Here is a 288,358-nt window from a genome sequence, read left to right on the forward strand (position 1 = left end):
TGACTTTCCGTTAGCTGGTGGTATAACAAACCAGCCAAAATCTCAATGGCTTAAATCCACAACTAATTATTATTGATCATATTTCTAGAGTGTGGCTGAGCTTTGGCTGATTAAATGTAGGCACCACTCCCTGGGTCTCTCATCCTCCTGAGACCAGCAGGTTAACCCAAGAGTGTTCTTTTCATAGGGATGGCAAAATCTCAAGAAAGTGACTGGAAATATGCAAGACCTCTTGAGGTCTATGGTTGAAACTAGCATGCCATCACTTCCATCTCATTCTATTGGCCAAAGCAAGTCACATGATCAACTGCAAAGTCAGAGTAGGGAAATATATTCCACCCATTTTGCATCTGATGTCAGTTCTTTCCAAGATGATCTATAGATTTAATATAGTTCCAATCATAATCCCAGATGGCTTTCTTATAGAAATTGACAAACTGACTCTTAAATTCATAAAAAATGTAAAAAAAATTGGAATAGATAAAACAATTTTGAAAAAGAACAAAGTTGGAGGAGTTATACTTCTCGATTTTAAGACTCACTTAAAAATACAATAATCAAGACACTATGGCATTGGTGTAAAGAACAGACATCTTGATTAATAGAACAGAATGGAGTCCAAAACTGACCCACAATCAATTGACTTTTGACAATAACATCACTGTAATTAAGTAGACAACGGATGGTCCTTTTAAAAAATGGTCCTGAAACAAAGGAAATCTATATGGGAAAAAAAAAAAAATAAACTTCATACCACACAAAATTAATTTGAAATGGATCACATGAAAGTTAAAACTATAAAACTTCTAGAAGAAAATATAGGAAACAATCTTTGCCACTTTGAGGTAGGCAAAGACCTATAGAGCATATAAAGTACTAATCATTTAAAAAATGGAAATTTACATCATTAAAATTAAAACCTTTCACTCTTCAAAAGACACCATCAAGAAAACGAAAAGATGGGTCTCAGACTGGGAGTAAATGCTCACAAGACATACGTCTAACAATACAAACAAACCATACAATGCAGTAATGATGAGGAAAAGAATTCCATTAAAAAATGGGCAAAAGATTTGAACAGATACTTCACAAAAGAACAGTCAATAAATACTTGAAAAAATGTTCAATATCATTAAACATCAGGAAAATAGAAATTAAGTTCACAATGTAATACCATTTCACACCCATCAGAATGGTTAAAATTTTTAAAGTTTGGCAACATCAAATGCAGGCAAGGATGTGGATCTCCTGGAACTCTTAAACATTGTTGGTGGGAGGTTGAAGAGTTGAAACAACTTTGGATAACAAGTTGGCAGTTTCTCATAGACATTAAACATTTCTCATTAAACCATTAAACCATTTCTGATCATTTCTCATGACCAGAATTTCCACTCCTAGGTATTTACCCAAGAGAAAAGGAAACATACATGAGCCAACAAGAGAGTTTTACATGACAGGAGCCATTTGAAAGAATTGCCAGTGGCCAAAGCTGGAACAACTGAGCGACAAAATGCATGCAGTAGTACTGGATTAAAACCCAAAGTATAAATTAAATATCTAGGAGTCCATACTGATAAATGAGTCCATTTATGAGTCCATAAATAAATGAGGGAAAATAGGCGAATCTCCCATTCAGAAGAATTTCAAATAATTTATGTACATACTCAGCCTTCAAGGAGGTGAAGCATAACTCCCACTCATTAAGTGTGGGTTTTGCATAGTGATTTCCTTCCAAAGAGTACAGGACAGGAAGTGGGGGGGAGAAAGAGTAACTTTGCAGTGGAGAAACATGACTAACACTACCTCAGCCAGGCAATCAAGGTTAACATCAAAAGTGGCAAGCCAGGTTTCTAGTATGAACTTTTGATATGATGTGATGAGAAAGGCAGTTTATTTCTGTGGTTCTCCTCCCCAGAATTGATAACCCTAGTCTAATCAATAGAACACAACAGACAAATACCAACTGAGCTACCTTCTACAAAATATCTGACCAGTACTCCTCAAAACTTTGAAGTCATCAAAAACAAGGTAAGTCTGAGACACTGCCATGGCCAAAAGAAGACTAAAGAGGCATGATGATGAAATGCGAATGTGGATGGGATGCTGAAACAGGAAAAGGATGTGAGGTAAAAATCAAGGAAATCTCAATAAAGTATTGACTTTTGTTAATAATTTATCAATATTGATTCATTAATTGTAACAAACATACCATCCTAATATAAGTTATTAATAAAGGGGAAAGTGGGTTCAGGGTATATGGGAACTCTGTATTATCTTCACAATTTTTCTGTAAATCTAAAACATTTCTAAAATAAAAATTGCATTTAAAAAAAGAGCTGTACATAAATATTCATGTCAGCTTTATTCATAACAGTAAAATCTGGGAACAATCCAAATGTCCATCAACAAGTGGATATATAAATTACGCCATATTCATTCTATAGTATATTATTCCACAATAAAAAAGGAACAAACTACTGATACAGCATGGAGAATAGAAAGCGATATTTGAAAAAAATATATAAGTTCACAGCACCTTTTCATGGGAGAGGGCACACTGCATGCCAAGCAGGAACAGTGTCCCAGTTTCTATTGCTCCCCACCACCCCACCCCCCATCCTAGGGTGCCAACCCCCGGAGGAGGATACTGTACAATGTCCCTTCTCAGAAACCCCGCCAATGATTGATTTTGTTTCCTTCCAGAATAACTTCCTCAATGCTCCAACCCAGTGACTTTTAGCTCTCTTGTGTAAAGGGGAAGCAATTTTACTCCACAAGAAATTTTCCGAACTTATTTGTGATGGTTGGGTTCATGTGTCAACTTGGTCAGGTGATGGTGCCCAGGGTCTGGTCAAGCAAGCACTGGCCTGGCCATTACTGCAAGGACATTTGTGGCTGGTTAATAAACCAGAAGGCTGGTTTATTAAATCATCAGTTAATTGACTGCATCTGTGGCTGATTAGATCAATGAAGGGAGTGTCTTCTGCAATTAGATGATTCAATCAGCTGGATTTAACCCAATCAGTTGAAGACTTTTAAAGGAGAAGAGAGAGAACTTTCACCAGCCTCTCCTGGGGATTTAATCAAGGACCTACATGGGAGTTGCCAGCTCGCTGCCTGCCCCCTGGAATTTGGACTTATGCATCCCCACAGTTGCACGAGACACTTTTAAAATATCTCATATTTATAGATATCTCCTGTTGGTTCTGTTTCCCTAGAGAACCCTAACTAATACACTTATTGTTGAAGCCCAGATTCAGCTTTAAAGCTCCAAAGCCAAAGTCTACTTATTTCAATGCTCTTTGCATTTCTAGTGAAAGAACCCAACCAGGAGGACTGGGAATGCTGAGGTCTAGTTTCAAATTGGTTAGGAAAAAATGGCGGGGGGATGGAGGAGGAAGAAGTGGATTGTAGGAGAGAAACATCTCAGTTGTTATTTTAAGGTATTAAACTATCTCATTTACTTCTTGGAATAACATGTTTCTTTTAACCAGAAGTTACTGAAAAAAAAAAACAAAAAAAAACAACTGCTCTACATTATTACAAAGTGAAAAACGAATCTTCCTTAAGACTTTCCATTTTATGGGCATACAATATCAGTGGGAGTTCCCTAGTTAGTTCTCTTTGGGTCCTTTTAAGAAGCATTTTTTTTATAAGCTACATTTGCCTCTCTTTCCCCAAAGAAATGCTTTGGCTCTGAAAACATTCTTAATGAGCAGCTTCATGGTAATGGAAAGAGTTGACGTGATGTTAATCACGTCCTGTAAACATCCCACCATCGCCCAAGATGTAAGGCTTCTTAACTACCCTCAACGGTAAGTCCCTGTTGGAGGGAAGGGTAATGATATTTCAAATATTCCCCATAAAAAATATAGAAATTATTCTAGAACCCAAACAATCCAACACTTGAAACTAATTTTCTCAATACATTCATGGGATTTAATGACAGCTTCATTAATTGAATGTAGTCACATGGGGGCACAAATCACGTTTTCCTTAATGACCTGCCAGATGATGGATTTGTTTGGTTACTTACTTTGCTCCTGAAAATTTTCAAAGGGAGGAAAGAGAAAGAAAGACAAGCCCTGCTGTCATATCATAAATGAGCTTGATCAAGAGACCCCCTGGGTCTCAGTGGTGAGTCAATATGAAAACATGAGGAAGGCTTTGCAGGATGGGGAAGCCATATGATGTTCTCAGGAGCCTCAATACTCAAAGTGAGGTCATGGACCGGTTGTATCAGCATCACCAGGAAGTTTATTAGTAGTGCAGCATCTCAGGTCTCATCCCAGACCTACTCATTAGGAGTCTACACTTAACAAGATCTCCAGGTGATTCTCAGGCACATTAAAATTTAAGAAGCACTGGTTGGAAGCCCAAGATCAGGAGTCCAATGAACTGAAGTGAAATTCCAACTCCATTTAGTACTAGCTAAGAATGGAGCAAATGATTTAGCTTGTATCAGGTTCAATTTTTCATCTGTAAAATAGGGGTAATGGCACCACCCTCATGGAATTGTGAGGATTAAACAAAATAAGCATTTAGTATAATTCCAAGTATGTAATAAATGTTAAATAAATATTAGGTAATATTTCTGTCATGGTGTTCTAGTTTGCTAACGCCGCCAGAATGCAAAACACCAGAGACAGATTGGCTTTTATAAAAGGGGGTTTATTTGGTTACACAGTTACAGTCTTAAGTCCATGAAGTGTCCAAGGTAACACATCAGTAATCGGGTACCTTCACTGGAGGATGGCCAATGGCATCCGGAAAGCTTCTGTTAGCTGGGAAGGCATGTGGCTGGCATCTGCTCCAAAGTTCTGGTTTCAAAATGGCTTTCTCCCAGGACGTTCCTCTCTAGCAAGCTTGCTCCTCTTCAAGACATCACTCACAGCTGCACTGAGTTCCTTCTCTTTGAGTCAGGTCATTTGTATGGCTCCACTGATCAAGGCCCACCCTGAATAGGTGGGGCCATGTCTCCATGGGAACATCCCATCAGAGTCATCACCCACAGCTGGGTGGGGCACATTCCAAGCAAATCTAATCAGCACCAAAATTAATCTGCCCCACAAGACTACATCAAAGATAATGGTGTTTGGGGGACACAATACATTCAAACTGGCACACATGGCTTCTCTTGTGTGCTCCATTTTGGAGAGACAGTAACTTTTGAATCAGACCAACCTGAGTCCAAATCCAAGTTTTACAACTTAATAGCTGTGTGATCTTAGTCATATCACCTAACCTTTCCAAGCCTCAATTTCTCCAGCTAGAAAATGTGTGTAACTTTAATGTCAGGGCCTCCCAAGCCTTAAGATCAAGAACAAATTCCATAGCCTAGGGAAATCATAAAACTTCCCAAGAGTTCTGCTACCACAGAGCTTGCCCTCTCTCATTCCCATGCTGTATCTACAGAGGCTATCCCTGTTCCTCTCCATATCTTTCTAGATGCAAAGTTCAAGCCCTTTAACAGGTTCCACAAGAAAGCCACTTGCACAAAATATTTTGTGAGTTGGGTAGAATTTTCTAAAGATTTGGGGAATGGGTCCCAAGAAGGGATCATACTGCATCTGGTATACCCTTATGCCATCTCCCTGGCTCTTCCTTCTCCTCCCTCTTATCTTCCCTCATTACAGACACCTTCAGGAATGAGAAAAATTCTCCCCCCATCATCCAGAGAAAGCTTAGCTTCAGCAGATGTAGCAGAACAAGCACTGAACGTGAAGTGAGAAGAAGTGTGTTTTTGTTCTAGAGCCACGACTACTGTTTATACTCTCTGGTCCTCCATTTTCTCATCCATAAAATGGGGCAAGGATGCCTCAGTCACAGGGATGGCATGAGAACTAAAGGAGATCTTATTTCTTATTTCTGAGAAGAAGGGGAAATTGGCTCCAATTTCCCCTTCTTCTAAGTTCTGCTTTCTGATGCTAGGACAGGGACTCTGCAAACTACATTTCTCCTTTGCCAGCTGGCTCTTTGTTGGGTTCTGCCTATAAGGGAGGCTAGAGGGAGCTTGAAGGTTGCAGCAGGGAACAGGGACTTTGTCCTTTCTGTTTACTTCCTGTTCCTATCAGTGTTGCCCAGCAACATTTCTCTGCTCTGGCAGCAGTAATTGGTTCCCATAGCAGTTGGTTCTAGTGTGCAGTTGTCCCACACTCTTGGAACCAGCTTCATTGTGCTCTCTCTGGAATATAGCACCAGCTATTGGCACCTCCTCCTCAGAGGTTTGAATCCCAGTTCCACAGACCTCTTCTCCAAGCTCCAAGCTCCAAGGCACCACTTAATTTGAGCAGCACCCTCTCCTCAGAGAGCTAAATCCCTTGCAGACTCCTTCCCCAAACTTCTAAGTTTTAGTAATCCCTTTGTCCTCCCAGCCCTAGGGAAGGCAGCCACTTCCTGCAGCTACTACCTTTGCAATACCTCAGCACCTCCCTTTTTGCGTGCTCTGTTCTCCTCTCCCTGGTAAATAATTCTTAATATAAAATTCTCTCTGCTGAAATAATGGTGTGGTTTCTGGCTTCTGACACAACCCTGTCTGATACAGAAACTATATAAAATATACTAGTTTCCTTCCAAAAAATAAAACCTACCTCCTAAATACCAAGTTTTGCCACCAATAAGAATATTCAAAAGAACATGCCAAAGGCTTGGAAAGCAATTTCCAAAGACAAAACTTTCCAAGCTATTTTGGGCTCTGACAGCATTGTTGGAATAGAACAGTAGGCCTGAGCATTCGGAACAAAGAGTCAAAACATGTTTCTAGGGAAAGAAATGCAGAGTTAGACATAACTCACATGGCAGAGCTGATGCACTATCTAAAGAAATACCACCTGTAGGGACACCAGTGTAGGCAAGGACAGGAGTGAGGGCAGACAAGGGCTGGGCACACTGTTTCCAGAGATCAAAGATATCTCGGACCAAAGTCAAAATGAATATGATTTTTTTTTAAATCTGGAAATCATATAGTAGTTTGACAGACTGCTAAGACAAATAAATACCACAAAATGGATTGGCTGAACAACAAGAATTTATTGGCTCACAGTTTGGAAGGCTAGAAGTCCAAACTCAAGGCATCAGCAACGCCTTTCTTTCTCCCCAAAGTTTGTAGCATTCTGGTGGTGGCTCACCACAACCCTTGGGGTTCCTTGGCTTACAGCTCTGCCTCCCATCCCATGGTGATTGCGCTCTCCTTGTGTCTGGTCTTCTGGTTTCTGCTGACTTCCTTCTGGCTTCTTCCTGTGTGGCCTTCTGTGGCCTTCTGCCTTCTTCTTTTTAAAAGGCCTCCAGTAATACTGAATTCAGTTAGGCCTGAATCACTTTGGCCAGACCTCAATAAGGTCTTAAAAGACCCTATTCACAAATGAGTCCACAGCCTGGCTCACCTTAACATATACAAAGATATCATTGCAAATGGTTTCACACCCAAAATGTGGATTAAGATTAAGAACATGTACCTGCGGGGTAAATAATTCAAACTACCACAAGCAGTTTAGTTAGTGATGTTTAAAAATCTGAGTTGACCATAACTTAATAAGCAATTAAACTTTAAGGGTCCAGCCATGACTTAAATAGAAATTGAAGTGGAACTGAAACTATTTTATATTTATTAAATTAGTGAAAATAAATTTAAAGTCATAGCCCTCGATGGTGATCTTGCTCTAAAATAGGCACCTGTGCATGGAGTTGGTGACAGTGTATAAATTGCAAGATGGTAATAGCTAGAAAGAGTCATTGTGATATTTATCACATTTGATCCAGTTATTTGATTACTGAAAATTAATCCTAAGGAGGTCGAAAGAATTTTTTTAAAACCCATATTCATTGAAGTGTTATATACAAGAGTGAAAAGTAGCAAATCATATAATTACTAAATAAAAAGAAATAATTTAAAATGTAGTTACATCTGCTTGATGAATTGTTAAATTATGACAATTGTGAAGATCGTGTAAAATCATGAAGGTTGTGACGTGATATCAAGCAGAATAAAATCAGGATATAAAATGAAGAAGAAACAAGAGAAAAGGGCAGAAAAAAGAAGGTTCAGTCATGTTCCTCTCTTCCACAAGGATGAGCAAATGGCATGTTCTGAGAGTCTTATACCAAGGTACCATCCAACAAAAGATAGGGAAGCCACTCAGGAATCTTCACCACCCTGTGGATTCTCTACAGGGTGGAATTGGATTCTCTACAGGGTGGAATAAATCTCTTGATCCCAAAATGAAGAGCCATACATATGGCTTGTGCATATGTGTGTGTGTGTGTGTGTGTGGGTGTGTGTGTGTGTGTGTGTGTTTGATTAAGGTAACATAATTTTATTACAGACTGCTATCCCTCCCTTCCATAAGAAGAAGTGGAGTTCTAAGGTTACACTAGGAATTCTTTTTCCCCTTGGATCAGCACGGAAGGTGGCCTTGTGCCAGGAGAAGAAAGTAATAGAAAGAAAATCAAGGAAAAATATGTGTCAGACGGAGCAGACATCTCTGGAAGAGTCAGCACATCTCAAGTAGGGAAGAGAATGAGACCGTGGAGTTAAACAGCTGGTCAGCGAAGAAAAGCCCTAATAGTTGGCCAACTAATGAGTTCAAGGGACACTTGGCTAGAGGAGGTAGGTTGAGAGCCAAGTCTGGCCTCTACCCAAAATGGATTTTACTGGTTCTTGGTGTTTTACCACCTGGACCTTCCAGAGAGCTTGGAGGATGGATCCCCAGAGTTCTAAAAGCCATATGGAGTTGGGCTGTAAAATAAGGCATAGAAGTTTCTTCAAATAGAAGAAGGGATAAATTTGTGTTATAGAGTAGAATAGAGAGAAATCCAGAATTCCTAGTGATATTTGCTATTGCTGCAGAAAATCTATGAGGGTCAATTTATTGAGATTATCCACCAGCCTTTGGAGAGAGAATAACAAGGGTTGGCGGCTTCTATAGGAAACGCCTGGTTTTCTTGGTTGCTGAGGAAATTGCCTATCAGAGAAAGAAGGGACCCACCTGAGTGAGGGACCTGCCTCCAAAAACACTATGCTCAGCAAACGTTTCTGAGCCTCTTTTCTGCCTGGGGCCCACATTCCATTAGGGGAGACAAAAACTGAGACAATTCCAATAGAGGGCAACTGCTCTTTAAAATCGAATACCATGGCTGCTGAGAGACAAGAATTACTAATTTTTTCAAGGGGGCTATCTGGAAGGCTTCCTGTAAGAGGTGCCATCTGAGCTGAATTTTGAGTTAAGGAATCAGACTTCACCCAAATGGCAGGAAAACACCGAATGGCTTTAAGCATAGTAAAGAGGTGATTAGACTGGCATTACTTTTCTCCAGAAGGGAGCTGGTGCTCTATATACGGAGGACCATCTGTGCAGGAGATTGAGATTTGGGCATTCTCAGTGTAGAGACAGGGCCAGAGGATGAGAGGGTGCCATGATCCAAGAGTAATGGCTACTTAGGATGAACCCACTTGAAACAGGGGCCAAAATATCATTTATATTGTAAAAATGAAATAAGTAAATAAAGTGTAAGAAATAGCAACTAGGAAATGAAGGAAGAAAAGAAGGGAAGGAAGAAAAGAAGGGAGGGAGGAAGGGAGGAAGGAAGGGAGGGAAGGAAGAAAGGATTGGAAAATTATCTAAAAATAAAACAAAATTATGAAAATAAATTTCTTTTATGTTCTTCAAAATTTAGATGAAGATTGCACTGTTGCATTAATTCTTAGAACTAAAAATGAATCCTGTGAATTTTCCAAGGTATTGTTTTTCTGATTAATTGAACAAAATGCAATTTAATATTGTAGCAGAAACTGTCATCAAAAGCCTTTCTTAAATGGGGACAAAAAAGTAAATGAACAATAGGAGGGGATGGCGAGGGATGGGATGTTTTGGGTGGTCTTTTTTACTTTTATTTTTATTTTTATTCTTATTTTTATTTTTATTTTTATTTTTTGGAGTAATGCATGTGTTCAAGGGCTAATTATGATGATGAATACACAACTCTATGATGATACTGTGAACAATTGCTTGTACACTGTGGATGATTGTATGCTATGTGAATATATCTCAATAAAATTGCAGGGGAAAAAAGTGGGAAAAGTCAGTTACCTGTGTTTGTATAGATCTACTTCTGGATGTTTTGTTCTGTTCCACTGATCTATGTATCTACCTCTGACAAGACTACACTGCCTTGGTTAACCTACCTCTATTCTAAGTCTTAAAATTGGGTACAGTGTAATACTAGTAATCAATAACAGGGAGGGGTAAGGGGTATGGGATATTTGGGGTCTTCTTTTTTCTTTTTATTTCTTTTTCTGGAGTAATGCAACTGTTCTAAAAATGATCATGGTGATGAACACACAAATATGTGGTAATACTGTGAACCATTGACTGTTTACTTTGGATGGTGTATGGTATATGAATACATCTCAGTAAAATTCTATTTTAAAAAGTGCCATTCTTCTTTCCTTGATCACAATGCTACATCACATTTCCATGTGACTAGTTGGAATTCCACTCCATTGGAATAGGTATGGTCATGTGACCAAGTTCCCACAAAAATTTCCCTCTAATGTGTGCCACATCCAGGCCACGATTTTTAAAAAACTGCTCCACAAATCTTTTTCTCTTCCTATTGGCTGGAAATGACTAGCATGCTCTCAGAAGCCACATGTTGAAGATGGCAGAACTTAGGTCCCGAATGGCTGCCTAGAGCAGAGTTCTCACCCAACTACATACCTGGAGTGTTACATGTGAGAGGTATACACTTCTATTGCATTTGAACCCATTCATTTTTGGACTATTTATTTCAGCAATTTAGCTTACCCTAATGAATACAAGTATTTTTACATCTGCCTTTCACAGCACTATCCTAAGGAAAAAAAGTGTTTACGATTTCTTTAGTTTCTCCAAGGAACTCTCAATTAATTGATATTCAAATAATTCTCTTTTGTCTGCTTCCAAATCATTCTCTTTTGGAGCATCCATGGCAGCACTGTTCCGTAGAACTTTCTATGATGATGGAAATAGTTTCTCTCTGTGCTGTCACTAGCCACGTGTGGCTACTGAATACTTGAAATGTGGCTAGTGAGACTCAGGAACTGAATCTTAATTCTATTTAATTTTAATTAATTTTAAATTTGAATTTAAACAGCCACATGTGGCTGATGGTTACTATATTGGACAGCACAGATAGTGTCATCAAACCTGCTTTTCTTTTCTGCAATTAATTGGTCTAACTGGGCCAGGGCTTCATTTGTTAATGGCTTGCATGTGATTTGAGCAGTTCTCCAATATCATTTTCATGGACTTCTTGAAATCCTGCATCTTCTGCAAGGTTTGAAAATTCACTTAAATTTTTGCTCTGTGTTAGCATTATAACTTGTAACAATCAATGAAAGGCTGGCCTCAAATAATTTGATGCAAGTGGGTGGGGACAGATGTCAATGTTCAGAGGGCAGGGTTTTCTGAGAGAAGTCAGTACATAGTGGTCTATTTATTTGTGACTATTTCGTATTATGATAAATATGCCTTCCTTCCTTCTTTCATTTCTAGGGGCACTTGAATAATGAGGACTTAGATAAAGTGACCTGGGAGAGGTAGGGGAAAATGGAAGCGGGGTGGGGTGGGAGGTGAGAGATCAAAGTGCTTTTTCCACTTCCGTCTCCTTCCTTCCCCTGACGCTGATGATGCATACTTTGCCTCCAAACTCTAGCAGTGATCAGCCCAGGATCAGTAGCCTAGCCCTGGCTCAGGGCACAGATGCCAACACGGGGAGGAGTCATCTTTGAGAGACCGTGTGATAGGACAAAAAGAGACAGACTTGGGAGTCAGAGGACAGGAATTCGAATCCCAGTGCCACCATTTGCCAGCTAGGTCATGTTGAACAAATCATTTAGGTGAAGTTTAGCTAACTGAGCCTCAGTATCCTTACCTCTAAAATGAAAGTGCTAACATAATAATAATCCCTACTTCACAAGGTTCTTGTGAGGGTCAAATGAGCTATACAATTAGCAAATGAAGCTTCTAGGAAAGCTCTTTGTAAACTGTGCATATAAAATAATGTAATAAATATTCCATCCAATGAGTACCCAGGATTGATGAAAGATTAACATATTTTCAAAATATTAGTTTAATTATTATACTTAACTGTAATATTTGTCCCTTGGATATATTTTACATGTAAATTACTAGCCAGTAATCAAAATCTAATTGATCACAGATGTCTAAAGGGCTTTCAGTTCAAATTCAATGAAGGTAACCAGTGCCAATAATACCATTTGGGGAATTTCTATGTTTTCATAAAAAAGCACACGGAGTTCCAAATATAGGAAGTATCCCCAAACATAGCACAGATGTGAGGAGTCCTTGAAATGTTTAACATCTGTAGACATTCTGAAACAGCAGTGTCAACATTTGTTTTGTTTTGCTAATATTTCTGTTACATGGAAATTGTTGATAAGCATGGACAGAAAGATAATCACATAGAAAGTATATTTGTAATTGCTATAAATATTCCTCTTATCTTAGGGCCTTCCTTAAGCCAGTGTTTTGCAATGTGTTTTTTTTTTTCTCATTATCATACCCCTAAGGAGCCTTTTTAGACATTTTTCCTAATTGACACCCATGAAATTTTAACAGCACAGATACACTGTTTATTTACAGTTTGTATATCTGTGCTTTATACACAAAGCACATAACCAAGAACCAATTTTCATAAAATAAAGGGTCTAATTGGTCTTCACAATGTATCTGATGGCAAACGCATTTGATGTGTACACCCGTTTCTCGGCAGACATACCTGGACATAAGAAAAACATGGCAGTGGTCCCAGCTTGAAGCCAAGCCGTCATTACCCTCTAAGTTAGATATAAGTAGGCTTGTCTTGATGACTAGAGAGGCCCTTCTATTGAGAACTTATCTTCATGAGGGGCCGGGGAGTCTCCTGGGAAGAAATTCACCCTAAAGGAAACAGCACAAGTTTGTTCAGAGACAGGGGGCCAGTTTGGGAGATGAGCAGCAGGTCTGAGTACCACAGGGAGTCTATTCCATGTATTTTCCCTCATTCCAATGGACTCATGCTGACCTGTATAAGAGAAATAAAGGCTGATACATTCTGCACTCTCCCTGTCATTCTTTTCCACATATTACTGAGAAACAAGGGAACAGTGGCGGCAGTACAAGGGGCAGTGTAAGCACGCTGGTGGAACAGCTCTCGTGGGTCCTCCAGGTGGAGCAGGGTGTGGTTGTGACAATTAACCTGGTGCTAATCTCCAGCTCCCCTCAGCTGTCACCTGGAGCCACGGGTCACACCCATATTACAATGCATGTTGAAATGCCTGCCCAATAGCATCCAAACATCTTAGCACATCATTCAAGGCTCTTCACTGCAGAGCCAAGCGCATCTATTGAGCTCCAGCTTTGGAGTCAGTTAGACCAAGGCTTGACTCCTAGTTCTTCCATCACCTGGCTGTGTGATCACAGGCACATTACTTAACCTCTCTAAGCTTCAGATTCCTCCTTTGTGAAATGGGGATAATAACAGTAATGAGAGGACTAAATTAGACAATGCAAGTCAAGTCCTTTGCCCGATGCCCAAAACAAGGTAAGTGCTCAATTAATGTTAGCTATTTTCAGCCCCTATGATTATTCTACTCAATATTCCAGCCCCATGAAACTGAGAACAATTCCTCTGTGCATTTGTACATTCTTCCTCTGCCTGGAATGTTTTTTAAGGACCTTATCTGTCTGGAGAATTCCTAACCCCTCTTTAAGCCCCAACTCTAATGTCACCTGTTCTGAGAAGCAGATTCCAGAAAACTCATTGAAGCTCCCATTACAGCCCTAATCACAATGTAGGTTAATTCTCTTTACCCCACCCCACCCCCACCCCCTGCCCCTCACACCACTGGACCATGAGCCCCTTGAGGAGAGAGCTTGCCTCATTCACTTCCATATCCCCAGAATATAATACAGTCTGGACCAAGAAATATTTGATGCATGACCTAATGAATGTATTTCTAGGGCAATACCTGACTCCAGGTGTCCCCATCTTGCAAAGCTCACTTTGGGGCTCTCTCTATAGCCTCATAAAGCCAAAGTCACTGGGTTTTCTATAGCTGAATGTCCTCCAGCCCAACCATGATATGGCGATGAATGCTCCATAGATATTCCTGTGAATGTCAGAGAGTCCCTTATGATAAAAGGTGGTAAATAGTGTGTTTAATTTTTTAAACATTTATTATCTACTATATTCCAGATACTATGCTCTTTCAGAGTCCAGTTCAGAGCCATTGAGGCTCAGAGAGATTAAGTAACTTCTCCAAAGTCATTCAGCAGCAAACAGAGCTGAGATTCAAATCCAAATCTTTTGATCCCTAGTTCCATGTTCTTTGTATTACATCAAAGATGTCTGTCTCTGAAGCAGACTTGGTAGTTGAGGGATGGTTGAGTTTACCAGTTTTAGGAAGGCCTCTGAGGGGAGGATGGAAATGTTTCCTGCTCATAGACTTGGGGCTTAGGGAATGAGGAGGTGGTAGTGGGGAATTCCCTTCTGTCCATCTGGAGGGCTGCCAGCCTTTCCATAGCTGAGGGGCCTGGCACCTCCTCCTACCTCCATTCACCTGTATTCTCATCCTTCCCAATTTCAGCTCTACGTGTGCGTGCACGCTCACACATACACACACACACACACACACACACACACACACACATGATATTCAGGTAAAATAAAAGAAAGAATATACTTTTGAGCAAACACCAATGGTCCAGAATAAAGCTGAACTCAATTCCTAGCAAAGGCCTTAAGGGACCTGCTTCAGTGATCCTGAGATGAACAAGGAAGGCATGGAAAGCAGGAGGTATCCTGAGAGTGAGGCAAGCTGCTTGGAAACAGCTAGCCTTCTAACATAGATCAAAGGTCTCCCCACTTATCTCTCTTAGTGTATTGAATTATCCCATTAATATCCTTATATAGAAAAAAATGCCCAGGGGAAATCTGGCCCAGCCCTTGGGCAGATGGATTGTCCCTATTTTCCTGGCATTGAAGCCCACTTATGGAGATTTCAGGACAAGGTGCAAAGGCACATCTTTCAGTGATTCTGAAAGCACCACTGCACTTGTGAAATATAGAGCAGAATGGTTCTGAGGGTTTCTCACGGGGCAGGCCCTAGTCCAGTGGCAGAGCAAATCCAGCCGTCCCTACCCCAGGGTCCTCTCCTAGTTCAGCCATATGCCTCTAAGAACATCAACCTCCTCTATGAGCTTCAGGTGGGTAGCTGAGAAGACACAGTATGGAAGGGAACAGGCAAACCTGGGACCGAATCCTGATTTCCACTTATAGCTGTGTGACCTTGGGCAAGTTACTTCACCTCTCTGATGAATCAGTTTTCTCATCTCTAAAATGGGGCTATTAATAACATCAACTTTTGTAGTAATTATGAGGTTTGCATGAAATTCTATATGTTAAATTGCACCACACCAAGCATGGTTCATGACAGGTGCAATTAGTTAACATTTAAAGCAAGCACACAGATACTCTGCCTTCTCTGATTCAGCCACTCACCTCTGTGCACCATGCTGAAGAAGGCCTCAATCTCTGTGACCCTTTGTGAACTTATCCAGATGAATAGTGGATATCACTGCTTCACAGTTTCTGGAAAGTTTACACCAGCAACTGATTTCTCCTGTGCTGCTGTTCAGGAAGACTTGGCTCTCCCAGAGTCTTCCACTCCCACCCTGAGGAGTCAGCAAAAGGCTCCATCAAGGCAGAGAGAGCAGAAATGGAGCACGGCCAGCTGAAGGCACCACCACCACCAGCAGCAGGGGCAACAGCAGCCCCACTACAGCACACGAGTTGCAGCTATGGAGCAACACGAGCTCCATTTGTGGGCTTGGCCCCATGCTCTGCCCCACCATTTTCCAAGAAGATGCTGACTTTTGGAACTACCTTGTTTGTAGAAAACTAGTGAGGTGTTTCTTGACAGGCTTCAATGTTACCTTTACGCTTTCTAATTTGTACACTGGACCCTTTTGTGGGGCTGTTCTCTATCCCTCCTCCTACCCTGACTGGGTTCTTAGTCAAAACTTGTCCATATGGGCAGGCTGCTTGCTGCTTTCATTCCATCCCCTTCCATTTCAAGGGCCCCGGTCTCTAAGCCTCTATTTCTTTCCTGCTCTTGGAGCACACCACCTACCTCATACAGGTGAACCCAGAACCCTAACAAATGTTCTGCAGAAGCTCTCACACCAACACCTTCAGCTTGCTGAGCAGACAGACTGGGGAAGGCATCGCTTAAATGCACTGCACAAAGTAAGAGCTCAACTAGTGTAGCTCCAAAACAGCAGCCATCCTGTTTTTCTCACCTTGGGAATGATGGACTTCCCAAAGAATGAGAAAAGCTGAATTTAAAGTAATCTTAATCTGCATTTTTTGGTAATATAACTAAGTTCATTTTATATTTGTTTCTTTATTATGATGGTTCTTTAACTCATCCTAGATTTGAAAACTCCTTACACTTTTACTTTAGTAACCCACAGAACCAGAATCTACCTCTACCCGAGAACAGCAATTAATTAAAAATTGACATGAGCTCAACCTCCAGTGAACTCATCCTCAATCCCATCAAAACAGACTGAGGCAAGCAAAGGAGAAAAACACATTTGGGGGAAGAAGCTTCTGACTGCAAAAGAAAAGCATATTTCTTAACAAACGTCACAAAACAATGACCTGAGGCATGGAGCACTTGTGTGAAGCGTGTGTCTGGGGACTTTGAAACAAATGCTGACACCGCTTTAATGCCAGCTGTAGGAGTTGAAGCCCAGCAGTATTTCCTCTTGGAACAATTATTTCTTCTATTTTCTTTGGATTTTTTTAGGAGACAATTAAGGAAGAGCAGCAGTAGATGCTGTCTCTAGGACCCTCAGGGTGTAAGTGATACAAACAGAACTTCTAAGACAGGAAAAAATCTGGGGTCGAGGAAAGTCCCCTTGAGTTCATGTCAAAGGGCTTGCAACCCCAGTAGGAAAAGAGAGTTTAGATGCCCTCTCTAGGGGAGCAGGTGTTGCTCTCTGCCCCTTCTGGGGAACCAGGATTATGACTCTAGATTAGGGATTGGGTGCTCTCCTTAATAATGCTCTAACAGTCATGGATTCACAAACACTTATTGAAAGTCTACTCTGTGCCAGGTACTGAGGTAATAATGGCATAGCTGTTTGCGAAGTGCAAGGCCTTACCCTTTTTCCCATGTTACAGATGAAATCACTGCAGCTTGGGGAGTCTAAGTCATTTGCTCACAGTCTCAGTGACAGTGGCAGAGTCAGGATTCCAACCCCGGCACCCGAGTGGAGAGTCCTGGTTCTTAACCACTTCACTAGAATGCAGACAACCACTAGGCACTATTAAGGAAACACACTGAATGTGCACAATCATCCCCTCCTAAGGAGTTCAGAGTCCCATCCTGTCTGGTAAGGAACATAGTAGTATATTGTTCAAGATCCACTAATGACACTGAAAGCACAAGCAACAACAACAAAAAATAAATACATAAATTGGACTTCACCAAAATTAAAAACTCTTGTGCTTCAAAGGGCACCACGATCAAGAAAGTAAGGAAAAAACCCACAGAATGGGAGAAAAACATTTGCAAATCATATATTTGGGACTTTTATCTAGACTATACAAATAATACTTAGAACTCATAAAGACAAACAACCCAATTTAAAAATGGGATGTCTTGAATAGACGTTTCTTCAAGAAGATATACAAACATTCCAATACGCACATGAAAAGAGTTTCAACATGATTAGTCATTAGGGAACTGCAAATCAAAACCACAAGATACCACTTCATATCTACCAGGATGGCTATAAACAAAAAGACAAATAATAACGAGTGTTGACAAGGATGTGGAGAAATTGGAATTCTCATATATTGCTGGTCGGATCATAAAATGGTAAAATGGTATAGTTGCCTTGGAAAACACTTTGGCAAGTCAACAAAAGGTTGAAATAGAGTTACCATATGACCCGGTTTTTGTATACAAAAACTTGTGCACCTTTTAGCACAATAGCTAAAAGGTGGAAACAACCCAAATGTCCATCAACTGATGAACTGATCAACAAAATGTGGTAGAGTCATACAATGGAACATTATTTAGCAATAAAAAGAAATGAAGTGCGTGCTACAACATGGATGAATCTTGAAAACATTACACTAAGTGAAAGAAGCCAGTCACTAAAGCATGCATATTGTATGATTCCATTTATATGAAATGTCCAGAATAAGCAAATCCATAGAGACAGAAAGTAGAGTAGTGGTTGCTTAGTACTGGGGTGGGGGGAGGAGGATTGAGGAGAGAATGGGAAGTGACAGCTAGGGGGTTTCTTTTGAGGATGGTGAAAATGTTCTAAATTTGACTGTGGTAACAGTTGCACAGGTGAATATACTAAAACCTACTAAATTGTACACTTTAAATGGGTTAGTTTTACTACATGAATTATATCTTAATCTGCTATTTTTTTTTATTACCCTGGTGACAAATAGAAGGAAGGTGGGCAGATGTTTCAGTAGAACCTTCACTTCCGACAGCCCAGATCTTTTTTTTTTTAAATATAAACATTTTAATGAAATCAGTCATTTTACAAAATTACAAAAAAAGTTATGAAGTGAGGCATCATTATAAATTACAGCAAATCTCTTTAATCTCTGTTTTAGTAAAGGCAGTTGGAATCTCAGATCTAATTCTGCATTCAATCTGTTGCAATATATTGTTTGATTGAAGTTTATGAAGAAAATACAGCTTCATGCAGATGAGTTAGTAGAGATCTGGTTACCAAAATAGACAAAGATAATGCAGGCGTCCTATGAAAGAAGTGAAATAGAGTACAGGATTTGATTCGAGACAGTAGTCAAAGAACTTACAGGCAGGCTAGTTTTGGAAAGAATGGCGGTCAGTCATATTAATACTCCCCCACACGAGACAATGAACTAAGATATGGAGAAGGACACTGAAAGAATAAGACCAAGTCTCCAATTTCTTACTTTCCTTCCACAAAATTTGTACAGCTTTAAAACAAGAGGCTGAAAAACGGATCTGGTTACAAAAAAACTTTTGTGTTTATGGGCTGTTGAGGTCATACACTAAGGTAACCCCTAACAGTCACACTTGTGCACAATCTCTTCCCCCCAAATATGGGAGAAAACTTTGGCTCCTAACAAATAATTTGGTAAAGGTAACAGGATGTCACTCGCATGTATACATTATCTTATACAAGATGCTGTCTAAGCAAACGGGAGAGAGATTCTCCCTCTCAGTCCTAAAGAAGGTAAAACCCTACTGCGACCAGACAGTGAAGGGGCTCACCTGGCAGGAGGCAAAAAGCCCAGGCCCCAGTGATAAAGCAGCTAGGAAATGAATTCTTTCAGGGAACTTGGGAGCAGATTCTGTCCCAATTGCCTCCCCCGATGAGAATGTAGCTGGCCTTAGAGTCAACTTGGGCTTAGCCGGTCCTGTGCTCAAAGTCTTCCCAGGTTTTTGAGCATAGGACCAGCTGAGCTGGGCCCAGACTCCCAACCCAGAGAAACCAGGAGTAGCCGATGGCTGTTCTTGGAAGCTGCTAGATTTGTGGTAATTTGTTATGCAGCCAGAGAAAAGTAACATACGGACCATCTGAGTCACCTGTTCAAATCCAGAGGGAGATGAGGTGAGGAAGATGGAAGGAGACCTGGGTCACTGAGTCTCTAGGATCTGAACCCCTACTGAGGTGCAGAGAAGAGAACTTCAGGGAAGGTGTCTTCTGAGCCATCTCAGGTGCAGTAAGAAACCACTGGCCTGTCCCCGCTTTTGCCACTGGAGTGTGAGAACAAGCCTGCTGCCTCGGGCCATGGCAGAACAAGGAGGGAGCTTATATTTTAATTTGTACAGCCCAGATCTTTAGGAATGAAGAAGAGGAAGCAAAAAGGGCAAAATTTCTGAGAGCTTCAGCACATTTGGACAAAGGGTCAACACTCTGAAACAGCACAAATAATGAAAAGTTAGAAAGATCTTAACATACACTAGTGAATGGATTAGTCACAGTTCACTAAGTAGTTATATTTAAAGAAGCAAAAAAAAAATATTCCATAGGTACAACTGACGTATAACTAAAGCACAGGACTTGATCACCAACCTCTCTGTCATCACTACAGTGTTAACAATGTTGCCACGGTGCATGACCACATTCTGTGGCATCTGCTACCTTCCCCATCAGCCCACATCAGGACAGCACCTGCCTTCAGAGTAGATCATGCAAATTGCAGATAGTTCTGTTATTGTCTCTCTTTTAAGCATAGATGCTTTCTGCCTCAATTACTCTTCAAAAATTTTTCATATCTTGCTCTGGTTATTTCAAAGTAACATGGTCCCTGTTGCAACCACACAAATGCATTCTAATACAGAGTTTAGCCCAGGTCTGGCGCACATCAGTCTTGAATAAATGTGAGCATACTCTGAAGACATCCATGTCTCACTTAAATGTAACCAGTCAGCCTCCTCCTGCTTAGGGAGAGTAGCTCATCCATGTTCAGACTCTAAAGGGCCTCAACCAATCCTTTCTTCTGCTTTGGACCAGCATGATTCTTGATCCCTCCTAGAACTATGTAGGACCAGGGACTAGGTTGAGCTGATTTGCCCATATTATTCATTCCTTTCCCTTAGAAAGAAATCAATCAAATCAATCAGCTACTCAACAAACCTGCTGCATGGCTCAGGTTTTGTGTCCAGTCCTCTGAGGGTACAGGAGAAGAATCCAATTGTTAGAGAAGACTCTGTACTCTCTGAAAAGCATGAAGTAATAGAAGTCAAAAATTTTTATTTAAAAATGAATTCTGCATTACATTATGGCAAGAAAATCAGGTTCTCCTTTATCAACAGAGCTGTGTGTCACCTATTTTAAAAGTTTAAAATCTTATCTGTAAGGAGATTCTTAATTTTTTATTCTCCTGGACAAAGCTGTGATTCCTTTATAGATTGTAAATGTGTTACTGGAAAAATTCTGTGACTTCTTTCAAATCTGTGCTACTACTTAACCCTTTCAAACAGCAATTTTGAAATATTTATAAAAATAATAGCCACATGCTCACTTTCCCCTTCCCTTTTGAGTGCCGTGATGATTCAGTTTCATTCCCTGAGTAGCACAAGGGCCCCCCTACCCTGCTGACAGGTCTTGGAAGGTAAGCCATATTTCAAACACAATGACTCATTTCCCCTAGTGTCCTCATCAAAGTAAAATATGCCTGCTAGTCAGGGCTTCTGGTCAACCTGAAACAACCAGCGTTCACTCACTAAATGGTGGTGATTCCAGCCAATGGCGAAAACCTTGCTATATCCTTTAATCTGCTTGGCCTTATGGAGACTAGTTGCTCACTTTTTATGTAAAAGTCACTCTGCGTATGGCTCCCTAAGGAAGAGAATGTCTTTTTCTAGTCTGGGAAAATAGAAGAACTAGGCCACTCTGAAAGAAATGGAGAATGAGGAGAAAGGTTGGGGAAGGGGAAGAAGAGGCTGATACCCACTGGAACGTATTTGATGCAGAAAGCAGCAGGCCCCTGATTGGAGATGTACAAACTACATGTCCTACCATTCCTATCATTCAGCAAAACATACAGGAGCTTGCCAAGCACTGTGCCAGGCCCAGCAGTGATAGAAGTTAATGAGACACCATTTCTGCCTTCAAGTTGGCCACAGCCTAGCTGAAGTGCAAAGTGAGTTCAGGGAACCGTGAGAAGATCAATATTTGGAGAATGCAAGTGTGCACGCAGCCTTCAGAGCTCCTGTGAGGGGCAAGCCCCGAGAGTATGGAGCCAGAGATGCCTTCTGGGAGTGAAACTGTGAAATCGACACACTGTGTAGGGGAACAGAGAGATGCAAAGTCTCCGGGAACAGAATGGTTCCCTGACCCCTAGGCTCAGCTGGAGCTTATTACATTTTTAATTGTCACAGCTACCTGTTGGTCAGTAGGGGAGTGTGTCATCTATCACAGAGGCAACTCCAGCAGTGACCATCCAAGAGCTATTTATGGGAGAAGGCATCTTGGGCAATGGACTTTCACTATCCTGGACCCTCTGGCAGCATTCAGTCCCTCCATTTCCCTTAATTCTGATTCCAGGCTTACCACATTATAGATGATTATGATACTCACCCCATCCCCAGCCTAGAGAAAAGATGTGCTGATTGTTTAGCACAAGTGCTCCAGTCCCAGGGCTTCTTCAGGACTAAGCACTCCCAAATGCTTATCAGACAGAATCCCCATCCTTAGAGCAGAGAGCCAGATCCAGCTGGCCTTACCTTAAGCCCATGATTTCCAAAATGTATGTGCACAGGGAGTGCAAAGCAAAGGGTGTGCACAGCAAGGGGTGCCCAAGACCTTTCATTGGCATGCAGGAAGGAAATACGAGACATTATTTAGAATTTCTTTAAAATTAGAAATAAATTTGGGTTTAATCATATTTAATGTATGAATTGATGATAGAACCTATAAATAATTTATGAATAAATATATATTGTAGATGCAGGCTCCAAAACAATTTCAATGATAGGAGTCTGTGGTCACTCCCTTAGACATGATTTAGATAATATCACTGCCATTTTTCTAATCTGCTCTTGCTTGAAATGATTTGTAAAAGACTTTGAGTGCCAGGCTTGGGGATTTGACCTTTTTGCTATGGGCTCTGAAAGCCCTCAGAGGAGTTTAAGAAGAAAAGAGACAGGAGCAATTCTGGGAGGAGATTGGTTCCAAAACCTCCTCCTCTATACTCGGTCCTGGACCCAGTGGCTTTGAGGCCTCTGATCACATGCTAAGGCATGTCTAGAAGGTGTAAGCCAGTATATGGGGCATCTGTCTACAAGATTCAATGCCAGATCTACCACACTCGAGTGTACCAAGCTCTTTCTTCTAATATGGTAAACTGTGAAACTAGTTCCTCATCAAATGGCTTTACTTTATTTTAACTCAAAAAATTACTTCCTAGTTTAACTTCACAGCATTGGGGCTGCACCTGCCCCATCACTAATCAGCATTAATTAGATTTTTAAATCCAAATGAAAAAAATGACAGATGGTATCGTTATGTTCTTAGTGACTCGGCTTCTAACTGGTTTTAAAATTGCATTCCTCTCCCCATCAGAAAATCGAAGTCATTTTATCACTTTAAGAAGGAAGTATTTGCAGCTGCTGAATTTGTTCTTGTAAAGCAAAATGAGGAGGGATCCTCCACCAAGTTACATTCAAGCGCGCCATCTCCTGGCCAAAGTTTAAAATAAAAACAAAATGAAGGAACAAGCAGGTGCCTAAATGGTCTTGTGCTTTTAATCAGCCACTTAACTACTTAACCATGAAAGTAAGCTTCCCAGGGGTAATGAGAGTTGCTTAATTTGCAGAGACCGGGTGTTTATTTTTGTAGCACAATTTTCCAGCTGCCTGCATCCTGCGTCCTTTACAGTGCGTAACATCTGCTTATGCTGCACTGTTGGTATATGTATATGGTTTTTGCTTAAAGGCTTAAAGCCTCCCGGCTGCTGAGGGACAGAGCACGAACTAGATCTCCCAGGTTTGAAAATCTGATTCAGGCATCCACACAGGCTTCCAGGCCTGGCCTGTTAAGACTCAGGATCCAGGTACAAGTCTCTATATTTCCATACTAAACAAGAAAATGATAAGACAGGTTGAACTTTGATGACACTGGATAAAAGCAAAGAAATAAACTAAAAGTGAAACAACGTAGCCGGCGTATCTATGGCTACTATCATTCTGCTCTTTTAAAAATGCATTTGTTTCTGCAAAATGAGATATGTATTCCTGGAAAAATGCTTTTTCTGCAAAATTGCACACTAAAAATAATATGACTTATGGGAAAAATAGGATTGAAGTAGACAACTCAAAACATATGCGACTTTGCCACCAGAGCAAATAACAAACAGGCAATAACAATCTCAATAAAAAATACCAGCACAGTTAAAAAGGAACGTCCCATTCTTAATAAAGACATTCTATAGCAAATAAAGGACTTTGCCTTTAAAAACATGATAAAGGTAATTTGATGGAAGACAATGAAAGAGAAGCTGGAGTCTTCTGAGTCAGGAGATGAAGAAAAATGCACAAGATCAGGGAGAACTGAGCAAATAAGCACTCCTAAGACAGAGATGATAGCCAAACGAAGTCTGAAGGGAGACATGGGGTGAGTGAGCATGATTTAAAGCATTGCATCCCTCTGTGGCTTGCTGTGTTCTGTTGGGTTCATGCACTTTGCCTTCATCTTCTGCCACTTGCTGGTGCAAAATCTTGATGGGATGGGAGCATCACATAGGAACCATTGCAAACTTCACATTTTCGACACCATTCCACCATTTATCAATCACCTGTGAGCTAATTTATGTTAAAATCATACATAGACACACAAGTGTTATAGCAAAACAGAATGAATGTGGGATGATCCCCTCGTACACATCTTGACACTAATCCCTGCTGGAAGGATGGATTCTACCAGCCCAGCTCCTTCCTCTGATCTGCCTCCTTGGAGCCTCAATGTTGGATTCACAGATGTTCCCACTTCCCAGCCAAGAGGATCCAATCATGGCGCTCGGCTCCAAGGCTTCTATTTTGTCTGAGGTGCTGCAGTAAGGGAGACAGTATATATTTGCAGGCTTATTTTGGCTTCAAGTGAGAGAATCTCAATCAAAACTGTCTTAAGAAAAGAAGAACACTTTTGCTAATCTAAATAAGAAGCCCAGGTATGGACGTGGCTTCATGATCAACTGAATTCAGGGTCTCAAATTTGGTCCCTATGTCTAGGTCTCTTTCCCACCATCACCCTTTCCCATTCTCTACCTTCCTTGGTGTTAGCATTATTCTTTTCCAGGCTCTGTCCTGATGATGGCGCCTGGACCCTTCCAGGTTCCTAATCCTAGTAGCTAGCAATCCTAGAGCAAAGGCAGCCTCTCTTTCCGGACAACTTTTACAAAACAAGGATAAAATTCCAGGAATTGTCTTACAGGAGTGGCTTGATGCAGGTGCTCCCCAACCTGCAACCAGCCCACTGTGGTTTGGAGATGAAGGCTCTGATTGGCCAGGTCAGGGTAATGGGCTGACCCAAACCACATGCACAAAGATGGGGAGAAGTACCCCAAGGAAAAACAGGTGCAGTACCCGGAAAGGAAGGACAGATCAACGCAAGCACCCATCACCCATGGGGGTTCAAGACAGGTATCAGTCCAGTAGCTTGTGAGATTTGAGGAATCCAGTTTGTAAGGACACAATATCCAATAGGGATTATTTATTTTGAACTTAACGGAATGGAAAAAGATGACTCAAAATAATATCATCACACTATTCTTAAATTTATAAGCAGACCTACTATGGAGGTAAATTACAGGCATACTTCACTTTATTGTCCTTCTCAGATACTGCATTTTTTTACAAATTGAAGGTTTGTGGCAACCCTGCATCTATCAGTACCACTTTTCCAACAACATGTGCTCACTTCCTGCCTCTATGTCAAATTTTAATTAAGGTATATACATTGTATTTTTTAGACGTAATGCTATTGCACATTTAATAGATTACAGTATGGTGTAAACATAGCTTTTATATGCACTGGGAAACCAAAAACTTCATGTGACTCACTTTATTGCCATATTCACTTTGTTGTGGTAGTCTGAAACTGAACCTGCAATATCTCTGAGGTATGACTGTATAAATAATTACAGGCTATACGGCACAGGTTTAAAAACTCTGGGCAGATGTGACCTGTAGGTGTATTTTGTTTGACTTGACAGTGTTGTTTTGTTTGTTTGTTTGTTTGTTTTTAATTTGTTGCCAACATTTAGAAACTTGCAGAAGTTGGGGATTCCCTCAAAATAATAAACTGGAGCCACACTGGGCCCATTTTCCTTCTTGGTGACAGTAGGCTGAGCTGAGTAACTGCTATCCCTTTATTGAAACATCCTCCCCGGCTCACAGTAAGGCCCACCACTGCCTTATTCATTCATTTTGTTACCTGTCTGGCCCTGTAGGCATTTGAGTTTGCACTGCTAATCAGCCTTGGGAGTTGAGATCTGGCCACTCACCTCTCCAGTGACCAGTTTGCAAGAGATCTCTAGTCAGAGAAGGCCAGGTCAAGTGCCTTCTGTCTTGCTCTGCTGACTTATATTACTTCAAACATGCCTGACAGTGAGCCAGTGGTCACATACTATGCCAGTTTGAATGTATTATGTCCCCAAAATGCCATTATCTTTGATGTTATCATGTGTGGGAAGACGTATTAGTGTTGATTCGATTGTAATTCTTTGAGAGTTTCCATGGAGATGCAACCCACCCAACTGTGGGTGATGACTCTGATTGGATAATTCCATGGAGGTGTGGCCCCGCCCATGCAGCATGGGCCTTGATTAGTTCACTAGAGCACTATATAAGCTCAGACAGAAGGAGAGAGCTTGCTACAGCCAAGAGGGACACTTTGAAAAATGCATAGGAGTTGAGAGTGGAGCCGCAGAGACATTTTGAAAACAGCTGTTGAAAGCAGACTTTTGCTCCAGAGAAGCTACGAGAGGAAAAACACCCCAAGAGTAACTAAGAGTGACATTTTTGAGGAACCGTAGCCTAGAGAGGAACGTCCTGGGAGAAAGCCATTTTGAAACCAGAACTCTGGAGCAGATGCCAGGCACGTGCCTTCCCAGCTAACAGAGGTTTTCTGGACACCATTGGCCATCCTCTAGTGAAGGTACCCGATTGTTGATGACTTACCTTGAACACTTTATGGCCTTAAGACTGTAACTTTGTAACCAAATAAACCCCCTTTTATAAAAGCCAATCCATTTCTGGTGTTTTGCAAAAAGGCAGCATTAACAAACTAGAACACATACTCTATTACTAGAACTTTGCTGCCTTGGCTTTAAATCTTTAAAGTTGATTAGGTAATTTACCGAGATATTTATTCTAGCTTATTCTTCCAGATGTAGGCGAATGAAAAAGTTATTTTTCCCTCCCCCAGTCCTGGAAGAACAGCTAAGCATTTGTGTCCTGGAGATCTAAGTGAACTTTGCCTTATGGAAGAATTAACAGACCTTTGTTTTCAGAGGCCTAGTTACACAGAACCTAGGAGCTGGATTGTTCCAGAGCAGAAAGTATGCCAAGGCTTGAAAAAAATGGAAAATACCCAATTCAGAAAGTGATTACATTCTTTGCTATTTGGAGGATAAAAGAGAGATGCTGGTTGATAAATGACCATGAAATTTGCCTCAATCAAGTCCCCCAGGAAGGGCAGTATTCAGTATCTGTTAGGATTCTTTCTAACACAAATGACAGAAAACACAGAGAGCAGGCATAAATGGGGCTAGGGCAGGGAGGCGGGCCGAGGGAGACAAAGAGAGTCAGGTAATTTATTGGTTTATGTTACTGAAAAGTACAAGGGTATGGCTTCAGGTATGGCTTGATCCAAGTATCCAAAAGCTATCGCAAGACTATTTCTATCCATCCTCCAACATAGCCTTCCCCTCAGTTGGCTTCCTTGTCAGGATCCATGGTATGGCTCCCAGCAAGAATTATGTCATACCACTCTCAGTTTTTATGGGTTTTATCACCTTTTTAAGTCCTTTCAGTTCTCAGAAACCACCCCCCCCCAAAAAAAAAGAAAAAATCTCAATGGCTTCTGAGTAGAATCTATGTCAATTCTGGAGCCAATTACTTCAGCCATGAAATACAACAGTCTAATTGGCCAGTCATATATTCCTTCCCTGAAAGTTGGGGAATTGGGATACTATAACAGGAAGAAGGAGGGAATAGGTGCAGGGCAGCAAAATCTACAAATGATTACTGGAGACACCAAACCGGGATGGCTAAGGATACAGCACCAAGTACCAGTGTTAGAAACAAGCATTTTACCTTAAAAATGCTCACCCGGTTGTGGAAGGGAAAAGAATTTATTCACAGTCTTGCAAGAATGAATGCACAGCCAGAAACATGGCAGGCACATCAAAAAAAAAAAAAAAAAAAAAACACAAAAAAACATGGCAATAGTTATATCCTACTCCTAATATGCATGTCCCTCCTGTTTCCCATTGGCTGGATACTCCAGAGGTTACAGTCTATCTGAGAGAGCTAACTAGCCCAGCTTTGGGATTTTGAATTGTACAGCCTATCACAGAGAGCTCATCCAGTTTAAATTTCCCATGGAGAGTTCCCGCCTTTGACTATACCCCCACATTCTTTTACATTCTAGTAACCCTGGTTATCTTTCCCACATAAGGAACTAGTGCTGATTCTAGACTTACATCACGGCACTCTCTCTCTTTTTCCTTCCCCTCACTACAGGGCTAATTTAAGCCAGCTCTTCTACCCAATCTCCATTTTCTCTATTCCATGTGGTCTTTATGTGAAAGCTAAACTTAACCCTTTCTTACACCAGGGCGTAGGAATCTTAGCAAAGTTCTCTATGTCTGAACTTGTTATTTAAAAGGGGGTCTGCTAGTTCTGAATGGCTCAAGCAGGACATGGGTAGACCAGCCAAGGGCTGTACCCACCTGCAAGGGGCCTTCTTTGGGGGAGACCCATCCACCCCAGGACTCTTGCAGAATCACTAGGCAGGAAAGGAGTGCATGCACACACTCACAGGCACACACAATGATAGATTTTGCTTTCCTCACTGATCCTGGCAGAGAAGAGACTAAGCCAAATCTGTTGTGTTTGGGAATGTGATGTTTCTAACACCCAGATAGCCATAGTAGATTTGTTTTCATCTTATAAATTTCTGTTTCCAACCACTGTCTCTTTCCTGTGGTCTCTGTGTCCCAAGCCACCACCCTCTTACTTCTTTCATCTACTCTAAGTCAACTTTCCCCAAGGTCCTTGATCATGGGGTTGCCTGGGGTGTGAGAGGGACAGACAGACACCTCACTGACCATACCTGCCTTGTTCTGCTGGCACTAAAGTTGTGTACTCTGTGCAGTCCTGGCTGCCACTATCTAATCCTAATCTATGCCAAGCAAGAAGATGGTTACATTCTTTCAAAAAACTTCCCTTATATTAGAAGGAATTGGCCCCCTGACCAACACTATCTATCTCCAACCAGAGATTTTTTAAATGATCATAAAAAAAATGTGGTACTTTCTGGTTTCCTCACTTTAGAATAGTACTTTTCAACCATTTTAACTTTTGTACTCTTGTGCTAGACATAAAAGTCCCATACCTTCTTCTTCTAAGGTAATTTGAAATTTTAAACTAAGTATTTTGACTAAAAAAATTATATTGAGATTAAAAAAGCACACACAGGAGCCTGGGAAAGATGGTGGCATAGAGAGGAGTGGAAGCTAAGTAGTCCCCCTGGAACAACTAAAAAAAAACCAGAAATAACTAGTAAATAATCCAGAATAACTGCGGGGGGGGGGGGGCGGCAAACAAGACTGTCCACTCATCATACACCAACCTGAATTGGGAGGAATGCCCAAGATCACAGCATAAAATCTGTAAGTAAAACCTGCGGATCCAAGTCATGAGACCCCCTCCCCCATAGCCCGAGCTGCAAAGCCTCGTGGTGCAAGAGAGAAGCTCTCTCCCAGCAAGTGAATATAGCTCAGCTGAGCTCCAACTGGGGTTTTAAGTAGCGAGTGTGAACTGCTCACTACAGGTACAAATCCCCAAAAAACAGACAGAGGCTTTGGGTGAAGACTGACCTTGGAGAGCCGGAGGGTCGCCTTGGACTGGGTCTGAAGGGGACTATCTGTTTCTTTTTTGGCTCAGTGGAAAAAGCCCCAGTCATTTTCAGTTTCCAGGGCTGTGACTCAGAGAAGGGTGGAGACAAAACAAGCAGAGAGAGAGACCATTGAAATGCTAAAGACCTCCCCCTAGGGGGTCTATCTTCTCTAAGAGGAAAGGGGTGGGGCCCTTTCCATTCAGAACCAGACCCCAGAGCCTGGGGGAACACGGCCATACCTCCTCACATGAATCAAGAATTATAGGCTAACAGGCATCACGTGCTGGGCAGAAAAGCACAGTGACCTGAGGCATCACAAGGTGGAGCAATTTTCTAAGACACACCCTCAGGGAAACCAGATACTGAATATTTCTTCCCTCTGGGACCTGAGCCTGTTCTCGTCTGGGAAAACCTGATTTGGATAACCAAGGAAACCATGCCTAGACAACAGAAAATTACAACCTACACTAAGAAAAACAAAGTTATGGCCCAGTCAAAGGAACAAACGTACACTTCAACTGAGATACAGGAATTTAAACAACTAATACTAAATCAATTCAAAAAGTTTAGAGAAGATATTGCAAAAGAGATAGAGGCTGTAAAGAAAACACTGGGCATACATAAGGCAGAAATCGAAAGTTCAAAAAAACAACTAGTAGAATCTATGGAAATGAAAGGCACAACACAAGAGACGAAAGACACAATGGAAACATACAACAGCAGATCTCAAGAGGCAGAAGAAAACACTCAGGAACTGGGGAACAAAACACCTGAAAGCCTACATGCAAAGGAGCAGATGGAGAAAAGAATGAAAAAATATGAGCAACATCTCTGGGAACTTAAGGATGGAACAAAGTACAATAATGTACATATCATTGGTGTCCCAGAAGGAGAAGAGAAGGGAAAAGGGGCAGAAGCGATAACAGAGGAAATAATTAATGAAAATTTCCCATCTCTTAGGAAAGACATAAAATTACAGATCCAAGAAGCGCAGCGTACTCCAAACAGAATAGATCTGAATAGGCCTATGCCAAGACACTTAATAATCAGATTATCAAATGTCAAAGACAAAGAGAGAATCCTGAAAGCTGCAAGAGAAAAGCGATCCATTACATACAAAGGAAGCTTCATAAAACTATGTGTGGATCTCTCAGCAGAAACCATGGAGGCAAGAAGGAAGTGGTGTGATATATTTAAGGTACTGAAAGAGAAAAACAGCCAACCAAAAATCCTATATCTAGCAAAGCCGTCCTTCAAATATGAGGGAGAGTTCAAAATATTTTCTGACAAATAGACAATGAGAGACTTTGTGAACAAGATGTCTGCCCTACAGGAAATACTAAAGGGAGCACTACAGAGTGATAGAAGACAGGAGTGTGTGGTTTGGAACACAATTTTGGGAGATGGTAGCACAACAATGTAAGTACACTGAACAAAGATAACTATGAATAAGGTTGAGAGAGGAAGGTTGGGAGCATGTGAGACACCACAAGAAAGGAGGAAAGATAAAGACTGGGTCTGTGTAACTTGGTGAAATCTAGAGTGTTCAACAATTGTGATAAAATGTACAAATATGTTCTTTTATGAGGGAGAACAAGCAAATGTCAACTTGCAAGGTGTTAAAAATGGGGAGGCACTGGGGGAGGGATGCAATCAGCATAAACTAGAGACTGTAACTAACAGAATCATTGTATTATGCTTCCTTTAATGTAACAAAGGTGATATACCAAGGTAAATGCAGATGGGGGGGGATAGGGGAGGCATGTTAGACACTTGACATTGGTGGTATTGTCTGATTCTTTACTCTACTTTGATTTAAGGTTATTTTTCCTTTTGCTGCTTCCTAGCTGTCATTTTTTTTCCTCTTTCTCTTGCCTCTCTACCTTCTTTGACTCTCCCTCCTGCCTTGTGGAAGAAATGTAGATGTCCTTATATAGATAGTGGTGAAGGTGGTGAACACATAAATATATGACTATACAGAGAACCATCGATTATTTACTTAGGATGGAATGTATGGTGAGTGAACAAAACCATATAAAAAAAAAAAATGGGTTGATGACAAAACCTCGAGAGCAATATACTGAGTGAAATGAGCCAAACACATAAGGACAATTATTGCAGGTCTCACTGATAGGAACTAATTATAATATGTAAACTCATAGACATGAAATATAAGGTACCAAGATATAGGACGAGGCTTAAGAATGGGGAGTGGTTGCTTAGTATGAGCAGAGTGTTCAACTAGGATGAACTTAAATGTTTGGAAATGAACAGACATGTTGGTAGCAAGATGTGAAAATAACTAACAGTGCCGAATGGTGTGTGCATGAGGTGGGAAGGGGAAGCTCAGAGTCATATATGTCACCAGAAGGAAAGTTGGAGGTCAAAAGATGGAAATGTATAAAACTGAATCCTGTGGTGGGCAATGTCCATGATCAACTGTACAAATACTAGAAATCGCTTCCATGAACCAGAACAAATGTATGACGCTACAACTAGAAGTTAATAATAGAGGGGCATATAGGGAAGAAATATATACCTATTGCAAACTATATACTACAGTTAGTAGTATTTCAACATTTTTTCATAAACAGTAACAAATGTACTATACCAACACTACAAGTCAACAATTGAGGGAGATTGGTTAGGGATGGGGAGGATTCGAGTTTCCTTTTCTTTTTTCCTTTTTTCATCTTTCACTTTATTTCTTGTCTGGAGTAATGAAAAGTTTCTAAAAATTGAACAAAAATTAAGTGTGGTGATGGATGCACAGCTGTATGAATGTACCCAGGGGCAAGTGATTGTACACTTTGGATCTTTGGATAATTGTATGGTATCTCAACAATCCCAATAAAAATTAAAAAGGAAAAAAAATGCATTAACTTGAACTGCAACCCAGTACCCTTTATTCTTAAAGATGACCGTATAACTATATAGCGTACACTGTGTGACTGTGGGATTGTGAAAATCTTGTGGCTTCCGCTCCCTTTATCCAGTGTACGAGGACAAAAAGCAAATGAATAATAGGGAGGGGTGGGGGTATGGGATGTTTTGGGTGTTCTTTTTTACTTTAATTTTCATTCTTATTCTTTTTTGTGTGTGGTAATGAAAATGTTCAAAAATTGATTGTGGTGATGAATGCAAAACTATGTGATGATGATACTGTGAACAACTGATTATACACTGCGCATGATTGTATGGTTTGTGAATATATCTCAATAAAATTGAATTTAAAAGGTAAAAAAAAAAAAAAGGACACACATATTTATAGCAAGTTTTAGTTATAGTGACTAGAAACTAGAAGAAACCAAGATGTCCTCCAATAGGTGAATTGATGACCAAACTGTGGTAAAACCATGCCCTGTTACTCTAGTCATGAATAAAAACAAAAGCACTATCCTGCCACATGAACTCATGGATGCATATTAAATTCACAAGGGAAAGAAGCCAGCTGGAAAGCCTACATGCTACATGATAAGGGAACATCTAAAAAAAAAAATTATATTGAGACAATGATATTTTTAGTCACACACAGTCCCCAAAAAGATTCTGATAAAACCCTGTGGGAGGGGACATGTGTCCATCCCTATAGAAAATCACTCCTTTGAAGCATCTCCTAGCTGTGAAAAATGAAGCAAGAATTACGTCATACCACTCTCAGTTTTTATGGGTTTTATCACCTTTTTAAGTCCTTTCTGTTCTTCAACAAAGTTTGACTTGACTAATGTTAAATTTGAAAAACAAGGGGGGACATTAACCGAACTGAAGGCTCTGCCTTATGCATATAGATATATACCTGCATACATATACATATATACATGTACACATATATGTTACATACATGTCTGTAAATATGATCACTTATGTATATATAATTTGTTCATTCCTTCAACAGGCACGTGTTGAACACCTCTCATGGGAGTGATGCTGTGCTGAGTCACACAAACAGCAAAATCCCACACAGTGCTGTCCTCACAGAGTTTACAGTCTAGCTGGGGAGACAGATATTAACGAATTAATCTCACAAATGTGAGAGCAGAGCTGCCCCAGCTTGTCGGCAATTGCAAACTGGTTTCATCCAACCCTCCCTGGGTCAGGGCAAGGGCTCCCCTTCTGGCCCCCTGCACCCCTCAGGGCACCCACCCCACCTTACATGCTGGGGGATTCCTGAGTGTGTCCTGGGCCCTGGAAAAGAGGGCATGTCCCAGGGGATGGCGGGTTTCTCAGTCCATCCCTGTCCCTCATCTTCTCCCAGCCAAGGACTTGACCTCCTTTTAACTAATCTCTTGGAAAGAAACAAAAAGAAAACTCACTCTGCAAGTCTGTACTGGAATATTTCAGTCTTGTGCTTAGACCAGCAACATTTTCTTCTTTGCTTACAGTCGAATATCTGCAAGCTTTTGTTTCTGGTTCAACAGTGGGGGACTTGTAACTAGCTGTTCAGACAGGCGGGGAAGAGGCCCACGGGGCCCAACAAAGGAAGTCAGGGGGCACCGGGCGGGGTGGGAGAAACATGCTGGAGAATACATTGAAATCCGACCACCCGGCCACACAAACAGATGTGTGGCAAGGGCCCCCAAGGAGGCCGGGGGATGCTAGGAGAGTCAGTAATGGGGAGTCATGGTAGTGTGGAGAATTAAATTGTAGGGGCAAGTGTGGAATCAGGGAGACCAAGGAGGAGGTCATTAACCACAGCCCAGGAGAGAGAACACTCCGGTGGTCAGTGGAGTGGGTGGATTTGGGCTACCTTTTTAAAGTAGCACTGATAGGACTTGCTGAAAGATTGGCTGTCCAGGAGAGGCAAAGGGTGATTCCCAGATTTCCAGCTTGAGCAAGCTGAGGGATGGTGGCTCCAGTTACTGGAACAAGGAATGCACAGGGAGGAACAACTTCTATTTGCTGGAGTTGATAATCCTAAGGAGATGTGAGAATATGGGTGAGGTATAGGGGCCCCAAATGGGGCAAAGGGAAAGAGGAAAGCAAAGTTGGGGAGAAGAATATGCAGACAGATCCCTGGCCCAGCTTGAGGTATCTGTTAGAGCCACCCCCAGAAGGAGGGAAGGAATAGGATCAGATGCTGAAGACACTCTGTTTGCGAAGGCCTGTGTGTTGCTTCAGAAGCCAGGAGCCTTCACACCACCGAGGGCTCAGGTGAACACCGACAGAGGACAACTCTGTTGGCGGGGAAGTTTTGTGATAAACCAAGGGCACCGTTAGCTGGGACAGGATGGTTTGCTGGCACCAACCTCGGTCTTTAAATGGACTCGAGCCTGAGCCCAGGTAAGCAGAAATACTGGAGGTGACTGGGAGCACTTGGAACTCCTTTGTGAGCGTTGGGAACTCACAGCTCTCGAGTTGTGAGAGTAAAGGTTAATTTAATCACATTTACCTGTCAAGCAGTGAAGCCAGGAAGATTTGGGGTTGCACAGGTGAGATCAACAATGGCCAGAAAGTAGTAGGCATAGCCTATGTGGCCCCCACTCATCTCTTTGTTCCTTCTACAATACAAGCTCTTTTGGCCCAGATTCTACTGTTGCGGCCCTTGGGTAAGAACCCTTAGTAGTTAATTGTATGGGCATTATCTTGCATGTAGCTCAGTTCCTCCTTATTCTACTATGCATAAAGCAAGCATGTGTTCTCTGTCACTTGGCAACAAAAGAAAGAACTGATATATGAGGTTAAGGGAATAAGTGGAGATGGTACTTATTCAACAGCTATTTAACGAGTGCCTAATATGTAGCAGGCATTGTGTTGATTCCAAAACGAATTGTATTTTTATTTCAAAATAAACCTAATAGAAGACTGGCATTTTAGAAGATGTACTTTCCCTTCGGTGTTATAATTTTTGCCATTTGTATGAGATTGTACTATCAGGAGAACTATTATTTAGCATTCACATTTTTAAAACACAACAACTTAGCCACTGCTTGCTAAACATCATAACAGCCAGCACTCTTTCTTGCTTTCATATTCCATTCACCTTTATAAGCGTGGTTAGAATATCTGCCCCTCAAGTGGGTAATTACTGAGAGTGATCTGGGTCCAGGCATAGGCAAGGCATTATGGGAAGCACAAAGAAGCACTGCAAACAGATCCTGTCCCAGGAGAGCTTATAACCTAGTTGGAAAGACAAAAGTGACACAGGTAAAATAACTGCATTTCCCCCAAGAGGGACAGGAGGTTTGCCTGGGACAATAAACTTCAGGCAGATATTTGCTGCTCTCTCCCTCCCAGGATGACCTTCCTCACTCCCCTGTGGGTGGATGGGGCCATGGGACAAGTTTGGTGTCACTTGGTGTCACCAAGCAATTAATTGCCCATACAAAAGCCTCCAGAGCTATCCTTTCCCTCTGGAACAGGGTCTGGCACATTTTGGGTCCCCAAGTGTTCACCATGAGCATAGCCCCCTGCCAACCCATGATGGATGCATAGCAGGAATGAGAAATAAGCCTGTTTTTGTTTTAAGCCATTGAGTTCTGGAGGCTGCTCATTATATACCAGAACCTAGGCTATTCTGACTGAAACACTAAAAGGATGAACTGGCCAAACCTCTAGTGCACTTTAGAGAATAGCAGATCTTAAAGAACTGAAACTAGCAAAAACAGTGATGTTTTTAAAAAGGATATTCCAAAAAACCACAGGCTGCCAAGTTTGATGTTTACTCACTGCAAGGGTCCAGAAGGGACAGGTAAAAAGAATGGTTTGTAAGCACTTAGAATAGAAAGCTGAGATCACAGGGAGTCAATGTGGTTTACCAATGACAATCACAGCCAACTAAGACTTTTTTGCTTTGCAGATGTTTTTTTTGTATCAGTCAGGGTCTTGGCAGATATCAGATGATGTAATCAAACTAGGATGAATTTACAATTAAGTTTTATCAAAATGCTAAATGCAAAAGATGTAAGCAGGAAGTAGGAAAACCTCAAGTAATAGCACAGCACCCTGGCTAGTAAAACTGGAGATGTTACCACTCCTTTGCCTGAAGGGGTGAGAGGTAAGAGTACAAACCTGGAGACAAATGGACTGTGTGAAAGAGCCACCCCACTTTTGGTGGAGGCACCTGGCCAGCCTGAAGTGATTCAGCAGTAAGGGAGCTGGGGGAATAAATAGCCCAATTCACCCTTCTCATTCCCTCCAATCTATTGTCATTTCTCCTCATTGGCCAAACCCAACTGGAAACCCAACTGGAGGGCAAAGGAGCCATTGACGTGATCCCTACAGGTCAACTTCCTGGGGCACAAAGAGAAGTTGAGAAGTAGGAGAGCAGATCTAGAAGGACAAATAGAAAATATCCAGCTAAGGTTTACGAGGAAAACAAAATACATAGAATGTATCTGGACTTGAGCAAGGTATTTGACAAGTGCCATTAGGAATTCTTTGAGGAAAAGATGGAAATACAGACTGAATAGATTCATATTTGGTTGAACAAAGTACATGTCATTGACATGATATGAGACAGCAACTTATAGACACTAAAGCAATAACTGAGAGAAAGCAGAGATAAAATTTATTACCATTATTTTTATTATTGTACCACCACTGAAAGTCACTAAATCAGGAAGCCATCTTGGACACACCCTCTATTGTGCTCCCATAGCACATTCCCTGGAGTGGATGATAGTAACTACAGTTTACCTTCTCAGCATGCCCTTCCATATCACTTCCGCCAATAGCACCCTCCAAGGAACTTACCCACAATCCATGTGTTTTGGATGTGGTCAATTGCCATACTTTGTCTTTCCCTAATCCCTAACTCCAAAGGATGTGTTGGGGATTGAATTGTGTCCACCATAGAGACATGCTCAAGTGTTAATCCACATTCCTTTGGGTCCCATTTGTAAACAGGACCTTTGAAGATATTATTAGTCAAGGTGCGGACTCTTCTCTTTGAAGATCCTATTTGGATGAGGCCAAATCAAATCAGAGTAGGTGTTAATCCATGTCATTGGAATTTTTATAAGGCAGAAGAGGCCAAAAGTCAGTTAGAAGAAGCCAGAAGAAGGTGAAGCCAGAGCAATTATATCATGTCAGAGGATTGCCATGACCAGAACACTACAGAATTTGGAGAAAGGAAGGCCTTGCCAACACCTTGATTTTGGGCTTCCAGCCTCCAAAACTTTGAGTTAATAAATTCTTATTTTTTAAGCTATATAGTGCCTGATATTTGTCATAGCAGCCCTAGAAATTAAGACAGGTGGGCACCCGAATCAGCCAGACCAATCAGAGTTCTTCTGGGAACATTTCTGCTGAAACTAGTGAGAAAGGTGGTATCTCGCCTTTGGGTTACAATGCTGGAAAGATGCAAGTTTGGAAGAGTGGCTAGTTATTTTCCCTAGTTCAGTAGAAGAAGCCACTTACAGTAAGAGAGTTTGTGGTCCTCATACAAAAAGAAGAAGAAAGATGAAAAAAGACAATTCTTCAATTATCTGAGTTTCTGGATTAAATTGTTTTGAAATCAATTATCTGTGAATTTCTTCTTAAATGAGCCAGCTAGCTTGAGTTAGGTATCTGTTGCTTGCAACAGAAATCTCTGATTATTCTACCTGGATTATAAAGCTTCCAACATTAATCTCATGGTGTTGTCAACATTTATTTATTATAACAAAGTTTAATCCAAATAATAAAGGTTAGTAGAGTGATAATACAACTACTACTGTCAAGTGTTCAGTAAATGTTCACAGGATAAATGACTGCCACCAAGATAAAAGCCTCATCGAAAGGCAGTGTAGGGCCCCGCTGAGGCTACATAGTACTTTGCTCTTCTCTGGGAATTTCCATTCCTGCCTGCCCCAGCCACCCATGTAATATCTGCCACTACTGGAGAAGCCACAGAGGAAGAGGAAGGTCACAGTGGGTTTCTTCCTTCTTCCTTTCTCCACTGACTTCACCTCACTTAAACTGCCATCCTGGGCCTTCTCCTGAGTTACATGGAGAGAGGAGCAGGAAAAGGGCAAGGCCTTCTGTTCTGGTTTGCTAATGCTGCCATTATGCAAAATACCAGAAAGGGATTGACTTTTATAAGGGGGGTTTATCTGGTTACAAATTTACCATCCAAAGACCATGAAATTGTCCAAATTAAAGCATCAACACAAGTATACCTTCACTGAAGAATGGCCAATAGCGTCTGGAAAAGCTCTGCTAGCTGGGAAGGCCCATGGTTGGCGTCTGCTGATTCTTTACTCCGGGGTTCTGGTTTCAGAATGGCTTTCTCCAAGATGTCTCTGGATTTCTCTTAGCTTAGCACCTCCAAACATTCTTCTGTCTGCATCTCCAAGAATCTAAGCATCAGCAAGCACCTCTTGGTACATTTTTTCCTCTCTTATCTTCTCTGGAGCAAACTCTGGGCTAGCATCTCAAAGTCTCAGCAAGCAACTCTGTTGGATTCCAAGCGTCTAACATCTGTGTGTCCTGCTTTAGCATATCTGGGGCATTTTCCTCCCTTTGGTCTCTGTGAGAGCTCCCTTTAAAGGACTCCAGCAAACCAATCAAGACCTATTCTGAATGGATGGGGTCATATCTCCATGGAAAAAGTCACTTAAGAGGTTACATCCTAATCAAAAAGATTAATCAATCTGCCCCCCCAAGACTGCATTAAAGAATATGGCTTTTTTCTGGGGGACACAATGTATACAAACCAGCACTCCTTCCATAGACAGTGTTGTAATCTGGCTTCAGGCCCTTCCTGGTGGCCTTTTCTCTCATGGAGTTCTTTTGTGGATCTCTCAGAAACCCCCCTCACAGAGGCCCTCTCACTGCACCATCCTCTGCTATGGATGATGCAAACTCTGGCTGACACTCACAACTCCCCCCTCAGCCCCTACTCTTGGAGTATATTCCACACGGCTTCTCTGAACTGAGAGGAGGTCCTCTGGGTTGGATCCTTCAAGATGACAAGTGTCCCATACAGAACATGCCCTGGGCCCTGCCATCAGCACAATCCACTCCACTCACTTTGCAGCCCTTCCCTTGCCTGACCTCAGGGTCAACTCCAGCCAGGCTCATCCCTCAGCTTCTCCAAGCATCAGGCTCTGTGTTGTACAACTCTTGAAGCCCTCCTAACTTGGCTTAAATTGCAGGAAGGGAACTACCCTCCTCTCTTCCATGGGTTGGGGGAAAAAATCACACAGAACTCCAACAGCTCTTTTCAAAGAAATTTCCTCTCCCCAACCCTCTTCCTCCAGTCCCCTACCTCCTCTTACTAATGGTCTGGACTTGGATGGTGGGCTGAGGGTCCCAACTAGTTGGGAACTTCTAGTAGCAAGGCCTACCTAGATGGTCAATCTTCTCTTCAGAACTTCACTGTCCAATGTGGTAGCCACTAGCCACTTGTGGCTATTGAGCATCTGAAATATGGCTGGTCAAAATTGAGAGATGCTGTAAGTGTAACACACACAGTGGCTTTTGAAGACCTAGAACGAGGGGGGAATAAAGTAAAATATCTCAATATTTTGTATATTGGTTACGTGTTGAAATAATATTTTTGATATATTGGGTTAATAAAATATCTCACTGAAGTTAATTTCACCTCTTTATCCTTTTTTAAAAATGCATCTACTAGAAAATTTTGAATTACCTATGTGGCTCACATTATATTTTTATTGGACAGCACTGCGTTACAATGTGTGACCCACAGCCTGGATCAAAAGTCAAGGCAGGAAAAGTTCCATTCAACATGCCATTAATAGTGTTTACAAATCCCTTGGCCGCTGCCTGGCACATATTAACCACTCAATAATTAGGATAAGGGAGAGGCCGGAGGTGGAAGAAGAGGAGGAGGTGTTATTTTTGTAATAGTAGATGATGATGTCGTTACTGTTATTCATCTCCGGTCTGTAAAATAAGAATAATAATCGCTGCTCTGCTGACTTCACAAGGCTGCAATGCGGTTTGAGTGAAATAATGTGTGTGAAATAAAAACTCTTTTAAACTGTAAAGAGTTGCATAAACAGCTGTTGTCATGGTAATAATAATCATGATGGCCGCGGTGAGATGCTGGCTCACACCCGGAGAGAGGCGGTAAGCGGGCCTCGGGAGGCCGGCTGCTCCGGCTGGCGCCCTGGGGCCCCGCAGATCTTTCCACTGCCTCAAAACCCGAGCTCTGACTCTGCCACCAGGTGGCGACGAAAGCCAAGCTGCCGTCCGCGCCGGGTGCCCTGGAGCACAGCCCCACCCAGACCAGGAAGACGTGTGGGTTCTCTGAGGACACCTGGGTTAAGCACCTCTTGCATTTTAAACTTAATGCTAGGTAAGTGAGGAGCTCAAAGAAGCTTCTAAGACATGGGCCGGCGCTTCATAGACTGCAGTGTAACCAAGTAAAATGGACCCCAAAGCGGCTGGTCCAACAGAGGTGATCCCTGCTTGGTGAGCGGGAGGGGCAGCCCCCTGTGGAACCGTGGCCTGCGGGAATCGGGAGCTTCCAGGGACGGTGACATTTGAGCCGGGTTTTCAGGAATGAGGGCTTCACTTGGTGAAGAAGGGGGCAGGGAACAGCAAGTGGAAAGTCTCCCAGTGTGAGAATGCCTGGAGCATTTTTTTTTTTTTTTTTTTTTAATGGTGAGGGCATTTGGAAATGAATGGGGAGGGTCTGCATGCTGCAGGGATTTAGTGAGTGGAGACCAGTGAAGTTAAATGACCAGAACTGTGCAGGACAGTTCTGCGTGATGAAGAAATGCCCTGCCTGAAATGGCAGTAGCAGCCCCACTGAGAAACTGATAGTCCAAATGGGGAAGGGGAAGCTGTGGTATGAGAGGCAAGTGGAACGATAAAGTAGCGCCAGGCCTGAAGGGCCTCACCACCAGGGTGTGGATCTCGGGCCATCCTCCAGGCAACACAGAGCCACTGAATTCCTTCCCATCTGCAGGGAACTGGCTCCTGCTTCAAAAACCCAGCACGCCTTCCTGCAGGACTCTGGTGGGGAGGAGACTCCTGGGGTGGATGCTCTGCCCCCTGAGGCTCACCCCCTCCTCTGGGGCTCTGGCTTGGATTCCCAGTCACTCTGCTCCTAGCCCCAGAATGATGCCATTCTCCCTTTGAAACTCCAGACTAAGTGTGGACACAAACAAGCACTTAGAAAACATTTGTCAAATTGAATTCAAGTCAAAGGCTGTGAAAGCAAACCCTCACTCCATGTAGCTCATGCGTGTTTAGCTTGAGGAAAGTTGGCACCATTGTGGCTGTAAGAGGATCTTCATCCCAGGAGGTGTCAAAGAACTTGCTCTGTCTGCCAGGCTTGCCTGTTAATAGTTAAAGAACTAGTACATATTAAGCTGCTACTTTCAGTCAGGGATTCTCCTGGGTACTTTATATACTTGATTACATTTCATCTCACAACAGCTTGTTTTATGGATGTGTAAACTGAAGCTCAAGGAGGTTGAGTTGCCTAAGGTGCCCAAGCATCCAAGTCCAAAGACCTTTACTCAGATCTGTCCAAGTCTAAAGGCCTTTGTTCTTTCCCCTACATTGGCCTGGTGTTCTCAGTCAAGGAGAAACGATGATTTTCTGAAGGGGAGGGAAGGCACCAAGACCTGGCAATGAAGACAGGCATCTTCCTTTGGCTCCCTTGGCAGGATGTGGCCTGCAGAGGGCTGCAGCAGGTTCACTGAAATGGTGCCAAGGGCTCCAAGCCCACAACTTTTCTGTTGGTCACTCATTTCAGAAATGGAAGCAGGAAGGAGAATCGAACTCAGGCAGGGTGTTGTCTTCCAAGTCAGCGCAAAAGCTACATCTCCCAATCCCTCACCTTGGGCTGGGGCCTTGACTACACAGGCATGGATTGATTCAGGGGCCTTATTGTGGGGGAAGATTAGCCCCTGCCTCTGGAGGATGCACCTGTTAGCTCTCTCCTCAGGGCACTCCTCTCTCCTCAGGGCACTTTAAAGGCCTATGGCTCACAGGCACCAGAGCCATTGCATAAGCCAGATCTACCAGTGGTTGTTTTTCTTTGCATCTTCCTGGGTGAGGGCCAAGTCTTTCAGTCTCTCACTGTTAGAGGGCTATTATCCTGCATGACAAAACAAGAGAGACTAATTGTTGCTGGGATTGGCCTGTGCAGGGCTGCTGTGGCTTCCTCAAATCCCTTGGACTCAGAGTAAAAAATCAACAGAATAGTCATTTTTCATGCATTCATCCATCCATCCATCCATTTATCATCTGCTATTTCCAGACACTGTGCTTAGCCCTGAGGAGCAAAAAAAATGAAGAACAGTATCTCTTCTCAGAGCTAAGTGTTCAATTGTGGGGAGACTGGTGAAAATATAAACTCAATGTCCCCAATCCTCACCAGCCTATGAGGGCCCACTAATTCAAATAACTCACTCAGAGTCATTACTTCCCTGCAAAGTGTCCCTCAAATAATTTTTGAAATCCCCAAGGAGTGTCTGACATATAATCATGAACCAACCCATCAGCTTTAACCAAAACTTGACCCCGACAATCCATCTTGCCCTCATTCTCCCTTGTCAATGCCCTCTGCTCCCCCAGCTGCATAAGGGAGCCTCTGCACCCCGAGAAATGACACTGTCCTTTCTGAGAGAGCCATGTCTGTACCAGTGCAGTTGCCACCAGACCAGAATGCCAACCGTACAACATAGAATCCTTCCTTCAAGTAGACTAGAGTCCCACTCCCACCCTTTTGTCCAGGTGTCTCTGTGTAGGTCACCACCTGTGCAGCCTTACATGGTGGGACTGGGTGCCAGATGGTCCCCAAACCTCTAGCCCTCAGGGTTCCAGAGTGACACTGAATTCTATGCAAAGGAGGAGAGAATGGCCTCTCCTCAGATTTGGGTTCTCCTATCACCTGGGGACCTCAAAGCAGTGCTGCTTGAATGCAGAGTCCCACAAGTTCTGTAATTCATCTTTCCACCAGGACTCAAAAACTCATCAAGGGGTTTGGCAGAGAGTAAATATGCCCTCTTAACGGTATCAGTGTCCTCCTGTTTCCAGTCTTTCTCTCTATCTATGTTCTAATCCCACATTTAATGCTTTCCCTGCAATATGCCCTCATGCATATCAGCTCATGCAAATAGCCTCCAAGAGGGGACCCAGTCCACCAGTCCTGACTCCCAGTCTGGGCTCATCTAGAACACTCTTTTGAATAAGCAGTTTGACTAGAGCTATCATAGTTGCAAGCACAGAGAAGGAGCATGTAAATCAGACAAGTGTGTATTGGAGGAGCATCTAAATTGAGCCTTTCTATTGGAGGGAAAGTAGAGGGATGACATTCCAGACAGAAGAAACAGCATGAGCAAAGTAGCAGGCGAATTTGCTTGGTGTTGGTGGAGTACAAAATGCAAGGCAGGGAAGGTGAGGGGAGAGGGAAGCCAGGGGTTGTCAACAGGAGTCTGATCAAGGTTGGTTTTATAGGCTGCACTGAGATCATACTGTATTTTAAGGCAATAGGGAGCCACCAGAGGTGTCTAGTAGAGGCACGAGATGACCAGCTTGTCTGCTTTAGAAAGATTGTTCTGTTCCTGTAAAATTAATTCCTCCAGAAAAAAGAAAGTGGAGTTACTGGGGAGGCTGTTGGAGTGATTGGATGAGACGTGATGAGGATTAAGACAAGTTCATAAGTAAAGGGGCAAGAACCACTCCCAGGTTTCTGGCTTGAGCAACCACACATATAGAGACCACTGACCGAGACAGATAACAAAAAAGAAGGAAGAATTGGAAGATGGGGAAGATGACCAGTTCTTTTTTAGAGGTTGTTTCAGTTTCCTAATTGCTAAAACAAATGCTATACAATGGGTTGGCTTAAATGGAATTTATCAGCTCACGATTTCAGAGGCTAGAAGGCTTGCTTCCTCCCAGGTTCAGTATCTTCTGGCTGGCCAACAATCTTTGGGTTTCCTGGCTTTTCTGTCACATGGCAATGCACATGGCAATGTCTTCTTTCTCATCCAGGTTTCATTGACTTCCAGTTTCTGGTTGCTCCCTTGTAGCTTCTCTTCCATGTCCAATTTCCTTTCCTTATAAGGACTTCAGCCACACTGAATTAAGGCCCACCATCATTCAATACGAACACCTGAACTAACAACATCTTCAACAGTCCTATTTACAAATGGGTTCACACCCACAGGACCAGGGATTGGGACCTGAACATGCCTTTCATGGGGAGCATGATCCAATCCCCAACAGAGGTGCTTGTCAAGTATATATATATACTTGACAGGTAAAAGGAAGACTTCTGGAAATAAGGCTCTGAAGGATAGGAGAGGTGTCTGAGCTGAGGATATACAGTAGATTTGGGATCTTCAGAGAGGAAGCCATGCTTGTGGATGGATCACAGCCAGAAAGCATCTAAAAGAGAGAAGAATGCCAAGAACAGAGATTTGCAGGACATTGGCATTTAAAGAGCAGGCAAAAAAGTGATGTCAGTTAAGGGGATTGGGGAAATCCGGATATGATGGTGTTAGGGAAAGCAAAGGAGAATGGAATTGTCAACAGTGCCAAACAGTGCAGAGAAGTCAAAAGTATCCATTGATGTGACTAGCAATGTGACTTGCAATGTGTTGAAATGTGGGTGAAAAGGGAGAAAGTTGAGATAGGAAAGGTAGATTACCCTTTCAAGATGGGAGGTGAACAGGGAGAAGAAAAAGAAGGCATTAGACCCTGTCTTGGGATGAGGTCCCTTTGAGCAGGTTGCCAGGCTAGAGGAAAGGAAGCAGTGGAGGGTACGGAGTTTGAATGAATACTTGACAGAGAGAAGTCCTGGAAGAGTCAAGAAGGGAAAGGTCCCTGAGCACAGGTGGGAGGCCTGGCCTTGAACATGGAAAGTGATGCAGCGTCTGATACCCAGGGAAGGGTGGCCACACTTAGAGATGAGACTGTAAGTGAAGGGGGAGTCCATGCCTACAGCTCTCTCTTTTGGGAAGGGAATCTGGATTGATGTAGGAACTTGTGGGGAGTGAACAAGATACAAAACGACCACCAAGGGGAGTGGGCAAAGCAGCCCACAGAGGCTGCTCAGAAGAGTTATGTTTTGTTTTTGTTTTTGTTTTTTCCCCACAGTCTAGATGAAGAGAATTTGCCCCAACAGAAAAAAAGACAGCCTTAGAGTTCATGCTCATCCTTTTTCCTTACCCTTTTGTCAAAAGGGCAAGTGCATTGTGAAACCTTAACCTACCTTTTTCATATCATATATTCAGCAAGTGACAAGGCTTTGATGGAAGTCCTACAGTTTTCCAGAAATAATATTCCCACTGCAGTTTCCAAAAGGCCTGCTCAGACCTCCTCCAGGTCCATCTCCTTAGGCAAATGTCAGGCAAGGACCAGCCTATTGGAATATTAGCTGCATGGATGCCAGATCTTCCTAAGGCCTTCTTTCCTGGCAGCCTGACTAGTAAGCAGATATTCTCCAGATAAGGGAGCTGTCTCTTTGGAGCAGTTTGGAGGCAGGGAATACATTTCCAAGTTGATGAGTACTATGGAAGTTTTGGGACTTGTCTTAAGCTCTCCAAACAGCAGAGGTCTGGGAAACAATGGCTGCAACTCAGAGGCAGAGCCAAGGCATCTCCCTTCTTTTGGGTGCCACTGTCACTGTTCAGCCAGCCACCCTTCAATTGGTCTGGATCCCTCCACTGAGTCACAGCCCACCAAGTAAAGGATTCCAAGACAGGTGCCCATTTCAGGACTGACCTTCCACTTTCTCATTCATTGTGACTTTCTCTGCTTGAATATACTGGTGGACAAGACCCCTACCAACTCCTAAATCCAGCCTCCTCCTGGAACTGCCCTTTGGGGATGGGAGGTGTATCGGAAGCACAAGGGAAACAGTAAGGAGCCACCAAGTAAGCCTCTTGGAGGAACCACACAGAAACAGTGCCCTCCCTTTCCAGGAGGAAGTTGACATTCTTTCTACTATCTGAATCTGTGCCCCCTCCCACCTGTCACAGACACTATTGGGGCCCCTCACCCCACTCTACTCCTACATCTGCTTCACCCCTTATTTCTGGTTTCACTGAACCCTCCCCAGCCCCTCAAAGCTTGGCTACATCTTGTCCCCAGACACTGCAGGACTTTGGACCAATAAGACTCCCATAGGTCCCAAGGCATAGCTCTCCTGTGTCCACCCTGTGCGTGTGGACCCAGGCCTGGACTCTTCCTTTGGCAGATGTTGCCTACCCAGCCCGGCCCTTGGCCTCATAGTTGGTACTTTCCCCGACCAGGCTGACCTCTCAATGCCCCCTATCTGCTTGACACTGGCTTCAGGCCCAGACAGCAGTAGGAATGACTGACGTTCTGAGGCCCTCTTGCTCTGGGTCCAGTCATTTCCATAAGTCACACTGAGGGCTGTGTGCTCCCTTGTGTCACCCCATTGATTATGAGTTCTTTGAGGACAGAGATGGCACTGGAGTCACAGTTCTCTCCTCAGCACTGAACAAAGGCCTGTCATGGGAAATATTTATGGTTGAACACATAAATGGACAGTTGGATGGATATATGGGTAGATGCCCTTCTGCCTGCTTGGAGTCTCTGGGAGGTGACCCCTGCTCCAACTTCACCCCAGTGAGGCTCCATAATATTTGAGTCATCACTGCGTCCCAATTATTTCAAAAAATGAGTCCAGTTGGCTCCATATTTCAGGATATGAAGGGCTTAGTAGTGGCAATCAGGTTGGAAAAGTCAGTAAAGGAATTTGTTGCTAAAGTTGCATTTGCTGTTGCTATATTAGGTTACTTTCTTGGCGTAGAGTAGGAACATGTTGGAAGTAAAGTAGTTAGGTTAGTTGTCTTTTTCTTACTCCCTTGTTATGGTCTCTTTGAAATGTTCTTTTATTGTATGTTTAAAAAAAATTTTTTTTTAATACAGTTGATTTAAAAAAAAAGTATTAAAAAAAGAAAAAACAAGGAAAAAATATGCAGAGCCCCCTTGAGGAGCTGGTGGAGAATGCAGGGGTATTGGCCTGCCCCACCTTGATGGTTGCTAATGCGCTCACAGACATAGGGGACTGGTGGTTTGATGGGCTGAGTGCGCTACCACAGGACTTGCCCTTGGGAAGACTGTTGCTGCAAAAGAGAGGCTAGGCCTCCCTATAATTGTGCCTAAGAGCCTCCTCCCAAATGACTCTTTGTTGCTCAGATGTGGCCCTCTCTCTCTACCTAAGCCAACTTGAAAGGTGAAATCAATGCCCTTCTCCCTATGTGGGATCAGACACCCAGGGGAGTGAATCTCCCTGGCAACGTGGAATATGACTCCCGGGGAGGAATGTAGACCTGGCATCGTGGGACGGAGAACATCTTCTTGACCAAAAGGGGGATGTGAAAGGAAATGAAATAAGCTTCAGTGGCAGAGAGATTCCAAAAGGAGCCAAGAGGTCACTCTGTTGGGCACTCTTAGGCACAATATAGACAACCCTTTTTAGGTTCTAATGAATTGGGGTGGCTGGTGGTAGATACCCGAAACTATCAAACTACAACCCAGAACCCATGAATCTTGAAGACAACTGTATAAAAATTAGCTTATGAAGGGTGACAATGGGATTGGGAAAGCCATAAGGACCACACTCCCCTTTGTCTAGTTTATGGATGGATGAGTAGAAAAATAGGGGAAGGAAGCAAACAAACAAACAGACAAAGGCACCCAGTGTTTTTTACTTTAATTGCTCTTTTTCACTTTAATTATTATTCTTGTTATTTTTGTGTGTGTGGTAATGAAGGTGTCAGGGATTGATTTTGGTGATGAATGTACAACTATGTAATTGTACTGTGAACAATCGAATGTACGATTTGTTTTGTATGACTGCGTGGTATGTGAATATATCTTAATAAAATGAATATTAAAAAAAAGAGTTGCATTTGCATAAAAAGTGCCTAGAGATGTAGTATCCACAGTATCCTTTCAGGAAGGACTTGCTGTTCATCTGCAGAGTGTAGACACATACAGCCTTCCATGTCTGCTCCTTCAGGGTCTGCCTCAGCTGCCATATGTAGTTGCCATGCCCAAAGTCATGCCCTTACCAGGGCACTCCACATCCACTCTCTGAGTGAGGTAAGGTATCAAGGACTGGCTATTGCAGCTAGATGCAAGGCAGTCTGACGGGCAATACTGATTCTTGCACTCCCTGCTGGTGGACTGAGGCTTTATCAGGCCTGCAAGACAGTTTGTTTCATCCTCTGCCCAATCCAGCCTCCTTTACCTTTTCTCAGGTGTTGATCCCTAATAAATATCTTGACTCCTATACTCCAACAGTCTAAAAACCCAACCTGCCACATTATTTGTTTAATTTACAGAGCAATATAAATATTAATATTTTCTAAAATGCTTGTAGTCAAGCTTTTCAGGTTTGAGAAAAAATATCCCTATCACAGAATACCAAAGAGTGGATGGGGGTGTTCGTGGAGATTATGGAAGGGCTGTAATCCCCTCCAGTCATCCCTTTTCACTGATGCTTGGCCTTTGATGGGGCTCTGGTTTGGAAGGCCTCAGATAGAGGCAAACTTAGCAGGGGGTAGGTCAAGGGCAAGGAGTTGGTTGGCCCAGCTGGATCTAGGTGGACAACAGGAGCTGCAGGTTTCTTCCTGGATATCAGAAATTAGTACGAAGATCGCCTGGGGTCTTAAAGATGGGGCTTCCAGATCCTTGGGGGAACCTAGAACCTAGGATTGGGGGCAAAAGGCTGAGAAATGAAGAATGTTTCCTCCCTAGTGGCATCACTGCCTGGAAGCTCTAGGGAAAGGGTGAATCAGACAAGCCAGGAAGGATGTTGGGAGGGGACAAACAGGGAAACTGAGCTTCACAGGGCAGGATGGTTTACCAGTTCCTTTTGATCAGACATGTGAGGACATATGAAGATATTGTCCCATATCCAGGAACAATAGCAATGACAACAAAACAGTCCAAAGACTCAGAGGATACAGATGTTGGAAACAGCAGTCAAGGACTTTAAAACTGCTAATATAAACATATTCAATGATTTAAAGGCAAAGATAGATGACTTCCTACATCTATCTTGGAAACTATAAAAAAAGAACTAAATAAAATTTAGAACTAAAAAAAAATAGTATTTGAAATGAAAATTTAATGAACTGGGCTTAACCGCAAATTGAACATTGTAAAAAAAAAGTCAGTAAACTTGAAGGCAGGTCAATAGAAACTATCTAAACTGAAGAACAGAGAGATAAAGGACTGAAAAAAATAAACACAGCCTCAGTGACCAATGAGAAAATATTAAAACAGTTTAATATATGTGTATGTGGAATCCCAGAGAGGAGAGCAAGATCGGCACAGAAAAAAATTTTAAGAAATAATGGTCACATTTAGAAAAATTTGATAAAAAATATAAACCCACAGATCCCAGAAGGTCCATAAAACCCAAGCAATATAAACATTTTTTAAAAATCCTAAGCATATCCATTTTAGTAAAATTGCTGAAAACAAAATAAAGCAGGCAAAGAAAAAGAGTAACATTACATAGCGGGGAACAACCCTAAGAATGATCACTGACTTCTCATGAGAAGCAGTGGAGATGAGAAGACAATAAAACAGTATTTTTAAAGTCCTAAAGAAAAAACCTGTCAATGTAGAGATTTTTATCCAGGGAAAAAATCCTTTAAGATGAAAATGAAATAAAGACATTTTCAGAAAAATAAAAGCTGACAGAATTCCTCACCAGCAAACCTACACTACCAGAAATGTTTCAGGTTGAAGGGAAACAATACGAGTTGGAAACCAGGATCTACATGAAAAAATGAAGAATTCCAGAATGTTAAGCATAAAAGACTTTTTCTTTCTTATCTCTTAGTCCATTAAAAGTTTAGAGATCAAATCTGTATTAGGAATACTTTCAGCTGCAAACCAAAACGTAGGTTGCAGTTAATTTTTCTTATGTAAGAAGTCTGGAGATAGACAGTTGCTAGCATTGACTGATTATTATTGTTGTCATTAGCATTAGTATTACTATTACTATCTGTAAAAGTAAGTTTAGACTTCTAACCTATTGCTCTGAAGTGCTTTCTGGGGGCTGAATGATCAAATTGTGATTTAGAAAGATCAATCTGGCTGGTGAAAAGGCACGTTGGAGACATGGAAACCAGATAGAAAGATGTTGTCATAACCCAGGTATGAGAAGTGTTGGGTCTTCCTGACAAGAGTAGAGGCAGTGAAGTTGACATATCCCCCAAATGTTAAGGGAACAGAATGGAAAAGTTGCGGTGACTGATGTGATATTTCGTATAAGGTGAGGGAGGTGTAAAGACTGATTCCCAAGTTTCTAGCTTACCTGGGTGGATGATGAGATCTTTACTGATGGGAGTCAGAAAGAGAACTTCTGGGGAGAGGAAGAGAGATGCAGGTATAAAAGATAATTTCCATTTCAGACACCCTTAAGCAATCTCTTCCAGAGCTGAGTCTACCTTAGGAAATAAATGAAGGCCAATATATGGAAATGCTTTGACTCTACTGCCTGATATATAATAGAAGCCTCTGTGTGAGTATGTGTGTGTGTGGGGGGGGGGGGTGAGGAGGGGTATATGGATAGAGGAAGACATGGGGTAGAAAGAGTGGGAAGTTTTTGCAGGCAAAGAATTTGCCTTCTGGATGCTGGTGGGCTGACCAAATCTGTGGACTTAGCAACCTGCTGTATAGTGATATGTGAAAGAGCAGAAATGATTCCCATGTAATGATAGTGTCCCCACATCACGTACTGATAAGGGAAGTAGTAGCCAACTTGAAAACGGAAAAAAAGGTCACTGAAAACTTTTTCAGGACCAGGAGGCTTTATTCCACCTCATTTGGGGTCCTCAACCCTACCAGTGGAAGGTACTGGCACTGCTAAGATGTAGGTGAAGAGACGTATCCATCCAGACAGGAAACACTTATTTGCTGGCACACTCTCAGAAAATAAGTTTCAGGAATGGACTATCTGTAACAGTGTGAGCAGGGTGAAGGCATTCAACAAGGGTTGGTGACGCACAGGAAAGAACAGTAGGAAGAGGTGCAGGGCAAGAGGAGGAGGCAGTTATTGGAACTGAGAAATGTGTAGCTGTAAGAGAGGGACCATCCCACAGAAACAGTGGCATCTGGTAGAGGAACACAACCACTGCCAAACCAGAACCCAGATGTGACTGAGGGAATAGTCACATCCTTTCTCCTACTGTCCTCTACTTCTGCTAGTGCCTCCTTTGGCTGAACAGAACTAGAAGCCAGAGGGCAAGGAACAAGTATGCCATCCACAAAGATCAACCTGCTATGGCAAAGGGCACTATGAAGAAGAGAGGAGAGTGGGTTTGCAGGGGCAAGTAAAGAACATTCACCACAGGAACCTTCCTCTTAAAGGGGGAATCAGGTGAGGAGGGAGTAGAAATCACTGCCTTCCAAGTGGGTCTATGAATCGGAATTAGAACCTCAACTCAACTGAAATAGCTGGAAAGTTCTAGCCAAGGAAAAATGGTAAAAGGTAAACAGATTTGTTTTTTTAATGTACTTGGTTAAACTGCAACTTAAAAAAAAAAATTCAAGCCTAGAAAAAACCTGGCAAGTGAATGTGGAAACACTACTTTCTCCTTTGAAAATGAGGAAAGGTTGAGAAAACTATGAAATGCCTGGAGGCAGCAAAGACCCAAATCCAGAGCAAGCACCTGTGATTTGACAATTTCTAAACACGCGTAACTCTGCAGTTTCCAGTTGTCTAAGTGAAACTCTTCTGGTGAAAAATTTTGATTTGAGAAAGAAACCTGGTTCAAATTGAAAGATTTTAAGTGCATATGGGCATGGATAGAATGATTTCCCTTCTGTTTTAGTTAACCAGGAGTTAATTTGTATCTGGACAATTTAAAGCTTTTTCTTTTTAAATTACTGGATACTGATCGTTCTGTGTCTTTCGAGGTGGTTAATTTCTTAGTATTGAGGGCTACAGGACTAATGGAATGTGAAATGCTCTTAGCAGCAAAGTTATATAACAGGAAAAACTGTCAGTTTTGCATTTCAGGTCTGTATTATCTAAGTACTCAAAAGTAAGAAGAGGGAAACTCCAAAAATGTTCTTGGAACAAAACTGGGGCCTGGGAGGTCACATGCTATCGATCTCTCAATCTCAGAAGGAAGAGCAGACAAACTATTGTTCGCTTACAACCGGCTGACTAGATAATTGCAGTAGGGAAAGAAGGGTGAGTGGTCTCAGAGAGTAGCTAACAAAAAACTCCATGGAGATGGATGGTTTGGGAACGGGCCATCTTCAAAGAATTTTTCTGCCCTAAGGTAAAGTGAATAAATGAGAATTTTGTCCTTGGGTGGGGAGGTTTTGAAAGATTCTTTTATGCTATCCCAGTGGGCAAGCAGCTGTTAGTTGCAGAAAAACTACAGTGGGAGGAGTGCTCAGGTAAAGTGATATTAACATTGCAAGAGGAACAAATGATTTTTTTATAAGTTCATTCAAAATGTTGAGAATTTGTTTCTTAATGATAAACAAAATGAAGTGTGATAAAAACAAAATATTAGAAGTGGGAAAATCATAGTGCAAAATTAGAGAACATTAGTTGGATTGCATTATTATAATTTTAACATAATTCATTCCAGACTTTTGTTTAGTGATTTTGAGGGAATAGTTACTAAACACTCACTATGTACCACAACACACTTTATATTATATTCATTATATCATTTAATCCTTATAACCATTCTGCCAGGTAGGTAATTTTACAGATGTGGAAACTGAGACTGAAAGGCTAGATGACTTGCTCATAGTCACACAGCTAGTTAACTGCAGTCAATTCATACCTAATCTCAAAGCAAAATGAATGCTCTTTCTTCTACACAATTCTGCTTCTCTGTCCTTATAGAAGTCTGGTTATTATAGAATTTTTTTTTTTTTTTAATTTTAGAAGCGACCAGGGACTTATGCTCTGTGGTTGTCACATAATAGTATTTTAGAGATGCAGATATGGAATTTACAAAAACAATGAGAATGTTTGTACTGAAATGGCAGTGGAATTTGCTTAAAAAAATGCTGAAGTACTGCAATTTTGCACATTTCTGTCATCTGCTTTTGCCGTATTTGGAGAAAGTTCTGGAATTTTTTTTTTTTTTTAAGAGTGCCAAGCAATTTCTTGAAAAGGTTTGGGCAGTTCTTGAACTGCCCCGAGTATATCAAATCACTCACAAGGCTTGTCAGAAATAGATTCCTGGCCACCATCCCAGATCTCTATGATTAAAAGGCTCCTGGGCAGGGCCAGACATATCTATGGCCACGGAATTCCTCAGATGGCTCTGCTTCAAACACTGACTTAGGGGAGAGAAACTCAAACCTGAGTCATCATCAGAATCTCTTGGAGAGAATTTTTTAAATTCTGATCCATTAGCTTCTCCCTACACTTAATAAAATACTCCAGGGTTGGGTACTGAGAACCTCTGTGTTTAAACTTACCCTAGTAATTCTGATCACTGGCCAGGTATGGGAGCCCCTGGTTTGCGGATTACCTGTAATGAACTCTGGGTGCGTGGTAGTTGGTAAGTTGCAAAGGTATCTGCCTCCTCCAGGGAGATGGAATTTTCAGTTTGGGCTTTGTTAACTTATCATCTGACTCTGAGAATCCTAGCAACAGCTCAAAGAATGTGAGCTCCAAGATATTATCCAAATTAAATAAGAAATAAGCATACAATGCTTCAAAAATTCTTCCTACTTTTTTTTTTTTATTACTTATTTATTCATATTTCAGGGGAAGCTTTTCCTCTACCCCCAATATTCTTTTTCTGGGAATGACTTATTATGCTCTAGCAAATACACAAGGGTCAGTGATAAAATTGGGGCTGCTTAGCAAGTTAGCAATGGATATTCACCACTCTGGAAGAATCCCTTTACACCATAATCTTTACCTGCTTAGTTATTTCCCAAAGCAGCAAACTCTTCATGTGTTATGTGCTTTGGATGTGGACCTTACAGGAATCCAGTCTCTTAGAAGCAGCCTTCCTCTGGAAGTAGAATGTCAGATGATCCAGAAGGCCCAATGCAGCTGGAAAAAGAGCTTTCAAATAGGAGATGGGGAAGGAAACAGCAGATAGAAAGTCAACCAAAGAACTATATGACAAAAAGCAGAGCAGCAAAGAGACAAGATGGGCAAACAAGCAGCAGTTGCTCTCAAACAGATGATGCTATGTTTATTGGTGAGTAAACAATTTTAACCTCCTTTTGGCAAAGTCTTCTTGACTGCAAAAGCTGGTATCTATAGCAGGAAGGTGTTAACAATCCTGTGACTGATTAAAGGAAAAACTTCATCCTATCAGTTAAGTTAAAACATTTATTGAGTAACATCTATATGTCAGGAATATTAAGAAATAGGCCCTGCTCTTTAGAAGAGCTCACAATCTAATGGAGAAGACAAAGTAAAGAGGTAATTTCACTCTAATGGGGTAGGTCCTGTTTTTATAGTGGTTAAGGCAAAAGAACCCTGAACATTTCAGATTTCCTCAAAACAGACATTATAAAAATAGCAATATTTCCAACTGCCTGCACAGTGTTATGGTAGTTATAAGAAGTACAAGGAGAAGGAGGTTGACCGGCTACTTCTTGGGGGTAGTGGTAGAGAGGTCCCTATGGCATGGGCTCTAGAACTCAGCTTTCCAGGGCCAGAAATACCTTCTCAGTTTTGGTCTACCAAAAGCTGAGCAGTCTCTGGGGGAGGCAATTCTTAATAAACTCATAATTGATTGATTTATAAATGAGAATGCCCACATATTACAACAGGGAACAAAGTTAGCTGGAGGGCTGGGCAAACAAGCAGCAGTACTTGACTGTCCAGACAGCACATACACTCTAGGTTAACAAGGCCACCAGAGAAAGAACAAATCAGAAACTGGTAAACACAGAAATACACTATCTACCAAGTACACCAAAAACATCACAAAAAGAACTGGACACTTTGAAAGGCTATGGCAGCCTAGTAAGTTGTTGTTCCCTATTCACGAGACAAAAATCCCAGCTTAGTATCTGGAGCTAAAAATCCGGAACAGACCCTGTTGGAGAAGACACATTTTTAGGCTAGTGTTATTTTTCTAGATGCTATGCACCCTAATTTTAAGTTATTTTAAAACAAAAACTTTGTTTTGGTTTAAAAAAAACTGAGGCTCATTGAAGAAAACTTAGAAACTGTGATAGAATAAGGGGCAACAAGCTAGGTTCAACCATAACTCCACCATTAATGCTAACTTCTTTAACATTTTCTTGTTATTCTCGCCAGGGTAGACCTTTTTTTATGTATGCATGTATGTTTTGTACCAAGTTTCAGATATTCTTAGTTTCAAGTAGTACTTTCCTGACCTTGTCCCAAATCCTAAGAATGCACTCTATTTGGACACTGTTGGTATTTGACTTGACTATATAGACTGGTGGTTTTTAAACTTTAGTGTAAAATAGAAGCACCTGGAGGAACTGTTCAAACATTGCTGGGCTTTACCCCCAGAGTTTCTGTTTTGGTAGGTATGGAATGGGGCCTGAAGATTTGTATTCTAGTAAGTTCCCAGGTGATACTGCTGCTGCTGGTCAGGGGGGATTGTATTTTGAGAACTATAAAAGAACTGAAAAAAAAAAAAAAACAAAAAACCAGACCCACTGTTCAAACGCTGGTGTGGTTTTTGCTCTCGAAAAGGCTCAGTGACACTTTATCAATAGACTTTTCTCTTAATTTCATTTAGAAAAGATAGGTATTCAGACAATTCTTTTGAAGTCCAAACTATTCATACTTAGTAGGAATTGAATGAACTTTGGCGAGGAAAAACCTTCTGTGCTTTTGCTGACAGCCATACCATAGCCTACAGGCTTTTGCCCTTTCTAAGGTGGCCCCCAACTACCTCCCAAGCCTTATTTCTCCTTAGTCATCTCATCCTTTAGCATCAAAAAGTTTCCCTGCGCTCCCCACATTTCCTAGCCTTTGCTCTTTCCTCTGCCTATAATGCTTCCTTATCCCAGTATTTCTTCCAGTTAGACTTAAAATCACATCTCAAATGCCATATGCTTCTATGAGTTCTTTCCTGAAACAATAAACAGCAAGTCACTCCTCTTTGCTTTTGAAATTTTGTTCTTATCTGTCATTACATTATATTAAAATTATCTGTTTACTTATCTATATCAAATCATGAGATCTTAAAGTGTAGGCAGTGTGTCAAACTCAGGTCCAGGCCACTGAGAAATTTAGTTTAGTGACACATTCAGACAGGTAAGCAGATAACTCCAATATAAAACACAGTCTAGTACATAATAGGTACTCAATATTTGTTGAATGGATGAATGCTGGGTTTTAAAAATGAAAAAGTTAATAAAGACATTTTAGTACAACAGCATTTCAAGGGACTTCTCTGAATAGTCAAGAAATACTTGTGATCCTATAGTGAAAGTTGGTTAAGATCCTATAGTGAAAGATGGTTAAGCCAGACAAGAGTGTGGGCTTTGGAGACAGACTACCCAAGCTCAATCTTGGGTCTGCCACTAGCAGGATAACATGGGATATACTTATTAACTTATTAGTGTTATGTGCCTTAGTTACCATACCTATAACATATGAGTAATAAGTGCCCTCCTCCTTGAAGGGTTGTTGTAAGGAATGAATGGGTTAATCCATGTAAAATGCTTAGAGTTGTGCCTGGCACATAGTGCTCAACAAATGTTAGCTGGTATTACTTCTACAATGTCAAAGGTGCAAAACTGCTCTTTCCCTCAAGACACTAGCAACCAAGTTGGGAGAAATAACAGGAACCTGTAAAAGATGTAACATATAGCAGGAAATTATGTATTAAATGTCAAACAATTAAGTACTGATAAAATAAACAAACATACAGTCTCCTCAGATAACTATTTTGAAGAAAACTACAATCATCTTATGATTAGGTTCAGGTGTGTTTAAAAAAAAAGGCAGTTATAATATTAGGTTGAGTCATATGAAGTTGTTTTATAGGTCAAAGACTATTTATTAGTATTTTTATATGGTTCAACCTCATACTGTCCAGTCACACCTTGCTCACAACAACTGAAGAGAAGCTCTCTACAGATTCATGCGAGAGAGAGAGAGAGAGAGAGAATTAGATTTCCTGTACAACAGCAGAAAATGAAGGAATTCTTTTGGAGGACACCTAGTTCAACTTCATGGAACTGTAACAGGAAAACTAAGTTAAATGTCTAGAAGAAAATCTTAGGATAAATACTTTCAAGAGAACAGCTAGGAATATCTGTATATTTTAATGAATTCAGGAAAATCTTGATTGCCTCTCTTCTCCTTATATAACATGATAGGTATTGTATTACCTGTGACCACCTCAACCACCCTCCAAAAAAACAACCGTTTAGCCTTATTCAGAGTTGAGGCCCATACTAAAGATAATTAACTCATAGTTATCATTTTGAGTTTCCCTAAGTGTATTTTAGAGTCATCAACTTGCAAAGGAGCACATCAAACAATGTTATTCAAACTTTTTAAATAAAAATATCAAAGGAATTATTTAACAATTTCACACAGCTACATTTATCTGATAATGATGATTTGATTAGGAATCTAAGATGGTTTATGAGTACCTGAGATGTGTACTAAGAGGGTACCCACCATAAAAAAAGACGAATGCATTGTATCACTGGAAATGTTTCAGGATGAAAATATTAATTCAGAAGGAAAATATTTAATATTCTTTTTATCTACTATGATTTAAAGAATTCATTTCTATGTCAAATTAGGTCATGTACACAGCCATTCCTTTTTTTAGTTTCTCAGCAAGGGTTAGAGTTTTCTCAAAACAGCAAGATCAGCTGTAAAAATATATGAAGTTCTGATACATGATTCTACATGGATGAACCCTGAAGATATCATGTTAAGTAAGTCCCACACAAAAGGACAGCTATTGTGTGATTCCATTTATATGAAATAACTAGAAATATGTTAATTCATAGAGACAGAAAGTAGGCTAACAGTCGACTACTAGGCTACCAGGTGCATGGGGGAGGGGAAACGGAGTTAATGCATGATCACAGAGCTTCTGTTTGGGATGATGGAAAAATTTTGGTAATGGTTGGTGGTGAGAGTAGCATAATATTGTGAATATGATTAATCCTAACCAACTGTATGCTCAGGAGTGGTTAAGATGCAAAATTTTATGTTGTATATGTTTCCACAATTAAAGAAAAAAGACGAAAAAGACTGACAATTAAGTGCAATGCACAATCCTGGACTGGATCTAAAAAAGGAAGAGGAAATGCACAAAGACATTATTGGGACCTATGAAAAAAAATGGAACACAGACTGTATGCTTTATAGAAATGTTAAATTTCTTGAGCTTGATAGCTGCACTTAAGGTAGTTACATAAGTGAATATCTTTGTTTTTAGTAAATACACATAGAAATATTAAGGGTTAATGGGAACATGGTGTACGCACCCTACTCTCAAATGTTTAGAAGACAGATAAAACAGAATGATATAACTAAAGTGGCAAAATGTTAAAAGTTGGTATGTTTGGGCATCTGGATTGGGGGTATATTGGAGTTCTCTGAATTGGTTTTGTATTCTTTTTGCAACTATCCTGTGAGTTTGAAATTATTTTCAAAAAAAAAAAAAAAAAAAAGAGCAAGAACATTTAGTACTGTCCAAGTCAGTGCTACTGATTTTAAGTCAGGGCTTAGCGTCAGCCTGGATGAGCATACTCACAGGCCATTTACACACACCCGCACTCCAGCCTGATGCTCTCTCCATTTCCCCCGCCCTCCCAAAGATTCATTTAATCTCTATTATAAATGAATGATCCCTTATACTTACCAATAGACATATAAATTACTGCAATAGCTTTCAATGTAAAGGAGAGCAGCTGGAGACACCCTGGAGCTCATCCTCTACCATTTTTAAAAAACAGAAAACCACCCCATTTTAGCTAATACATAAAAATAATACTTCAACAAAATGTATTTATCCTGCCTATATGCTTCTTCTGAAATGCTGTTTAAGAGACTTGAAATTAAATAAAATTAGGATACAAGAATTAATAAGTATACTTTAAAACGACAAGAAGTGTTAGTGAGGACTTCATTTAATCCTAAACACATTATCTCACGGATAATTTTCAGAATGCAAGAATACAATAAAAACTATAGTGGAAATATAGGGATTCATTTATTACTTTTTGGTTTACAAACAAAGGCACCCAATAATGCTTCTATGTAATTCTTATAAGAGATTATCAATTTACATTTAAAACAAACAAAAAACAAAACAAAAAATCCTGAACCAGTTCCTGCAAACACAAAAAAGTGAGAGAGAGATTTTTTCTGCCCTTTCCACAATTTACTACCCATATTCAAAGAATGTTTGTTTTTTACTATATTGAAGTCAAGAATGTATTGCTGCACTTTTCTGTGTTGAGTTTAGGACATATTAATGTAGCACAATGACCTCACAATTGACAAACGCATATGCCAGAATTATAAGGGTAAAGAATGAACAGGGCAAAAAGTCCCAAATGTTTTAGATTATAGCTTTATAAAATGAGTTAAAGGAAATATTAAGTTTATTTAATAGGCTATTCTGTTAAATAATGAAAGTTTGTGTAGAATATATATATAATCAAACATAGAACTAAAAACCACATCTGGCAAATGCCACACAGAAATTATTTCTAAAAGCTTTAAGCTTTTATTTTAAGCTTAAAGCCTAGTTAGTGAGGATTAACAATCTACAGACTCTTTATACTAGTTTTAGAACCTTAAATTCCAGAATACTACCTATTTATTTAATTTATTCATTAACTTTTGACAACAGAATTCTAAACAAACATACAAAATTAATGCAGTGGCCTCAGCACACTCCCAGTTGGCATTTCTTTAAAAGTGAGATTATAAGAGCAATGTAACAGTTCAGAAGACATACACTCACTATGCACTTCACAAGCCTGTTGAAGTTGTACCCGATTCTTTTGCAAGACACAAAGACGATTCATCTGATTCTAAGTATACTTAGCAGAAGTATAAAAAAAAACCATAGAAATGTTAGCATATTTTCAACACATTATGGAAATATATTTGGAGAGATGGAGTAATCAATGTATTCCACATCTATAGCTAATTACATGGGACACTTTAAATCAAAGCTATCATCATTTATTCCATTTTTAGACATTGTCATAGTCTCTCATACCTTATATAAGGTATGGTCCTAGACCAGAGACTTTAGTATCATTCCAAAGAATACATATATATATATATATATATATATATATATATATATATATATATATATATATATATTTACTTATTTATTTATATACATATTTCCTTTAAAATAATGCTTAAAAGTTTTACTACAGAAAATCTGGCTTCAACATGGAAGCGTTTTTCCTTTTAAGATTACACACCTGCATGGAAGAAGGTGATTTTCTTTACATTTAGTTTTTTCACAACAATAACAAAATAAACTTCTTTAATATGGCATTTAAATTGATAAAGAATTAACTTTTTGTATTGTGAAATGACTTCTTCAAATATATTCAAGACACACTGCTAATGATTTATATAGAGGACAACTTGATCAGCTTAATTAGAACAGTATTATGCTGAACAATCTGTTAAACCAAATGTATGTTAAAACAGTAAACAGAATTAACTATTAAGATTTAAAGGGAATTATAATGTATCATTAAAATATACATCAATTTTCTTGCTATTACTTCTATCCATAATGCATTTCTTTCTAAAGATAAAACTACATGCAGAAAAAAATAGATGGTATCTTTAGAAATTCAACAGTTGCTACTTTATGTGGTATGTAAATAAAGTCCTTTATTTAATTTCATACACATTGTTTTATGAATTTTTATTTTTCTTGAAGGAATTCAGCTTTCAAGATGAAAAATTAGCATGTGTTCATACACATGTGAGAACATTCTCTTAACGTTATTACTACCTGCAAATACATTCTTCCCTAATAATGCACTTTCAGTTTTCGCTGAAAAGACAGTCAAGCCTTTTTAAAGTTCTATGAATAAAATTTATAAGGAAGGAGGGCAAAGGTATGGTGAATCCCTCCTCACCTTCCCAACCAAAGTCTCAAGAAATTCTCCTGCTTGAAAACATAAACAAAACCTCACAGGATTGATCTTTATTTGACCATAATATGGACAAGAAAAATTTCTTTCTACTCTTTTTAATACTAACCATTTTTTTCAATTTGTTTTCACTTTCCTTCAAAAAAACACATAGCATATGTTTTTGTGGATTCTCAAACCCATTTAGATCCAGTAGAGTCATTAGAATAATATAACCTAATTGTGAAAGCAATTGACTGCTTATAGAAAAATGACCTGTATCATAACTTTAATCAGAAAAAGAAAAACAAGAACAAGTCTTAATGTTTGAGACCACTGAACAACTTACAAGATGATGTGAAAACCATTTGGCTGTAAGTAAAACCTACTTCAACTGTTAGAAAAAATCAAACACTGAAGAATCAATTATCTACCAACTGAGCTAGTATTCCTATCCAAATAAATGCTTTCCATTGCACTGAATATTAGAGTTAGAAGTCCAATATATGTGTTAAGGCATATTTTAATTAATATGTTCCAGAATTGCACAGTTATACTGGTCAATGTTCCTATTTACCCACTTGTACCTCCACCCCACCCCTTTCCCCAGGGATCAAAATGGTAATTCATGGTTTTGGTGGCTATTACAGATTTGAGCTGGCATACCACAGTGTGTTTGCTAGGTTTTTCTGAGCGTAAACATTAAAATATTACATAAAATGTACCATAATTTACTCCACAGTTGGATCTAAGATGGTTTAATATCTTGACAAAAAGTGAGATGACTTAAGTACATTTTACATTTTGTGCATTTAGACCACCATATGCATAGATGTTCTAATGCTAAATTCTTGTCTTCAGTATCTCATTGTGCTGGATGCTCGGAAGTATGACAGAAATTTGTAACACAGACTAACCACAAAGTACCAAATATTTCTCGCCATTTGTGATCTTGCAATAAAAATGCGCCAGATCAGGATCACAAGGATAGTATTAAAACCATAACGTATGTTCCTCAACCTGGAAAGCAAACCAAGAGTTATGTCAGACAATTTTTCTAGGAAAAAATATTGTTGGATGGCAGCTATTTAATGCTCAGTTTTTAATCGAATCATAGTTCAAATCCCTATTAATTTGAAACATTTAAAAACTATACGAGAAGTCCCTGAGTTAGAAAGTTAGCAGAATCAAATAAACCTGTCTGTGTAAACTCTGGACGGTAGTTTATCAAACAACATATAACCAATATTAACAATGAATTTCACAAAATCTTTCATCACAATATGTTTGGTAAGCAAATTTATTTATATATTACTAAGCATTCTCTGTGTGCCCAGTACTCTGTTAGGCACTGAGTAAATTGTAGGTAAAACAAATAATTTGTTTATTCTATATATCACAGCACAGACAAAATACAATAAACATATTTGACACCATTAGCTGCTTACAAGATGTCAGACAAATGAACTACTTCTCCAGTTATAGCTGAAATGATCAAAGGCGCCTTGGACAAGTCCTCATTCAAGAATGAAACATGGCACTGGAACTATAAAAGAGGACCTTCCTATTCTCAGAGTAACATGCATGTTCCCTTACTTATGTTTCAAAACACTTTTGATGGTGTTTGAAAGAAAAACAAACCTTCAAGATATACAATGTTATATAAATTCCATTAACTTCAATAATATATAAACGATAGATACAGAGAAAAAGAGCACTGAATCAGGCAGGAGCCAAAGACCAATATTCTAGTTTGCTTTCCTACTTAATACAATATGACCTAGGCAAACAAAACTTCCCTGAACCCCAGTTTCCTCATTTATTAATAAAAACAGTAGCCCCTGCAAAGCCTCAGAGAAATATAATGTGAAAGTCTTCAAAACTGTAGTAAAAACTGGATTTAAAAAAAAAAAAAACTACTAAGCAAGTAAGATTATTACTAAAATTATCTCCATCTCTGAATGATGAATTATCAGTGATTTTTTCCATTCTGTTTGCTGGCCTTTTTTTTTTTTTTTAAACAATCAGCATGTATTACTTTTATAAAGAGATTACTTTGGTAGTCTGAATTATGTACCCTGGGAAAAAAACATGTTCTTAATCCATTCCTGTGGGTGTGAACCCACTGTAAAAAAGGACCCTTAGAAGGCATAATAGTATTACAGGAGTCTCTAAGAAGGGAGAGCCATGTGGAGAATTAGAAGCTGGAAATCAACAAAAGACAGAAGAGAAAAGAGAAGACATCATCCTGTGATGGAAAAGCCAAGGAATCCCAAGGACTGCCAGAGAGCCTGAATGATACCAATCCCAGGAGGAAGCAAGCCTTCCAGCCTCTGACCATGAGACAATAAAATTCCTGTTGTTAAGCCAACCCACTAAATGGTATGTATCTTAGCGGCTGGGAAACTAAGATACTAATGAAAGGACTGTAGCTATTTTATAAGCAAAGAATGATGTATTCTTGTATTTCCTCCTGTTCCAAAGATGTAGCTGAGTACTTAATATCACATCCAATTTAAAATACATTTTTTTCCTCTTAATATCTTTAATTCTTCAGTAGTAATATAAGGGAGTATAATAGTGATTCTAAAACTCAATTCCAACTGAAATTCATGTTAAGGAATAACATAAGTTGATGAAGAAAGTAACTTTCAACAATTTTGAGCTAAATTACTACTACTAGTTCAAGTCCAAAGGCAAACTCGTTTCCTAAATACAACAGATAAGCAATAACCTTCCTTCAATAAACTCTTATTTAAAAAAACTTGTGAAATATTTCATAAGCAAGACAAGAATTCAAACCCATGTAAAACTTACTTGTTCAAATGTTTTCTAGCTGCAGGGAGGCCAGACATTTCTTCATTCAATACATATTTCTTAGTTCCCATACAGTAGTTCTCTATATATTCTGCCCAATGTAACTGCCGTACATCGATATTGAATGTCTACATTAACAAAAAATATAAATACTGGTAACTTTCCTGAGCAATTTTTAGTACAAATATAAAAATATTCTTTTAAAAATATTCTTTTTCCCCCAAATGTCAATTCCAAAAGATACAATTACAAAATGCTTAAATATTATTTTAAATATTATTTTAACTTTTAAAATCTTAATGTTAGTCCCCAAAAAAGTTCTTATTCCTATTTCACACTTTCCATTAAACAGAAACATTTGAGAAGATAATCTGAAAATCCACATCAGCATTTTTAGAGTAGTTAAATGTAAGGGGATGTCTAAATACCCAGTTCTACATATTCCTCACCACTTTATACAAGTATTAACACATTTATTTCCAGTTTCTTTCTATCTGCAGTCTCTCCTTTCCTCAGTACATCCTGCATAACACACAGATTAATGTTTCCTAAAGAGTATTTTTGACATCAAGAGAAAGGTTGTGTTATGACAGCCATCTGAGGAGTTTACATAAATGACTAGGCCATTTGATGAAAAGTAAAGATAAATCCAGAAAAGAAAGCCTTACAGAAATGCTACTTCATGGAAAATAAGAGGGCTATGCATGACTCAGTGATCATCAGCACACAAATTTATTTGTATTGGGAGTGACAGATTATTTACTAAAAGCCATCACTTATCAGAAAACAAGTTCTAGACTAAAAAAAAATTAATAAAAGCTACTATAAGTAAATCATTAAAATGCAAAAACACAGTAATACCACATTAAACTGGAATACCACATTAAACTGGAGGCCCGAGTTAACATAAGAGACATTATGAGATGATCATACATATGTGTAATGGGAGTTCCAGAGGAAGTGTGAAAGAGAACTATACAGAACCAATGTAGGAGAATATAATACCTGGAAATTTTCCAAAAATGGTGAGCTGTCAAGTCACAGACTAAAAACACATGCACACAGACATACATAGGCATATGAGAGCAAAACAGTAAAAAGCCAAACAGAAAAAATTTTAAGTCAGAAAAAAGGCCAAATAAATTACCTCCAAAGGAACAACTATAAGATTGATAGCTGACTTTCAACAGAAGCAAGGGAAGTCAAAAGACAATGAATAGATGCCTTCCAAGTGCTTAAACAATATAACTAAGCTAGAATTTTACACAAATTAAATATCTTTGGAAAATAAAGGTGAAATAAAGATAACTACTGAAGAATAAGAACTGAGACAATTTGATACCAGCAGAAGATCCACCCAAAATGATATCTGCTAAAGAGCATTGTTCAGGCATAAAGAAAACGATCCCAGATGGAAAAATGGAGATGGAAGGAGAAATAAAGGATAAAAGGGCAAATACACTGGAAAATATAAGTGAGTACCCCTAAATAGACTGGAAAAAGAACAATAGCTTGTGAATGTTTAATATGTATAGAATTAAATTCTTTGAAAACTGTAGTAGCTAAATGTTAGTCCTTGTTCTTGCACTATTTGAAAAAAGATAGAAAGGACGCTGTACTCTCTATAATCTACTAAAACAACCCCAAAATATATATTTCTCTGAAACTAATATAGACAGGTAAATATGGAATTATTAAAAAACAAAACTAAACTAAAAGAACAGAAAAAAAGAAAAGAGAACTTAAAACATGTGGAACAAATAGAAAACACTAAGTTAGATATGAATCTAAAATTATCAAGAAATTACATTTTAGATTAAATCCTCCAATTAAGGGTTAAAAATTTTCAGACTGAATTAAATAGAAAACCCAGTACTGCTTACAAGAGACATATCTGAAATATAAGGATAGAGTGAGATCACCAAAATGGCAGTGTAAGATACTCCAGGAGTGCCATTCCCCCATATAAGCTTTGAACAACTAGCAAACCTGGCAGAGCCATCTTCCTCCAAACTCTGGAAAAAGTTAAATTGCTACAGTAACTGAACAAGTGCTGAGTCAAGACAACACAGTTTTTAAAATGGTAGAAGCAGCTCAAGACATCCTTGCTGGCCCCTCTCCACCCATTCCTCAGTGTTGTGTGAAGTCAGCCTATTGTGGATCCCTGTCCCTGTTCTGGGGGAGGCAGATAACCATTACACATAGTGGTGTGTTTGTATGTCCCTGCCAGTCTAATGGGTGGCAGCCTGAAAGACTGAACCAGGAAACTCGTTTCAGGCTCATTCTCCCTGAACTTGTCCTACAGGCAAAAGCTTGTAGACAGCTAAAACAAACAAAAAAGCCAAAGCAGCTTGGGGCAAAGGATTACCTGCTTTATCATACAATGGGACACCCTGGAGGGGGAGAAAATCTATATCATAGAAAGTAAAGGGGGTGTTCAAATTCCTGTAAGGGAAATTATTCCTAAAGCCAGCAGCAAGCACAAGTCCAGAACAAATGCAGGTTTAGAAAAGACAGAGAGGGCCCTGCACTCTGCATTCACCTGAGGCTGATAGTCTCAATACAAAGGCTAAGCTCTGAAGAAAGCACAAGGCAATGCAAAGCCAATTTGTAAAGACTATGAAGGGTATCTTTTCTGCTTAGATTTGTTTGTTTTTGTTTCCTCCTGGCACTCAAGGAAATCGCTGTGGTATCACTAGCTCTATATAAACTTAAGGAACATACAGCTCAGGGACCAAATCCCACAGTTAACACTTTAAAATATTAAAAGTATAGTGTAAAACAAATGATTTCAAGACAAAGTAAAAGAATATGTATCACAAAGCAATAAGATAAAAATTTAGAAGCCATCAACAAAGAAAATCAGACTTGGGATATACTGGATACAAAGACTCAAGGAAATAAAGGAAACACAAAGGAACACAAAGGAAAACCAGTAAATGAACAGTTTGAGAAGCTCAAACTGGATACAAACTGGATACAAGCTCAAACCGGATACAAACTGGATACAAAGACTCAAGGAAATAAAGGAAACACAAAGGAACACAAAGGAAAACCAGTAAATGAACAGTTTGAGAAGCTCAATAAAAAGACAAATTTTAAAAAGGAACTAAACAGAAATTACTAGGGTTGAAGACCACAATAACTAAAAAGAGGGTTTCAACAGCAGAGGGTTTCGTGTAGAAGGAATCAGGGAACCTTAAGACAAGTCAACTGAATGGAGTCAGGCTGTGGAGCAGAAAGAAAAAAGAATGAAAAAAGGTGAACAGAGCCTATGAGACCTGAGGGACACCATCAAGTGTACCAAATATGCATTATATAGGAGTCACAGAGAAGAAAAGAGAAAGGGGCAAAAAGAATATTCAAAGAAATAATGGCAGAAAACAACCCAAATTTGAAGAAAGACATGAATATGTACATTCAAGAAGCCCAAGGAAATCCAAACAGGATAAACTCAAAGAGAACCACACCCAGACACATAGTAGTAACAGTGTCAGAAGCCAAGGCCAAGGAGAGTTCTGAAAGTGGCAAGAGAAAAGCAATATATTATGTCAAGGGAGTCTCAAAAACATTAAGCACCAATTTATCATCAGAAACCATAGAGACAAGAAGGCAGTGAGACAATATTTAAAGTGCTGAAAACCAACCAAAAATTTTATATCCCAGGAGACTGTGTTTCAAAAATGGTGGGGGGGGGGGAATTAAGACATTCCCAGATAAACAAAAGCTAAGACAGTTTGCCAACACTAGACTTGCCCTTAAAGCAATGCTAAAGGGAGTCATTCACATTGAAAGTAAAGGAGATTAGACAGTGGAATGAAGTGGCAGAAAGAAACAAAGGCCTACAATAAAAGTAACTATATGGGTAATTATAAATGCCAGTACTGTTGCAGTTTTTTAGTATGTAACTCCACTTTTTACTTCTTACAGTTTCTAAAAGGCAAATGCATGAAAAGCAATGACAAATCTATGGTTTGGACACACAATATATAAAGCTAAAATAAACCAAAAGGTAGAGGGACAAAATGATACAGGAACAGCATATATGTATACAGCTGAAGTTGGTATCAAATCACATATGCTTGTTATATATTTAATATGTTAAAATAAGCCCCATGTAACCACAAATATACGGAAAATATTCAGAGAAAAAAATACAAAGGGACTCAAAATGTACAATACAAAAAAAGTCAAGTAAATGTGAAAGCAGGCATTAATGGAATAATTGAGGAACAAAAAAGGTATAAGACTTACAAAGATCACATGGGAAAATGTCAGAAGAAAATCCTGCAGGATCAGTAGTTACTTTAATGTAAACGGATTTAAATGAAAACGGATTACACCCTCCAGTCAAAAGGGACAGATTGGCAGAATGGATAAAAAAGCATGACTCAACTATATGCCACTTACAAACGACTCACCTTTTGTAAATCACAAGTAAAATGAAAGTGGAAGGATGGAGAAAAAAAAAAAATACCATGAGAATAGTAACCAAAAAAGAGCTGGGTTAGCTATACTAAAAACAGATAGAACAGACTTTAAGTCAAAATTTGTTATGAGGGCAAAGGTTACTATATACTGATAAGGGTTCAATTCAACAAGATGACAGGACAATTGTACAGATGCACCTACTGGCACAGGACCAAATTATATGAAGTAAATATTGACAAATTGGGAGAAATAGGGAGCTCTACATTTATAGTAGAAGACTTCAATGCACCACTTTCACCAATGGATAAAGACTTGAACGATACTATAAGCTAACTAGACCTAAGAGACATATACAGAACACTTCACACAAAAGCTGGAGAATACATTTTTCTCTAGTGCACATGGATCATTCTCCAAGACAGACCATATGTTACGTCACAAACAAGTCTCAATAAATTCAAAAATATTGAATCATCCAGTGTATCTTCTCTGACTACAATGCAATAAAGCCAGAAATCAGTAACAGAGAAGGAACTGGAAAATTCACAAATATGTGGAAATTAAACAATTCACTCTTAAAACAACCAGTGGGTCAAAGAAGAAATAACAAAGAAAATTAGGACATATCTTGAGACAAATGAAAATAAACACACAACATACAAAACATATGGGATGTAGCAAAAGCAGTGTTGACAGGGAAATTTATGGACTGAACTGCTTACATTAAAAAAAAAAAAAAGAGAAAAAAGGCCCTGACAAAGAAGGCAAAATGAGATGCTTCAGGGTTCTATTCTCTCATGGAAACTTTGAACTACCAGCAAGAACTGGCAGATACATCTTTTCTAACAGCTCCAGAAACAAAGGACTGCAGTAACAGGGTGAACACTGAATCAATAAAACAGCCACTTAAAGCAGAAGAACTTTGTGACATATTGGTTGATCCTCCCCCCATCTGTCATCGGCTTGGCATGGAGATGTCCCACATAGCAAGTGCATGTCCCTGGTCCTGGTTCCAGAAGGAGCAGAGTAAACCTCATGCAAATACTGGGAGCATGCATCTCTGGCCCCATTTGTCTGATGGTGGCCTGAAGGACGTGCTGTCCCAGAACTAGCCCTGCATATAGAAGGCAGCTCACTGAGCTCTCCTATAGAATGTTGGGGTAGAGCAGTCAAGTTGTGCTGCCTGGGGAAAGGGATTGCTGGCTATAGGAGGTTCAGTGCAGCGCCCAGGACAGTGAGGAAACCATTTCCCTGGGAAGAGGGGATATCGTATACAGGTAAAAGAGGTAATCTTCAGGTCACATGCCCAAGACGAGACATGCACAGAAAAGATCAGGGAGGCTCCTACACTATGGCCTGGATCTATTCTCCAAAGTGACTGTATGGATAGGTCCTGAAGGAGAGCATTCACACAAGTCAAAATTCAAAGAAAGGAAAAGGTGCTTTCTTTTTTCTTTTTTTTTTTTTGTTACCTCCTGACCGTCAAGTAAAGCTCTGTCAGAATGCTAACTGGATACAGTCTTAAGTCTAAATGCTAGCAATAACACATTAAAATATCAAAATGTACAGGTTTCAATAAAAGATTACAAAACATACAAGAAAAAAGAAGGGATGACTCAGGAAACATTAAGATGAAAGCATTAGAAACCATCAATCAGGGGGATCAGACCTGGGAGATTCAGACAAAGACTTCTAAAAATAATTCTAAATATGCTCAAAGAGCTAAAGGAAAACTTGCACAAAAAAAAACTAAAGGAAATCAGGAAAATGATAAACATATGTAGAATATCAATACAGAAATGGAAATTATGAAAAGGAACCAGAGCTGAAGCAATAGTAACAGAAATTACTAATTCCCTAGAGGAGTTAAACAGTAGACTGGACTGGTAGAAGAAAGAATCAGTGACCTTGAAGAGAAGACAATTCAAATTATCCTTGAAGAGAAGACAATTCAAATTATCCAGAAAGAAGAAAGAATGAAGAAAAGCAAGCAGAGTTTGAGGAACCTGTGGGACACGATCGAGCATACAAATATGCTCATTGTGGGAGTCCCAGAAGGAGAAAAAATAGAGAAAAGGTGCAGAAAGAACACTGTTCAAAGAAAAAATTGCTGAAAACTTCTCAGTGACTTTACATACCCAAGATGCTCAATGAACTCCAAACTGGATAAACTTCCCAAATAGAACAACACTGAGCCATGTTATAATCAAATGGTTGAAAACAAAAGATAAAGAGAGAATTCTGAAAGCCACAAGAGAGAAAATAATGTGTTCCATACAAGGAAGCTTCAGTAAGTTAAATTCCTATTTCTCACTGAAAGCCACGGAAGCAAGAAGTGCGTGGGAAGACACATTTAAATTGCTGAAAGCAAAATATTGGCAGCAAAGAATTCTTTTAAAACATATTTGTTACAGAAGTTGTAGGTTTACAGAAATATGCAATAAAATACAGAGTTCCCATATATCACATTATTAATACCTTGCATTAGGGTAGTATATGTTATAATTCATGAAGGAACATTTTTATAGTTGTACTATTAAATATAATCCATCATTTACTGTGTTTTATAGTCCTTTTTCAAAACATTTTTATTCTAACAACACATATACAACCTAAAATTTCCCCTTTTAACCACATTCACGTATATAATTTGGTGCTGTTATTTATATTCACAGATACCAACACCACCATCCATTACCAAAACTACAATCAAACCAAAACAGAAACTTGGTACAATTTAAGCATTAACTCCCCATTCCCTACACTAACCCAGTCCCTGGTAACTATATTCTACATTCTGACACTATGAGTTGGCTTATTGTAATAATTTCTTATCAGTGAGATCATATACAAATTTGTCCTTTTGTGTCCAGCTTATTTAATTCAACATGATGTCTTCAAGGTTAATCCATGTTGTCGCATGTATCAGAATTTCATTCCTTTTAAATGCTGAATAATATTCCATTGTAGTATAATAGCACATTTTGTTTCTACGTTCATTGGTTGATGGATACTTGGGTTGCTTCCATCTTTTAGCAATTGTGAATAATGGTGTTATGAACATCAATGTAAAAATATCTGTATGAGTCCCAGCTTTCAATTTTTTGGGGTATATACCTAGTAGTGAGACTCAGATCATACGGCAATTCTATGCTTAGCTTTCTGAGGAACTGCCAAACTGTCTTCCACAATGGCTGCACCATTTTACATTCCCACCAACAATGAACGAATATTCCTATTTCTCTACATCCTCTCCAATGCTTGTTAATTTTGTTTTCTAACAGTAGCCATACTAGTGAATGTGAAATGGTATCACATTGTGTTTCTAATTTGCATTTCCCTAATAGCTAATGATATTGAGCATCTTCTCATGTGCTTTTTAGGCATTTGTATATCTTCTTTGGAGAAATGTCTACTCAAGTCTTTTGCCCATTATTTAATTAGGTTTGTTTTACTATTGTTGAAGAGTTCTTTATATATTCTGGATATTAAACCATGATCAGATATGCGGTTTCAAAATATTTTCTCCCATTGAATAGGCTGTTTTTTCATTTTCATGATAGAGTTCTTTGAGGTACAAAATTTTAATTTTGATGTGGTCCCATTTATCTATTTTTTCTTTTGTTGCTTGTGCTTTGGGTATATACTCCAAGAAACCATCCAAAAAAGAACTCTTCATCCAGCAAAACTGTCTTTCAAAAATGAGGGAGGAATTAAGACACTCTCAAATAAACAAAAGTTAAGGGACTCTGATACCACCAGACCACCAAGCCCTACAAGAAAAGGTAAAAGGAGTTCTGCAGGTTGAAGGGAAAGGTCACTGCATAATTGGCAAAAGTCACATGAAAAATAAAGATCTCTCGTAAAGACACTGACTTGGACTTGGGGTAAATATAGATACCAATAATATTGTATTTTTAATTTATGTAATGATAAATCAATGTTTTGGGGCTGATAAAGTATAACTACATAATTCTTAATAAGAAATACACAAATGGGGTTGGGGGATAGACAGATATAAGAACATAGTTTGTGTATTGCTGTTAAGGTTGCTAACTTGGCATCAAAGCAAACGACACAGTTATAGATTTAAGATGTTAAATTTAAGCCTCATGGTAACCACAAAGAAAATATCAGAGATTATGAAAACTCATAAATACAGAAAGTAGACCACAGGTTGTGCTATGGGTAGGAGGCAGAAGAAATGGGGAATTAATGTAAAATGAGTGTAGGGTTTCTGTTTGGGGAAAAGGGAAAGTTAATAGTAATGGAGGTTGGTGAGAGTACTCCGACATTGTGAATGGGATTAATTCCACTGAAGGGTATGCTTGGGAGGGGTTGGGATGGGAAGATTTATGTTGTACACGTTTCTACAATTAAGCAAAAAAAGAAGAAGAAACTAAAGAGATAATGAAAATTACATGCAATATATGATACTGGATGGAATCTAAGAATATAGGAGAAACAGTTCAAAAGGATATTATTGGGCCATAAGAAAAAAGTGGAATATAGAATGTAAGCTTTATAACAATGTTAAATTTTTTAATGTCATTACTGTACTTGAGGTGATTACATAAATGAATATCCTTGTTCATAGGAAATATATATGGAAATATTTTGTGTTCAAGGAGTATGATGTATACAGCCTGCTCTCAAATGTTCAGAAAATAGATACATAGATGGATAGACCGACAGATGATTAAAAGAATGATACATCAAAAGAAGCAAAATATTAAAATTGGTGGATCTGGGGAGTAGGGGTATGTTGTAATTCTCTGTATGGGGTTTGTATGATTTTTGCAACTCTCCTATAATTTTGAAATTACTTCAAAATAAAAAATGTAAAAAAAAAGACTTAAAATCAGAGATCTAACTTCACAACAGGAGGATCTAGAAAAAGAAGAGCAAACTGAAACAAAAGTGAGCAGAAGGAAGGAAGTAACAAAGATTAGAGCAGTGGTCAATGAAATGGAGAATAAAAACAGTAGAGACAATCAATAAAACCAAAAGTTAGTTATTGGAAGACATGAATAAAATTGGAAGTGAAAGGAGGAACATCACCACTGAACTCAGAGAAATAAAATGGATTATAACAGGATACTATGGACAACTACAAGTCAGAATACCTAGATGAAATGGACAAATACCTAAAAACACACAACCTACCTACATTAAGAAGAAACAGAAGATCTCAACAGACAAATAACAAGTAGACAGATTCAGTGATTAAAAACCTCCCAACAAAGAAAAGCCCAGGACCAGAAGTCTTCACCAAATATTCCAGAAGAATTAACAACAATACTGCTAAAAAATTAAAGAAAAAGGAAAACATGTCATAACTCATTTTAAGAAGCTAATATCACCATAACACCAAAGCCAAATAAAGATATCAAAAGAGAGAAAATTACAGTTCCAAAATGCAAAAATCTTCACGAAAATACTAGGAAACCAAATACAAGAGCACATTCAAGGAATTATATACCATGATCTAGTGGGATTAATCCCAGGTTGGAAAGGGTGGTTCAGCTTAAAAAAAGTCAATCAATGTAAAAACACCAGATTAAACAAAGGAAAAAAACTCATATGACCATCTTAATCAATGAAGGAAAGGCAAAATTCAGCACCCCTTCTTGATCAACCCACTTAGAAAACTAGGAATAGAAGGAACTTCCTCAACATGAATAAGGGCATATACGAAAAATCCACAGCTAACATCATAATCAGTGGTGAAAGACTGATGAAAGCTTTCCCTCTAAGATCAGAAACAAGATAAGCATGCCCACTGTTAGTTACCACTATTAGTCAACATTGTACCATAAGTTGCAGCTACAGCAATTAGGCAAGAAAAAGAAACAAAAAGCACCCAAATTGGGAAGAAAAAAGTAAAACTATCCCTATTTGCAGATGACATGATCCTATATACACAAAATCCAAAAAAAAAAAAAAAAAAAACAAACCAACAAAGCTACTAGAGCTAATAAATGAATTCAGCAAAGTAGCAGAGTATAAGATTAACATGCAAAAGCAGTTTTTCTGTACACTAGTAATGAACAATTTGAAAAAGAAATCAAGAAACAGTTCCATTTACAACAGCAATCAAAGAACCAAATATCTAGGAATAAATTTAACCAAGGTTTTATACACAGACAACTACAAAACATTGCTGAAAGAAATAAAAGAAGACCTAAATAAATGAAAGGACATTTCATGTTCACAAGTTGGAAGATTAAATATTGCTAAGATGTCTAATTCTACTAAAGCAATTTACAGATTCAACACGGTCCCAATCAAAATTCCAACAGCCTTCTTTGCAGAAATGGAAAAGCCAATCATCAGATTTATATGGAAGGATAAGGGAATGAAATAGCCAAAGCCATCTTGAAAAGGCTGAATGTAGTCGGTGGACTCACACTTCCCAATTTTAAAACTTATTACAAAGCTACAGTAATCAAAACAGCATGGTACTGGCGTAACAAACCAATGGAATCAAGCTGAGAGTTCAGAAATAAACACTCACATCTATGGCGAACTGATTTTTGACAAGGGTGCCAGATCCACTGAATGGTGTAAAAATAGTTTCTTTAACAAATAGTACTGGGAAAACTGGATAGCCATATGCAAAAGATGAAGGTGGACTCTTACCTCATACCATATACAAAAATTAACTTAAAGTGGATAAAATACCTAAATAAAAGAATCAAAACTATAAAACTACTAGAAGAAAACAGAGGAAAGCATCTTTGGGCATGAAGAATGTTCACAGGAGAATTATTCCTAATAGTCAAAAACTGGAAATAATTCAAATATCTATCAACAGTAGAACTGTCAAACTGTATCTTCATATAAAGGACTATATTAACAAATGAAAGTCAATGATTCAGCTATTCATAGCATGGATAATACAATGAACATAATATTAAATGGAAGAAATCAGACAAAAATGTTGTACGATGCCATTTGTATAAATGCAAAAAATGTGTAAAAACCAATTTACTGTTAGAATTAAAGACAGCTATTACCTTTGGGGAGGAGAGAAGAGGGAGTGATTAAGAGTTGGCATGAGGGGGTACTTCTGGGGTAATGTTCTATTTCTTCACCTGGGTGCTCACTTTCTAATAATTCATTAAACAGTGTGCTGTTCATTGTGAGGGGGAAAAAAAAGGAAGGAAGGAATCAGCAGAAGAAGCCACAAATCTTTTAACCTGAGAGTATCGGCATGACCCTGGTGACCTAAACTTCTGCTTAGAAGGCTGAAGGCAATGAGCAAGACTCACCTAGGGCCCCAGAAGTTAAAAATTCTTAAATAATACTCCTGCAAAATCAAAAGACACCAAAAGGCTATACCTATCAAAGCAAGGGTGAAAAATAAGCAAACCCACCCAATGGAAGTGGGCAAAGAAACAGCCCCATCAGATGATTTGTTCATGGAGAATCAATAGAATGGACTATATCTGTGTTGTCCAATTTAGTAGCCACTTATTCCTCTTGAAATGTGGCTACTCCAAATTGAGATGTGTTATCTAGTATAAAATGCACACCGGATTTCTAAGACTCAGTATGAAATAGAATGTAAAATTTCCTCTAAAAAATTTCTAAAATTTTTATTTCATGCTTTAAAAACGATAATATTCTGGACATATTGGGTTAAATGAAACATTAAAATTTTAAAAAAAGAGAAGTGGGAAGAGGAAGAAAGCTAGGACTAGGAGCATGGGAAAAATCTTTTTTAAAAACTATAATTATGACCCAGCCCTAGTCTATTAATTAAGGTTTGCATTCATCTGACTTATGCTCAAAACCTAATCAGATATATTAAAGTGGTCCTGGCTTTTAATACCACTAGACTATTGGCAGAAGCAAAGGCAAATCCTAATTGGTAAATACAATTTCAATCTAGGCCTCAAAAAAATCCTCAAGAAATTTCAAGGAACATGAACTCATAGTAAAACAAACAAACAAAAACACAAAAAACAAGGTGCCATGAATACCTAACATAACACACAGCAGAATCAAATGCTGCAAAGTCTTTAGAAACTTGAATTATCAGAAACAAATTTAAAATACTGTCAAATGTTCCAAAAAATAAAATTCTAGAGAAGGTTTTCAAAAAACTTGATGACTGATGAAAATTAAATAGAATTTCTAAAACTGAAAAGATATCTGAAACCCTAAATTCAATTCAGTGGTTTATTCAAAGCTGTTAGACTAGCCCATAGAACTTGAAGGCAAACCCAAGCAGGATAAATTACACCCAGACACATTCATAGTGAATTACAAAACACCAATCATAAGAGATAAACTGAAAAGGAGCCAGGAATAATAGATCACCTAAAACAGCAAATTAGACTGACTTTTCAATAGCAACAATGTAAGACAGAATACAAAAAGCAAGTTATTTTTAATGCACTGAAGTCACATTACAAAAACAAGGGTGGAATAAAGACGACATACCAGATCATCAAAAGTTGAGAGTTCATTACTAATAGACCTTCTACTAAACCATAGTAAATATTTCAGGCAGAAAGAAAGTGATCCTAAAGAGAAGATCTGAGATGCAAGAAGGAATGGTGAACAAATACACTGGTAAATATGTAGGTAAATATAAATAAAAACTGAACAAACAAAATAATAACTTTTAATTATAGGGTTTAAATAAAAACTAAAGTAATGGACAACCATATAAGCTAGTAGGGGTAGTAACTCATAGACAAAACACTTTAACATCCTAAATATCTTTAAGAAAGAGGCAATGGAATTTGCTTAACTTTAGACTTTGCTTGGTATGCATGTTAAAATATCTAAGGTAATCTCAAAAAGAACACAAAGTTTAAGTTCCAAACTGGCAAAGGGATAAATATGGAATTACAGAAAGTAAAACATATGAAAATTTTTAGAGGTTTTTCTTAAAAATCAGAAAAAAAACCAAAATATTTGGGGGCAAATGCATAAAGAAATCAAAGTTCTCTTTGAACCCAATATTACAAGGAAAAAGAGAATCAACATTTCAGTCAAACCTGAAAATACTCTTGCCACTCTCAAATACTTGTACTGCAAATCCTAAGATAAAGCAATTTTAAATAACCAATATTTATGATTGAAGCTTTAATGAACAGACTATATAGATTATTGATTTTCTTGTTGCATAACAGTTACGGAAAACATTCAATTATTTCTCAGGTTGATAATGGTTCTCTAATTAGTATGCCATTTATTTTATAATATAAAACAGAAAATACTTGCCTTTTTATCTTCAGGGTTTAATTGATTCATTAACATATTGACATTATCAGTATTCCAAACCCAAGAATTACTTGTGAAATATTCAAGGAACACCATAGCTTTGTGAAGACGAGTTATTGTCTTCATCATCCTGTATTATAAGAAGAATTGACAGATTCTTATTTTGCATAGATTAGAAAAATTCCTACCACCACCCGTGGTACCAGTTTTCCCCAACATAGACATTAACATTAAAATTATAATGCATAATTCAGTAAGTGTACCAAAACAGCAAAGAATAAGAATATTTCTGTATCTTGGAATAATCTTTTATAAATCCAAAGGGAAATTTAAAAATAGTGAAGCAGCAGCTAATGAATTTAAAACTGACTCAATAGAATTCTGCTGATATATAAAATTAATTCTCAAAGGAAATTCAATACTTTAGGGTCAAATTTCCTACAGAGACTACTACTAGGCAAATAAATTCAATTACTATTCCTATTTTGTTGTTGCTGTTCCTTAACATTTTAGATTAGCTGCATTTACTAAACTATTCTGTGAATTCCTAACATATTGTGTTATATTATAATCTCAACTCTTTAGCATCACTGAAACAAAGTATACAGAAATATTCATTTGCCATTTAGTCAACTCTAAAAACAACAATTTTCTCTTTAACACTGATTGGCGCCACTCTTGATCATATGGATGTGCTGTGAAATCAATGACTCATGCTGAAAACTTTCTGAAAGAGATATTCAAATATTCATTACCCCATACCTGCCAATATCTATCCTTATAGAAATAAGGGAATTTGAAACTTTCCTGTTTCTTTTTAAAGGACGGGGGCCTTAATCTTTAAATTTGTCATTTTATTTATCACAGCTCATTGAACGTCATTGATATCATAACACTAACCCAAGTGATAACATCTATACAATGTAATAATTACCTATTTTAAGTAGGGAAAGGGTAGAACTTTTTGAAACAAAATATACACCAAAAAAAACCCAAATTCTGATAAACAAAAAAGTAATTTGTACAGAAATGATTAAAAAGAATTCATTATTCCCACAACAAGGATTGGCATTACATTTAATTTAGCAACTCCCCAAATTAGGTAGGAACATTAGAAATGGAAGGAAAAATCATAATAATGGGAACACCAGCAAAGCAATTCCAGTGACACATTCAACACATTTAGGAAAGAAACCCTGCACCCAGATACAGAGAAAAATGAGGCAATGCGGACTATGTAAAGAAAAACAGTAGTTCATGCAATAAAGGAATTCTAAAATAAAACCCCCATTAAAAATAAAAAGAATTATTGAGCTTCAAAAGATGTATTTGGACAGGCCTTTATTATGAACTGTAATCATTCATATAGAAAGTACTTGGGAAAATAAGACATGCCACTTTTGGAAAGGGAGAAATCAGAATAATTTTCTTCTAAAAATAAAAAGATATAACAGATTTGTAACTAAATCCATATATTCTACCACAGACAGTATAGTATAGTATACATCAATCATACACACACACATACGGTCAATGTGCTTTTACAACATATATTTTATTTTAAAAAGCTTCCCTTCCTAACTCCTTTTTGACTGACAGGTCTCATCTAGTCTTATCTTCAGATTCATTCAAGTGACAGAATTATCCTAAAATCAATCACTGATTCAGTTACTCAAAAATAATTACAATAAAAAATTGAGTGTGGGGGAGACTTAAAAGCTAAATATATGTGTAAAATTTATAAAAATATTTATCAGGGAACAAAAGTACTGCACTGAATACTATGAGGGATAAGAAGAAACTTCAAATTTTGTGCCATACTCTATGATCAAGCACGCCGTAAGAGCAGACACTTGGGACTACAGTACCATGCATGTTCTGAGTATTTAATTATTCTTTATTATGGCGATCTTCAAAATAGATTCAATCACAATCCTCTACAGTGGGGCAAGATCTGAATGATTTTCTAGTCCACGGTTTCTCAATTTTGGAATACAGACATTTTGGGCCAGATAATTCTTTGTTGTGGGGGCTGTCCTACACAGGTAAGATGCTTGGAACCCTCCCTAGTTGTGATAACCAACATATGTCTCCAAATATTGTCAAATGTCCCCTGGGGAGCAAAATCATCCACAGTGGAGAACCACACAGATGAAAAATATCTAAATCAAAGAAGTTAAGCTAGAGAGAGTTAAACTAAATAGTCAAAAAACAGGACAGTGGAGCCATTTTTTTTTTAAAGATGTTGTTTTAAACAGAGAGGAAATGTCTACAATATTTCAAGTGCTAGAGTGAATAATTTATACTGCTTCTACATGTAATATCATGCATCCTAGTCCCCAATGACCATTAATCAGGAATCCATATTATGTTTTTCTGAGTTGTACTTTTTATAAATATATTAAGAAATACAGTGAGTTTTTATATTAAGGCCCCTGATATATGGTATAAATGCCCAGTGCCTGGCTCAGTAAAGAGCTAAACAAATTAAATAAGTTAAGTTTTAAAACTCTGTACCTATCATTTATAAGATTGTCTAAATAAAAAACCTTATGTCTCCTCTTGCTTTTACACTGTAAGTGCCCAGAGGTCAAGGATCATTCCTGTTTGATACTTAGAAAACCCCAGGTAGGACAAACCTGAGGTAAGGAGATTCCTTACTTGATGTTTCTATTTGTAACAGATTTTAATTTTCAAAGATGGCTACAATATCTTCCATCCTACATGCTCATCTACAATGTCTTCCCATAAAGAGGTGAAAGCTATCTAAAACCAACAAAAGAAGGTGGAAGTGACTACTTGATTTCTGAGCCTAGGTCAGAAAAGATGATGGAACTTTCTGTCTTGCTCACTGGAATACTCACCCTTGAAGCCTTCAGTCACCATGCATGCTGTCCAACTCCCTGAGGCTGGCATGCTTTGACAAAGCCCAAATTACTCCATGCGGAGCAATTACATGGAGAGTGTCTGTGACTACCTGGAGAAAGACACCCAGCCACCCCAGTTTCTCTGTATCCTTCCTTCACTTTAACCCTCCCTCCATGGTGTTCCTGCTCTAGTCCCCGTCTATCTCCAACCACCTGAAAGACCTCAAGCCAGAAGCACCCAGCCAAGCCTTTCTAGAATTTCTGACCACAGAAACTGTGAGACATAAATAAAACAACTGTCCCTTTAAGCAACTAAATTTGAGGTGATTTATTATGCAACACAGATTACAATAACTGATCTTAATACTGGGGGAGGGGGAATATCACTATAATAAAAACCGAAAACATGTACTGACCTCAGGATCAGGTGGTAGAATCTAGAAGGGCCTTGAGAATGTTAGAGAAACCAAAAGAACCACAAAAAGAATGTTCATGGAAGCCTAAAGGGCTTTGAGAATGTTCTTGAGGAAGGCTTAAAGGAAAGCAAGGAAAATACTGTTGGAAGCTGAAAAATCTTTCTTTTGACTGAAAATTTACTAAAACTGTCACCTGTGGTAATATGGAAGTTAAAAAACTGTGCCTAATAAACTTGATGATCTAGCCAATAACATTTCCAGGCAGTGACGAAGATGCTGCCTGGCTTCACTTAGCAAAATGAGAGAGTAGTAAGACAATCTTAAAAACTGAACTATTTAGTTTGAGTGGAATTTGGAGGAAATGTAAAATGCCAGCCAAGAATGCTTTAATTAAGAAATGATTTGTAAGCATATATCCAAATCCAGGGAGGGCTGTAAGATCCTTTGTTAAGACTTCAGAAAGATCTAAGGTAATGCCTCATAGAACCTTTTAGACAGACAAAAGGCTCTTTTCCGATCTTAAGCACATGTTTCATAGAAACCCTATTGTTTATGACACAGAATCTGAATCCTAAGTGTTGTCTCTCAGTAACCTCATAGGAGACTCAAGATAAGAGAAGGGAATGCATCAGAGAGATCTGTGGGTATGTCTTTGATCTAATGGAGAATTGTTTTAAAATGGATAGATAGGAAACCCATACAATTTTTAAAGGAATGTCAGTTTGCATTTAAAGAAACAGAGACGGTATGAAATGAAAAGAGGCCTCTGGACCAGGGCCTGTGGGCTAAATCCATCCCACCACCTATTTTCAAAAGATAAATTTTATTGGATCATAGTCATGCCCATTTATTTACTTACTGTCTATAGTTGCTTTCACACCATGACAGCTGAGTAGTTGTAACAGAAACCATAAGGCCAACAAAGCCTAAAATATTTTTTGTGGCCCTTTATTGAAATAGCTTGCCAACCTCTGCTCTGGACTCAAACTTTTTTGGGCAGGAAGCAAGCTAAGAAAGCTACTCACTTGCAAATATAGGCAATTTCTTATGGAAAAGGAAGGATGACTCAGAGGGTAGAGCCAAAGACCCCAAAAGGCAGAGCCAAGAGCTCAGAAAACAGAACCAAGAGCTTTGGAGAACTTCCAGAGAGTAAACTGAGCTGTAAATCAAGGAACCATCAATGTGTACCTGGCTGGATTTCAGAATTGTTACAGACTAGTGACTAGTTTATCTTCCTTTTTTTTTTTTTTTTTTTTTGAACAAGATTGTCTAAAGTCATTATCCTACACTTACCTCACCACTGATTGTATGTTGGGTATATAGACAACAGATTACTTGTCTCTAAAATTCACAGGTTTTCAGATTAATACTCAAAGAACTATACTTCTAAAGAGCCTCATCTACAGCTGGACCAGACTTAGATGACAAAATCCTATACCTTAAGCTGATGCCACAGAAGTCTTGGAAAAAAGAAGTGAGTTTATTTTCCATGTGAAAGGAATTGTTGTGGCCAGAGGGCTGAGTATAGCAGTCTGCACTTTCCAAAAATGGCTGCAACAATATCTTCTATCTCACTTGCTCATTTATGACAGGACGTCAACCATTCTCTAGAGAGAGCAGGGTCTACATTCCCTTTCCTTGAATCTGGGCAGGCTTGTGACTAAAAGATGAAGTAGAAGTGATGCTATATGACTTCCATAACTAGGCAAAAAAGGCAATATAGCTTCTGCCTTGCTTGCTGAAATAATTCCCCGTGATGCCTTCAGCCACTATGAAAACAGTCCATTCCCTTAAAGCTGCCACACTACATGCAAACAAACTATATGGAGAGATCTTTAGATTACATGAAGAGACGGTGATACCAGGTCAGGTGTCCACCACCACTCCCCTATCCTTTTAGCTCCAGATCCCATCTGATCACAACTACATAAAAGACACCAAGCTAGAACTTCCCAGCCAAGCCCTTCCTGAATTCCTGACCTGGACAGAAATAATAAATTGAAAGAAATAATAAAATAACTGTTGCTATTTTAAGCCACTAAGCTTGAGATGATTTGTTATGCAGCAACATCTACTCTGAAACATTTGTGAACTTTGGCTATTCACTCATTTTTTAAGTTTATTAAACGTCCTTTCTCTGTGTAAGACACTGTGATTTATTTAACCTGTTTTACTTTCTTGACCCAGTTTTTTACTTTTCTGCCCTAAAATGTAACAACCTTATTAATATCAAGAAAACATGCACTGTCATCATTTATAAATTTAAGTCTGCTTTCTAGCCAGGAAAAAATGCCATGAATGACAAATACTACATTTTGCAGATCAGTCCAGAAAACCTTTAAAATAATTTTGATATATTTTGTATCTTTTTCTCCATTAAATATTTCTTTACCAATTCTAAAGCTGTTCAAATCAACAATATCACATATTTCAATATTTAACACATAGGGTTAGGGGCATCATGTACAACCAAATCCACAAAAATCCCTACAAGTAACTCAGATCCTGATACACTATAACTGGCAGATACCTCACTTTTATTTTTGAGCAGTTGATGGAAGTACTGGGATCAGCATCTTCTTTATACATAAATACTCAAATCCTGAACTCTCCAATCAAAGGCTCCACTGTAATGCCAATGTAGTTAAACAAAATAAATATTTTCATAGTACATTTCACTGTAATTATGTGGTAAAGACAGAAGGGGGGCTTTAAATTTGTGGGACACCAATAAAAAATGAAGAAAGGCTAAAACAACTATAAGAAAACAGAATGTTTTCCATTTGTTATTAATTTTTTTTAACTATATCATTCCCAACTTGAAAAATTAGTCATTAACTGTAATTACCATATTATAAGCTGAATGGGCTGCTGAGATATTTCAAGGAATTAGTTGTCTAGAAGCATCCAATATTTTCATATAAAACTGCACCATCCACTTAAAGGAAAACCTTTTACCCTTAATCCCCTATACAAACTCACCCTTAGGTTTTTAAAGGGGAAGAGGAGAAGGGCTCTATTTCAGCTTATAATAACAATGACAACCTTGATGTTGGACATTTCCTATATTATGGGATTCTGGAGGAACAATGGCCCAATAAAATGAGATCTAGTTGCCTCCCCAAATATCCCCAATTCCTAAGAAATGTCCTGGCATCCTGATTGTGATTGTGATTAATTAGGTTAGTAATTCTAAAGGTAAAGCTCATGCTAGCGACTTTTTGTCTCTCCAGCAAGCTTCCACCACCTTACCAACACATAGTGTATTTACTGCTATTCTTCTTACCACGGTTTCTGACCTGTCAACCTGAGTGCCAGATCGAGCAATAATGCAGGTACTGTATGTCTGACACCCTTCCAATAATGAAGCAATAGGTTGTTGGAATACAACTTAATATTGGGGCGCCTGAATACTTGGTTTAAAGGATTCATCTTGAAGAAATGATTTAGATAATATCCTGCAGGAAAAATAAGCGTCAAAGCATTTTGAATATTATTTGTTATTCAGAAAAATATCCTAAGTTAGACCTAGAATTCAAGACATGACAATAATTTATCATCCAAACTTTAGAACAAATTAGTGACTTACAAGACTACCTTTTCTTTTCTGACAAAGTCTTAAATTCAAAGTCTTCTCGTTCACAAAAGGCCATTAAGCCTTATAAGCATAAACAAATACAAAGTTAATTAATATGCATTTTAGTTGTAAGCATGGATTGTTCAACAGTCAGAGGAACAGATAAGACAGAGCTAGTCACCATTACCTTGGGCTTCTTCCAGTCATCCTGAGGTAGATATCATACAGGAATGCTGGGGCCTTATGGCTTACAGCAATCCAGTAATGATATAAAAGGTGATTGGAGGTTAGATTTACATTGGGCCGTCTGAAGGCCTGTTCGAGAGGATTCCTCTTGAAAGTGGAAATTACATGGTATTCTGAAGAAGAAAAGTTGTGTAACAGCTTTGATAATAACCATGTAATCAAGTTTTGAAAAAAAAAATCATGTTTTTACAATGCAGAATATTTTACCAAAGATGTCAGAGTTCACTCATTGAAAAAACAAACTTTTCTACTCTCTATAGTAGCTAAGAGGATATGGGTATTAAACTGCTGAACTCAAGTGGTTTTAGAACTACCACTATTTATGAATTTTAATTAGGTGAATGAATTTTTGCTAAAATTGACTCTTAAAATCCTTTTAATGTTTTACCTATGTCAGTTTACAATGTCACTTTCTATATTTCACCTCTCACGATAGCTTCTTTCTTTCTGTTCCTCTTTCCAGACTCTTATTACTGTACTTACTTTAAAAAAGAAAAGGTAAATCATCATCCTTTGCTTATGAATGATTAAGTTGCTCAAATTAACATATATCAACAAGCTTAAAACAACCCAAAATTAACTTCAGCCATAATTTATTTAGGTTATGTCATGTCAACACTTAATCAAACTTAATATCATCCATGTTAATACTTTAACGGAAATGTATCTTTAGATACTCTCTAAAAAATAATGCTCATTTTGATTTTTACTAAATTTTACAGGGCAATGAAAGATTAACAACATACCAAAAACCTATCTTAAAGTGTTTCAAATATTCTTAAAAGAATACTACTTTAAATAATCATAAAATTAGAATCACTCTAGATCTTAGCTCTTTCTTATACGCTCTAAAGGTCAATTTTTAAATTGAAATTAAAATCCCATAGAGAAACCCTAGGACAGAATGACATATAAATCAAAACTGTTCTCCAGGATAACAAACAATGTTTTAAGAGATAAAATAAGATCTATTACCGAATCAATATCATATTTTACTTTAAATTTCAAATGATCAAGCAAAAGCAACAACTTAAAAATGATTTAATTTCAATAGGCTTTAAAGTTATACTATTCCTATTTTAGAACTAGTAACATATCATACACACTACTCACTGTGAATATGTGAATTTAAATAGATTAGTAAAGACAAAATATTCTTGCAAAATGTATCCCACTTCCTAACTCCTTCACTTATTACCACCCTTGGGACTACTTGCTATCTCCTGTGATATACCAACTTTGGTAGTTAGAAGTGATATTGCCTTTGGATAAGCAATATCAGGACTGTGAGTGCCCATGAGGGAGGGGAAAAAAGAATAGTTTTCATGCCACAGGTCTCTATGAAGGTTGCTGCAGATGGCAGCAAGAAAAAGTAAGGGTCAGAAAAGGATGGGGTGGGGTGGGAATATACAGCAGCATATTTTTTAATTTGTGAAACATTATTAAGGATCACAAGGCAATATTGGTAGATATTACTTCCAAGATGACAAAGTAAGAACAAATCGAGTGGTCTTAATGCTTCATGGATTATTCTAACATACAAATTCAGTAAACATTTTATGTTAAGATTTATTCTAATATTCAAAAACGTAGGTAAAATCATACCAACTTCACCCCAATGGAAAGGATTAGTGCTGCCTGTTGTGCAATTATACACCATGATGTTCCTTGGTCTGCAAAGACAAAGATGAAAGCAATGAAACATAAAGTGAGGCCAAACCTATCCAATCTAAATCATATATAATATTCAAGTAGGAAGAAAAGAGGATGATGGATATCTTTTCTATACTAATTATTTTAAAATGTATCCTTAAAGGATTAATTTTTATGTTTGAATGGCTATTTATAACTATTCTTTCTCTCCCCTACCAAAAATAGTATTCACTAAAAATACAGACTATTTTTTTCCATATTTTTCTTCCTTGCATTAGAAGAACTGCCTGTTTTTAAATGTAAGAAAAGCAACAACAAATGATCTTAGCTCTTCCTATCTCCCTCCCATTTTCAGAAGCTCTTATTGAAAGAAAATTACAGACTGAATTCCTGTTTGCCAAAAACAATATACTCATATAATCATATCCCTCCTTCTTTAGGACATAAAATACTGACTTTAAAATAAGGGCAGTTTATTAGTTAGAAAAAAGAAAAGTTATTGGGAAATTTATAGTTTACATTTAATCTGCAAATGCTACTATTCCCTTTTAAAAGGACATTCATGGATTGATTAAAGCTGTTCTATTGTGCTATGTTTGATATATATAAACATTCTCTTCAAATTTCAGCTGTTTATATTAAGCTGTAGTTCAGATAAAAAAAAAAAAAATCCTTGGGATGAAGAATTTTTTTTTCCTTTTTAATCCCTAACAAACTTGTCCATCTTGCAGGCAGTACATGAGAATTAATGTTAATTCTTAATTACACTGATGGGACCACTTCTATTGCCTGTGATATGCCAACTCTTACAGCTGGAAGTGAAATTGCCTATATATATATTGGTATGGCAATATGAGGACTGGAGGATTCATTAATATTAGTATCTCTGTTTTCCCTTCTCAGTTACTATATATTTTTAAAAGCGACATTGTCACCTCATATACCTATTAACTCCGGAATACCAGGCTGCCGCAAGACTCATGTTGACAACTACATCTACAGGAACAAGATCTGCAAGGGCATTGTTGGAGGCACGCATTGTTCGAAGAATTCCTTTCCCTGCCTTTGTTAAAATTAAAAACAACACCTTAAGATATAAAAGCCAAAATATGTGTACATAAATATATATATAAATATATACAGAAAACAGAAAAATATATATAACATTTAATAAATTAAAAGGCTTACTTACCGCAATAAAGAGACCACTTGGTCCATTAAAGTTATCAATCCATCCCTAATACCAAAAATTAAAAAAAAAAAAAAAAAAAAAAGAGGGGGCACTTAGAAATATTATGAAACTATAGACACATTATTTGAAATCTACAACCTCAAAAATATATTTACTAGTTTTTTTTCTAAAAACCAAAAAATAGACTAGACTCAGGCCAGACTACTTCTCCCAGTACCATATTTGGAATCACAAAAATCTAAAAACATTTTCAAAGGATTACCTACTCTTCTATTAGGTCTCTGAAAAGAGAATTTAAATAAAAGGAATTATACCTGTCAAATACTTTTGCTAAATTAAGGTGGTTCAAGTTTTATTTTGTGCTATTTACTGATGCAACATCCTGAGATTGGGGGAAAATGGTATATCATCCTCAAAATTACTGAATAAGAGGAAAATAGAATAATTGTCAATGAGAGGCCATCAGTTACTACCATTAGTATTCTACTAAATCAATTTACCTATTGGTTTATATCTATTTTTTCTCTTATTCCAGGGATTCACAAATTCCATTACACTTTGTTTTTTTTTTCAAACAAGTTATCATAGTGATCCCTTTTATCTTCCTTAGCTTGTGATCTATAAAGGGAGAGTCTAACTCTTGTAAGGCCTGCCTCTTTTGGAGCTAAAAAGCAAATGAAATAAAACAAGACTCTCAATATTCTCATCTCTATTTCCTTCACCTTTGTAAAGGAAACTAATCAGCAAGTAACCTTAAAGGTTAACAAAGAGTCCAATCTCTTGTCAATCACAAACAAAATTCATAAGGCATGATCTCCTTTGACTCGAGACAGTTTCATGGCCTTTGATTTAATTTTCAGTTAGGAGTTTTAAAATGTTGATCTAAATTTCTATACAACCAGCATTATGTTAGAAACAAAAGTACCAGTATCTCTTTCTATGAACAGAAAACAGCTTTGCCATAGTGAGACATGTTCAGTAAATAATACTTATTCTTAAACAAATGCCAAGTCTTTGACATAGAATTATGACTTAAAATTCCCAAATTCAATTACTCACAAAGATTTTCAAACAACTTACTGGAAAAGGTTCTTTCCAACTGGCACCAACAATTGATGGCCTTACAATCGCCACATTCAGCTTTGCTCCTTCTTGTTGTACAACATATTCTGCCAATGCTTTCGTGTATATGTATGTATTAGGTCTGTCTCCTATCAATTTTGGAGTGATATCATTTACCAGACCATCATCCATCCACCTGGTAAACAAAGAAATTGCACACAAAAATATTTCCAAATGTTTTACTAAAAAATAAAAAAAACATTTAACTGTACTTTGCACATTCAAACATATCTGTTGCTTTGAACCAAATGATTTCATGACAACTTTTACTTAAAAAAAAAAAAGTCTCATTTTCATTAAACATCAAATACAGGTTGGCAATCCCTTATCCACAATTTCTATATCCAAAAAAGCTCTGAAAACTGAGTCCTTTCATATGGTAGATAACAAAACTTGACCTTGAACTGATACATGATCTTTTATTTTAATACCACTTAGTGTTACTTCTCAAACATTTCATATGTATTTGATAGGGTATGACACCCCATATCTAGTTGTAGTTAGTTCATACAACACAATACACAAATGTCCTTCCTAAAGTCCAAATAAATTCCAAAATACATCTGGCCCCAAAGGTTTCAGATTAGGAATTATAGACCTGTATATAAAACCAAAGAGAGTAACATGTAAATTATATACACTTGCAATTAACACTGAAAATTGCATGCTCTCACTAATGAAACTGAAAATTACTAAACAATAAATTGACCCAAACTATAAAAATTCAATTAGTGACCTACTATGAAGTCAAAACGAATTCCTCTGATTCTCAGTGCCTCTGAAGAAAAGATCTACTCTACTCATATGTAAAAGGAGGGTGATATACTAAGTGATACCTATGGTCTTTCCTAGTCTAAATTTCTGATTCCAATGTTATGTACTTGCTTTCAGATACCTTTCCTTACTGTCTACAATACTATACATACAAGTAGACTCAAAATACTATCACACACTTATACATACACTAACTGATGAGGAAATATAGTGGAGATTATCAAGATAAATTTTCACTCTCCAACATGTAAATGGAAGCATTTCTTGCATGTGGAAGGAAAAAAACACTAAATTTAAGGGAAGGTGCTACCCAACTTGGGAAAAATTCCACAGTAGACCTGGGTTTTGGACAAAAAAGAGGGAAAGGATAATTGATGGACATCAGAATGCTCCTATAATTGTAGTCTATTAAAAGAAAAAAGGTTTCCATTTATTTATTTATTTTTTATCTGACCCTTTTTATTTGTTTTTGTTTGTTTTGTTTGTTTCACTTGGTAAAAACACAGGTAAATGAGAACTGAACCATGGTATAAGCATCCTTCACTTATTCCCAACTATCAAATACATTTCACATATGTAATTATATTTTAACGTAATAACAACTGACAGTTTCTTAGCCCTTAGAAAGATGATAAGCAACAATACTAGGAAGAACTATCAATTCAAGGACCATCACTTTTCTGATTCCATTGTAATTAAAAGCCCCTCTATAGATATACTCCATTGGGCAATAAATAAACAAGCACAATCCTATAATAAATTAGAACCTTAATATTAAACAGGCAGTCATTGGTCCACATGAGTATCAGGAACTTCTGGATCAGCAAGATTGATTCCCTAGAATATAGAGCCCCTAATATCACAGATGAATTGTTCAGAGGCCTTCCTCCAGGTTTCCAACCATCACACCTGGTCAAAAGTGAAAGCCCCATACTCGTTTCATCAACAGCCATTTAGTACCAATCTATACAATAAAAAGAACATAGTAGATACTCAATATTATTTGTTGAGTAAAGAAAGAGACAAATGTATGCACATGTGTGTATGTATGTGTGTGTAGAGGGAGACAGAGAGAGAGAAACTGGGAGAAACCAAGAGGTACATATAAATAAACCTGGATCCAAAATTTGGGGATCAAAGCAAATGTATCTAATTTTCAAATGAACATACTCCAGAGAATCAATCAGCTTCTTGGGATCCACAGGGGGTGGGTAGACTACTTCATCAATTTGCTTTCGATTGCAGTATGCATATGCTGTTGATACATGCATGAACACTTCCAGATTCCTCATTTGTTGTGCAAGGAGAATAAGCTGTCGTGTAGCAATCACATTTAACTGAACAGCATCTCTGTAAAGAAAACATGACAAGGAAAAGTTGGAAGGCTATGTCACTTATTTAACCTGCTAAATAATCTTATTTCCATTAGCGAGGTAGAAACAGAGAAATTTTTTCTTTACAGCTGACCTTTAGCTCTGGTTTTGTGTATTTTCTTTCAATATGAAGTATACTCACTCCACCAGCTAGGTTTAAAAAGAAATTTTCTGATGTAGGATTTTTAAAATAAAAGTACAAATTTAAAAATTAATATTATCCAAAGATAAACACAAGTAATTACAGTCTTTCATATTTATGCATATATTTTGAAGCCATTCTAGTTTTGTTTGGTTCTTGATTTTTAAAAATATAACCTATCATGATGATATGGATGTGCCACAAGGAGAAGAAATTAGAATGGTTAAGTAATTCTAAAATGTTAAGGCAGAATAAGGGTGAAACAGTCAAAGAAAATTCAGAAGCATTAAATTATATTAACATACAATCAAGTAAGAATATGTTTATTTTACTTTTTCTAGCAAATTAATCCATCAAACACCTCTACAAGACTACCTCACAAAATTCAAAGTGATATTATAATAAAACTCGTACATGTTTCAGGAAGCATATGCAAAATGCCAAACTGATCTATTTATTTCCTTCCTGGAATTTATTCAAAGTAAACAATCCCACAAAATCAAAAATATATTTGCAAAAAGATAATCAATGAAAAGCATCATCTAATAATAGCAAAAGCCTAGAGAACCCAATATTCACTACGAATAGAAAGTTTAATAAAGTGGGTATTTTATTGCAATGAAAGAATACACTATTAAAATAAGACAACAAAAACAAGGAAAATCTATATGAATAATACAAAACAATACATAATTATGATATGATGCAGGATTAAGAACAAGGTTCTAGAGTCAGACCTGGGTTCAAATCCTGACTTGGTCTATCTATTAACTATGATTAGGTCACTTTGATAATGTTACTTAAGCACTCAGGCCTGTTTATTCACCTATAAATGGTGAAAATAATGGACTCTACCTCGATTTTGTATAAAAGTAAATGAAATAAATAACTTGCAAGCACTTAGCATTATTCCTGACTGTACTGAAACAGGTAGTCAATAAATATCAGTTACGGTAGTAAGATGGTAGAGGCTTCTGTTTTCTTTTTTTCATAGTTTATTTTTTTAAAAAAGAGAGACTGAAATACTCAAGACCAATTACTGTGATAAAACCAGTAAAGTAATATGCAGATGGTGGCACAACTGATCTGAAAGACATCAGGAGAGAGTACTAGGAATTAGAGAAATTATGCAGTTATTAATCTAGTTAAACTACTGAATTAATAGAGAAAACCTGTTCCAACCTCAATTTTTCAAAGTGAAGGAAACTAAAATTTCGTAAGTTTGCTAAGCTAAGTGAATATAACAAATTACAATATGTCAACGTGATGGAATATAATGAAATCACTAAAGTTATAACCATGAAAAACATTAGAAATATGGAATTGGTTCTATATTAGGTTAAAAAAGTAAATTAGAAATTCTATGTTCACAATTAAAAACATATGCTCAAAAATGGACCAAAAATATTTTTAAACTGTACTTTTATTAAATAACTGTACTTTTCAAAATTTATATATTTTCAGTATTTAAAAAGAAAAAAATCCAACTCTTCTTTTAAAAGGCCAGGATATTACAAAGACAGAATTCTGTCCACTTGACTCTAAAGCAGTGTTTTGATATCTTTCACACTTTCAAAACAATGGGGATGGGGAGGGTACTGTTTTGAGAGAGGTATACCATGACGATTCTATTACAGGTTCCTGAGGACAGAACATCCAGTTCTGGGTCACCAGAAGCAAGGAATCACTCAGAGAAAAAAACTCCTGTGTCTTATTTTCCTTTCAATTTAATAGTATCCGAGAACCTACAAAAACATACTAGAAGGAAATTTTTTCCAAGAAATAATTGGGTAAGGGTATTACAACTATAGATTTATCTTATTTTTTTTCTTCCTTGTTTTCACTCAGGGGGGAAAAATGATCTGTTCAAATGGAAATACAGCAAGACATTTCACAGAGAGGATACTGTCCACTACACTGTCAGGGAATGTGCTATTTTCTTCTGTGTTTGTAAAACAATGGGGATAGGGAGGATAATGTTTTGGAAGAAGTACACAAAGGATATTCTGTTACAGGTTCCTGAGAATGGTGACGGAGTTTTTGGGTCACGGTAAATAAGGAATAACTTGAGAGGGAGTTATTACTCCTGTGCCTTGCCCCCCATCCCCATTTGCACCTGAGAGCCCAAACCTGAAGTTATTTTGTGCCCAAATAAGTAACTTAGTATCTCTATTAGGCTAGTTAGCCTCACTCTGTTTTACTTCAATCCAATTTCTACTCCACTGAACTTCAGTCTGAAACCCTGACATGCTAGGTCAGAAATCATTTGGTACTAAACAAAAATAAGGCTCTCATTATGTGTTGGTTATATGAAGCCATAGATGCATCTTAAATAAGACTGCTTGGGGTGGGGATACAAAATGAGCAAAGCTTTGTATAATTATCTTTAACGTGGACATAGAAACCATTTCAAAAGAAAAGAGAACAACTTAAATTGCCAATAAATTTTCTCTTTCTCCTGTCTTCTATGGACATCTTGAGTTCTTAAAATCTATGTTAATAACACTTCTAAGACCTCAAACCAAAGCTTTCAAGTTGGCACCTGGGAGCTTGTTTAAAATGCAGGTTCCTGTAGCTCATCTGCAGATAACTTTTTAATATGTCTGAGTTGAGGCCTGGTAAACTACATTTTAAATACGTTCCCCAGGTGATTCTCATACAAATAGTTCTCCTTCCCTCCTTCCTCCACCTCTAAGAAAATAGTGCCTAAATGAGATTTCATAACTATTGCTGCTGCTTTTTAGTATCTTCCCCTTTAATGAAGACATAAATACAGATATCCAGGGACAAATGAATCAATCTTAGGGTAGGGGACACAGGCATGTGTAACTTTAAAAAATCTCTCCAAAGTTGATTCTGAGAGCAGTGATTCTATAAGGTCCAATAAACTAAATCACACAATGGCTCTTATCGAAAAAGAATTCCTAAATATTATCCCAGAACTAGAGGGAAGGATTAGGCAAGTGCATCCCATTAGTATGCATTTTTAATACATTTTCCAATAATTCTTAAGATTTGTAAAACATTCTAAAATTTGAGAATCAATGCCCTTAAACAGTTTCTTGATCTTTTCTAATCATCAGTCTTTACTTTTACTACCACTCCTTTCTGAAAGCATACTTATATCACACCCTGAGTCTTATTACCAAGATGGAACAGAGATGAAACTGCTCCATCTCTGAAATCCAATACTATGAATTTCCTTCAGACTACACCATCTATCCTTCCATCTTTAATTCTTTACTCTCAATTCTATTGGCCCTATTCTATCTTTACTTCCATTACTGCTTAAGACAGACCTGATCTTATGATCAATGATTTAGGTAATACCCTTTATCCCTCAATATCATTTCTCCCTCTCATCTTCCGTCAGTATTTTCTTTTCTTTCCTTTTTTTTTTTTTTTTTTTTTTTTTGAAAGCTGGGGTTTCTGGACAAATATACAGTTCAATGCGACTGGTTCCACTTCAGGACAATGCAACCAGAAGAGAGAATGAAAAATGGGGTTCCCTTCACATACTCTTTTTTTTAACAAATATTTTGTTTATTTTAGTGAAGCTGGTACAGACAATGCCCATTTAAAACCCATATCCCAGGCCAAAAAGTACAAATAAAATTAAAAAGAGCAGTGTTCTGTCACAAACACTTCTGCATGAATAACTTTATTAACTGTTAATGAAAATTAGTACTTTTTGGGGATCTTCTGACAAGATTGTTTTTATGCTTAAAATGTTTTGTCTCTTCAGTGAAGCCATCTTTGGAGTTAGTTATTATTCACACCATATCTGTCATCTCGATTTCACCTGGATATTCCTCTTCTTTTAGTCCAGACCCTCAGATTTTAAAAGGAGCTTCAAGTTAAGGAAAGGTCATTTTCCACAGTTCAGTTCTCTGAAAAACTCCCATCTCCCACTGAAAGTTACAATCCAGGAGTCTTCACACATTCTTTTGACCACTAGTTCACTTTTCCAGGTTTTCTCAGAGTTCTAGTTACCTGTGACATCACTGCTGCCATCAGTACTATCATTATGCAGCTCTGCAAGTCAGTATGTCTTTATAATTCTTATTCTTGATATCCATTATTTTCCTACCTCAAGATTTAAGAATCCCTGTATCTGAACACAGATGAGCTCTCCCTCCTCTCAACTCTCATAGTACTCAATGTATGCCCTTTAATAATTCCTCATTTTCTATCCTCTATTATAGTTATTTAAGCATATCTTATCTCGTCTTTTAGACTACATGGACTTTGAGAACAGGACCTGTGTGCAATTTACCTGGGTTTCTCCCCAAAATATTGGGCACAGTGTTGGACTAAAATTCAGATTTTTTTCCCCTGGCAGTAAAGGCTTTATACCATTTTGTATGTGTGGGTTAACTTTTAAAATGGTTATAAAGAATAGCTGTTTTATAAGTGGTTATTATAAGCTGACCCACCGAATTTTAGAATGTCTGGCCGAAATCTAATGTTGTCCTCTCACCACTTAGAAGTCAAAGTACATTAACACAACTTCACAAAAAAACAATAATTTCAAGTATGACTAAGGCTAGGTCAGTGAACATAGAAAGAAGAGAAGAACAACACAGTAGCTACCCCTTCAGCAACTGTATCACTAGTAAAAGAAAAAAATAATGAAAAGATTTCCCTTTCATTAATGGTAGCCTTGCTTACCCAAAGAGGAACAGAAACAGGGAAAAGATTCCCTGAAAGTACTTTGGTCCTCCTCATGAAGATTGCTTTGATGAGTTTTGTACTGATTAACATTGCCTATCATAAAACCAAAGCATTTAATTTCCCCTTTAAGACAATGAGGGCTGTAACAAAATTAGCCAGCATCTACATTTTTTTTTTTTTTGAAACCATGCTTTTTCATAAGGCTGTGTGGACTCTTTTTGTTATAAGAAAAAATGGGGGGCAAGATGGCAGAGTGGTGAGGTGTACATTTTAGTTACTCTTCCAGGGCAGTAGGAAGAAAGCCAGGAACTGCGTGCACCGGACACTGCAGAGCAATCTGACTTTGGGCATACTTCATACAACACTCATGAATGTGTGGAACAGCTTAGATCAGCGAAATCTGTAAGTTCTCGCAGTCAGGAGATCCATGCCCCTCCCTGCCAGGCTCAGTCCCGTGGGAAAAGGGACCGTCAGTGCTGGAAACCAGGAGGGAGAACTACAGTCGCAGCTCTGATTGAAAACTCAGACTGCTGATCAAAAACTACAAACATAGATAGACTGAGACCAGACACCAGAGAATCTGGGAGCAGTCAGCCCGGCGGAGAGGAAACAGGGCCAGCAAAAAAAAAACCCAAAAATAAAAACAGACTTTTTGAAGTTCCAGTGAACGTAAAACAGAGAAGGGCAGGGCTGAAACAGAATCAGGCACATACGCAAATCCAGAGGGCAAGGACCCCTGTCTGAAGAGCTGGTTTCTCTGCTTTCTTGATTGTTCCTTAAGGCCCTAATCTCCTTATCTTAGCATTTCAATAGCCCATTAGATCTGCAAGGAGGGCCCTTCTTTTTCTTTCTCTCTCTTTCCTTTAAATCTTTTTCTCTTTTTCTAAAACAATTACTCTAAGAAGCCCATTACAGAAAGCCTTAAATACTTGCAATTTGGGCCCAGACAAGAGTGGAGCTAAGAGAGTTTGTTCTAGTTTGCTAATGCTGCCAGAATGCAAAACACCAGAAATGGATTGGCTTTTATAAAAGGGGGTTTATTTGGTTACACGGTTACAGTCTTAAGGCCATAAAGTGTCCAAGGTAATGCATCAATAATCGAGTACCTTCACTGGAGGATAGCCAGTGGTGTCTGGAAAACTCTGTTAGCTGGGAAGGCACTCAGCTGGCATCTGCTCCAGAGCTCTGGTTTCAAAATGGCTTTCTCCCAGGTCATTCCTCTCTAGGCTTCAGCTTCTCTCCAACATGTCTCTCTCAGTTGCTCTTGGGTCGTTTGTCCTCTCTTAGCTTCTCTGGAGCAAAAGTCTGCTTTCAAAAAGGCTGTCTCCAAAATGTCTCTGTAAGCTGAAGCTCCTCTCTCAGTTCTAGTGTGTTCTTCAAAGTGTCTCTCTTGGCTGTAGCTCCTCTTCAAAAGTTCGCTCTTAGCTGCACTGAGTTCCTTCTGTTATGTCAGCTCATTTATATGGCTCCAGTGATCAACTTAGACCCACCCTGAATGGGCGGAGCAACACCTCCATGGCAATTATCCAATCAAAGTCATCATCCACAGCTGGGTGGGGTGCATTCCAAAGAAACACTCAAAGAATTACAATCTAATCAACACTGATAGGTCCATCCACACAAGATTACATCAAAGATAATGGCACTTGGGGGACATAATACATTCAAACCGGCACAGAGCTCTAAGAAACAAAGCAATTAAGTCTAGTGGCTGAAAAAATTCGCTGAACACCATAACTTCCCAAGAAAAGGGGGGCATCCCCCTACAGCCATCTTCCTGGCGGGCTGGGAACGCTTATGCCTGGTGCCAGCACCACAGCCCAGAGCTGCCCCAAACAACCCAGTGTGACGGGAACTGTTTCCAGCAACACGCACACATGCCACAATATCTGGCGTGGACAATAGCCTTTCACACCCGCAGGTAATTGTCCCGGAGCTGGCCCCATTCAGCCATCCTTTTAGCAGGCTGGAAACACCCCTAAACAGCCCTGCGGCCCAGAACATCCATTGGGGGATGGCACTCACCTGTGACGTAGCACAGTCCTCCCTGAGCAGAGGCCCTAGGAGGGCAAGGCTTGGAAGAGGGACCCACTCACAAGTCCCAGGGACGATACGCCAATACCAAGGACTTGTGGGTAAGCAGCAGAGACAAACTGTGGCAAAACTGAACTGAAAGATTAAACTATTGCAACAGCTTTAAAACTCCAGGAACACCTAGGAGATTTGATTATTAAAGCCACCCTCCCTCCCTAACCGCTCAGACACATGCTCCACATTCAGGGTGGGCAGCGCCAACTACACATGCAAACTTGGTGCACCAATTGGACCCCCATAAGACTCAGACCCCCATTCATCACAAAGACAAACTTGGGGAGAACTGGTTTGAGGGGAACAGGTGGCTCGCATATGCCACCTGCTGGTTAGAGAAAGTGTATTCCACCAAGCTGTAGATCTGACAAATTAGAGATAAGTGAATCAGCCTACATATCCTAAAAGCACCCTATCAAGTTAATAAAATGCCAAGAGGCAAAAAAATCAAAGGCATCCAAATTGGAAAGGAAAAAGAAGAACTGTCATTATTTGCAAATGATATGATTTTATATCTGGAAAACCCTGAGAAATCGATGATACAGCTACTAGAGCTAATAAACAAATTTAGAAAAGTAGCGGGATACAAGATTAAGGCACATAAGTCAGTAATGTTTCTATATGCTAGAAATGAACAAAGTGAAGAGACACTCAAGAAAAAGATACCATTTTCAATAGCAACTAAAAAAATCAAGTACCTAAGAATAAACTTAACCAAAGATATAAAAGACCTATACAAAGAAAACTAAATAACTTTAGTAAAAGAAATAGAAAGGGACCTTAAAAGATGGAAAAATGTTCCATGTTCATGGATAGGAAGGCTAAATGACATTAAAATGTCAATTCTACCCAAACTCATCCACAGATTCAATGCAATCCAAATCAAAATTCCAACAACCTACTTTGCAGACTTGGAAAAGCTAGTTATCAAATTTACTTAGAAAGGGAAGATGCCTCGAATTGCTAAAAACATTCTAAAACAGAGAAACGAAGTGGGAGGACTTACACTCCTTGACTTTGAAGCATATTATGAAGCCACAGTAGTCAAAACAGCATGGTACTGGCACAAAGATAGACATATTGATCAATGGAATCAAATGGAGAATTTGGAGACAGAACCCCAGATCTACAGCCAACTTATCTTTGATAAGGCCCCCAAAGCCACTGAACTGGGATATAACAGTCTTTTCAACAAATGGGGCTGGGAGAGTTGGATATCCATATCCAAAAGAATGAAAGAGGACCCCTACCTCACACCCTACACAAAAATTAACTCAAAGTGGATCAAAGACCTCAATATAAAAGGCAGTACCATAAAACTCCTAGAAGATAATGTAGGGAAACATCTTCAAGACCTTGTGGCCACTTCCTAGACTTTATAACCAAAGCACAAGCAACAAAACAAAATACAGATAAATGGGAACTCCTCAAGCTTAGAAGTTTCTGTACCTCAAATGAATTTGTCAAAAAGGTGAAAAGGCAGTCAACCCAATGGGAAAAAACTTTTGGAAACCATGTATCTGACAAAAGACTGATATCTTGCATATATAAAGAAATCCTACAACTCAATGACAGTAGTACAGACAGTCCAATTATAAAATGGGCAAAGGAAATGAAAAGACAGTTCTCTGAAGAGGAAATACAAATGGCCAAGAAACACATGAAAAAATGTTCAGCTTCACTAGCTACTAGAGAGATGCAGATTAAGACCACAATGACATACCATCTCACACCAATTAGAATGGCTGCCATTAAACAAAGAGGAAACTACAAATGCTGGAGAGGTTGTAGAGAAATTGGAACTCTTATTCATTGCTGGTGGGACTGTATAATGGTTCAGCCACTCTGGAAGTCAGTCTGGTAGTTCCTTAGAAAACTAGATATAGAGCTACCCTTTGATCCAGCGATTGCACTTCTCGGTATATACCTGGAAGATCTGAAAGCAGTGACACAAACAGATACCTGCACGCCAATGTTCACAGCAGCATTATTCACAATTGCCAAGAGATGGAAACAACCCAAATGTCCTTCAACAGATGAGTGGATAAATAAAATGTGGTATATACACACGATGGAATATTATGTGGCAGTAAGAAGGAATGATGTCGTGAAACATATGACAACATGGATGAACCTTGAAGACATAATGCTGAGCAAAATAAACCAGGCACGAAAAGAGAAATATAATATGCTACCACTAATGTGAACATTGAAAAACGTAAAATAAATGGTTTATAATGTAGGGGATAGAGAGCAATTAATAAAGGGGGAACGATAACCCAATAAGAACAGATAAGCTATCGTGGGTAAATTTAACGTTCTGGGAAGGCCCAGGAATGACTATGGTTTGTTAATTTCTGGTGGGTATGGTAGGAACAAGTTCACAGAAATGTTGCTATATTAGGTTATTTTCTTGGGGTAGAGTAGGAACATGTTGGAAGTAAAGTAGTTATTTTAGGTTAGTTGTCCTTTTCCTACTCCCTTCTTATGGTTTGTTTGAATTTTTTTTTTTTAATTTTTTTATATGGTTAGTATTTTTTTTTTAAAGAGTTAATGTTTTTTTTAAAAAAAGAAAACAATGAAAAAAATACACCGAACCCCCCTGAGGAGCTGGTGGAGAATGCAGGGGTGTTGGGCTTCCCCACCTTGATGGTTGCTGACCTGCTCACAGACATAGGGGACTGGTGGTTTGATGGGCTGAGCCCTCTACCATGGGACTTGCCCTTGGGAAGACTGATGCTGCAAAGGATAGGCTAGGACTGCCTATAATTGTGCCTAAGAGTCTCCTCCTGAATGCCTGTGTTGCTCAGATGTGGCCCTCTCTCTCTAGCTAAGCCAACTTGAAAGGTGAAATCACTGCCCTCCCCTCTACATGGGATCTGATACCCAGGGGATTGAATCTCCCTGGTAACGTGGAGTATGACTCCTGGGGAAGAATCTAGACCCAGTATTATGGGATGAAGAACATCTTCTTGACCAATAGGGAGATGTGAAAGGAAATGAAATAAGCTTCAGTGGCTGAGAGATTCCAAAAGGAGCCTAGAGGTCACTCGGGTGAGCACTCTTACGCACAATATAGACAACCCTTTTTAGGTTCTAATGAATTGGAACAGCTAGCAGTAAATACCTGAAACTATCAAACTACAACCTAGAACCCTTGAATCTTGAAGACGATTGTACAGAGATGTAGCTTATGAGGGATGACAATGTGATTGGGAAAGCCATATGGACCACACTCCCCTTTGTCCAGTGTACAGACAGATGAGTAGAAAAATGAGGGCAAAACAAAAAAAAGGGGGGGCACCCAGTGTTCTCTTTTAATTGTTCTTTTTCACTTTAATTTTTATTATTATTTTTGTGTGTGTGGTAATGAAAATGTTCAAAAATTAATTTTGGTGATGAATGCACAACCACATAATGGTACTGTGAACAACTGAATGTACGCTTTGTATGACTGCATGGTATGTGAATATATCTCAATAAAATTGAATTTAAAAAAAATTAAAGAAAAAAAAAGAAAAAATGAAAGCCAGAATTAGCAGGGAAAATATCCATTAGATTGACTATTTCAAACTAATGAATTTCAAAAGCACTAAGTAAAAATTAGGGACCATTCATAATCTTAAAAATATCACTTAAAATGAATTGTTAGAACTATATGAAAAAATATGTACACACAAAGTAAAAATTTAACAAAAAACAAAGGAGTTTCATTAGTTGGTAAGGATATCAGTTCCTTTAAGAATGCTTCAACTGCTGCTTTTAAAAATAACTGTGAAAAGATATTTTTTAATCTTTGTTTGAAGATTAATACATGTTCACCGTGTGAAACTAAAAGCCCACCTATAATCACAGCATCCAAAAACAAATGGCACATAAACATGTCCAGTATATAAATACATAAAAATGTACATACATATTTTAGGAAAATAAGATTATACTATAGTTCTATTAATTCTTTTTTCACTTTTGAATCATGAACACAAAACGACTGTACAGTATTTCACTATTTCACCTGTTGGCTGCCCAGAAAGAACCAAAAAATAAAGCAACTGCTACATATTCAGAAATTCTCTGGTGGTTAGGCAAACTTGGGAAGTCATTGAAACTTTTTAAATGACTTTGAGAAATGTTATCTCAATTTTATAAAGAAGGAAATTGAGGCTCAAAGAGGTTAATAACTTGCTCAAATTCACCAGCTAATAAACGATGAAGTCAAGATTACAACTAAGAAGTATGGAATTCCAAAGTTCATGCCCTTTACATTTACATTGTTGCCTCAGGCTCCTCATGTGTAAACTGTATATGCCTAGAATATTACAGTGTGTAAGGTTAACATTAAATAAAATAATGAATGAAAAAATACCTTGACATCTATAAAGCACTATTGCAGAAATATAAGGGACTATTACAGTGCTCTCACTTAAAATATAGTAAAAAAAACACTATAATACTTTGGTGCTGAACCCTCACCTTATATAACGTTGACTAACGTTCATACCTCTACATGAGATATAGCCAATAGATAATCTCAAAACCACTCGTAATAAGAACTTATATTAAGAACATTTTCAGAAGGCTTTCAAAGTAGTTTTGAAACTTTAAAAAATAAAAAAAGATTGCACCATTTTAATTGGCTTAAGACCATATAATTAGATTAACATTATACAAACTGTATTTTGGAGAATATCATCAAAAAGAATACTCCAACTTAAGCATCAATATTGAAAATGCATATTCATTAGGTTCTTTAAAATAGTAAACACTTAACATGTTGTTTTTTCTTGAAGTAAGTCCAAATTAAACAATGTATGACTTAAATTTACAGACTGTTTTATATATTCTGCAAAATCTGAGCTTAATTTTGTTTAATTTTCAGACAGAAATTATATGGAGTAGAAAAGTAAAGCTGTTGGGATATATGCTTCTGAAAGAATGGAAGGCAGAGGAAACATGCACTGTTGGCTGACTAAGAAACTTCTCTTTCTCTTAAATTCATGGCAACTTCTTCTAATAAATGTATACTAGTTATCAAATATTTTTAAACTGATAAGACGGAAATTCTTTTAACACCTGTAGGACACTAAAAGTCACACTTAACACATGGTAAGCAGTTTCAAATCACTTTCAAAACAACTTGACAAAAAGGAAAATTAAAATCAGATCTTTTAAAGTTCACATATAATATAAATATCTGTACTTACCTTAAATTTTCATTAAACCTTACTGTAGCTGCACAGTGGAATATAATATTGGTAGAATCTACGATGACCTCTTTATCTTCTTCACTAAGAGCCAGTTTAGGTTGGGTGAGTTCACTGTTGACTGCTATAATTTTCTCTCTAAAATCTGGATTTTCATCTCTCAATCTGTCAAAGAGCTATCAAAGGGGGAAAAGATTTATTTATTTTATGACAGTATTTTTCAACTTTCTAAAACTCATTATGCTCTCTTTTGCCACCAAGGATTGCTATTTCAAAAGTTTAGCTATGCAATTCCTAAATGTGCTATTCTTAATTGCTGTTATTCTGTAAAGAATACACCCTGTCAGTCCACACTAATATACCATTTTACAAATGAGGAATCTGAGACACAGAGAGGTTAATTAATTTGCCAAGAACACAGAGTTGGTTATTTGTGAATTTGAATTGAAAGAGTCCATGTATTTGTTGACTAAGATTATATTAACTCCCAGAAGAGACTTAAGCAAAACAGACATCAGGACAATATTTAAAATGATCATTCGGATTTTAAAAATCCAGACTTTAATTTATCACTTCATTTTTATTTTATTCCCTTTCAGCAGATTAAAGTAAAACACCGTGATAAATAACCTACCTAAAATCTTACAACAAATTAAAAAACAAAAACAAAAACAAAATGCTAAAGAAAATAAAAAGTAGGTAAGCACACATGCAGGTTAGAAACTGGACAAACTTGAAAGTGCTGTATATATGGGATAATCTGAAAATTCAACATTCCTTAAATATACCCAAAGGAACAAAATTTAGCTGGAAAATCAGTTGGATTATAAGATTATTATAGTGTAAAGGCACATTCAATTGTGAGCCAACTTCAATTTTTTATCTTACATTTTATAGAGGAAAATTGACACTACTTCCAGATCACTGTTATATCACACTTTGTTTCAAGTCCATACTTGCAGTTTAACCAGGATTGTTAACATAGGGGGAAAAATCTATAAAGCATATATGTGCTCACTTTTCACCATCTTAGATGAATTTAATATATTAAGTCTTCCCTACCACCACTGCCAAGTAGTGAATTCATTATTAATGTGTTCTCATATCAATCAAAAATTATTTACAAAGCATTTCATATGGGCCAGTGACCTTCTAGGCACCGAGAAAAAAAGGAAATAGTCTTTGCCCTGAAGTTCTTGACAGTCTAATAATAAAAACTAGACAAGCAAAAGGACAATCAAAATACAACGTTATACTGCTGATATTTAATTACTTCCTGGAAATGGGACTGGAGTGTTGGGCAGGGTATTGACTTCTTAACAGACTTCAAAATAAATCTGTGGGGTTGTGAAAAAAAATACAATGTTACAAGTAATAAAATAGGGGTAAGATGGTATTATAGGACTGCATAGGAGAAACAATAATGGAGGGGGATGAGACAGCTTCTCAGAGGAAATGACATTTATGTAAGACCTCAAGAATAAATAGAACCTGTGTGTGTGTGTGTCTGTGTGTGCGTGTGCATGCACAGGAGTGCATAGGAGAAACAATTATGGAGCGGGACGAGACAGCTTCTCAGAGGAAATGACATTTATGTAAGACCTCAAGAATAAATAGAACCTGTGTGTGTGTGTGTGTGTGTGCGCGCGTGCGTGCGTGTGCACACATGAATGCATGTGTTTGTGTTGAGGGTTAGAAGGAGGGGGAAAAGATCTGAGAGAATAAAGAAGAATAGTGCTCCAGACAAATGTAGGAACACGTATAATGACCAAGAAGTGACAGGGCATAGTATGTTTGGAAATTTAAAAAATAGTTCAGTAAGCTTGGAACACAGAATATGAGGAGAAAAGTGGCTAAAGTTCTACAAAGGTAGGCAAGACCAGGTAACTGTCTTTTTTTTTTTTAAATGTAAACACATACACAACATAAATTTTCACATTTTAACAACTTCTAAATATATCAGTCAGTGGTATTAATTACATTTACAATGTTATGCTGTCATCACAACCATCTATTACCTAAGTTTTTCCTCAACCCAAACATTAACTCCCTATTCACCACCCAACCTCCCCTGGTAAACTGGAATGTACTTTCTATCTCTATGACTATGCATACTCAAATTATTTCACATAAGTGAAATCATACACTATTGGTCCTTTTGTGCTGGCTTATGCCACTCAACATGATGTCTTCAAGGTTCATTCATATTGCAGCATGTATAAGAACTACATTCCTTTTTACAGTCGAATAATATTCCACTGTATGGACATACCACATTTTGTTTACCCATTCATCTATTGATGGACATTGGGGTTGTTTCCACTTTGTGGCTATTGTGAACAATTCCACTATGAACACTGGTGTACAAATATCCATCTGAGTCCCTGCTCTCAATTCTTTGGGGTAGGTACCTAAAGTGGAATTGTTGGGTCATATAGTAATTCCATACATAACTTTCTGAGGAACTGCCAAACTGTTTTCCACAGCAACTACACCATTTTACATCCAATCAACAATGTTCAAGGATTCCTCTTTCTTTGCATCCTCACCAACACTTGTTATTTTCCATTTTTTAAAAATATGAATGGTTCTAATGAATATGAAGTGGTATCTTGTAGTTTTGATTTGTATCTTCCTTATGGCTAATGATGTTGAAAATCTTTTCATGTGTTTATCCATTTGTATAACTTCTTTGGACAAATGTCTACTCAAGTCCTTTGCCCATTTTTAACTGGATTGTTTTAGTTATAGCGGTTCTTTATGTATTCTGAACATAAACCCTTATCAATTATATGATTTACAAATATTACCTCCCTTTTTTCATGAATTCCAATTAAGCTGGTGCTTTTAGTATAAATCTAAGAATCCATTACCAAATACAAGTTCCTGAAGATATTCACTTATATTTTTTTCTAAGAATTTAAAGGTTTCAGTTCTTATATGTATGTGTTGATCCATTTTGCATTAATTTTTGATATGGTGTCAGGCAGAAGTCCCCTTTCATTCTTCTGGACGTGGATATCCACTTTTCAAAGCAGCATTTGTTAAAAAGACTCCTCTCCCCACTAAGTGTACTTGGCAATTCTGTCAAAAATCAATGGCCACAGAAGATCAAAGATGCACGATTAGGGATAGGCTGGGTTCACATGTCTCCCAGAAAAAAGAGGGGTCAGGCAGAAACTGTCTGCAACAATGGATCTGGGGCTCTGTAGATTAGGATGAGTGCTCTGCAACACCCAGGAAAGAGAGAAGGAAACACAGAGAAGCTGTGGTGAGAGATCATGAGTAACCCTCTCAGTCCCAGCTCCTGGTGCTCATCACCCACTCTCAGGGCAGAAAGCATCTGATTCTCCTGTCTCTGGCAGATGGGCAACTACAGACTGACAGGGCAGTCGAAGTCCACTCTCCCAAGAACAGGCAGAACATGATCTAGCACTGTGCCAGCTTTTGGCTGGCAAATTTGGACTGCTGAGACCACTGGCAGTTTCAACCCCTCCCATCCAGCCTGGCTTTGCCATTGTCTGGTGCCAGGATCTAAAAATAGCCTGCCTAATTAGAGCTAAGGGGAACAGATTCTTGAAGAAAGCCAAATGCTGGCAGGTGAAGAAAACACACCTCCAGAAAGACATCTAAAAGGCTTTTGGGCAAAGATGGCCATATGCTGGGCAGGTCAGAAAAGTGTACCTTTGGGGAGCAGAATTATAGGCTTTCAGGCATCTTTACTTGACCTTCTCCATGGGGCCCTTTGAAACTGGTATGTACCCCCTTTGTGGCCCAAAGCAGAGCCCTGGTTGGGTAATACTGACAAACCAAGTGTCAAAGAAGAACATTAGCACACACCCAATCAACAACAAAAGCTTTGAAAAGAGCAAGAATCCAACCTTCAGAGTAAAATCACCAAGATAATCCAATGCCCAGACATCAGCAAACAATAATAAGCCATATTTAAAAAAGGAAGATATGACCCAGTCAAAGGAGCAAATCAAAAAGTTGGAGGAGATATGGAATCTGGAACAACTAATCAAAGATGTTCAAATAAATCTCCTAAACAAATTCAGCGTGATGGGTAAAGAGTTAAAGGTTATTAAGATGACACTGGGTAAGCATGAAAGAAAAATAACACATCTTATGGGAATGAAAGGCACAACAGCTGAAATTTAAAATATACAAGATGCACACAACAGCAGATTTGAACAAGCGGAAGAAAGGATCAGTGATCTAGAAAGCAGAACATCTGAATTTAAACAGACAGAGAAAGAATGGGAAAAATTGAGCAGAGTCTCTGGAAACGGACTGACAACATGAAGCACATGAACATTCACATCATGGGTGTCACAGAAAGAGAAGAGGAAAGGGGCAGACGGAATATTTAAGGAAATAATAGCCAAGACCTGCCCAACTCTTATGAAAGGTACTGATATCCAGATCCAAGAAGTGCAACATACTCCAAAACGAATAAATTCAAATAGACCTACTCCAAGACACATACTAATCAGAATGTCAAATGCCAAAGACAAAGAGAGAATTCTGAAAGCAACAAGAGGAAAACAATTCATTACAAACAAGGGATGTCCAATTAGACTATACAGTGATTTCTCATCAGAAACGAGGGAGACAAAAAGGCAGTGGTATGATATATTCAAGATACTGAAAGAGAAAAAGTTGCCAGCTGTGGTAGTTTGGAGGTTGTATGTACCCCAGAAAGGATCATGTTCTTTTGATCCATTCCCATAGGTGTAGACCTACTGTAGGAAGGACCTTTGAATTAGGTTATTTCAATTGAGATGTGACCCATCTCATTTAACGTTGGTCTTCATCCTTACTGGAGTCCTTTATAAGAGGATAAAGGACACACAGAAAACAGAGAGAAACACCCAGAGAAGTTTAGGGAAAATGTCACAGATGGAGAAGCCAGAAGCTGAAGCAATGATACCCAGGAGAGAAGGACTAGCAGACTGCCATGTGCCTTGCTATCTGACAGAGGAGCACAAGCTCTCCTGTAACCAGTCTTCAGAGAAGGTATCATCCTGTTGATGCCTTAATTGGGACACTTTCATAGCCTCAGAACTGTAATTTGTAAGCCAATGAATCCCCATTGTTAAAAGCAAGTCCATTTCTAGTATATTACATTTCATCAGCTTTACCAAACCAAAACACCAGCCAAGAATTCTCTACCTGGCAAAACCGTCCTTCAAAAATGAGGGAAGGTTTAAGACATTCACAGATAAGCAGAAGCTGAGAGGATGTGTTAACAAGAGACCTACCCTACAAGAAATACTAAAGGAAGTCCTATAGGCTGAAAGGATGGGAGAGAGAGGCTTGGAGAGTATAGAAATGAAGAGTATCGGTAAAGTTAACTTAAAGGGTATAGAGACAAAAATAAGATATGACATATAAAAGGTCAAGGGATAAAACGCTTGAAGAAAGTATTGCTATTACATTAATAACATTGAATGCTAATGGATTAAACTCCACTCAAAAGACACAAGCTGACAGAATGGATGAAAAAAAGTAAATGAGCTATCCATATGCTGTCTACAAGAGACTCACCTTAGACTCAACAATACAAACAGGTAGAAAGTGAAAGGCTAGTAAAAGATATTCCATGAAAACAGTGGCCAAAAAAAAAAAAAAAAAGTGAGATTAGCTATACTCATATCAGATAAAATAGACTTTAAAAGCAAAGCCGTTATAAGAGACAAAGAAGGACACTATATATTAATAAAAGGGAATATCCACCAAGATGAAATAATCATAAATATGTATACACCTAACCAAATACTTGAGGCAAACATTAGCAAAACTGAAGGGAGAAAGAGGTGTATCTACAACAACAGTTGGAGACTTCAATACATCACTCACATCAATAGACAGAACATCTAAATAGAGGATCAATAAGGAAATTGAGAACTTCAATAATCTGATAAATGAACTAGGCCTAACAGGATATATACAGAACAAGGCACCCCAAGACAACAGCATACACATTATTCTCAAATTCTTATAGATAGCTCTCCAGGACATACCACATGGTGGGTCACATAACAGGTTTTAATAAATTAACAAAGATTGAAATTATACAAAGAACTTTCTCTGATCATAATGAAAAGAACCTGGAATTCAACAACAGGTGGAAGACTGGAAAAGTCACAAATTTATGGAGGTTGAAACAGTCAAACAATCAGTGGGTCAAAGAAGAAATTGCAAGAGAAATGATTAAACATCTCAAGACAAATCAAAACAAGAACACAACATTTTATCAAAACTTATGGATGCAGTGAAGGCAGTGTTGAGAGGGAAATTTATAGCCCTAGATGCCTACATTAAAAAGGAAGAAAGAGCTCAACTCAAAGACCTAACTATACACCTGAAGGAACTAGAAAAAGAACAGCAAATCAATCCCAAAGCAAGCAGAAAGAAATAAAGATTAGAGCAGAAATAAATGAAATAGAGAAAAAAACTAGAGAGAATCAATAAAACAAAAAGTTGGTTCTTTGAGAAGATCAACACTATGAACACCTGTATACCAACAAACTGAACAACTTTTTAGAAACACACCAACAACCCACGCTGATTCCAGAAGACAAAGAAGATCTCAACACACCAATCACCAGTAAAGACATTGAAATAGTCATCAAAAACCCCACAACAGGGAAAACCCCAGGACCAGATGGCTTCACAGATGCCTTCTACCAATCATTCCAAGAAGAATTAATACTAATCTTGTTCAAACTCTTCCAGAATATTGAAAAGGAGGGAACACTACCAGACTCATTCTATGAAGCCAACAGCACCCTAATATCAAAACCAGATAAAGATACAAGAAAGGAAAATTACAGACCAACCTCTCTAAGGTATATAGATGCAAAAATCCTCAATAAAACACTTGCAATCGAATCCAACTGCACATTAAGAGGATTATTTATCATGATGAAGAGGGTTTTATCTCAGGTTTTATTTCACTACAAGGGTGGTTCGACACAAGAAAATCAATCAATGTAATACACCACATAACAAACTGAAGGAGAAGAACCACATGATCATCTTGATTGATGCAGGAAAGGCACTGGACAAAATCCAGCATCCCTTCTTGATAAAAACACTTTGAAAGATAGGAAGAGAATGAAACTTTCTCAACATGATAAAGGGTATATATGAAAAACCCACAGCTAACATCTTACTCAATGGTGAAAAACTGAAAGCTTTTCCCTTGAGATTGGGAACAAGACAAGGATGCCCACTGCCACTACTGTTATTCAACATTTTACTATAAGTCCTAGCTAGAGGAATTAGGCAAGAAAAAGAAATAAAAGGCATCCAAATCAGAAAGGAAGGAGAAAATCTTTCATTATTCACAGCTGATATGATCCTATACCTAGAAAGTCCTGAAAAACCTACAACAAAGCTACTGGACCCAACAAATGAGTTCAGTGAAGTGGTGGGATACAAGATTAACATGCAAAAATAAGTAGTGTTTCTATACACTAGTAATGAGCAACTTGAGGAGGAAGTCTGGGGAAAAATTCCATAATCGATGGCAACTAAAAGAATCAAATACCTAGGAAAAAGCTCAAACAAGGATGTAAAGGACCTGTATTTAGAAAGTACAAAGCATTGCTAAAAGAAATCAAAGAAGACAAATAAACAGAAAGACATACTGTGTTCATAGTTTGGAAGACTAAATACTATTAAGATATCACTTCTACCCAAATTGATTTACAGATTGAACACAGTCCCAATCAAAATTCCAAGAGCCTACTTTGCAGAATTGGAAAAGCCGATTACCAAATTTACTTGGAAGGATAAGGGGCCCTGCATAGCCAAAAACATCTCAAAAAAGAAAAATTAAGTTGGAGGACTTTCATTTCTTGACTTTAAAGCATATTACAAAGCCACAGTAATAAAAACAGCACAGTACTGGCATAAAGTTAGAACTACAGACCAACCTACTGATCAGTGGAATTGAATTGAGAGTTCAGAAATAGACCCTCACATCCATGGTCAATTGATTGTTGAAAAAGCTGCCAAGGCCACCCAACAGGGACAAGCAATCTCTTCAACAAATGGTGGAGGGAGAACTGGATATCCATATCCAAAAGAATGATCGAGAACCCCATCTTACACCTTATAACAAAAATTAACACAAAATGGATCAAAGACCTAAAAAAAAAGCCAGAACCATAAAACTCCTAGAAGAAAAGAACTCCTAGAAGAAGCATCTTCAAGATCTGTGGTAGGAGGTGGTTTCTTACACCTTTTACTCAAAGCTTAAGCAATGAAAGAAAAAAACAGATAAACGGGGCCTCATCAAAATGGAATACTTTTGTGCTTCAAAAGACTTTGTCTAGAGGGGGAAAGGTAGCTGACTCAATGTAAAAAGATATTTGCAAACCACATATCTGACAAGGTTTGATATCCAGAATATATAAAGAGATGCTACAACTCAATGATAAAAAGACAAATGACCCAATTAAAAAATGGACAAAAGATTTGAACAGACATTTTTCCAAAGAAGATATACAAATGGCTAAAAAGCAAATGAAAACATGTTCAACATCTCACCATCTATTAGGGAAATGCAAATCAAAACTACAATGAGGTATCATTTCACACCTACTAGAATCAACCACTATCATAAAAACAGAAAACTACAAGTGCTGGAAAGGATGTGTAGGAAAACTTAATCACTGTTGGTGAGAATGTAAAATGGACTACTTCCATGTAGTCACTATGGAAGACAGTTTGGCGGTTCCTCAGGAAGCTAAATACAGAACTGCTGTATAATCTGGCAATCTGCTACAAGATATACATTCAGAAGAACTGAAAACAGGGATGCAAAGAGACATTTACACACCAATGTTCATTGTGGCATTATTCACAATTGGCAAAAGATGGGAACAACCCAGGTGTCCATGAACAGAAGAATGGATAAACAAAATGTGGATATACACATATGATGGAATATTATTCAGCTATGAAGAAATAAAATCCTGATGCATGCAACAACATGGATGAAATTTTGAGGACATGATGCTGAATGAAATAAGCCAGACACAAAAGAACAAATATTGTATGATCTCACTACTATGAATGAAGTAAAATGAACAAACTCATGGAGACAATCTCTAGAATATAGGTTACCAGGAGATGGAATGACAGTAGAGAATGGGTAACTGATGCTTAATTTGTGCAGATTTTTTAATAAGGTTGATTGTACATGTTTAAAAATGGACAGAGGTGATGGTAGCATGTTATTGTGAGTGTAATTAACAATGCTGAATTGTGTGTGTGATTGTGGCTGAAAGGGTAAATTTGGTTGTATATGTCACTAGAAGGAAACAGGACTGTATAACACAGTGAACCCTGTTATGGACAATGAATGTGGTTAATAGTCTTACATGACCTAGAACAAATGTACATCACTATTACAAGGTGTTAATAATAGGGTGGCATATGGGAAACAATACACCTAATGCAAACTATGGTCTACAGTTACAGTCTTGCATCAACTGGATCAAAGGTACCAAACCACTGCTAAGTGCCAACAACAGGGGAGTATTTTGGAATATCCTATTCTTGACTTTTAGAAAAATGTCACAGAAACAACCAAATTTAGTCATCAGTTACACTGTTTTACTCTGATGCTTCTCTAGAAGTGCATGTGGTCAGCTGCAAGTCAAAGCTTCATCTTCAGCAAAAAAAAAAAAGAAAAGAGAAAAAAAAAAAAAACTTTACACAGGAAGCAAGGCAAGCATAATATAAATTATGTTCTACCTGTCAATTAACATAACCCTGATAAGAATGCAAAGGTGGGACACGGTCAGGTTTCTTGACTGGCAGGGCCCTTTAGGACATCTTGAACTTTATTTAACTACATACCTCTATGGGATATTAATGTGTCCTTGTCGTAAGTCCATTTTTTTGATAGATACAGGCTTTTCCATGTCACAAGGCTACTGCCCTCACAGTAGCTAAAAAAACTACTAAACTTTCCCACCTGGGGAACGCCTGCTACTTTCTCAAATAATATGGCCAAAAACCCTGGAATATATAAGCCTTCCATAATAAGAGAAAATATGCTAATAAGCCAAGCTCTCAATCTTAGAGATGCACCTATGAAACCTTATTTCTATAATAACAAAACTAAGACTAATTATAATGAATGCCTAAGTGTCACTCCCTGAAAAACTCCTTGTTGCTCAAATGCCCTCCCTCCCCCCTCCCCTCCCCCCCACCTCTCTATCAGCCAAACTCTGCAAATAAACTTACTCCCTTCCCCTCTATGTGGGACAAGACTCCCAGGGATGAGCCTCCCTATTACTACCAAGCATCAATCAGCGAAGCATTTGGAGAAAGATCTGAATCAAAAGGGGGAAAAATTAAACAAAACAGAGTTTCTATGGCTAAGAGTTTTCAAACAGAACCAGGAGGTCATTCTGGGGGTTACTCTTGTGCAAGTCTCAGTCTGATTTCACAAACTGCTACAGGATGCAAAGCCTCAAACAAAAATGCTCCTGAGGTCATCTGGACAACATAAGCAAGCTGCATGGCTACATGAAATCAACACCGCCTTGGTGGGCCTCTATCTGGGAATCTATGAAAAGCTGTTTCTCCAATATAACATAGTTGTATTCACTTATAAATCCCATAATCATGATTCTTCTACTTCTTTTACTTGAACTTATAATTTTCAATTTACTTGTTAAGTTTCTTTCTCAAAGACTTTAAGCCTCCAAATTGTGCCTATGCCAGCTGAACCAGAAACCAGCAGGTGGGCAGTCAACCCCCACTCTCCAGTCCTTCTGGCCCACCTTGGACAGCTAACAAAAAGATAAGGATGGATCAGCCCCATCCTGAAGCAAGAAACATCTTCAACAGCAAGCAAAAGAATTCCATTCCTGTGCCCAAAAATATATACATCCCTCCTCAACTTGAAGCAGCCAGAGTGGTCATCGTCCCAAATTCCTTAAGAATGAGGAATAAACGAAAATGAGGGAGAATTATAACCACTGACTACAGTGGATTTATTGTTACTGTAGTTATTATCTTGTGTTAACTGAATAATTTGTAACACTGTTACAAAAAAAAAAAATGTAGTATCATCAATTGCAATAAATGTTCCACACTACTGCAAGTTGTAGTTGGTGGGCGGTGTACGGAAATCCTGTATTTCATGCATGATTCTTCTGTAAACCCACTTCTCTAATAAAGAAAAATAATAATAAAGTGAAAAAACTATTATTAAAAGCTGAAGGAAAAAAATGGTCTATCAAATCCATGTGCATTTGAGAAGAAATAACTTAGTCTTATAAGCCATATTAACAAAACAAAGTCTGCCTGGGAGCAATTGTGAACTACTGATGGATTTTAATCAAGGAAGTAACATAAGTATGTTTATAATTATAAAGAACCCTTTAGCTGCAATGAGTTTTAGGATGCTCTTGCAGTTATGAAGAAAGATTGGGATCTGAAACAAGATTATGGCAATAAGGGTGATAAGAGATACTTAGGAGGTAACATCAACAGGACTTGGCAAGTGACTAGATCTATAAGATAATGTAAACTTCATGAGAGCAGGAGGGACCATAACTATTTTTTTTCAGTACACAGACCACAGCTAGCAAAATGTCTGGAAAGATATCGGCATGGCAAACATTATGTGAATAAACTCATTAGACAGAAAACACTGGAAGAGAAAGAAGGAAATATGGAGATATGAGTTCAGTTTTGTGACTGCTGGGTATAAAATGCCTAGGTAACACTCGAGAAGACAGGTCTAATAGAGATGTGAAAGAGCAAGCCAGACTACTGATACAGATTATACTAATCACACATGGGTAGTAATTGAAACCCTGGGAGTATAAGAGATCACCTAGTTAGCAGAGTGATAACTGCCAAAGGTCCAGACTATATGAAATGTTTTTCCCAAATCTAATTTAAGGTACAACCATTCACTTCTTACTAAGTCCATTTAAACTGGACCTAGTGACACGAGATCAAGACCTGGGACAGAAAACTGAAGAATATCAATATTTAAGGGACAAGCACAGAAGAAAAATAACCTAAGGAATGATCAGAAAGTGATCAGAAAAGTACTTATAACACCTGAATTCACACTTCTTCATTCTCCCAGATTGCTCACTTTTAATTTCCCTTCAAATCAGACACTTCCACCACCACGACATAATCATGATGTTTCACAAGCTAGGTATCAAACTTGATACTCTCTTTCTCTAGCCACAACCTCTTTAACCCACCAGTATCCCAACCATTCAACCCATCCTACTTCACTAAGTTCATTAGCACCCTCTTTAATATACTTTATTCCCTTTCCAGACCTTACTTCATCACCAAGTATTTTAATTCAATCCTTACCATCCAATAAGGTTACTCTTTCCAGAGACAGTCCCATTGAGTCCCAGTGGTTCTCAATCAGGGATGATTTTGTTCTCCACAGAACATGGGGCAATATCTGGAGGTATTTTTTGTTGTTAAACTGGGAGGGGGAAAGGGAGGGTGTTACTGGCATCTAGTGGGTAAAGGCCAGGAATGCTGCTAAACACCTCATAACGCAGAGACAGACCCCCACAACAAAGAATTACCTGGCCCAAAAGGTCAACAGTGCTGAAGTTGAGAAATACTGCTGTAAACCTATGTTCCACTATGGTATATCCCCTTTGCCTATGATCTTTATTTGTTTCAAAATCAAAGTAGGCTTTACCTGTAAGTTCCTTACTAACTTTAAGTGTTTGCTGACTGCTACTTGACATAAAAAGGATTCGTTTTTATTGATTCACTAGCAATGCTATCCATAATGGGGAATAAGTGGTCCTAGGATTACTGATGGGATGTACTAGGAGGAACTGAAGCCACAAGATAAAATGGTATAACTTTATGGAGTATCAATTTTAGCCAAATATTTGGGGACAAAGCATTTTTACATTAAAAATAGAAGCCATATATTTGGACTAAAACATGAAATTTCAGGCTTAGGTAGAAAATATTCATTTTCTTTACAAATTAGTCCTGGTGTACAGGAAAAGTTTTAGAAGTAGTGCCCAAGTGTAGAGAGGCATATTCCAGAGGCCACATGATGTGCAATCATTTCATTGCTCTGATCACTAATGAAAACGTGTGCCTGTATATTCTTGTGCTTTAAAAATTTGTTTTAATTTCTAATATGATAAACATCAATAAGATATAACCCACAAAAGCAAAACCTCTTTAAAGACCTCAATATTTCTGAAGAGTGTAAAGGGTTCCAGAAACCCAAATGTTGAGAATTATTGCCTTCAACAAACAGAATCTTTCAACTATTTTGAAGATATGAAAAAGTACAGCCCTAAAGTAATGACATTGCTCTGCCAATACACTGCCATCAATCTGCCATTTCAAATATGTTCAACAGTTACAGTGAAAAGTCACCTGGAAAAAGAGCTAAATTATATTATGTTCCGTAAAAATGTACTGTTACTAGCCTACCAAGTAGTTTTCAGTTTAAAAAGATATGATAATGGTCTTTTCGATGGGGCTGGGAGAGTTGGATATCCATATCCAAACAAATGAAACAGGACCCCTATACCTCACACTCTACACAAAAATTAACTCAAAATGGATGAAAGATCTCAATATAAAAGAAAGTACCATAAAACTCCTAGAAGATAATGTAGGAAAACATCTTCAAGACCTTGTATTAGGCGGCCACTTCCTAGACTTTACACCCAAAGCACAAGCAACAAAAGAGAAAACAGATAAATGGGAACTCCTCAAGCTTAGAAGTTTCTGCACCTCAAAGGAATTTCTCAGAAAGGTAAAGAGGCAGCCAACTCAATGGGAAAAAAATTTTGGAAACCATGTATCTGACAAAAGACTGATATCTTGCATATATAAACAAATCCTACAACTCAATGACAATAGTACAGACAGCCCAATTATAAAATGGGCAAAAGATATGAAAAGACAGTTCTCTGAAGAGGAAATACAAATGGCCAAGAAACACATGAAAAAATGTTCAGCTTCACTAGCTACTAGAGAGATGCAAATTAAGACCACAATGAGATACCATCTCACACCGATTAGAATGGCTGCCACTAAACAAACAGGAAACTACAAATGCTGGAGGGGATGTGGAGAAATTAGAACTCTTATTCATTGTTGGTGGGACTGTATAATGGTTCAGCCACTCTGGAAGTCAGTCTGGCAGTTCCTTAGAAAACTAGATATAGAGTTACCGTTCGATCCAGAGATTGCACTTCTCGGTATATACCCGGAAGATTGGAAAGCAGTGACACAAACAGATATCTGCACACCAATGTTCACAGCAGCATTATTCACAATTGCCAAGAGATGGAAACAACCCAAATGTCCTTCAACAGATGAGTGGATTAAAAAAATGTGGTATATACACATGATGGAATACTACACGGCAGTAAGAAGGAACGATCTCGTGAAACATATGACAACATGGATGAACCTTGAAGACATAATGCTGAGCAAAATAAGCCAGGCACAAAAAGAGAAATATTATATGCTATCACTAATGTGAACTTTGAAAAATGTAAAACAAATGGTTTATAATGTAGAATGTAGGGGAACTAGCAATAGAGAGCAATTAAGGAAGGGGGAACAATAATCCAAGAAGAACAGATAAGCTATCATGGGTAAATTTAACATTCTGGGAATGCCCAGGAATGACTATGGTCTGTTAATTTCTGATGGGTATAGTAGGAACAAGTTCACAGAAATGTTGCTATATGAGGTAAGTTTCTTGGGGCAGAGTACGAACATGTTGGAAGTAAAGTAGTTATCTTAGGTTAATTGTCTTTTTCTTACTCCCTTGTTACGGTCTCTTTGAAATGTTCTTTTATTGTATGTTTGTTAATTTTTTTTTTAATTTTTTATTTTTCATACAGTTGATTTAAAAAAAAAAAAAGTTAAAAAAAACAGGGAAAAAAATATGTAGAGCCCCCTTGAGGAGCCTGTGGAGAATGCAGAGGTATTGGCCTACCCCACTTCAATGGTTGCTAACATGACCACAGACATAGGGGACTGGTGGTTTGATGGGTTGAGCCCTCTACCACAGGATTTACCCTTAGGAAGACTCTTGCTGCAAAGGAGAGGCTAGGCCTCCCTATAATTGTGCCTAAGAGCCTCCTCCCGAATGCCTCTTTGTTGCTCAGATGTGGCCCTCTCTCTCTACCTAAGCCAACTTGAAAGGTGAAATCACTGCCCTCCCCCCTACGTGGGATCAGACACCCAAGGGAGTAAATCTCCCTGGCAAGATGGAATATGACTCCCAGGGAGGAACGCAGACCCGGCATCGTGGGATGGAGAACATCTTCTTGACCAAAAGGGGGATGTGAAAGGAAATGAAATAAGCTTCAGTGGCAGAGAGATTCCAAAAGGAGCCAAGAGGTCACTCTGGTGGGCACTCTTACGCACGCTTTAGACAACCCTTTTTAGGTTCTAAAGAATTGGGGTAGCTGGTGGTAGATACCTGAAACTATCAAACTACAACCCAGAACCCATGAATCTCGAAGACAATTGTATAAAAATGTAGCTTATGAGGGGTGACAATGGGATTGGGAAAGCCATAAGGACCACACTCCCCTTTGTCTAGTTTATGGATTGATGAGTAGAAAAATAGGGGAAGGAAACAAACAAACAAACAGACAGACAAAGGTATCCAGTGTTCTTTTTTACTTTAATTGCTCTTTTTCACTTTGATTATTATTCTTGTTATTTTTGTGTGTGTGCTAATGAAGGTGTCAGGGATTGATTTAGGTGATGAATGTACAACTATGTAATGGTACTGTGAACAATCAAATGTATGATTTGTTTTGTATGACTGCATAGTATGTGAATATATCTCAATAAAATGAAGATTTAAAAAAAATAAAAAAATAAAAAGATATGATATGCAGCTTAGTCAACAATCTCAGTACCAGGGAAAAACATGAAAATGAACTTTATACCCACCACCTTTTAAGATGGCAAATTCTTCAAGGGCAGTTATAATGCAGCTATCTTTTATGGTGGTAAATATTCAAGTATTAATGATCTTGATTTAAAAAATAAGTAGCTAGAAAGTTCACGTGACAAATCGTTAATCTAAGAGTTATAGCTAAAACTGCCTCCACTTTTTTCATTTATGAATATTTATCTGTCTGAATCCCTCTTCCTGAAATCAGGCAAGTATTAATTTTTAAAAATAATAAACTAACACTTTCCATTGTATTTTAGGAGATAGAAACTTCACTCAGGGATAGGGGTGGGGAATAATAGAGAATACTCTTATATCTAATATTTACGTACTTTCCACAGCTCCTAATAAAACAAAAACCACAGCTTCTCCTAATGCTCTTTCAATATACTAAGCAGTTCCCAACTCAGAGCCTTTCTCTTTGTTGTTCCTTCCACCTTGAGATCTTCCTCCACATACCCACAGAGATTCTTTCTCACTTCAGGTCTCTGTCCAAGGGTCACCTAAGAGAGAACTCTTCTGCCTACCCTATCCAAAACAGCACCTCCCTCACTTTCAACTCTTTCACCTGCTTTATTTTTCTTCACAGGATGCATCACTATTCAACATATTATTTAACTGTTAATTTGTCTTCTTAAATAGAAAGTAAAGTCCCTGAATGCTAGGACTTTCTTCATTACTCTATTTCCAGTAACCTGAGCAGTTCCCTGGTATATAGCAAGCACTCAACATATCTTTGGGAATGAGAGTTGGGAGGTACACAAGTGGAAAAGAGTTTGGGTCAATGTGAATAACATTACTAATGTATAATTAGCCACGTGAGGAATACTCTCACTGAGTAGAATCTCAAAGGATAGCGGTTCTAACTCTGTATAAAAGTTTCTCTTAGTTTATTTTTCAGAAACCTAAGGCCTCCAGATTGATCCTATGCCAGATAAGCCCCAAAACCTAGAGACACCAGTCTCTCCAAGAACATCAACCAGTTTCAGGCCTCTACTCCATAAGGTCAACACCCCTTTCCAGCATGAAGAAGTTAAAATGGTCATTGCCCAGAGATCCCTGAAGATTGAGAGAAAGATCAAATGAGAGGGAGAAGGTAAAACTGAGACATTAGGATTTAACAAATGACTGTGACCACTGACTCATTATACAGGTATTTCTTTTTAGTGTCAGTATTTTAGAAAAGACAGAATACCTTAAGTTGTTGAACTGTAATCCAGTAGCCCTGATCTTTGATGACTGTATAACCATATAGCAAAAAAAAAAAAAAAAAAAAAAAAAAAATTTGGTTGCCTGTGTTTGTATGGATCTATTTCTGGATGTGTTGTTCTGTTCCACTGATTCATATATCTATCTCTGACAATACTACACTGTCTTCATTAACCTACCTCTATTCTAAGTCTTAAAATCGGGTAGAGTGCAATACTAGTGGTCAATAAGGGGGGGCAGGGGGAAGGGATATGAAATGTGTGAGGTTTACTTGTTTCTTTTTATTTCTTTTTCTGGAATAATGCAAATGTTCTAAAAATGATCATGGTGATGAGTGCACAACTATGTGATAATACCGTAAATCACTGAGTGTATACTTTGGATGGACTGTATGGTGTGTGAATATATCTTAATAAAATTACATTTTTTTAAAAAAGTTATATTAAAACACTCCCACTGTGCTCAACAGGCCTTATTGAATAATCTTGTCTTTTCTTTCATAATTGTTCTGTTGTCACACTTCATCACTACTAGGAGATGTGCTTCCCATTATCTGTCCTAACCTATGACTTGACTTCTTCCTGCTGCTTGTTACCTCTGTTATGTTCTTCTGCCTTTCATTCTCTTCCTTTTTGCTCTTTGTCATCTTCTCTTTTAACGGTGCCCCTGATGTTTTCTCCTGATGTGCCAACTTGGGCACCAATTGCCATCAGTTTTGGAAATGCTACTTTTCACTCAAGGTATCCCAGTTCAAATTCTTACAACTAGTAAATCATCCAACTCTAAAGACTGCTTTTCCACAAAGCCTTACATGTTTTCCTTACTTTCTTATCTACTGGGGAAGTAATATAACATGTGGAAAGAGCATAGGAATTTGTTATTAAGTCATCTATGTTATCTCCAACATCTATCAGCTAGATAACCTCAGACAAAATTATATTAACTTATGAAACTCTTTGTTCACATCTGTAAAATGAGATATATCAACACCTTCCCTTAACACAGCATGAGCTAATAATTGCAAACATTGGCTCTAAAACTCACTAACTACATGACGTTGTAAAATGGGAATGATACCATTACTTCCCTTAACAGATTGTTGTGATGATTAATAACATACAGAGTGCTTTGCACAATGCCTGGCACAATAAATGTTAGTCACTATTTACTACTTTACGAATTTCTATTGAAGAGCAAAACTAGAACACAAATATGTATTTACTGTTCATTTCTAATCAATTATTCACTTATTAACTCTAGATAGTTGTTATTAATCACATCTTTTGATGCTTTTCAGCAATTCTTTGACTTCTCAGAGTGATTCAGATTTCTGGTTTTATTTTTTGAACATAGATTACACTTGCTCTAGAAGGTTAAAAGGCACCAGATACCAAATAACTGATAAACTAAGTAGCAACTACAGTAAACTTACTATCAATGAATGTCAGATACATTCATTCAAATTGAGAGAATTCACAAGCTTATATTTGTGCAGTAATTTTACTCAAGCTCATTTCCATTTCTTCTTGGCAATATTTTTCTAAAGGTTCAAAGTGTATGATGTATTCTACATGTCCTCTCTGTTGTGTTCCTATCTGTGAAATAAGAATATACGACATATCTACCTCCTAAATCTATTAGAAGTGAAGAGCAACTGATGCTTACAAATTTTAATGTTACCAAAGCACGTTTCAAGGATAACAGTTTGTTAGAAATTACCTCTTTGATTATTATCATTATTAGGAAGACTATATAAAATACATAGTAAATACAAATAATCTGTCTCAAATGTTCCATAAACATACTTTAAATACCTACCATACAGTTAATTTAGAACTTGTTATACAATCTTGCCCAATATAGAGGGAAGCTTTTTTCTCCTACAGATCACAATTCATATCCAGTCATCCTATAGGAACTCCAGTTTACCATTATTTTTTCAGGATACTGAAGAAAATGTAACAATCTGTTGATGATCATAATTACATACATAAACACATTTTTTTCTTTCCTTCAAATGATTATTTTCCATACTTACCTTGCCACTAATAACTTCTTCCACTCGCTCTTGTGGGGTTTGTCCAGCTTTCTGCCTCACCAAAACATACACTGAATTCACCTTAGGACAAGACCTCAGCAACTTTTCCAGAAGCACCTTCCCTAGGAAGCCCGTAGCTCCAGTGAGGAGGACATTCTTGCCTTCATAGTATTCTGGGATTGAAACCATTCTGACCTTAAGAAAAACATGGCAAATAAGCATTAGTGCAAAGATTTACGTTTATTCTTTAGCAACAAAAATCTCTTGATATTCAAAAAAGTATTTTAAAGGATAGACAAAATCAAAGTGCAACGGTTAACCAGAGAGAGCTCTAACCTCTAGATCATTGTAGTAAGGTGGAAAGAACAATGAATTGCAACAATGACTTCTAATCCCTGAGTTTCCCCAGGATCACCTCAGAAAAGGCACTCATTTTCTCTCAGACTGAATTTCTTTAGTACAGTTTGTACTAAATGATCTCAAAAAAAACCCTTCCAGCAATCAAATCCAAATCTTCATTTAAACTTGGTTAAACTCTAAAGAGAATTAAAAGATGTTTCCCCTCTCCAAAGGTATTTATAACACTGAATAGAGGTCAGCAGCAAGAATAAGACTCAATTGTCTAGCTTGTATAACAAAGCTAGGTGTCAGATTTGCCGATCATCACCAGGTGAAACAAGAGGTAACAACTAGTCCTTTTCCAACATGTTTCATATTAAAGGCAGTATATCCAAATGGTGCTTAAATCTCCCTTTTAAAAAAGTCCTAGTAAGAAATACATGGGTTGACTTAACCTACTTACCCAAATTCCACTGAAACAGCAGAAAGGATAGATTAAGAGAATGAATGTACAAAAGAACAATGATAAATGAAAAAAACAAAAGAACAAAATACAGGAGTCCCACAGTATGTCACTACACAGAGCTCACATTCAAAACAACACTCTGTTGTTCAGAAACATACATATAAACATAATAAAATATTAATAGATGCATGAGAGGGAGTACAATACAATCAGAGAAATGAATTTAAAAAGAATAAATTCATAGACCAGGGAAACAAGAAATAATGCCATTAACAAGCCAAAAGAAAAAGAAAAAGAAGAATTTCTAGACGATATACATGAGGATGAATTGTTAAAGAAACCATGGCAGAAGAAACATCAACCCAAACATAGGAAAGGACAATAAGGAGGCAAGAGATGTCCTTACCAATCCCTTAAACAGACCCTGGAAGAAAACACCAAGTTCAGAATCAAGAAGCTGGACTAAAGCATAGGGAAATCAAGATAATGAAGAATCGCTCACAGAAAAGGAAAGCCATTCATAACAGTCTTACTTCCTAGATAAAATTTGTCTCCCAAGCCTAGTATCCACATCTGCTTGGGAAGAGTATCCAGCATGGGTGCTAGGAACAAAAGAAACCAGGGCTGAGCCCAAGGTTACTCCAAACATTCCCACAAATGAAGATGTGGGAGTCAAAGGATAGGGAGAAAGGACACAGAAACACCTCCCTTCCCCCAAAAAATAATTATAGAATTTGGCCCCAAGAATAAATAAAAACCTGACATTTATACATCCTTAGCCTGTTCTGCTGCTGGCTCTTAAAATCAAACTTACACAGAATTCTCAATTAGAAACGCCACTGAGGGAAAAGCTCTTGGGAAGACAGACCTCAAATTGCTGAGAGGAAACCACTATCAGCTCCACAACCAACCATATTAGTCTTTTGTAACTATGAACAGATAACCAAAGATCATCAAATATATAAGAAATATCACCAAAATTAAGGAGAAGGACCAAAATGAAAAACAACAGAACCAACAACAAAGGAAATTAAGAAAATAAAAAATTTAAGGAGAGCTTAAATTCTGATAAATATCCTCCAAGCCATTCATAAGAATTTTACTGCCACAAAATAATTGCTACGAAAAAAAAAGCAAAGAATAAGTAAAGAATAAGCAAAGAATGGAGAGTAGACATTCAGGCATGCATAGAAATCCATTTAAAAAAATAAACTGTTAGAATAACTAAATGAATTTAACAAGGACACTGTTGTATATAATGTTTACATGGAAAAAATCAAATGTATTTCTTGATACCAGTAACTAACAGAAAGTGAATGAAGGAAAAAATATATATACCACTTACAATACCATCAAACACCAAAAACTAGAAGTAAATCTAAAAGGCAAATAAGACCTCTATTCTGAAAACTATAAAACATGGAGAGAAATTAAACAATACCTAAGCAAATGGAGGGATATACTGTATTCCTGAATTAAATACCTGATATTATTTACAAAGATTCAATACAATCCTAATCAAAACTCAAGTTATTTGTGTGTGTGTTTATGGACACTGACAGATTCTAAAGTGTTCATGGAAATGCAAAGAGCCAAGAAGAGCCAAGAAAAACTTAAAAAACAAAGCTAGAGAAATTACATTACCATGTTTATAATAAAGCTCCAGGAATGTGGTATTGGGACAAAAGAGATAATGGTGCACAGTCAACTGGATAACCATACAGAAAAAAAAAATGAATCTTGACCTCTACCTCACACCATACACAAAAATGAATTCCAGGTAGACTGTAGCTCTAAATATGAAAGGTGAAACAATGAAGTTTCTAGAAGATAACAGAGGAGAATAGCTCCATGACTGGAGTAGATAAACATTTCTTAAATAGGATGCAAAAAGTGCTAACCAAAAATGAATATACTGATAAATTGGACCACAGTAAAACAGAACTTCTGTTCATCCCAAGACACTATTAATAAGGAGAAAGAGAAAACCAGAGTAAAAGATATTTGTAATATGTATGATGACAGATTATTATCCAGAATATGTAAAGAAGTACAAAATGAGAGGACTGAAGTCATCAACTTGGCTATGTAAGATATCCCCTGGAAAAGTCTCCCCTCAGAATCAACTAATAAATGGACAAATCCCACTTGCTTGAATCTCTGGAGTATGGTAAGAGACTAAACAAGGATTCCACAAACACTGAATCAAAGAAAAAGAAAAACAAACACCAAAATCACATAGGAAATATATGTCCCAGGCCTGCCAACTGGGACCCCTCACCCTCACTCAGTCCCGCACAGCTTCAGAGTCACACAGAGGTCACACAGCCTGGGTCCTTGTGGCCCCAGATGTAGACCATCAAGCTACACACAGCAGCAAAGGTGCAACCCCACACATATCCAGGCACAGGGACCCAAGTCTGCAGAGACTCAGAGTGGAACACTAGTAGCTGAAGAGTGTCACAAACAAAAGGGAACCCAGGGAAATAAGAGACTGTGGCGAACTGTCAGCAATAATGCACATGCTCAATTCTCTCTCTATTTGCTGGACAACTTAACCGCAAAATGGACCTTTCTGGATTGACTCGACCTGGCTCCGCAGTGGTGGGATAACCTAACAGGGAAGAAAACAGAGGCAGTAAACCCTTACAGGAAAAAAAAAAAGGTGGGGGAGGGGGTGCTGAACTGGAAGACAGGATGAGACCCAGAACTGAAAAGAGTAATGAAAAGGGGATGCTGAGTAAGGGAGAGAATTTAAACAATTCATAGGAGCGAGGGAGAAAATTCTGCACAAAAACAAACAGAAGACATCAAGATTTCCAAAGAAGGAACAAAGGAAAGGAAGCTTTCTCCTGGAACTGAAACAACTGCACACAAAAAAAGCAATCTTAAAAACTGGATCACATATCCAGGGAGAGAATAACGTGCAGAAGAGCTGAGAAAATCTGAATGGTTAAACACAGGTTACTTTAAAGGTCCAGAATAAGTTGCACCAAGCATCAAAGAAGAACCTTAACACAAAGCCAATCAACAATAAAACCCAAGGCAAGAGAGAGAAACTGACACTTAGAGTGAACATACCAAAATAATCAGATGCCCAGACAGCAACAAAAAATTACAAGCCATAGGAACAAACAGGAAGATACGGCTCAGTCAAAGGATCAAATTAAAACTTCAGAGGAGCTACAGTATTTGGAATAACTACTTAAACAAGTTCAAACAAATCTCTGAATTCATTTCAAGGAAATGACGGAAAATATGGATAGAAATAAACTGACGGTGGACACAAGCCTAAAAGATATCAAGAAGACAATATGTGAGCATAAAGAATTTGAAAGCTTAAAAAGAAGCATAACAGAAATTATGGGGACAAAAGGAACAACAATAGAGATTAAAAATACACTAGAGAGATGGAAGAAGATGGCAGCATAGGCGTGGAAGCCAGTCAGTCCCCCTGGAACAACTAATAAACAACCAGGAACAAATAGTAAATAATCTGGAATAACTGTGGAGGGACAAACGTGACTGTCCACTCATCATACACCAACCTGAATTGGGAGGAATGCCTGAGATAGCAGCATAACATCTGAAGGCTGTAGGTAAAAACTGTGGACCTGAGCCAAGAGCCCCCTCTCCCATGGCAAACTACAAAGCCTTGCTGTACTAGAGAGCAGTACTCTCTGAGCAAGAGAATACAGCTCAGCTGAGCTCCAAATGGAGTTTTAATTAGCAAACATGGACTGCTAAATACAAGCTATGAATTCCCAAGCAGACAGAGGCTTTTGGTGATGACTGGCCTTGAAGAGCTGGAGGACCTCTCTGGGAGGGAAGGGGAGCCCAGAGGACCGGGTGCTGTCTCTGGCTGACAGGTGAAACTGAAGGGGGCCACAGACTGACCCTGAAGGGGGTCTGTATGTTCCTTTTTTGGATCAGTGGAGAAAGCTTCAGCCATTTTCAATTCCCAAGACTCAGACCCAGACAAGGGTGGAGACAGCAGAGTTCAAATGCAAATGACCTCTCCCCAGGGGGTACATCCTCCCTAAGAGGAAAGATGTGGTGCCAAGCTCTACTACCCGCCTTCCATTCAGAACCAGACCCCAGAGCCCAGAGCCTGGGGGAAAACAGCCACAGGCCACACCTCCTTACACCAGTCAGGAGTGACAGGCTGACAGGCGTCAACTGCTGGGCAGAAAAGCACAGTGACTTGAGGCCTCACAGGGTGTACCAATCTTCCAAGACACACCCTCAGGGAGACCTGACACTATTTTCTCTTTCCAAGACCTGAGCCCGTTCTGGTCTAGGAAAACCTGATCAGGGTAACCAAGGAGGCCAGATGCCTAGACAACAGAAGACTACAACCTACACTAGGAGGGGCGAAGTTATGGCCCAAAGGAACAAACTCACACTTCAACTGAGATACAGGAATTTAAACAACTAGTGCTGGATCAATTCAGAAACTTTAGGGAAGATATGGCAAAAGAGATGAAGCGTATGATGAAAACACTGGGTGTACATAAGGTAGAAATCGGAAGTTTGAAAAACAACAGAATCTATGGAAATGAAAGGCACAACACACAAGATGAAGGACACAATGGAGACATACAACAGGAGATCTCAAGAGGCAGAGGGAAACACTCAGGAACTGGAGAACAAGGCACCTGAAAGCCTACACACAAAAGAACAGATAGAGAAAAGAATGGAAAAATTTGAGCAATGTCTCCAGGAACTTAAGGACAAAATGAAATGCAGGAATGTACATGCCATGGGTGTCCCAGAAGGAGAAGAGAAGGCAGAAGCAATAACAGAGGAAATAATCAATGAAAATTTCCCATCTCTTATGAAAGACATAAAATTATGGATCCAAGAAGCACAGCACACCCCGAACAGAATAGATCCAAATAGGCCTACGCCAAGACACTTAATAATCAGATTATCAAACATCAAAGATAAAAAGAGAATCCTGAAAGCAGCAAGAGAAAAGCAATCCATCACATACAAAAGAAGCTTGATAAGACTATGTGCAGATTTCTCAATAGAAACCACGGAGGCAAGAAGGAAGTGGGGTGGAATATTTAAGATACTTAAAGAGAAAAACTACCAACCAAGAATCCTATATCTGGCAAAACTGTCCTTCAAATATGAGGGAGAGCTTAAAATATTCTCTGACAAACAGACAATGACAGAGTTTGTGAACAAGATACCTGCTCTACAGGAAATACTAAAGGGAGCACTGCAGACAGAAAGGAAAAGACAGGAATGAGAGGTTTGGAAAACAATTTGGGAAGATAGCAGCACAGCAATGTAAGTACACTGAACAAAGATGACTGTGAGTATGGTTGAAAGAGGAAGGTTAGAAGTATGTGGGACACCAAAAGAAAAGAGGAAAGAAAAAGACTGGGGCTGCATAATTCAGTGAAACCTAGGGTGCTCAACGATTGTAATACAAGGTACAAATATGTTTTTATTTATATGAGGTAGAACAAATGAATGTCAACACTGCAAGGTGTTAAAAATAGGGTGGTATTGGGGGAAAAATACAACCAATGCAAACTAGAGACTATAGTTAACAGAAATATTGTATTATGCTTCCTTTAATATAGGCAATATACCAAACCTAAATGCACATGGCGGGGGGCATAGGGGAAGGGTATGGGACTCTTGGCATTGGTGATGTTGTCTGACTCATTATTCTACTTTAGTTTAATGCTGTCTTTCCTTTTGTTGCTTCCTAGCTGTCATGTTTTGTTTTGGTTTTTTTTTCTCTCTGTCTTTTTTCCTTTTTCTCTTGTCTCTCTACCTTCTCTGACTCTTCCTCCTCCTTTGTGGAAGAAATGGAGATGTCCTTATACAGATAGTGGTGATGGTGGTGAATACTTAAATACGTGATTATACAGGGAACCAATGATTGTTTACTTAAGACAGAATGTATGCCGTGTGAACAAAACCATCTTCAAAAAAATGGGTTGAAGAAGAAGCCTTGAGGGCACTATATTGAGTGAAATAAGACAGATACATAAGGACAAATATTGCAGGGTCTCACTGACATGAACTAACTATAATATGTAAACTCATAGACATGAAATATAAGTTATCAGGATATAGAACGAGGCTGAAGAATGGGGAGCAGTTGCTTATTGTAAGCAGAATGTTCAACTAGGGTGAACTTAAATGTTTGGAAATGGACAGAGATGATCGTAGCACATTGTGAGAATAACTACCAGTGCTGAATGGTGTGTGAAGGTGGTGGAAAGTGGAAGTTCAGGGTCCTGTACGTCACCAGAAGGAAAGTTGGAGGTTAAAATCTGGGAATGTATCAAACGGTGAATCTTGTGGTGGACAACATCTATGATTAAAACTATACGACTATTAGAAATCTCTCTCATGAACTAGAACAAATGTATGACACTACAACTAGAAGTTAATAATAGAGGGGCATATAGGAAAAATATATTTACCTCTTGCAAACTATATTCTACAGTTAGTAGTATTTTAACATTCTTTCATCAATAGTAAGTACTCTACCAATACTATGAATCAGTAATGGGGGGGTAGCAGTATGGGAGGATTTGAGTTTCCTTTTTTTGTGTGCCTTTATTTCTTTTCTGGAATAATGGAAATTAATTGTGGTGATGGATGCACAGCTGTATGATGGTACTATGGGCAAATGATTGTGCACTTTGGATCTTTGGATAATTGTACGGTATGTGAACAACTTCAATAAAATTAAATTAATAAAAACAAAAAAACAAACCAAAAAAAAACCCACAATGTAGTTTTGATAATAGATGGTTTGATAGTGTAGCACAAGCATTGTGAATTTACCACCAATGAACTGTGTACTTTAAATGGGAAATGTTATGTTATATGTGTGTATCACCACAATAAAAATTAAAAATTAAAAACACAATGTGATTCCACTATATCCACCTCACTACCACCCCACTACCACCACTACCACCACAAATAGCTAAAATGAAAAATACAAATAATACATAGTACTGTTAAGGATGCAGAGAAACTGGAACTCTCATATACTGCTAGAGGAAGTACAGATTGGCACAACACTTAAGAAAGTGGTATTACCACTAAAGCTGAACATTTGTATTTCATATAACCTAGCAATTCCACCCCTAATTATGTACCTGACACAAATGAGTACACATATTCACCAAAAGACTGTTCAAAGAAATACTATTCCTACTGGCCCAAAATTAAAACAACCGAAGTATTCATCAACAGTATAATGTAGAATCGTATTATATTCTACAATGTAATACTATACAACAATGAAAATGAAGAAACTATTGCTACACACAGCATGAATAGATCTCACAAAGGGAACACTGAGCCAAAGAAACCAGGTACAGAGAGGATATACTATATATCATGCCATTTATATAAATTTCAAAAGCAAAGCCAAACTCACAGATGGTTAAAAGGACAATGATTAGTTATCTTGGGGGAAGGAGGAGGCACTGACTAGGAGGAGGAAGGCTTCTGGGATACTAGTAATATTTTATTTGTTGATCTAGGTGGTTCATTTTTTAAAAATTCATCAAGGTGTGCTCTTAGGATTTATGGATTTGAATGTAAGTGGAACTGAATTTATGTACTTCAATAAAAAGTTTTCTTTAAAAAATACAAAGAAACCCAGGGTAATCATATGTCCTGGTTTGCCTAGAACATGCCTGGCTTAAGCCTGCTCTCCCAGTTTAATTTTGAAGAGAGCCCCTTTTCATTCTCAAAGTGTCCCAGTTTGGACAATAAATTATATGGTCACCTTAGTTATAACCTGCTCCAAGATTTCACTGACTGAAAGTCTAATTAAGACTAAGGAGCTAAGTTAAAATATTAATAACCTCACATGGGAGGCAGGAAGAATAATTCTGCATCAATATACCTAACAAATTTGGTAGGTATTAACAGCAATTATTATAAATTTACTATGTTAAACACATAGCATTCTGAGACCATGACCTAGAACCAGTTGTCTAGTTGTCTGAGCTTCAATTTCTTCATATGTAAAAAAATCACTCAACAAATATTTATTAAGCACCTGTTAGATACCAGGCACCAGAAAGTATTCCACAGGTGTACAGACAAAGATAATAAAACAGTTTGCCCATTAATAATTGAGAATGTATAGCCTATGTGACTAGCTCAATCCTAAATAAAGGAAAACACAATTAATTACTCTCCTCCCTCATTTACCAAGATATCATCCCTAAGAATGCCTGAACAGCAAATCTGGTAACACCAAATAGAAAATTTTACCAAACTCAGTCCTCTCTCCTCAAGGTTAATAGTGTAAAGATTGTTTGCTAAGACAGTTGTAGAATGAAACTGCTTCTTAGCATTCAGGCACCTAGGTCAAAGCTAGGATGGTTATAAATTTACATGTGATTTGATACTATTATAATGTCTTAGATGGTTCACACTTTTTAATCCATTCTGCCAATCTGTATCTTTTAATTGGGGAATTTAATCCATTCACATTCAATGTCATTACTGTGGAGGTAGTTCTTGAATCAACCATCTTATCCTTTGATTTTTATTTGTCGAGATCAGTTTTCTCCCCTCTTTATTGTCTTTCTTTCCCCCCCCCCGCCCCCCCTTTAAGTTACCCTAGCTAATTCTGTGCCCTTCTCCAGACCTCTCTCTCCTTTCTTTTCTTCTCAGCCGGTAGAACTCCCTTTAATATTTCTTGCAGGGCAGGTCTCTTGTTAACAAATTCTCTCAGCATTTGCTTGTCCGTGAAAACTTAAACTCTCCCTCAATTTTGAAGGAGAGCTTTGCTGGATAAAGAATTCTTGGCTGGCAATTTTCCTCTTTCAGAATCTTAACTATGTCATACCACTGCCTTCTAGCCGCCATGGTGCCTGCTGAGTAGTCAGTTCTTAAGTCTATTTGGTTTCCCTTGTATGAGTGAATCGCTTCTCTCTTACTGCTTTCAGGAGTTTATCCTTCTCTTCAGCATTTGACAATCATTATTATGTGTCTCAGAGTGGGTTTATTTGGATTTATTCTATTTGGAGTTCATTGGGCATCTTTTATTTGCATATTTATGTCATTTAGAAGGGTTGGGAAGTTTTCCCCAACTATGTCTTCAAATACTCTTCCTAGCCATTTACTGTTCTCTTCACTGCTGATACACCAATGATTTTTATATTTGTGTACTTCATGTTGTCTATCATGAAGCCATTTTCAATTCCTGGCACTGAGGGATTAAACATGCCTTCTTGGCCAAAAGGGGGAAAAGAAAGGTACAAAATAAGGTTACAATGGCTAAGAGATTTCAAATAGAGTTGACAGGCTATCCTGGAAGTTACTTTTATGCAAACTCCAGCTAGATATCCCAAATGGCCACAGTATGCCAAGCCCTAACCAACAGTAGTCCCAAAATACGTAGGTCCCTATCTGAGACTGTATAAAAGTTTCACTCACTAATTTTATTTTTCAGAAACTTAAATCCACCACAGTGTTCTTATGCCAGACAAGTCCTAAAACCCAGGGGCAATAGCCTCTTTAAGAACATCAACAAGATGCAGGCCCCTTCCCCATAATGTTGACACCCCATTTTAATATGAACAAGTTACGGTAGTCACCGCCTAGACACCCTTGAAGATCGAAAAAGTGATTAAACGAGAGGAAGGGATAGGAACAGACAAGATAGGGTTTAATAAAGGATCATGTGAGTAGAAAAATGGGGACAAAAGCTAAATGACAAATAGTGTGGGATTGGGGGGGATGGTTTGAGTGTTCTTTTTTTACTTTCTTTTTTTATTCTTATTGTGATTCTTTCTGATGTAAGGAAAGTGTTCAGAAATAGATTGTGGTGATGAATGCATAACTATATGATTGTACTGTGAACAGTTGATTGTATACCATGGATGACTGTATGGTATGTGAATATATTTCAGTAAAACTGAATTAAAAAAAAAAAAAAGGATCACAAACACTGAATCTTTATATAAATATATTTATTTAGATGCTAGGGTACTATGGTAGCTAGAAGGAAATAACTGAAATGGGTGGAACTGTAACCCGTTACATTCTTTGAAATTTGCTCTATAGCCACTTGTTAAATTTTATTTTGAAAGTTATCACCTTCCTGTAAAAAAAGAATAAATAAATAAAAATAAAAAAATAATGTCTTAGAGGGTTTTCTTCATGAAGGGAAAAAACAGAAAACCTACAACCCTCCAATCTTATCACATTACTATGAAAAACTTTGCAAGCAGAGTATTTTAAAACTCTATCTCTAGGTATTCATGGCTTTTCCATTGAATCAAATCCACTTCCCACTACTAACTTGTAGATAAAGATGTGGAACAATTGGAGCTCTCATAACACTACCAGTAGAGTGCAAATGTGTACAATCACTTCAGAAAACTGTTTGGAAATATTTACAAAAGAAAATATGCATACTCTATGGCCTTGTGATTTATTTTCAGGAATATACCCAACCAAAAGATAATGAACAAGAAGGTTCATAGAAGTATTATTTTGAACAGCCTAAAGGTGAAAAGAACACAAATATCCATCAACAATAAAACGGATAACAGTATATTCTAACTGCAAAGGTCTACAAAGCAATGAAATGGAAAGAACTCTCAAATATTAACCAAAGAACTCAAATGCAAAAAGAATACATCCTGTGTGATTGCATTTACATAAAGTTGAAATATAAGCAAAACTAAGCTAGGCATTAGAAGTCAAGAGAGTGGTTATCTCTGATTTGAATATATTTATATGAGTGAGTTCACTTTATGATTATTCTTTAAGCTGGACTTGTGAAGTTCTCTGCTTTACATTTCAAAAGCTTTTTTTTTTTTTTTAAGATGCTGTTTCCTATATCATTAAAAGTTGTTTTTTAATGCCTTTTCTTGGGCTCCAACAGCAGTCTTAAATAATAGTTCTACAGGAAGCCTCCCAAATTTAAGAAACCCAGTTGATTCTATGGCAGCCTGCCTGAAGACGACCCTTTGAGAAACAATGTCTACCCCATTTTCAAAGTCAAATGGAGGAAATAATAAAACCGGATTTAAAACAGTCTTTGTTAGCCCAAAACCTGTCTAGCTCAGGTACTAAAGAATTTCAGCGTGACAGCAAAACCCCATACAGAAAACGGTTGATTTCACCAGCAATGTGGGACCTATAATAGTCTGCTGCCTTAAATCTGAACTCTGTTATGCTCTAAATCTGAGGCATCTATGTGTTCAAAGAGCTATAGCTTATTCCCTCTTTTCATAGCATGAGCCTAAAGCAGGCAGCAAAAACCATTTCCCAAGGGCCAAATCCTGCCTACCCACATTTTTGTAAATAAAGTTTCATTAGGAGTCACTAGACAGCCTTGCAAATTGCTTATAGCTGCTTTTGTACTACGAGGACAAGGCTGACCAGTCACAACAAGGACTGTATGGTTCACAAAACCTAAAAATATTTACTATATGGTACTTTACAGAAAAAAGTTTTGTGGACACCTATGACCTATACAAAGACCCTGAGTTTCTGTTCTAGTCCCTAGATTGCATCCTGGTTCCCTATCGAGACTTAAATTCTGATTTGAACCTTATTTCTCTTGGCTGAACTCCTCAATCTGCCTAGCTACCACCAGTTCCCTCTCCCCAGATAGATATCTATCCCTAAGACTATAGCTTCTAATGGGAAATTCTATTTCAATCCAAACAAATTTCCCTTTGGAAATGAAACATTCCATATCCAGAGACTCCCCCTGCTCCAGTTCGTCCACACACAAAATCCCACTCCTCAGATACTTTCACCAATCCAGTTTAGAACCAAGTTCATGACACCTCCCCCTTAGAAATAGTGATCTGTATACAGCCTTTTAGATCAGGTGAGTCCCTCTACTAGTAATTCCAAAACTTTAATATTAATACAAATGACATGAAGACCTTGTTAACATGCTTAATTCTGATTTAATAGGTCTGGTATGGGCCTGAGATTCTTCATTTCTAAAAGTTCATAACTGATTCTAGGAACCACATTTTGAGTAGCAAAACTCTACTAGACCCGCTCCCACTGCTAGCTCACCACTGAGGGCCAGCATTCCTGAGCTCCAAGACTATATAATAATCTGTACCAATCTGTTTTACTTAACAAGACAAATGAAAAGGAACAAATACCACATCAAGAATAATTTCCCTCTCCCTCTCTCTTACACACACATACACAAACAATACCTTTGCATGGTTTCTTACATAAAATGCAATGTTTCAAAATGCCACAATTAGCCATTTTGGGAGTATTTCATATCAAAAACAAAGGGCCAATTTTGTAACAGAAAGAGCATCTGTAATCTAATAAGAAAAAGACCAACAATTAGATGGAAAATGGTATAAGTAGAAAGTAAACAGAAAGAAATGGCTCAAACATCTGTAAAGATGCTCAACCTTACTCATCCAGAAAAAAATGTAAATTAAAGCTACAAGATCCATCTTTTTTAAGACTTCCAAGACAAAAAAATTTGATAATCAATGTGTATTTGGGGAACAGGGACTCTTCTATTGCCCGTAGGGCTATAATTAGTACAACTTCTACGGGAAGAGCAAATCTATCAAATTTAAAATGACCATTACCTTAGGCATGCTATTGAATTTCTAAAAATTTACCTTAGAACTATTCTTGTACATGTGTGAAATGATGTAGTCATTGCAGCATTGACAGCAAAAGGCTGAAAATGATCTAAATGTCCAGCAATATAGGATCAGACAAATAAACTAGTAAATTCATATAAAGAAGGCCGTATAGTTCAACATACATTGAGATGACATAGAATTCATGATAAATTTTTTAAAACAAAGATGCAATATGCAATGCACTGTATGATATACCACTTTTTAAGAAAAGGGAAGAAAAAATAAATCCATATACTTATAAATACATAGATTTTTTTTTTTTTCTGGCAGAATACTCAAGAAATTGTTAATACAGCTGCCTGAGTGAAAGAGAATTAGAGAGCTTAGGAATAGGGATGAGGCGCACTTGCTTTTGCTTTTCACTATATACCTTTTGTATCTTTTAAATTATAACCTATGTATGTTATCTATTTTTAAAACCAAGAGTTAAAAAATCACAAATCAGAAGGTGCCAAAAAAAAAAAACTATTAGAAAGCACAAATTTTTCCCTCAATTTCCCAGTCTCCACTACCTTTTGTCTTCTAACAATTACATGCTCATTTTCATCTGTATTTAGAAAAAAAATTTGATAAACCTTTTTTAAGTGAAAATAAAAGACCAGCAGTATGTTGAGAAAAAAGAGGGTATTACCTTTCTTCTGCTAATCATTATTACTTAAATTTCCATTCTATTTCTTTGCTAGATGTTAAACCTCTTAGAGTATAAACCAGATGATTACTTATGTATATTGAAAGTGTTGATGAACAGGAATCTAACAGGCTGGATTTCCTAAATGGAATGTGAAAAATTCTCTCCCACCTCAGAATAAATGTTGATCTTGGGATCAGATACTCCTCTCTTCTGAGAGATTCACCACGTTCACAAAGCACAATGTAAACTCCAGTACTGTACAGTACTGCAATCAAATCTAGACTGGTTCTATTTGTATGTATCTTTCTACACAAGTAATTATTGAATTCACCCAATAACTGATGAAGGTGATTCCATGTTTTAGCTACTACAAATTCATTTAGGGAAACTAAACACTGAATCTCAAAGTCTCAATTGGATGTCTAACTATTCAATCTAGCTTCCTATAAATTTCCACCACCTACAGCTGTACCTTAAAGTGGGGTCCACTTACTCAAGTTTCTATTAAAATCTGGCTCTCCCATGCCTTCAACAAACACCACCAAAATCAAAACCCACCAATGCTGGAGATAATGGAAAGAGCAAATGGACAAAGAATAAAATATTCCATCTATCTTCTCATTCTTCACTCCCAGTCAGGTGTAATTCTTAACACAGCCACATCCAACACTGTTTTGTTATTGGTTCTTGAATACTCCTTAGCTCACTCTCCTACACAGCTGAAGTCTCAGATGGATGATCACTTGGCAGGTGTGAATTCAAGCAGCAGACAGAAAGTTAAGTTATATGATCTTTTTAAGATCCCTTAGATTCCATGACTGAAAAAAAATAAGAAAAATAGAACTTCAAATATCCTTAGGAGGGCATTAATTTCAAAATATTCTAAAACCAGGAGTTAGCATACATTTCTGTAAAGAGCCAGATAGTATTTTCAGCTTTGAGGGTATACCATCTCAATCACAACTACTCAACTCTGCCATTGTAACACAAAAGCAGCCATGAACAATAAATAAATGAATGAGTATGACTCTTTTCCAATAAAACTTTATTCACAAAAACAGGAAGCTAGCTGATGGGCCATAATTTGTCAACCCCTGTTCTAAACACTGATTTCCAATGTCCCAAAGAGATTCAGAAAAATGAAACATAAATGAGAAAGGCATCAATGGGAAACCAGTTCAATCTAAAATTCCATTGCCTATGATTTCATACTACATAGTACATAACACTGTAAAATGGACAGTAAAAAACCTATTTGATATTTCCAAAAACAAGGCAAATGATGAATGCCAGGTTTCAGAAATATAGATACATCAGAGGCTAAATGCAAAAGGAAGACATGATCAATAGCCTTTTTCAAGGTGTGTCCAAAAATCTGTATTTCTGTGTGGCAAAATACTAAAAGCTGGTAAATCCAGGTGTCTGAAAAGGGGTATACTGGAATTTTCTGCATTTTTTGTATTATGCTTGCAACTTTCATGTAAATTTGAAATTATTTCAAAATAAAAATTTTCTTAAAATACATACATCTATATTTCTAAAAGGAAAGCACACTAAAATGTTCAGGCTGAAGCTTGGGCACTTTTACTTAGAAAAAAAGCCTAAAAAGTGAGAAGAGTAAGAAACCGAATCCTGTAACAAGCTCAGAAATCCTTGTCAACTACCTTATCCAAAAAAATCTTGGTAAAATAATCAAAAAAATAACCCAAAACTTGAAGAGGTCTGTGGAGACATATAAAGGTCTGTTATATGATGCCTTAAATTACAGTCTAAAATAACCCAGGTTATTATTCTCAGCAGAAAAATATATTATTATTTATACTCTTATTTAACCAAAAGTTATATGTGGGGAATAGGGATAAGAAGAGATTCAGCACATGGTAAATACCACAGAAGTATGAAAATTCCCCATAAACTGCACTGAGCTACAATGATTTGCGGAGGATCCTTATATACATACTTCTGCTTCTTCCTTTTTTTTTTTCCTTTCCCTTTTTCCCCCACTGAAAAAGAAACAGGGAGTAGGTATCTCTGACCAATAGGATTAATAACTCTCTAATTCAGACTTCATCAACAGGCTTCAGGGGGTTCTAGAATATATTAAGGATATATGCAAAATTCTGTTGGGAGGGAGTTTGTGTGTATGTGTGTGTGTGTACGCAAGTGTGTACGAATGCATACATCTGTATATTTTTCTTAGGGAAGAATCCACTGCTTTTTTCAGATTATCAATGAACTTAAACTGTTGAAAACTAATTCCCAACTATTTGTGTTATTTATGCATGTGTATGTTGGGGCTGGAAATGCAGAGAAAAGGGCTTAATGGGCACCAATTAAAATCTCCCTAAAAACATCTAATCTGGAATTAAAATGTGTAAATGATTAAAACATAATTATACCAGTCTGCCTTGAGGCCAAATATCATAGTAACTAAAATAAAGGTACAGAGCTAAAGGCTTTGTGAAGATGATGCTACTCGTATGCCATAATATATTATGGACCCTTTCCAACACACATGAGACAATTGAGACAATTACCAAAATACACTCTATTGAACACTTGGGATGAACTGCTTTTCCAAATGGGTGGGGGAAAGAATAGTAGAAAAAGTTTTATATAAATACCAAGGGTGAAAGATGAAAATAAGGCAAATATTCAGATCCCAGAACAAATCCTCAGGATGTATTCCTGACCATACATCTATACATTGTCAAAATTCAGTCTATAAGAATAGCTTTAGGAAAAGTAGTGTTCTGGTTGCTATGTAACAAAATCACTCTAAAATTTAGTGTCTTAAAACAATACTCATCATTTTATTATCTTTCACAATTCCTGCGAGTTAGGAATTTGGAAAGGCCTCCAAGCAGTTCTAGCTCCAGGTCTTAGAGCATCTTCACATGGTCTCTACACAAGGTAGTTGAGGCTTCCTTACGTCACAGCAGCCTCAGGCCAGTTAGACTGCTTACAAGGTTGCTGAAGGCTTCAAGACCAATATTTTATAGTGAGCTAGGTAGAAACTCTCTCACCTTTTCTTACCTAGCCTTGGAAGTCACACAGCATAAGTCTGCCACATTCTACTGTTTATAAGTGATTCACGTAGCTAAGACTATGAAAAAGCCTTACCTTATAGCTAAGTATACACTTTCTTTTAAGATTTTCTAATAGACTCCCATCTGGAAGTATACTGGACCCACTGGTCTAGTGTCTTTTCTGTATGTTGGTAATTCTGGTATCTTCACTTATTAAGTCTTTCAAGACTCAACATAAAAAGAAAATAAGTTCTGAAAATAAGCTATAAACTAGATATTTAAGCAACAAATCAAGGGCCAAAAACTCAAGTGTATGAACTATTTACTGCAGTCAAGCTGATAAGAAAGTGGGTTTCTTTTTTACTTTTTCAGAAATTAAGCCTTATAAAGCATTTTTCCACAAACAACAAAATAGCTCTAACATCTTAGTTAACATTTCTTCTTTCAATAAAAGATGCTAGTGTGCAACACTCTTGTAAGCACCCATTGATGTACACATAATAGCCACTCTGTTTGCCCACACAGGCACTGATATACCAATATTTAACTCTCTGTGGCCTGTTTTCCCCAATGTCCAAGGTACTTCTTGAAGTAAGGAATCTGAATAAGTTGATTAGTTCTGATACCACTACACAACTATTTTGTATACTTCTGTTACTCTATGAGCATGGCATTTTGGCAAAAATTAAAATGGATCTAAGATCTTATGCTCAGGAAAATGTTAAACATTGGGTAAAATCAGATTCAGAATTCCTTTGACTGAGGTAAAAAAATCAAATACAAAGACACCTTAAAAAGTCAAGTTCTACTCTACTAGAAAGGGAGAAAATTTGAGTTCTACAGCATTAACATTTTCTATTAAGAAAATTTACATTTTTCAGTAATATCCATTTTCCTTTGTTTTTGTTTCTGTCTTCAAAGCCTTTACCACCAGCAGGATAACTTGTCTACTGTAAAGCCTACAGAAGAAGAGCTGTCTCCCCATCTTTGCCCTTGTTTACATATAGCTTGAAATAATAAAATAACAGGGGGAGGTATCCAAAATAACAAAAAAGTAAACATTTTCAGTAATTAGGTTACTGAAATTGGGTGGGTGGGGGTGAGTGTGGGAAGGACAACATATGAAAACATATTCAACTCAGAAAACAATTTTAAGAAGTAATTTCCATAAATTACTTTTTAAATACTATTGTGCTCGTCTCTCCTCCCTTTAATAAAAATGTTTTCATACTAAGACATGAAATTTTTATCCTAATACTTTCAGACACAGAAAAGTGAAACACAGTGCTCCAATGTAAAAAAAGCATACTAGGGAGGCGGGGCAAGATGGCGGACTGGTGAGCTGTATGTTCTAGTTACTCCTCCAGGAAAGTAGGTAGAAAGCCAGGAACTGCGTGGACTGGACACCACAGAGCAATCTGACTTTGGGCATACTTCATACAACACTCATGAAAACGTGGAACTGCTGAGATCAGCGAAATCTGTTAAGTTTTTGTGGCCAGGGGACCCGCACCCCTCCCTGCCAGGCTCAGTCCCGAGGAAGAGGGGCTGTCAGCTCCGGGGAGGAGAAGGGAGAACTGCAGTGGCAGCCCTTATCGGAATCTCATTCTACTGATCCAAACTCCAGCCATAGATAGACTGAGACCAGACACCAGAGAATCTGAGAGCAGCCAGCCCAGCAGAGAGGAGACAGGCATAGAAAAAAAAAAAACAACACGAAAAACTCCAAAATAAAACCTGAGGATTTTTGGAGTTCTGGTGAACATAGAAAAGGGAAGGGCAGAGCTCAGGCCCTGAAGCGCATATGCAAATCCCAAAGAAAAGCTGATCTCTCTGCCCTGTGGACCTTTCCTTAATGGCCCTGGTGGCTTTGTCTCTTAGCATTTCAATAACCCATTAGATCTCTGAGGAGGGCCCGTTTTTTTTAATCCTTTTTTCTTTTTCTAAAACAATTACTCTAAGAAGCCCAATACAGAAAGCTTCAAAGACTTGCAATTTGGGCAGGTCAAGTCAAGAGCAGAACTAAGAGAGCTCTGAGACAAAAGGCAATAATCCAGTGGCTGAGAAAATTCACTAAACACCACAACTTCCCAAGAAAAGGGGGGTGTCCGCTCACAGCCATCATCCTGGTGGACAGGAAACACTCCTGCCCATCGCCAGCCCCATAGCCCAGAGCTGCCACAGACAACCCAGTGTGATGGAAGTGCTTCAAATAACAGGCACACACCACAAAACTGGGCGTGGACATTAGCCTTCCCTGCAACCTCAGCTGATTGTCCCAGAGTTGGGAAGGTGGAGAAGTGAGAATTAACAAAGCTTCATTCAGCCATCATTTCAGCAGACTGGGAGCCTCCCTACACAGCCCAGCAGCCCAGAACTGCCCTGGCGGGACGGCACTCACCTGTGACATAGCACAGTTACCCCTCAACAGAGGACCCGGGGTGCACGGCCTGGAAGAGGGGCCCACTTGCAAGTCTCAGGAGCCATACGCCAATACCAAGGACTTGTGGGTCAGTGGCAGAGACAAACTGTGGCAGGACTAAACTGAAGGATTAGACTATTGCAGCACCTTTAAAACTCTAGGATCACCAGGGAGATTTGATTGTTACGGCCACCCCCACTCCCTGACTGCCCAGAAACACACCCCATATACAGGGCAGGCAACACCAACTACACACGCAAGCTTGGTAAACCAATTGGACCCCACAAGACTCACTCCCCCACTCACTAAAAAGGCTAAGCAGGGGAGAACTGGCTTGTGGAGAACAGGTGGCTCGTGGATGCCACCTGCTGGTTAGTTATACAAAGTGTACTCCACGAAGCTGTAGATCTGATAAATTAGAGATAAGGACTTCAATTGGTCTACAAATCCTAAAAGAACCCTATCAAGTTCAGCAAATGCCAAGAGGCCAAGAACAACAGAAAATTATAAAGCATATGACAAAACCAGACAATATGGATAACCCAAGCCCAAGCACCCAAATCAAAAGGTCAGAAGACACACAGCACCTAGAGCAGCTACTCAAAGAACTAAAGATGAACAATGAGACCATAGTACGGGAGACAAAGGAAATCAAGAAGACCCTAGAAGAGCATAAAGAAGACATTGCAAGACTAAATAAAAAAATGGATGATCTTATGGAAATTAAAGAAACTGTTGACCAAATTAAAAAGATTCTGGACACTCATAGTACAAGACTAGAGGAAGTTGAACAACGAATCAGTGACCTGGAAGATGACAGAATGGAAAATGAAAGCATAAAAGAAAGAATGGGGAAAAAAACTGAAAAAATCGAAATACACCTCAGGGATATGATAGATAAGATGAAACGTCCGAACATAAGACTCATTGGTGTCCCAGAAGGGGAAGAAAAGGGTAAAGGTCTAGGAAGAGTATTCAAAGAAATTGTTGGGGAAAACTTCCCAAATCTTCTAAACAACATAAATACACAAATCATAAATGCTCAGTGAACTCCAAATAGAATAAATCCAAATAAACCCACTCCGAGACATATACTGATCACACTGTCAAACACAGAAGAGAAGGAGCAAGTTCTGAAAGCAGCAAGAGAAAAGCAATTCACCACATACAAAGGAAACAGCATAAGACTAAGTATGACTATTCAGCAGCCACCATGGAGGCAACAAGGCAGTGGCACGATATATTTAAAATTCTGAGTGAGAAAAATTTCCAACCAAGAATACTTTATCCAGCAAAGCTCTCCTTCAAATTTGAGGGAGAGCTTAAATTTTTCACAGACAAACAAATGCTGAGAGAATTTGCTAACAAGAGACCTGCCCTACTGGAGATACTCAAGGGAGCCCTACAGACAGAGAAACAAAGAAAGGACAGAGAGACTTGGAGAAAGGTTCAGTACTAAAGAGATTCGGTATGGGTACAATAAAGGATATTAATAGACAGAGGGGAAAAATATGACAAACATAAACCAAAGGATAAGATGGCTGATTCAAGAAATGCCTTCACGGTTATAACGTTGAATGTAAATGGATTAAACTCCCCAATTAAAAGATATAGATTCGCAGAATGGATCAAAAAAAATGAACCATCAATATGTTGCATACAAGAGACTCATCTTAGACACAGGGACACAAAGAAACTGAAAGTGAAAGGATGGAAAAAAATATTTCATGCAAGCTACAGCCAAAAGAAAGCAGGTGTAGCAATATTAATCTCAGATGAAATAGACTTCAAATGCAGGGATGTTTTGAGAGACAAAGAAGGCCACTACGTACTAATAAAAGGGGCAATTCAGCAAGAAGAAATAACAATCGTAAATGTCTATGCACCCAACCAAGGTGCCACAAAATACATGAGAGAAACACTGGCAAAACTAAAGGAAGCAATTGATGTTTCCACAATAATTGTGGGAGACTTCAACACATCACTCTCTCCTATAGACAGATCAACCAGACAGAAGACCAATAAGGAAATTGAAAACCTAAACAATCTGATAAATGCATTAGATTTAACAGACATATACAGGACATTACATCCCAAATCACCAGGATACACATACTTTTCTAGTGCTCATGGAACTTTCTCCAGAATAGATCATATGCTGGGACATAAAACAAGCCTCAATAAATTTAAAAAGATTGAAATTATTCAAAGCACATTCTCTGACCACAATGGAATACAATTAGAAGTCAATAACCATCAGAGACTTAGAAAATTCACAAATACCTGGAGGTTAAACAACACACTCCTAAACAATCAGTGGGTTAAAGAAGAAATAGCAAGAGAAATTGCTAAACATATAGAGACGAATGAAAATGAGAACACAACATACCAAAACCTATGGGATGCAGCAAAAGCAGTGTTAAGGGGGAAATTTATAGCACTAAACGCATATATTAAAAAGGAAGAAAGAGCCAAAATCAAAGAACTAATGGATCAACTGAAGAAGCTACAAAATGAACAGCAAACCAATCCGAAACCAAGTAGAAGAAAAGAAATAACAAGGATTAAAGCAGAAATAAATGACATAGAGAACAAAAAAAACAATAGAGAGGATAAATATCACCAAAAGTTGGTTCTTTGAGAAGATCAACAAGATTGACAAGCCCCTAGCTAGACTGACAAAATCAAAAAGAGAGAAGACCCATATAAACAAAATAATGAATGAAAAAGGTGACATAACTGCAGATCCTGAAGAAATTAAAAAAATTATAAGAGGATACTATGAACAACTGTATGGCAACAAACTGGATAATGTAGAGGAAATGGACAATTTCCTGGAAACATATGAACAACCTAGACTGACCAGAGAAGAAATAGAAGACCTCAACCAACCCATCACAAGCAAAGAGATCCAATCAGTCATCAAAAATCTTCCCACAAATAAATGCCCAGGGCCAGATGGCTTCACAGGGGAATTCTACCAAACTTTCCAGAAAGAACTGACACCAATCTTACTCAAACTCTTTCAAAACATTGAAGAAAATGGAACACTACCTAACTCATTTTATGAAGCTAACATCAATCTAATACCAAAACCAGGCAAAGATGCTACAAAAAAGGAAAACTACTGGCCAATCTCCCTAATGAATATAGATGCAAAAATCCTCAACAAAATACTTGCAAATCAAATCCAAAGACGCATTACAAAAATCATACACCACGACCAAGTGGGGTTCATTCCAGGCATGCAAGGATGGCTCAACATAAGAAAATCAATCAATGTATTACAACATATTAACAAGTCAAAAGGGAAAAATCAATTGATCATCTCAATAGATGCTGAAAAAGCATTTGACAAAATCCAACATCCCCTTTTGATAAAAACACTTCAAAACGTAGGAATTGAAGGAAACTTCCTCAACATGATAAAGAGCATATATGAAAAACCCACAGCCAGCATAGTATTCAATGGTGAGAGACTGAAAGCCTTCCCTCTAAGATCAGGAACAAGACAAGGATGCCCGCTGTCACCACTGTTATTCAACATTGTGCTGGAAGTGCTAGCCAGGGCAATCCGGCAAGACAAAGAAATAAAAGGCATCCAAATTGGAAAAGAAGAAGTAAAACTGTCATTGTTTGCAGATGATATGATCTTATATCTAGAAAACCCTGAGAAATCGATGATACAGCTACTAGAGCTAATAAACAAATTTAGCAAAGTAGAGGGATACAAGGTTAAGGCACATAAGTCAGTAATGTTTCTATATGCTAGAAATGAACAAACTGAAGAGACACTCAAGAAAAAGATACCATTTTCAACAGCAACTAAAAAAATCAAGTACCTAGGAATAAACTTAACCAAAGATGTAAAAGACCTATACAAAGAAAACTACATAACTCTACTAAAAGAAATAGAAGGGGACCTTAAAAGATGGAAAAATATTCCATGTTCATGGATAGGAAGGCTAAATGTCATTAAGATGTCAATTCTACCCAAACTCATCTACAGATTCAATGCAATCCCAATCAAAATTCCAACAACCTACTTTGCAGACTTGGAAAAACTAGTTATCAAATTTATTTGGAAAGGGAAGATGCCTTGAATTGCTAAAGACACTCTAAAAAAGAAAAACGAAGTGGGAGAACTTACACTCCGACTTTGAAGCTTATTATAAAGCCACGGTTGCCAAAACAGCATGGTACTGGCACAAAGATAGACATATAGATCAATGGAATCAAATTGAGAATTCAGAGATAGACCCTCAGAACTATGGCCGACTGATCTTTGATAAGGCCCCCAAAGTCACTGAACTGAGTCATAATGGTCTTTTCAACAAATGGGGCTGGGAGAGTTGGATATCCATATCCAAAAGAATGAAAGAGGACCCCTACCTCACCCCCTACACAAAAATTAACTCAAAATGGACCAAAGATCTCAATATAAAAGAAAGTACCATAAAACTCCTACAAGATAATGTAGGAAAACATCTTCAAGACCTTGTATTAGGCGGCCACCTCCTAGACTTTACACCCAAAGCACAAGCAACAAAAGAAAAAATAGATAAATGGGAACTCCTCAAGCTTAGAAGTTTCTGCACCTCAAAGGAATTTCTCAAAAAGGTAAAGAGGCAGCCAACTCAATGGGAAAAATTTTTGGAAACCATGTATCTGACAAAAGACTGATATCTTGCATATATAAAGAAATCCTACAACTCAATGACAATAGTACAGACAGCCCAATTATAAAATGGGCAAAAGATATGAAAAGACAGTTCTCTGAAGAGGAAATACAAATGGACAAGAAACACATGAAAAAATGTCCAGCTTCACTAGCTATTAGAGAGATGCAAATTAAGACCACAATGAGATACCATCTAACACCGATTAGAATGGCTGCCATTAAACAAACAGGAAACTACAAATGCTGGAGGGGATGTGGAGAAATTGGAACTCTTATTCATTGTTGGTGGGACTGTATAATGGTTCAGCCACTCTGGAAGTCAGTCTGGCAGTTCCTTAGAAAACTAGATATAGAGTTACCATTCGATCCAGCGATTGCACTTCTCGGTATATACCCGGAAGATCGGAAAGCAGTGACATGAACAGATATCTGCACGCCAATGTTCATAGCAGCATTATTCACAATTGCCAAGAGATGGAAACAACCCAAATGTCCTTCAACAGATGAGTGGATAAATAAAATGTGGTATATACACACGATGGAATACCACGCGGCAGTAAGAAGGAACGATGTCGTGAAACATATGACAACATAGATGAACCTTGAAGACAATGCTGAGTGAAATAAGCCAGGCACAAAAAGAGAAATATTATATGCTACCACTAATGTGAACTTTGAAAAATGTAAAACAAATGGTTTATAATGTAGAATGTAGGGGAACTAGCAATAGAGAGCAATTAAGGAAGGGGGAACAATAATCCAAGAAGAACAGATAAGCTATTTAACGTTCTGGGGATGCCCAGGAATGACTATGGTCTGTTAATTTCTGATGGATATAGTAGGAACAAGTTCACAGAAATGTTGCTATATTATGTAACTTTCTTGGGGTAAAGTAGGAACATGTTGGAAGTTAAGCAGTTATCTTAGGTTAGCTGTCTTTTTCTTATTCCCTTGTTATGGTCTCTTTGAAATGTTCTTTTATTGTATGTTTGTTTTCTTTTTAACTTTTTTTTCATACAGTTGATTTAAAAAAGAAGGGAAAGTTAAAAAAAAAAAAAAAAAAGAAAAACAAGGAAAAAAAAAGATGCCGTGCCCCCTTGAGGAGCCTGTGGAGAATGCAGGGGTATTCGCCTACCCCACCTCCATGGTTGCTAACAAGACCACAGACATAGGGGACTGGTGGTTTGATGGGTTGAGCCCTCTACCATAGGTTTTACCCTTGGGAAGACGGTTGCTGCAAAGGAGAGGCTAGGCCTCCCTATGGTTGTGCCTAAGAGCCTCCTCCCGAATGCCTCTTTGTTGCTCAGATGTGGCCCTCTCTCTCTGGCTAAGCCAACTTGAAAGGTGAAATCACTGCCCTCCCCCCTACGTGGGATCAGACACCCAGGGGAGTGAATCTCCCTGGCTACGTGGAATATGACTCCCGGGGAGGAATGTAGACCTGGCATTGTGGGACGGAGAACATCTTCTTGACCAAAAGGGGGAGGTGAAAGGAAATGAAATAAGCTTCAGTGGCAGAGAGATTCCAAAAGGAGCCGAGAGGTCACTCTGGTGGGCACTCTTACGCACACTTTAGACAACCCCTTTTAGGTTCTAATGAATTGGGGTAGCTGGTGGTAGATACCTGAAACTATCAAACTACAACCCAGAACCCATGAATCTCGAAGACAATTGTATAAAAATGTAGCTTATGAGGGGTGACAATGGGATTGGGAAAGCCATAAGGACCACACTCCACTTTGTCTAGTTTATGGATGTATGAGTAGAAAAATAGGGGAAGGAAACAAACAGACAAAGGTACCCAGTGTTCTTTTTTACTTCAATTGCTCTTTTTCACTCTAATTATTATTCTTGTTATTTTTGTGTGTGTGTGCTAATGAAGGTGTCAGGGACTGATTTAGGTGATGAATGTACAACTATGTAATGGTACTGTAAACAATCGAAAGTACGATTTGTTTTGTATGACTGCGTGGTATGTGAATATATCTCAATAAAATGAAGATTTAAAAAAAAAAAAAAAAAGCATACTAATGTTTTAAGTGTACTACCAAAGGTAGAGCTTCTCAAACTTTTCCACCACAGCAGAGGAAATTAAAGTTTCTCATTTTGCTTAGAAATTCATCCCATAATATATCTAAGTTTAATATAAAAAAATTTCAAACTACTGAGTAAAACTGATGTTAAAGGAAAAGGTACCACCACCTTTACCTTGAACAGTGTACATGTAGATTACATACAAATTTACCCAAAAATTGGCTCTGGCAAATAACTAATTATGTGCCTTGTGTAGATGCAGTCTTAACTACTAAAGCCTATTCACGAATATTAATATCTTTCAGAACAAATGGTAGAATCAGAACAATATGGGGTTATTTTACTGGTTATAGAAGAGGTTAAGACTCAGTCTGATTATTACAGCAAATGACTTGGACCCTAACTGCAGAAAAGTACTCTGCAACTTCTGTATGCTGTATTTCTTCTCTGTTTCTATAGTGTCATGTTCTTATGCTGCATTCTGAAACTGTTCTCAAAGCTAAATCTCTAACAGGCCCCAGTCCTCTAAGGCAACATTACCCAAAGGGTGGTAAATGGAATTAGGAAACTGTATACTTTATCCAGAACCAGATTATTAACAAAGTGCATTAGCATATAAAAGACTATAAACTGTCCTTAGGTAAAGAAATCCATTGCACTCTGTTTAAGCATAGCCATTCACAAATTTCCCAAAACTACTAGGGAAACAATGCTCATAAAAAGCTCACTTATTAGTGTATCAGCCTTCTAAGGTAATGATTTTCCAAAAAATGATCCAAACCTCCTGATGGACTACAAATGATTTAAAAAGCATTACCTTCCATTGGTCCAAAGTTTACTTACCAATAAATTATTAGACTAGTTATTAAGAGTTGCAAAACTTGGCATGATATTAGAATGAACCCCAAATCCTGGTTGCTAAAAGTGGCAATGCTGCAAGCTCCTACCACATATGCACACTCAAAGCTAGAGACATGTAGCTCACTGTCAGTAAGGTGTTCTCTTTAGTAGATCATAGTTTTCAATCATCATTTTTTAAAAATTAGAAATTACCATTAGTTTTAGTTGTTCTATTAAACTTGAAGAGAACGTATTGTACAATTGTAGCACAAGGATTTGGGACCTACAGTTTACTATCTAGACTTTTAAGACAAATATGTCATATGCATTATGACTTAATTAGGAACCATCCATATCCCTACTGCTGAACATCCCCCCAAAATGCTTGTTACATTCACAATTGCTATTATTCCACTAAAAAGTGGGAATTACTGAGCTAAAGATGACCTAGCTAAAGGGCTGGGTCATGTTATTCCACTGTGATATCTCTTTGCAAGGTCACATCTGCCAAGATCCCCACCAGCAGTCTCAACCCCAATGGATGGCTGAGAAGAGTCACCCACACTCATAAGCACACTGGGTAACTGCATCTACCTGCTCCCAAGGACCAGCCAGGCTTTATTCCTTTGTGAATCATTCCCTGAACTCTTATAGCCTTTACTGAGCAGAGTGTTCAGGAAGTCTTCCTTAGGTCCTATCTTCAAAGGTTATCCCTCTTTCGTGGGTGTGAAGACCATTTCCTCAGCTAGGGTCAGTGTTCCTCAAGGAATGTGTCTTTTGTTTCTTCCACAGTTCAAGAAAACCACTGACTCAGAGCTGTAAAGAGTCCCTGGAGATCCAAGGACTTCAACATATTCATTTTAAGGAGATGAAATGAAGACTCAGGTTAAACAACATGGCTGAGGCCACAGAGCAAGGGAGAGGCAGTTTCAGGACCAGAACCCTGGTCCCCTGACTTTAGGTGCAATAAATCCCAGTCCAATTGATATGAGTTAATCTATTTAGGCAGAACACAGTGGAAGAGGGAGGAAGTAAAGCAATTACTGAAAGGTGAAAGGCCAACCTCAGTGGCATCATCCCTGGTGCACCCCCACTCACCGACCCACCCCCACTCTTGTTGAGAAGAAAGTAGTTTGGGCACACAGTGAGTATGCCAACCATCCCAACCTACTCCTCAGCATGCATAAAAAAAGAAGAAAAGCTTGGGAGCCACTGTTCTAAGGGTCCTCACTCTGGCTATGGGGTCACATTCAAAATCCCCTACTGGATGCTTCCACTCCCAACTATTCTCAGGGCTTCTACACTAATCACATGGTACACAGACTTGGATTCAGGGCCAGTCCTGGAAGTAGTCGTAATTTCTCTGAACTTGGATGTCAATGATCCCTCCAGACTCTCAGTGGAGTGGGAAGGAATATCTTCCAGAGAATGTCTTCAAATGACTACAATAACCAAACCCCCTTCTCAAGTCTTTTCCTGTTTTATCTTTAAAATTTTGCCAGGTTCAAAGAAACAGATTGCAACTAAATGCAATCAGGCAGGGATCAGATCAGAAAGACTGGGGGGAAGGGGGTGCTCACAAAATAAACCTATCTATGAAGTCCTTGACAAGCACTGCTCCTCCTATGGCCCACCAAAGAAACAATAATGAATTTAGTCCTTATATTAATAGAATTATAATAGAAACCATGAGGGAAGGGTTTGATGACTTTCTGGATTCTTAATATCTGTTTCACCTGTGATATTAATTTAAGCTCTTAAGAAGCCTATCCCAACAAGCCTTGTAAACTTGGGTTACTGTGCTAAACTTGGGGTGAAAATATGTATAGCAAAGTAAAAACATTACAGCATACAAATTTGGGGAAACCTTAGTCAATTTACTGGTTGAGAATCAAAGTCATAGTGCTAAAAACTCTAGTGTTAAGATACTTCCTTCTCCAGATACTGATCCAGAATGAAAAAGACAGCCAAAACAGCACAACAGACATACCAAAAATTAAATAGAGTAATGAATAAGTCACATGGTTGGCACTGCCACTAACCAACTAACCTTGGGCAAATCAGTTAACCTCTCTGGTCATTCATAAAATTCATTGAGAGGCGGGGCAAGATGGCAGACTGGTGAGCTGTATGTTTTAGTTACTCCTCCAGGAAAGTAGGTAGAACGCCAGGAACTGTGTGGACTGGACACCACAGAGCAATCTGACTTTGGGCATACTTCATACAACACTCATGAAAGCGTGGAACTGCTGAGATCAGCAAAATCTGTAAGTTTTTGCGGCCAGGGGACCCGCGCCCCTCCCTGCCAGGCTCAGTCCCGGGGGAGGAGAGGCTGTCAGCTCCGGGAAGGAGAAGGGAGAACTGCAGTGGCAGCCCTTATCGGAAACTCATTCTACTGATCCAAAATCCAACCATAGATAGACTGAGACCAGACACCAGAGAATCTGAGAGCAGCCAGCCCAGCAGAGAGGAGACAGGCATAGAAAAAAAACAACACGAAAAACTCCAAAATAAAAGCGGAAGATTTTTGGAGTTCTGGTGAACATAGAAAGGGGAAGGGCCCTGAGGCGCATATGCAAATCCCGAAGAAAAGCTGATCTCTCTGCCCTGTGGACCTTTCCTTAATGGCCCTGGTTGCTTTGTCTCTTAGCATTTCAATAACCCATTAGATCTCTGAGGAGGGCCCTTTTTTTTTTTAATCCTTTTTTCTTTTTCTAAAACAATTACTCTAAGAAGCCCAATACAGAAAGCTTCAAAGACTTGCAATTTGGGCAGGTCAAGTCAAGAGCAGAACTAGGAGAGCTCTGAGACAAAAGGCAGTAATCCAGTGGCTGAGAAAATTCACTAAACACCACAACTTCCCAAGAAAAGGGGGGTGTCCGCTCACAGCCATCATCCTGGTGGACAGGAAACACTCCTGCCCATCGCCAGCCCCATAGCCCAGAACTGCCCCAGACAACCCAGTGTGACAGAAGTGCTTCAAATAACAGGCACACACCACAAAACTGGGCGTGGACATTAGCCTTCCCTTCAACCTCAGCTGATTGTCCCAGAGTTGGGAAGGTAGAGCAGTGTGAATTAACAAAGCCCCATTCAGCCATCATTTCAGCAGACTGGGAGCCTCCTTACACAGCCCAGCAGCCCAGAACTGCCCTGGCGGGACGGCACTCACCTGTGACATAGCACAGTCATCCCTCAACAGAGGACCCGGGGTGCACGGCCTGGAAGAGGGGCCCACTTGCAAGTCTCAGGAGCCATACGCCAATACCAAGGACTTGTGGGTCAGTGGCAGACACAAACTGTGGCAGGACTGAACTGAAGGATTAGACTATTGCAGCAGCTTTAAAACTCTAGGATCACCAGGGAGATTTGATTGTTAGAGCCACCCCCCCCCTCCCTGACTGCCCAGAAACACGCCCCATATACAGGGCAGGCAACACCAACTACACACGCAAGCTTGGTACACCAATTGGACCCCACAAGACTCACTCCCCCACTCACCAAAAAGGCTAAGCAGGGGAGAACTGGCTTGTGGAGAACAGGTGGCTCGTGGACGCCACCTGCTGGTTAGAGAAAGTGTACTCCACGAAGCTGTAGATCTGATAAATTAGAGATAAGGACTTCAATTGGTCTACAAATCCTAAAAGAACCCTATCAAGTTCAGCAAATGCCACGAGGCCAAAAACAACAGAAAATTATAAAGCATATGAAAAAACCAGACGATATGGATAACCCAAGCCCAAGCACCCAAATCAAAATACCAGAAGAGACACAGCACCTAGAGCAGCTACTCAAAGAACTAAAGATGAACAATGAGACCATAGTACGGGAGACAAAGGAAATCAAGAAGACCCTAGAAGAGCATAAAGAAGACATTGCAAGACTAAATAAAAAAATGGAGGATCTTATGGAAATTAAAGAAACTGTTGACCAAATTAAAAAGATTCTGGACACTCATAGAACAAGACTAGAGGAAGTTGAACAACGAATCAGTGACCTCGAAGATGACACAATGGAAAATGAAAGCATAAAAGAAACAATGGGGAAAAAAATTGAAAAAATCGAAATGGACCTCAGGGATATGATAGATAATATGAAACGTCCAAATGTAAGACTCATTGGTGTCCCAGAAGGGGAAGAAAAGGGTAAAGGTCTAGGAAGAGTATTCAGAGAAATTGTTGGGGAAAACTTCCCAAATCTTCTAAACAACATAAATACACAAATCATAAATGCTCACCGAACTCCAAATAGAATAAATCCAAATAAACCCACTCCGAGACATATACTGATCACACTATCAAACACAGAACAGAAGGAGCAAGTTCTGAAAGCAGCAAGAGAAAAGCAATTCACCACATACAAAGGACACAGCATAAGACTAAGTAGTGACTACTCAGCAGCCACCATGGAGGCAACAAGGCAGTGGCACGATATATTTAAAATTCTGAGTGAGAAAAATTTCCAACCAAGAATACTTTATCCAGCAAAGCTCTCCTTCAAATTTGAGGGAGAGCTTAAATTTTTAACAGACAAACAAATGCTGAGAGAATTTCCTAACAAGAGACCTGCCTTACTGGAGATACTCAAGGGAGCCCTACAGACAGAGAAACAAAGAAAGGACAGAGAGACTTGGAGAAAGGTTCAGTACTAAAGAGATTCGGTATGGGTACAATAAAGGATATTAATAGACAGAGGGGAAAAATATGACAAACATAAACCAAAGGATAAGATGGCTGATTCAAGAAATGCCTTCACGGTTATAACGTTGAATGTAAATGGATTAAACTCCCCAATTAAAAGATATAGATTCGCAGAATGGATCAAAAAAAATGAACCATCAATATGTTGCATACAAGAGACTCATCTTAGACACAGGGACACAAAGAAACTGAAAGTGAAAGGATGGAAAAAAATATTTCATGCAAGCTACAGCCAAAAGAAAGCAGGTGTAGCAATATTAATCTCAGATGAAATAGACTTCAAATGCAGGGATGTTTTGAGAGACAAAGAAGGCCACTACGTACTAATAAAAGGGGCAATTCAGCAAGAGGAAATAACAATCGTAAATGTCTATGCACCCAACCAAGGTGCCACAAAATACATGAGAGAAACACTGGCAAAACTAAAGGAAGCAATTGATGTTTCCACAATAATTGTGGGAGACTTCAACACATCACTCTCTCCTATATACAGATCAACCAGACAGAAGACCAATAAGGAAATTGAAAACCTAAACAATCTGATAAATGAATTAGATTTAACAGACATATACAGGACATTACATCCCAAATCACCAGGATACACATACTTTTCTAGTGCTCATGGAACTTTCTCCAGAATAGATCATATGCTGGGACATAAAACAAGCCTCAATAAATTTAAAAAGATTGAAATTATTCAAAGCACATTCTCTGACCACAATGGAATACAATTAGAAGTCAATAACCATCAGAGACTTAGAAAATTCACAAATACCTGGAGGTTAAACAACACACTCCTAAACAATCAGTGGGTTAAAGAAGAAATAGCAAGAGAAATTGCTAAACATATAGAGACGAATGAAAATCAGAACACAACATACCAAAACCTATGGGATGCAGCAAAAGCAGTGCTAAGGGGGAAATTTATAGCACTAAATGCATATATTAAAAAGGAAGAAAGAGCCAAAATCAAAGAACTAATGGATCAACTGAAGAAGCTACAAAATGAACAGCAAACCAATCCGAAACCAAGTAGAAGAAAAGAAATAACAAGGATTAAAGCAGAAATAAATGACATAGAGAACAAAAAAACAATAGAGAGGATAAATATCACCAAAAGTTGGTTCTTTGAGAAGATCAACAAGATTGACAAGCCCCTAGCTAGACTGACAAAATCAAAAAGAGAGAAGACCCATATAAACAAAATAATGAATGAAAAAGGTGACATAACTGCAGATCCTGAAGAAATTAAAAAAATTATAAGAGGATACTATGAACAACTGTATGGCAACAAACTGGATAATGTAGAGGAAATGGACAATTTCCTGGAAACATATGAACAACCTAGACTGACCAGAGAAGAAATAGAAGACCTCAACCAACCCATCACAAGCAAAGAGATCCAATCAGTCATCAAAAATCTTCCCACAAATAAATGCCCAGGGCCAGATGGCTTCACAGGGGAATTCTACCAAACTTTCCAGAAAGAACTGACACCAATCTTACTCAAACTCTTTCAAAACATTGAAGAAAATGGAACACTACCTAAGTCATTTTATGAAGCTAACATCAATCTAATACCCAAACCAGGCAAAGATGCTACAAAAATGGAAAACTACCGGCCAATCTCCCTAATGAATATAGATGCAAAAATCCTCAACAAAATACTTGCAAATCGAATCCAAAGACACATTAAAAAAATCATACACCATGAACAACTGGGGTTTATTCCAGGCATGCAAGGATGGTTCAACATAAGAAAATCAATCAATGTATTACAACACATTAACAAGTCAAAAGGGAAAAATCAATTGATCATCTCAATAGACGCTGAAAAAGTATTTGACAAAATCCAACATCCCTTTTTGATAAAAACACTTCAAAAGGTAGGAATTGAAGAAAACTTCCTCAACATGATAAAGAGCATATATGAGAAACCCACAGCCAGCATAGTACTCAATGGTGAGAGACTGAAAGCCTTCCCTCTAAGATCAGGAACAAGACAAGGATGCCCGCTGTCACCACTGTTATTCAACATTGTGCTGGAAGTGCTAGCCAGGGCAATCCGGCAAGACAAAGAAATAAAAGGCATCCAAATTGGAAAAGAAGAAGTAAAACTGTCATTGTTTGCAGATGACATGATCTTATATCTAGAAAACCCTGAGAAATCGACGATACAGCTACTAGAGCTAATAAACAAATTTAGCAAAGTAGCGGGATACAAGGTTAATGCACATAAGTCAGTAATGTTTCTATATGCTAGAAATGAACAAACCGAAGAGACACTGAAGAAAAAGATACCATTTTCAATAGCAACTAAAAAAATCAAGTACCTAGGAATAAATTTAACCAAAGATGTAAAAGACCTATACAAAGAAAACTACATAACTCTACTAAAAGAAATAGAAGGGGACCTTAAAAGATGGAAAAATATTCCATGTTCATGGAAAGGAAGACTAAATGTCATTAAGATGTCAATTCTACCCAAACTCATCTACAGATTCAATGCAATCCCAATCAAAATTCCAACAACCTACTTTGCAGACTTGGAAAAACTAGTTATCAAATTTATTTGGAAAGGGAAGATGCCTCGAATTGCTAAAGACACTCTAAAAAAGAAAAACGAAGTGGGAGGACTTACACTCCCTGACTTTGAAGCTTATTATAAAGCCACAGTTGCCAAAACAGCATGGTACTGGCACAAAGATAGACATATAGATCAATGGAATCGAATTGAGAATTCAGAGATAGACCCTCAGATCTATGGCCGACTGATCTTTGATAAGGCCCCCAAAGTCACTGAACTGAGTCATAATGGTCTTTTCAACAAATGGGGCTGGGAGAGTTGGATATCCATATCCAAAAGAATGAAAGAGGACCCCTACTTCACCCCCTACACAAAAATTAACTCAAAATGGACCAAAGATCTCAATATAAAAGAAAGTACCATAAAACTCCTAGAAGATAATGTAGGAAAACATCTTCAAGACCTTGTATTAGGTGGCCACTTCCTAGACTTTACACCCAAAGCACAAGCAACAAAAGAGAAAATAGATAAATGGGAACTCCTCAAGCTTAGAAGTTTCTGCACCTCAAAGGAATTTCTCAAAAAGGTAAAGAGGCAGCCAACTCAATGGGAAAAAATTTTTGGAAACCATGTATCTGACAAAAGACTGATATCTTGCATATATAAAGAAATCCTACAACTCAATGACAATAGTACAGTTGACCCAATTATAAAATGGGCAAAAGATATGAAAAGACAGTTCTCTGAAGAGGAAATACAAATGGCCAAGAAACACATGAAAAAATGTTCAGCTTCACTAGCTATTAGAGAGATGCAAATTAAGACCACAATGAGATACCATCTAACACCGATTAGAATGGCTGCCATGAAACAAACAGGAAACTACAAATGCTGGAGGGGATGTGGAGAAATTGGAACTCTTATTCACTGTTGGTGGGACTGTATAATGGTTCAGCCACTCTGGAAGTCAGTCTGGCAGTTCCTTAGAAAACTAGATATAGAGTTACCATTCGATCCAGCGATTGCACTTCTCGGTATATACCCGGAAAATCGGAAAGCAGTGACACGAACAGATATCTGCACACCAATGTTCATAGCAGCATTATTCACAATTGCCAAGAGATGGAAACAACCCAAATGTCCTTCAACAGATGAGTGGATAAATAAAATGTGGTATATACACACGATGGAATACCACGCGGCAGTAAGAAGGAACGATCTCGTGAAACATATGACAACATGGATGAACCTTGAAGACATAATGCTAAGCAAAATAAGCCAGGCACAAAAAGAGAAATATTATATGCTACCACTAATGTGAACTTTGAAAAATGTAAAACAAATGGCTTATAATGTAGAATGTAGGGGAACTAGCAATAGAGAGCAATTAAGGAAGGGGGAACAATAATCCAAGAAGAACAGATAAGCTATTTAACGTTCTGGGGATGCCCAGGAATGACTACGGTCTGTTAATTTCTGATGGATATAGTAGGAACAAGTTCACAGAAATGGTGCTATATTAGGTAACTTTCTTGGGGTAAAGTAGGAACATGCTGGAAGTTAAGCAGTTATCTTAGGTTAGTTGTCTTTTTCTTACTCCCTTGTTATGGTCCCTTTGAAATGTTCTTTTATTGTATGTTTGTTTTCTTTTTAACTTTTTTTTTCATACAGTTGATTTAAAAAAGGGAAAGTTAAAAAAAAAAAGAAAAAACAAGGAAAAAAAAAAAAGATGTAGTGCCCCCTTGAGGAGCCTGTGGAGAATGCAGGGGTATTCGCCTACCCCACCTCCATGGATGCTAACATGACCACAGACATAGGGGACTGGTGGTTTGATGGGTTGAGCCCTCTACCACAGGTTTTACCCTTGGGAAGACGGTTGCTGCAAAGGAGAGGCTAGGCCTCCCTATGGTTGTGCCTAAGAGCCTCCTCCCGAATGCCTCTTTGTTGCTCAGATGTGGCCCTGTCTCTCTAGCTAAGCCAACTTGAAAGGTGAAATCACTGCCCTCCCCCCTACGTGGGATCAGACACCCAGGGGAGTGAATCTCCCTGGCAACGTGGAATATGACTCCCGGGGAGGAATGTAGACCTGGCATCGTGGGACGGAGAACATCTTCTTGACCAAAAGGGGGATGTGAAAGGAAATGAAATAAGCTTCAGTGGCAGAGAGAATCCAAAAGGAGCCGAGAGGTCACTCTGGTGGGCACTCTTACGCACACTTTAGACAACCCTTTTTAGGTTCTAAAGAATTGGAGTAGCTGGTGGTGGATACCTGAAACTATCAAACTACAACCCAGAACCCATGAATCTTGAAGACAGTTGTATAAAAATGTAGCTTATGAGGGGTGACAAGGGGATTGGGAAAGCCATAAGGACCACACTCCACTTTGTCTAGTTTATGGATGGATGAGTAGAAAAATAGGGGAAGGAAACAGGCGGACAAAGGTATCCAGTGTTCTTTTTTACTTCAATTGCTCTTTTTCACTCTAATTATTATTCTTGTTATTCTTGTGTGTGTGCTAATGAAGGTGTCAGGGATTGATTTGGGTGATGAATGTACAACTATGTAATGGTACTGTGAACAATCGAAAGTACGATTTGTTTTGTATGACTGCGTGGTATATGAATATATCTCAATAAAATGAAGATTTAAAAAAAAAAAAAAAAAAAAAAAAAAAAAGACATAATGCTGAGCAAAATAAGCCAGGCACAAAAAGAGAGATATTGTATGTTACCACTAATGTGAATTCTGTGAAAAATGTACAGTGTTTTATACTGTAGAATGTAGGGGACCTAGAGATACCAATTAGTGGAGGGGGAATGATAATCTAATAAGAACAGATAAACTATGGAGGGTAATCTCAAGGTTATGGGAATGCTCAGGAATGATTATGGTTTGTAAACTTTCTTGGATATAGTAAGATCATGTTGGAAGTAATAGAGTTATTTTAGGTTTTTTTTTTTTTTCTCTTATTCCTTTGTTTTCTTAGAGGTTGTTAATTTTCTTGGGGTATGGTAGGAACATGTTGGAAGCAATGTAGTTATTTTAGATTATTTGTTTTTCTTATTCCTCTGTTTGGACATGGTTTATTAATTTTCTTGGGGTATGGTAGGAACATATTGGAAGCAAAGTAGTTATTTTAGGTTATTTGTTTTCCTTAATCCATTGCTTTGTTTGAAATGTTGTGGGGTTTTTTTGGTTGTTGTTTGCCTGTTTGTTTTTAATTTTTTGATAAACAAAGTTAAAAAATTGAAAGAAAATCAGTAGAAAAATGGGAGTAAAAACTAAATGACAAATAGGGTGGGATGGGGGGATGGTTTGGGTATTCTCTTTTCACTTTTATTTTTTATTCTTATTCTGATTCTTTGTGATGTAAGGAAAATGTTCAGAAATAGATTGTGGTGATGAACGCATAACTATATGATCATACTGTGAACAGTTGATTGTATACCATGGATGACTGTATGGTTTGTGAATATATTTCAATAAAACTGAATTAATAAAAAAAAAAAAATTCATTGAAGAGGAGGCTAGATCATTGATTATTTGTTAAACCCTCTTCCGGCTCTCAAAGTCTATAAGGTATTTCTTAGTAGTATATTAGATACTCAGAGAATTATTAACTCCAAAAGGTCACAAGGGTTATCATTTTAAGCAATACACCTAATATTTACTGATCTTCAAACAGTCAATGTACTGCTCTGCAGAGTCAAGTGTCCCATTACTAACAGATAATTTTCCTATTTCCTGGTGCTTCTGCTTATGCCAATAACCATTTTTAAGTGAAATCCATAAAGTTTTTAAATGACATATTTCTAAGAAACTCATATAGAATCACCCTTCAAACTAAGTGGATGATGAGTGCTAATAATCTCAGGGCTCCACTGAGATCCAAATATGCCTTTCCAAGCCCCGGTGGTACTTCTACAAGTTATTTCAACACAGACATGAACCTCAAAATACTTTAAAAGATCCTTCCTCCACAGATCTTAACTACCTAAGGCTTAGGTAGGTCAAAGAAATTTCTTCTTCTACCTCTGAAGAAATGGTATTTATGCATTTATTCATTCTTAAGTCATGAATTCCACTTCCTGTTAATTCATATTGGAGAGCAGCAATTACATATAGTATCATAAAACTACTCCAAAATCTTTAGTAAAACTATTATTCCTACATCTTTAGTAAACCAATTATAGTTTGTTTTTCTCAGAGAATCCAAATAAGAAATGGTCTGTTTTTTAATTAGGCATTTGTATAATAAGCTTTACCTTTTTATCATTCCTAAAAATTAAAAACACTTGTTCATAAAAGGTAAGCAGTACAAACAAATATAACTGAGTTGCATTGTAGCATTGGGCTTTCTGCCTACGCATTAGATAACAGGTTTTTTTTTTTTTGACACTTAATTTTTTTTTTAATTTTACCTTATTTGCATACATCTTATGCTATATTTATTCTATAACATTTGCTTTGCTTCCTCAGTTTCATTTGGCCAGAAAACAGCAACCCCCCCCCCTTTTTTTTTTTGGTTTTGGTGAGGACGACCTCAGTATGGCAGGGGGGAGGGCATGTGTGGACTGATCTGGCCACAGGCTCTGTATTTTGGAGGCACATCTTGGGAGCTTGCTAAATGTGCATGAGTGAAATGACCAGAGTCCGCTGCCACCCTAAAGCCAGCATACTCTTGGCATTTTTAAGCATGTGTAGCAAAAGTTGAGCATTCTTTTTGAGATGCTGAAGTTGTGCCAGCTGCTGGGCCCACTTGGGGGGCTTTCAGGTAGTGGTGACTTTTCAATATACTTATCCTCACCAGCTTGCAAGTGTTGAAGTGAACTCAGAGTCTTAACCCTTTGGATTGAGTAATTAAGATTTACAGCACACAGTGTTGGTGTGTTTTGCCGTCCGTCGTGGGTGAATTGTGCACTACCCTCCCCCGCCTAGAAAAAAAAAAAGTTGGACTCCTAATCCCTAGTACCAGTGAACATGACCTTATTTGGAAACAGGGTCTTTGCAGATGTGATCAAAGTAAGATGAGGTCATTCTGGAAAAGGGGGGCCCTTAATCCCATATGACTGGTGTCCTTATCGCAGAAAGTAGAGGGAGATTTGGACACAGAGAGAGACTTAGGGGAAAAGCCTATGTGAAGATGGAGGCGGGGACTGGAGTGATGCAGCCACAAGCCAAGGAATGCCAGAGGATGCCGGCACCACCAGAAACTGGAAGAAGCCAGGAAGATTCTTCCCTAGAACTTTGGAGGGAACCTGCTAACACCTTGATGTCAGACTTCAGGGCTCCAGGACTGTGAGTAGTTTCTGTAGTTTGGAGCCCCCATTTGTAGTGCTTTGATACAGCAGTTCTAGGAACTAAGATAGCATCCTTCCCCAGGGCGCCTCTACTTCATTCAAGGGACTTGGGGTCCATGAAATGGCTTCAGCCTAGACTTGGGGAGCAGCTGAGTTTCTATACTGTGGCAACTCCAGCGAAGTCTCTGCCTTGGCTGGAGAAACTTTGAGTTTTCCCATGATGTAAGTCAAGTAATACTTTAGACTGTTACTTCATTTCTAAGGATGCCAGGATCAAGTCACCTCCATCAAAGATTCCTGCAGGCAGAACCTTCTGGAAACAATTCCATCCCTGTGTCTGTAACCAGTCCGCCCACCTTGTCTGTAGATTGGGGTGCCATCAACTCTCAGAGATCAGGGACCCCTTTTCTATGGAGCCTGGCCCCCACACCCCAGTCTACACTCTCTTCCAGGATAATGGTACTGCCGCACTGAAGAATTTCTCAAAGCCTCGGTGACTGGAGAGTGCTGACTTTGAGTCAGCTCAAGGTCCGCTGGGAGTCCACCTGGGGTCCACTTGGGGTCCTGGGGGGCGGTGGTGGGAGCTGAGAATGCAGGTCATGCAAGTTAAACCACCTCCTTTGGATTCCTCCTCCAAACTATGTCAGGAAAGTTCTGGCATCCTTCTGGAACTGAATGCAGGCCAATGAGGGGTCGATATTTCAGTCAACCAACCAAGTCAATGTCGGAGCGACTCAGCCAGAAGGCGAGCCTGTGCACCCATGACTGCCCAGAGGGGTCCCAGGTCAGTCATTGGCGAGCCACTCCCCGAGGCCAGGGCAGCTACTCCCCCTGCCTGGGTTTCTTCATCCCTTGGTTGGCAGTTTGTGAGCATCACCTCACTAATCCTCATAATGAACTGGCCCCAAAGGGATCGCTGCAAGGGAGCACAGAAGAAGAAGCTTCAGGGTCGTTCAGCGCCTTCTTTTTCTCTCCAGACCCCCAGGCGGGGTGGGCTGCTCCCTCCAGGTCAGCCCCTCAAATGTTCAGGGTATCAGGCAGTCGTCCTTTACCTTGGGGGCCTCTGGCAGGCAAAGCTGGAGTCTCTAGATAATGGGTTATTAAACCAGGATCCATAGACATCTCCCCATCACCACCACCAAGGATGTTTGAGTAAGCTGATGGTGGTCTAAATAACACCCTGAAGTTATATGATAAATTAGATGTGTGCATTTTTTCTGAAGAGACAGCATAAAGCTTGAGATGTTCAGAGAGGTATGTGACCTTTGGCTAAGAATCTCTGTATTATGGAATATACTCTAAGATTTTATTCTGAGTCAGAATGCTTCAAAATACGATATAATGATAAGAATTCCTTAAATTCAAGGATTTCTCATGTGACCATCATGACATTTCTGGCAAGAATCCCATAAAAGACAAGAATGATCTAAACTAAGTATTACAAAGTAATCTTAAAACTGTCAAATAGTTAAATACACACTCACACATTCTAGACAGAATGGATCCATAATACCTTTGGAAAGCTTTTTAACTGTGCTGAATAATTCACCATGGACAGTAATATAGTCAGAAAGTAGTGTGTTCTAATTTGTAATACAGGAATTGGCTTTTTTAAAGTATTGATAAAAGATCTACGCCATGTCAATAATATCTTGTAGGGATCTAAAAGATATAGACAAATGCGGATTTAGATAGAACTTATCCTATGAAGCCAAAGTTAGTATTTTCTGACTGCATGCTTTCCATGTGATCACCCTCACCTCACCCGCTAAATGTTTTTCTTCCTGTCTCTACATGTCTAAATCCTTGTTTCACTGAGAAATAATGTTGGTTCCACTCTCTCTTATCACCGATCTTGACAAATGGGCCCATGTTACTACATTCTGTTTCACACGTGTAGTCTCCCAATTACATTATCCCCGCCCTACAGTAGCTTGTTTGACTGGATTTCTCTTACCCATCACAGTATAATGCACACATCTGAAAATATATTTATATGAACAAATTTCCACCTCACTTAGATTAACATGACTATTGCTGTATGGTAATAACTGGTAGAGATGTCTAGGAATCTGCTTCGAATAAAAGAGAGAAAAGTAGGTAGACGTACAGATGAAGCAAGACTGACCACAAGTTGGTAACTGTTAAAGCTGGTAATGCAATGTTACTGTAATTTTATGTTGGCAATTTTCTACAATACAAAGTTTAAAGAAGTCTGCCACCCCTAGACCAGAGAGCTTCTTAAAATCGGGGCCATGAGCTTTCTTCTTTGTATATCTGCCCAGTACAGAGCAGATGAATTTACTTTAACTTTACTAACCATATTTTATTCTTTAGGAAGATCTACCTTTCAATGAAACGTCAAAGCCTGTTGATGATACTTTAAGGATTTCTTTGTTGTTAATTTAGATAAAATATACATCATTCATTGAACAACAATTTATTGGTTACCTACTCTCTAAGATCTCCTATCTTGCTAAAGGTAGCATAGCAAAATAATTCATTCTCTCAAATAAATTAAAAATCTGGCAGTACCCTCAAGTATCAGCAAAAAGGGTACGGAGGGCACGGAGATGAAGAAAAAGAATAGTAAAAAGCAATAAATACAGATTTAAAGAAAGGGCTCTAAGGCATCTGTTTTTTTTTAATTAAGAAGAGGGCATATAGCTATGTTCAAGCTAGAAAGAGTTCCCCTCCCCTCTCCATTTTACAGATGAGGAAATTAAAGCCCAGAGAGGGGAAGTGACTTGCCTAAAGTTACACATCAAGTTGTAACAAAACCAAAATTAAAACTCAAATCTGCTGACTCACAGTTCAATGTGAATTTTTTACATAACACTTTTTTTCTACACCATAATATTCATTAATTAAAGAGGATGAGCTATTTTATTAATATATACTTCAATTCTATATTATACCATACTAAAAAAGAAAGTAATAGGATAGGTAAGGGAGAGGGGGGTGGAGAAAAGGCTGGGAAGAAAACGCACACAACAAATTGATAAGACGTTTAAGCATGAAGACCATATATATATACCATACTTCCTCAATTCTGAGACACAGCTGACTTTAAGACATAACATCCATTTCATAAATATTTTGAAGTAGACACTATAAAATACATCTTCATTTCAAAAAAATAGTAAAATGTGAAAACATACATCTCTAAAGCAAGAAAATGTAATATAAAGTCCCATTAAGACACAAAAATTACTATTATTTATTTAGAGCCATAAAGTCCACAAACACACATAACAAGAGTCCTATTTTCTAAGGTAACAAATAGTTACTAAATAGTAAGTTTACGAAGCATTATTTTTCAATTGTAGGTATTAATACAAACAAGCCCTTCTTGCTATTTACCTCATAAGCATGAGTTTTGGGGTTAGACAAAGCAAGGTTTAATCTCAGGTCTGCCACTTACTAACTCTCCAACCTTTGGAAAGTTACTAACTTCTCAAATGCATTCTCCTCATCTGTCAAATGGGATATCCATTTTAGAAAGTTGTGTGAGAACTAAAAATGATATGTAGTTAAAATAGAGCAGTGCCTGGATAAAATAAGAATCCATTAACATTAACTTTCCTTCCATAGTACCTATGGGCCACATGAAACTAAACTACAAACTAGGTCCATTCATGATTTACAAGATTCCTCCCTCTTCATTTAGCAGACTAGAATAAATCTATATTGATCCTAGGGCAAATTCTACTAGTCTGATTGGCAATAATTATTTGACAAGAGAACCTTATATTCTTAAAATTCGTCTGTTTTCCTCTTCAAATTGGGATCAGAAAACTGACGAATTTATAAACATTTAAGTTAAATACATGAATTCAGCATATTGTCTTAATGAACCAAGACTGTATCAAATAATTAAGCCCATTACAAACCCACCAAAGCGAGGAACTACATAATCAATATATGGGAAAAGGGAAGGGTATAAAGCCAAAAGAAACAGTTAATATGACTCAATTCTATGAGGGTTTTTTTTTTTTTTTTTAACCTTAAATTCACCTATTAAACCCTAAGAAAACAAATGTTCATCAGTCCAAGATCATATCTTTATAACCCAGGGTGCTTTAGCAATTTGATCCCTCAAGATTAAGCAAATGCAATCAGTTTCAGTTTGTTTCCACCAGTAACAGCCCAGTCATTTCCAAGATGGGACCATGCTACCAAAGTGGCTTGTATGGAACACCCCAGACACAGTTCAGACTAGCCCACTCACATATTCCCTCACTATTAACGCATTTCAGTTCAATGGTTTTCCCCAAAATTATAAAAATAATACCTGCTCAGTTTAGAAAATTAGGAAAGTAGAAAAACTACAAGCATTTTTAAACTACCCACAATCTCACCAGCTAAAGACACACCAACATCTTTCCTATGAATTTGACCATAATTGAAATCATACCAAATACTGAACTTTGTAGAGAGTACTTTCTACTAAACATGATTAACTACTGGCTCATATCTTAATATATTCATTACAGCTTTCTTGAAACTAAATTCACATTACTTTTTTCCCTACTTAACTCAATGGTTTCTTCTCAATCTTTGTTCTTGTGAGTCTCCCAGCTACATACTTGGCTGCTGACCATTTCTTCTTTCATAAAACACTTTCTATCCTTGGTTTTTCTAGCAATATTATTCCACAGTGTCCACAAAAATCTCTCCAGCTAATTTTCTTCTCTTTCTTCACTGCTCCTCTTCCATGAACTCCTGATGATCTCTAAAAAAAAATATGGCTCAGAACTGACCTTTGGATTTTACTGTCAACTTTGAATCCCCAGCACTTAACCTAGTCCATAGCATCGAGATGCTCAATAAACATGACTGACTTAATCAATCTTGACCCTGCCACTTAGCCGTGTGACTTCAGGCAAATTAAATCTTTCTGTGTCTCAGTTCCTTCATCTAAAAGGCAGGGATAATTAAAATCAGATGATGCTTGGAAAGGTCAAAACAGTGTCTAGCACAAAGCAGCACCCAATAAATTTTGCTATCATTATCAACATAATCTAGTACAGGACTCAAAAAATGTTTCCGATTACTATGTACAGTTGACTACCAAATCTATCCCTCAATAACCCAACTTACATTCACTACACTCTCTTATCAAAACTATTAAAAAATATATTTTTGTGATCTTTCCTTTACTACCTATCTTCATTCCATGATCAACTGTTCAGATTTTTCTCTACTAGCCACCACACAGGACTATAATTTATCAATTAAGCTAAAAAAAGACTTAGTTGACTTCCATACCCCTAATTTACCTTCACTCAAATCTTCAATCATCCTTTAAAAAAAAACATTTTTAGTTTGTTATTCCTGTCCAGTTTCTTATACCCTGGCCAAAACACAGGAATAGCATTCTCTTGTCTTCCAATATGCTGTGCCCCAACTCCTAGATTAAAACCTTCCCTGATTAACTCCCCCCCACTTGAATTACTTCCCTGCTCTGAGTTGCCTCAGCACCTCAGCACTTAGTTCTGGTTATGGTAAGAGTAAAACATGATCACAGTGAATAGCACGACCAAGAAATTATTTCTACAAAATTATTTCTACATCCTAAAGAATGGCCCATTAGACATAATGCTTTCTGATCGGGTTATAAAAAAACATCTTATACAACAAACTCCCTTTTTTGCTGTCCTTGAAACTATGCTAGTTTACATTCATCAAAAAGTGCTTAACTGTTCGCAATCCTCTCATCCTATCCTTAAACAAATTATACTCCAATGTCCATCACCTCCTCCCATTTAAATCGACCAGAAACATGGCAGTGGGCCACTTTCTTTCCCACTATCTCTTCTCTGCCTCTAACCTCCACCCACATCCCACAAATAAAAATTCCAAAAGCTTAAAACAGGCAAAGCAGTGATACACACATATCACCTCTTTCTTTGCTCTAAGTAAAAACAACTTCAATGCTAAATATTTAGCTATCAGACTATCCTTGGAACTGTGAGAATTTTTCCAACCATGCATGTATGATACATAGTCAAATTCCACTACATCAAAATAGTTGATCCTACAGAATAACAGAATGTACCTACATGTTAATTCTCACTTGTGCTACTCTAAGAGGTCTTGCATCATTTTATGCATATATTACAAAAGCCCAACAAGATAAGTAAGAAAATCCCTTACAGGGAAGATTTTCTGAAAACCCAATACATTCCTTTTTTTTAATTAAAAAATTAAGGAATTCCTCACTGTCATCCAATCACAAGCAAACAATGCTTATGTCATTACTTCTGAGAGGGTTAGTTTGCCGCTGAGGCAAAACAATTAGAAGGACGGGGGTGGGCGGGGGCGGGAGGCGATCAGCCTCAGCAGTGAGAGTTAAGCCTGCTAGTTTGGCCCTCGATGAATAGTCAATAAACCTATGAACCTGGCTGACTGACCCCGACCGGAGAAATCTGGCTCTCCTGCCTCTGCATCTTCCAAAACGGTCAGTTGTACTTGCTCACCTGCTCACAAAAGATCCACACCCTTCCGCTGCCACACAAATCTATCTCATTTGCTTCTTGTATACCCTCTCCTGGCCAACTAACGCCTCCTAGTCAAACAACCTCCGTCACACTTCACCCAAAACCTTCTCCTTTCAGTCACCTTACGGTTTCACTGGGTGCCTCTTACTCCAGAACCACATGTCCCAATTTGCCCAGAGTCTTTAACCTTCAAAACCCAAGCCTGTCCTTCCTTCACGCTCACCCAGCTGAATTCCCCCTATCCCCCATCAATTTCTATTTCCAAGGGCCAACCATACCCCCCGGCTCCGCACCTTCTCTCTGGGGACCCTTTCCTGAGCATCACCCTTTTCCCATCACTTTCTTCCTCCATAGACCCGGAATCCTCCCATCACAAGCCTCTTTTTGCTCCCACCCTCGAGCAACCGAGGCCGCTCCTCCGTTAACTAACCTGCCCCACCTTCGCCAACTCTACGCGGCCTCCCCACCCCAGGCGGCGCCCCCGGGCTCCGCGGCTGCAAACCAGGCCGTTCCCTACGTCCCCGTTTGTGGTCCCGGGTCTCCAGAGGGCGGCGGCCAGGACAAGCGGCGCTGAGACCAGCGGGCTGAAGCCAGCTTCCCCCACGCTGGAAGAACAGGGGTAGGAGCGGGAGCCCGGCGGCGGGTCTTCGCCCCCGCCTCGACCCGGCCTGCCGCATCGGCAGTCGCTGACCAGGCCAGGCGAGGGGACGCCTATAGTCCGGCCTCTCCAGCCAGCGCCCCCGCCTCTCACCTAAACACAGAGGCTCAGGCCTCGCTTTCCCCTGGACGTCCAGCGATGGCTCCGCGGTCGCGCTCTCTTCACTCGCTTTTTCACCGCCCCGGACCGGCAGCTGAAGAGCGGACGGGCAGCGGGGCGCCCATTGGCTGCGGCCCTCACGCGCGTCAGCCAGCTCCGACTCAGACCTCGGGATGTTACTGGCTGGCGCGGAGCCTCTTTTCCACGTCTAGACCTGATTGGCTCTCTCGCGCCTCCTTACCGGGAGCACCGCTCATCTTCCTCCCGCTTTGGCCTCCCACCCCCCAACCCTTTTTCCATCTGGGCGGGAGGGGGGCGGGAGCAAGCGCCGGTGGGTTGTGAACAGCCAATGGGGGCGCAGAGAGAGGACCAGGAGGTGGGTCCTGAGGCCGGCTGGCCGGCGGGGGAAAGCTCCACCAATGTGTGCGCGTCCCACATCCCGGGCTCCCGAGCGCCCCTCTCGGCTGCTAGCGTCCTGGCGGGACGCGCCCAGGGCCACGCCCGGCTGCCGGTCGCGCGGGAGGGGCGTCCACTGGAAAGGTGGGGAGGATGGGACGAGGTCGGCGCTGGAGACCGCCGGGCGGCCATTGTGGCGTTCTCGAGTACTGGTTACGTAGGGCCCCGCGCGCCTTTTGGTGGGGCCCGGGGGCCTTCCGGACATTGCTGGATTTGAGGGACCAACACGGAAAACTACCAGTTGGGTAGGACTGATTCTGGTCGAGGAGAGCGGCGCTGTCGCTCTTGGAACACCTGGTACTCCAGCGGGATGCCTAGTACGGAGGGAACCGAGCCTGGGTCTGGTCCTCGGGACTGTGGGCCAAATCATTCCACTTTTCACTTCCTCCAAAATAATTTCGTACAAAATCATCTATGGTGAGAGAAGTTAGAATAGTGATTACCTCTGGGAGATGGGGGGATGTTCACTGGGAAGGGGCACAAGAGAACCTAATGGGATCAGGAAACGTTCTGTATCTTGATCTAGATTGTAGTTTCAGGGGTGTATACCGTAAAAATTCATTGATCACTGCACTCTATATACGCTAAGTTTTAAAATTAAAATAAAGATTGTGAGAATTAAAAAGGGGTGAAAGCTCCTGGCACAGTGAATAACACACACAGATGGGTAATTTGAGGATGGTCCTGGAATGGGTCAGAGTGATTTTTCCTTAGGAATTCAGAACTTGTTTTAGTGCCTGGCCCTGTTAGTAGCACGAAATAACTCACAGTGCTGCCCCCAACTGGAAACTACAAAAGCTGATTGAGCTGCCAACTTTGTGGGGGGCTTAAATTCTGAGCCCAGGAAATCTTCATTGAATATCATGGCTTCTGCCCTCCAACGGCTCACAGTCCAGAACTAGGTATAAAGTCATTTCTGGAAGATGGTACAGGGTGCAAAGTGAACACAAGCTGCTTACCCTCACGGATAACACATTCCACTAACCCAAGAAGTATGTGCCTAGAATCCAGACCAGGTGAAGCACTTCTTAGAACCGGGTAGATAGTGTTCTCTCCAAAATATACATGAGATCTCTGAGCCAACTCTCCAGCTTGTGAAAAGGGCACCAGCAGGAAAACAGTTAAAGATTACAGTACTTAGATTTATTAATTAGTCATTAAGTTGTTCAGTTCAGATGAATGTCTTTGAAGTGCTTGTTCCTGAACTAAGCATATAAAGTGGAATAAGACAGTATTTTCCATGGAGTAATGGGTATAATGGGGAGATAGATATACACACATAATTTCCAATATGATACATGATGAGGAAACACATAAAGGTGTAACCCAACATAGGGGGTTTAGGGGCATCTTCTTGAAAGGCATGGTGCTAAGTGAACCACTGGTAAGGTTTATCAGCATACCATATACAACTAGGCACTGTTTCCTGAGAAAATTTTGTTTACATAGTTTTAAATTTTTATTTAAATATATTGTTTTTTAAAAAGATATATATATATAAATTTAAAAACATAAATTAATACTTAGTTTTGAGGAAAACACATGATGGCATTCAGTAATTTTAATGAGTATATTATGATTTTCAAAAATAGCTTTTGAGTTGGAAGTATCAAGGCATCTCATATGATTCAAGTCAATGTGTATAATGTGTGCCTCCAGCAGGGACCCCTGCAGATGCAGAGTGCTTTCTAGAAGAGGACTTAAAAAATTAACGGGCTCCCTCTATGGGTAGAGCATGTTTATAGCCAGAATTCCACATACTGTACCATCATCTTAAATAAATTCAGAGAATTCGTATATCTACAAAAAGTGAGTAATTGATAGTCTTCACAAAAGGCAATGGAGAATACAGCAAATGTTAAAGAAGCTGAAAAAGAGATCAGAATTCAGTTAGAGATGAATGAAATGGTCTTGGTTAGGACTAAGGTAAACCAGACTAACTGATTGATACTGACTTTGTTTTAAAATTTTAACTTCTATGTGAGACCAAAGAAATTGATGTTTATTTGGTGGAAAATCTATATTTTCTGTAGCACACTATATAATTTAACTTGCATGGTCAGTTTATTCAAACACCATAATTACATGGAACCTTGAATGGGGGGTAAGAGCTGGTTGGTTTGTACAGGTTAGCGTGAAGCCCCGATACATCCCAGAGTAATTTGGGCAGAGAATAAAAAAGTACTTGCAGAGCCCCCTTGAGGGACTGGGGGAAATGTGGAAATATTAAATTTACCAACCTGGGGAATTCCTTATATTCTCACAAACATTGGTGACTACCAAGTTAGTAGGGCAAGCCCTTGATCTTGGGGCTTGCCCTTATGAAGCTTGTTACTGCAAAGGAGAGGCAAAGCCTACTTATGATTGTGCCTGAGAGTCACCCCCAGAGACCCTCTTCGTTGCTCATGTGGGGCCTCTCTCTCTAAGCCAACTCCACAGGTGAACTCACTGCCCTTCCCCCTATGTGGGACATGGCTCCTGGGGGTGTAAGTCTCCCTGGCAACGTGGGACATGACTCCCAGGGATGAGCCTGGACCCAGCATCTCAGGATTGAGAAAGCCTTCTTGACCAAAAGGGGGATGCAAAATGAAACAAAATAAAATTTCAATGGCTGAGAGATTTCAAATAGAGTCAAGAGGTCAATCTGGAGGGCACCCTTATATGCTATATAGATATCCCTTTTTAGTTTTTAGTATATTGGAATAGCTAGAAGGAAATACCTGAAACTGTTGAAGTGCAACCCAGTAGCCTTGATTCTTGAAAACAATTATATAACTAAGTAGCTTACACAGTTTGACTGTGATTGTGAAAACCTTCTGGCTTCCACTCCCTTTATCCAGTGTACAGACAGATGAGTAGAAAGGGACCAAAAATAAAGTGAAAAATAGGATGGGATGGGGGGATGGAATGCTTTCGGTGTTCTTTTTCACTTTTATTTTTATTCTTATTGTTATTTTCTTGGGAGTAAGGAAAATGTTCAAAAATTGATTGTGGTTATGAATGCACAACTATATGACAGTACTGTGGACAGTTGATTGTACAGTGTGGATGATTGTATGATATGTGAATATATCTCAATAAAACTGAATTAAAAAAGTAAAAATCTAAATAGATACTGATAGAGTGACTGGAAATGTGTAATATACATGCTAGAGATTCTTGCATCCTGACCACATACAATATTGTCATGTGCTAAATTGTATCTCCCCAAAAAGATAGGATCAGGTTCTAACCCCTAGTACCCATGAATGTGACCTTATTTGGAAATAGGATCTTTGCAGATGTAATAAAGTTGAGATGAGGTCATACTGAATTGGGGTGTGCCCCAATTCCAATATGACTGTTGTCCCTATAAGGAGAGAAATTTGAACACAGAAATGGGACACACCAGGAGAAGACCGTATAAAGATGGAGGCAGTCACTGGGGTTAGGTTGCCACAAGCCAAGGAATGCCAGGACCACCAGAAGTTGGAAGACACAAGGGAGGATTCTTCCCTAGAGCCTGCAGAGGAGCATAGCCTTGCTGACACCTTGGTTTTGGGATCCAGCCTTCAGAACTGTGACAGAAAAAATTTCTATTGTTTTAAGCCAGCGAGCGGGTGACAATTTATTATAGCAGCCCTAGGAAACTAGTACACATATACAAAAATAAATTCCAGATGGATTAAAGACAGAGGTGGAAAATGAAGCAATAGCTGGATGGATGGACAGATAGGTAGAATGATACAGCAAATGTGGCAAAATGTTAATATTGATGGATCTGGGTATCTGGAAAGGGATATGCTGGAGTTCTCTGTAAAGGTTTTGTGTTATTCTTGCAACTGTATTTTGCAACTGAATTTGAAATTATTTCAAAATTCAAAGTCTAAGGGACAAAATAATGCAATAAAAATCATAGGAGAAAAAAAATTGTCAGGGTATACAAAGGTGTGACTCTTTAAGGAAATTAAGTTTATATTTGGCACAGTCCCTAGTCACCTATTCTCCAGATCAGAGAACAGGGCAAAGATTACAGTTTATTATAAACAAAGCCACTAAATCTCTCTGTTACAGGTGTTTCTTAGAGCAGCCAATTGTTGGCTTGTTCTAATGAAATCAGCAGTGGTTGTCTTGAGGAGAATAAAGCATTGTGGTTAAGAGTCCTTACTCTGGAACTGAACTCTTGGTTGTCGAATCCCAGCTCTATCATTACCTTTATGACCTCTGTCTTTATTTACCTTATTTAACCTCTTCCAGTTTCCCTTGGGTTCCTACCTCATAGGGGTGCTATGATGCTCAGATGACTTAATTTTTTTAAAAACACTTTGAACAGTTTTTACAACATGGTAAGCACTAAAGCATGTGTTACATCTTAAGAAAAAAAATACGTAAATAATGCCTATCATCTATTTTTTTAGAAGGTCTACTAATATGCCAGACACTTTATATACATTATTTCCAAACCCTACTATCTTCATTATACAGATGAGGAAATGGAAAATCAGGGAATTTATCTTAATTAAACTGCTTAAGATCACACAATTAAGTAGTGGAGTTGAGAACTTCAATTAAGGTTTGTCTAATTCCAAAACATATGCCCTTCCACTTGACAGCATTGCCTCCCAGAACTTCCTATCTGTCCTTTCATTATTTTCATGACCTTTCCTCAAATGCTCTGCACTTATTTATATCCACACTATTTTAGAACTGGTTTTACCTTAAGAGTCACTTCACTCACCCCCTCCCTTCACAAATAGGTAAATTGAGATCATAAAAAGTTAAGTGATTTCCCCTAAAGCTCCCCAATTACTTAATGACAATTAAATAGCCAATGAGTGCCAACCAATTATGGGGTATCAGCCATTCTCTGGTAAGGAAAGAAATAAATATTTGCCTTTATCTCTTATCACATTCCCTTTCACATAGTAAGCAATCAACGTGAGCTATTTTTATCATTGTTCATTTATTCATTTGTGCATTTAACAAGCATTTATTAGATATGTCTTAAGAGTCAGGTAGCTGGGGAATATAAAAATGAACAAGATATGATTCCTTTTGAGGCTCATACTAGCTGTCCAATACAGCAGCCATGAACCTCATTTGGTTACTGAACACTTGAAATATGGCTGGTCCAGATTGAGATGTGAATTTAAGGTATACATGGGATTTCAAAGACTTGGTACAAAACAAAAGTAAAATACTTGATTAATAATTTTTGTATTAATTACATTTGAAATGATAATATTTAGAATATATTGGATTAAATGAAATATATGATTAAAATTAATTTCATTTGTTTCTTTTTACCTTTTTCGATGTGACTACTAGAAAAGTTAAAATTACGTGTGTTCCTTTTATACTTGTATTGGACAGCACTGGTCCAGGTTGCAAAAAAAATTAACACAATAAAATATAACTGCCATAAGAAGAGTAAATAGAAAGTTCTATGGGAGCACAAAGGAGCACCTACCTAGGGTAGTCAAGAAGGCTTCACAAAGGAGGTAATATTGTCTTGAATCCTGAAAGATGAGGAAGGATATTGTCAGATCGGTATTTTTCAGGCAGAAGATGAGCATGTAGAATGTCACATGTTAAATATGAACAGGTAACTGGCAAGATCAAATGTGATAAAGAGCTTTGTTTTTCTCAAGTTTGTGATAGACGTCAGGGGTGCTCAATGAGAAGTAGTAAGAGATGAAGTTGGGTAAAAGTTTGAAGCAAGATTATGAAAAGCCTTGTATACCATGCACTATTGACATTTTCTCATAAAGAGGACTGATGTGATTTTTTTTGAGCCTTAGAAAGATAATGCTAGCTATAGTCCATATGGAGATTGGACTAGAAGAGGGAAAAGACATGGGGTGTGAGAGTGGGAAACTGAGATAAGAGGTTTAGATAGCCATAATTTGAGCAATGGTAGTGGGAATGCAGAAAAGGACAAGGCCATAAAAGATATCTCAGAAGTAAAACAGATGAGACCCAGTATTTCATGCGCAAGAGGAAAAAAGGAAAAAGAAACAGAGATCAAGGGAAACAGCCAATTTTATTTTCACTAGGTTATATGGCTACATAGTAACAAGTTCCTTTTGTTCATTCAACAAATATTTACCAAAACCTTCTTATGTGCCAGGTAGTGGGGTAGTAGTGTTTAATAGGCTCCTGGTAACAATGTATAAACATTGTGTGATTATGTTTAAAACATTTACTAGGGATCAGAAAAGAATAAATGATTAAATCCTTACTAAATTATTGATCCATTACAAACAACCCAATTAAAAAACAGGCAAAAGACTTGAACAAACATCTGTCCAAAGAGATACAACTTGCCAGAAAGCACATGAAAAGATGCTCTACATCATTAGCAATCAGGGAAATGCAATCAAAACCACATTGAGGTACTATTTCACACACATTAAAATGCCAAAGAGCTTAAACAAAGGTTCCGTACACAACAGATAGGCAATATGTCAGGGAGTGAGAGAATTAGGGTAAGCTGCTATATTGGGATGGGGTTTTGCCCTTTCTAATCTCTTCTTCTCTTCATAAAATCTCAACCCTGGAAATTTCCAGTCCGTTCACACTTTCTTGTCTGTAGGGTTAGTGCAAAAATTAGGAGGGAGTGAAGGGAATGATAAATAGGTCATGGTATGGAAGAGCACCATGACATCAGCAGGATGGGCTTTTCCTTCTCTTTGTTGATCACTTCCCCCTCACCTGTCCTACAACTGGCACAGGATAAAAGTGGGAACCAGAATGGAAGGGGAAAATGAGTCAAGGCCCTGGGATCATGGCAGGGACAGCAGCTCCCAAAGAGAAGGAGAACGGGGAGGGGCTAACTGCCAGTACACAGTGTAAATGGAATGGAATTTTCCACTCTCAGTCAGTCCTGGGAGAGGAACATATACATCCACAGTGGTTAGGCAGTTCTAAGTCAGGGTTTGTCTGTAGTAATTAGTCTGTCAGTCAAAAATTATCCTTTCCAATTATTTAAAGCCAAAGATATTAAGGTACTGTAGTAATCACCAAAAAAGTTATGTGCAATAAAGTTTGATCAATGAAGAGTTAACAAATATTTATCAACCTTAATTTTCATTCTGGTTTACATAGGAAGTTGTTCTGCATGACTCATGCTTGACTCACTGATACTTTGCAGTTGCCAATATAGGGTTTTGTGATCCTGAGTGGTAAAGAAACACTCTCTGTTTACAGTAATTACTAAAAATTATTGACCACTAGGTTAGAGTCATCTTGGCCAGAAGAACTTGAAGTTCAAGACAAAGTTTAGAAACTATAAAAATTAAGTGGGAAAGGGAGAAGAAGGGCCTAATGCTTGAAATACAAATGAAATGAGTATTTCTCATTTCATCTCTGAAAAGACAAGTGGCAACAAGGTTACCCAGGCCTTCAAACATAGAATGATAAGGAAAAGCACAAGGAAAGTATACAGAGATTAAATAAACATTAGTTACACAGGAAAGAGAGAAAATCGAGTTATTTTCTTTCAACACAGTAAAAACCTGTTAGAGATGGATTCTAGAGTCACTGTGTATGGTGCTGTGCTTTCATTTTTCCATGGCCACATCTTTTACTTCATAAAAACATCAAAAGGGTAGGGGGGAGGGTGTCACTTTTGAAAATGGGAGAGACCAGTATTCACATTATTCAAGAAAGTAACAACAGTGCCAGAGTATCAGAAACAGGCTTTACTGTATGTAGCAAGGGTGGTGTTGCTGGAGATACAGCTGGGAGACCTGGCTGCCAAGAGGCCTAATAGACTGCCAAGAAGCCTAGTGGGGGCATGGAATCCACCAGACCACAGGGTGTGATTTTGAGGCTTGCTGGTCCAGAAAGTAGACTGCAGACCCTAAGATGAGCAGATTTTCAAAGAGAAACCCAATAACTAACTCTTCAGAGGTTGGTATAATTGGCAGTGATTCACAATAAAGGATTTTGTCTGCCTAGAGACTGGATGTTCTGTGCCCTTTTTAGGGTATTCATTCACCCAGAACACAGCCTTGTAGGCTGAATTGATAACAAAGAGATGCTGGGTAAATAGAAAATTTGAGCAAGGAGGTAGTTATGCCTCAGGCATATTTCAGCCAGGTCATTGTAAGGCCTGGGAAAATATATCTGACATTCAGCAGAGAACAGTTTTCTTGTAGTAGACACTCTGCCACACTTTTCTTCTGTGAACCTGTTTAATTTTTTTTTAACTTTTAGAATAATTTTAGATTAAACTTGCAGAAATAGCACCGTGAGTTCCCCCATATCCTTCACTAAGCTTCCCCTAATGTTTACATGTTACACAGTCACAATACTTTTGTTTAAATTAAAAAATTAACATTAGTACAACACAACTAACCATGGACTTTATTTAGGCTTCATCAGTTTTTCTACTAAAGTCCTTTTTCTGTTCCAGGATCCAAGCCCGAGTGTCACATTGCTTTTAGTCATCATGTTTTCTTATCTTCTCCAATTGTTGACTGTTTTTCATCTTTCCTTGTCTTTCATGACTGTGATAGTTTTGAAGAGTCCTGATGATGACTTTGTGAATGTCCCTTGAGTTGGGCTTCTCTATTGTTTTTCTCATGATTAGACTGGAGTTACCACTTTCTGGGGAAAGAATACCATAAAGGGGAAGTGCCCTTTTCATCACATCCTCTCAGGGGGTACATGACATCAACATGACTTATCATTGATGAGGTTAATCTTATTCATTTGGTTAAGGTATCCAGTTCTCTCTGCTGTAAAGTTACTATTTTTTTTCCCCTTTTTCCACATTCTATTCTTTGGAATCAAGTCACTATGTCCAGTCCACACTCAAGGTGAGAGGAATTAAGGTCTTCCAACTGGAGTGGGAAAGTATGAAATGTCAAATTAAAAATTGCACTGACCAGTGTTAACAGGAAATGACTTTTTTAAAGGACTTCTGCAGCAGGGAAGTGAGACTAGAACTCAACTTCTTTCAGACAAAAGACAGGAGTTTTTTAGCACTGGGGTGGGCTTGTGGAAAAGATCACTTGGTTAGGTGAGTGACATACTGAGTTTGCAGTTAGGGCCATTTGGTATGGAAAGTTCTTTTGCTGTGATTAGGCCACCTAGAGCTTGTAAGGGCTGGGAGAGAGAGAGGGAAATAAGGAACTACCTATACAGGTGTCTCTCAGTTACCTCAATAGTAAGGGCTGGGGTGAGAGAGAGGTCAGCCCTGGAGTCATGGAGAAGCCTGTCTAAAGTTTAGTCAAGCTAAAGGGAATCTTTGGTCACTACATATATATTATTTGGAATTCTTCTGTAAGGAAATGTATATATAGCCAGGTATACACACATATCAATATGTCTTGCTTTATCTACTTTCTTTATCTACTTTCTTTATCTACTTTCCTTATCTACTTTCTTTATCTACTTTACCAGTTCAACTGAATATATCCAACTCTAATCCAGGACCACAAGATTCATTCTCGCCTTCTCTCCTTGTTTATTTGTAGCTTCTTTCTCTGATAGTGAGAAAACTGGCTCCTATTATCTACAATTAATTTACTTGTTCTTTCTACCCTAGCAATTGCTAACTCATGCCAACTAGAGTATAGTGTTTCTGTAGAGCACATTTTGTCTTCAGTGTCAAGAAACAATGGCTCTAGTGTATGCATATACACTATAGGGAGCAGAATGGGAATAGAGCTCTTCAAAAACCCCATAACTAGGAAAATGTCCTTATTTGACCCGTCTGGAAATTCTTTAGGAACACCCACTTTCAGGGCTTGCCTTCATGTGACCTGACTCAGAACTCACTTAGTGTGAACAGCCTTTCCCCCTGAGTGTTTCTCAAAAACAATCCACAGCAATTATTTACTATTGCAGCTGCCTGAGGTTGCAATAACAATGGTACAAGAGAACCTAAGATAGCGGCTAGGTGAGACAGGGCAAAAAACACCTCCATGAAAAATACTAGATAAAAACCAGAAGATGACCCAAAATACCAGTTTCAGCGATGCACCAGCTGGACAAGATCTGCTAGAACCACAGGGGCCGTGCACTTGGTGAAACCAGGAGTCTGCATTCTGAAATGAGTGAGTGAGCCCGCTGAAAGACCCATGGCTGTGCTGCGGTGTGGGGAAGCCGGGGGTTGGCATTTGGAGATGGATTGGTTCTTTTAAAAAAAAAAAAAAAAAGGGAAAAACCCAGGAGCGGCTGCAGTTGCGATGGTGGGAACCTCGCAGTTTGAAGCACGGCAGGAGCGGGCTGAGCCAACCTCTCGGTGTCTGGAATGGAGGATAGCAGAAACAAACCCCACTGCTTGCAGCTGGCTCCCTGGTGGGCTGGAGACACTCCTGCCCGGGGCTGTTCCCACAGCCCAGAGCCGCGCCAGTTGTCCCAGAGCTGGGAAGGAGGAACTGTGAGAAAAGGGGGGGATTGAGACGCCCCATTCAGCCATCTTTGCATCAGGCTGAGAGCACCCCTGCACAGCCCGGCGGCCCGGGGCTTCCCTTGAGGGACGGCATGCACTTGTGACATAGCACAGCCTTCCCTCAGCAGAGGTCCTGGACAATCACAGCTGAGAAGGGGGGCCCACTCGGAAAACCCAGGGATGCCACGTCAATGCTGGTGGTTTGTGGGTCAGCCACAGAGAAAATTTGGGGCAAAACTGAAATGAAGGCTTAGACTCTTGCAACAGCCTTGAATTGCTGGGAACACCTGGGAGGTTTGAATATTAAAGCTGCCCTGCCTCCCTAACCACCCAGACACACACCCCACATTCAGGTTGGATAGCTCCAACAACACACCAAAACTGAGTTCACCAACTGAACCCCACAAGAATCATTTCCCCACACACCACAAAGACAAAGTTGAGGAGAACTGACTTGAGGGGTATAGGTGACTTGCAGATGCCATCTGCTGGTTAGTTAGAGAAAGTGTATGCCACCAACTTGTATTTCTGAAAAATTAGATTGGTATTTTTTTTTTACAACTTGAAAGAAACCCATCAATCAAAGCAAATACCAAGAGGCCAAAAACAACAGAAAATCTTAATGCATATGATAAAAGCAGACGATATGGAGAACCCAATCGCAAACACCCAAATCAAACTATCAGAAGAGACACAGTACTTGGCACAATTAATCAAAGAACTGCAAGGAGGAACAAAAACATGGCAAAGGATATAAAGGACATGAAGAAGACCATGGCACAGGATATAAGGGACATAAAGAAGACCCTAGAAGAGCATAAAGAAGAAATTACAAGAGTAAATTAAAAAACAGAAGATCTTATAGAAATAAAAGAAACTATTGGCCAAATTAAAAAGACTCTGGATACTCATAATACAAGGTTAGAGGAAGTTGAACAATGACTCAGTGTCCTAGAAGTCCACAGAGCAGAAAATGAAAGAACAAAAGAAAGAATGGAGAAAAAATTGAAAAAATTGAAATGGATCTCAGGGATATGATAGATAAAATAAAACATCCAAATTTAAGACTCACTGGTGTCCCAGAAGGGGAAGAGAAGGGTAAAGGTCTAGAAAGAGTATTCAAAGAAATTGTTGGGGAAAACTTCCCCAACCTTCTACACAATATAAATACACAAAGCATAAATGTCCAGTGAGCTCCAAATAGAATAAATCCAAATAAACCCACTCCAAGACATAGTCTGATCAGACTGTCAAATACTGAAGAGAAGGAGCAAGTGCTGAAAGCAGCAAGAGAAAAGCAATTCACCACATACAAAGGAAACAACATAAGACTAAGTAGTGACTACTCAGCAGCCACCATGCAGGCGAGAAGGCAGTGGCATGACATATTTAAAATTCTGAGAGAGAAAAATTTCCAATGAAGAATACTTTATCCAGCAAAACTCTCCTTCAGATTTGAGGGAGAGCTTAAATTTTTCACAGACAAACAAATGCTGAGAGAGTTTGCCAATAAAAGACCTGTCCTACTTCAGATACTAAAGGGAGCCCTACTGACAGAGAAACAAAGAAAGGAGAGAGACATATAGAGAATTTTAATGGACATATATAGAACCTTACATTCCAGATCACCAGGACACACATTTTTCTCTAGTGATCACGGATCCTTCTCCAGAATGGACCATATGCTGGGACATAAAACAAGCCACAATAAATTAAAAAAAAAAAACAAATTGAATATATTCAAAGCACATTCTCTGACCACAATGGAATACAAATAGAAGTCAATAATTTTTGAATTGTAACTCCACTATTTACTTCCTACATGATATAAAATACACAAACTCTAATGACAGATCAGTGGTTTTGAACTCAATGTAAAATATGTAATTTTTGACAAGAACTATATAAAGGTGGGGGAATGGAGGAGTATAGGAACATAGTTTATGTGTCCTATTGAAGTTAAGTTGGTATCAAAGAAAAACAAGATTGCTATGGATTTAAGAGGTTAATTTTAAGCCCCACAGTAAACACAAAGAAATTATCAGAGAATATGACCATAGAGATGAAAAGTAGAGTATGGGTTAAGAGAAATGGCGGAAGGGGCAATGTGGAGTTAATAAATGAGTGTAGGGTTGCTGTTTGAGGTGAAGGGAAATTTCTAGTAATGGATGGTGGGAAGGAGATAGCATTACAACATTCTAAATGTGATTAATCCCACTAATGGAATGCTAGGGAGGGGGTGGAATGGGAAGATTTAGGCTGTATATATGTTTCCACAATTGAGGAAAAAAAAAAAAAAAAAGACAGTCTAAATAGATGACAATTGTATGCCAAGGATGACCCTGGATGGGATCTGAGGATGGAGGACAGGAGGCTCAAAGGGACACAGTTGAGACATAAGGAAAAAAAAAAAAAAAAAGCAAATACAGAATGTAAGCTTTGTATCAATGTTGAATTTCTTGAACTTCTTAGCTGCGCTTAATGGGATTGCATAAAAGAATGTTCTTGTTCATGGGAATTGTATATGTGATTTATAGTGTTTGTTCAAGGATGTGTGCAGCTAGCTCTCATATGTTCAGAAGACAGAGCAATAGATGGTGGATGATAGATAGGGAGGGAAAGAAATAGCAGTGTGACAGCATGTGAAAGTTGGTGGATTGGGGTATTGGAGGAGGGGGTCGGGGTATGCTGGAGTTCTGTGTATGGGGTTTGTATTGTTTTTGCAACTGTTCCTATAACTTTGAATTTATTTCACAATAAAATTAAAAAAACAAAACAAAACAAACAAACAAAAAAACAATGGCACAAACAACAAGTTGACAAAAAACTTTAAAGGAAAAGCTGGTGAACGAAATGTCCAAAGGGGTCTTTGAAAATCTCTAAAATATTCCTAGGTGTCTACAAGGCAGAATTGGGCACATGCCCAAGGTTGTGCACATGCCCAGAAAAGAGCTGAAAGGGCCTCAAGCTCTCACCTCTGGCTGACTTTCAAGCTCTACAGAAGCAGGAAGCAATAGCTAAGGCAGAGTTCTAAACTGCCTAACCAATAAAGGCATATCCCAACATATACACAAAGCCCCTTGGCAAAGGCTGGGAGACTTATTAGTCCAAGGCATTTAAGGAAATCTCTATCCATTCATAAGCTGACCACTAAAGTAATAGAATGGAGTCTTCAGTGGTCATATATAACAAGGAATACAGACTTTACAGAATTAATTTGGGAAAGCCACTAAAGAGACAAACAGCAACAACAATAAATACAAAGGAGCAACAAGAAAAAACTTTAGGGAGGGAGGATTCTGATTTCCAGAGTTGGCACTATTTTTAAATGCCATGAGACATCCAAAGAAAAATAGAAAATATGGCTCAAACTTTCAATAGACTCTGTCCCTGTGGAAACCCAGACATTGGACTTACTACACAAAAACTTCAATTCAAGTATTTTAGATATGTTCAAGGAACTAAAGGAGGCCATGTCTAAAGAATTAAAAGAAAATATGAGGTTATTTCACCCAATAGAGAATATTGATAAAGAGATGGAAATAATAAGAATCAAATAGGAAAAGTACAACTGAAATGAAAAATTTACCAAAGTGGCTCAAAAGTAGAGGTGAATGGTCAAAAGAAAGAACTGGTGAACTTAAAGATAGGGAAATTGAGATTATCCCATGTGATAAACAGAAAGAAAAAGGTAAAGGAAAACAGAGTTTCACTCACCTGTGGGGCACCATCTACTGTACAAACACATGTATACAGGGAGTCCCAGAAAGAGAGGAGAGAAAGAAAGGGGCAGAAAGAATATTTGAAGAAATAATGGCCAAAAAATCCCAAAATTGATGAAAAACTTTAATCTACACATCCAAGAAGCAGCAAGAAGGGTAAACTTAAAGAGACATACAACGTCTAGACAGAGTGCTTCCACGCCAGGGCTCTCAGATGCATGGGGTTTGAGCTCAGATGCAGCATTGTTCAGGAAGAGTGTTGCTGTGCTGCTGCCGCAGGCTTCAGAGAGAGTGGAGCACATTCCCTGGGGATTGGGGAGAGTCTGGCCACCACCCCACTGTTCTGAGGGTGTTGATTCTGTGCCCACAGATAGCAGAGGGTCTGGTTGCTGCCCCAGTGCTTGAAGAGGATGGAATAAAGAACATGGCCATCTCCCCAGTGCTTAGAGATTTCAAATCCCTCATCCCAGTGTTTGCAGAAAGCAGGGCCGTTGTGCAAGCCCTTGGAAAGGGTGGGGCTGCTGCTCTCCCAAGCCCCAAGGATAAAATGTCATTGTATGTAAGACTTCAGATCTGGAAATCTAATGAAGTATGCCCTGCAGGGGCTGCTGCTCTCCCAAGCCCCAAGGATAAAATGTCATTGTATGTAAGACTTCAGATCTGGAAATCTAATGAAGTATGCCCTGCAGGTTTTCAGAACTGTTTGGGTCCCATGACCCCTGTTTTCCTTCCAATTTCTCCCTATGGACATGGGAATGTTCACTGTATGACTGTCCTTCCTTTGTATAATGGAAGCCAATAACTTGTTCTAAGTTTCACAGGTTCACAGCTGGAGGAGAATTTTGCCTTAGGACAGACCATGCCTAAAACTGAATTTGATGAGACTTTGTACTTAATATTGTTACTGAAATTATTTAAGGCTTTTGTGATAGTGTGATGGAATGAATGTATTTTGCATATGGAAAGAACATGCCTTTTGGGGGTCCAGATGATGGACTGTGCTGGTTTTAAGCTGTTATGTACCCCAGAAAGGCCATGTTCTTTTCTGAAATGCAATTTGAGATGTATTCACATGCCATATAATCCATCCAAAGTATACAATCAATGGCTCACAGTATCATCATATAGCTGTGTGTTCATCACCACAATCAATTTTAGAACATTTTCATTACCTCAAAATAAAGAAAAAAAAAATAAAAAAGAACACCCAAAACCCCTTATCCCCCCTATTTTATATACTTTTGTCTTTATTTAGTACTCATCTGTCCATATACTGGATAAAGGAAGTGTCAGTCACAAGTTTTTAACAATCACACAGTCACTTGATAAAAGTTATATAGTTATACAATCATCATCAAAGAATCAAGTCTATTGGATTCCAGTACAAAAGTTTCAGGTATTACCTTCTAGCTATTCTGATACACCAGAAACAAAAAAGGAATATCTACATAATGCATACGAATAACCTCCAGAATGATCTCTCAACTTTATCTGAAATCTCTTAGCCACTGAAACTTTATTTTGTTTCATTTCTTTTTCTCCCCCTTGGTCAAGAAAACATTCTCAATCCCATGATGCCAGGGCCAGGCTCAACCCTGGAAGTTATGTCCCATATTGCCAGGGAGACCTACACCCCTGGGAGTCATGTCCCACATAGGGAAAGGACAGTGAATTTACTTGCAGAGTTGGCTAAGAGAGAGAGAGTAACATATGAGCAACAAAAGAGGTTATCTGGGGGCAACTTTTAGGCATAATTACAAGTAGGCTTAGCTTCTCCTTTGCAGGAATAAGTTTCATAAGAGCAAGCCCCAAGATTAAGGGCTTGACTTATTAAATTAGGAGTCCCTAATGCTTGCGAGAGTATCAGGAATTCTTCAGGTAGGGAAGTTTAATATCTCCACATTTTTTCCTAGTCCCTCAAGGGGACTTTGCAAGTACTTTTATATTTTCTGCCCCAAATACTCTGGGATGTATCAGGGTATTACATTAATGTGTACAGAATGACAAGATCTCATTCTTTATTCTAGGTTCCATGTAATTATGTTATTTAAATAAACTGACCATACAGGTTAACTTAGATAGTGTGCTACAGAGAATATAAATTTTGTACCAAATAAACATCTCTTAAATATCACTTAAAACTCAAGAATAGATGTGACTGCTGTAAAAGCTTACAATCTAAGGACCTTTACAATAAGCCTTATTGAACATTCTGTACTCCTGCATCATCGATTGTCCAATCTCTGCCCACATTCTATCTCCTAATAACCTATGCTCTCAAATTCAATTCTCAGCATCTGTTCATTATTGTTAGCTTATGTTAATGAGGCCTTACAATATTTTTCCTTTTGTTTTTGGCTTTTTTCACTCAACATAATGTCCTTAAGTTTCATTCACCCAGTTGCATGCCTTCTAACTTCATTCCTTCTTGCAGCCACTCAATATTCCATTGTATGTGTACACCACATTTTGCCCTTCCATTCACCTGTCAACATACCCTTAGGCCACCTCCATCCATTGCAAATAGTGAATACTGCTGCCATAAATCCCAGTGTGCAAAGGGCCAGGTTCTTGTAATACATTCCTGTGGGTTCAGACCCATTGTGGGTGGGAACTTTTGGTTCATTCTTTCAGTTACGATGTGACCCAGCCCATTAAAGGTAGGTCTTAATCCCTTTACTAGAGTCCTTTATGAGACTATGAAAGGCAGAAGAAGCTGAGAGAGCTCAGAGAGAAACACCCAGAGAAGTTTGGAGAGAGAGCTTAGAGAGAAAATCCCAGAGATGCCAAGAGAGGGCCCACAGAATCTCAGAGAGGAGGCCGCTGGAGCTGAAAGCAAAGAACCCTGGGAGTGAAGGACCAGCAAACACCAGTCATGTGCCTTACTAGCTGACAGAGGAGCCCTGGATGCCAGCAGCCTGTCTTCAGAGAAGGTATCATCCTGTTGGTGCCTTAATTGGGACATTTTCATGGCCTTAGAACTGTAAGTTTGCAAGCTAATAAATCCCTATTGTAAAAGGCAACCCATTTCTGGTATATTGCATTCTAGCAGCAATGGGTTTAGGGTTTCTTTTTAAGGTTTTGAAGATTTTCTGCAATTCAAAATGGTGACTCATGCCTTAAATGGTTGACATTTGTGTTATATGAATTATATCCCAATAAAGAAGAATAAGGGATGTGAGGGTCCATATATTGCCCCCTGTTTGGATTCATCTTCTGAGCCATACTATGCTAAAACTCAATACTGAGAAAGGAAATAGCTCTAATATTATGACCCTCTTCCCTTTCCCAAATAGAAAATGCCCTAAGACAAAGCTGATGGAATAAACAAGTTAAGAGTATCCACCAGGGCTAAACATCTCCTGAAGAAGAAAGTTAGAGTATTTTTTGAGAGGTTTCAATAATTTCTGTAATAGAGAGACAAAGAAAAGCAGAACCTTTTTCCTAAGCAATTTGCCTCAGCCATTTTGGTTGCAAGAAAAAGAAAATCATTCAGTAGCAGTTATGGAACAGCTGGGGTAAGATACAGGAAAAAAAAAGACAGGAATTTCAATTATGTGGGAAGGCAAATTAAGAAAAGACAGACATGTTGTTGGGCAGAAGACAGTTTTTGTTTTAGCTTCCCAGTATCCTTTCCTCCTTCTCCTTTTCCTGGCACCCGAACTTTTCTCTTTCTTTTAATGGAATCACTTCTTCCACCTTGACTAGTTTGGTAAAACCATAATCTGGAACTTAACTTGTTATAAACTTTGGGGAAGGCTCTGACACAATATAGGGCAATTATATGCTGCCTCTGTTCTAGTTTGCTAATACTGTGGAATGCAAAACACCAGAGATGGATTGGCTTTTATAAAAAGGGGGTTTATTTGGCTACACAGTTACAGTCTTAAGGCCATAAAGTGTCCAAGGTAACACATCAGTAATCGTGTACCTTCACTGGAGGATGGCCAATGGCATCCGGAAAACCTCTGTTAGCTGGGAAGGCACGTGGCTGGCGTCTGCTCCAAAGTTCTGGTTTCAAAATGGCTTTCTCCCAGGACGTTCCTCTCTAGCAAGTTTGCTCCTCTTCAAAACATCACTCACAGCTGCACTCCGTCTGGTCTCTTTGAGTCAGCATGTTTTATATGGCTCCACTGATCAAGGCCCACCCTGAATGGGTGGGGTCACACCTCCATGGGAGTATCCCACCAAATTCACCACCCACAGCTGGGTGGGGCACATTGCAAGCAAATCTAACCAGCACCAAAATGTCTGTCCCACAAGACCACAAAGATAATGGCATTTGGGGGACACAATACATTCAAACTGGCACAGCCTCCTTGGAATTTGAATCCTTAGCTGGGATAAAGAGACTGAAAGCTATCAATAATCAAGTTTCCTTTCTGTCTGAGTGGTAGTAATCTGTCCAGATCATTCTTGCAGTGAGACCACTATTGTCTCCCATTGTCTTGGTTCCCACCAGTTCTCAAAACTTTTTCTCTAGCCACCTGTAAAATGTGCTTATCAATTAGTAAATGCTTGTTGAAATAACTTCTCTTCTGCTTGAACTAAAGCCATTTTCTGTGGCTTGCCACAAAAAGATTGACTCAAAAATGGCAGAAACCATGATAGGGCTGAGTCCCATGGAGTTAGGGGCTGGGTGGTCATAAAGAATCCAAAACAGCTCTAGGGTCCTCAGCAATAAAAATTCAAAGGCCATCTCTCTAGTGTGGTATGATCAACTACTTCTTACCTCTCTGCTCTTCTCTGTACCTGTTTCTTTCCATACTACCAATTCACTTCCTCACCCTTTATTCTCTCTTTTCTCTACCTCGCAGTTTCTATAGCCTCATAACTTTCCATTATTCTCTTCAATACCCTCATGGTCCATCTGGGCCTCTCCTTTGGACTTTTGATCTTCAGCTCTCTTCTATAATTTATTGAATCTTTTGATATTCTCCAATTCAAACTCGTGAGTATCTGTTTGCCAAGGCTCATTCCTTAATAATCCAGAGTACCACGTAGGACCAGCAGATGAAATGCAATATGCTATAAATAGACTGGCTTTTAACAATGGGGATTTATTAGCTTACAAGTTTACAGTTCTAAGGCCATGAAAATTCCAAATTAAGGCATCAACAGGACGTTATTTTCTCCCCAAAGACTGGTTACTGGCAACCCTCAGTTCCTCTGTCACATGGCCAGGCATGTGGCGACATCTGCTGGTCTCTCCCTTCTCTCCAGGATTTCGTTGCTTGCAGCTTCTGGCTTCAGTGGTTTCCTCTCCGAGCTTCTGTGTGTGTCCTCCTCTCTCAGCTTCTCTGGCTCTCTTAGTTTCTCTGGGGCTTTTTATCTGTATCTTCTCTCTGTCTTTTATCCTCTTATAAGCACTCCAATAAGAAGCTTAAGACCCATGCCTCAACTGAAGTAACTTAATCAAAAGGTCCCAGCCATAATAGGGCTACACCAACAGGAATGGATTAAAAGAACATGATCTTTTCTGGGGTATATACAGCTTCAAACTATCACAGTCAGACTAAAGTATAGCAAGGAAGGTGCCCAGAGTGCAAAGTTTATGGAGACACTCACTCAGTCACCCACCCTGCACTTGCATAACCCTGAGAGTAAGTGCCTCCTTAAATTTTGCACCCTGGGTGCCAACCCTGCTTCACCTTAGTGGTGGCTCTGGACAGTGACAACATGATGTTTGGAAAGTTATGCCTTAGCGTACCCCATGCTGAGAGCCAGCCTAATTCTTGCACTATAGTATGCTTGAACGAATTTCTCCTAAGTTCCATTTCTCAAATTCCCAAGGCTCAGGGAGAGGAAATTGCTTTGCTCTTTTCTATGAGCCCTCATTTTCTGCTCCAGAATTTGCCTCTTCCCAGGGTGTTTGCAGGTGGAAGCACACATTCTCTTCACTGCCCCCACCCACCACTCAACCACACATGGGCTGTCTTTCCTTGCCTTAGTTCTCTCTCACCAGGACATCCCCTCAAAAACCACAAACAGTGTATTTTCCAAACTACACACAATTCAGTTTTTAATAATACCACACAGTTAAATTCCTTTTTACAACTGTCATTTGTCTCCAGTTCTAATTTCCTATTTTTATTTGCTTTCACAAAATCATACCATTTCTGCTTTTCAAAACAGAGATTTTTTTTTTTTAGGTATAGGATATTCTACTTCCAGATTATGGGGCAATGCCTTTAAGACATTCAGGAAAATGAATAAGATGTAAGAGATACATCCAATTAACTTTACTGAATAGGATACTCAATTTTTCAATATAAATTCTCCGTATCTGGTATTTTCACTGCCTATAGCAAGAAAAATCATTGGTTACTTGACTCTTATTCATAGAACTAAAAAGTTATAGAAAAATTTTACCTCCCATAACACAGAGAGGGTCTGCCCCCCAAAACAAGCTTTTTTTCCATCCTAGATGACAGAAATGCTGCCATATAAAACAAAAGTTTTCCTGCATCTCTCTTTTTTTTTTAAGTTCAGTCTTTAGCAAGAAAATTCCCACCTCGGTTAAGACAAAGCATTTCACTCCAGCCTGCTTTTCAGAATAGAACCCAACCTATGTGTTGCCTGTTCTTGAGCACTGAACATATTTCAATGGTTCTCTCTGGTATCCAAAATAATTCCAAGTAAGTCACAACCTCACAACCACAGCAGAGAGCTTGGTGGAGACACAGGGAACACAGTGTTCTTAGAGTTGGCTTGGGGCCCCTTCCTTCCCCTTCAGAAACAGTGGTACAAGAAGCAACCCAAGTTCCTCATTGGAGTTTCTGCTTCTACTGAGTAGCTCTGTGTATTTGCCACAGGCTGCCCTGGAGATAGGGTGAGTGTCCAGAAACCAGAGCAGAGCTGGTGAAAGAAAGGAGTTCTCTAACAGTGATGGGGCATTAGAGGCCTTTGGTTGTTCCTCAAACAGATAACAGGTAACAAGAATAAGGTGACTGGTTTTACAACATTAGGAATATAATCCTTTACTTGGTCCTTTGAGTTTCCTAAGTGCAAGCAGGAAGAAAGAAACAAGCGGGAGGAAATCCTAAGGGGCTACCTCTGGCTTAGAATTACATTAAACAGGACATTAGCTCTTTCTTGCTCCCTTCCTTCCTTCCTCCCCTTCTTTCCTTCTTTCCTTCCTTTTTTTCCTTCCTTCCTTCCTTTCTTTTGCTTGAGAAGATGCCAAGTTAACAGAGGAAGAGCCAGAGGATGGAAAAGGTTTTGCACTTTCTTTACTTTTACTACCACCTCCAAGCATATTTTGGTGTGGGGTATTTTGCTTGTTTGTTTTGTTTCCTAATCTTTGTCTAATTATTATTAAATGTCTGAAATGCTTTCTTTACTCTCTGACTTGAAATAGCACCTTTCTTACTCAACTCCAACTCTGCTTTTGAGAAAATTTCTCACTTTCAGAACTTTAGAAATTTACTGCTTTCATCTGATGGGGGTGGGATACTGGGGAATAGGGGCAGGAAATTCTTCCATCTTTTATTACTACAAACCAGACTAGTGTGGACTGTAGTTTTACTACATCTTTGCAGCTCATCTCCCAGTCACCAAATTGTTTTAACCAGAGTTTTTCCAAAATTTCTTCGTATAGGATCAGTAAACCTCATACTTCTGCTCAAAACATAAATTTAATCCCAAGCCCTCAAGCCAAATTTTACTAAGTTTCCAATATTTAAAACATGGATTCCTGTGGAACATGGGGTAGGGAAATCACCAGCGATACTAATAGCCACCATTTATTGAATATATACAGTGTTCTAGGCACATTCCAAAATGCTTTTTATTTAATCCTCACAACTCTATGTGTTAGGTGACATAATCTCCACTATAGGAGATTAAATGAGAAAAAAAAAATGAAATTTAGAGAAATTGGAAGACCTACTGACCCAAAGTCAGTAGAAGGCAGAGATAAAATTCAAACCCTGGTGTGTCTGGTTCTTAACACTAAACTTTTCTCTTGCACTCCTTGAGATGATAACTGAGTAATAGTTGCATACTGCTTATAATTTTTCTTTTGTCCTTATGCTCATACAATTTTCATTAAAAACATGAAGAACTTCAGTTCTGTCTTGAAGCTTGTTATTCTGACATTTCAAATGACTGTTCTTTTTTTAAAGAAATTTCTCTTTCCTAGATACCCCATAGTGTCTTTTTTTTTTTTTAATTTTACATATTTAAAGTTTAAGTAGCAGATTTTCCTCAATTTCTCTAGCACCATCACGGTTTGGTTAAACATCCAACCACAAAGTTTTCTGTATAGCTATCTTCCAAGGTAACTCAAATAGGTTTAGGGTTGCTATCTGTTTCCTTCATCTGTGAAGCTGTGAGGCTAAAGGTAGGAGTATCTTTTTCATATTGTCAAAGATCTGTAAGCCAAATGGTGAATACCAGAGTCATATTTGAGATTGAGCTAGGATAGTATGCAGGCTTTCCACAGTCAGGAGTGCCAAAGGACAGTATTAAGGTGCAGAGCCAAAGAAGTGAGGAGAGCCAGCAAAGGGGACAGAAAATGTAGCAGTAGTTCCCACACTTCTGTGTACTTAAAGAGATTCTGATCCCTAGGCCTGAGGTAGAGTCTAGTTATCAGCATCACTAACAAAGACTAGTGCTGATTCTAACTCAAGAATCTCTGAAGAAGGGTATTAGTGAAATTAGAAAGTATCTAATGATAAATTCCCTATAAAAAAGGAGCAGGAATAGGGAATATCTGTGGTTGGGATTTGACCTACTCACAGAACAAATTGTAGATGCCTCTGATCCCTTTAAATGGGCAAGGGTTCAGAAAAGGTTGAGGAAGCAGAGCAATTTTGCTTAGGACCAAAGAGTTCCAGAGGAGAAAGTGGAATAGGGAGGTTGCAGAGGAATGTGATATCAGGTCATGTCATTAGAAAATGTTGACAGCCATACATTTTAGTATATCCCATCTTTAAAAATGCTCCTTGACTCCACTTCCCCTTCAAATGTTGCTTTGTTTCTCAGTTCCCCTTTACTGCAAAACTTTGCTAAAGAATTTATTCTCTCTTCTTTTATTTCCTCTCCTCCTATTCCTTCTTAAATTCCCTTTTGCCCCAATCATCTTTGGCAAGGTTATCATCCTTCATGTTTCCAAATCCAATGGTTATTTCTCAGTTTCACCTTGTTAACCTCTCAGTAACATTTGACACAATCAATCACTTCCTCTTTCCTGAAATATTTCTTCATGTGGCTTCCAGGACATCATATACTTTTGATTTTCCTCCTACATCACAGGCCCATCCTTCAGAGCCTCTGCTATTTATTTCTACTCCTCTTCCTGAGCTCTAAGTGTTGAAGTGTACCAGGGTTCGTTGCCCAGCCTTCTTCTCTATCTACCTTCCCATCACTTTAAATAGCATCTATATTCTGGTGCCCTCCAAATTCCTATCTCTAGCCCTGACAGCAACCTCTACTCCCAATACAAATCCTTTTCCAAACCCAACTTGATAAATCCACTTGGAGAGTACTTAAAATTTGCATGCCCTATTTGATCTTTCTTCCCCCAAACCTGCTCTTCATATGGTTTTGTTTATTTTAATAAATGGCAACTCTATTCCATCAGTTGCTCAGACCAAAAAAATTACATTTGATTCCTCTTTTTCTTACACTTCACACCCAGTCATTTTAAAGGTAGAAGGTATTGCTTCTACCTTTGAAATAATACCTGAGTCTGACCATTTGTTATCACCATGATGGCTATTATCCTGCTCCAAGCCACCATAGCCCACTTCAATTATATTAATAGCCTCCTCATTGATCTTTCTGCTTTTACATCCTCCTCCTATAGTTTATTAGTCTATTTAATATACTATATTAGTATAATATACCATTTAATATACTACTAACATGATCTTCCACCTTTCCCTGGGACCTACAAATACATCCTGTGCTCAGGACCAGGTATGTCAGCCTGGCATGATAAAACACAATCACATTCCCCTAGTAGAAAAGAGGACTGCTGGCACATTCCTTCCCCATATTGTCCCATAATGTAAACATTCACTGGAGATAATCTGACTCTGATGGGCATGTTTTAGGACATCCAGCTCCCACTCCCATGGTATATCTGTCCCTGGCAGGGAGGGAGTGGTGTTCCATCTCATGAACACAAGAGAGGAATGCTGTGCATGGAACACCTCTCTGTGTCGGCCATGGATTGAGACCCACTGGCAATGGGGAACCAATGCTCACTAGTTAAGCTGACCTTGGGCTGTCTCTTCTCTATGTGAGTAAAACGTCTCTCCATCAGAGCCTATGTGAATTGTGCTTTTGCTGGTGACCTCAACACCTGTATTGGAGTGGATTGATATCTTTTTAGGTGTTTCTCCTTCTGACCAACACAAAATGACAAGAGAAATGTTTTTCTTTTTTTTAAACCAAAACATCTCATATCCTTACCCTCCCCCTTTATTGATCCCTAGCATTGGTGCAGTACATTTGTTACTGTTGATGAATGAATAGTAAGATATTACTGTTAACATTAGTCCATAGCTTGCAGTAGGTACATTTTCCCATATGTCCCTCTACTATTTTTTTATTTGTTTTTTTAATTCATTTTTATTGAGATATATTCACATACCATGCAGTCATACAAAGAGTACATTCAATTGTTCACAGTACCATTATATAGCTGTGCATTCATCACCAAAATTAATTTTTGAACATTTCATTACCACACACACACAAAAATAATAAGAATAAAAATTAAAGTGAAAAGAACAATTAAAGTAAAAAAAAACACTGAGTGCCTTTTTTTGTTTTTTGTTTTTTTTTTTTTGGCCCACGTTTTTCTACTCATCCATCCATACACTGGACAAAGGGGAGTGTGGTCCTTATGGCTTTCCCAGTCATATTGTCACCCCTCATAAGCTACATCTCTATACAATTGTCTTCAGGATTCATGGGTTCTGGGTTGTAGTTTGATAGTTTCAGTTATTCACTGCTAGCTATTACAATTCATTAGAACCTAAAAAGGGTTGTCTATATTGTGCATAAGAGTGCCCACCAGAGTGATCTCTCGGCTCCTTCTGGAATCTCTCTGCCACTGAAGCTTATTTCATTTCCTTTCACATTCCCCTTTTGGTCAAGAAGATGTTCTCCATCCCATGATGGTGGGTCTAGACTCCTCCCCAGGAGTCATATTCCATGTTGCCAGGGAGATGTACTCCCCAGAGTGTCAGATCCCACGTAGGGGGGAGGGCAGTGATTTCACCTGCCAAGTTGGCTTAGCTAGATAGAGGGCCACATCTGAGCAACAAAGAGGCATTCAGAAGGAGACACTTATGAACAATTATAGGGAGGCCTAGCCTCTCCTTTGCAGCAACAGTCTTCCCAAGGGCAAGTCCCATGGTAGAGGGCTCAGCCCATCAAACCACCAGTACCCTATGTCTGTGAGCACGTCAACAACCATCAAGATGGGGAAGCACAACACCCCTGCATTCTCCACCAGCTCCTCAGGGGGGCTCTGCATATTTTTTCATTAACTCTTTTTTTTAAAAAAAATTAACTATTAACTATATCAAAAAAATTAAAAAAAAACATACAATAAAAAACATTTCAAAGAAATCATAACAAGGGACAAGAAAAAGACAACTAACCTAAGATAACTACTTTACTTCCAACATGTTCCTACTCTACCCCAAGAAAATAACCTGATATAGCAACATTTCTGTGAATTTGTTCCTACCATACCCACCAGAAATTAACAAACCATAGTCACTCCTAGGCATTCCCGGAATGTTATATTTACCCACAGTAGCTTATCTGTTCTTATTGGGTTATTGTTCCCCCTTCATTAATTGCTCTCTTTCGCTAGTTCCCCTACATTCTACGTTATAAACCATTTATTTTACACTTTTCAATGTTCACATTAGTGATAGCATATAATATTTCTCTTTTTGTGAAGAAATGTTAACAAAGATAAAGCAGGTGACCAATTAGTATCAGTCAAAATAGAAGTCAAAGTGAAATGCATTAACTGGGATGAAGAGAGAAGTTACACATATTATAAGATGATATAATAGTGATGTACCTCGATGCCTTAACAACATAGCTTAGAAATACATAAAACATAAAACAAAAACTGTAGAACAATTAAAAGAGCAAATCCGTAATAGTATGAGATTTACCCACTTTTCTCACAAATGACAGGTCAAAAGGATAAAAAGTAAGGATGGTAACCAAAACACTTGCTCTAATAGCTACATCTTTATACCCTACAACTTTATACCCACAAACTGAGAATATACATTCTTATGGAAAATTCATAAAATGTAACCACGTATTCTTAGAGCAAAAAGAAATCCTCAAAAAATGTGACAAAGAAGAATTTATATAAGTCCCATTCTCTACTTACTATTCTCCCTCCAGTGAAATTAACTACTAAAGGAGAGTGGAAAAAACAAACTGCTTGTGAGTGATGTTGTTGGTTTCCTACCAAATAGTTACTTATCTCCTACCAATCCTGCTTTGCTCCCTATCCCCACCCTCAATATCTTCCTAGCTGACAGAGCCTACCTCCTATTATGGAGACAGAAAATGATAGAAACTCATATCCCAAACTTTTCTGGCAACCAGGGTAATGAATATATCCAGTAAAGCCAAAGGACCTGAGGAGAAGTCTGCTAGAGAAATTTGTGGTAATTATATTTTCTATGACAAAATTATTCATACAAGTTAAAAATGCCTTGAAATGTGATTTGAGAGTATGGGACACAGGAAGTTGTGGTAGCCAATTGTGGTTATGAGGGAACAAGCTTGAGGATGAAGCCAGTTTTCTAAGGATGGCAGAGTAGAAGAATGCAAAGAGCCATTGTCACTGATGACACCTCTGAGCCACTGCATCAATCCTGGAATTTTCCTCCCTCCATGTTTCTCATCTGAACTGAATGTTGTGATGGTTTGAAGCTGAAAGTACCCCAGAAAAGATCATGTTCTTTTAATCCATTCCTGTGGGTGTAGACCTATTGTAGGTGGGACCTTATGATTAGGTTATTTCAATGGAGATGTGACCACTGCATTCAAGGTGGGTCTTAAACCTCTTACTGGAGTTCTTTATAAGAGGTAAAAGACAGAAAAAAGCCCCAGAAAAGTTTAGAGGGAAGAACACACAGAAGCTAAGAGCAACAGAAGCAAAATGAGAGAAAGATGCAGAAGCTCAGAGAAGAAGCCACTGAAGCCAGAAACTGGAAGAAACAAAACCTGGGAGAGAAGCGAGACCAGCAGACATGCCAGGTGCCTTCCTGTGTGACAGAGGTGTCACAGATGTTGGCAGCCTGTCTTCAGAGTCCAGGTATCGTCCTGTTGGTGTCTTGATTTGGACGCTTTCATGGCCCAAGAACTGTAAGCTTGTAAGTTAATGAATCCCCACTGTAAAGGCCAACCCATTTCATCAGCTTTAGCAAACAAAAACAAATTTACTTATTGTCTAATCAACTTTTAGTTAGGTATTATTTAACTTGCAGTTGAAAACATCCTATATGATATAACACTCTTTTGAGAACCTCCTCAATTAACAGGGAAATAAAAGCCTAATTAGGGTGATGAAAAGTTTTGCTAATGGAAGGTGGTGATGATAGCACATTGTGAATGGAATTAATACCATTGAATTGTGAAATACTTAAAAATGGTTAAGAGGGCAAATTTTATGTTAAGTCTATATATATACTAAATTAGAAAGGGATTATATGAAATCACTGCATAATAAATCTGTGGTGCATAGCTTAAGCTCTATCAAAGGAAAATATATAGATTTAAATGCACTTAGGAAATAAGACAGTACACCAACAAAACATTCCACTCAAGAAAGCTGGTAAAAAGAACAATAAATAAAAGAAAATTTTTGCCTTAACATGGCAAATTGGATAAACATATTTATATATACCTCCTCTTAAAACTCATTGAAATAGTAGTATTCAGAAGGAGAGAAAAGTAGAGAGGTGAAGAAAGTGGGCTAGAGAAGTCAACACAGTTGGGGAAGATGTAAAATCTTGTGTTCAACAATCAGAGATTTTGTGTTCAACAATCAGAGATTACACTTTATTTTGAAAAAATCTCAAACTTACAGGACAGTTGCAAAATAATATAAAACCCATACAAAGAACTCAAACCCACCCCCATACACATACCTAGATACCCAGATCCACCAACATTTAACATTTTGCCACATTTGCCGTATTATTCTTTTCTTCTTTCTTTCTTTTCTTTTCTTTTCTTTTCCTTTCCTTTCCTTCCTTCCTTCCTTCTTTCTTTCTTTCATCTGCCAATCTATTTATCTATATATTTTTCCTCATTGAGTGAATTTGGCCCCCTTGTCAAAAATCAATTGGCCATAGCACTTCCAGTACAATGTTGTATAGGAATGGTGATAGCAGGCGTCCTTGTCTTGTTCTATACATTTTATTTTTACACACATGGAATATATATAAAAATTGATCAGATAGAAAAAAAATCTTAACACATTCCAAACAGATAATATCATACAGGCAACAATTATTGACCACAATGCAAATAAAGTTAGAAATCCATAACAAAAGTTGAGTCAAAAAACCTCTATACATGTGAAAACTGAAGAAAAAAATGGGTTAACAAAGTGATCAAAATAAAAATTATAAATGATTTGGCACAAAATGACAATATATGTGAGATGGATCTGAAGATATTTGCAGAGGAAAATGTATACGCTATCTTAGAACATAAAAAAAGAAGAAATAAAGTAACTACTCATTTAATTTAAGAGTTTAAAAAGGAAACATGAAAAAACTTTCCCAAAGAAGGAAACTTAGTAAAGACAAAGGCAGAAATTAATAAAATGGAAAACAAATAGTAAAAAAATAGATGGATCAATAAAGCCAAGAGCTGGTTCTTTGAGGGGGGGGGGTGACAAGAAAAATAAAACAATAACAAAAACAAAACCCCATTCTTTGGCAAATATGATCAACATTATCCTGGAGATCCTTGTTAATCAATAAGACAAGAAAAATCAATAAGGTAAGACCTATAAAAATTGGAAATAAATTTACCAAAAATTTATTCTTTTCATATAAAATGATCTTCTGCCTAGAAAATACAAACACATCAACAAATAAACTACTGAAATTAAGAAGAACTTTCCATAAGTTTACCAAGTATGAAAATACATAAAAATAACAGTTTCTTTATTTATCAGCAATATCCAAATTGAAAATTTTAACATAAAAGTTTTGAGTTTATGGTAGTAAGTAAAACTATAAAATATGCATGAGAATTATAACAAATTTCAAGACCTTTTGGAGATAGCTCTAAAACTTTCTTGAAAGGTATGAAAAAGACTTGACTAAATGAAGAATTACAATATATCCATAAATGGAAAGGCAGAATATAATTACAAAGATGGGTATTTATTGTAACTACTATTAAAATTTATCATAATGCTACAATATCTAAAACTGCTTGATTGATACAAAAGATAGTAAGGATAGTGCGATAATAAAGAGTGTAGAAATATAACTATGTATATAATGGGAACTCAATAATTTTGCATTTCCAATCAGTGAGAAAAGGGCACACTTTTCATTAATTGCTTTGGGTATAATTGGGTAATCCTTTGGCAAAAAATTTAAGTAAGAAATACGTATTAGTTTCCTATTACTGCTATAAGAAATTACAACAAATTTAGCAGCTTAAAATAACACAAATTTATTTTCTTACAGTACAGGAAATAAGTCTAAAATCAAGCTTTTGACAGGGCTGCATTCCTTCTGGAGGCCCTCATGGAACAGTCTTTACTTGTTTAGCTTCTAGAGGTCACCTGCACTCCTTGGCTCATGGCCCCTTCCTCCCTTCACTCCACCCTCTTGTTGCTTCCATTGTCATATCTCCTCCTACTGCTCACTTTAATCCCCTGCTTCCCTTTTATAAGGACCCTTGTGATTACATCAGGCCTACTCAGATAATCCAGGATGATCTACCCATCTCTAAATCCTTCACTTACTTACATCTGAAAAGTCCCTTTTGCCATATAAAGTAACAATCACAGGTTCTGGGAATGAAAACATAGATATATTTGGGGGGAACCATTATTCAGCTTACCAGATTTCTTTCTCACTTTGTTCACAAAAATCAATTTTGGTGAATTGCAGACCTGTCTTTTAGAAAAAGACATAACTGTTAAAGAATAAATTAGGAAAATAGATTAATGTCCTCAGTAGTAGAAAAGTCCTTTTTCAATGAGTTACAAAATTCAACAGTCAGTGACATATAAGTGAAAACAGTGGAGTGGAAAATGCCAAAGTTTGTTCCCACCCCAAAAGCAATGAATAAACTGGTAAAACCCATCAGAATCAATTTTATAAGGACTCTGAAAACTAATCAAAAGTTTGCAGCAACCAGGCAAGTGTCTCATTTATTAAATGGTTGAATTTTGGTGAGAGAATTGTGGTGTGCTAACTTATGGTAGCCCCATTCTCCACTCTCTGGTTAGGCAGTGGCCTTCAAGATAGCAGCTCAAATTCCTGGTATAAGTTCATACTACCAGAGGGAAAAGAATGAACCTTGTTCTCAAAGAATTGCAGCTGTTCATTTTGATCTATCTGGTGACTCCCTGAAGGATCAGCTCAAAGTGCTTGTCTTTATTTCACCTACTGCAGATCTCTCCCAGAGCTGAGGTAACTACCCAGGTTGCTTAAAACATTTAAAGGCAAATTCTGCTACCTGGGGCAAAGGATAGCAGTTGGGGGCAAACAGTAGACAAGCCAAAAATCTTGGGAGGAATGGCTGAGGAATGAGATGCTTTGTGGAATAAGGGCTTAGAAAAGTTCCTACATATTCCTGGAAATCTAGATGGTCAAGAGCATGGCCAGAGCTGGGTACATGCTCAGGAAAGACCTGAGAAAACCCTAAGTTCTCACCTCTGAATGACCTTCAGGCTTTGCAAAAGCAGGAAGTGAAAGTTAAGGCAGAATTGTCAACTATCTGAGTGTGAAAGGCATGTCTCAGCAAGCACACAGAGCCTATTCACAAAGACCAGAAGATTTAATTTTTGGGGTTCCAATCATCTAAGGAAATCTCTGTTAAATCACCAGCTTACCATTAAGCCAGTGGAACAGAGACTTCAGTGACTCCACATGACAAAGAAAACAGTCTGTGATTGTTTGAAGCCGTATGCAACCCAGAAAAACATGTCCTTAAATTTAATCCATTCCTGTTGGTGTGAACCCATTGTAAGTATGACTTTTTGATGAGTCTACTTCAGTTAGGTGTAAACCACCTCAATCAGGATGAGTCTTAGTGCTATTATTGGAGTCTTATATAAATAGAATGAAATTCAGACACAGAAAGGAAAAAGCAACAGGAAGCAATAAGCTGAAATGGGACCTGGAAGAGAAGAGACCAGGAGATGTCAACATGTGCATTGCCATGTAACAAAGGAACCAAGGATCATTAGCAGGCAGCCCCAGGATGCCACAGTCTTTGGGGGAAAACATCACCTTGATGATGCATTTTTTGGACATTTTCCCATCCTCAAAACCAAGAATGAATAAATTCCCACTGTTTAACCAATACTTTTCATGGTATTTGCTTCAGCAGCCTAGGAAACTAAAACACAGACTTTACAAAATTAATTTAGGACGTCACTAAACTAAACAAACAATAACTACCACAACAAGCAGCAACAAAACCCTGGAGAGGTGGAGAATTGTTGCTGACAGGGCGGCACAGGAATGAGACACAGACACAAAGTTAAGAATTAAGGGAGCAGGGGCCCACTGCATCTCGTGCTAAGTGGACGATAATGCACCTTTGCTCCAGCTATTTATTTCAGAAGATTGGGGAGTATATGCTAAATGTCCTCAGGCTCAGGAGAGCCCACCAGATACCTATGTTTACATCCTGTTGCATATCAGAAGGAACAATCTAGGTTTAGGACAATGGTAAACATTGTCATCATAGTCACAAGACACATATCTTTACAGGGCGGGCCTGCACGGGCGTTCCATACAGGCCTGTGGCTTAGTGTTCCAAGCCACCACCCTAGATATGCCTCAGGCAACATGGAAGACTCGGTTTCCCACATGTCCCCCTTTTTGTTTCTTCAATGCAGACAGGATGAACCAAGCAGCTTCATTTTGCTTTAGGTTTGAGAGGGTTTTTCTCGTGCATCTGAGGACTAAACAAAGACAAAGCAAAATTATTAAGATAACCCATATAAGGGGATTTAATCATTCAAGGCCTTTAGTGATGCCTTGCATAGTTTCAGTTTCAGTAAGGGAACCTACAGTTTTAGAATATCCAATGTAAGATTATTATAGTGTCCAAGTAAATTTTTTTTGACTTTACTCCAATTAAAAAGTGTGTGATTATATTCATGAGGGATCACACAAAACATGGATGTATTCCAGTCACATTTTAACTTAAATTGATACCATAGATTCTCAACTTCTTCTCCTAGAAGGAGAACAGCATTTTCTAGGTCTACAAGGTGAGCAATAACTTCCTGGTCAATTTGTAATTGCTCGCCCCAAGACTTGCTTGCATCCTTGTGCCATTTTTGGACAAATTCAGTGGTATGAATAGATTGATGTAAGGCTGTTCCTGCAACAGCAGCAGTTGTAGCATGGCTATTATACCTATAATAAAAGCTATTAATAATCCAAGAAATCTTTTTGTTTTTTATACCTTTTCTAAAATTTGTAGTAATGTATGTATATCAGGTGGTGACTCCCAAGGTTTATGCTGTGAAACAGGGAGCCATAGACCCTTTCATCATCTAAGAACTACAACAGTGATGTTGCTAGAATTTTTGGTGTTATTTAAACAAGTTTATAATGAGCAACTCCAATTGGCCAGACAAGTAATTTCTTTGGTAGTAGTGTTAATAGTTAAGTTTCCTATCCAGAACACATAGGGGTCTCTGACACAGGCTTGTGTTCCAAAAGTATCTATTTTTGTGAAATAAATATTATGTAAACTAATAGGAAGCCTCTAAAGTGTATTTCAAACATAAGAATGATTTAAAGTAGGTCTAGGTGGAGACCAGCCAACAGTGTGCCAAATAATAGGATATTTAGCCTGAGCATAGAGAGAATTAAGCCCAATAAGTGTAATTTCCTGAATGAGCACATGCTGGAGATACTCACAGCAACAGCAATAAGAGCCAACATTGCTGCAGTCAGATTAGGACCTGTTACTGGCAGCATGGCTTGCTGGACTTGTTTTTCTGCATCCTGACACAGCTTTTTTATCTGACCCCAAGTTGGATGTTGGGCTTCCCTAGTTCGGGTGTTGGCCCGATCACTGTTGTCTTCAGTGTCAGACCCTGGAACTGCATCACTGGTGGCTCGACGTCCCAGGAATTTTCTTTTCTTTGCTGGGTTCATGGTACGGCTTCAGTCGTTGGGCCGTATCCAAAGTGGTGCTTTCCATCACCTGGGGAAACACAAGCATAACCTCTTCCCCATGTTAATAAAGTACCCATTGTCCATTCATTAGTTAGCATGTCCTTCCACCATATAGGAGGTGCTTTCTGGAAATAATGTTTCAGTGTTGTCTTTTCAGCTGGAAAATGTCTTCTGGCAGTGCCACCCAGTTTTTCATAAAAATTCAGAAAGTTTAAAGTAAATAAAGCTTTTGATAATCGTTCGTGGGGAGTTCCATCATCTCCCCCTTTTTGTTTTGTTAACATAGTTTTTAAAGTATGATGGGCACGCTCAACAATAGCTTGTCCTTGGGGATTATAAGGAATACCAGTGGTATGACGAATGCCCCAAGTTGTAGTAAAAGTAGCAAATTTTGCAGATGTATAGGCTGGGCCATTATCGGTTTTTAAAGCATGGGGCAAGCCCATAGAGGCAAAACAGGCAAAAAGGTGAGTACAAACATGTCGAAATGTTTCACTGGTTTGTGCTGTGGCCCAAAGAAAGCCAGAGTATGTGTCAATGCTGACATGAACGAAAGGAAGGGATATGAGTAACATCCATCTGCCATAAATCATTGGGGGCTAGACCACAAGGGTTAACACCAGGATCCTGCAAAGGTGGAGCAGTAAGGAGTTGACAATTAGGACAAGAAGAAACAATATCTTTAGCTTGTGTTCTAGTAAGGGAAAACCAAGTCATGAGTCCTTGCACATTAAGATGAGTAAGCGAGTGAAAATGAGAAGCTTCTGAAATAACAGGCAGTAACAATTTATCTGCAGCAGCACTGCCAGCTGCTAAAGGGCCTGGAAGGTTGGTGTGGGAATGAATATGGGTAATATAAAAAGGAGATACACAGCACAATAGCTGATTGTAGCTCAAGAAAAAGGTTAAATAAACAAGGAGGCAACTGTTGCTTAATGGATGCTGTTTCAATTTTACTAGCTACATGAACAACATAGGCAGAATCAGATAAAATATTAACAGCCTCAGGAAAATCTGTTAAGACAGCTATTACAGCAGCCAGTTCAGCTTGCTGGGCAGAGAAATGAGGAAGATCTAAAACTTTGGACTTAGGGCCAGTATAGGCAGCTCGACCTTTAGATGACCCATCAGTAAAAACAATGGAAGCATTGATTAAAGGCTCACAAGAAGTATATTTAGGCAGTATCCATTGTGTACATTGAATGAACTGGAAAAGATCATTTTTTGGATAATGATTATCCAGCTGGCCAACATAGTCAGCTAGAGCAATTTGCCAAGCTAGATGCTGTTGCAAAAATAACTGAGAGTTCTTTAGCAGTTATAGGGAGCACAATTAAATGAAGGTCAAAACCATTGAGTTGATTTGCCTTTTTTTCTGGCTTGAGCAACTAAAGTAGCTAAGAGCTCTAGATAAGGGGAAATGGATTTTATGGAAGAATTGGGCAAAGAGATCCATTCTACAAGCTTATCATTTTGCAAAAGCAAGCCTGTGGGGGATTTGGGATTGGAAAAGATAAGGAGAGATAAAGGTTGTGTAGGATCAACATGGGATATCTGAGCTTGTTGAGCTTTAGCTTCCACTAATTGTAATTCCTTCTCTGCAGCTGAAGTTAAAGATCTAGGGCTGTTTAATTTAGAATCCCCACAAAGGAGAGAAAATAGGTTGGAGAGCTCATAGTTAGCTATACCTACTTTGGGGTGAAGCCAATTAATATCCCCTAGTAGTTTTTGCAAATCATTTAAGGTGGTAACAGCATCTCTGCAGAGTTGTACTTTTTAGGGTTGAATTGTAAGTCTATTGACACTAGAACCCAAATACTGTACAGGCAAAGTATGTTGCACTTTATCAGTAGCAATATGCAATCCTACATCCTGTAAAGCTTTTTGAACAGCATAGAACAAAGCTTCTACTTCAGTCTCCTGAGGTGCAGAGCACAAAATATCATCCATATAATGGATTATATAAGCTTTAGGAAAATTTAAATAGACTGGCTGTAAGGCACGGTCGACATAATATTGACATATTGTAGGACTATTTAGCATACCTTGTGGTAAAACCTTCCACTGATATCATTTAGAAGGGGTTTTATTGTTAAGGGACAAAATAGTTAAAGCAAATTTTTCCTTATCTTGATCAGCTAAAGGGATGGAAAAGAAACAGTCTTTAGTATCAATGGCCACTAAAGCCCAGTTTTCAGGAATCATGCTAGGATTGGGGAGCCCAGGTTGTAAAGGTCCCATGGGCTGAATGACAGCATTAACACCTCTTAGGTCAGTTAACATTCTCCATTTTCCTGATTTTTTCTTTATTGGGAACACAGGAGAATTCCAAGGACTAAAAGACTCTTCGATATGCTGCAAGGACAATTGTTCTTGAACCAATTCATGTAAAGCCTCTAATTTTTCTTTTGTAAGCGGCCACTGCTCTACCCATACCAGTTTTGTTGTAGTCCATACTAATGGGACAGGTTGGGGAGGTGAATGAACAGCGGCCGCCACTAAAAAGGTTTATATCCTAAACCAAATTGGTCACATTTTGGTGAGACTTGTATGGGTGAAGGGGTACCTTGCAAATGTATGCCAAGCCCACAGCTAGGGGCATACCCCATATTTGCCATTATTTTGTGGCTTTGAATACTGTACACTCCACTAGGAGGAGGGATATGTACAGTAGCACCCCATTGTTCAAGTAGGTCTCTGCCCCAAAGATTAAGAGGCAGAGCAGCCACATAAGGCTGTAGAGTGGCCTTCTGTCCCTCAGGGCCAAGGCAAGGCAAAATATAAACACTTTGCATAAGTCCCTGAGGGGAGCCTAGGCCCACAACAGTAATTCGTGCCTCTTGCAATGGCCAATGTCAGGGCCAATGTTGTTGACTAATAATAGAGACATCTGCACCGTATCTATAAGCCCAGTAAAGCTATGCCCATGAATTGTAAGAGTACACACAGGGCGCAGCTCCTGCAGAGCCTCTGTGAGAAAAATTCCTGCCTTGCCTGTGCTACCGAAACTTCCATTTTCCTGATTTTTAGAGGAGGAACCAACAGGTACATAAGGTAAAAATAAGAGTTGAGCAATTCTTTCACCTTTATGGGCAGTCCATGGAATAGAAGACATGACCACCTGAATGTCCCCAGTATAGTTAGAGTCAATGACTCCAGTGTGTACGAACACCCTTAAGATTGAGAGAACTGCATTCAAGCAAAAGACCCACCGTCCCTTTAGGTAAGGGGCCGTAATAGCCGGTGAGGACCTTAACAGGATTATTGGGGAGAAGACATACCTCAGCATTGGCAGCGATGTCTACTGCTGCGCTCCCTGCTGTAGCTGGGGAAAGCTCCAAGATGGAGGGCTTGGAGTTGGTGGAGGGACAGCACATGGCCTCCAGATCTCCACACTGCCTGGCTTCTGCCAGACCCTGCTGTACACCAGAGAGGTGGGCAGGGTTAACTACCAGGGTACAGCTATGCTCAGAAAGAGGCAGCAGAGGAGGCAGGGGCCATTCCTCCCAGCAAGGCACAGAAGGAGGTTTTGGGCATTGACAAGAATAAAAACTTTAGCAGATTTTTCTGGATCTTTTTTACCCTTATCATCATCAGAAAGAGGATTGGGACCAGTATTGTCATCAGACTCATATTCTTCCTCCTCATCATCAGTTTTTAAAGGCTCAAGAACAGACTTAATTAAAGACCATGTAGACCAAATAGTAATAGGCAAATTAACTCCTTGCATATGTTTTTGTTTCAATTCCTTACCTACCTGCTCCCAGTCGTGCAATTCAAGGGAGCCAAGGGTAGGGAACCAAGAGCAGTATTTTTCAATAACCTGCAGCAATTCTAAGATTTGTGACTCCCCCACCTTGACACCCCTGGCCCGCAGCAGCTGCCGTAAGAGGGAAATATAGGGAACATATTTATTGTGTCCTTCAACATTACCATTACCCTGCTTATAATGCTCGGGGTCGTTCTACAAGGAATGCATACAAAAGACAGCCATTACCTCCACCCGAGTTCCAGCGCCGCTGTACCTCAGTCGTTCAAGCGATTCTTCTGTCAGGAACCAGGTCTGGTTCTTTGAGCCCCACATTGGGCACCACTTGTTGCTGACAAGGTGGCACAGGAATGAGACACAGACACAAAGTTAAGAATTAAGGGAGCAGGGGCCCACTGCATCTCATGCTAAGTGGATGATAATGCACCTTTGCTCCAGTTATTTATTTCAGAAGATTGGGGAGTATATGCTAAATGTCCTCAGGCTCGGGAGAGCCCACCAGATACCTATGTTTATATCCTGTTGCATATCAGAAGGAACAATCTATGTTTAGGACAATGGTAAATATTGTCGTCATAGTCACAAGACACATATCTTTACAGGGCATGCCTGCACAGCGTTCCATGCAGGCCTGCAGCTTAGTGTTCTAAGCCACCACCCTAGATATGCCTCAGGCAACATGGAAGACTCAGTTTCCCACAGAGAATATGATTTCCAGAGTTTACATTATAATATTCAAAATTTCCAGTTTTCAACAACAAAAAAATTATAATGTATGCAATTAAACAAGAAGGTATGGCCCATACATAGGGAAAAATATCAATAGAAACTGTCCCTGAGTAAGCCCAGACATTGGACTTACCAAAGACTTTAAATTAATTATTTAAAATACATTCAAAGATCTAAAGGAAACCATGTACAAAAAACCTAAAGGATACAGGAGAATAATATCTCCCCAAAGAGAATACCAATAGAGATACAAAAATCATGAAAAGGAACCAAGGTTGTAAAGTACAATAACTTAAGTGAAAACCTCATTAAAGGGGTTCAACAGCAGATTTGAGCAGGCAGAAGAAAGAAATAGTGAACTTGAAGATAGGTCAATTGAGATTACACAATGTGAAGAGAAGAAAGAAAAAAGAATGAAGAAATATGAACTGAGCCTAAGAGACTTGGGGAACACCATCAGGCATACCAACATATGCACATTGAGAGTCCCAGAGGCAGAGTAAAGAAAGAAAGGGTCAAAAGGAATATTTGAAGATACAACTGTTCAAAACTTCACAAATTTGATGAAAGATATGAATCTTCACTTCTAAGCAATATAATGAACACCAAGTAGGATATATTGAAAGAGATTTACATTGAAACATATTATAATCAAGCTACTGAAAGAAACAAGAGAGACGTGACTTGAAATGTACTAGGGATCCTCAATAAGATTTGATTTCTCTTAAGAACCTGTTGAAGCCAGAAGGAAGTAGTATGATATTCAAATTGCTGAAAGAAAAAAAAACCCTGTCAACTGAGAATTCTATACTGGCAAAATTATCCTTCTAAATTGGAGGAGAAATTAAGGCTTTCCCAGTTAAATAAAAATTGAGACAGTTTATTGCCAGTATTCTTGCTCTGAGAAATGCTAAAGCTTCAGGCTGAAATGAAAAGACATTAGGTAGGAACTCAAACAATGAAGTAAAGAACACTGGTAAAGTAACAATAGGTATATACAAAAGTCAGCCTTAATGTATTTTTGATTTGTTACTCCTCTTTTTGCCTGCTTGATTTAAAAGGCAACTACATAACACAATAATTATAATTCTATGTTGATGGGTACACAATGTATAAAAATGTAACTTGTGACAATAACAACATTAAAGAAGGGGATAGATCTATACAGGAGCAAAATTTTTTGCTTGTTTGCAGTTTTACTGTGGAGAAAAATATATAACTAAAACATGCCATTTTAACCATTTTTAAGTGCACAATTCAGTGGTATTAATTATTTTTACAATGGTGTGCAACCATCATCACTTCCTGGTTCCAAAATTTATTTCAACATCCCAAAGAGAAACACTGTACTTGTTAAGCAACAAGAAAAAATTTTGTGTATACTATTGAAACTAAGTTGGTATTAATTAAAATTAGGTTATTATAAATTAAGATGTTAATTGTAATCCCTTGGGCATCCACTAAGAAAATAACTACAAATATAAATAGTTAAAGAAATGAAAAGAGTCTTAAAATGGTACACTGAAAAATATCTGTTTAACACAAAAAGACAATAATGGAAGAATTGAGGGACAAAAAAAGATAAAGACATATAGAAAACAAACAGCAAAATTGCAGAAGTAAGTCCTTCCTTGCCAGTAATCACATTAAATGTAAATGGATTAAACTCCTCAATTTAAAAGGCACAGATTTGCAGAATGGAATTAAAAATTTGATCCACTCATATACTTTCTACAAGAGACTCATTCTAGATTCTAGACACAAATAGATTGATGATGAAAAGATAGGGAAAAAATTATATACAAACAGTAACCAAAAGAGAGCTGGAGTGACTATATAAAATCAGACAAATAGACTTTAAGACAAAAATTATTTAAGACAAGTGACATAAAAGGATATTATTTAATGATAAAAGTCAGTCAATCAATTAAATGCAACAATGATAAACACACATGTACCTAACAGCAGAACCCCCAAATGTATGAAGCATAAAATGACAGAATTGAAAGGTGAAGTAGGTCAACAATAATAATTGGAGACTTCAACATCCTATTTTCAGTAATGAATAGAACTACTAGACAAAAGATAAGGATATAGAAAACTTGGACAAAACTGTTATGCTAACTTGACCTAACAGACATACACAGAACACCGCAGCCAGAAACAGCGGAATACACATTCTTCACTATGTGTATTCTATAGAACATTCTCCAGACAATATGTTAGGTTATAAAATAAGTCTCAATAAATTAAAAAATATTGAAATCACTAAAAGTGCCATTTTGGACCAGAATAGAATGAAATTAAAAGCCAATAACAGAAGGAAGTCTGGAAAATTCACAAATATGTGACAATGAAATAACATACTTTCAAACATCAAGTAGGTCAAAGAAGAAATAACAAGGAAAATTGAAAACATTGTGAAATGCAAGAAAATGAAAATAAAACATTGCAAAACTTATAGGTTGCAATGAAAGCAATTCTGAGAGAGAAATTTCTAGATGTAAATGCCTACATTTAAAAAGAAGAAAGATCTCAAATCAATAACCAAAACTTCTACCTTAAGGAAATAGAAAAGAAGAGCAAACTAAACTCAAAGCAAGCAGAAGGAAATAATAAATATTAGAGTGGAGTTAGGTGGAATACAGAATAGAAAAACAATAGAGAGAATTAGCAAAACCAAAAGTTGGTTCTTTGAAAAGAGCAACAAAAATTGACAAAACTTTAGTTATATTGATCAAGTAAAAAGAGGGAAGGATCACATTACAAAAAATCAGTAATGAAAATGGGGGCATTAGTATTGACTTTACAGAAATAAAAAGACTTATAAAAGGATATTATGAACAATTGTATGTCAACAAATTAGATAACTTTGATGAAATGGACAAATTCCTAGAAACACACAAACTACCAAAACTGACTCAGGAGAAATAGAAAATCTGAATAGACATATATAAGTTAAAAGATCAAATCAGTAATTAAAAAAAAAAAAAAAACTTCTACCCAAAAAAAGATGAGAACCAGATTGCTTCACTGGTGTATTCTATCAAACATTTAAAGAAGAATGAAAACCAATACTTCTCAAACTCTTTCAAAAAATATGGAGGAAGAGGGAGCACTCCCAAATTATTCTATAAGGCCAAGTTTGCCCTGATACCAAAGCCAGACAAAGACATCACAAGAAAGAAAACTATAGACCAATATACTTTTTGGACATAAATGCAAAAAAAAATCCTCAAGAAGATACCAGCAAACCAAATCTAGGAGCATATTAAAAGGATTATACAACATGCCCAAAAGGGATGTATTCCAGGAAAGCCAGACTTGTTCAACATATCAAAATCAATCAATGTAATACACCACATTATTGAAGAAAAAACACATGATCATCTCAATTGTTGTAGAAAAATATTTCACAAAATCAAACACCCTTTCATGATAAAAAAAAAAAACTCAATGAGCTAGGAAAGAAGGGAACTCCTATAATCTGATAAAGGACATTTATGAAGAAAACACAGCTAACATCATATTTAATGGGGAAAGATCGAAAGCCTTCTCCATAAAATCAGGAACAAGACAAAGATATCTGCACTTCTCAACATTTTACTGTATGTTCCAGCTAGGGCAATTAGGAAAGAAAAAGGAATAAATGTCATCCATTGCAAAGGAAAACTAAAACTATTTCTGTTAAAATATGACATGATTTTACATCTAGAAAAACCCTAAAGAATCCACAAAAGATATTAGAGCCAATAGATTAATTCAGCAAAGTTGCAGGAAGGAAGATCAATATACAAAAATCAGTTGTATTTCTGCACACTAGCAATGAAAATGAAATTAAGAAAACAATCTTATTTACAATAACATACAAAATAATAAAGTACTTAGAAATAAATTTAACCAAGGAGATGAAGACTTGTACATTAAAAATTACCAAACATTGTTGAAAGAAATTAAAGACCTAAGCAAATGGAAAGACATCTTGTGCTTATGGATTTTAAGATTTAATATTGTTAAGATGGCAGTAGGTTCCAAATTAATCCACAGATTCAATGCAATCACACTAAAAATCTTGGCTGCTTTTTTGTTCTGCAAAAATTGACAAACTGTTCATAAAATTCATATAGAAATGCAAGGGACCCAGAATATTCAAAATAATCTTGAAAAAAAAAAAGAACAGAGTTGGAAATTTCACACTTCTTGATTTCAAAAGTTATAACAAAACTTTAGTAATCAATAGAGTATGGTACTGACATAAGGAAAGACATATGGATTGATGAATAGAACTGAAGTCCAGAAATAAAACTTTACATTTAGGGTCAATTGATTTTCATCTGCAGTGCCAAAACAATTCAATGCATAAAGAATAGTCTTTTTAATAAATGGTGGGTGGACAACTGGATAGCCTCATGCAAAAGAATGAATTTGGTTCTCTACTTGACACCATATACAAGAACTAACTTAAAATTGATCAAAGACCTAAATATAAGAGTTAAAAATTTAAAAGTCTTAGAAGAAAACATAGGAGCAAATATTCATGGCCTTGAATTAAGCAATGGATTCTTAGATATGACACCAAAATCCCAAGTAGTGAAAAAAAAAAGGTTAAATTGGACTTATTAAAAAATTGCATTTCAAACCAATATGAAAGTGAGTAGACAACTTACAGAATAGGAGAAATTAGTTGTAAATCATACATCAAAGAATGGTTTAGTATCCAGAACATATAAAGAACTCTTACAACTCAAAAATAAAAAGATACACAACCCAATTTAAAAATGGGCAAAGCATTTGAAAAGACATTTCTCCAAAGATTATATATAAATGGCCAATAAACACATGAAAAAAATGTTCAACATCATTCATCATTGGGCCAGTGCAAATTAAAAACACAATGATATACAATTTGATACCACTAGAATGGCTATAATTTAAAAATCAGAAAATAACAAGTTTCGACAAGGATATGGAGAAATTGGAACCCTCATACATTGCTGGTAGAAATATAGAATGGCGTAGCCGTTGTGGAAAACAGTTGGCATTTCCTCAAAACGTTAAACATAGAGTTACCTTATGACCCAGCATTTCCATTTATAGGTATATACACAAGAGAAATTAAAACAGGTGTTCAAACAAAAATGTATACACAAATGTTCACAGCAGCATTATCTGCAGCAACAAAAAGTGGAAGCAACCCAAATATCTGTCTGAATGGATAAACAAAATGTGATACATAGTCAGTAATAGGGGGACATAAGGGATATGCGATTTTTTTTTTTTAAGAAATTGGAATGCTCCCATATTGATTGTGGTGGTGAATGCACAACTATGTGATTATACTAGGAGCTATTGGTTGTACACTTAGGATAGATTGTATGATGTGTGAATAAAATTGCTTTTTAAAAAAAAAACACAGAAAACTACAAGTACTGGAGAGGATATGAAGAAATGGGTACACTAATTCACTGTTGGTGAGAAGGTAGAATGGTGCAGCTGCTCTGGAAGGCAGTTTGACAGTTCCTCAGGAAGCTAAGTATAAAATTGTCATATGATCTGGCAATCCCATTATTAGGTATATACTTGGAGGAACTGTATGCAGGGACATGAACAGACATTTACACACCAATGTTTGTGGTGGCATTATTCATGATCACCAAAGGATGGAGGCAGCCCAAGTGTCCATTGACTGATGAGTGGATGGACGAACTGTGGTGTATACATATGATTGAATACTGTGTGACTGCAGAAAGGAATGAAGTTGTGAGGCATGCAATGATATGGATGAGTGTTGAGGATATTATGTTGAGCAAAATTAGTCAGAAACAAAAGGACAAATATCATATAGTCCCACTAGTATGAACTAACTATAATGAGCAAACTCTGTTAAATTCGATAGCATAGGTTATCAGGAGATAGAAGGAGACTAGAGATTAGGCAATTGATGCTTAAGAAGTAAAGAATGTTTAACAAAGTTGATTGTAAAGTTTTGGAAATGGATAGCACAATACTGTGTGATGGCAGCACAGTACTGTTAGTGTAAGTAATAAACCTGAGTGTGAGTATAGTTGAAAGAGGAAGGCTAGGGTCATGTATGTCACCAGAAAGAAAGCTAGAGGATAAAAACTGGGACTGTATAACTTAGCAAAACCTAAAGTGGATGATTGTACAAATATAAGATAGTTCTTACATGAACTAGAACAAACATACACCATTATTACAAGGTGGTAGGGTGGTATATGGGAAAAATATAATTAATGCAAACTGAGGGTTATAGTTAACAATAACATTGTAATAGTCTTTCATCAATTGTAACAAAGCCACTATACCAAAGCTAAATGTCAATAAGAGGGGGATATAAGGGTTATGGGATTTTTTGTTTGTTCATTTTTGCAAAAGAAATGAGAATGTTTTCATATTAACTATGGTGGTGAATGCAAAACTATGTGGTTGTACTAAGAACTACTGATTATACACTTAGGATGGATTGTATGGTGTGGGAATAAAATTGTTTACATTTTTTTTTAAAAAAAGCAAAGTTGGGGAAAGTATGAGAAAATATAACAGTAACATCAGTACAATTTAAAATTTAAAATACATACAAATTGGGAGAATGTTTATTCATGATTTGGTTTGGATCTGCTTCAAAATAAAATGCATATAGAATATAAGTCTAAAAATATATAATACATAACTATGCAATGGAATCTTTCATTGATTTTAAGGAATGAAGTACTGATATGTACTTCAGCTTGGGTGAACCTTGAAAACAATATGCTAAGTGAAGAAGCCAACACAAAAGGCCACATATTGTGAGGCAGGATAGAGTAGGGCATCAAGGCTGTGGTCCCTGGTCTTCTATTCCACTTTGAAAGAGTTAATGAAGACCTGGGAACTTCTCATGGAACAAAAATTTCCCTAAAGCTCTGAAACCTCCCCAAACCATAAAAGCCTGTAAAATCATGACCCCAAAACAAACTCTTTAGTTAAGGACAAAAAGCAAGGGGTCATAAAAATTGTTACATATCTGCCATAGACATATTTTGGATACACAATGGAAGGCCACAAGTCCTGATAGCTATCTCCTTTTAGAACAAAGAAGACACCTAGTTAATGCAAACATGGTTATACAAACCTTGTAAGCCCATAGCATTCAAAGGTTACTATGGAAACCTGCCACCAGCAAAACTTTCTTATATAATAAGCCAACCCGCTACCACTCAGTGCATGCTTCTCCCATAAACATGCCTACATTATCTCTTTAATGTGTCTTCTTTCTCTCTTTCTTTAATAAACTTATCTACTTATTCCTACTGGCCCCTCTCATCTCTGAATTCTTTCCATGGTGAGAGTCCCTGTTCTGGTTTGCTAATGCTGCTGGAATGCAAATCACCAGAAATGGATTGGCTTTTATAAAAGGGGGTTTATTTGGTTACACAGTATCAGTCTTAAGGCCATAAAGTGTCCAAGATAACACATCAACAATCAGGCACCTTCACTGGAGGATGGTCCATGGAATCCGGAAAATCTCTGTTAGCTGGGAAGGCATGTGGCTGGCGTCTGCTCCGGAGTTCTGGTTTTAAAATGGCTTTCTCCTAGGACATTCCTCCCTAGGCTTCAGCTCCTCAAAAATGTCACTCTCAGTTGCTCTTGGGGCATTTGTCAGCTCTTAGCTTTTCCGGAGCAAAAATCTGCTTTCAAAGGCCATCTCCAAAATGTCTCTGTAAGCTGAAACTCCTCTCTTATCTCCTGTGCATTCTTCATAGTGTCCCTCTTGGCTGTAGCAAAGTCGTTCCTTCTGTCTGAGCTTATGTAGTGCTCTAGTAAACTAATCAAGGCCCAGGCTGAATGGGTGGGGCCACACCTCCATGGAGATTATCTAATCAGAATTATCATCTACAGCTGGGTGGGTCACATCTCCATGGAAACACTCAATCAAAGAATTACAATTTAATCAAGACTAATATGTCTGCCCACACAAGATTGCATCAAAGCTAATGGTATTTTGGGGGACATAATACATTCAAACTGGCACAGTCCCAAATCCAGAACAGGGTTCTGCCTGGTACTGTTGCCAGCAAGGCACCGGTTACATATTCTGGCAACTCAGCCAGGAGAAGATTGCTGCAGGAGCTTCCAGGAGTCCATCTTCACTGATTTCAAGTAGAAGACATCCTGAGGTATGCCTCTGACACTAATGCTTGCCACACCACATGGTTGTGCCTCCTGATCATTCTCCCTTTGACGCTATACCCCTCTTAATTCTTGCTTTTCTATGGGTGCTTGCTACCTGCCTGACACTTGGTCACTCCAACTGCAAGTATTTGCCTCCCTGTTCTCCCTAATTTATGAACAGACCTTACAACCCCCATGCTCTAAGTCCCTTCTCACACACATGCCCTAACTTTTTCTTAAACTCCAACATGTTTACACAATCTACCTCTTTTTCTGAGCCCTGGAGGGAATACTGGCTCCAGACTTTTGCACTACGGATCTTTCCATCTCTCTGTTCTGACTCTTTTTGTTGTTGCTCATCTACATGCCTCCCTACCAGGCCTTAGACCACTGGCTAAGAAGGAGTAATTGTTCGGGTTGTGTTTGGTTCATGGATAGGGAACTATGTTGTAAGGGGTGGTGAGAACCCCACATTTGGCCCTACTGATTATATGCCCTCTCCCAGGACCTGAAGACTGAGGAGCCTCCTCCATCACCTTTTATTTTTGCTGCTGGCCTTTTCCAGGGCATTCTCCCCTCTGGGGAGCTAGATACCTTTTAAAAACATTTGTCCCCCGAAGGGCAACTCAGGCAATTACAAGAGAAGTCCCCTCTCTTGAGTTCTTTTCTCTCTGGCAAGTCTTCTCCACTCTTGTCAGTTACCCATTCCCATTGGACCCTTTTTGTACTCCATTTTCTATGGAGGAATTAAAGCAGTCAGTCCAACCCCCTAAGCCTCTGAACAGAGAGTTTCCCCTCCCTTTCTTCCCATTTCAGACATATTCTCTTTCTGCCCCTCTCTCCTCCCTTGGTGATATTCTTGCTCACCTCCTCCTTTGCATGTGTCTTATGTATTATTCCTGTAAACAACCCTAACCACTCTTGATAACATCAACCTCCTCCTCCCAAAGGAGAAAACAGGCCTTAGCCAAGGGGTACCTCTGTCCATTTAAGTTCTCTGTTTATGGTGGTTTTTAGATCAAGTCTTGCACAAAGTTTACCCAAAGATTTTCTGCCCCCAGAATTAGGAAAAGAGCAGAGGTTTGGCTCAGAGCCACCAGGGTAAGGCTAGCTCACCAGACCTCTGAATTCAGCTCAGAGCCACCGGGGTGAGGAATCTAACTCACCAGTCCTCCAAGACCAGCTCAGATCAACCAGGGTGATGCTAGCTCTGAGTCCGGCCCAGAGCTGCCAGGGTGAGAAGCCAGGCTCACCAGCCTTCAGGGCCTGACTTAAGACTCAAGGGGTGAAACCAGACAGCCCATCTCCTAAGTCTAAGGTTTTCTTCCCCATAGGGATGCCCAGGGGTGAGAAGGTGTTGTGAGGGTACTACTCAGCTGCAGGACTATGGGACGCCAAGCCTCAGTAAATATCTCTCTATCTCTCTCCTTTCAGAATATGGGCAGTGCACCCAGCATCACAATTGATAGCTCCCTGGACTGCATCCAAAAAAAAAAAAAGAAAAAATTGAATACATTGCTTGTCCTCAATATTAATTGGGAGGTAGAGAAGAATGGCCACCAAATGGCACTCTTGGTTTTAATGCCATTCTCCAATTAGATCTCTTTTGCAAAAGAGAAGGGAAGTTGTCTGAAACCCTTTATGTCCAGCTTTTCATGGCTTTATATCAGGACAAGGCCATACAGGGACTTGTAAAGTTGCTTATCTTAAGGGGGAATTAAGAATTGAATTCTTTCCATCTCAGGAAGAAAAAGAGGCAGATATTTTAAATGATCTGCTGTTAGGCAGACCACCAAAATGTGAACCCCCAAAAAGACCCCAAATTCTCCCCCAAACCCAGAACTTGAGTCCACCAGACCCAAGGCTCCCATGGACCCTCCTCCTTTAAAGGACAAGGCTTCTGAGCCCCCTGTTCCCCCTCCTTATTCAAGTCCATCTGTACACACTCATAGTGGAGCCCCTTACCACCACCCAGAGAAAGAAAAGGAGCTCAGAGGGAAATGGAATGTATCCTCTCTGGAAAGTAGCCAGTGGAGACAGGGGAACCATACAGGTCCACATACCTTTTCTTATGACTGACTTAGTACAGTGTAAGACGCTTGGAAAAATTTTCTGAAGATCCCTCCAAGATTCTGGAGGAATTTAAAAACATGGTGCTCACCTATGCATTCACCTGGGGAGACATTCAGGTTATTCTCTCCTCCTGTGGCACTCCCAAGGAGAAACAAAGGATTTGGGTAGAAGCCCAAGGATATGCAGACAAGCTGCATGGGGAACAGCCAGCATGATACATGGCAGGGACCAAAGCTATCCCAAACACAGGCCCTAACTGAAACTGTCAGAGAGGGCAGTGAGATCTTGATAAGAGGGACCATATGATTACTTGCTTACTAGAAGGTATGAAAAAAATGTATTAGCAAGCCTACAAATTACAGTATGCTTCAGAGCATAACTCAGGAAGACAAGGAAAATCCTGCTTTGTTTGAGGGGAGATTAGTGGAAGCTATGAAAAAGCATACCAATGCTGACCCAGACTCACAGGAAAGACAAATTTTGTTAAAGACCTACTTTATAGGCCAGTCAGCTTCAGACATAAAGAGAAAACTCCAAAACAAAAACAAAAACAAAAAATCCTTGGGACCCAAACACCTATGAATGACCTTATGAGTACCGCCTTTTCTGTCTTTAATAACTGAGACAGGGCTGCAGAGAAAGAGAGAGCAAGGAGAGACTGAAATATGGCAAGGACCATAGCTTTAGCTGTTAATGGTAAGCAACCACCTCAGGACCACTCAGGGCAGAAGCCACTAGGAAGGTAGAAAGAGCCAACCAAACCTTAAAACAAACATTAGCAAAATTATGTCAAGAAACCCTTATGTCATGGGTACCAAATCTTCCCTTAGCACTCCTCAGAACATGCTTGGCACCAAAGGAGCCCCTCCAGCTGAACCTCTTTGAAATGATGTATGGGAGAATGTTTTTAACAGGATTTAGGGTTAGATCCTGAAATCAATACTCTACCCAAGTACTTCACTTCCTTAGGAGCCACGCAGAAGCTTGTACAAGACCTAGGGTCCCAATTTCTTCCTGCCCCAGAGCCAAATTTAACCTCTCCTAAGGTAAAACCAGGAGACTCAGTCTTAATCAAAACCTGGCAAGAAACCAGGCCCAGCTACCAGCTGGAGCCCAAATGGAAAGGACCTTACTCTGTAATTCTTGTTACTCCCACAGCATTCAAGGTCTGTTGACTCTCCAGTTAAATTCACCTGTCCAGAGTCAAGCTCCCCAACCAGAATCCTACAGACCCTCCTGACCAGAGAGAATCCTACAGCTGTTGGTCACTGGACAGTTTAAAACTCCTACTAAAAAGCAGAGCTAAGTATAACATGCTCCCTCTCTCTCTCTCTCTCCTTTGTACTCTTCTATACCTTGTACCTTTTATCCTATCCAAACACCCTTTTTAAGTCCTCTCCTAGGCCTCCTCTAGACCCAGATAGAGGCCCTGGTAGCAATGGTGTGCCAAAACAGGTGAGCCTTGGATGCATTCACTTCAGCTTAAGGAGGAACTTGCCTTTCTTAGAAGAATGCTGCTTTTATGTCAGCCACTCAGGTAAAATCCAAAAGAACATATGGGACCTTTGAAACCAATCCCAACAAATTAAATACATTACTGGAAGCAACTGAAATCCTTTTCCACATCTACCTAATCTAACTACTTAAATCCTTTCTTTTCTGGATCCTTTAATTTCTTTTCTTCTCATTCTTATGTTTGGCCCATGTGTATTTAACCTACTTGTCAAATCTGTTTCCAACAGACTGCAAGTAGTCCACACTAAGCTCATGCTCACACATGAATATCAGGCTGCTCCAGACCAGGACTAGCCTACCCCCACCCTTACTAGAATAGAGAGAGTTTTACCCCCTGGCAGGCAAGGTCTACCATCCTTAAAAACAGCAGGAAGAAGTTACAGAAATCAGATCTTTCCCCTCAGCATGCCCTTAAGATTAAGGGCATTCTACTCTTTCAGGGGGAAATTGAGGCAGGATAGACTAGAGCATCAAGTCTGTGGTCCCTGGTCTTCTATTCGCCTTCAAAAGAGTTAATGAAGACCTGGGAACTTCTCATAGAATAAAAATTTCCCCTAAAGCTCTGAAGCCTCCCCAAACATAAAAGCTTGTAAAATCATGGGCCCCAAACAAACTCTTAGTTAGTGACCAAAAGCAGGGGGCTCATAAAGATGTTAAACATCTGCCATAGACAAATTTTGGACTTGTGATAGAAGGCCACAAGTCCTGTTAGCTATCTCCTTCTAGAACAAAGAAGACACCTGGTTAATGTAAACCATGGTTTATACAAACCTTGTAAGTCCCTAGTGTTCAAAGGTTACTATGGAAAACTGCCACCAGCAAAACTTTCCTATATAATAAGCCAACCCACTCCCATTCAGGGCATGCTTCTCACATGAACCTGCTCACATTATCTCTTTAATTTGTCTTCTTTCTCTCTTTAATAAACTTTACTATTATTCCTACTGGGCCCTCTCATCTCTGAATTCTTTCCACGGCAAAAGTCCCTAACCTGGAATGGGGTTCTGCCTGGCACTGTTGCCAACAGGGCACTGATTACAATTGTATGGGTTCATTTATAAAAAATGTTCAGAATGGGCAAAATGCAGAGACAGAAAGTAGATTAGTGGTTGCCAGAGGTTGGAGTGAAAGTAAAATGTGAACTGACTGCCTGATGGGTATGGGTTTCTTTTTCAGGTGATGAAAATATTCTGGAATTAGATATTAGTGGTGTTTGCACAGCATCATGAATGTATTAAAACCACAAAATCATGCACTTTAAAATGGTTTATATGGTGAACTTTATGTTATGTGAATTTTAACTAAATAATAAAAATTAAAGTTATTAATTGACTTCATTAACATGTAACACTTCTTTTAGTCAAAAAAACATTACTGGTGAGAAAAAGACCAGCTAAATAAAAAAAAAGCATAAATGATATAAAAATCAATTCATAAAGAAATACAAATAGCCTATAAAGGTATGAAAAGACACTGAACCTCACTAACAGAAAAATACAAATTAAAGCACTGAGATAGAATTTTCACTCATAAGATTTGCAAAACTGAAAGAGTTTAAAAATATCAAGATGACTAAAGTTTGGTAAAAGAGATTCGCTCATCTATTGTTAACAGCTGTTAAATTGTAGTCATTTCCAAGGGTAATTTGCAGTAAAGTACTAACATTTTAAAACATCGGTACCCTGTAAGTCAGAAATTCCACTTCTCCATATTTATGCAAAAGAAATATTAGTACAGGTACACAAGGAAGCATGTACAAGGATGTTCACTGCCACAATGTTTATAAAAGCAAAAATGAGAAACAAGCTAAGGAGAGCAAAGAAATAAATTGTGGTAGAGCCATATCATGAAATACTATGTAATCATTTAACTCATTAATGTTAGTATGCAAAGTTATGTAAGACTTACTGTTGAATGCAAAAAGCAAGTTTGAAAACTACAGAAACAGCTTTTCATTTCCCATGGGAATGTATGCATGTTGTAAATGGGGAGAAAAAAGTTTGGTAGGTCAAAATGAAAGTGATATCACTGGTTATCTAAGGTGATAGATCCAGATTGTTGATAATCAAAGAGGATTTTAGCCTTACCTAAAATATTATTTACATGAGGGGATGATATTAATTTTAAAACAAGAAAAAAGTAAATTCAAATTCCAAGATTTAAATAGTGAATATATTTTAACTCTAAAGAAAACTCTGAACTGGCCAATATGACTTGGTTACACTGAAAGATTTGTCTTCCAAAGGAGAGGAAGAATGGGGGGGGGGGTAGGGAAAATATACTAGACTAATTTCTGAAATTATGCTGCCAAATAAAAGCCAGATGAATCTGAATTTTAAGTGCCTCATCAGTTATTTGGTCATGCTAAGAACTCATTAGAAAATTTTTTTCAACTATCTAAAACTTGACAAAATTCATTGGCAAGGAACTATATCTCCAAATAATCCTTCAAGAAACACTTGAATTGGGTCATCAAGAGCGCTTGATAAAATAGACAAGGATACTAAGAAAAGGCATTTGCATGCCATTATTCAGAACAATAGACTACAGGGGCAGAAAAGACAAGTTAAAAGCCTAAAAGTAAATTGCAAAAAGCAAGGGAGTATTTTGCAATGTCAATTGTGACAGAATAGAAACAGCAGGAATTGGAGACAATTACCTAGGTTAATTTTGAGTCTGCATTTATAATTGTGTGACTTTGGGCAAACACTTACTGATTTGTAAAATGAGAATAAGAATACCTATCTTGCTACCGCACTGGTTACTGAGAAAGGCATTATAACTGAAAAGTACTAACAAGATCAAAAGGATTCAAAAAGGAGTGAAAGAGATCAACTCACTAATGTAAAATCCTCAGGGGGTGAAGAGTTGCCAGGAGACTTGGGACAAGCTGTCTGGAGAGACACATTTTGGACAAAGCACAGCTTTATTCTTTATTCCTTGGGTTATGGACTTAATTGTGTCCCCCAAAAAGATAGGTTGACGTTCTGATCTCTGGTACCACAGAATGTGACCTTATTTGGAAACAAGGTCCTTACAGATGGAGTTGGGCAAGTTGACATGAGGTCATGTCAGAGTAGGCTGGGCCCTTAATCCAATATGACTGGTTGTCCCTTGTAAGAAGAGGAATGGACGCAAGACAGAGGCCAAGATCGAAACCTGAGGTTTTGGGCAAACCACCAGATGCCAGGAGAGCAGCATGGAACAGATGCCTCCCTGGAGATGCCAGAGGGAGCCGGGCCCTGCTGACACCTTGATCTTGGACTTCCAGCCTCCAGAACTGAGAGACAATACATTTCTGTTGTTTCAAGCAATCTAGTTTGTGATATTTTGTTACAGGAACTCTAGAAAACTAAGATACCCTCCATAGTAATGTACACCTGCCTAGGATTATTCCCATGTTTCCCCTCTTGTTTCAGGAAAATTGCTCTGGAATCACTGGCTAAATCATTTCTGTCAACACAGCTATTCCTATCTCACAGGTTCATTGACATAACTAAAATATATCAGTATCCCCCTCTCATCCTGTGTTTGAGAATTACACATTCAAGTGAGACAGTATCATGTAGTAATTAAGATGCGGGGCTCTTGGGTCAGATTGCCTGGGTTTAAATCCCGGCTCCACCATTTAACAAATTTATAGCCTGGGAAATATTACTTAACTTCTCTGTGCTTCACTACAATGGGTTAGGGAAAGTGCCCAGTGTGTAGAATTGTTATGCAGTTGTCAGGGCCCAAGGGGGCTTTTGCAGCAGAAGGACTAAAGAAGACACTGGCCAAGGTTTGAGACGTGCTCTTTTTTTCCAGGGCTTACAAGGAAATGGAAGTCAGCTGCTCTGATTGGTGGCAAGTTCAGAGCTCAGTGTGTACGTACTCCACGCTTTGGGGGAGCTGATCAAGCCAGTTATAAGGGCTCGACATTACAATGGGTATGAGAGCATAAGCACAGTGGGGGGGGGGTGTTGTGACATAGGGAGGGATCAATTGTAGTCAACAGGGAAGAAGGGGGATTATAGATTATCTTGTAGATAATAGTATCTCAGGGAGTTTCAGGGAGGAGGTAAGCTGTAGATGACATTTAGTACCAGAGGCCTGATTTTACAAGGAGAGTAGGTCAAACCTTAACTGACCTAGGTCACGCAAGCTGCTGTGTGCACAGTCTTCAAGGCCCTTGGGGAAGGCCCTGGGCCCCCCGGGCTCCCACAGCAGTTAAACAGAAAAAGAAATGTAAGTTTTTTAGAACAGTGTCTGGCTTGTATTAAGCACACAATAAATGTTAGCTCTTTATCTTGGTTTCTTTATCTTGCTGGGGTACATGGAAGCTAAATGGTTCCTTTCTGTGTCTATGTTGAAGAAATTTTTTCCTTGTCACATGTAGATGAAAACACCATTTGGGATTTCATTTTCACTTAATTAAAAGAAAAGAGAAAACCCAGATTCCCCACTTCCACTCCAAGGAGGTCTGATTTTTTAATTTCTTTAAATCCATATGTTCTTAGATCTTCAAGGTAAGTTGAAGCCTATATGGAAAACCCATTTCACATCATAGCTACAGTCCCAATGCTGATCACAGTACATCTGTGATGGTCAAGATCACGTGCCAACCTGGCTAGGTTACGGTGTCCTGCAGCTAGAGAGGCAAGCACTGGCCTGATCGTTACAGTGAGGATAGATAGTTCATGGATTTAAATCATTAGTCAGGTTGATGGCATCTGTGGCTGATAACATCAGCAGTTAGTAAAGGAGACTGCCTTCAGCAATGAGAGAAGTCTCATCCAATCAGTTTACAGGGAGTACTGATGATTTCTTCAGTCAGAAAGAAGAATTTCTATCTCTATTTCAGACAGCCAGCTTCTCCTGGGGAGCTCATCAAAACCTTCATCAGAGTTCCTAACTTGTGGCCTCCCCTATGGAATTTGGACTTGTCAATCCTCATGGTTGTGTGAGCCAATTCTAGTAATAAATCTCAGAAGTTTTATGTAAATAAATATACATATACATATATACATATATTTCAGTTTTATTTCCTGCCAGTTCTGTTTCCCTGGAGAACTCTCATACCCAGGGCCACCTCAGAGACCTCAGCAGCAGTGGTCTATTGATCCTCACCCTAATATTCTGCCATCAATATGCCCACTATTCTCTCCAAATGCCTGTTTCTTTACCAAAATACTTTCTCTCCTTCTACCCTCACTGTGTCCTTTGTGTGCCTAGTAGCTTTGGCTTATTCATAGATTTTTTAAAAAATTTATTATGGTAACATACACATAATAAAAAATTTGCCCATGTTAACCATTTTTTGAGTGTACAAAATTCAATGACATTAATTACTTTATAATGTGTGCTCTCGTCCAGTATAAAACTATTTTCATCATTCCAAACAAAAATTCTGTACTCATTAAGCAGTAATTCCCCATTTCTTCCTCCTCCCAGCTCTTGGTAACCTATAATCTACATTCTACCTCTATGAATTTGTTTATTCTAGGTATTTTATATAAGTGGAATCATGCAATATTTGTCATTTTGTGTCTGGTTTATTTCACTTAATATAATGTTTTCAAGGTTCATCTATTTTATAGCATGCATCAGAACTTTGTTTCTTTTCATGGTTGAATAATATATTCCATTGTAGGTATATACTACATTTTGTTTATCTATTCATCTGTTGATGGACACTTGGGTTATTTTCCCCTTTTGGCTATTGTAAATAATGCTGCTATGAACTTTGGTGCACAAGTGTCCATTTGAGTTCTTGCTTTCATTTCTTTTGGGTATATATCTAGCAGTGGAAATTCTGGATTTCGTGGTAATTCTATGTTTATATTTTTAAAATGTTTTAAATTTAAGACTTTTATTAACAGGTGTTTGCAGTTTATTGACTTTTTTGAAAAAAAATCAAGTTGTAAACTTTTATTACAAATTAAAAAGGAGGTTCTTAAAAATCTCAGTTTGACCAGCTGCAAAACAATTCAAAAACCTTTAAATGTGCATTGAGAAAAACCAGCTTTAAAACAAAAACAACACATATTTGTCATTACCAAAGAGAGACAATTTTAGGTAAAAAAAAAAAAAAAACAAAAAACAAAACAAAAAAAAACATGCTGCATAGATAATGCAGCTAATTCTAGTTATCTGGTCAATGGGCAAAAAGTAAGCACTTAAGGTTTTTAGCTCCAATCTTTTGTTCATTTCTTATTTCTGGAATTTCATATTCATTTCTTCTTGTCAGATGACTAAATCTGATGGTGGGAGAGATAGATAGCTGGTATTTACTCAGTCCACCCTGCTCATCCTCAGGAGCAGAGGAATACTCAGCTGATTGGTAGGCTGGCTGCTCACCATCCTGTGGTTTAGGTTTTCTTGGAGTCTACTGTTGGTAATTGAAGTTGCAGAGGTCTGAACATTGAAGTGGCTGCTGACCTTTGGTCTTTTCTCCTTGATTTTCCCTATCTTCTTCATTGACCTTCCTTTCTAGGCTGTCTTTGGCCAGGAGGGCCCTGCAGAATCGTGGTCTATAATTCCATTTCATATTCTGTCTCACTGCCCTGCCCTGTTCTCCTGTATCCTTGTTATCAGCACCCTCCATCACTTCTTCCTGCATGGGAGGGTTGGAAAACTGTGGTTGATGTCCATGGGGTCTCCACATGTAGTAAAGTGGGAACTGTCACCCGTGATGGGGCTGGCACTGGGGGCCTGGCCTTTGGGAACACTCTCCCATCCCTCCTGCTGTTCCCCACTCTCACTGTTCTGGTAATTCTGCTGATAATGGTGCGGAGGACCCTCATGACATGGATAATGTCTGCAATGGTTCCAGTCTGCTGCATGTTTACTGTCTTGCACTGGAATTCCACCAGGACCTGTAACAATTGCTGCCTCTGCTCCATTTCCTCCTTCAACAACATCAAATCCCACAGTCTCTCCATCTCTTACACTGCAAAGTTACTTCCTGGGGTGATTCTTCTTTAAGACAGTCTGGTGTACAAATACATCTTTACTGGTGTCATTTCTGTTGGTGAAACCATAGCTATTTCTTACATGGAAACATTTTACTATTCTCAAAACCTTCCTTGGGTTGATCTTACTTCTATGCTGGCAGGTGCCACTAATGTGAGGCCACCCAGGCCACACTTCCTGCCATGCTGCTGGTGGGGCAGGTGGCTGCTGGGTCCTGGCCTCACTGTTCATGGTTGCGGTGATGGAAACTGGGGCCAGCTGGGACAGCTGCAGCTCCTCCCTGGGTGTGTTGATAACTAGGCCCATTGCAGCAGTGGGGCTGCTTAGGGCTCTTTGAGGTCTGCTCCCCACTGCTGCTACCAACAAAATTCTATGCTTAACTTTTTGAGGAACTACCAAACTGTTTTCCAAGTGACTGCACTATTTTACATTCCACCAGCAATCCATGAGGGTTTCAATTGCTCCACATCCTTGCCAACACTAGTTATTTTTCTCTCTTTCTTTCTTTTTTTAATAATAGCAGTCCTTGTGGGTATGAAGTTGTATCTAATTGTGGTTTTGATCTGCATTTCCCTAATGACTAATCATGTTGAGCATCTATTCATGTGCTCATTGGCTGTTTGCATATCTTTGGGAAAATGCCTATTCAAGTCCTTTGCCCATTTTAAATTGGATTGTTTGTCTTTTTGTTGTTGAGTTGTAGGAATTTTTTATATATTTGGATATGTCAGATATGCTATTTATTGAGACACAATTTGTGACTATTTTGTCCCTTTCTGTGGGTTGTCTTTTCACTTTCTTGATAATGTCCTTTGAAGCACAAGTTTTAAATTTTGGTGTAGTCCAATTTATCTATTTTTTCTTTTGTTTCTCATGCTTTAGTTGTCATATCTAAAACTCCATTGCCAAATCCAAAATCATGAAAATTTCCCCTTACATTTTCTTCAAAGAGTTTTATGATTTTATCTCTTATATTTAGGTCATTATCTATTTTGAGTTAATTTCTATATATGGTGAGAGAGAGGGATCCAATTTCATTCTTTCATATGTGGAAATCCATTCTCCCAGCATCATTTGTTGAAGAGACTATTCTTTCCCCCATTGAATGGACTTGGCCCCTTGTGGAAAATCAAATGTTCATAAGTATGTGGGTTTACTATTGAACTCTAAATTCTATTCCACCAGTCAATAAATCTATCCTTATGTCAGTACCACACTATTGTGATTACTGTAGCTTTGTAGTAACTTTTTTTTCTAGTTTCCATTGATTGTATTTTCCCCCCAGTCCCACCCTATTTTTAACACCTTGCAATGTTGACATTCATTTGTTGTACCTCATGTAAAAACACATTTTTACCTTTTATTACAATCATTGAGCACCCTAAGTTTCCCTGAGTTACACACAGTCTTTATCATTCGTCTTTTCTTCTGGTGTCCCACATGATCCCAGCCTTCCTCTTTCAACCATGTCCACAGTCATCTTTGTTCAGTGTACTTACATTGATGTGCTACTGTCTCCCAAAATTGTTTTCCAAACCTCTCACTCCTGTCTTTTCCTTTCTGTCTGCAGTGCTTCCTTTAGTGTTTCCTGTAGAGCAGGTGTCTTGTTCACAAACTCTGTCATTGTCTGTCAGAGAATATTTTAAGATTTCCCTCATATCTGAAGGATAGTTTTGCCGGATATAGGATTCTTGGTTAGTGGTTTTTCTCTTTCATATCTTAAATATATCACCCACTTCCTTCTTGCCTCCACAGTTTCTATTGAGAAATCCACACATAGTCTTATCAAGCTTCCTTTGTATGTGATGCATTGTTCTCTCTTTCTGCTTTCAGGATTCTCTCTTTATCTTTGATGTTTGATAATCTGATTATTAAGTGTCTTGGTGTAGGCCTATTCATATCTATTCTGTTTGGGGTATGCTGTGCTTCTTGGATCTGTAATTTTATGTCTTTCATAAGAAATGGGAAATTTTCATTGATTATTTCCTCTATTATTGTTTCTGCTCCTTTTCCCTTCTCTTCTCCTTCTGGGACACCAAAGACACATAAATTCTTGCTTTTCATTTTCTTTAAGTTTCCAGAGACATTCCTCGTATTTTTCCATTCTTTTCTCTATCTGTTCTTTTGTGTGTAGGCTTTCAGGTGCCTTGTTCTCCAGTTCCTGAGTGTATTCTTCTGCCTCTTGAGATCTGCTGTTGTGTTTCCATTGTGTCTTTGATCTCTTGTGTTGTACCTTTCATTTCCATAGATTCCGCCAGTTGGTTTTTTGAACTTTCAATTTCTACCTTATGTGCGTCCTGTGTTTTCATTATATGGTTCAGCTCTTTTGCCGTGTCTTCCCTAAACTTTTTGAATTGACTTATTATTAGTTGTTTCAATTCCTGCATCACAGTTGAAATGCAAGTTTGTTCCCCCAAATACTTCTAGATTCAATTCAATGCTAATCAAAATCCCTACAGGGTTTTTTTTTTTAAATTAATATTCATTTTATTGAGACATATTCACATACCATGCCATCATACAAAACAAATCGTACATTCAATTGTTCACAGTACCATTACATAGTTGTGCATTCATCAACAAAGTCAATCCATGACACCTTCATTACCACACACACAAAAATAACAAGAATAATAATTAAAGTGAAAAAGAGCAATTAAAGTAAAAACGAACACTGGGTGCCTTTGTTTGTTTGTTTCCTTTCCCCATTTTTCTACTCATCCATTCATAAACTAGACAAAGGGGAGTGTGGTCCTTATGGCTTTCCCAATCCCATTGTCACCCCTCATAAGCTACATTTTTATACAATCATCTTCAAGATTCATGGGTTCTGGGTTGTAGTTTGATAGTTTCAGGTATCTACCACCAGCTACCCCAATTCATTAGAACCTAAAAAGGGTTGTCTATATTGTGCGTAAGAGTGCCCACCGGAGTGACCGCTCAGATCCCTTTGAAATCTCTCTGCCACTGAAGCTTATTTCATTTCCTTTCATTTCTCCCTTTTGGGCAAGAAGATGTTCTCCACCCCATGATGCCGGGTCTAGATTCCTCCCTGGGAGTCATATTGCACATTGCCAGGGAGATTCACTCTCCTGGGTGTCTGATCCCACATAGGGGGGAGGGCAGTGACTTTACCCGCCAAGCTGGTTTAGCTAGAGAGAGAAGGCCACATCTGAGCAACAAAGAGGCACTCAGCAGAAGGCTCTCAGGTACAATTATAGGCAGGCCTAGCCTCTCCTTTGCAACAACAGTCTTCCCAAGGGCAAGTCCTATGGTAGAGGGCTCAACCCATCAAACCAACAGTCCTCTATGTCTGTGCACACATTAGCAACCATCGAGGTGGGGCAGGCCAATAACCCTGCATTCTCCACCAGCTCCTCAAAGGGGCTCTGCATATTTTTTTCCTTGTTTTTTTTTTAATTAACTCTTTTAAATCAGCTATATAAAAAATTAAAAAAAATTTAAAAAATATGCAACAAAAGAACTTTTCAAAGAGACCATAATAAGGGAGTAAGAAAAAGACAACTAACCTAAGATAACTACTTTGCTTCCAACATGTTCCTACTCTACCCCAAGAAAGTAACCCAATATAGTAACATTTCTGTGAACTTGGTCCTACTATACCCATCAGAAATTAACAGACCATAGTCATTCCTAGGCATTCCCAGAACGTTAAATTTATGCATGATAGCTTATCTGTTCTTATTGGATTATCTTTCCCCCTTCCTTAATTCCTCTCTAGTGCTAGTTCCCCTACATTCTACATTACAAACCTTTTGTTTTACATTTTTCAAAGTTTACATTAGTGGTAGCATTTCACCCAGCATTATGTCTTCAAGGTTCACCCATGTTGTTATATGTTTCACGACATCGTTCCTTCTTACTGCCATGTAGTATTCCATAGTGTGTCTATACCACATTTTGTGTATATAGTGGTATTCCATAGTGTGTATATACCATATAGTGTGTATATACCACATTTTATTTATCCACTCATCTGTTGAAGGACATTTGGGTTGTTTCCATCTCTTAGCAATTGTGAATAATGCTGCTATGAACACTGCTGTGCAGATATCTGTTCATGTCACTGCTTTCAGGTCTTCTGGGTATATACCAAGAAGTGCAATCACTGGATCGAAGGGTAACTCTATATCTAGTTTTGTAAGGAACTGTCAGACTGACTTCCAGAGTGGCTGAACCATTATACAGTCCCACCAACAATGAATAAGAGTTCCAATTTCTCCACATCCCCTCCAGCATTTGTAGTTTCTTGTTTGTTTAATGGCAGCCATTCTAATTGGTGTGAGATAGTATCTCATTGAGGTCTTAATTTGCATCTCTCTAATAGCTAGTGAAGCTGAACATTTTTTCATGTGTTTCTTGGCCATTTGTATTTCCTCTTCAGAGAACTGTCTTTTCATATCTTTTGCCCATTTTATAATTGGGCTGTCTGTACTATCGTCAATGAGTTGTAGGATTTGTTTATATATGCAAGATATCAGTCTTTTGTCAGATACATGGTTTCCAAAAATTTTTTCCCATTGAGTTGGCTGCCTCTTTAACTTTTTGAGAAATTCCTTTGAGGTGCAGAAACTTCTAAGCTTGAGGAGTCCTCATTTATCTATTTTTTCTTTTGTTGCTTGGGCTTTGGGTGTAAAGTCTAGGAAGTGTCCGCCTAATACAAGGTCTTGAAGATGTTTCCCTACATTATCTTCTAGGAGTTTTATGGTACTTTCTTTTATATTGAGATCTTTGATACTTTTTGAGTTAATTTTTGTGTAGGGTGTGAGGTAGGGGTCCTCTTTCATTCTTTTGGATATGGATATCCAACTCTCTCAGCCCCATTTGTTGAAAAGACCATTATGATCCAGTTCAATGACTTTGGGGTTCTTATCAAAGATCAGTCGGCCATAGATCTGGGGGTCTATCTCTGAATTCTCAATTCGATTCCATTGATCAATATGTCTATCTTTGTGCCAGTACCATGCTGTTTTGACTACTGTGGCTTTATAATAAGCTTCAAAGTCAGGGAGTGTAAGTCCTCCCACTTCATTTTTCTTTTCTAGAGCGTCTTTAGCAATTCAAGGCATCTTCCCTTTCCAAATAAATTTGATAACTAGCTTTTCCAAGTCTGCAAAGTAGGTTTTTGGAATTTTGATTGGGTTTGCATTGAATCTGTAGATGAGTTTGGGTAGACTTGACATCTTAATGACATTTAGCCTTCCTATCCATGAACATGGAATATTTTTCCATCTTTTAAGGTCCCCTTCTATTTCTTTTAGAAGAGTTATGTAATTTTCTTTGTATAGGTCTTTTACATCTTTGGTTAAGTTTATTCCTAGGTACTTGATTTTTTTAGTTGCTATTTAAAATGGTATCTTTTTCTTGAGTGTCTCTTCAGTTTGTTCATTTCTAGCATATAGAAACATTATTGACTTATGTGCATTAATCTTGTATCCTGCTACTTTGCTAAATTTGTTTATTAGCTCTAGTAGCTGTATTGTTGATTTCTCAGGGTTTTCCAGATATAAGACCATATCATCTGCAAACAATGATGGTTTTACTTCTTCCTTTCCAATTTGGATGCCTTTTATTTCTTTGTCTTGCTGGATTGCCTTGGCTAGCACTTCCAAAACAATGTTGAATAACAGTGGTGATAGCAGGCATCCTTCAGTCTCTCACCATTGAGTACTATGCTGGCTGTGGGTTTTTCACATATACTCTTTATCATATTGAGGAAGTTTCCTTCAATTCCTACCTTCTGAAGTGTTTTTATCAAAAAAGGGATGTTGGATTTTGCCGAATGCTTTTTCAGCATCTATTGAGATGATCATTTGATTTTTCCCTTTTGATTTGTTAATGTGTTGTAATACATTGATTGATTTTCTTATGTTGAACCATCCTTGCATGCCTGGAATGAACCCCACTTGGTCATGGTGTATGATTTTTTTAATGTGTCTTTGGATTCGATTTGCGAGTATGTTGTTGAGAACTTTTGCATCTATATTCATTAGGGAGATTGGCCAGTAGTTTTCCTATTTTGTAGCATCTTTGCCTGGTTTTGGTATTAGATTGATGCTAGCTTCATAAAATGAGTTAGGTAGTGTTCCATTTTCTTCGATGTTTTGAAAGACTTTAAGTAAGATTGGTGTCAGTTCTTTTTGGAAAGTTTGGTGGAATTCCCCTGTGAAGCCATCTGGCCCTGGGCATTTATTTGTGGGAAGCTTTTTGATGACTGATTGGATCTCTTTGATTGTGATTAGTTGGTTGAGGTCTTCTGTTTCTTCTCTGGTCAGTCTAGGTTGTTCATATGGTTCCAGGAAATTGTCCATTTCCTCAACATTGTCCAGTTGGTTGGCATAAGTTGTTCATAGTATCCTCTTATAATTTTTTTAACTTCTTCGGGATCTGCAGTAAAGTCACCTTTCTCATTCCTTATGTTGTTTATATGGGTCTTCTCTCTTTTTGATGTTGTCAGTCTAGCTAGGGGCTGGTCAATCTTACTGATCTTTTCAAAGAACCAACTTTTGGTGTTATTTATCTTTTCTATTGTTTTTTTTGTTCTCTATGTCATTTATTTCTGCTTTAATCCTTGTTATCCCTTTTCTTCTACTTGGTTTAGGATTAGTTTGCTGTTCATTTTCTAGCTTCTTCAGTTGATCCATTAGTTCTTTGATTTTGGCTCTTTCTTCCTTTTTAATATATGTGTTTAGTGCTATAAATTTCCCCCTGAGTACCACTTTTGCTGCATCCCATAGGTTTTGTTATGTTGTGTTGTCATTTTCATTCATCTCTATATATTTAGCAATTTCTCTTGCTATTTCTTCTTTAACCCACTGATTGTTTAGGAGTGTGTTGTTTAACCTCCAGGAATTTGTGAATTTTCTAAGTCTCTGATGGTTATTGACTTCTAATTTTATTCCACTGTGGTCAGAGAATGTGCTTTGAATAGTTTCAATTTTCTCAAATTTATTGAGGCTTGTTTTATGTCCCAGCATATGATCTATTCTGGAGAAAGTTCCATGAGCACCAGAGAAGAATGTGTGTCCTGGTGATTTGGGATGTAATGTTCTATATATGTCTGTTAAATCCAATTCATTTATCAGATTGTTTAGGTTTTCAGTTTCCTTATTGGTCTTCTGTCTGGTTGATCTATCTATAGGAGAGAGTGATGTGTTGAAGTCTCCCACAATTATTGTGGAAACATCAATTGCTTCCTTTAGTTTTGCCAGTGTTTGTCTCATGTATTTTGTGGCACCTTGATTGGGTGCATAAACATTTATGATTGTTATTTCTTCTTGTTGAATTGCCCCCTTTTATTAGTATGTAGTGGCCTTCTTTGTCTCTCATAACATCCTTGCATTTAAAGTCTATTTTATCTGATATTAATATTGATACACCTGCTTTCTTTTGGCTGTAGCTGGCATGAAATATTTTTTTGCATCCTTTCACTTTCAATTTCTTTGTGTCCTTGTGTCTAAGAGTCTCTTGTATGCAACATATTGATGGTTCATTCTTTTTAATCCATTCTGTGAATCTATATCTTTTAATTGGGGAGTTTAATCCATTTACATTCAACATTATAACTGTGAAGGCATTTCTTGAAACAGCCATCTTATCCTTTGGCTTATGTTTGTCATATATAATTTTTCCCTCTCTCTATTAATATCCTTTAATGTACCCATACTGAATCTCTTTAGTACTGAACCTTTCTCCATGTCTCTCTCTCCTTTCTTTGTTTCTCTGTTTGTAGGGCTCCCTTTAGTATCTCCAGTAGGGCAGGTCTCTTGTTAGCATATTCTCTCAGCATTTGTTTGTCTGTGAAAAATTTAAGCTCTCCTTCAAATTTGAAGGAGAGCTTTGCTGGATGAAGTATTCTTGGTTGTAAATTTTTCTCACTCAGAATTTTAAATATATCGTGCCACTGCCTTTTCACCTCCATGGTGGCTGCTGAGTAGTCATTACTTAGTCTTATGCTGTTTCCTTTGTATGTGGTATATTGCTTTTCTCTTGCTGCTCTCAGAACTTGCTCCTTCTCTTCAGTATTTGACAGTGTGATCAGAATATGTCTCGGAGTGGGTTTATTTGGATTTATTCTCTTTGGAGTTTGCTGGGCATTTATGATTTGTGTACTTATGGTGTTTAGAAGATTTGGGAAGTTTTCCCCAACAATTTCTTTGAATCCTCTTTCTAGACCTTTACCCTTCTCTTCCCCTTCTGAAACACCAATGAGTCTTATATTTGGATGTTTTATATTATCTATCATATCCCTGAGGTCCATTTTTTTTTTTCCGCATTCTTTCTTTTGTTCTTTCATTTACCGTTCTGTCATCTTCCAGTTCACTGATTTGTTGTTCAATTTCCTCTCATCTTGTACTGTGAGTATCCAGAATCTTTTTAATTTGGTCAACAGTTTCTTTAATTTCCATAAGATCATCTATTTTTTTATTTACTCTTGCAATTTCTTCTTTATGCTCTTCTAGGGTCTTCTTGATGTCCTTTACATCCTGTGTCATGCTCTTCTTCATGTCCTTTATATCCTGTGCCATGGTCTCATAATTCCTCTTTAGTTCTTTGATTAATTGTTCCAGGTACTGTGTCTCCTCTGATCTTTTGATATGGGTGCATGGGCTTGGGTTCTCCATAGCATCTGGTTTTTTCATATGCTTTAAAATTTTCTGTTGTTTTTGGCCTCTTGGCATTTGCTTAACTTGATAGGGTTCTTTTAGGATTTGTAGACTGATTGAAATCCTTATCTCTAATTTGTCAGATCTACAGCTTTGTGGAGTACACTTTAACTAACCAGCAGTTGGCGTCCATGAGCCACCTATTCCCCTCAAGCTGGTTCTCCCCCACTTTGCCTTTGTGGTGAGTGGGGGAGTGAGTCTTGTGGGGGTCCAATTTGTGTACCAAGCTTGCATGTGTAGTTGGTGTTGCCCGCCCTGTATATGGGGCATGTGTCTGGGTGGTCAGGGGTGGGGCAGATCTAAAAATCAAATTTCCCTGGTGTTACTGGAGATTTAATGCTGCTGCAATAGTCTAATCCTTCAGCTCAGTCCTGCCACAGTTTGTCTCTGCCTCTGACCCACAAGTCCTTGGTATTGGTGTATGGACCCTGAGACTTGCGAGTGGGTCCCTCTTCCAGGCCGTGCACCCCCAGGTCCTGTGTTGAGGGATGACTGTGCTATGTCACAGGTGAGTGCCATCCCCCCAGGATGGTTCTGGGCTGCAGGGCTGTGTAGGGAGACTCCCAGTCTGCTGAAAGGATGGCTGAATTGGACGTGTTAATTCACACTGTTCAGCCTTCTCAACTCTAGGACAACCAGCTGAGGGTGCAGAGAAGGCTAATGACCACATCCAATTTTGTGGTGTGTGCATGTGTTATTGGAAGCACTTCTGTCACACTGGGTTTTCTGGGGCAGCTCTGGGCTATGGGGCCGGTGATGAACAGGAGTGTTCCTTGTCCACCAGGATGATGGCTGTGAGAAGATGCCCCCCTTTTCTTGGAACATTGTGGTGTTTAGTGAATTTTCTCAGCCACTGGACTTATTGCCTTTTGTCTCAGAGCTCTCTTAGTTCTGCTCTTGTCTTGACCTGCCCAAATTGCAAGTCTTTGAGGCTTTCTGTATTGGGCTTCTTAGAGTAATTGTTTTAGAAAAAGGGAAAAAGATTTAAAAAAAAAAAAAAAGGCCCTCCTTGCAGATATAATAGATTATTGAAATGCTAAGAGACAAGGCAATTACGGCCATTAAGGAAAGGTCCAGGAGGCAGAGAAACCGGTTTTCTTCTGGATTTGCATATGAGCCTGACTGTCTGAGCTCTGCCCTTCCCCTTTCTATGTTCACCAGAACTCAAAAAAAGCCTACGCTTTATTTTTGGGGTTTTTCTTGCTGTTTTTGGTATCCCTATCTCCTCTCCGCTGGGCTGGCTGCTCCCAGATTCTCCGGTGTCTGGTTTCAGTCTATCTATGGTTGGAGTTTGGATCAGTAGAATGAGTTTCTGATAAGGGCCGCAACTGCAGTTCTCCCTTCTTGTTCCCAGCACTGACGGCCCCTCCTCCCACAGAACTGAGCCTGGCAGGGAGGGGCACAGGTCCCCTGGCCACAGAAACTTACAAATTTTGCTGATCTCAGCAGTTCGATGTGTTCATGAGTGTTGTATGAAGTATGCCCTAAGTCAAATTGCTCTGCAGTGTCCAGTCCACACAGTACATGTCTTTCTACCTACTGCCCTGGAGGAGTAACTAAAACATACACCTCACCAATCCACCATCTTGCCCTGCCCTCCCCTACAGGTTTTTGAAATTGACAAGCTATTCTAAAATTTATATGGAAAAACAAACAGCCAAGAATAGCACCATACTGGAAAAAAAAGAACAAAGTTCTTATTCTATAGGATAGCATCAATTTTTATAAAGCTATAATTTAGACAGCATGGAATTATCACAAGAGTAGACAAATAGACCAAAGGAAGCAAATAGAGTCCAGGTAGATCCAAGGAGTGCGTATACTTGATTTATGACAACAGTTTTACTATACCTTGATCTCTATCCAATAATGTGCAGAAAAGTAAATTGCAAGTGGATTGTAGATCTAAATGTGGAAAGTAAAATTATAATGCCCCTAAAATACTACAAAGCAGAATATTTTCATGATTTTGAAGTATGAAAAAATGTTTGATAAATTGGATTTGATTAAAATTAAGAAATATAATTTATTAAAAGACAACATTAATAGAAAAGGCTTTGAAAGTGTTCTAAAATTGACTGTGATTATGATTGAACAACTATGTGATGATATTGTGAACCACTGATTGTACATTTTGGATAGATTGTATGATGTGTGACTATATCTCAATAAAACTGCTTTAAAAAATAGGCAACTTGTTAAAGGCGTGTATCCTACAGATCAGCACTACAAATATAGATAAGTGCTTACATGATATACTTCTAAGATATGACACTAGTAAAGAGAGCTGACAACAGAATGATATATGGAAAATATCTACCTGTTACATACTAGAGACTATAATTAATAGACATAACATACTAATACCACACAAATACTAGGGACAAATAATTAAGGGCTGAAAAGAGCTATTGGTTGTTTGGGGTCATGAGAATTGTTTAAAATAGAAAGTGATGAGGGTTGTACAACTAAGTTATGAAAATGTGAGATATGGATGGATTATTGTGGACATAACATAAGCTATGTGAATGTAGGAACCCCCTACTTTATAATCAAACCCTTGACCTTGAGGCTTGCTCTGGTAAAGGGGAGGTTAAGCCCACCTATAATTATGCCTAGGAGTCACCTCCAGAGAACCTCTTTTGTTGCTCAAATGTGGACTTTCTCTCTCTAAGCCTAACTCTGCAAATAAATTCATCAACCTCCCCTTGATGTGGGACAGAACCCCCCAGATGAATGAAACTCCCTGGAGATGTAAGATATCAATTTGGGAATGAGCCTGACCCTGGCATTGAGGGGTTGAGAATACCTTTTGGACCAAAAGAGGGAAAGGAAAGGCAACAAAATAAGGTTTCAGTGGCTAAGAGAATTCAAATAGAGTCAAGAAGCTGTCCTGGATGTTACTCCTATGCAAGTTTCACCTAGATATGCCAAATGACCACATTAGGATAAACCCAAGTCAATAGTAGTCCCAGAAAGAATATCTGGGTCACTATCTGAGACTTTATGTAAGTTTCAGTTTCTAAGTTTATTCTTCAGAAACTTAAATCCTCCAGAGAACTCCTATGCTAGCTAAGTCCCAAAACCCAGAGGCAATAGCCTCTTCAAGAACATCAATAGATATGTCCCCTTTTCCCATAATGTTGACACCCCTTTTCAACATGAACAAGTTAGGGTGGTCATTGCCTAGAAATCCCTGAAGATTGGGAAAGTGATTAAATGAGAGGAAGGGGTAGCAACAGACAAGAAGGAATTTAATGAAGGATTATTAAAACTGAATATATGGTTTTTTTCTTCTTAGTTGCTAGGATATTAGAATAGTTAGAAGGAAAGGATTGAAAAGGTGAAATTGTAACCCATAGGATCCTTTGAAATTTGTTCTATAGTTACCTGTTATATTGTAATTTGAGAGTTATCACCTTTTTGTATATGTGTTATATTTCACAATAAGGAAATAACTGAAACTATGGTGTTGTATCTCATAAGGGTTTTGGAAATTTCCTATATAACTACTTGTTAAATCATACTTTGAAAGATATTACCTTTTTGCATATGTTATATTTCACAATAAGGAAATAACTGAAGCTGTGGAACTGTAACCCATAACATTCCTTGAAATTTGCTCTCTAACTACTTCTTAAATTGCATTTGGAAAGTTATCACTTCTATGTATATATATTGTATTCTACAATAAAAAATATTTTTTAAGAACAGGCAACCCGATAGAAAAATGGGCAAGAGATTTAACCAGGCACTTGATAAAAGAGGATATCCAAATAGCCAATAAACATTTGAAAAGAAGCTGAACCTCAACAGTCATCAGGGAAATGCAAATTAAAATTAGTATGGAATACCATGACTAAAAATAAAAAAGAGTGACAATGCCTCTGTTGGGAAATTGTAAAACCACTGGATCTTTCATAACACCACTGGTAGAAATGTAAATTGGTGCAATTAGCAATTCTGTCCTTGATATAGACAATGCACACATATGCTGTATCAAAAGACATATAACAGAATGCTCACAGAAGCATAATTCATAATAGCAAAAAACTGGCTATTAATCAAAAGCCTATCAGTAATATAATCAATAAATAAATTGTGGTTCATCTAAGCAGTGGAATATTATACAGCAGTATAAATGTAAGAACCGCTGCTACACACAATATGGTTGAGTCTCACTAATGTATTGTTGAGTAAAATAAGTCAGACATGAAAGAATACATATTGTATGATTGCATTTATCTGTAGATCAAAACAGGCAAAGAGAGAGGTTTCTGTGGTTCTGGCCATACTTTACTTCTTGAATTGGGTGGAAATTATCAGAGTGTGTTCACCTGTGATAATTCATCAAGTGGTAATTATGGATTATGCACGTTTCTGCATGTTCTCTCAGCCAATTCTGCAAACAAATTCACTGCCCTCCCCCCTATGTGGGACATGACTCCTAGGGGTGTAAGTCTCCCTGGCAACGTGGGACATGATTCCCAGGGATGACCCTGGCCCTGGCATCATGGGATTGAGAAAGCCTTCTTGGACCAAAAAGGGGAAGAGAAATGAAATGAAGTTTTAGTGGCTGAGAGGTTTCAGATAAAGTCTAGAGGTCATTCTGGAGGATATTCTTATGCATTAGATAGATACCCCTTTTTAGTTTTTATTATATTGGAATAGCTAGAAGGAACTACTTGAAACTGTTAAACTGTAATCCAGTAGCCTTGATCCTTGAAGATGACTGTATGTGACTATGTAATTGCAAAAACCTTGCAACTGACACTCCCTTTATCCAGTGTAAGGACAGATGAGTACAAAAATAAAGACAAAAATAAATAAGTAATAGGGTGGGATAAGGGGTATGGGATATTTTGGGTGTTCTTTTTCTTTTTCTTTTTATTATTTTTTGGAGTAATGAATGTGTTCAAAAATCGATTGTGGTGATGAATACAGAACTATATAATACTGTGATCCACTGATTATACACTTTGGATTATTATCTGGTATGTTAATTATGTCTCAAAATTGCATTAAAAAATGATCAAGAGGAGGGCCTTACCGCTTCCTTTAAGGGCAGGACCCAGAAGTTGCATGCTTTGTTTCAAGGCAATTCCCATCACCTAGATCAGTGGTTTTCAACCATGGCTGACTTTGCCCTCCAGGGTATATTTGGCAATATTTGGAAATATTTTTGGTTGTTACATCTTGGGGCTGATGCTACTGGCATCTAGTGAGTAGAGGCCAGGAATTCTGCAAACATCTCACAATGCACAGGACAGCCACCTAGAACAAAGAATTATCCAGAAAACTGGATATCTATATGCAAAAGAATGAAGTTGGACTCCTATCTTACACCATATTGAAAATGATCTCAAAATGGATTAAAGGGGAGGATTGTGGGAAGATGGCAGAGTAGGGGGCTCCAGGACTCAGCCTTTAGACCAAAACTACTATTAAAGAAGCAGGACCTGACTGAAACAAACTGGAGGCCAGAATAACACTGTATAGCACTCAGGGAAGAGCAGAAGGATGAGTCTGATAAATTATAGTAAATAACAGTAGATTGCTCTCTATGTGCAGTGGCTACCAATGCCCATCCCCTACTATTGCAGCAGGCCACCATGGGTCCAGTCCCTGGCTAGCTTGCTGGTGACAGAAGGGGACATAAAAACCCTCTTCCCCCCAAACATGGGTGAGCATGGCAGATCACTGATGATGGCTTTTGATTAGCAAAGTTGGATAACCAGGGCCCCAGCTATAATGGAAGGCATTCTTTTAACCCACCTCAAACAAAGGTGGCTGCAGCCACTGTTCAATCCTCCCTGGATGGGTGGTGGCAAAGGAGACTTAAAAGATGCTGCATTTTCTCAGGACTGTGGGGGACAGTTTGCTGAAGGACTACATTTTGCTAGACAGGCCAAGAAAGCTCAGCTTTGTGGAACTGTCAGAGAAGCTCTTGGGCCCTTCCTGATCCCCTCCCCAGGGCACTTTGGAGCCAGTCAGCACCCTCTTTGTGGGTCCTGGCCCTATTTTGACTGGGAAAGACTGACTTAGGAAAGTCCTCGCTGGCAAGCGCCTCCTCACAATTTGCCTTCCAGGCAAAAGCAGCTTGAGACAAGGAAAGGAGTATAAGAAACTACAGAGGTTGACAGTCTGGGGCAAAGGCCTGCCAGCCTCAAACACCCAGGAGAGGGAGAGGGAGGTCTGTCTCCTGGGAAACAGAGGTGACAATCAAACTCCTATAAATGGGAACATAAAAATGACTAACAAGCAAAAGCCCAGGACAGGAAAGAGGCCCAGAATAAAAGGGAAAACCCTGCATGTTGCATTCACCTTGGGCAGACCATTCTGATAAGAGGGCTGGAGCTCCAGAAAATCTCTGTCTTACCACCAGCTGGGTACAAAACCAAGGCATCCCAGGGAGTAAATCTCAGAGTTAACATTTTAACATATTAAAATGTACAATATGCAACAAAAGAATACAAGATGAACAAAGAGACAGAAAATGATGGCCCACCCAAAGGAAGAAGATTAAAAAAAAAAAACAAAAAACAGAAAACACCGAGAAAGAAGAAAAAAATAATGGACATAACAAACAACACCTTTTAAAAAATGATTTAAAAAATGCTCAAATACATGAAGGAAAATACAGAGAATGAACTAAAGAATATCTGGAAAATAATGAATGAACAATATGAGAGTCTAGGTAAAGAGAGAAATTTTAAAAAGGAACCAAACAGAACTACTGGAGTTGAAGACCACAATAACTGAAATGAAATATGCCCAGGAGGGTTTCAAGAGCAGATTGGAGTGTGCAGAAAAAGAGTCAGTGAACTCAAAGACAAGACACTTGAAATGAGTTAGGGTGAGGAACAGAAAGAAAAAAGAAATGTTAAAATCAAAACAGCCTCTGGGACACCATCAAGTGCAGCAATATACACATTATGGGAGTCCCAGAAGGAGAAAAAGAGAAAAGGTGGGGGGAAGGGATATTCAAAGAAATAATGACAGAGAACTTCCCAAAGTTAGCAAAAGACATGAATATGCACATCCACGAAGCTCAGAGAACACCAAACAGGACAAACATGAAAAAATACAACCTGTCATATATCGATCACATTGTTGAATGAAAAGGACAAGGAGAGAGTTCTGAAAGATGCTAGAGAAAAGCTACAAGGGAGTCCCAATCAGACTGAGATCCAACTTATCAGAAACTATGGAAGCAAGAAGGCAGTGGGTTGAAATACTTACAGTGCTTAGAGAAAACAGCTGCCCAACCAAGAATTTTATATCCAGTGAGATCCTCTTTCACAAATGAGGGAGATATTAAGTCATTCTCAGATAAACAAAAGCTGAGGGAGTCCATCAGCTTTTTAAGCTATCTAAAGGGAGTTCTTCAAACTGAAAGGTAAGGACACTGCTCGGTGGTTTAAAGTGGCATAAAGAAATAAATCCTGCAGTAAAGATAACCATGTGAGTAATTATAAATGCTAGTACTATTGTAATGTATTGTTTGGTATGCAACTCCAGTTATTACTTCTTACAGGAGCTAAAATGCAAATGCATAAAAAGTAATGATAAATTGAGGTTTTTGGACATACAATGAACAAAGATATAAGTAGTAACAAGTACAAAAAATGGTGGGGAGACAGAGGGGTGTAGGAAAAGTATATGTGCATACTATTGATGTTAAATTGTTATCAATCCAAATATGATTGTTATATATTTATGATGTCAAATTTTAATCTCATGGTAACCACAAGGAAAATAGATGAAAATATGTCCAGATAGAAATGAGAAGGGATTTTTTGACAAAAAAATCGAATAAATATAAAAGTAGGTATTAACAGAATTGAAGGACAAAAAAGGTATAAGACATAAAAAGGCTAAATAGCAAAATGGCAGAAGAAAATCCTGTATAATCAGTAGTGATTTTAAATGGAAATGGATTAAACTCTCCACTCAAAAGGCAGAGATTTGCAGTGTGGATAAAAAAGGATGATTTAACTATATGCTGGCTGCAAGAGACTCACCTTAAATTCAAAGATACAAGTAAGGTGACAGTGAAATGATGAAAGAAATATACCATACAAATGGTAACCAAATGAGCTGATAGCCATACCATCAGATAAAATAGACTTTAAGTCAAAACCAGTTAAAAGGGACAAAGATGGTCATTATATACTGATAAAATTCAATTGGAAGATGTAACAATTGGGTATATATATGACAGCAGAGTCTCAAAATATATGCAGAAAATATATGCAGAAAATTTTAGGGAAGATGCTACATTAATAGTAGGAGACTTTGGTACACCACTCTCCACAATGGGTAGAACATAAAGTCAGAAGATAAATAAGGAAATACAAGACTTGAATGATACTCCAAATGAACTAAACCTAATGGACATGTATGGAACATGCATCGAAGAAAAACAGAAGGCACATTCTTCTTGAGGGCACGTGGATCATTCTCCAGTATAGACCATATGTTAGGTCACAAAACATGTCTCAATAAATTCAAAAATATATATTCTCTGGCTACAATAGAGTGACGGTAGAAATCAATAACAGAGGGAGAAATGGAAAATTCACGAATATATGGAAATTAAACAACATACTATTAAACAACCAATGGCTTAAGGAGGAAATCAGAAGCCATATTATCAAGTATCTTGAGGTGAATGACAATGAAAATACAACATACCAAAATCTATGGGATGCAGTGAAGGCAGTACTGAGAGGGAAATTTATATCTCTAAATGCTTACATTAAAGGAGAAGAAAGACTTCAAATCAAAGACCTAACTTCAAAACTGGAAGAACTAGTAAAAGAAGAGCAACTGAACCCAAAGTGAGCTGAAGGAAGAAAATAACAAAGATTAGAGTGGAAATAAATGAAAAAGAAAAAAATAATAGAGAGAATCAACAAAACCAAAAGTTGGTTCTTTGAAAAGATGAACAAAACAAAGTCTTAGCTAGACTGACAAAGAAAAAAAGAGAGAGGATACAAATAACAAAAATCAGAAATGAAGAGTACATTACTACTGAGCCTCCTGAAATAAAAAGAATGATAAGCAGATACTACAAAAATCTAGACAACCTAGATGAAATGGACAAATTCTTAGAAACACACAAATCACCTATATTGACTAAAGAAGAAATAGAAGATATCAACAAACCAATTAGTAGTAAAGAGATTGAATCAGTAGAAAAGAAAAAAAAAAAAACTCTCAAGAAAGAAAAACCCAGGACCAGATGGCTTCACAGGGAAATTCTACCAAACATTTCAAGACTTAAATCCAATTCTGCTCAAACTTGTCCAAAAAAAATTGAAGGGGAGGGACTACTCTCTAACTCATTCTAGAAGGCCCACATCACCCTCATACCAAGCCAGTTAAAGATACCACAAGAAAAGAAATCTAGAGACCAATATCTCTTATGAATATAGATGCAAAAACCTCAACAAAATACTAACAAACCAAATCCAACAGCATATTAAAAGAATTATACACCATGACCAAGTATGCAGGGTTGGTTCAATATAAGAAAATTAATTAATGTAATACACCACATTAACAGAATGAAGGAAAAACCGTATGATCATCTCAATTGATGCAGGAAAAGCATTTGACAAAATCCAGCACCCTTCTTGATAAAAATACTTAGAGCACTAAGAAGACTTCCTCAACTTGATAAAGGGCATATATGAAAATCCCACAGCTAACAGCCTACTTAATAGTGAAAGACTGAAAGCTTTCCCTCTAAGATCAGGAGCAAGAGAGAAATGCCTGCTGTCACTACTATTAGTCAACACCATTCTGCAAGTTCTAGCCAGAGCAATTAGGCAAGAAAATAAATAAAAGGCATCCAAATTGGAAAGGAAAAAGTAATTATTTTCCTATCTGCAGATGACAAGATCCTATATACAGAAAATCCTGAAAAATCCAGAACAAATCTCCTGAAGTAATAAAGCATTCAGCAAAGTGGTGGGATATAAGACCAATACCCAAAAGTCAGTAGTGTTTCTATACATAAGCAACAAACAATCAGAAGAAAACAATCAAGAAAAAAATGCATTCAAAAAAGCAACTAAAAGAATCAAACATCTAGGAATAAATCTAACCAAGGACATAAAGGACTTGTACACAGAAAACTACAAAACATCACTAAAAGAAATCAAAGACCTAAATAAATGGAAGGACATTCCATGTTCATGGATTGGAAGACTAAATACTGTTAAGATGTCATTCTTACCCAAAGCAATTTATAAGATTCAACACAATACCAATCAGAATTCCAACAACAATCTTTGCAGAAATGGAAAAGCCAATCATTAAATTTATATGGAAGTTTAAGGGGTGCCAAATAGCTAAAGCCATCTTGAGAAAGAAGAATGAATTTGGAGGATTCACACTTCCTGATCTGAAAACTTATTAGAAAGCCAGAGTAATCAAAACAGCATGGTACTGGCCCAAGGGCAAACATATAGACCTATGGAATCAAACCTCACATTTATGGCCAACATATTTTTGACAAGGGCAAAGACCACTCTATTGGGAAACAATAGACTTTTCAACAAATGGTGCTGGGAAAACTGGATCTCCATTAAAAAAAAAAAAAAAAAAAAAAAAAAAAGAGGATACTTCCCTCACAGTATATACAAAACTCAGCTCACAATGGATTGAAGACCTAAATATAAGAGCTGGAGCTATAAAATTACTAGAAGAAAACTTAGAGATGCATCTTCAGGACCTTATGTTAGTCGATGGTTTCTTAGACATTTTTACACCAAAGTACAAGCAACAAAAGAAAAAAAATAGGTAAATGGGATTTCATAAAAATCAAAAACTTTTGTGGCTCAAAGGATTTCATCATGAAAGTAAAATGACAACCTACACAATGGGAGAAAATATTTGGAAACCACATATCTGATAAAGTATTAATATCCAGAATATATAAGAAAATCCTCCAACTCCACAACAAAATGAAACATAACTGAATTTAAAAATGAGAAAAGACTTGGCTAAACATTTCTCCAAAAAAAAAAAGATGTACTAATGGCCAATAAGCACTTGAACAGATGCTCAACATCATTAGCCATTAGGGAACTGCAAATAAAAACCACAATGAGATATCTGTTCACACCCACCAGAAGGGCTACTAATAAATAAATGGAAAATACCAAGTGTTGGAAAGGATGCAAAGAAAAAGGAACACTCATTCATTGCTGGTGGCAGTGTAAAATGGTGCAGCTGCTGTGGAAGAGTTTTGTGGTTCCTCAGAAAGCTAAGTATAGAACTACCATATATACCCAGTAGGTATATACCCAAAGGAATTGAAAAGAATTGAAAGCAGGGGTTCAAACAGATAATTGCACACTGATGTTCATGGCAGCATTATTCACAATTGCTAAAAAAGGAAGTAACCCAAGTGCTCATCAGCCAAGGAATGGATAAACAAAATGTGGTATATACACACAATGGAATATTGTGTGTATCAGGAAGACCTGACACATGTGACAACATGGATGAACCTTGAAGACGTCATGTTGAGCCATTCACAAAAAGACAAATATTGTACAATCTCACTGATTTGAAACAGAATAAGCAAACTCGTAAAGAGTCAAAATCTAGAATATAGGTTACCAAGGGATGGGGTGGCAATAGGGAACAGGAAGTTAAGGCTTAAATATGCAGGGTCCCTATTCGGAATGATGGAAATATTTTAGTAATGGATGGTGGTGATGGTAGAACAACATTATGGATGCAATTAACAGCACTGAAATATATATCTGACTGTGATTAAGGGATAAACATTAGATGTATATAAGGTAGCAAAATAAAAATAAAAAAAATAACCCATGGAATTACATTACACAAACAGTGAACCCTAAGTTAAACCATGGACTTTAGTTAATAGTACAATTATAAACACACTGTCATCAATTATAACATGTTCCAAACCAATGCAAGGTGTTTGTGGTGGTGTGGTGTATGGGAATCCTGTGTTTTATGCATGATTGTTCTGTAAACCCACAACTTCTCTTGTAAAGAAAAAAAAAATTTTATGGATTAAAGACCTAAATGTAAGAGTTAAAACTATACATCTCTTAGAAGAAAACATAATATTAGCTTTTCATTACCTTGTGTTAGGCAATAATTTCTTAGATATGACACCAAAAGCACAATCAACAAAAGAGAAATAGATAAATTGGACTACATCAAATTAAAATCTTTTGTGCTGCAAAGGCCTCCACTGAGAAAGTGAAAGGACAACCCACAGAATGGAAGAAAATAGCTGTAAATTATATATCAGATAATGGAGCTGTATGCAAAATATATAAAGAACACTAACAATTGAATAATAACAAGACAAAAAACCCAATTAAAAAATGGGCTAATCACTTGAATAAATATTTGTTCAAAGAAGAGATACAATCAATAGGCACATGAAAAGATGCTCAGCATGATTAGTCACGCTCTTTTGAAATAACAGAGAGTGACGTCATCAACATGGCCATGTAAACAGCTACCAAAAACTTCTCCCCAGATATTCAACAAAATAGGGGGATAACCCTGACTTGTTCAGAACTTTGGAGGAGGATATAGATGGAGACGGACCCTACAGTTGCTGAATTGAAGATAAAGAAAAATATCAGGTAGGAAAACTGCTCTGGACTGACTGGTCTTCTCCCCTCCCCCTCACTCAGTCTCACACAATGTGGAAGGAGCACAGAAATAGCAGTTGGGATTCCTCCCACCTCTCACCAGGGTTATAATCTATGAAATCTCTCACAGCAGTGGGACAGATCCCCACCATTTGGAGACCTGGGGGATAGGGGAGGACTTTCCAAGGCCCAGATCGGTGAGGGACAAAGAGTCTGAGAAAACATGGACAGACACCGTGTTTCCAGCCCTGGGTCTGAAAGCAGTTCCCCCACCCTTGAGGGAAACTCAAGCCGCCTGAGGGATGGCTGAAAACTGTGGCAGCTGGGGGAATCCTCTGCCACAGGTAAGGGAGGGACACAGCCCCACATTGAGTCAGATTTTGCTCAGCAAAGTGAGGGCACAAAAACCCAACAGTTTCAGCCCTGTTCTCCAGGAGGTAATTCAGCCCTATCTGGTCAGACACAGTCCAGGTTCCAAGAGGTAACTCAGCCCCACCCAGCCACACTCAGCCCAGGCTCCAAGAGGTAATTCAGCCCCACCTGTTCTGACACACCTGGGCCTCCAAGAGGGAATGCAGCTCCACCCAGTCAGTTGCAGCCTGGATTCCCGGAGATAATTCAAGCCTGCCTGGTCAAACACAGACTCTGATCCAGAAGGTAAAAACCTTCTGAGGAAGATTAAGTCACCAAACAGCACCATCTGCTGAGGAGACCAGACAGTGCAAGGCAATTGCAGGACTTCTCAGAACCTGTCCAGACCTTATTCTAGGCCCACTGGTGCTGGTCTACACCTCCTGCGTGGGAACCTGACCCTGTTTAACCTGAGAAATACAGCAGACCCAATGATTAAAGCAGTGCTCTAAAACAAACCCAGGACTTGCTGGCTGGTGAAAAACAGAGCATCACTAGGAGCCAGCAGACTTGTTTTACCCACAGAGACACTGCCCCCCCCCCCAGAGGCAGGCTGCTATGGGTGCCTGGTTTTGGGCAAAGATGGGAGGGGCAGAGCTAATCTGACAACTGTCCAGCAAGAGAGACAAAGAACAGATAGAGATCAAGTCCAACCAACAAGAAAACCATAGGCAAAAGAGAGAAAATTACCTCCAAAATAAACTAATCAAAAAATCAGATGCCTAGACAGCAGAAAAATCGTGAGTCATACCGGGAAGCACAAAGATATGGATGAGCCAAAGGAACAAACTAACTCTTCAACTGAGATACAGGAGTTGAAACAACTAATCAAAGATGTTCAAGCAAATTATCTAAATCAAATTGAGTTGAAGGAAAATATGGCAAGAGAGAAGAAGGATATAAAGAAGACACTGGGTGACGATAAAGATCATAAGCTTGTAAAAACAAAATGACAGAACTTATGGGAATGAAAGTCACATGGAAGAGATGAAAAACACAATGGAGACATAAAACAGCAGATTTGAAGAGGCAGAAAGGATCAGTGAAAGAAGGCAGGACATCTGAAATCCTACACACAAAAGAACATTTAGGAAAAAGAGTGGAAAAATATGAGCAGGGTCTCAGGGAACTGAACAACAACATGAAGTGCATGAATATACATGTTATGGGTGTCCCAGAAGGAGAAGAGAAGGAAAAAGGGGCAGAAAGAATAATGGAGGATATAATCACTGAAAATTTCCCATCTCTTATGAAAGATATAAAATTACATGACCAAGAAGTGCAGCATACCCCAAACAGAATAAATCCAAATAGACCTACTCAAGACATTTACTAATCAGACTGTCAAATGTCAAAGACAGAGAATTCTGAAAGCAGCAAGAGAAAAGTGATCCATCACATACAAGGGAAGCTTGGTAAGACTAAGTGTGGATCTCTCAGCAGAAACCATGGAAGTGAGAAGGCAGTGGTATGATATATTTAAGATACTGACAAAGAAAAACTGCCAACCACAAATTCTATAACTGGCAAAACTGTCCTTCAAAAAATGAGGGAGACAGGATCCAAGATGGCAGGCTAGGAGAGACAGAGCAAAATTCTCCTCTGAGAAAAACACTAGATAAAGGACAGAAGGTGCTCCAGAACAGCAGTTCCAGGGTTCCACCAGGGTTTCACTCACCTTCTACACCCATAGCAAGAGTGCTCTTGGAGAAACTGAGAGGCTGCATTTAGAGACAGGTGAGTGCTCAGTCTGGAATGCCACCAGGCAATGGGTGGCTGGAGCCAGCTGATGGCAGGAGGAGAGTGAACTTCCATGCCCCAGGTGCCCTCTTCAGTACCTGGCATGGGTGGTAAACCTTTACAGACCTGCATCTGGGAGCCCCTGAGCCTGGGGCTGGCCACTGGAGTAGGTGGAGGATTGCAGAAGGGGGTAGCTTTCCACACCCCATCTTTGCAGCTGGCTGGGAGGTGACCCTTCACAGCTCCATGGCTGAGAGCTTCCTTGAGGGAATTCAGGATTCAGTGGGCTTGTAACAGTGGCCACTCTTTCTCCATGGAAGTCCATGGTGTGCACAGTCTAGGGGCCAGGGAGCCACAAGGAAGTGCCAGGAGCCCTCCCCCAATCCCAGGGACTCTGGGCACATGGCAGAGAGGGACTGTGGGGCATTGGAACTGGAAGGTGAGATGCCCAGCTCTGCGGCCCCAGAGTACTCCACCTGTAGCCCTGGGAATGGCCAGTACCACTGTGTCCTGGAGTGGACTCCCTGACAAGCTGTGTGGGGCACACCACCTACCCACATGGATGGTGGTCCCCAGTGCACATGGAAAATTGGTGCACTGATTGGACCACCACATGGTTTGAACCCCCATTCAGTGCATAGATGAAGTTGAGGAGAACTGGCATGAGGGTAAGAAGTGGCTCAGGAGTATCATCTGCTGGTAGGTCAGGGAAAGTGTACTCCACCAAGCTGTAGTTCTGCCAAATTATAGATAAATGTTCAAATAAGTCTGCATGTCCTAAAAGAACCCTATCAAGATAAGCAAATGCTAAGAGGCCAAAAACAACAGAAAATTACAAAGCATATGAAGAAACCAGAAGATATGGATAACCCAAACATTCAAATTAAAAAGCCAGAGGAAAACAGAACTTGGAGCAATTAATCAAAGAAATACTCACAAACACCAATAACATGGCTCAGGATATAAAGGACATGAAGAAGACCTTAGTAAAGCATAAGAAAGAATTTGCAAGAGTAAATAAAAAATAGCAGATCATATGGAAATAAAAGACACTGTTGATCAAATTAAAGATTCTTGAGACACATAACACCAGATTTGAAGAGGTAGGGGAAAGAATTAGTGAACTTGAGGACTGGGTGTTGGAAAGTGAAGGCACAAAAGAATGAATAGTGAAAAAATAAAAAAAAATTAAAATGGATCTCAGGGAAATTATGGAAACATGAAGCATATAAATATAAGAATTAATGGTGTTCCAGAAGGGGAAGAGAAGTGTAAAGGGCTAGGAAGAGTATACAAAGACATTATTGGTGGAAACTTCCCAACCATTCTAAACAATGTAAATATGCAAATCAAAGATGCTCAACAAACTACAAATAGAATAAATCCAAATGAACCCACTCTGAGACATTTTCTGATCAGATTGTCAAATGCTGAAGAGAAGGAGAAAATTCTGAAAGCAGAAAGGGAGTAGCGACTCACCACACACAAGGGAAACATCATAGACTAAGTGCTGGCTACTCAGTGGGCACCGTGGAGGCAAGAAGGGAGTGGTATGACATATTTAAAATTCTGAAAGAGAAAAATTGCCAGCCAAGAAATCTTTATCCAGCAAATCTCTCCTTGAGGGAGCCCATACCAAAAGTAGTCCCCAAACACCTAGGCCCTACTTCAGGTTTTATAAAGGATGCACTTACTAAGTTTTACCCTTCAGAAATGTAAATCTGTCAGTGTTACTATAGCAGACAAGTCCTAAAACCCAGAGGCAACAGTCTCTTTAAGATCAACTATCAGATGCAGCCCCCGTCCCCATACTGTTGTCACCCCTTTCAATATGAACAAGCTAGGGTGCTCACTGCCTAGACACCCCTGAAGATGGAGAAAGAGATTAAGTGAAAGGAAGGGGTAGCAACAAACAAGATAAGATTGAACAAAGGTCTATGAATACTGAAACTTTATATAAATATATGTGTATGTGTATATATATATATACACACACATACACACATATATATATTTGAATGCTGGGGTGTTGAAATTGCTGGCAGGAGGTAAATGACATGGTGGAACTGTATGTAGCCTACAGCATTCTTTGGGATTTGCTCTATAGCTGCTCATTGAATTGTGCCTTGAAGGTCTTCACCTTTCTGTATATAGTCTGTATTGCATAATAAGGAAAGAACTGAAACTGTGGAGCTGTAACCCATAACAATTTTGAAATTACCTATATGACTGCTTGTTGAGCTGTACATTGAGAGATGACACCATTCTGTATGTATGTTATATTCTACAATAATGGAAATGGCTGAAGTTGTTGACTTGAGGCTTGCTCTTATGAAATTTAGGGTTGTAAAGAGGAGGCTGAGTTGTGCTATAAGTATGCCTAAGAGGCACCTCCAGGGACCCTCTTTTATTGTTCAGATGTGGCCTTTCTCTCTCCAAGCCCAACTAGACGAATGAATTCATTAACCTCTCCCCCCACCCCCTATGAGGGACATGACTCCCAGGTAAATAAATCTCCCTGGCAATGTGGGACACGATTCCCAGGAATGAGCCTGGTCCTGGCAGCAAGGGATTGAAAATGCCTACTTGGCCAAACGGGGAAAAAAAGAAAGGTAACAAGCTGTGAGGTCACAGTGGCTGAGAGATAGCCAATAGAGTCGAGAGGCTATCCTGGAGGTTTCTCTTATGCAAGCTCCAGCTAGATATCCCAAATAGCCACAGTATGTCATGCCCTTATCAAAAGTAGTTCCCAAATACCTGAGATTCTATCAAAGATGCACTCACTAAATAATCAAACTTATTTGGGAGGGCAGGCACCATGGATAGCTAAAAATATCTTGAGAAAGAAAAATGAAGTGGGAGGTCTCACACCACCTGAATTTAAAGCATATTACAAAGCTACAGTGGTCAAAACAGCAGGATACTGACATAAAGATAGATATACTGACCAGTGGAATCGAATTGAGTGTTCAGGGGTGGACCCCCTGATCTACAGACAATTAATCTTTGATAAAGTGGTCAAGTCGACTCAACTGGACAGAGCAGTCTCTTCAACAAATAGTGCTTGGAGATCTGGATATCCATATCCAAGAGAATGAAAGTGGACCACAATCTAACACCTTACACAAAAATTAACTCAAAATGGATCAAAGACCTAAACATTAGAGCTAAGACCAGAAAATGTAGTGAAATATCAAGGATCTTGTGATAGGAGGTGGTTTCCTAGACATTACACCCAAAGCACAAGCAATGAAACAAGAAGTAGATGAATGGGATCTCCTCGAATTCGAACACTTTTGCACATCAAAGGACTTTGTCAGGAAAGCAAAATACAGTCTTGCAATGGAAGACAATATTTGGAAACCACATATCAGATTAGAATTTAAAATTGAGAATATATAAAGAGTTTCTACAATTCAACAACAAAAATACAAATAACCCAATTGAAAAATGGGCAGTTTTTCATGGATAGAAACTTTTCCAAAAGAGAAAAATAGTGACTCGAAAGCAAATGAAAAGATGCTCAACTTCACTAGTGATTAGGGAAATGCAAATCAAAACCACTATGAGATTTCATCTCAAACCTACTAGAGTGGCCATTATAAAAAAAAAACACAAAACAGAAAACTACAAGTACTAAAGAGGATGTGAAGAATAAGGTACAATCATTCACTGTTGGTGGGAATGTAAAATGGTGCAGCCACTCTGGAAGGCAATTTGGTGGTTCCTGAGGAAGCTAAGTATAGAATTGCCATATGATCCAGCAATCCCATTACTAGGTATATATCCAGAGGAACTAAAAGCAGGTACATGAATGAACATTTTTACAATGATGTTTATAGAGCCATTATTCATGATTGCCAAGAGATGGAAACAGCCCAAATGTCTGTCAATGGATGAGTGGATAAAAAACTGGTATATGTGCACAGTGGAATATTAAGGAGCTGTAAGACAGAATCAAGTCATGAAGCATGTAATAACATGGAGGAAGCTTGAGGACATTATGTTGATGAAATTAGCCAGAAACAAAAGGACAAATACTGTATGGTCTCACTAATATGACCTAACTATAATGAGCAAACTCTGAGAGTTAAAGTTGAGAACATAGGTTATCAGGAGATAGAAAAATGGTAGTTTGGGCACTTGATGCTGAAGGAGTACAGAATGTGCAACAGGGTTTATTTTAAAGATCCAGAAATGGATAGCACAATTGTATGCAATGGTTGCACAATATTGTACATATAATGAACAAAGTAGAATGTGAATATAGTTGAAAGAGAAAATCTAGGCACATGTATGACACTGGAAGGAAAGTTAGAGGATAAAAACTGGGACTGTATAACATAGTGAACCCCAGAAAGGACAAGGATGGTGATTAAATGTACAAATATAAGAAAGTTTTTACTTGAGGGAGAACAATTAAATGTCACCATTGCAAGGTGTTAAAAATTGGATGGTCAATGGAAAAAATACATTTAATGCAAACTAGAGTCTATGGTTAACAGTAACATTGTAGTCTTCTTTCATTAATTGTAACAAAGGCAATTTACCATAGCTAAATGTCAATAAGAGGGAGATTTAAGGGAGGGACATGGGATGCCTGTTGTTGTTGTTGTTGCTTCTCTTTTTTCTCTTTTCTCTTCTTTTATTTTTTTTTTGCAGAAGAAATGGAAATGTTCTGATATAGATTGTGGTGGTGAATGTATAACTGTGTGATTATACCAGGAACTATTGATTGTACACTTAGGATGGATTGTATGGTGTGTGAATAAAGCTGTTTAAAAAATAAAAAGAGGGATACAAGTGCTGGAAAAGAGGTAGAGAAAGATATACCTATATACTGTTGGTGGGGCAGTGAAATGATGCAGCCCCTCTGGAGGCAGTGTGGCAGTTCCTCAGGAAGCTGGGTAGGAGTTGCCATGTTATCTGGTAATCGCATTACTAGGTATATGCCTGGAAGAACTGAAAGCAGGAATATGAATAGACATTTGCACACTGGTTTTTATGGTGGCACTTTCCACAATTGCCAATGGATGGAGGTGGCCTAAGTGTACATTGACTGATGAACGGACAGGCAAATCATGGCGTATGCATACAACAGAATATTGAGTGGCATCAGAAAGGAATGAAGTCATGTAGCATGCAACTAGGTGAATGAACCTTGAGAACATTGTGTTGAGTAAAATAAGCCAGAAACAAAAGGACAAATAATGTATGATCTCACAAATATAAACTAACTATAATGAGCAAACTCTGAGAATTGAATTTGAGTGCACAGGTTATCAGGGGATAGAAAGTGGGCAGAGAATAAGCAACTGATGATTAAGGATTACAGAATGTTCAGATAAGTTTCAACTTAAAGGTTCCTAGATTGCAAGCTCTTCCAGCAGTCACATCTTCCTGAGTTTTAACTGTTGCCTCTAAATTCTGAGATGCTGTGCTCTTTGTATATAACCTGGTAGTTCCCTAGAACATTAGGTATCTGTACAACAACTCAGACTCAGAGTTAGAGTTCTGTAACTCTGAAAATCAGTGTTACTCCATCCAGCAACTGTTAGAGAAGCTGAATATGCGATCAGACTCCAATGAGAGATATGAATGAAACAGACCTGGTTAGGACTAAGGTAAATCAGAATATAGGGTAAAGGATGATATTGTCTGTATTTTAAAAAATTCAACTTCTGTGTGAGACAAAAGAAGAGATGTTTATTTGGTCCTAAATTTAAACTTTCTGTAGCACACTATCTAATTTAACCCATCCGGTCAGTTTATTTAAACAACGCAAATACATGGAATCTAGAATAGGGAATGAGATCCTATTATTCTGTGTGGGTTAATGTAATACCCAGATACATTCCAGAGTATTTGGGGCAGAAAATAGAAAAGTATTTACAAAGTCTACTTGAAGGACTGGAGAAAAATGTGGGACTATTTAACTTCTCCACCTGGGGGATTCCTAATGTTCTCGCAGGCACTAGGGACTCACAATTGATTAAGACAAGCCCTCTATATTGAGGCTTGCTTTTATGGAACTTATTTCTGCAATGGTGAAGCTAGGCCTGCATGCAACTATGGCTAAGAGTCACTCTCTGAGAGCCTCTTTTGTTGCTCAGATGTGGCCTTTCTCTTTAAGCTAAGTCTGCAAATAAACTCACTATACTACCCTCTACATGGGACATGACTCCCAGAGGTATAAGTCTCCCTGGCAATGTGGAACATGACTCCCAGGGTTAGCCTTGCCCTGGCATCATCGGATTGAGAATGTCTTCTTGACCAAAATGGGGAAAAGAAATGGAACAAAATAAAATTTCAGCGGCTAAGAGATTTCATGCAGAGTCAAGAGGTCCTTCTGAAGGTTACTCTTATGCACGCTTTAGCTAGGTATTGCAAACTACCACAGGATGCCAAGCCCCAACCAACAGCATTCCTGAAAACCCTAGGGACTACCCTGGGCTCTATCTAAGTCTCTATAAAAGTTTTTCTTAGTAAGTTTATTTTTTCAGAAACTTAAGGGCCCCAGATTGATCCTATGCCAGATAAGCCCTGAAGCCCAGAGGTACCGGTCTCTCCAAGAACACCAACCAGTTTCAGGCCTCTATCCCATAAGGTCAACATCCCTTTCCAGAACAAAGAAGTTAAAATGGTCATTGCCCAGATATCCCTGAAGATTGAAAGAATGATCAGATATGAGGAAGGAGGTGTAACTGAGAAATTTGGATTTAATAAATGACTGTGAATACTGACTCATTAAATACATGTTTCTTTTTAGTGTCCAGTGTTTTAGTATAGCCAAAAGGAAATGCCTGAAGTTGTCGAACTGTAATCCAGTAGCCTTGATCTTTGGTAATGACTGTATAACCATATAGCAAAAAAAAAAAAAAAAAATTCAGTTGCCCATGGTGGGGGCACGAAAAGTTATTAGGGAAATGCAAATCAAAACCACAGTGAGATACAACTTCACATCCACTAAGATGGCTATTAATAATAAAAATTTTTAAAAAAGAAAACAAAATAAGAAGTGTTGGAGAGGATATGGAGAAATTAGAAACTTTGTGTTTTGCTGGTAGAAATGTAAAATGGTACAGCCGCTTTGGAAAACAGTTTGGAAGTTCCTCAAAAAGTTAAACAAAGAATCAGCATATAATCTGGCAATTCCACTCCTAGAAATTTACCCAAAAGAATTGAAAACAGGTGTTCAAACAAAAACTTGTACATGAATGTTCATAGCAGCATTATTTATACTAGCCAAAAAGTAAAACATCCCAAATGTCTATCAATGGATAAATGGATAAACAAAATGTTGTACATCCATATAATCAAATATTATTCAGTCATAAAAAGAAACAAAATAGTGATACTTGCTACAACATGGATGACCGCTGAAAACATTATGTTAAGTGAAAGAAACATGATTCAAAAGACCATGTAGTGTATGATTCCATTTATGTGAACTGACCAAAATAAACAAATCCATAGAGAGAGAAATAGATTAGTGATTGCCAAGGGATGGAGGGAGGTGTTAATGGGTACAAAGCATCGCTTTGGGGTGATGAATATGTTCTTCAATTCTTTTGTGGTGATGGTTGCACAACCTTGGAAATATACTAAAATTTACTGAATTGTACAGTTTAACAAAGGTGAATCTTATGGTATGCAAATTATATCTCAATTAAATAAAATAAGAATTATGTGACCCAAAATGTCCATAGAACTGAGGTTGAGAAACCCAGATCTCAGTAGATACTAGAATTTATTCACATGACCACACATAACTACAAGGCAGGCCAAGAAACATAGCCTTTACTAGGTGGCCATGTACTCAGCTGAAATACCTACTAACACAGAACAGAGGTTGACAAACTATGACGGGGCCAAATGTGGCCTGGCTACCACCTTTGTTTGTAATCAAAATTTAATTGGCCATTTTCAGATTTGCTTATTTACCATGGCCATTTGTTTATGTATTATGTGGCCTGCAGACCCAAAAATGTTTATTATCTGACCATTTGTAGAAAAATTTGCTGACATTGCTGTAGAAGAAAGAGAGAATAGCTATTGGGAGACAAGTAACAATCTCTGACCTAATGTCTCACAACAGAAAGAGCCCAAATTTACATATCTATAGTGGTACAGTTCTTCCAAGTCACACATACAAAACAGTTTTCCCTCAAAACACCCACAGTATAGGGGTGGGAGAGTAGAGATGGTTTCTGTACGGACTGCTCCCCTCTGGCTGCAGGTCTCAAGGAGGAAACAGGCTCACCTGATCCTCATGGGGGGTATACATTCTTAAGGGGCATTGTCCCCCTTTCCTATGTCTTGCCTTGGTCAGATCTAACCCTGTCAATCAGACATTTTTCAATATCTTTGTTTCTGTTACATTGTGGATGTAACTAGATATGTATGAGAAGACAAGGGCTAACCTAATTTACCTGACTGTACCCTTGCTAACAGATATGAGGGACACCACCACTCACAAACAGAATCTGAACCGTGTAGCCTCCATTTCCATTGGTACGTTCTGTTACTTTTTTTTAAAATGCAAACAACTATATGTTTTGCTTTTATTAAAGTATTATCCATTAATTTAACAATTATTTGTTGAGTACCTATGTTCCTGGCACTGGATATGGAAATGAACAAACTTTTTTCGCTGTGCTTATGTTCTAGCATCAGGTGGGTGGGAGGGGATGGCAGAAAATAAACAGATAAACAAAAACTTACAACAATTTCAGATAGTAATAGGTACTCTGAGACAAAGCTGAGTGAGGGGTTAGAGAGTGAAGAGGGACTAGAGGTTATCTAGAGTGGACAGGGAAGGCCATTCTGAGAAGGTGATATTTAAATTAAGACTGGGGTGAAGTGAGGCAGAAAAGTCACGTAAACCTCTGGGAGCATTTCTGGCAAAGAGACCAGCAAGTGCATGAGTCCTGAAGCAGAAACTGTTTTTTTTTAAAGAATGGCAAAACCAGTGTATCTGGAGTGCAGTGAGCTGGGAAAGAGAGGTAAGGGAGAAGGTTGGAGAGGCAAGCAGAGGCCAGAGAAGGTAGGGCCTTTTAGACCAAGGCAAAGACTTGGGACCTTATTTTAAGGGTGATGGAAAGTCATTTGAGAGTTGAGGTAAAGACAGTGATATTATCTGCCTTACATTAAAAAAAGGATTACTTTGGCCCCTGTGTGGAATTAAGGTATTGGAAGTCCAAGAGTGAAAGCTAAAAGGCCAGTTAGACTATTATAATAATCAGATGTGGAATGATGGTAGTTTGGGCTAAGAGGACAGTGGTGCAGGAGGTGAGAAATGACTGGATTTGGGATGTGTTTTTGATGCTACAGACAGCAGCACTTGCAGACAGACTGGACACAGGGTGAGAAGGAGGAGGATTAAGCATGACTCCTTGTTTGGAGTCTGAACTGAGACAAGGAAGCCTGGAGAAGAGGCAGTTTGGGGGCTTGTGGGGTAGAGGAAATCAACAGTTCTGTTCTGGGTATGTCACATTTGAGATGCTTGCTAGACATCCAAATGAGAAATCAGCTAGACACATTCATATAAGCCTTAACCTCAGGGGAGGGTCATTGGTTTTATTAACATCATGGGGCATTCAGGAGAGGATGGGAGGCTTAGTAGCTTGGAGGGGCAGAGGGAGCTACCTGATTGTTTCTAAAAGAAACAAGGTTATCAGCTGAAAGAAGGAAACAGAAGGAGATATTGGAGATTTAAAGACAGAAGAGGGTGAAATAATGATTTTTAAAAAGAGTAGGATGATTTAGCACAAACATACATGATATAATTGAATGATGGCAAATCTGTATACCCTGTACATTGCTTGAGGTTATGTAAATTGGTGAAAGCAATCTGGAGGTCAAAAAGATTAAAAGGAATGAGAACAATAATTGTCTTTAACTCAATCTTGTTTCTGGGATTTGGTTCAAGGTAATAATTGAAAAAAAGTACTGTTCATTAAATGTTGGCCCAAGCTTTATTAGTGTAATTTATAAAAGTTTTATTTGATGTTTTGCAAAATCTAAATGATAATTCATCTATAAGCCACTGGGGGATCAGTCAGAGGGCCCCAGTCTTCAAGCATAAGGGAGAGAAGGAAATTGTTTTCCTTTCACTGCTTCTTTGCAAGTCATACAGGCCATCCCTGCCTGGCTCCCGTGACCTCTCTAGCCTCATCTCCTACTGGTACCATCAAGCAATTTATGCCTTAGAAACACTGGATAGCTTATAGTGGCCTGTACACAAGACACTTGTCTTATTTATAGGGTAGCTCAAAGGTCTATGCTCTTATATAATCAGTACTAGTGCTGCGTTCTTATCAAAAGACAAATCCAAGGGACAAAAGAGTATGGATTATCATTTTCGTGTCATCTGAACTCTAGATAATTTTTACTAGATGTTCTTTTCTCCATTCATCCCAAACCAATCACCTGGTATCAAAACACCTTTTCAGGCCTCAGATATATTTGTTCTTCATCCTGACAACTAATTTCTGACAAGTTTTCAACAAGTAGGGCAATCCTTGCAGGAGGGTTATAGTGGTGAAGAGGAAGCCAGGCATTTGTGTTAAGAGCATGCAGAAGATTCCAACTTGCTCAAGAGAAAATGTAGTGCAGTTGTAAAGTCACAGACTGCCATCAGGCTGCCTGGGTTTGCATCCTGGCTTTGCCACTTACTCATTGTAGAATCTTGAGTAACTCTCTGTACCTCAATTGTCCTCCTTGTTAGAATGGGGATAATAGAAGTATATACTCCATAGAGTTGTATTATGAAGATTAAATAAGTTTATACATACAAAGTGCTTAGAAAGGCTTCTAGTCCAAGGTAAGTGCTGTGTAAGTGTTAGCTACCCTTCTGCAGGAGATACTGAGCCCTGTCAGAAGTCAAAGACCAGGAGAGTTCAGATGGGCTCTGTGTGAATGTCTGAGTTGCATTTGCTCCACAGAGAGCAGAGAGCTTCAGGAAGCCCAGAACATTTTTTGCCTAGAATTTTTTTGTTGGTTTGTGTTTTCCCTGGTTCTGGAAGGCTCTGTCAACTCTACTTCTTGACACTATCCTGTTTATTTACTGAACAATGTCTTGAGGTAAGGATTATACCCCTTTGTGTCTGCCCACCTTTTGGTTTCTATGGTAACCAACCTAGGGATGTGCTTGACCACATTCTTGCTTTGACCATGGTACTAAAGTGTAGTTGATATAAATCAGGAGACTTTAAATAAGATAATAGCTACCCAAAACTACCAAATAAATAAAGGTATAGAGATGGGTATGAGCAAAACATGTTAGTAGGATGAGATAGCAATGAGACATGGTGGAGAGTTGTAAAAATATAATCTCAGGGTAATGATTGTGTCAGTTCTTCATGATACCATCCAAAATTGCTCCTCAGCCTTGATCAATATCTCATCTTATCTGGGCCAGCTTGTCAGGACTATTTTGTCTTCCAGGCTAGTACATGTCTTCCAGATTAGAGCTCTTCCTAAATTGCCCTTGGCTTTATGACTAAGAAATGTCATAAACAAGTGAACAAGTGGTGACAGTGGAATGAAAATGAGAAGATTTGTTTGAGAATTCCTTCAAAGAATATACCTGGAAGGACTTAGTAGAAACTGATTAGATTTAGGCAGTGAAGATGGTGGTGGTTGGTGAAATCTATTGACCGTGTGAAATGGTTGTTATGACTAAGAAATTAAATTGAAAAGAAGTTGATTTGGAGTGTAAAGTGACCCTATACTGGCACATACTGTATTTGAAGTGATGGAATTTCCAAGTAGATATGCTTTCTAGGCAGGAGGAAGCATGGGCCTGGAGTACAGACAACAAGATGAGATCAGGATAGGAATGGTTGTAAAACCAGGAAGAATACGTTTTTTCACAAAAGAGTTCATAAATTCTAGGGTAGTCTAGGCATGTCCCCGGGGTGTGGTGGGAAGACAGAAGAGAGTACAAGGGAAACAAAGGACAGAAGTAGGAGATCCAGGGTGTTAAAATCACAGAGAAGCTGTGGAGACTGAGTTTAGGGTAGGGAACAAGCAATTGTGTCTAATACAATTGTGTAAAGGAAAACTAGTCACTGGATGTGACAATACAGGAGTTCCTCACAAGATCAGGATGAGTAGTGAAGTAGAGAAGCCACATTTCAACAATTAAAGAAACACTTTATCTGGAACAGATAGAAGTGACTGGTATAGATCACCCCAGAAGTTTCACAATGAAGAGATGGGCTGAGCACACACAAGGTGCTCAACATATCCTTTCTACTTTAAAGGTGTTTTATTTTATTTATGCACAGGTATTTTTTTTTCTTTTGGAAAAAAGATTCTGTTCTAATGTGAAAATTCTTCAATTCAACTTCAAGATTAATACCAAAGTAGTAAAGAAAGATGATGAAGTTATTTTAAAGAATATTTTTATTGAACAGTCTTATTTTTCAGCACACTCTATGATTAAGCAAACAAAAAAAAAAAAAAGAAGAAGAATCGGTCTGCCATCTGGCTAACATTTATCCTCTACAACAAAATTATCACATATTGCATCTGTAAAGGATAACGAAGTATCTTGTATTGCATTACTCTTATGTGTATATTATTATTTGTCATAAGGATAATATAATAAACAGACATTGTAGACTTTCATAAAGTTAGAAATTTATGCTATGGCTTTCAACTGTCTGACTAACAACTTCATGGAATTTCATAGTACAAATGAATAATAATATGTTCATAATTCTCAACATTCATGTTGAAAAGTTACATTATGATCATTTGTGAAATATGTTACAAGTAATAAGTTATTAAGAAAAGTTAAGATACCCATGTTTAATCCCAGCTGATTGTTTTGCAGAAATTGACAAGCTCATTCTAAAATTTATATGGAAATCCAAGGGACCCAGAATAGCCAAACAATTGAAAACAATCTTTAAAAAGAATAAATTTGGAGGACTCATGATTTCTGATTTCAAAACTTACTACAAAGCTATAGTAATCAAGATACTGTGGTACTGGTAGAAGGATAGACATATGGATTAATGGAATAGAATCCAGAGTCCAGAAATAAACCCTCCAATTTAAGGTCAATTGATTTTCAACAAGGGTGCCAAGACAATCCACTAGGGAAAGAATACTCTTTTCAACAAATGGTACTGGGACAACAGGATAACCACATGAAAAGGAATAAATTTGAAAACCTATCTTACACCATATACAAAAAATTAACTCAAAATGGATCCAAGAAACTCTTAAAAGAAAACAGAGGTCTAAATTTTCATGTCCTAGATTTAGCAAAGTTTTCTGAGATATGTCATCCAAAACACAAGAAACCCGAGAAAAAAGAGAAACTGGATACCATCAAAACTAAAAACTTTTGTTTTTCAAAGGACACCATTAAGAAAGGGAAACAACAACTCCCAGAAAGGGAGCAAATTTTTGCAAATTATATGTCCAATAAGGGAATTATATCTAAATATATGAAGAACTATTCCAACTCATTAAGAAAAAGACAACCCTATTAAAATGGGCAAAGGATTTGAATAGACATTTCTCTATTAGAAGAACAAAGATCTCAACAACATTCTAGAAAATGGAAAGTGAACAAAAACATGTTACCAGATGAGATAACAAAGGAATCCACACCCTAGAATAGCTCCAAAGGGGCCACTTTATAGCCAAGAGGGAGAAGATCTGCCTGGCAAATCCAGAAATACTCTTCATTTTGAGACAGCAAGAGTGAGAGGTGTTAAGAATCTCCCCCTGAGTACCTCTTTGTTGCTCAGATGTGGCCCTCTCTCTCTCTAACTGAGCCATCTCGACAGGTGAACTTGCTGCCCTCCCCCCTACGTGGGACCCGACTCCCAGGGTTGTAAATCTCCCTGGCAACACAGAGTATGACTCCCGGGGATGAATCTGGACCCGGCATCGTGGGACTGAGAGTATCTTCTTGACCAAAAGGGGGATGCAAAATGAGATGAAATAGTTTCAGTGGCTGAGAGATTTCAAATGGAGTCGAGAGGTCACTCTGGTGGACATTCTTATGCACTATATAGATCACACCTCTTAGGTTTTAATGTATTGGAATAGCTGGAAGTAAATACCTGAAACTATCAAACTCCAACCCAGCAGTCTGGACTCCTGAAGACAATTACATAATAATGTAGATTACAAGGGGTGACAGTGTGATTGTGAAGACCTTGTGGATCACACCCCCTTTATCTAGTGTATGGATGAGTAGAAAAATGGGGATAAAAACTAAAGGACAAATGGGGTGGGATGGAGGGATGATTTGGGTGTTCTTTTTTCACTTTTATTTTTTATTCTTGTTCTGGTTCTTTGTGATGTAAGGAAAATGTTCAGAGATAGATTGTGGTGATGAACACATAACTATGTTATCATACTGTGGACAGTGGATTGTATACCATGGATGATTGTATGGTGTGTGAATGTATTTCAATAAAACTGAATTTAATTAAAAAAATAATAATAAAATAAAATAAAATAAAAAAGAGTGAGAGGTGTTGCCAAGAACAGGGAATTCATTTAAAGTTTATATGCATGTGCAAGGGCAGCAGTACATGTAATTCCCACCCCTCTTCCCCCGTTAACAACCTGAGGTATAAGGGGGAGGGAGAGGAAGTTTCTTCTCTGAAATATTAAACATCTTCCATTCACTTTCCCGATATAGGTTTAGGTAGAACATGCTTTTTGTACTCCCAGGGAAGACTTATCCCCTCAGCTCAACTTGGGTGTTAGCAGCAACTGTGGTGGACAGTTCCCATGCACAAGTTCTCCCACTTCTAGGTCTCCCTGTGTTTTGATGTTCAGCCTCAAGGACTTTCCTGAAGGCAAAGGAGAGCTCTAATCTCCCACACAAGGTAGCCCGGAAACACCCCTGGGAACAAATCCCAGTGGAGGATGGGGATCAGAGAAAAATACACCCCAGCCTCCTGACCTTCAGAGGGGCAATTCTGTAGCACATCTATATGGTTTGTTAGAGGGTCCTGCGAAGGATTGAGCCTTAATTGCCCACAGAGTAACTAGTTTAATCCTTTACTGGCTGTTTCTCAATTGGCTTATTTGTCTCATTCTGTTTATTCTCTCATTCTTGCTTTCTGGGATCACCTTCTGCATTCAACTTTTTGTTTCTGGCTCTGCTTCATGGGAAATGCAAACTAAAGTAGTTGTTTAAAAAATAATAAATACATATATTCTACTTTCTAAGGTGGGGTGGAAGAAAATTTCAAGTTCTCAGTTAACTAAATTAACCCATTATGTTTTTGGAGTGGGAAATTGTTGGAATGACAGTGAGCTCTTTAGAATTTTACTTAATTCCACATGTAGCTATAAAATCATTGCACATATGTTACTTTGTGATATGATGCAAAATATTGGGGTCCCTGGCAACAGAACTTTTGTTAGAAGGTTGCCTCTGCCTTGGAGCCCAGTATGAAGATTCATCCAGGTGGCTTTAAGGGAACTGACCCATTCAGGCCTTCCCATTACCAGAGCAGGTACCAGTAACAGGACGTTTCTTTGTTTTACTCTATCACATTAAATCTTACACCAAAGTCAGTTTTAAGTCCAGTATCAATCATTCTTCATGACTCCCTTCTGTTTCTTTGGTTTTACTAGTATTATAGAGCTTATTCAGTTCCAGGATAAACAATGGTGGGGCCTCTAACTTTCAGTCTGTTGTGGTCACTGCTGAAGATGTGTCCAAGCCCAGTCTCATTCAGTCCTTTGACGGTGGCTGGTGCAGTTGTGCCTGCTCAGTCACAGGGGACTGTGGCTCAGGTTTCCAATCCATGGCATTCAGGATTCTGCCCTGTCTTAATGTAGTCACCTACATCTTTGTGCACTTCAGTTGAGTGGTTCTGATTTCTACCACTTAAAGAAACCCACACATCCCACTTCCCCCCAGTTCTATCCCCATCAGCCTTCTCCCACATTTTCCTAATCTAATATTTTAAGGAATCAGGCTTTTATTCCTCCAACACTTGAAAAAACAGCAGGTCTTCCTTTTCCTACTACTTTCTTTCTTAATGAGCTTAACAGCTTGTTAGGAAGCTCTAGAGATTTTAAACAGTAAGGACCCAACCTTATCACAAAAGAACATTTTCTGGAATAACCTGCTCTCAGTCTTTAGGAAAGTAATAGCCAGTCTCTCAGGGATACGTGACATGCTGCTTCTAAGCAACAAAAATAAATAATGCTGTTTAGTGTTTACAACCACCTTTTGCTCCATTTTGCTCCATTTAATTCCCTTTTCACCCTGTTGCACACTTGTCTTGGTTTAAGTGGCATTGTTAATGTTTCCTGGTTAATCCAGAGGCTAATTCGTCCTTCATAGCAGAAGAAAAATGGCATGAAGAGGTAATGACCAAATGATCTAAGCATATTTGCATATGGTGACCTTAGAAGCTTGGAAATTAAGAGAAGCCTGATAAAATAATCCAGAAAAAAAGTCTTTCACGTATGTGATAAGTATTTGGGTAGAATAAAAGGCCCTCCTATTAGAAGAATGCCAAGGGAAAGATAGCATGAGTCTGGGCTGGGCCCTCTGCTCATATAGAGTGTCAAGAACAAGGAAAATCTGGCCACAACATGGACATATGGAGAATATTAGGTTGGCTATTCCAGTCAAGCCCCGACAGAGAAGGTTAAGGTAAAACTATAGTTTTACCACAGGACCAAACTTCATTAGACAGTCCCTCTTAACAGTGAGAGAACTGGGATATTGCTGAACCCCTGTGACATAAGCTTAAAGAGCATCATTTTTTGAGAGGTAATATTGTCATACTTCTAATATGCAGAAGGAGAAAGGCAATTAAACATATCAGTAGGACTTATTAACTTGATATAGCAGAGGAGCCAGGGAAGATTGGGAAGGGAGCAGAGGAGAAATGAGAGGATTACAGTATCAGGAGGAGGCAATGTTGGTGCTATTATCTGCAAGCCTGACTCTGGTAGCATGCGCAACTGCTATCAACTCTGTTGGCAGAGTGCTGATGGAAGGGGCAGCTTGCTCAGGTGCTCGATCACAGGTGATGGTGGCAGGTGTGAAGAAGTGTGCCCAGGCCACCTGGCTGCTTGACAGTGCAAATGTGATGCTTCCAAACTGGGAATAAGACAATGTTGGGTGAAGTTCTCTTCTACAGCTTTGGCATATGACAGTCCTTCCCAGCTATACAGAACTCATTTAAGAAAAGATTAGTACATTCGACTAAATGAAAATAAAAATAACTTCTACCTGGAAAAAACAAACAAACTGCAAAAAATACCATAAGTAAAGTCAAAAGACAAAACAAAAGCTGGAAAAAATATTTGAAACTTATATCACAATCAAATAACTAATATCCCTAATATATAAAGAGCTCCTAGAAATTGAGAAGAAAATGGCCAACAACCCAAAGGAAAAATGGACAGAAACATAAACAGAAAAACAGTATGGAACAGGGTTTACTATAAAGAAAAACAAATTGCCTCTAAACATATGAAACCATGTTCAGACTCTTTCATAATAAGTGCAGAATAGATGTACGTTAAAATACTAATGAACAGCACAAAGATAAAGACAAATCCAAAGGTATATAGCATTTTCTGCTGCTAAGGATATGGAGAAACACTTTCTCACACACTCCTTGGGAGAACAAAATGATACAAACCCTATGAAAGGCAATTTGGCAATATCCATCAAAATTAAAAATACATTGTCCTTTGATTCATAAATCCCACTTCTGGAATTTTAGTCTAAAAATGTACCTATGCATGTGCAAATTTTCATCTGTACAAGGCTATTCAACACATATTATTTTTGTTTGTTTTTGCTTATTTTTAAGTTTAATTTCTATTTTATTTTATTTTTCTTTATATGGGCTTTGGTGGAGGTGGTGGGGCAGCACCCACAGGTCTACATCTGGGTAGGGATGTTCAGTCCTTCCAGGTTTCATGAGGATGGTTTCTGACTGCCTTGCTGTGAATGGCACAACTCACAGAGTAATGTAGTTTCACAGTTTAGGAAGAATGTAGGCATGGAAAACACTTGCTTCAGAAATGTGCCTGACAGCTGTAGCCTCTACTATGTTTTGAATGACTTATTTCTCAATTGCCTTATCCTTGGGTAGACAGCAGGTGCTGTATGCAAGGAATAGGCTGCACACAGCCACAGTGCTTTTTGGCAAGACCATTGTTCCTTCTTTTCTTTTTAATCTTGGAAGGGAGCACCCATGACAGCTGCAGGATTTTTTTAAAGCAATTTTATTGAGATACATTCACACACCATATAATCCATCCACAGTATCATCATATAGTTATGCATTCATCACCACAATTTTAGAACATTTTCGTTACTCCAGAAACAAAAAAAAACAAAAATAGAAAAGAACGTCTAAAACATCCCATACTCCTTATTCCCCACTATTTTTGGTCTTTATTTTATCACTTATTTGCCCATAAACTGGATAAAGGGGGCATCACATGGTCACACGATAAAAGCTATATAGTTATACAATCATTATCAAGGATCAAGGCTGCTGGATTACAGTTCAAAAGTTTCAGGTAGTTCCTTCTAGCTATTCCAATACACTAGAAACTGAAAAGAAATATCTATATACTGCATAAGAATAACCTCTAGAGTGACCTCTCGACTCTTAGCCACTGAAACTTTGTTTCATTTTTCCCCCTTTTAGTAAAGATGGCATTCTCAATCCCATGATGCCAGGGCCAGGCTCATCTAGGAGTCATGTCCCACATTGCCAGGGAGACTTATACCTTTGGGAGTCATGTCCCAGGTAGGGGGGAGGGTAGCAAATTTATTTGCAGAGTTGGCAGAGAGAGAGAAAAGCCACATCTGAGCAACAAAAGAGGCTCTCTGGGGATGATCCTTAGGGATAATTATAAGTAGGCTTAGCTTCTCCTTTGCAGGAGTAAATATCATAAAGGAAAGTCCCAAGATCAAGGGCTTGGCTTATTAAATTTGGAGCCCCTAATTCTTTTGAGAACATCAGGAATCCCCAGGTGGGGAAGTTTAATATGTCCACATTTTTCACCAGTCCTTCAAGGGGGCTTTGCAAATACTTTTTTATTTTCTGCCCACAATACTGTGAGATGTACTGGGGGTATTACATTAATCTGTACTAGAACACCAGGATGTCATTCCCTATTCTAGGTTCCATGTAATTATGTTGTTTAAATAAATGCAGGATTTTTTTTTATTTTAACATTTTTATTGTGAAATATAACATATATACAGAAAAGTGATAACTTTCAAAGTTCAGTTTAAGAAGTAGTGAATAGAGAAAATTTCAAAGTATGGTATGGGTTACAGTTCCGTAATTTCAGGTAGTACCTTCTAGCTGTTCTAATACATGAGAGACTAAAAAAAATCTATATAATGATTCAGTCGTCATAATCCTTTGTTAAATCCTGCCTTGTCACTACTACTCCTTATCATTTGATCATTATCCCAAACTTCAGGGATATCTAGGCAATGGCTACTCTAATTTTTTCATATTGGAAAGGGGTGTCAACATTATGTGGAAGAGAGATGCAGCTTGTTGATGTTCATGAAGAGACTGGTGTCTCTGGGTTTTGGGGACTTATCTGGCATAGGAACAATCTGGAGATTTTAAGTTCCTGAAAAATAAACTTAGTGAGTGAAACTTTTATAGAGTCTCAGATAGACACCTGGGTATTCTTTACAGTTTTTGGAAATACTTTGGTTGGAACTTGGCAATTTGCAATATCTAGCTGAAGCTTGCATAAGAGTAGTCTCCAGGATAGCCTCTTAACTCTATTTGAAATCTCTTAGCCACTAAAACATTATTTTGTTGCATTTCTTTTCCCCATTTTGATCAAGAAGGCATTCTGAATCCCATGATGTGAGAGCCAGGCTCATTCCTAGGATCTGTGTCCCATGTCACTAGGGATACTCACACACCTGGGAGTCATGTCCCATGGGAATGGGGGGAGGGGTAATGAATTTGCAGAGTTGGGCTTAGAGAGAGAGAGAGGCCACATCTGAGCAATAAATGAGGTTCTCTGGAAGTGACTCTTAGGCATAATTATAGGTAGGCTTAGCATTCTCTTTAAAGAAGTAAGTTTCATAAGAGCAAGCCTCAAAATTGAGGGCTTGATTTATTAAGTAGGGCATCCCTTATTTCACAGAGCATATATTCTGTCCAAAATAAACAATTAATGTCATGCAATCATCATCAACCTCAATTTTAGACAAATTATCATAGCCCCAAGCACCCCATAACTCTTATCACCCCCTAATTATTTATACCACTCTGGTGTTAACTCTTTGTACAAGTATCATACATTTGACGTAGATCATGCAAAAATTTATTTATATTTGTAGTGCTAATCTGTGAGATATGTGACTTTAAACAACCCCTTTCAATCATACTCACCTTCAATGCAGCACTGATACTTATAATCCCATTAATTAACTAACATCACCACTCTCCATTCCCATACCTTTAAGTTCAACCTCATTAACAAGTTTGTACATATTAGGTAACTGCTCCCCTTTCTCTAGCTTCTGTCTATCTCTAGGTCCCCTATATTCTACATTTTAAAACTCTGATTTTATATTATCTAGTGGGGTTCATATTAGAGATATCAAATAATATCTCCCCTTTTGTGTCTGACTTATTTCACTCAGCATTATCCTCAAGGTTCATCCATGTTGCCACATCTTCCAGGACCTCATTCCTTCTTACTGCTGTGTAATATTCCATCATACGTATATACCACATTTTGTTTATCTACTCATTTGCTGAAGGACACTTGAATTGTTTCCGTCTTTTGGCAATTGTGAATAACGCCATTATGAACATTGGTGTGCAAATGTTGGTTCATGTCACTTCTTTCAGATCTTCTGGGTATACACCAAGTAGTGGAATTTCTGGGTCATAGGGCAACTTGATATTTAGTTTTCTGAGGAACCATCAAACTGTCTTCCATAGAGTATGTTCAATTATACATTCCCACCAGCATTGGATAAGTGTTCCAAATTCTCCATACCCTCTCCAGCATTTGTAGTTTCTTGTTTGTTTAATGGTAGTCATTCTTACAGGGGTGAGATGATATCTCACTATGGTTTTGATTTGCGTTTACCTAATAGCTAATGAAGATGAACACTTTTTCATGTACTTTTTAGCCATTTGTATTTCCTCTTCAGAAAAATGTTGTCTTATCCTTTTCCCATTTTATAATTGGGTTGTTTATACTTTTGTTGTTGAGTTGTAGGATTTCTTTATATATACTGTGTATCAGTCCCTTATCAGATATATGGTTTCCAACTATTTTTCTCCTATTGAGTTGGTTGCCTCTTCACCTTTTTGATGAAGTCCTTTGAGGCACAGAAGCATTTGATTTGAGGAGCTCCCATTTATCTATTTTTTTTCTTTTGTTGCTTGTGTTTTGGGTGTAAGGTCTAAGAAGCTACTGCCTATTGGGGGTCTTGAATATTTTTCCCTATATGATATTCTGGGAGTTTTATGGTACTGGCTTTTATATTTCAGTCTTTGATCCACTTTGAGTTAACTTTTGTATAGGGTGTGAGGTAGGGATCTTCTTTAATTCTTTTGGATTTGGATATGGATATCCAGTTCCCCAAGTCCCATTTGTTGAAGAGACTATTCTATCCCAGTTCAGTGGATTTGGGAGCCTTGCCAAAACTCAATTGGTCATAGATCTGGGAGTCTATTTCCAAGCTCTCAATATGATTCCACTGAACAATATGTCTATTTTGTGCCAGTACCATGCTGTTTTGACCACTGTGGCTTTATAGTAGGCTTTAAAGTCAGGAAGCGTTAAGTCCTCCCACTTCATCCACTTTTAGGATGTTTTTGGCAATTTGAGGCCCCTTTCCCTTCTAAATAAATTTGATAAATAGCTTTTCCAAGTCTGCAGAGTAGGTTGTTGGAATTTTGATTGGTATCACATTGAATCTGTAGAACAATTTGGGTAGAATTGAAGTCTTAACATTTAGCCTTCCTATCCATGAACATGGAATATATTTCCACCTATTTAGGTCCTCTTTGGTTAATTTTAGCAATTTTTGTAATTTACTGTGTAGAGGGTTTTACATCCCAGGTTAAGTATATTCCCAATAACTTGATTCTTTTAGTTGCTATTGTGTGGAATTTTTTTTCTTGATTGCCTCTTCTGTTAGGTCATTACCATTGTATAGAAAAATTACTGATTTCTACACATTAATCTTGTATCCCACTTCTTTTCTGAATTTATTAGCTCAAGTAGCTTTGTCATCAATTTCTCAAGATTTTACAAATATGAGATCATATTATCTGAAAATAATGAAAGTTTTACTACTTCCTTTCAAATTTGCATGACTTTTATTTCTTTTTCATGCCTAATTTTCTGGCTAGAACTTCTAGCACAATGTTGAATAATAGTGGTGACAGTAGGCATCCTTGTCTCATTCCCATTCTTAGGGTGAAGGCTTTCAGTCTCTCACCATTAAGTACTTTGCTGGCTGTGGTTATTTCATATATGCCTTTTATCATATTGAGGAAGTTTCCTTCAATTCCTACCTTGAAGTGCTTTTATGAAAAAAGGATGCTGAATTATGTCGAATTCTTTTTCTGCATCATTTGAGATGATCATGTGATTTTTCCCTGTCAATTTGCTAATATGTTGTATTCCATTGATTGATTTTCTTATGTTGAACCACCTTTGCATGAACTCCATTTGGTTGTGGTGTATAATTCTTTTAATGTGCCTTTGAATTTCATTGGCAATTACTTTGTTGAGAATTTTTGCATCTATATTCATTAGGGAGATTGGCTTGTAGTTTTCCTTTCTTGTAGTATCTTTATCTGGTTTTGGTATTGAAGTGATGTTTGCTTTATAAAATGAGTTAGGTAGTGTTCATTTTTCTTCATTTTTTTGAAAGAGTTGGTGCAAGAATGGTGTTAGTTCTTTTTAGAATGTTTGGTAAAATTCCCCTGTGAAGCCATCTGTCCCAGGGCTTTTCTTTGTAGGAAGATTTTTTTTTTTTTTTAAATTCAGTTTTATTGAAATATATTCACAAACCATACAGTCATCCATGGTATACAATCAACTGTTCACAGTATGATCATATAGTTATGCGTTCATCACTACAATCTATTTCTGAATATTTTCCTTACATCAGAAAGAATCAGAATAAGAATAAAAAATAAAAGTGAAAAGAGAATACCCAAACCATCCCCCCATCCCACCCTATTTGTCATTTAGTTTTTACTCCCATTTTTCTACTGATTTTTTTTCAATTTTTTAACTTTGTTTATCAAAAAATTAAAAACAAACAGGCAAACAACAACCAAAAAAACCCCACAACATTTCAAACAAAGCAATGGATTAAGGAAAACAAATAACCTAAAATAACTACTTTGCTTCCAATATGTTCCTACCATACCCCAAGAAAATTAATAAACCATGTCCAAACAGAGGAGTAAGAAAAACAAATAATCTAAAATAATTACATTGCTTCCAACATGTTCCTACCATACCCCAAGAAAATTAACAACCCCTAAGAAAACAAAGGAATAAGAGAAAAAAAAAACCTAAAATAACTCTATTGCTTCCAACATGATCTTACTATATCCAAGAAAGTTTACAAACCATAATCATTCCTGAGCATTCCCATAACATTGAGATTACACTCCATAGTCTATCTGTTCTTATTAGATTATCATTCCCCCTCCACTAATTGGTATCTCTAGGTCCCGTACATTCTACAGTATAAAACATTGTACATTTTTCACAGAATTCACATTAGTGGTAACATACAATATCTCTCTTTTTGTGCCTGGCTTATTTTGCTCAGCATTATGTCTTTTTTTTTTTTTTTTTTTTTTTTAATATTAATTTTATTTATATATATTCATATACCACACAGTCATACAAAACAAATCGTACTTTTGATTGTTCACAGTACCATTACATAGTTGTACATTCATCACCCAAATCAATCCCTGACACCTTCATTAGCACACACACAAGAATAACAAGAATAATAATTAGAGTGAAAAAGAGCAATTGAAGTAAAAAAGAACACTGGGTACCTTTGTCTGTTTGTTTCCTTCCCCTATTTTTCTACTCATCCATCCATAAACTAGACAAAGTGGAGTGTGGTCCTTATGGCTTTCCCAATCCCCTTGTCACCCCTCATAAGCTACATTTTTATACAACTGTCTTCGAGATTCATGGGTTCTGGGTTGTAGTTTGATAGTTTCAGGTATCCACCACCAGCTACCCCAATTCTTTAGAACCTAAAAAGGGTTGTCTAAAGTGTGCATAAGAGTGCCCACCAGAGTGACCTCTCGGCTCCTTTTGGATTCTCTCTGCCATTAAAGCTTATTTCATTTCCTTTCACATCCCCCTTTTGGTCAAAAAGATGCTCTCCGTCCCACGATGCCAGGTCTACATTCCTCCCCGGGAGTCATATTCCATGTTGCCAGGGAGATTCACTCCCCTGGGTGTCTGATCCCACGTAGGGGGGAGGGCAGTGATTTCACCTTTCAAGTTGGCTTAGCTAGAGAGACAGGGCCACATCTGAGCAACAAAGAGGCATTCGGGAGGAGGCTCTTAGGCACAACCATAGGGAGGCCTAGCCTCTCCTTTGCAGCAACCGTCTTCCCAAGGGTAAAACCTGTGGTAGAGGGCTCAACCCATCAAACCACCAGTCCCCTATGTCTGTGGTCATGTTAGCAACCATTGAGGTGGGGTAGGCGAATACCCCTGCATTCTCCACAGGCTCCTCAAGGGGGCACTGCATCTTTTTTTTTTCCTTGTTTTTTTTTTTTTTTTTTAACTTTCCCTTCTTTCTTAAATCAACTGTATGAAAAAAAAGTTAAAAAGAAAACAAACATACAATAAAAGAACATTTCAAAGAGACCATAACAAGGGAGTAAGAAAAAGACAACTAACCTAAGATAACTGCTTAACTTCCAACATGTTCCTACTTTACCCCAAGAAAGTTACCTAATAGAGCAACATTTCTGTGAACTTGCTCCTACTATATCCATCAGAAATTAACAGACCATAGTCATTCCTGGGCATCCCCAGAACGTTAAATAGCTTATCTGTTCTTCTTGGATTATTGTTCCCCCTTCCTTAATTGCTCTCTATTGCTAGTTCCCCTACATTCTACATTATAAGCCATTTGTTTTACATTTTTCAAAGTTCACATTAGTGGTAGCATCTAATATTTCTCTTTTTGTGCCTGGCTTATTTCGCTTAGCATTATGTCTTCAAGTTTCATCCATGATGTCATATGTTTCACGAGATCGTTCCTTCTTACTGCCGTGTAGTATTCCATCGTGTGTATATACCACATTTTATTTATCCACTCTTCTGTTGAAGGACATTTGGGTTGTTTCCATCTTTTGGCAATTCTGAATAATGCTGCTATGAACATTGGCATGCAGATATCTGTTCGTGTCACTGCTTTCCGATCTTCCGGGTATATACCGAGAAGTGCAATTGCTGGATCGAATGGTAACTCTATATCTAGTTTTCTAAGGAACTGCCAGACTGACTTCCACAGTGGCTGAACCATTATACAGTCCCACCAACAGTGAGTAAGAGTTCCAATTTCTCCACATCCCCTCCAGCATTTGTAGTTTCCTGTTTGTTTAATGGCAGCCATTCTAATCGATGTTAGATGGTATCTCATTGTGGTCTTAATTTGCATCTCTCTAATAGCTAGTGAAGCTGGACATTTTTTCATGTGTTTCTTGGCCATTTGTATTTCCTCTTCAGAGAACTGTCTTTTCATATCTTTTGCCCATTTTATAATTGGGCCGACTGTACTATTGTCATTGAGTTGTAGGATTTCTTTATATATGCAAGATATCAGTCTTTTGTCAGATACATGGTTTCCAAAAATTTTTTCCCATTGAGTTGGCTGCCTCTTTACCTTTTTGAGAAATTCCTTTGAGGTGCAGAAACTTCTAAGCTTGAGGAATTCCCATTTATCTATTTTCTCTTTTGTTGCTTGTGCTTTGGGTGTAAAGTCTAGGAAGTGGCCACCTAATACAAGGTCTTGAAGATGTTTTCCTACATTATCTTCTAGGAGTTTTATGGTACTTTCTTTTATATTGAGATCTTTGGTCCATTTTGAGTTAATTTTTGTGTAGGGGGTGAGGTAGGGGTCCTCTTTCATTCTTTTGGATATGGATATCCAACTCTCCCAGCCCCATTTGTTGAAAAGACCATTATGACTCAGTTCAGTGACTTTGGGGGCCTTATCAAAGATCAGTCGGCCATAGATCTGAGGGTCTATCTCCGAATTCTCAATTCGATTCCATTGATCTATCTGTCTATCTTTGTGCCAGTACCATGCTGTTTTGGCAACTGTGGCTTTATAATAAGCTTCAAAGTCAGGGAGTGTAAGTCCTCCCACTTCGTTTTTCTTTTTTAGAGTGTCTTTAGCAATTCGAGGCATCTTCCCTTTCCAAATAAATTTGAAAACTAGCTTTTCCAAGTCTGCAAAGTAGGTTGTTGGAATTTTGATTGGGATTGCATTGAATCTGTAGATGAGTTTGGGTAGAATTGACATCTTAATGACATTTAGCCTTCCTATCCATGAACATGGAATATTTTTCCATCTTTTAAGGTCCCCTTCTATTTCTTTTAGTATAGTTATGTAGTTTTCTTTGTATAGGTCTTTTACATCTTTGGTTAAGTTTATTCCTAGGTACTTGATTTTTTTAGTTGCTATTGAAAATGGTATCTTTTTCTTGAGTGTCTCTTCAGTTTGTTCATTTCTAGCATATAGAAACATTACTGACTTATGTGCATTAACCTTGTATCCCGCTACTTTGCTAAATTTGTTTATTAGCTCTAGTAGCTGTATCGTCGATTTCTCAGGGTTTTCTAGATATAAGATCATATCATCTGCAAACAATGACAGTTTTACTTCTTCTTTTCCAATTTGGATGCCTTTTATTTCTTTGTCTTGCCGGATTGCCCTGGCTAGCACTTCCAGCACAATGTTGAATAACAGTGGTGACAGCGGGCATCCTTGTCTTGTTCCTGATCTTAGAGGGAAGGCTTTCAGTCTCTCACCATTGAGTACTATGCTGGCTGTGGGTTTTTCATATATGCTCTTTATCATGTTGAGGAAGTTTCCTTCAATTCCTACCTTTTGAAGTGTTTTTATCAAAAAGGGATGTTGGATTTTGTCAAATGCTTTTTCAGCATCTATTGAGATGATCAATTGATTTTTCCCTTTTGACTTGTTAATGTGTTGTAAGACATTGATTGATTTTCTTATGTTGAACCATCCTTGCATGCCTGGAATGAACCCCACTTGGTCATGGTGTATGATTTTTTTAATGTGTCTTTGGATTCGATTTGCAAGTATTTTGTTGAGGATTTTTGCATCTATATTCATTAGGGAGATTGGCCGGTAGTTTTCCTTTTTTTGTAACATCTTTGCCTGGTTTTGGTATTAGATTGATGTTAGCTTCATAAAATGAGTTAGGTAGTGTTCCATTTTCTTCAATGTTTTGAAAGAATTTGAGTAAGATTGGTGTCAGTTCTTTCTGGAAAGTTTGGTAGAATTCTCCTGTGAAGCCATCTGGCCCTGGGCATTTATCTGTGGGAAGATTTTTGATGACTTATTGGATCTCTTTGCTTGTGATGGGTTGGTTGAGGTCTTCTATTTCTTCTCTGGTCAGCCTAGGTTGTTCATATGTTTCCAGGAAATTGTCCATTTCCTCTACATTATCCAGTTTGTTGCCATACAGTTGTTCATAGTATCCTCTTATAATTTTTTTAATTTCTTCAGGATCTGCAGTTATGTCACCTTTTTCATTCATTATTTTGTTTATATGGGTCTTCTCTCTTTTTGATTTTGTCAGTCTAGCTAGGGGCTTGTCAATCTTGTTGATCTTCTCAAAGAACCAACTTTTGGTGATATTTATCCTCTCTATTGTTTTTTTGTTCTCTATGTCATTTATTTCTGCTTTAATCCTTGTTATTTCTTTTCTTCTACTTGTGAATTCTTTTCTTCTACTTGGTTTCTTTTCTTCTACTTGGTTTAGGATTGGTTTGCTGTTCATTTTCTAGCTTCTTCAGTTGATCAATTAGTTCTTTGATTTTGGCTCTTTCTTCCTTTTTAATATATGCGTTTAGTGCTATAAATTTCCCCCTTAGCACTGCTTTTGCTGCATCCCATAGGTTTTGGTATGTTGTGTTCTCATTTTCATTCGACTCTATATACTTAGCAATTTCTCTTGCTATTCCTTCTTTAACCCACTGATTGTTTAGGAGTGTGTTGTTTAACCTCCAGGTATTTGTGAATTTTCTAAGTCTCTGATGGTTATTGACTTCTAATTGTATTCCATTGTGGTCAGAGAATGTGCTTTGAATAATTTCAATCTTTTTAAATTTATTGAGGCTTGTTTTATGTCCCAGCATATGATCTATTCTGGAGAAAGTTCCATGAGCACTAGAAAAGTATGTGTATCTTGGTGATTTGGGATGTAATGTCCTGTATATGTCTGTTAAATCTAATTCATTTATCAGATTGTTTAGGTTTTCAGTTTCCTTATTGGTCTTCTGTCTGGTTGATCTATCTATAGGAGAGAGTGATGTGTTGAAGTCTCCCACAATTATTGTGGAAACATCAATTGCTTCCTTTAGTTTTGCCAGTGTTTCTCTCATGTATTTTGTGGCACCTTGGTTGGGTGCATAGACATTTACGATTGTTATTTCCTCTTGCTGAATTGCCCCTTTTATTAGTACGTAGTGGCCTTCTTTGTCTCTCAAAACATCCCTGCATTTGAAGTCAATTTTATCTGAGATTAATATTGCTACACCTGCTTTCTTTTGGCTGTAGCTTGCATGAAATATTTTTTTCCATCCTTTCACTTTCAGTTTCTTTGTGTCCCTGTGTCTAAGATGGGTTTCTTGTATGCAACATATTGATGGTTCATTTTTTTTGATCCATTCTGTGAATCTATATCTTTTAATTGGGGAGTTTAATCCATTTACATTCAACGTTATAACCGTGAAGGCATTTCTTGAATCAGCCATCTTATCCTTTGGTTTATGTTTGTCATATTTTTCCCCCTCTGTCTATTAATATCCTTTATTGTACCCATACCGAATCTCTTTAGTACTGAACCTTTCTCCAAGTCTCTCTGTCCTGTCTTTGTTTCTCTGTATGTAGGGCTCCCTTTAGTATCTCCAGGAGGGCAGGTCTCTTGTTAGCAAATTCTCTCAGCATTTGTTTGTCTGTGAAAAATATAAGCTCTCCCTCAAATTTGAAGGAGAGCTTTGCTGGATAAAGTGTTCTTGGCTGGAAATTTTTCTCACTCAGAATTTTAAATATATCGTGCCCCTGCCTTCTTGCCTCCATGGTGGCTGCTGAGTAGTCACTACTTAGTCTTATGCTGTTTCCTTTGTATGTGGTGAATTGCTTTTCTCTTGCTGCTTTCAGAACTTGCTCCTTCTCTTCTGTGTTTGATAGTGTGATCAGTATATGTCTCGGAGTGGGTTTATTTGGATTTATTCTATTTGGAGTTTGCTGAGCATTTATGACTTGTGTATTTATGTTGTTTAGAAGATTTGGGAAGTTTTCCCCAACAATTTCTTTGAATACTCTTCCTAGACCTTTACCCTTTTCTTCCCCTTCTGGGACACCAATGAGTCTTATATTTGGACGTTTCATATTATCTATCATATCCCTGAGGTCCATTTTGATTTTTTTCAATTTTTTTCCCCATTCTTTCTTTTATGCTTTCATTTTCCATTCTGTCATCTTCGAGGTCACTGATTCGTTGTTCAACTTCCTCTAGTCTTGTACTATGAGTGTCCAGAATCTTTTTAATTTGGTCAACAGTTTCTTTAATTTCCATAAGATCATCCATTTTTTTATTTAGTCTTGCAATGTCTTCTTTATGCTCTTCTAGGGTCTTCTTGATTTCCTTTATCTCCCGTACTATGGTCTCATTGTTCATCTTTAGTTCTTTGAGTAGCTGCTCTAGGTGCTGTGTCTCTTCTGGTCTTTTGATTTGGGTGCTTGGGCTTGGGTTATCCATATCGTCTGGTTTTTTCATATGCTTTGTAATTTTCTGTTGTTTTTGGCCTCGTGGCATTTGCTGAACTTGATAGGGTTCTTTTAGGATTTGTAGACCAATTGAAGTCCTTATCTCTAATTTATCAGATCTACAGCTTCGTGGAGTACACTTTCTCTAACTAACCAGCAGGTGGTGTCCACGAGCCACCTGTTCTCCACAAGCCAGTTCTCCCCTGCTTAGCCTTTTTGGTGAGTGTGGGAGTGAGTCTTGTGGGGTCCAATTGGTGTAGCAAGCTTGCGTGTGTAGTTGGTGTTGCCTGCTCTGTATATGGGGCATGTTTCTGGGCAGTCAGGGAGTGGGGGGTGGCTCTTAACAATCAAATCTCCCTGGTGATCCTAGAGTTTTAAAGCTGCTGCAATAGTCTAATCCTTCAGTTCAGTCCTGCCACAGTTTGTCTCTGCCACTGACCCACAAGTCCTTGGTATTGGCGTATGGCTCCTGAGACTTGCAAGTGGACCCCTCTTCCAGGCCGTGCACCCCGGGTCCTCTGTTGAGGGATGACTGTGCTATGTCACAGGTGAGTGCCATCCCCCCAGGGCAGTTCTGGGCTGCTGGGCTGTGTAGGGAGGCTCCCAGTCTGCTGAAATGATGGCTGAATGGGGCTTTGTTAATTCACACTGCTCTACCTTCCCAACTCTGGGACAATCAGCTGAGGTTGCAGGGAAGGCTAATGTCCACGCCCAGTTTTGTGGTGTGTGCCTGTTATTTGAAGCACTTCCGTCACACTGGGTTGTCTGGGGCAGTTCTGGGCTATGGGGCTGGCGATGGGCAGGAGTGTTTCCTGTCCACCAGGATGATGGCTGTGAGCGGACACCCCCCTTTTCTTGGGAAGTTGTGGTGTTTAGTGAATTTTCTCAGCCACTGGATTATTGCGTTTTGTCTCAGAGCTCTCCTAGTTCTGCTCTTGACTTGACGTGCCCAAATAGTAAGTCTTTGAAGCTTTCTGTATTGGGCTTCTTAGAGTAATTGTTTTAGAAAAAGAAAAAAGGATTAAAAAAAAAAAAAAAAGGGCCCTCCTCAGAGATCTAATGGGTTATTGAAATGCTAAGAGACAAAGCAACCAGGGCCATTAAGGAAAGGTCCACAGGGCAGAGAGATCAGCTTTGCTTCGGGATTTGCATATGCGCCTCAGGGCCCTTCCCCTTTCTATGTTCACCAGAACTCCAAAAATCCTTCGCTTTTATTTTGGAGTTTTTCATGTTGTTTTTTTTCTATGCCTGTCTCCTCTCTGCTGGGCTGGCTGCTCTCAGATTCTCTGGTGTCTGGTCTCAGTCTATCTATGGTTGGATTTTGGATCAGTAGAATGAGTTTCCGATAAGGGCTGCCACTTCAATTCTCCCTTCTCCTTCCAGGAGCTGACAGCCCCTCCTCCCCCAGGACTGAGCCTGGCAGGGAGGGGCGCGGGTCCCCTGGCCGCAAAAACTTACAGATTTCGCTGATCTCAGCAGTTCCACGTTTTCATGAGTGTTGTATGAAGTATGCCCAAAGTCAGATTGCTCTGTGGTGTCCAGTCCACGCAGTTCCTGGCTTTCTACCTACTTTCCTGGAGGAGTAACTAAAACATACAGCTCACCAGTCTGCCATCTTGTCCCGCCTCCTCTGTAGGAAGATTTTTGATGGCTGATTGGATCTCTTTACTTGTGATTGGTTTGTTGAGGTCTTCTATTTCTAATTGAGTCAGTCCAGGTTGTTCATATGTTGCCAGGAAATTGTCCATTTCTTCTTAGTTATCTAGTTTGTTGGCATACAATTGTTCATAGTATCCTCTTATGTTTTTTTTTAAAATATATTTGGGATCCATAGTAATGACCCACGTCTCATTTCTGATTTTGCTTATTTGGGTCTTCTCTCTTTTTAACTTTGTCAGTCTAGCTAAGGTTTTGTCAATGTTGTTAATCTTCTCAAAGAACCAATTTTTGGTTTTATTTATTCTCTCTATTGTTTCTTTTTCTCCAGTTCACTTATTTCTGCTTTAATTTTTGTTATTTCTTTTCATCTACTTGCTTTAGAGTTAGTTTGCTGTTCTTTCTCTAGCTTTAATTATTCAGTTAGGTCTTTGGTTTTAGCTCTTTCTTCCTTCTTAATATATGTGTTTAGAGCTATAAATTTCCCTCTTGGCACCATCTTTGCTGCAGCCCATAGGTTTTGTTATGTTGTATTCTCATTTTCAGTCATCTTGAGATATTCACCAATTTCTTTTGCAATTTCTTCCTTGACCCACTGATTGTTTAAGACTGCATTTTATGCAGGGGTATTGGGCTTCCCCACCTCGGTGGTTGCTGATGTGCTCACAGACATAGGGGACTAGTGATTTGATGGGTTGAGCCCTCTACCACAGGACTTGCCCTTGGGAAGACTGTTGCTGCAAAGGAGAGGTTAGGTCTCCCTATAATTGTGCCTAAGAGCTTCCTCCTGAATGCCTCTTTGTTGCTCAGATGTGGCCCTCTCTCTCTAGCTAAGCCAGCTTGGCAGGTGAAATCACTGCCTTCCCCCCTGTGTGGGATCAGATACCCAGGGGAGTGAATCTCCCTGGCAACGTGGAATATGACTCCCAGGGAGGAATCTAGACCCAACATCATGGGATGGAGAACATCTTCTTGACCAAAAGGGGGATGTGAAAGGAAATGAAATAAGCTACAGTGGCAGAGAGATTCCAAAAGGAGCTGAGAGATCACTCTGGTGGGCGCTCTTATGCACAATATAGACAACCCTTTTTAGGTTCTAGTGAATTGGAGTAGCTAGCAGTAAATACCTGAGACTGTTGGACTACAACCCAGAACCCATGAATCTTGAGGACGATTGTATAAAAATGTAGCTTATGAGGGGTGACAATGTGATTGGGAAGGCCATGTGAACCACATTCCCCTTTGTCTAGTTTATGAATTGATGAGTAGGAAAATGGGGGAAGGAAAACAAACAAACAAAGGCACCCAGAGTTCTTTTTTACTTTCATTGCTCCTCTTCACTTTAATTTTTATTCTTATTTTTTGTGTGTGTGTGGTAATGAAGGTGTCAGGGATTGATTTTGGTGATGAATGCACAACTATGTAGTGGTACTGTGAACAATTGAATGTACTCTTTGTTTTGTATGACTCCATGGTATGTGAATATATCTCAATAAAATGAATTTTTTAAAAAAAGACTGCATTTTAACCTCCATACATTTGTGAAATTCTGGTTCTTTGGTGGTTATTTATTTCCAGCTGCCTTTCATTATGGCCAAAGAAAGTGCTTTGAATAATTTCAATTTTCTTAAATTTATTGAGACCTGTTTTTTGTCCCAGCATATGACCTATCCTGGAGAACCTTCCATGAGGGCTAGACAAGAATGTATATCCTGGTGTTTTCGGGTGCAATGATCTATATATGGCTGTTAGGTCTATTTCATTTATCACATTGTTTATGTTCTCAATTTCCTAAATGGTCCTGTCTAGTTGTTCTCTCTTTAGAAGAGAGTGGTGTATTGAAGTCTCCCACTATTACAGCAGAAACGTCTATTGCTGCCTTCAGTTTTGCCAATGTTTGCCTCATGTACTTTGGAGCACCTTGATTGGGTGCATAAACATTTATAATTGTTATTTCTTCTTGGTGAATTATCCCTTTTATTAATATATAGTGTCTTTCCTTGTCTCTTAAGACAACTTTGCATTTAAAGTCTATTTTGTCTGATATGCCATAGCTACCCCTACTTTCTTTTGGTTAATGGAATTTTTTTCCATCCTTTCACATTCAGTCTCTTTGTGTCACTGGGTCTAAGACGAGTCTCTTGTAAACAGCATATCAATGGATCATACTTTTTAATCCATTCTGCCAGTCTGTATCTTTTATTTGGGGAGTTTAATCCATTCACACTCAAAGTCATTACTATAAAGGCAGTTCTTGAACCAACTGTCTTACCCATTGGTTTTTATTTGTAAGATCTACTTTTCCCACTCTTTCTTTATTTCTTTTAAGCTACCCTTACCTAATACTCTTCAGTTCTGTTCCCTTCTCAGGACCACTGTCTCCTTTTTTTTTTTTTTTTTTTTTTCAGCTGACAGAACTCCCTTTATTATTTCTTGCAGAGCAGGTCTCTTGGTAACACATTCTCTAAGCATTTGTTTGCGAACATTTTATACTCTCCTTCACTTTTGAAGGAGAGCTTTTCTGGGTAAAGAATTCTGGGCTGGCAATTCTTCTCTTTAAGAATCTTAAATATGTCATAACACTGCCTTCTTGCCTCCATAGTGCCTGTTGAGTAGTCAGTACTTAGTATTATGTGGCTTCCCTTGTATGTAGTGAATCACTTTCATCTTGCACTTTCAGGGCTTTCTCCTACTCTTCAGCATTTGTCAGTCTGATTAGTATGTGTCTTGGAGTGGAGCTATTTGGATTTATTCTGTTTGGAATTCATTGGGCTTCTTTGATTTGTGTATTTATATCTTTTATAAGGGTTGGGAAGTTTTTCCCCAACTATCTCCTCAAATACTCTTCCAAACCTCTACTTCTCTCTTCTCCTTCTGGGGCACCTTTGATTCTTATATTTATGTGTTTTGTGTTGTTCATTTCCCTGAGATCTGTTTCAAATTTTTCAAACTTTTCCACCATTTTTTTCTTTTGTGCATTCACCTTCAATTGCTCCTGTCCTCTGGTTCACTTATTCTTTCTTCAAATCTGCTATTGTGTGTCTCTAGTATATTTTTAATTTGATCTATGGCATCTTTCATTTCCATAAGATCTGCTGTTTTCCTCTTTACTCTTTCAAATTCTTCTTTATGTTCTTCTAGTGTCTTGTTGATGTCCTTTATGTCTTTAGCCAACCCATTGAAGTCATTTTGGAGATTTGCATGTTCTTCTTTGATTAATTGTTCCAAGTTCTGTTTCTCCTCTGGCTTTTTTTTTTTTTTTTTTTTTGTATTTTAAAACTGAGAAAGTTTAATTGTTTCTGTGACTATTGGTTTTCGTGGATGATGCAGTTCCTAAAACAAAAGGAACTGTCTGTTTCCAAAACTTCCATCATTAGAATTGATATTAACATGACCAAGGAGCCCATTTTCTCGCATGTCACTTCCCACTATGTTAATGAGAAGTTTCTTCTTACTGTGGCAGGAAAATGACTCTCCAATATGTACACTATTCTTCTCAAAACGAGGTTCCTTATCTAGTGCATCTCAAGTAATTCTGCGAATGAACAGCAAATCCAATGCAGGCATGTTCTTAAATAAATTAAAATGGAGACTTCAGTATTGGAGATAAAAATCCTAGGACTTCTAAAATATAAATTTGAAGGCATTGACTTTTAAATATAAATATTAGGTCCAAGATTAATTCTTTTTTTTTCCTTTCTTTTCTCCTCCATTTCCTCCTTTTCCTCGCATTTCCTTGTCAGTGTTTAGAATATAGTAATAATTCATGCTCAATAAAGTTGGTACATCCTTCCAAAAAATAGCTAGTGAGCACCTGCGGTGCAAAATTCTGACCTGTGTGATATTATGATACATGAATTCAACAATCTGTCCTTGCACTTATCTGAGATTAATATTGCTACACCTGCTTTCTTTTGGCTGTAGCTTGCATGAAATATTTTTTTCCATCCTTTCACTTTCAGTTTCTTTGTGTCCCTGTGTCTAAGATGAGTCTCTTGTATGCAACATATTGATGGTTCATTTTTTTTGATCCATTCTGCGAATCTATATCTTTTAATTGGGGAGTTTAATCCATTTACATTCAACGTTAAAACCGTGAAGGCATTTCTTGAATCGGCCATCTTATCCTTTGGTTTATGTTTGCCATATTTTTCCCTCTCTCTATTAATATCCTTTATTGTACCCATACCGAATCTCTTTAGTACTGAACCTTTCTCCAAGTCTCTCTGTCCTGTCTTTGTTTCTCTGTATGTAGGGCTCCCTTTAGTATCTCCAGGAGGGCAGGTCTCTTGTTAGCAAATTCTCTCAGCATTTCTTTGTCTGTGAAAAATTTAAGCTCTCCCTCAAATTTGAAGGAGAGCTTTGCTGGATAAAGTATTCTTGGCTGGAAATTCCTCTCACTCAGAATTTTAAATATATCGTGCCACTGCCTTCTTGCCTCCATGGTGACTGCTGAGTAGTCACTACTTAGTCTTATGCTGTTTCCTTTGTATGTGGTGAATTGCTTTTCTCTTGCTGCTTTCAGAACTTGCTCCTTCTCTTCTATGTTTGACAGTGTGATCAGTATATGTCTCGGAGTGGGTTTTTTTGGATTTATTCTATTTGGAGTTCACTGAGCATTTATGATTTGTGTATTTATGTTGTTTAGAAGATTTGGGAAGTTTTCCCCAACAATTTCTTTGAATACTCTTCCTAGACCTTTACCCTTTTCTTCCCCTTCTGGGACACCAATGAGTCTTATATTCGGACGTTTCATATTATCTATCATATCCCTGAGGTCCATTTCGAGTTTTTCAATTTTTTTCCCCATTCTTTCTTTTATGCTTTCATTTTCCATTCTGTCATCTTCCAGGTCACTGATTCGTTGTTCAACTTCCTCTAGTCTTGTACTATGAGTGTCCAGAATCTTTTTAATTTGGTCAACAGTTTCTTTAATTTCCATAAGATCATCCATTTTTTTATTTAGTCTTGCAATGTCTTCTTTATGCTCTTCTAGGGTCTTCTTGATTTCCTTCATATCCCGTACTATGGTTTCATTGTTCATCTTTAGTTCTTTGAGTAGCTGCTCTAGGTGCTGTGTCTCTTCTGGTCTTTTGATTTGGGTGCTTGGGCTTGGGTTATCCATATCGTCTGTTTTTTTCATATGCTTTATAATTTTCTGTTGTTTTTGGCCTCGTGGCATTTGCTGAACTTGATAGGGTTCTTTTAGGGTTTGTAGACCTATTGAAGTCCTTATCTCTAATTTATCAGATCTACAGCTTCGTGGAGTACACTTTCTCTAACTAACCAGCAGGTGGCGTCCACGAGCCACCTGTTCTCCACAAGCCAGTTCTCCCCTGCTTAGCCTTTTTGGTGAGTGGGGGAGTGAGTCTTGTGGGGCCCAATTGGTGTACCAAGCTTGCGTGTGTAGTTGGTGTTGCCTGCCCTGTATGTGGGGCGTGTTTCTGGGCAGTCGGGGAGGGGGGGTGGCCCTAACAATCAAATCTCCCTGATGATCCTAGAGTTTTAAAGCTGCTGCAATAGTCTAATCCTTCAGTTCAGTCCTGCCACAGTTTGTCTCTGCCACTGACCCACAAGTCTTTGGTATTGGCGTATGGCTCCTGAGACTTGTAAGTGGGCCCCTCTTCCAGGCTGTGCACCCCGGATCCTCTGTTGAGGGATGACTGTGCTATGTCACAGGTGAGTGCCGTCCCCCCAGGGCAGTTCTGGGCTGCTGGGCTGTGTAGGGAGGCTCCCAGTCTGCTGAAATGATGGCTGAATGGGGCTTTGTTAATTCACACTGCTCCACCTTCCCAGCTCTGGGACATTCAGCTGAGGTTGCAGGGAAGGCTAATGTCCACGCCCAGTTTTGTGGTGTGTGCCTGTTATTTGAAGCACTTCCGTCACACTGGGTTCTCTGGGGCAGCTCTGGGCTATGGGGCTGGCGATGGGCAGGAGTGTTTCCTGTCCACCAGGATGGTGGCTGTGAGCGGACACCCCCCTTTTCTTGGGAAGTTGTGTTGTTTAGTGAATTTTCTCAGCCACTGGATTATTGCCTTTTGTCTCAGAGCTCTCTTAGTTCTGCTCTTGACTTGACGTGCCCAAATTGCAATTCTTTGAAGCTTTCTGTATTGGGCTTCTTAGAGTAATTGTTTTAGAAAAAGAAAAAAGGATTTAAAAAAAAAAAACAAAAAACAAAAAAAAAAAAACAGCCCTCCTCAGAGATCTAATGGGTTATTGAAATGCTAATAGACAAAGCAACCAGGGCCATTAAGGAAAGGTCCACAGGGCAGAGAGATCAGCTTTGCTTCGGGATTTGCATATGCGCCTCAAGGCCTGAGCTCCGCCCTTCCCCTTTCTGTGTTCACCAGAACTCCAAAAATC

At 38.5% G+C, this 288,358-nt stretch overlaps 1 protein-coding gene and 1 pseudogene across 5 annotated transcripts; both read right to left on the reverse strand.

The window, feature by feature from the left end:
* Positions 1-60,893: 60,893 nt before the first annotated feature.
* Positions 60,894-169,719, reverse strand: FAR1 (fatty acyl-CoA reductase 1). 5 transcript variants are annotated; one of them, XM_037839890.1, is made up of 12 exons: positions 169,599-169,719; positions 122,716-122,910; positions 103,487-103,662; positions 91,176-91,355; positions 89,190-89,367; positions 88,110-88,154; positions 87,853-87,980; positions 86,870-86,937; positions 85,206-85,377; positions 78,159-78,288; positions 64,488-64,615; positions 60,894-62,690 (listed from the first exon to the last, which is right to left on the reverse strand). In XM_037839890.1, the coding sequence occupies exons 2-12, from the start codon at positions 122,902-122,904 to the stop codon at positions 62,528-62,530; spliced, it is 1,557 nt and encodes a 518-aa protein (XP_037695818.1). In that variant the 5' UTR covers positions 122,905-122,910; positions 169,599-169,719; the 3' UTR covers positions 60,894-62,527. The 5 variants fall into 5 exon arrangements, with proteins under 5 accessions (XP_037695818.1, XP_037695815.1, XP_037695817.1 ...); XM_037839887.1 differs by lacking the exons at positions 85,206-85,377; positions 169,599-169,719 and adding an exon at positions 84,728-84,899 and having other exon boundaries at positions 122,716-124,614; XM_037839889.1 differs by lacking the exons at positions 85,206-85,377; positions 169,599-169,719 and adding an exon at positions 84,728-84,899 and having other exon boundaries at positions 87,862-87,980; positions 122,716-124,612.
* A 655-nt stretch (positions 169,720-170,374) lies between these two features.
* LOC119536963 lies at positions 170,375-227,009 on the reverse strand (annotated as a pseudogene).
* Positions 227,010-288,358: the final 61,349 nt, after the last annotated feature.

This window comes from Choloepus didactylus, chromosome 6, assembly GCF_015220235.1.
Source record: "Choloepus didactylus isolate mChoDid1 chromosome 6, mChoDid1.pri, whole genome shotgun sequence".
Taxonomy (NCBI): Eukaryota; Metazoa; Chordata; class Mammalia; order Pilosa; family Megalonychidae; genus Choloepus; species Choloepus didactylus.

Bases quoted from the DNA above. Each gene is read 5' to 3' on its own strand.
- FAR1 (XM_037839887.1), bottom strand. From the start codon at position 122,937: ATGCTTATTTGCCATGTTTTTCTTAAGGTCAGAATGGTTTCAATCCCA. The intron at 91,356-103,486 runs GTAAGTACAGAT...TTTTCTTTACAG, and splicing joins AGGTTTAATGAAAATTTAAG to AGATGCTGTTCAGTTAAATG. The intron at 62,691-64,487 runs GTAAGTTTTACA...TTTGCTTTCCAG, and splicing joins GCTAGAAAACATTTGAACAA to GTTGAGGAACATACGTTATG.